The 243,807-nt window shown below is 37.9% G+C and overlaps 4 protein-coding genes across 4 annotated transcripts; all 4 read left to right on the top strand.

Annotated features, from left to right (window-relative positions):
• The first annotated feature begins 3,669 nt into the window (after positions 1-3,669).
• On the top strand, positions 3,670-34,825 carry sestd1 (SEC14 and spectrin domains 1). The gene is made up of 19 exons (XM_079882409.1): positions 3,670-3,788; positions 5,795-5,858; positions 7,725-7,810; positions 8,889-8,997; positions 10,099-10,189; positions 12,150-12,263; positions 18,520-18,633; positions 20,514-20,608; positions 20,834-20,889; positions 22,410-22,630; positions 24,428-24,550; positions 27,648-27,842; positions 28,976-29,090; positions 29,941-30,100; positions 30,201-30,282; positions 30,372-30,494; positions 31,082-31,273; positions 31,965-32,086; positions 33,625-34,825. The coding sequence occupies exons 3-19, from the start codon at positions 7,756-7,758 to the stop codon at positions 33,779-33,781; spliced, it is 2,124 nt and encodes a 707-aa protein (XP_079738535.1). The 5' UTR covers positions 3,670-3,788; positions 5,795-5,858; positions 7,725-7,755; the 3' UTR covers positions 33,782-34,825.
• Positions 34,826-36,767: 1,942 nt separating this feature from the next.
• ccdc141 (coiled-coil domain containing 141) lies at positions 36,768-76,424 on the top strand. The gene is made up of 29 exons (XM_079880512.1): positions 36,768-36,824; positions 36,993-37,025; positions 40,751-41,152; positions 43,060-43,182; positions 45,244-45,435; positions 47,165-47,273; positions 47,580-47,833; positions 48,907-49,026; positions 50,595-50,789; positions 52,169-52,341; positions 52,477-52,618; positions 54,548-54,667; positions 54,821-55,012; positions 55,110-55,289; positions 55,427-55,606; positions 55,794-55,919; positions 56,007-56,195; positions 56,803-56,964; positions 57,183-57,332; positions 62,364-62,504; positions 62,683-62,880; positions 63,182-63,365; positions 63,873-63,985; positions 64,087-64,149; positions 64,689-65,225; positions 66,022-66,851; positions 67,699-67,871; positions 73,528-73,667; positions 75,108-76,424. Exons 3-29 carry the CDS (start codon positions 41,042-41,044, stop codon positions 75,123-75,125), a joined length of 5,115 nt encoding a protein of 1,704 aa, XP_079736638.1. The 5' UTR covers positions 36,768-36,824; positions 36,993-37,025; positions 40,751-41,041; the 3' UTR covers positions 75,126-76,424.
• Positions 76,286-240,678, top strand: ttn.2 (titin, tandem duplicate 2). Its single transcript, XM_079880510.1, has 238 exons — positions 76,286-76,424; positions 77,951-78,054; positions 78,601-78,804; positions 83,543-83,830; positions 83,918-84,006; positions 84,080-84,300; positions 85,128-85,383; positions 85,573-85,728; positions 85,951-86,067; positions 86,635-86,859; positions 86,947-87,060; positions 87,841-88,080; positions 88,416-88,481; positions 88,574-88,832; positions 89,181-89,229; positions 89,355-89,558; positions 89,644-89,786; positions 89,893-90,074; positions 90,206-90,436; positions 90,527-90,765; positions 90,863-91,104; positions 91,583-91,747; positions 91,838-92,006; positions 92,089-93,785; positions 93,878-94,159; positions 94,251-94,517; positions 94,643-94,915; positions 95,020-95,283; positions 95,389-95,649; positions 95,758-96,018; positions 96,145-96,408; positions 96,525-96,785; positions 96,885-97,145; positions 97,264-97,524; positions 97,611-97,752; positions 97,863-98,031; positions 98,129-98,360; positions 98,453-98,737; positions 98,823-98,948; positions 99,184-99,372; positions 100,110-100,499; positions 100,905-100,955; positions 110,140-113,892; positions 114,666-114,944; positions 115,078-115,641; positions 115,942-116,223; positions 116,312-116,590; positions 116,685-116,966; positions 117,098-117,376; positions 117,469-117,756; positions 117,862-118,140; positions 118,264-118,545; positions 118,647-118,925; positions 119,034-119,312; positions 119,506-119,784; positions 119,892-120,179; positions 120,306-120,584; positions 120,681-120,962; positions 121,075-121,356; positions 121,443-121,721; positions 121,805-122,083; positions 122,172-122,459; positions 122,570-122,848; positions 123,107-123,388; positions 123,734-124,012; positions 124,099-124,380; positions 124,478-124,756; positions 124,861-125,148; positions 125,247-125,525; positions 125,622-125,900; positions 126,001-126,279; positions 126,382-126,669; positions 126,786-127,073; positions 127,351-127,641; positions 127,904-128,191; positions 128,651-128,770; positions 128,856-129,129; positions 129,449-129,632; positions 129,988-130,071; positions 130,247-130,514; positions 130,612-130,872; positions 131,115-131,324; positions 131,411-131,488; positions 131,586-131,612; positions 131,739-131,792; positions 131,891-131,941; positions 132,200-132,250; positions 132,595-132,666; positions 132,904-132,963; positions 133,154-133,225; positions 133,658-133,834; positions 134,006-134,116; positions 134,386-134,496; positions 134,761-134,871; positions 135,187-135,291; positions 135,608-136,744; positions 137,042-137,116; positions 140,033-140,122; positions 140,307-140,387; positions 141,285-141,353; positions 141,449-141,523; positions 141,914-141,958; positions 142,284-143,912; positions 144,376-144,420; positions 145,029-145,427; positions 145,555-145,824; positions 145,917-146,192; positions 146,284-146,423; positions 146,505-146,631; positions 146,738-147,004; positions 147,120-147,386; positions 147,558-147,821; positions 147,989-148,128; positions 148,216-148,342; positions 149,020-149,286; positions 149,408-149,674; positions 149,761-150,027; positions 150,161-150,300; positions 150,796-150,922; positions 151,736-151,878; positions 153,402-153,525; positions 153,835-154,101; positions 154,196-154,293; positions 154,501-154,669; positions 154,759-155,025; positions 155,156-155,422; positions 155,534-155,812; positions 156,388-156,796; positions 156,889-157,013; positions 157,147-157,413; positions 157,508-157,777; positions 157,858-158,157; positions 158,242-158,544; positions 158,629-158,816; positions 159,091-159,205; positions 159,310-159,594; positions 159,684-159,835; positions 159,928-160,075; positions 160,179-160,356; positions 160,444-160,565; positions 160,663-160,950; positions 161,074-161,370; positions 161,465-161,651; positions 161,751-161,866; positions 161,951-162,250; positions 162,859-163,158; positions 163,251-163,356; positions 164,099-164,295; positions 166,562-166,873; positions 166,956-167,234; positions 167,392-167,691; positions 167,778-168,080; positions 168,195-168,728; positions 169,070-169,372; positions 169,467-169,766; positions 169,882-170,178; positions 170,284-170,568; positions 170,668-170,961; positions 171,059-171,358; positions 171,457-171,765; positions 173,096-173,295; positions 173,458-173,887; positions 173,990-174,298; positions 174,381-174,562; positions 174,651-174,780; positions 174,892-175,191; positions 175,289-175,606; positions 175,698-175,994; positions 176,094-176,393; positions 176,939-177,253; positions 177,375-177,523; positions 177,634-177,784; positions 177,886-178,167; positions 178,278-178,580; positions 178,694-178,999; positions 179,097-179,378; positions 179,495-179,794; positions 179,907-180,209; positions 180,335-180,643; positions 180,759-181,040; positions 181,617-181,916; positions 182,053-182,346; positions 182,444-185,398; positions 185,511-185,846; positions 185,929-186,213; positions 186,317-186,616; positions 186,723-187,025; positions 187,140-187,415; positions 188,694-188,990; positions 189,077-189,379; positions 189,468-189,767; positions 189,858-190,145; positions 190,253-190,555; positions 191,237-191,539; positions 191,654-191,959; positions 192,035-192,322; positions 192,415-192,705; positions 192,800-193,087; positions 194,389-194,976; positions 195,080-195,184; positions 195,286-195,483; positions 195,591-195,887; positions 195,979-196,566; positions 196,728-197,030; positions 197,143-214,245; positions 214,359-214,655; positions 214,761-215,348; positions 215,446-215,748; positions 215,874-216,458; positions 216,695-216,994; positions 217,072-217,374; positions 217,495-217,800; positions 217,901-219,667; positions 219,811-220,104; positions 220,729-221,007; positions 221,095-221,394; positions 221,487-223,553; positions 223,666-223,968; positions 224,058-224,363; positions 224,471-224,761; positions 224,845-225,144; positions 225,252-225,557; positions 225,643-225,945; positions 226,092-226,373; positions 226,490-227,083; positions 227,197-227,487; positions 227,586-227,885; positions 227,978-228,280; positions 228,379-228,681; positions 229,645-230,229; positions 230,334-230,639; positions 230,740-231,039; positions 231,126-231,701; positions 231,807-232,112; positions 232,276-232,869; positions 233,036-238,825; positions 238,925-239,221; positions 239,347-240,678. The coding sequence occupies exons 2-238, from the start codon at positions 77,964-77,966 to the stop codon at positions 239,643-239,645; spliced, it is 95,073 nt and encodes a 31,690-aa protein (XP_079736636.1). The 5' UTR covers positions 76,286-76,424; positions 77,951-77,963; the 3' UTR covers positions 239,646-240,678.
• LOC307164103 (uncharacterized protein) lies at positions 137,400-139,826 on the top strand. The gene is made up of 2 exons (XM_079880513.1): positions 137,400-137,931; positions 138,236-139,826. Exons 1-2 carry the CDS (start codon positions 137,535-137,537, stop codon positions 139,711-139,713), a joined length of 1,875 nt encoding a protein of 624 aa, XP_079736639.1. The 5' UTR covers positions 137,400-137,534; the 3' UTR covers positions 139,714-139,826.
• Positions 240,679-243,807: the final 3,129 nt, after the last annotated feature.

Consider the following 243,807-nt stretch of genomic DNA (forward strand, 5'->3'; position numbering starts at 1 on the left):
CATTAATGCAATTATCTAATCAACCAATCACATGGCAGTTGCTTCGTTGCATTTAGGGGTGTGGTCCTGGTCAAGACAATCTCCTGAATTCCAAACTGAATGTCAGAATGGGAAAGAAAGGTGATTTAAGCAATTTTGAGCGTGGCATGGTTGTTGGTGCCAGACGGGCCAGTCTGAGTATTTCACAATCTGCTCAGTTACTGGGATTTTCACGCAGAACCATTTCTAGGGTTTACAAAGAATGGTGTGAAAAGGGAAAAACATCCAGTATGCGGCAGTCCTGTGGGCGAAAATGCCTTGTTGATGCTAGAGGTCAGAGGAGAATGGGCCGACTGATTCAAGCTGATAGAAGAGCAACTTTGACTGAAATAACCACTCGTTACAACCGAGGTATGCAGCAAAGCATTTGTGAAGCCACAACACGCACAACCTTGAGGCGGATGGGCTACAACAGCAGAAGACCCCACCGGGTACCACTCATCTCCACTACAAATAGGAAAAAGAGGCTACAATTTGCACGAGCTCACCAAAATTGGACAGTTGAAGACTGGAAAAATGTTGCCTGGTCTGATGAGTCTTGATTTCTGTTGAGACATTCAGATGGTAGAGTCAGAATTTGGCGTAAACAGAATGAGAACATGGATCCATCATGCCTTGTTACCACTGTGCAGGCTGGTGGTGGTGGTGTAATGGTGTGGGGGATGTTTTCTTGGCACACTTTAGGCCCCCTAGTGCCAATTGGGCATCGTTTAAATGCCACGGCCTACCTGAGCATTGTTTCTGACCATGTCCATCCCTTTATGACCACCATGTACCCATCCTCTGATGGCTACTTCCAGCAGGATAATGCACCATGTCACAAAGCTCGAATCATTTCAAATTGGTTTCTTGAACATGACAATGAGTTCACTGTACTAAAATGGCCCCCACAGTCACCAGATCTCAACCCAATAGAGGATATTTGGGATGTGGTGGAACGGGAGCTTCGTGCCCTGGATGTGCATCCCACAAATCTCCATCAACTGCAAGATGCTATCCTATCAATGTGGGCCAACATTTCTAAAGAATGCTTTCAGCACCTTGTTGAATCAATGCCACGTAGAATTAAGGCAGTTCTGAAGGCGAAAGGGGGTCAAACACAGTATTAGTATGGTGTTCCTAATAATCCTTTAGGTGAGTGTATATGCGTAGAAGCCATATTCGACCCCTCCAGACACGTTGACGAGCCCGCCATCTTGCAACGGTCAGCATGTCATCACTCACAATAACGGTGCATTATAATCAGCGTTAACGCTTCTCTTTTACTTTGAATGGGTGATGTCATGCGTTGCCGAACTGGGTTTCGTCACGTTGAAAAATGTTCAACTTTTCAAGCACCAACGCAGGCGTCAGCCAATCAGATCGCATATGCAACTATATAGCCAGTTAGCCAGTTGCGTTCATGCAGCACCGGAAAAGTAATGTGATTTGCTGTTGTCACTATGACGGTCACCTCAGCACAATTATTATGGTTCTATTTTAAGAATATATGAATTGTTTTTATGTGGCTCATTTTACGGCATAACCACTAAGCTGTTATAAAGCATTTGTTATATGTTTTTATATTTCTTTTTTATAAATATATAATTTATACATTTTTGGAATGAGGAAAATACTATGAGTGTATAAACTGAATGAATGTTAATAAATATTTCTAAAGCAATTTGAGTCTTGTGATTCATTTAATTATTGCATTTTCAACTAATGAAAAAAATATTACTCTTAAGCAATATTATGTTTGATATTGTTTCTATGTTGATTCAGTTAAATAAGTGATTTAATTTAAGTTGAACAAATATTACATCTTGATCTATTTTTCATTGTTGAAATAACATTATTCCAGGGTGCACACCTGATGAAAAATCAATGTTAAATGTCAACATTTATTCAGTGATAATTTGGTTGATGCATTAACACTGATTCAATGTTGGTCTACATTCAGTCTACTCTACAAGGACTGTACAGAGTAGGCAAAGCATGAAATTATTCATCTCTAACTCAAGTGACAACCCAGAACAGCACTAGGAATAGCATCCAGTGACTCAATGAGCAAACAGAGACATCTAGTGGCATCTTCTTACGCCCTTTTCAGATAATTAGGCTTCTCTGAGCTAATATTATTATTACCATAGCAACTGAATCTATCTATCCTCTTCTATTTTTGGAACCCATACAACATAGGACAGACCTACTTATCTTAATTCCCCTTTCATGCATCTTTTTATTTAAATGAGTAAATCACACACACACACATGCACACACACACGCGCACACACACACACACACACATGAGTAAATCTATTTGTATTTATATTTGATTATATATATTTGTTAGCTCCATTGAATTAGATGTTTATTGAAACAATGCAGTGACACTGTATTCCATGCAAATTAGCACATTTCCCATATTCCCCACAATACGTATAAAGTTTATAAATGGCTCTTAAAGTACTGTTTTCAGCTAAAATCACTGAGAAATGCATAATTGCCAAATCTATTTTCTAATAGCATTCAGCAGAGGGATTTTCGACTGCTTGTTACTTTCCCTCTAATAGGTTGTAAGTTATACAGATAGAGGATAGAGGCTAATGAACAGCATGTGATAGTGATTGTGAGAGTAAACTCAATGAACTTTGAGCAGTCAGCAAGGTTTACATATAGTTTACATGTAATTTGTATTTCTTTTGTTTACTTTTTTTATTGTTATTTATTAGTATTCAAAGTAAATAATGCAGAATCATTTCATGTAGAATACAAGTCAGCCGTGTGCAGCTTCTGTGTGGAGTGGAAGAATCAATGTGTCTTGTTTAGAAACATGGATACAGCTTAAAATTTGAATTAAGCAGAAATAAGTTTTAAAAAAAATTACATTTACTTGTAGGCCTGCATAACTATAATGCATGCACTTTTTGTAACTAGGAAAGACTGGGGCTTACAATTTTCCAGTGTAGATTTCTCAGGGTAGGTTTATTTGAAAAGTCAATATATTTCATATTTCAAAATAGACACCTGTAGCCTATTGACTATACAGAAAAAAACTATGAAACATTACTATTATCACCAATGAAAAAAGTACAGTTCTTTGAACATGTTGACCTCAGTCATTCCTGTTATGCAGTAGCCTACCTTTGAAACTAAAATGAATATACCTGTGCTGTAATTTAAGGAGATATTTCTATAATTAGCCTAGTGTTCCCTGGACTTCAGAAATATAGTCCACTTAATGTTAGACACTTTATTATAGGCTATAAACTTCATTATTTACACAATGGTAAAAGTTAGGAATGGAATGAAAATAAAGAAAAAGTTGTATTTATTTTCTTTCTTTCTTTCTTCTGATAATGTTATTTATTTATATGTTAATGTAATATTTTTAAGTAATCTTTACTCGTCTGTTATCAATTGTCTGATTCAATATTTTGTTAGTTTTTCATTTTTCATTTTCATTTTTCAGATCTTCTGAATTTTTGCATGGTCCATTTGATGTCAATGTCAAATTGATGTCAAATTGTTCCTCTCAAACAATCCACAGATATCAGATATCATGTATTTGAATGATGCACTGTCTGTTTAAAGAAACGCTAGACCCCGCCCACTACAGTGAGAGACACGCCCTGCGCCGACATGTGGGAGGAGCCATGCGAACAGGACCAGCCCCTTTCTAACAAAACACAACGCCGAGCGTCTTCTCAGTATCAAAGGCGATTATCAATAACATAGATCGACTCCGGGGCTCAAAACGGAGAAAGGTAATTTTATTTTTTATATAATAATCCCTCAGTGTGATTAAAAATGCAGTGACTTTGTGAGCGAAAGCACATGGATCATGCATTCGCGTCTTTAGCAGTGCTAACAATCACGGCATTATTATCGACGTTTATCTAAGGTAAGTTAGTGAGGGATTGTCCTTGTATTCAACCCCGAAATACACCGCATTCATGTTAGTCATGTATTAACCTCCAAAGAATGAAATATAGGTCATTGCATGCTGTTCTGCGGCTCGCGCGTGCCAGTAGCCATGCACGCTGCCAGAAAATATGGTTCATGGTCATGTGAAATAAAAGCCAAACTGCATTTAAATGTGTGCTTTCACGTGGCACCCAGCCTCGTGCGTTGTCGTTAGTTGTGACGATCGTTTTACTGCGCAGATGACCTGTAATCATAATATTATGTAGGCCATATAGGTGGATACCCGTCTTTGTCTCGAGCCGCGAGTCATTCCTATAACTCAGCCAGCTGTTGGTTTGATTCCAGACACTGATTCCCAGGACTGTCCAACTGTTGTCCTTATGTGGCCAGAAATGACTCTCAAAGACCACAGTTTGAATCTTAATTCTTAAACTGCCCAAGTTTATGTGTTTATAGGGCTGCTATGACATGTACAGTGAATCTCATGAGTCCTGTCAAGAACAATCCCAAGTCCCTTTTCACCACTTAATCAAAGAGCTATGTTATCTTTACATATTGACATTGTTTATGACTTGTAAGCACATTTATTTTGATTATCATCATAACTGTAATCCAAGTCTCACATTCATTCAAATTCATCAACATGACAGTATTTCTAGATTAAAACATAGCATGGCAGTATTGGTTTAACGGTAATACAGTCATAATAATCTAATGAATGTGATTGGCAATGTGAATTTTGATGAAAAACATGGCTATTTGTCATTCAAATATAAAAGATCTAAACATTGTATGTCATCACACCATTTAAAGAAAAAGACCATTAGGACGTTAATTGTTTACTTTGCATTAAGACTCATTTTAATAATTTAATAGTTTATCTATAATGTTGTTGCACTACCCTTAGTTTGAATATCTAAATAGATGGATGTTTTGCAGCCATTTACAGTAAAGATAAAAAATACCTGAGAATGTGGTGATGCGATTGAAAATTTGGCGGAAGATCATGAAAATACTGGCACAATGCTGAAAATCGTAATGGTCCCAAACGACATCATTTTCAGGTGTTTCTTTTGATTCTGGATTGAATGTAATTGTTTGTTATTCTTTTAGTGTTTTAGTAACTCAATTCATTCTTTGCAAATGCAAAATATGCCGCTCCTTACATATTGAAGCTGGAATTGGCATTGAAATCAGTTTTGCATATCAGTGACAACGCAGAATGGTATTATGTCCTAGACTAGAACACAAACATGGGCATTGCCAAACATTTGCATTGGGATGGGCCAGTGGGTTGCATGGTAAATCATTGTGCAGCAGTGCAATGTAATAATTCTAAAAGTCCACTTTTGTTTCTTTGTTTTTTATTTGCTAGCACCCATTCCTGGCTTGCAGACACATCAGCAAACTGTGTAATCGCTGCTGAGCTGTCCTTTTCTAAATGATGTGGCACTTTTCTGTGCATCAGCTTATGTTAAGATCACTTTGCCAAGCTGTGCTTCCTTTTGCAATCCTCCCTAAATCCATTATTGCAGTTGAGGAGGATTTTGATAATCTTTTTTGGGGAGCATTTAATTTGTATGATTTATACTCAGTCAACCAGCAACACTCCATTGGTATTACCCTATTGGATGCTTACGTGACCACTTCCATTCTCAGCAGTTTATGAGGAGGTCTTTACCACTCTGATTAATTCTGATGTATTCAGATCGGTTGAACTAAACTGGATGGCAGAATCCAAATCACCAAAGGAGGTCTCAACGTAATCTTTTTTCGTTTTACTCTCTCTCCCTGAAACTGTTTTTCCTCTTTCTCCTCCTCCTCCTCATCTCTCCGATCTTTGCAGAACATGGACCAGGAGGGAATCGCATGAGATGGAATATACTTGATGTGCTGCATCACTGTTGAAGGTGAGTGGGACTGTCAGCTTTTTGAAATCTAGTACAGCCTACATTTGAGGACTCACATCACTATGTTCTTGAAGCATGCTGTGAACATTCTAGTGTTGCCTAATTATAGTGATTTAACCTACTTTTCAGCTTGTTTTGTCAATTCGTTCTTTTTTGTATCGTTCTGGTATTTCTGGCATGGTGAAATGTTGCTTCTTACAAAGGTTTTGTTGGAAACTCTTCTTGTTTAAAGTTATGCTTGTGTGTTTATCCTAAAAAATTGAACAGGAATGCATTGTATTCGTTGAATGCACACGGCTTCGTTCTAGGGGTGATAGAGCATTTTCTTCCTGTGCTCCTAAGCTTTGGAATTCTCTCCCGGCCGACATCAGGAAAGCAAATAGCCTACATTAGTGACTTTTAAATCTCTTCTCAAAACATTCTATTTTAGGGTTGCTTTTACTTGATTATTCATTTTATTTGTTTATTTTTGTATTTAAAGTGTGCTGTTTTCTCTGTTATGTTTGCCTGTAAAGCGCTTTTGGAAAGCAACTTTTAAAGGCGCTATATAAAATTATTATTATTATTATTATTGAATGACTTGGCATTAAAGGAATAGTTTACTGGCTGTCAGCCTCTGAAGTCAAATATTTCTTTTTGCATGAAGCACAGACTAGGATATAAATGATTGAGTTCATGAGTTCACCCAAAAATAAATTCTTTACTCACCCTCATGTTGTTCCAATCCAGTATGAGTTTCTTACTTCAGTAGAACATAATATATTTTGAGAAATGTCTCAGTTTTGGTTACCATTGATTACCATTTTATGGTAAGTCGCTTTGTATAAAGGCGTCTGCTAAATGACTAAATGTAAATGGAGAAAAAAAGCAGTGTGGTTTCCAACATTCTTCAAAATGTCAACTTTTATGTACCACAAAAGAAAGTCATACAGGTTTGGATGGTGAATAAATGATGACCAGTCACAGCTGGTTTGACATTATATGAATAATGACTTCAACTTAGGTTGGTTTCTCATGCAAAGCTGATGCTGGTGTATTTTATGATTCTTGAATGGTGTTTTTGGTTCTTTTTGGAGCTTGACAGCTTGACTGACCTGTATATTAGTGTTTAATTTAAAATCTCTCAAAGAACTGGTTTTTATATCTGCCTGAAGTATTTCTTATTTATTTTGAAGTATGTTGAGTCATAAGCCCCTTTCACACAGCAATCCTGGTAAATTACCGTAAAACTTTACTGGTAAATAGACAAATATGCTGTCACACAAGCAACGGCGTTCCCTTACTGGTAAATTGAACTGATTTACCGGTATTTTGGAAAAGGTCCTGTTTCACACATGATCTCTTACCGGTAATTTTCCAGTAAAGACTGTATGTGTGAAAGGGGCTAATAGACACAGATGTAGGTTCATTCATTCTATGCCTATGGGACATTTGAAACTATAATCATGAAAATGCATTTCAAAGTCATTTGTTTTAGCCCTAAATCAGTCCTGGCCTAATGGTTAGAGAGTCAGACTGGTGACCCGAAGGCTGTGGGTTTGATTCTTAATACCAGCAGGAAATGACTTGAGCAAGACACTAACCTTCTATCGCTCCCTGGGCCGCAGTGAATGGCTGCACACTGCTCTGGGTGTGTGTGTCCACAGTTTGCAGTGTGTGTGTGTGTTCACTGTTCACTACTCGCTGCTCCTAATGTGTGTGCACTAACTTGGATTTGTTAAATTCAGGGGACAAATTACCACCGTATGAGTTACCACACTATACTTTGCCTTCTTGTCATGTCACTGGTCACTAAATGATCACATACAAATCAAAAATGAGTTATTTCATGTGTTATCTAACAAGTTTTTCTTCAACTTTTTGCAGCTGTGTAAGTAGACAATAGACTTGTTCCAGGATGGAGGCCTCCATCATACTGCCTGTGCTGAAGAAGAAGCTGGCCTTTCTGTCAGGTAAAGACTAGTAACATTATATTAAGATTTTAATTCATTAAATGAAAAATAAGTCGTCATATAGTTTAGAGTAGCTTGGCAAAAAGTATCACAATATTACAGAAATGCATTTGCTGCTGGCATCTCTCCTCTCCTCTCTAGGATGTGATATGAATAATTTATTCATGTTTCATGATTCGATTTGACTAACACTGAGCCAGAAGTAAGCTGCTATCCAGTAAAATGGACAGTGTTTGGTGAATATTTGAAACCCTTCACTTCTTGCTTTCTTGTTTGCTTTAATGGAAGTGAAAGATTGTGTCTCAGGCAGAAACATCTTCATCTTAATATAATGTAGTCAGACTCAGAGATCATTATATGATCTGTTATTACTTTCGGCTTAATCTCAGTGAACCTGGACATTATATTGTAAAATGATAGGCTATATTAGGTTTTTGCTGTTCAAATTTTCCTCTTTTCCTATTGCCATTTTTGGACCAAATAATTGGTATTTTTATTTGATTTTATTAGTTATTTACTACTACTTGACACTAGTTGGACTTTCACTCATATATCCACATAATATTTTATATGCCTTCTAGAACTCAATATATACAGAGTATGAGGCTGTTTTGTTCATTATCATATGCTGAAGGTTGTATACATGTCTGCTGGATGACCCTTGTCAACAATGGATGTCAGCAAGAACATTGGCAAAATGGTGTCTTATACTGAGGTGTTCTCTGATGAACTGATTATTTTTCTATAATTTCGTGTGTCTCAACAATTTTTTTATCAAGGTCTTTGCACAAAAATTGGATAATGAAAGCCTCTAGGAAAGGAATTACTGAAACATTTGATGCTTGGTGTCCTTGAAATGGCGCATGTTCCCATGAAATAGTCTGAATTAATTACAGTTTGCAATGTCACGAGGCTCTACTCCTCCAAAAGGCTTTTTGTATAACCTCAGTACTGTTTTTGTCAGTCTTTTCCTTGAAGCCTCACACTCTTACACTGTTTTTCCATTCCTACATCATATTTCACTTTGTGCTGCTGGATTTTCTGCATATTTCCTGACTCGGCCCATTTGGTTTTCCAGGAGGCAAGGACAGGCGCAGTGGTTTGATCCTGACCATCCCACTATGTACCGAACAAACCAGCATGGAGGAGCTCAGCGCCACTCTGGATTACCTACTGAGTATTCCTAGGTAAAAACACAGCTCTGTTGCAAAGGCTGTACATCAAGCACATGTCAAAAGTATTGAGAGCAGAAATTAAACATTAATCTGATCATTGTAATTATAATGCACACTGTTGCGGTATTCACACATGGAATAGAAAGTGGCCATAATTCAAGGTCAGACTGTGGTTACAAGTTGAAAAATACTTTTATTGATTTCTCCAGACATTTCAAGGTCTTTTAGGCTCCAAGGCACTGGAAAGATTTTGCTGTATGTTTCTGTTAGTTTGTCCATTTTACATTTGTGTCGGCTGTTACAGTATAAAGGTTTAAAAAATCAATGATTAAACGGATAGTTCTGATTCTTAATTCTGACTGGATAAGCCATGTTCAAAACCGCTAGATAAAAATACACGGTTTGTAACCATGCATTGTTGCATGACAGTCACAAACTATGTTACTTGACAGAATAATTTGTATTCCAAATCCATTCCTAATTTTTACCATAGAAAAAAGGGGTTTATGTACTTGGTGTGGGCTTGTGCCTAAGACCACTTAATTTGCCATGGTAAAAATCAAGAAAAACATTTTTTCTTCTGGTTTATTGCTTTAATCTGAGTCTGTATGAAAGAGATAATCATACCCTGAGCTGCAGCGGTCAATTGATTTTTGACTAATGTTAAAGTCTGACAGTCGTGCCTCACATGAGTGCTGGCAGTAAGACCATCACTTGTTCTGTAATCCCTTTTATTTTTCAATGCTTTCATAGTGACCTTCTCCAAATTATTTTTCTACTGACATTTTAGAGGCATTTTACGGGGTGTGTTGGCTGTTCTTTTCCTCAAAGAATGAAAAGAAATGTTATTCAGGCCTACAAACCAAAATAGTAACTGTATGATTGAATACATGTTTCTTGGAATCTGTGAGTCATTGCAGCTCACACAAGCTCAGTTTATTCATTTTAAAATGCCACCACAGAAAAAACAAATTAGTCCGTTTAACGATACCGCCACAGTGGAGTCGTTGTAATTGATTCATTGTAGGCTATCTGTACTGACAACATGTATTGGTCTATCATTTGTGTTATGCAACTGAATAAATGTCATGTTTTTCTGTTGTATCTCTGCAGCGAGAAGTGCAAAGCTCGAGGTTTCACCGTCATCGTCGATGGCAGGAAGTCTCAGTGGAATATAGTGAAGACTGTTGTTCTGATGTTGCAGGTAGGATAAGAGACTTTTATTTTATTTGCCCACTTTTGGATTTTGTTCAGATTGGCAGAAAGCAACAAAGGAAACATTATGTGAAACATATGTCTGCTTTTGTTTATTTGACATCTGGTGCTTACTTTTCCACTAATGAACCCATTAATATTTGTGGTGATTATTTAATGAGCACTTAACTCCCCTGTAATACAGCTCACTTCTTAAGGAATACCTGTAAATAATGAGATTTCAGTGCTATTATCAGAAGACAATGCTGCTCGCGTGTTGGCGGCCTTCCCTGGTTTTGTAGAGCGTGCTGTTGGAAGTCATTCACTTTGAGCTTTGTTGAACTGAATGAACGTTTGTTCTGCTCTGTTATTTTCCCCTGTTTATGGGACACAGCACTGAATTGCTGCTTTAAATACAGGCTGCTAGATTTGTCTTTTGCATTACGACTTATTCTGCGTTTCATTAAAGTCCCAAAATGCAAGTCTGTTCACTCTGTGGCGATCTTGGTGATCTTTGGACTCTATTTTCTAGGCAATAACAATACAATTTGATACAAGTGGCATCATAAATTTTGCCAAAATTGTGCTAAAAACCACTTTTTCAGGCAGTACCAGCTGAGACACGTTTTAAAGGGAAAAACAGGTGGTTGGCTCTTTTAATTAAAAGGTGGGATGTCCGTGTATTGAGTGTTTCAATTTCTGAGTAGTCTCCTTAATACTGTGTCCAAGTCAGATGTTCTAACTCCTAAGATTACATAATTTGTTTAATAGAATTTGTTGAAATTAGTGAAGCTGGTGTATGATGTTGCACAAAACATGGCGACACCAAAAAAAAAAAAAAATCAGCAAGAATACATTTTTAAATGTATTAGAATAGAAAACGATTTATTTTAAATTGTAATAATATTTCACAATATTACTAGTTTTACTTTATTTAAAATCAAATAAATACAGCCTTGGAGAGCAAAAGAGGCTTCTCTCAAAAACATAATTATTCTTTTTTTTGAACAGTAGTGTTTTACCGATCAGTTACTAGGAGGCAATCACTTGCATTTTTCCACTTGCAATTTTGTTTCCTTACAATTATTTGGTCTTCTGCGCTTCGGGCAATGACATGCCTTTATGTTTGCAAGTAGGAGATACTGAGTAAGACTAGATTCTCTGAAGGAAATAGCAGCTTAAAGGCAGCATAAAAATAGTTTTAGCTTCTGGCTTGGGATGAATCGTTTTGTTGTATTCCTTGTTTGTAAGTCGCTTTTGAATTTATTGCTGATGATATTTGTGAAGAACAACAATGTTTGAGAAAAATCAATACCCTTTTACTTACATCTGACTTTGAATGGAACACAGTATATATGACTGTTATTATAAATTGCAGTATTGTTTCGCCAAAGAAAGCTGAATTGGTTGTAGTTGGTTATTAAAGTGGTTGTAGTTGTACCTTGTAGATTTGTGTAGTTCAGCACATTCTATCAGTAGAGGAGATGGTGAAGTCTCTGTTATTGTTGCTTGACGTGTCCTCTGGATGATCTACAGTTTTAGTTATGAGTGAGTCCATTGTACATTTGCGGTGTGCAGATAACTTCATTTCAACAGCTTTAAACATAGGACTTAAAATAGAATCAAGTGCTTGTATCTCTCAGCCTTTTCTCACTTTAAGAGCCTTAGGAGGAATGACAGGAGTTTGTTCTGAAATCAAGCTGTCCTTCAGACCAGTAGCTACAATAACATTGATCAGCCAATTTTAAAGGGTTGATTTGTCGATTATGTTAATTAAACTGAAAGGATTCTGTGACCTTGGTCCCCTTTATATCTGACTATCAATGATTGATCCATAGCTATTCTTCAATGAAAAGAGTGATCTTATTCGTAAATGGGTGTGTGTGGGAGGAGGGAGGGGGGGGGGGGGCTGTCATGGTTTTTGGATGACTTAAGCAGCTGGATTGTGAACTGTGATATTTTTCTTCTAGAATGTGATCCCAGCTGAGGTCTCTCTTGTGTGTGTGGTGAAACCTGATGAATTCTGGGACAAAAAAGTGACCCATTTCTGCTTCTGGAAGGAGAAGGACAGGCTTGGCTTTGAGGTAAGTGTACTAGAGATCTTTTGTTTTAGTGGACAAAGACCTCAATTTGGACATAACTGTTATTTGACATTAGGTTTGGGAATGAGTACACAAGTACTTAGAAGTGACAGCTGTGATCAAACAGGAAAATGTAGTATTTGTTTTTTTCATTTTGTGAATGGTTGCAGTGGCCCATTGGGTAGTATCTTGTGCTCTGATTGGTTAGTTAGGTTAAGTCCGTTTTATTTGTATATTAACTTGCACAATACGTATTGTTCTTAGCAGCTTTACAGGAAATGGTTCCTTTAAAAAAAGGACTACATTGCCGTGTGTATGGTGTGGGAGTGGCATAGGTTAGTTTTCATGATGGATGAGAAAGGTTGTCGTAAGTGTATGTTTGCTCATCATTACAGCAGCTCAAAAGTGTTGTTTGCATTTTCCCCACAATGCGGTCAGAGCTGGAGTTTGACTACCAACACATGGAAAATATGACTGTAACAATATTTAATATGTAATGTAACAACACTCAGAGCATGAGAGCTAAACTTCACGCTGAGTTTAACAAAATTTCACGCTGAGTTTTAACAACTCGCAACATGGATCGCAGTTCATATCTGGACTGAAGCAAGTGTGTTTGAAGTTTTTACGGACATATTTTGTTTACTCTCCTGCTCCAAACATGAACCAGTACCGTGTATGCTCACATATTTCATCATGTCGTCTTCAAATGAAAAATGTACAAAAATAAGGACACTGATTCAGCGGTACGTCTGATCATAAACACGATAACACAAATTATTCTGATACACAGAAGTCAGAAGAAAATTCTTCCCAATCCTTCAGTGTATATATAAAAAAAATGATTTAGTCAATGGCTTTTATTTTGTTCAACCTAAATGGACTGTTTAGAAAGGTTCCACTGCAAGTGTTTTCCATACATCAGACCACGGCTTCATTGTTTTACTCTTGGTGTAGCTGCACATAATACAATCACACACGACAGTGTATTTAATTAGGGACACCCGAAGGATATCATGCGTGTAAGTAGGTAATTTCCCGTATTTGCTGTGAATAATGAAACTCCATACAGAAGTTGTGCATCTTCATTTACAATGGTCTGGGGCTTCACGGTAAGACAGTGCTTTTGTTATTGACACTAATGCAATGGCTTCATTTCTCTTTCATTTGTCAGGGCACAAAGAGAGCGGTGCTGTGAGTAAAATAAGGTTTTCGGGGCTGTTTTAGGGCTATAAAGGACATGGAGCACATCTGGGCTTGTCTGAATGAATTCTTCTGGAAAACTGGCATCATGAAGGTTGTTTCTTTCTTTGCTTTCAATTAGAGATGCACTGATCGACAGGCCAGGGACCGGAATCAGACAATTTTCCACATGATCGGCACGGACCGGTAACCGGCTGGTCAGTCTCACGTCTTACCGATTCCGAGCAAGTCAGTTTTATTGCCAGCGGCACAGGCAATAACGTCAGTTGCATGTTCTTGCTCTCTTCTCTCCGACGGCGAAGTGACCCTCGCTCGCAAAGACACATGACCATCTCTCAGTCACTAGTCTCATTCGCTCTGGTTAAACAGTGCTTGTATTGCGCACAATTTTACTCATTCCAGCAGGTTTCGTGCGCACAAAAGCCGCCTCTCAGTCTCAAGCAGCTTGTGAGTCACAAGTACCAAAATTAGTGGCTTACTGCGCTTAAATGGTCAAATACACACAAAATGATGTCAAAATGCCCGTCTTGGCGAGTATTAAACAGTTAGTTTTGGAAACAAATTAATTGAGAAAGATAAGTAGTAGGCTATATTGGATCCATGCATAAGCTCTTAAAGTGACAGCAGTCTAATATTCCTGCTGCCGTCTGCCATGTTAATAAAAGAACAAAAGACAAAGAGAAAATCACTCTCTGCTCTTGACTGAATGTCTTTTGTAACTAATTGTAAGCATTTATCTGTGTTTAATTTTTACAATGAAGACTGTCCAGTGTTATTTCACATTTTATTTTACAAATCCACTATCGGTCGATCTCTAAACTCAATCCTAGCTTGAATGAAAATGTTTCATACTTTGAATTATAATATTAGAATGCCTAAATTCACTTGTAGAGTGAAATTGTAGTTTTTTTTTTTTGTTGTTTTTTATGTGGTTTATTTAAGAATGATTTATTCTGGAAAAAATATTGTCTTATTGATATTGGTAAAATTTGAAGCATGAGGTAAGTGTTTAAATCGCTACACAAGAGAATGCTTCATATGGGTTGGTTTGGTTCCTTCCCTTTCATGAATCTCTTCATTTCATCATCTCTCCTGTAATGTCATAATTAGAGCAGACTGCAGTGTTTTCTTGTAATTGGGCCATGAAGGAAATGGGTGAAGTTGGCAGGTGGTTGTGTTTACATTGAATGAGCAGCCCTCCAGCATTCACAGGAGCCATATGTGAACGTAACCGTAACATGATCATGCAGATGCGCACTACAGTATGCAGTCATGCACAGTATGTGTGCTGATGAAGCCTGGCCTCGAACCGCATGCTCATTTGTCTGGCTGTCTTGCTTAATGCCCTCTCTGGGCATCAACCAATAATGCCATGTTGCCTGGCAACCGTCACATGGATCCAGCCAAGAGCCGAATGACGGGTTTAGAAGGACAGTTGGACCACTGTCTCCTAAATAGAAACCTCTGTATGTGTATGTTTGTTGGGGTCATTGTGTTGTTTGTGCCGTGATCTGGGCCAGCAGTCCCCTCTAGCTGCCTACAACTAGCAGATGGCACAGTTTTGGCTGAATGGAGGTCAGTGTATCAGCATTAGGAAGTGTGGAGGCTTGAACACGGAGACTAGTGAAAACAGTGCCATACTCTTGACCTACTTGAAGATCCATACTTGAATGGGGGTTTTGTATCTGCATGCGATCGCTGAGATGCACGAGGACCGTGTGCTCTGCATTAATCATTCTGTCCAAGAACCTCTTCATCACTGATGCTTGGCCTGGCGTTAGTGAGCATATGGGAATGAAAAGACCTGGAGGCCTTATTAAATAAGTGGATTCTCTTTCACTGCCACTTAGGGTCCATTGGACCGTCTGTTACAGGGCTGCACTTTTTTATGCTTGAAGACCTTATTCAGAGCAGCGCCATGACAGGTATGAAAGCGAGGCTGTGAATGATAGACTTACTGTGTTTTCAATGGCATCCGCTGTAAAAAGCTGTATAGAGCTTCTAGATCACTCATGAGTTTCCACAGCTCATATTTTCTGAATTATGGTGATGACTGTGTTGACAGCCATTGCTTGTTGAACATTTCATACAGATGTAAATATAAGTATAACCTTGTATTTTTTTTTTTTTTTGGATGATTTGTTTAAAGTCATTTTAAATGCAGATATGTACAGTATATCGGGCACCTTGCTCTGTAAATACTAAAAGATATTTTATTTTATTCCGTTTGGCTCACGCTGCATTGAGCAGATGCGTTCAGTTTTTAATTGTAGTGTCTGTTCTCTAACTAAACTAAATTATTTTTATTACTATATGGGTAAGTGATGTAACAAAGCAAATTACTTTGTTAATTGTTTCAATTGTACTTAAAATAATACTAATATTGTGTTTAAATACTTGCAAGGTAACCAGAATGCAAGCTCTTTTGAGAGAACGGTATTGATCAGAAAGCTTCAGCAGACACTGTTTAATTTCCTCCAATAACCTTGCAGATGTGAGGGCACAGCTGGCACCAGTCCAAGCTGTTGCATTCCTGCTTCAGCATCAGGCCTGCGTTCAGGGTCACTGGAGGATTTCAAAGAGCGCACATTACTTTGATTAAATACACATCAGATTAAAAGTTTGGTGAGCAGATGGTTTTTAAAGAGTTGTTCACCCTAAAATTTAAATACTGTCATTTATTTACCCACATGTCATCAGAAACTTGTAGGTTTTTGTTTTAGCTATCACAATTTATAGTGACCACAGATGTCAAGGCCCAAATTGGCTTCTGAAATCATACGATAGCTTTGTGTGATCTCCACACTATGTCCAGTTAGAATAAATGCAGGTTTCCATGAGAAAAGAGTAAAAAAATTACAAAAAGGATGTGCACATTCGAAATCTAAGTTAGGCTCTGGTGCAGGACAAAAAAGATAACAATAAAATAAGCTACCGATCCGAAATGTTGCACTGTTTATAATAAATATTTATATATCGAATGGAGCTGTAATTTCAGTGTGCGGATATATCTTTTCTTTTTGTCAATGAGAACAGAAACATGAACGAGATTTGAGAGCTGCAGTGTAGGGGAAGATTATTAGTGAATAGCTTTAGTAAGATGACTTCAAAGGCCACGTTCAGACTGGCAATCAAAATGTGTTTGTTTTTTGTTTTTTTGCAAATCCAGATTTCATCCAGATGCAGTTTTATCTCAGTCTGGATACTCAAGTCTGATTTCAAACTGCCTTTAGCATCATTTTGTCGAAATATTGACAAAAGATTACGGCATTTTCCTGTGCAATGGAGGATTTCTGCACCGCAACTCAACAGGGCGCTTATTTGGAAAGCGAGATGACGCACCTCCGTTTTTCCTGCATCCGTTTTGGAAACCTCGTCACTTATGTGGGTATGCCCATGTTGTTACCAAAGCAACCCATTGAGATTGTTTGGTTATGTCTGGAAACGCAAGTCTTATTTGATCACTTGCAATTAATCAAGCAGACAGTCTGCCTGAAAATATCTAATTTGAGAAAAAATCCAATTTGCCTGCAGTTTGAACATAGCCAAATAGATATTGCAGAAATAGTATTGACTATTTTTCAGGGTGCTCTTGCCCTTCCCCTCCCCCCCAGCCCAAGCATACTGATGACATGAGATGTGACAGCATTTTTGTTTTGAGTGAACGTTTCCTTTTAAGGCTTCTAAGGAAGGTGTTGGGTTTATTTGTTTGTTTGTTTGTTTTCTCTGCATGCCTTCCATCTCGGAATTTGCAATGATATCATGACCGAAGGAGATAAGATGAAATCCAGTTCAAAAGCTTTTATGCTCAAACTGCATTTTAGTATCTGCCACAGAAACTTCATGGCCCAAAACAAGGCTTTTAGATTCAAGAACACCCGTTAGAGAGAGAGTTTGTGAAACTGACATGAAACAAACCTGGCTTTGGCTCATCCTTTAGGCTTTTTTCCTCCCTTAAATTGTCCTCGGCAGCCGAGGCAGACACGCCTCTTACATCCTGTGAGTAATGTACCCCAGATATTATGAATCCAAAATATTTTTCTTCATCTCCTCTTTGGTGACACAGGCTGGAACTGTTTGCAGTGAGGCCTTGTCCCTCTGTTCCGTGTGTTGACTCAGCTGAACATATTTGTAAAGACAGCTGTTCTGTCTCTCTTCCTGTCGACACACCAAAGTGCAGTGAGGAGGGGTGTCCTTATTTTTATTGAGACTGCTTACATTAAGCGCAGACATAGGAATGATAAACATTTACATGTAAAGTATACCATAAATCAATGTGTGTATAATGTTACAGAATATTTTTTACGCAGCTTTAAACAGGTTTGTTTTGCATTAACGACCAGCCGATTGTATATTTATTCCTCTTATTACTTGGCTACATAACTGTTAAGTAAATAAATAAATAGACATGAAATATAGATTTGAGCTGAAGTGTTTGATTATCTGAGAAGAAAGAAAACGCTGAGTGGTATGAGGAACATCAGTCTCTGACAAGGTTTTATTTTGTCTAAGGAAAATATAGTTTATTCATCATTATACAGAATTTATGTAGTAGCCTAGTAGTAGTTCTTAGGCACAGCGTGAGATAAATTGTTAAAATCTTCATTACACTAATCATGTTTAAATATTTGGCTATTTAAACATTTTTTTTATCATGTTAATTTTCTCAAAGATGACAGGCAACACTATATAAAAATCTCTGCCTGGTGTTCTCCGATAGAAACAGTTTTGAGTAATGAGTGTGACTGACATTATGTGACCCAGCGGAAGGGCTGCTTCACCTACAGAGTTTGCCCTGTATGCCTTCAAATATCAAATAAATTATTCACAGATTTTAACCTTGCATGACATTTGACTGCTGCAGAATCTCTTAAGTGATTTCAGGTTATGCTACATTACGCGCACAGATGCCTGTTTAGTTGGTTACATTAGTAAATGGTGCACTTTCCTCTCTGTTACAACAAATAATTCTCGAATGGGTTGTCTTTTACATTCGCAGAACAGATATTGGAAAAGGTCCTTGGTCATGCCTGAGAGTACATTTTTTGTGTTTCAGGTGATTCTGGTGTCTGCTAATAAACTCACACGCTACATCGAACCATGCCAACTTACAGATGAATTTGGCGGGAGTCTGGTTTACGATCATTTGGACTGGGTCAACAAACGATTGGTGAGTATTAAATTGCTTTATTTATTGGTAGACTACAATAATTCAGTGATGTTGTGGCTAGTCTGAGTGATGTACCTTTGTTGGCGATATAAAACTAAGCAAAATTGTTGTGGTTTATTCTTTTCTTGTGGTTTTCTAAAGGCAGTGTCATTAGTCTACTTTAGTTCATTTCTGGAAACTATCTGTTTCAATGAATTGACTCGTAGTAGCTCTGATTCCACACTTGTTTATAGGGTTGTCACGGTACCAATACCAGTACAATTTCACGGTTCTCTACCAGTTTCGGTTACAGCAAAAACTGTTGGAACTATTTTACCATTTTATTTCACTGTTTGAAATATGAATATGAATATTTTAAATTAAGTTAATATTAATTCAATTTAATTAGTTTACTATTTATTTAGCCTTCAAATGTTTTATAAGTAAACATTGTTTATAAAAAGATCAAGTGGAAAATTAGTAATAAAATGAAGGACAAAAAACACATATTACATAGAGCAAGTGACAGGTCTATTAGTTTGCATTTACAGTCTAATATTTAATGCACAACTATTTTGACATACAGTATCATATTGTTTTGTCACATCTGTTGCTATGGATATATCACTGTCAATCTTTGCAGTTTCAGATTCGATCACGCATTTAAATACAGTTGTGAATCCAGAAACTTAGCATGAAAAACAATACTTTTATTCAAATTGTATATGGGCTATAAACAGAAAGCGTGCAAAGAGCACTCCCTTTATAATCACTGAAGCTGTCAATCACTAAAGTTCAGAGCTTGACTGAGATCTACACACCTGCACAGACTGTGAAATGCAGTGTTGAGCGGATTCTGACACGTAAATAGAAACCTTTGTTGCTCTTCACAGAGTGCTTACACATACACACGGGAGCGTTTGAAAGCAGCTTCTATCAGCGTGTACTGAATATGATGGTATCGTCACTTTATTTTTTTAAAGCTGCAGTCCGTAACACTTTTTTTGTGTTAAAAATGTAAATAATAAGCAACTACATCATAAATCCATTTTCCAAACCGTGTTTTTGTCTTACGGTACATCTATATTAAGTGTTTATATTCTGTCCATTCAGACTGGTTCGGGTCGGCACCACTGCGGAGTAGCCCAGTACCTGCTTGACAAAAAAAGAGATTGTAGCTCCGGCTACAATGTTCTTCCGCAATACACCTTAAAAGTTACGGACTGCAGCTTTAAGTAAAAAAAGTTTTGATGTTTTGACAAACCCTACTTGTTTACATTATCATTAAAAATGTTCACTGATATATTTCATATATTAAAATACAGTATGTTTTAGAAACAATAAGTTTATCTAAATATTCCTTTTTTTTTATATATATGAATTGTATCGGTGAATATAAATTCACATTTAAAATATTATTATATTGTCTACTTGACAGTAGTTGTTGTTTAGTTGAAACTAGTATGTATTTAGTAAAAAAATTTCGAATTATCGATTTATTATTTTATGTACTTTATGTATTTTTATTAATCTTTTATTTATTCATTTATTTTTTGGTCAGTTTTAGTAAGTGTAGTACTTAAACTTTTATTTCAGTTAGTTGCCAAAGCAACATTTCTAATTTTCGTTTAAATAAAAATTTGTTTCCCATCTAACTTGTATTCTATTTTACTTCGGCTTTTATTTTATTTGACAAAAACAATTAATAGTTTCAGTTTGTTAACAATAACAACAACGCTGTTTGAAACTGTGATTCTGCTTCAGTGCAAATACAGAAATATTGAGATGGGTATTGAATATCATTGAAAGGCTGAAAATTTTACAAAAGTGTGTAGCTATATCAATATAACAGTATGCTGTTTTTAACTGCAGGTCTTGTTTGCCATTTATCCCTCATTTAGGTCTTTGAAAAATTCACAAAGGAATCCACATCCCTTCTGGATGAACTTATCGTCATCAATGAAAATGAGAAAGGAAGCCAGGCAGAGAAGGACAGGTATTTTATGTCTCATCTCCAGGCATGAGCTCCTAATTATGTCTGCGGTTTCAGGGTCCTCTGTTTTTCTATTAACTATTAGCTGTTCTTAAAGGGGTCATTTAAAATGCTTTTGAAAGGCACTGAACAATCAAATACACACCACAATCAATGAGTTTGTTTCATTAAATGGTCATAATTTTATAATTATAAATGCTCAACAACAACATATTGTTACAATCATAGGTCTTCAGAGAGCAACATCCTGCCTTCATTTGACCCTGAAACGGTCCTTCAGACTGGTGAGTGCTGATCTGTGCTGTCTGTGTTCACATGCATCTAGGCATTGCTTTGAAATTGCAAAACTGCTAAACTTTTTGATGTTTCTGGAATGGTTTGGGTCCATTTGAAAACTGAAGCTAGTTGCAAAAGCAGATTTTGGTTTGGGGATTTGAACTGCTATGCTGTATCTAGCTTGTGATGTCAATGGTGAAGCTGTTTTTCCAGCTGGCCCGTGACTCCATTCAGTTTTATTGGTTGGGTAGAGCTAAGAACTTGGCTTTTGTGCTGTTTAGCACTCTAAAGCGATTTCACAGCTTTTGTGTTTGAAGCTAAAGCTGGTTTGTAAAGTGAGTTGACACACTACCCTGATCAGTATGTCCCTCAAATCATGTCCTGCGCTAAAGAATGGCTTCATCAATTCAATTTAGTGATGTTATGCCCCATGCAGTGGTGGATAAAGTACCTGAAAGCCACACTTGAGTAAAGGTATGTAAATAGATGGTAACAATCGTGACATTATCGTTTGGGTCAGACTTGCGTGGGTTTTTGTCACATTGCTTTAACCGCTTGAGGTACTACTAATGTTAGCCTTCTCTCAGCCTCAACTGCAAACATACTGCTGTTCTCCACTAATGCAGCATCTAGTCAAAACTTTACCTTATAATGAAATGAAAACATGTACTGTAATGTAGACTGCAATCTTCCGACTTATTTTTTTTGTGAGTAACGAATATGCTTTGGGGAAATGTATTGGAGTAAAAGTATACATTTTATTTAGGAAATGTACTGGAGACAGAAATATAAAAACTCAAGTAAAATACAGATTCTCCCAAAAAATACTCTAGTACTGTAACAAAGTATTATTAGTTCATTACATTACACCACTGGCCCCATGTAAGTGATTTTGCTGTGAATAAACTGTAACAAGCAGGGTTGTGCACCATTCAGAATTGAACTGAGAATGCCTTTTAAATGCCTTAAATTTCAACTTGAATTGTTTCAAAATAGAATTGGTGATCGGTGCATCTCAAATATACACTACTAAAATATTTTTAGACTTTTGTCCTCAACATGCTTCCATTTTGGCCTGTTTTGTTGCTGTATTGGGCTAATTCAGTTCATCCTTGTTTCTGTTTTGCAACTTCAATTCAAGTGCCAATGTAACATCCTGTAGGCCCCATTTAATTCATATTCGTGCTGATGAGTTGAAAGGCCTTGGTTAGAGGCACAAATTAGAACACAGCAATGGCACAAAATTAGTTTTTCTTCTGTATTTGAGTCTGTCACTTTGTTGTGCTTAAATTAGTTGGAATACTGACTTAATGTATTCATATTATATTAAGTAAATCCGTATTCCTTTTGTAGTAGAGCACTTGACAGATGAGAACATTTGCCATCACATTTGCATTCATTGCTTTCTTTCTGCTTGACATGTGAAACACTTTATTACTGTTTACTACATTTCCTTTTCAAGGTATTTCAAGGCCTTGATTTTTCTGTCATAAATGTTTATTTGCCCTGTTGTCTACCTCTTTCACAGGGCATGAGTTGCTCTCTGAGCTCCAGCAGAGGCGTTTCAATGGCTCCGAGGGTGGAGGAAGTGGCACAGCCTGGTCACCCATGGACGATGAGCTGCTGGCTCAGCCTCAGGTGATGAAGCTCCTGGACTCTCTGAGGGAGCAGTACACAAAGTATCAGGAAGTTTGCAGACAGCGCAGCAAACGCTCCCAGCTAGAGGAAATCCAGACCAAGGTCATGCAGGTAAAACAGCAATAAAATGAAAAATCCCTTCCAGATAATCAGGTTGTGTTTAAGGCATTCCTGTTTCATAAGGGAGGACATAGCCTTGTGTTTATTTCATGTCTTTGCACCTTTGTCATCTTTCTGAAACCCACCACATGATGTTGTGGAGCGTGAGGGAGTTTCAATGTCATCTGTGAACCATTTTGCTTTATTTCTATATCTAAATACCACCAAGGTTTGAAAGAGAAGACATTGTACTCTTAGTTCAGACTTTGGCTGGGCTTCAATATTATAGTGAATCAGCAGTCTTTAGTCTACAAATAGACGTTTTTGGTGGATCTCTGCACCATACAATCTGAGTTTTTCCACAGAAAAGATTTGTCATATAATTTTCTGTGCTGCGCTGTTTTCTTGGAAGGCTTACAATACACACTCCCACCAAATTCCCTCTGAGAATCCGATTACTATAGAGAATCACTGTTAGAGAGCAGGGCTGTGGCGGTGCAATCATACATCTATATATTGTGCTTTTGCTTTCTTTTTTTCACTACATTGATATGAATTGATTTATATTATTGTATAAAAAAATGTACAATCATCTCTTCAAGAAATTGGGGTCAGTCATATATATATATATATATTTTTAAATAACTCTTATTTGAATGCATGATCAAAAGTCACAGTAAAGGCATTTATAACGTCACAAATTCAAATATATCCTGTTCTTTTGAACTTTGTTCATCAAAGAATCCTGAAAAAATATTTCACGGTTTCCACACAAATAATTTCTTAGTTTAATGTAATGAAGAATGTCTAAAAATTCTGGAAATCACCAAAGTTGATGCCAAGATCAGAAGTTGTGTATCCTATGAAAGTCTCCCAAAACCACTCCTGTCAGATGAAATACGGTGTCTGTTTCCATGGTGGTCAGGATATTGGGAGGTGCACATCTTGTGTGTTGGAAAAGGAGTTTGGCCTACTTCTTACCTTCTGTGAAAAATTGTGCAGGGAAGGGGGGATCGTCTGTAATCCACAGTGCCTGAAGCAATTACAAACAGGAAGCCTTGCAAACTAAGCAGCGATTCTTAAAAAGTTCAGGCACGTCAGCATTAGACAAATTAATGACTTTCTTCACAAAGCAGGTTATCTTGCTGCGGTTCCAGACTTTTCATTTGCTCCCCTAGTTCATTGAACAACAGAAATTAAATGAAATTTTCTGCCATTTCCGTTGTAATTCCCATTTTTAACTCTTAGCTATCAAATTGAGACTGAACTTGCAAGTTAATTAACGGGTTAGTTCACCCATAAATGAAAATTGTTGTAGTTTTTTTCACCTTCATGTTGTTCCAAACCTGTATCCTTTTCTTTCTGTGCAAAACAAAAGGATGCATTTTGAAAAATCTTTACAAAGAGCTTCGAAAAACACCATAAAATCGTAAATATTATGCTATATTTGTGTGAGGAAACAGACTGAAATTTAGGTCACTGACGATCTTCCATTTAGCTGCAGCTCTGAGATCTCATTTTGCTCTAACATTGATGTTCATTCAAAATCTGACAGCCAAAGGATTGTGCAGCCCTTGAGACCTACAACCTACATTTGTCTTTTTGTAAACAAGTACATATCTAATTAAGTAATCTTTAATTTGAGCTCTCATCGACCTGATCCTGTCATTTAGTTAATTAGATTTGCTCTTTGTTCCTCCTGATTTATTTCCGATTAGAGTCTGCTCGGTAGCTCGGGGGTCAAATGTGGTAGTGCTTCACTAATTAAAGGTTTCTTTGTCTGTGTTTATGTGTCTTGTGTGTGAGCAGGTTGTGAATTGGCTGGAGGGTCCTGGCACAGAGCAGCTCCGCACGCAGTGGGGGATTGGAGACTCCATTCGCGCGTCTCAGGCCTTGCAACAGAAGCATGAGGAGATCGAGAGTCAACACAGTGTAAGTACAGCTGTCATCTCTGGCTTGTGTATGTGGTTTTTGTGGAATGTATAGCCCCTCTGAAATGCAAATGGGGAATTTTCAATATGGGTCTGTTATGTACAAGGACATAACGGATTGACCAAATCAGTTATGATCAAAAATTGACACAAAATAGCATGAAAGTCATGTTCTGAAGTCGTATAATAGCTTTGTGTGAGAAACATACTGAAATGTATGGTTCTTATTCACAAATAATCTTCTCTCTTTTTTTCTTTTTTTTTGAGCAATTAAAAGAACTGATGCCGCTGGATCAGTCAGCGAGTTGACCTCAAGAACCGTACCAGTTTGCTAATTGTTATTTTTGAGTCGGTTCGTGTCAATAAACCAGTCTGCAAATCAGACTGAATCAATTAACAAATCATAAATAAATGATGGTCAGTTCAGCAACTAACTCAGTCTGGTCACAAGTTAACAGCATGTGGAAGTGAATATTATCGGTGTATACATTTATTTTTATTTAATTTTTAGCATTTTGGAGCTTAACAGCTATGTTCAATGGTTGTAACATGTTTGTTACTTTTGTAACACTTTACTTAAGGTGTCATTTGTTAAAGTTAGGTAACAAGAACGAACAATGAATACTTCAATCTATGTCAATCTTTACTAATAAATTAAGATCAAAAGTTGAATCTGTTAACATTAGTTAATGCGCTGTGAACATGAAACAAAAATTTTACAAACTAAGAAAGGTTAATTAATGCAGTAAAAATATACTGCTTATTGTTAGTTCATGTTAATGCATTAACTAATGTTAAAGGGTTAGTTAACCCAAAAATGAAGATTGTCATTAATTACTCACCCTCATGTCGTTCCAAACCCGTAAGACTTTTGTTCATCTATCGGAACACAAATGAAGATCTTTGCTACTCAACTACCTCATTGGTTCTTGAAGAAGCTCAAACGTGCTGCGTAACACAAGAATGAATCACATTGGTTCTTGCAGAAGCTCAAACATGCGGAGTAACACGAGAATGAACCTCGTTGATTCTCGCTTGTCAAGCGAACATGCTTGAGGTTCCGTTTACCACAACTGATGTGTGAGCTGATGAATGTTTATATAGGAATTTAAAGCCTAAATTCAATCGGTTAATGATATAAAGCGATTGTGTGTCTTCAGAAAACCGCTCAATTCATATTAATTTTACAATCTCTTTATGAACTTTTTGAAGCGTCAAAGTGGTAGATGTGTAGCTGTCAACGGAGGAATATAAATTTTCATAAAATTTCATTAAGAATATCTTAATTTGAGTTCCAAAAATTAACTAAAGTCTTACGGGTTGGGAGCGACATGAGGGTGAAGAATTTTTGGGTGAACTAATTCTTTGACAAACGAGACCTTATTGTAAAGTGTTACGATTACTTATAGTCTTTCAACGTGCCTGTTGAATGAAAATTGCTGTGAAATAAATAATATTTATTTTTAGCATTTTGCAGCTTAACAGCCATTATCACTGGTTATAACATGTTTGTTACTTTGTCTTTCAACTTGACTGCTGAAAGAAAACCACAGTGAAATTTTAATTAGAACTGGTGGTAACTTTGTGGTACTCGGATGTTCTGAGTTGGTACTTGGCTTGAAAAGTTTGAAAACCACTGTTGTAGACCATAGAACTCCAGCAATCAGAGCTGCTGAGATGAGGGGTTTCATTAAAAATGTTGTGCTACTTTTTTTGTCTTTCAAGATATAATTGCTATATTGAGTAGATTTGTCAGGTCACAAAAGCAGAAGTCAGAGAAATTGACACTGAAATGCCACAATCATGCAGTTTATGTCCCGCAGTAGGTGGCAGTATTGATGTATTTTACTTGAGGGAATCGCATTCAAATTTTCTTGACTATTTGTGCTTCAGATTATATAACTTTTATTTGAGGAAATAAGAATATAATGTATTTAGATACATGTTAAATCTTTGAGTCAGGCTACCTAGGATATTTTAGTACATGTTTAATTAATACTATGTCATGTTTACAGTCTTTGTTCAAATGCATTTGATTTGCTGTGAAGATGTGGTTTTCACCCACAGTCAGTTTTCCTGAAGGTCAGCTGTTTGGCTGTCTTTCTCAGGAGTGGTTTGTGGTGTGCTCTTGGCTTGTCTGAAGTAGTTACTGCCTCTGTATTTCTTCAGTGTGGTTTGTGGCTCAGTGTGATCACAAACAGCCTCTGTGATTTACTGGGATCTCTGTGACGTAGAGTTGTTGGTATTGATGTTTTGTTACAGGAAGGTGTTGTTTTGGAGTGTGTGACTCAGTGGCTTCATGGTTTGTTGAACAGTGACCTCTTTGTCACACTGAGCCAGGAACTGAGCCAATTATAGACATGGTTCAAACCGTAGGTTACGTAAAAGTGATTTAATGTTAGTCAGCATGCAAAGTGTTGCCAAAGTGGTGAGCTTTCTTGCAAGATGGTCTTGCAACACCCCATGAATAGGGATTTTGGACACAATAGTCATTTTTCTAGATATTTTCTAAAGAACATGTAGGCTAAGTGATCTTTGTCTATGCAAAAGTCAAAAATATGAGGGTATGAGGTTGTGATTGGTTGCCAGGACATAATGCGGTTACTAAGGTGTTCAACTTGTTTGCTAGGTGGTTATTTATTGGTCTCTGTGCTGTTGAGTCTCTTATGCTCACCAAGGCTGCATTTATTTGATCAAAAGTACAGTAAAAACAGTAATATTGTGAAATATTTAAAGCAATGGTTATCAATTTTAATATGTAATTTATTCCTGTTGGCAAAGCTGAATTTTCAGCATCATTACTCCAGTCTTCAGTCTCACGTGATCCTTCAGAAATCATTCCAATGTACTGATTTGGTGCCCGAGAAACATATTTCTTCTTCTTCTTCTTATTGTTATTATTATCAATGTTGAAAACAGTTTGTAGAAACAATAATAGTAGTTATCCTTGTCCAAGCATTCACCACTAGTTCACATGGGAGCTGTTGTGGCCATTGGCCTGCAGGATTGGTGTACTGTTTTTATGGACCTGTGATCTTTATGAGTGCTAGTGGTTTATTTAACTGTCTTAACAGCCAATGTCATGCTGTTTGCTGCAGGAGTGGTTTGCTGTTTATGTGGAGCTGAACCAGCAGATCGCAGCATTGCTGAGCGCAGGAGATGAAGAGGACCTGATGGAGCTCAAGGGTCTGCAGCAGCAGCTCAGTGATGTCTGTTACCGGCAGGCCAGCCAATTAGAGTTCAGACAGAACGTCCTGCAGTCTGCCCATGAGTTCCACATGACGGCACAAGATGTAAGATTCTAGACGATATCTGATCATGGAATCTGCACCCACAGAATTCTATTTTAAGCTCTTCAGATTTCAACAGAACACAAACATCTTTTGAATGTAGATTTAAGTAAATATTTTGGCTTCTTGTATGCTTTCTGCCATCACTAGATACAGTGTAATACTATCAGTTCTGTTTACTTTTCCAATGTACAGTTCTGGTCTTATTGTGCACAGTTCACCTATGCATGTTATTCCAAATGAAATGCAATCAAAATGTAATAACTTGCTCAGCCTCTGAAATAACTTAATGGCATGCATCCCTCTCATATTTTCATCCCATCCCCTCCAATCACCAGGCTCCAATGTGGTATTTATCACCCACGCTTCACAATCCAATCCAAATTCCAGATGGATAAAATCTAGTCTCATCCTACATTCTATTTTCCTCTTGTTTGACTTGGATTTGTCAAATTTTAGAAGTAAAATATCTTAAAGTCAACATAAAATGCTATTCACAAGCCATTTACGCATATTTAAAGTGCCCCTATTGTGCTTTTTCGGATTTTACCTTTTATGTAGTGTGTAATAGAGCTCTTTGTGAATGTAGAAGGTCTGCAAAGTTTTAAAGTTCAAAGTGCATGATAAATAGAGTTATTGTCTCCCAAAAGAAAGAATCAATTCTGGACTGCCTGAAACGAGTCGTCAGTAATTCCAGTCTTACTTTCGGCACAAACCTTTGTTGGTTTGTAACACATTTGCATAATGCTCTTCATTGGCTGCCCACAAAATACATCTAGTTTGAGCCGTTTTAGATGTATAGGTTCCAACACAATAGACTGGGCCATCTGACCAATCAGAGCAGAGCAGGAAAGGAGAGGTTTAGAGAGACCGAATCCTTTATCAAACCATTTCAGACAGTGTGAGAAAAGAGATTATAATGCAGTGTATATTCTGAGGAAATTAAAGGGTTTTTTTAACCTTGGATGCATGTAAATATATAGTTGGAGACCTCTAAAACAATATTAGGAACCTTTAAAATAGCATAATGGGGGCACTTTAAAGCCATTCCACAGATTTCCTCCCCAAATCATCACAAAAAAGTCGTATATACATGGAAAGCTTCTTTCTGATGTCGGTGTCTGTGTTTGTCTCAGTTGTCCCAGCAGTTAGACGGGCTGTTGGGAATGCTCTGTGCAGACGTCGCCCCTGCAGATGGAGCTGCAATCCAGCAAACTCTAAAACATCTGGAGGAGAAACTCAAGAGCGTTGGTTAGGAAGCCCTGTTGTCCTACTCATATGCTTGATCCTGTTTCATGTAATTAAAGTTTGATAAAGCAAAACTTCTGGTGCTTATTCACTAGTCTTACATAACCAGATGTTTGATTTTCAAGAACCACCCAGACATAAGGTTATTGTTCAATTTGTTATAGAGTTAATTTTGTTACTGTGTCGTTTTGAGCTGTGCTTTATCTGAATTATATAGAATTTAAATAAAAGTTTAGTCTTAAATGAAATGCTATATACTATGCACTGTCTACTCAGCCATCTAGTATATAAATTTTATAAGGTTATTTTGTCATCCAACATCAAAGTCTGATAGCCCCTCCTCCGCTACATAAGGAAAGCTGTGACAGTTAAGTGCACAGTGTCCAACATTCCACACTAGATTTTTTTCGGTTAAATAAGTGCATCGTCCGGGTATTTGAAGTGCACTTTTTGTATTTTGAATTGTCAGTGTGAACATACTACTTGCACTATTTATAATATTAATAAAAAACTTAATAAATGAGTGCATAAGTACATGAATTGGAATGCTTTTTTTTTTTTTACTCAATTTCATTTACATTTAGCAGATGCCAAAGCGACAAAAAAGTATACTTCAACTCTGACATACTGTAATTCATGGCAACAAAGCAGAATATGCAGTTCTGCTTGTAGATGTCTAGTTATCTTGCTAATTAGTGCTTCAAACAAAAAAATAGTGAGCAGCAAAAAAATATGAACTGAATTTTTCCATTTTTGTGCAATATACATGCATGCCTGCCGTCCATCTCTGAGACTAAATATGCATGAGCATAAAACAGGAGAAGTGTATTGAGTTTCTCTCACTGTCTTCCAGAGGGTGCCTTGCAAAGTTTAAGAGAAAAAGGCCAAGTGCTGCTTGACCAGATGTCTACCCAGACGTCGTTTTCCTACGGCAAGGATGTAGGCATTGAGAACAAAGATAACATCGACCACATTCAGAGCGTCATGGAAGACATGCAGCTCCGCAAACAGAGGTTCCTCTCCTCTTTTTATGATTTCTCATCATGGACACAGCACTCCTGGTGTACCAAGAGCAAGCGAAGAAGGTCTTATGTGTTCGCTTGTGTTTTATAGGTGTGAGGACATGGTTGATGTCAGGAGACTCAAGATGCTGCAGATGGTACAGCTCTTCAAGTGTGAGGAAGATGCTTCGCAGGTCAGAGCTTGAAATTCAATTGAAAAGGCTCTTTTGAAGTGTGTCTGTTGTTCCTCAGGGTCTGTAAGGGCTGTTTCATTTCTTCTCAGGCGGTGGAGTGGTTAGGAGAGTTGCTCGATGCTTTGTTGAAGACCCACATCCGACTGGGAGATGATTCACAAGAAACCAAAGTTCTGCTGGAGAAACACAAGAAGTTTGTGGATGTTGCACAGGTATTTGAAACTGAGGTTTTGATTTTCTTCTTTTAATGCACCTTGCTTTAATAAATTGGGACATTGAGTCATATTGAATCCACTGCTAAAGACATTGTGAAAAGCTCAATTTTCCACATTATTATTGTATTTTATAATATTTTATCTTTTAGTTTTGATAAAATAATAATTTTATCCTGATTTATAGATTCTCATAATTAAATAAATTCCAGCATTTTATATCCTTATGACCTATTATGTTGTCTTCACTCATTTTCATCCGTTATAGTTTTTATAAGATATTATTGTTGTTTCACTTCAAATTTAAAAATCATAATTGCCTTGATCTAAAAAGTATTTAATCCTCATAAATGATTGTATTAAATAAATTCCTCACTTTTTTTAATGTTTATTGTTACAGAAGGCAACAATTACTCAAGTATTTTTCATTATAAAAACTTTTGATTTAGTACATTTCAAAAATGCAATTTTCCCCAGTATAAGTGTAAGACATTCGTTTTCATGCTTCTTAGAGCACAATGTCGTAAGAGTATCCAGCCCATGTGGTGTTAACGGTTCACTGTAAATGTTTCCTTTTCTGCTTCCAGAGCACCTATGATTACGGCCGCCAGCTGCTGCAGGCCACAGTGGTGCTGTGCCAGTCTCTGCGCTGTACCACCCGCTCCTCAGGGGACACGCTGCCCAGACTCAACCGTGTGTGGAAACAGTTCACAGTCACGTCTGACGAGAGGCAGCACCGGCTGGAGATGGCCTGTGCCTTCCACACAGCTGCTGAGAAGGTTGGCGCAGTTCTGCAGAACAAATGTCATGCCAAATTTAAAGGGATAATTAAAGGAAAATTCTGTCATTTACCCACGCTCGTGTTTTTCCAAACCTGTAAGAATTGACTTATTCCATGGAACACAACAGGAGAATCTTGATGAACAGCATGATTCTTTGGATTTTTCTCCCTTTTGTGTTCCACGGAAAATATAACAGCAAATGGGTTTGTAGCAACATGAGGATGTGTAAATGACGGAATATACATTTTTGGGTTAACTGTTTTAAACATATAGTTGAAAAACTATGAAAACTGAAACGATGTTTTAAAGCAGTTAAGGCATTGCAAAAGCTTTTATTATGAACCCATAAATAACTATGGTCTGCTTGATGGTAGAGGAAATGTGCATTTTCATGTCTATTTTTAGGCAAATGAAAGCTGACATTTATAAATCTTCAGTGGGGTTCAAAAAATGAATTTGCATTTTACTTAATACTTTTTTCCTGTTTAGTATCATCATCATCATCATACAAGTGAATAGAATTTTTGTTTTTTTTGAAAGTGTATTATATTCGAGCTGCTTTGATTCTGCAATCTATCCAAAGCTTGATGATTTTGAAGCGATTGATATGATTTTAGATGTAGGCTCATGCACCAAACCAGAGCTCTGTAATATATCAGACAGTAACTGTCTTTCTCCCTGCCTTCAGATTCTGAGAGAGAGCCCTGAATTAGCCGAGCTGATGGTGGATGTAGAGGCGTATGAAGAGGTGGAGACGGTGGGGAAAGGTTTGCTGGACAGGCTCACTGTGCCAGTAATTTTCCCTGATGGGTAAGAGCCAAAAAGCCAAAGTACTGCACATTCATGACACTCTTCTACTGTCTTTTTTCTCGCAACTGTCATTAGTTGTAGTATATTAATTAGAACTGTACGATTAATAGTTAAAAATTTGTGATTTCGATTACAAACACCCATGTGATCTTATTCCTAAATGACAACGATTTGGCTATGTCTATTAAACCTTTCACAAAATCATACCGGAACATTCAATTCTGTGTTCACGCTACTGCTGACCCAGAGAGAGTTGTCATGTGTAGGTATGAAACCACTTCACAGTGCAGATTTGTGTGATTTTTAATGCGATTTGGGGTATTTTCATATCAATATCTGATGTTTTTTATAAATGCTAAGCAGGCGTTGCGATAGCTGCTTATAAAAGGCTATACATAACATATTTCAACAACATTATATGGCTAAAATCCACATTAAATTGCAACGCAATCGGAAGTTATTACAAACACTCAATGGTGGTTTAAGTGAGTTTTGAGTAAAAGTGTAGTATTAATCTTTTCAATCTTTTGTTATTTCAATTGCTAATTGTAGCTCGAATGCACCCGTTCCGCCTGGAGCTATTCTATTCCATATCTAATTTGTTAAAAGAATTCACATAAGGTCCCAAGAATATGGTTTCTACAAACAATACAAACAAAAGAATAATGTTACAAGTAGAATGAAGATTAGGTCTCATACCCTCCAGAGGTGTGAAAGGTTTGTCGAGTGAGAACAATAGAAACCAGACATAGACAATAGAGTGCAAGAGGATGTTTACAGGGTAATAAAATATTTTATTAGCATCTTATCAGCCTTCTCTAAAAACACACATGATATAATAGTTTTAGAGATAACATCCTCAGCTTTGAAATGAAGCATGACCACACTTGTGTATACCACACTATAGCCACATCATATTTTTATACATTTAAAAAATATACTCTTAATATTTTTATTTTTGTTTATAATAATGATGATTATTGAATAGATTTTTAAGAATAGGATCCTTTAAAACAGTATTGACGGAGTAACCATGCATGTTCAATCAGTAGGCGTTAGCAACCCCAAGTTCATGGGTTTGATTCCTAGGGAATGTATGAATTGAAAAATGTATGGCTTGAATGCGGTGGTAGTCACTTTGTATAAGCGTAAATGTATAAGCCAGAATGCATAAAATGTTGCCTGCTTGTACCTCGCTTAAATTGATCTATTTACTAATAATTTATGTATCCACATACAACATCTTATGATTACATTATTATTATTTATGAATACATTTTTTAAAATAGGATCCTTTTAAAAAGTATTGAAGGAGTTGTGATGTACGTTTCTTTCACTATCTGTTCCGATTCATCCATTACAAAAAGATATCCATATGTTGGGGCAATTTCTATTTGCCTCAAACCAATTTAACGCATTAATCTTTTCATATTTATTCCTTAATTGGATTACTTTATCGACTTCTTCAACAATCACTGAGATGGATATGTCTTGTTTTTGTCATCATTTCCCACCATCCCCATTCGCCCTGGTTGCAGGAGCGAGCAGTTCTTCGGCAGCCCGGGTGACATGGCCTCCTCAGCCGAAAGCATCCGCGACCGGATGAAGCTAGTGGAGGAAAAGAGATTCCTACAGGAAGAGGAGCAGCAGCGGCTGGATGAGGAGGCTCTGGAGGCGGGGCCTAGGGAAAGTTGAGAACCCGATACCCCTCATGCCCTCTTGCAGGAATCGACGCAGTCGGCAGCACAGCGCCTGATCCTCACGTCCGGTCCGGTCCAGAAGTGACCCCGATCACCCGCCGTCTCTGTTGTACTTCACCTCACCAAACCATCTTAACTTACAGAGCGCAGTTAAAGATAGTCTCCACGGGCTCGCGTTGCATTGCCTGCGTGGACAGCTGAATACTAAACCGACAACATTACTTTGAACTCTCGTCTCCCTAAGAAGCTTTACCTTACCTGTCGACTTTTTCTCCTCCCACGAGGCGCCTCGAGCTTGTAATGGTGCTACTAAACCTGTAGAATGTACATAAAGCACCATCTTTACTCCATTTGTACCTGGTGCTCTAGATTTTTAGGCCTTTCCTGACCGTAAGCATTGTATTTTCTATTTCTTTCCTTCAGCTGCTTTCTGTTGAGAATTACCAAACCTTCTCTCTTGTGCCAGTATAAATATCCATCCACAAGGCCTTCGCTGAAATGGCAGAAGATGGTTTCTAATGTAGAACCGGTATTGAAACAACACATCAGAAACTGAAGCTGTTGTAGTTCAACCATGAAGGTACAAAACAAAGCAAAGCTTTAAGATCCAAATGTAGAATTGTTGTTCAGAGCTTTGTTTTGATGGGAAAATGTGAGCAACGGTTTCATCTCATAAATTGTCAATCTAATGCGTACGCTGCTTGCAAATGAATGCATGTCATAAAATATTAATGCCATATTTATTTTCCTTTTTTTGTACCTTGCATACCATTTAAATTGTATAATGCTTTTGCCATTTTTAAAAGGCTATAGTGTATTTTATGAAAATATAAGTTGTATAAAATAAATGAAGAAAGAAACTGCGCCATAAGACAGGAGAGGAAAGGCTGTTACTCTCTTACTATGTCATAAAGCTGGCAGGTTGTTACAGTTTACAGGACTTTGTTACTGTATGTATGCTTTGCATAAATCTGCCTCATAATGTCCATTGCTGTACAGGAATATTCTAGCACCCATTCAATAAACATGGGCAATACTGCGTTTTGTGATTTATTTAATTTTAATTTTTTTTTTTTTTTTGTCAGTGCAATGCAACATAATTGGCATGTCTGGCTGATTATACCAGTGTTGGTACATTTGTGCATTTTTTTGAAAGAAGTGTCTTGTGCTCATCAAGCCTGCATTTATTTGATCAAACATGCATTAAGAACTGAACTATTATTATAATTTAAAATAACTTTTCTATTTCAATATATTTTAAAATGTATCATTCCTTTGATGGCAAAGCTGAATTATCAGAAATCCATTGTAACATTTTAAATGTCTTTACAGTCACATTTTTGATAAATGCACTGCATCATGAATGAAATGGTTTTCTTTCAAAAATCTGACCCCCAACATTTTAAAGGTAGCATGTGTTTATTTTTTATAGAGAGAGCGAGAGAATTTTGGCTGCTGACTGGTTTGTGTGCAATATAAATATTTTACAAAATCTTCATGCATCTTGCTTGAACTTTGACTTGTGTTTGTATTGATGATTTCTTATAACATCTCAAGGTAAAATGCGAGTCAAGCAGGTCATTAGTTGCCTGAGGCATTGCTATTCACTTACATTCTCTCTGCCCTGTGCAGCATTTTAGGAGAAAACCCTTATCAGTTATGGTTAAGAAGATATTTTTTATATACTTAATATTTAAAGTTGCATCAATGTTTAACTGCAGATTTCAGCAGCTCATCTCAAACTCTTGCTTTCTGGTTATTTACAGGCCCTAAATGATTCACTTAGTTTGTGCTGGAAATCATTTGCATTACTGGGAGTCCTTTGAATAGCATTCTGATGATTTGATCTTAAAACCTGTCCAGAACCTGTTCAGTTCACCTAAAAAGTAAAAAGAAATGCTGAAAAAAATGAATTTGCATAAAGATAATACTCTTTTTATTTTATTTTTTCCATTAGTCTATTTGATTTTTATCTTACTGCAATATTATTTAATGAAGTGAAGTTCTTACGTTATTCGCATTTTATCTCGATGTGTATGTTTTTATTCCCATATTATAAAGATGTGACAGGTGTCATTTTTAGCACGTACATGCTTGTCAGGTTTCCGGAAAGCATAGTCACAGAGCTTGTGTGATGACTGGCCTGAGAATCAGAGTTTTGTCTAATAATAAACTTGAGTTTATCAGGGCTCCTGACAAATGGCATGGTTGTCGTCAGGGGCCGCCTTAGGTCCTATACTAGCCATTGGTGTTCTCTGAAGTCTATTGAATTTCTCAGCTGTCTTAGCAGCTGCTGGTTTTGGGAGGACTGGTGGCATGTCTGTAACAGTGGGAAAAAAACAGACCCTCTGTGGCAACTTTCTGGAAACCTTTATATTAGTTAACAGTCAACCTTTTAGACAGATCCCAGTCTTTGCAGTGAATTTGTCATGGATATTTTTTTATGCTTCAGTCTAAAATATTTAACAAAATATTGCTGTGTGAAACTATGCAAGAGTGAAACTTGAGTTATTTGAAGGCCAACTGACTTACAAATCAGTACAAGTTATTTGTTAACACTAAAAGTCTGAATTTGAGTGATAAAAAAAAAAAAAAACGTATCCAGAAAACAACTTCAATGGTCATGGTAATGCAATGGTTAAAAATTGTGAAATCCTGTTTAAAGATGTTAGTAAAATGTATGATCTAATATGTATTCTTGTGAATTCCATAGAGAGCCTGTAGATTATTTTTCTATTTTCCGTTAGGGTTGAAGATGAAATGATATCATCGTCTCCATGTTCACTGTAATGGTTATCATATATAGCTGTATAAAATTCTGAATAATTGTTCAATGTGCAATGCACAGCTGAATTGCTCTTCCATTGCTGCTCTGTTGTAATCAGTTTCCCCACTTTATCTCTAAACATTTCCTCCATCAGGCACTGGTAGGAAGACCCCATAGCAAGACCTCAGGATGTTCTGCAACTGCTATTGTCCTCAGTGGAAAAGACAACATTGTTTCAGCAGCAAGTATGTGGTGGGATGCTGATCTAAAGGTAACTTTTTCCACTGTTCACAATGATCATTTCAGTAATGAATATTACTTTTGATAAATGTTTAAATAGTGCCTGAAAGTGATTTTCATTTTAGGAATGCCAAGCATAAAATGTCTATATTACCTGACACCTGTCATTCTTCAAAATATCTTCTATTGTGTTCAACAGAAGAAACTCATACCAGTTTGGAACAACTTGAGGGTAAGTGGTGACAACATATTTGGGTGAATTTGGTCAACATATAGGAGTATGCTAAAGCTATTTCATGCTCTTTGTAATATAATTGCAACAAAGTTTGCTGGGCGAGTAAAACAAAATTTACTCACCCTTATGTCTTTCCAAACCTGTTTAACTTTCTTTTTCCCTGTGAAACATAAAAGAAGACATTTTGATGAACAATGGTAACTAAACAGCTTTGGCAACCATTGATTTTCATTGCGTGGACAATAAAATATATTTTATGTTCTGCAGCAGAAAGAAATGTAGGCCTATACAGGTTTAGAACGAAATGAGGCTGAGTACATTTTCATTTTTTGTTAAACTAGCCTCTTTAAGGGTGTGGAGGGGACTGTTTCTCTTCGGGACTAGTCACAATCAGAGCTTCTCTCTGGTCTTTTCCGTCAATTGAGCTGTGGTTGACTGATGGACATTAGACTCTTAACACACCAGATGCCTCTGCCACCTTCCAATAACTTTTGTTTTATAATTGCTTGCACTTTGTATAACAGTGTTTGTACTATTGTACATTTACATGCTTAGGTACTAAGCAATAATATGAACCGCATATAGTACAAACAGTTATTTTAATAACTTAGTAGCCATTACATTTAATAGGAAGGAACATAATGTGGATTTCTGGTGGTCTGTGGTTTGGATTGGAACAGGCATTTAAAGACAGAACAGGCCTCTTCCATGGTCATTTTAAACACATGGTACAACATGGAAAGATACATTGCAGATGCATTACACTGAAAATGCCTTTCTCTTATTTCTGACCATTTAATTATGCTGATGACAATATAGTATAAGTGGAAATAAACACTTCTGATAGGATCATGTTGTTCCAAACCTATGACTTTCTGTGGAACACAAAAGATGTTTAATAACGGGGGGAAAAGTATCAGTTTGCGGAAAAAAGAAATTCACTTTCTCTTAATGATTATATGCATGTTGCACTTACTTCTTTGGTTATGAAGTCTTTAATAAAAATAGTTAGGAAGGAGATTTCAACCTTGACACAATCTGCACTATAGATCAGGTAGAGGAGTTGAAGACACTACTTCCACCTTATTAAATATGATTTTAAGACATTTGGAAGTTACATGTACGTTTACTTTTCATTGATATTTCCTCTATTTTTAACTGTGTCCAGCCACACATTTTGCCAAGAAAACTTTTCGACGATTTTCATTTCCATTTGAACATTGTGTGTTGGTTAGTGGATTTTTTTTTTAACTAATAGATCTCAGGATAGATGTTAACGGTGTGTTGTCTAACGCTCTGCTGTCTTCCACTGGTATCACACAGGGATGTGTTCTGCCACCTCTTTTGTTTCCCTTATATACTGATGACTGTCAGAGTATTTTTGAGGGGAGACACATTATTAAATTTGGTGATTGTGTCTCTTCTCACTGAGTCAGATGGTAGTCATGGTCCAGTGGTAGATCATTTTATTCAGTGGTGTGATGCTTCAGTTTGAAATATTAATGCTTCTAAAACAAAAGAGATGTCCATTGATTTCCATTAGAAGAACTCGATACCTGTGTTGCCTGCTGTCATAAAGGGACATCAGGTTGAAAGTGGTTAAGCGTTACAAATATTTAAGGACATTATTTGATAATAAATTAGATTTTGAAGTAAACACTAACATTATTAGAGGGAAAGCTCTTCAGCGCATGCATTTTCTGAAGAAACGTTGCAATTTTAATATTGATGTCTCTTATGAAAATGTATTATACCTGTTTTATTGAATCTGTCTTAAAGGGCACCTATTATGACTCTTTTCACAAGATGTAAAATAAGTCTCTGATGTCCCCAGAGTATGTATGTGAAGTTTTAGCTCAAAATACCCAACAGATCATTTTTTACAGCATGTTTAAATTGTAATTTTTTGTGGCTCAGAAAAACGCGCTGTTTTAGTGTGTGCCCTTTAAATGCAAATTAACTGCTGCTGCACGGCACAGGGGGCGGAGCCTCACGAGCTCGCGCTCAGAGTCAGAACAATCTCATCTGATAATATCAGAACAGAAACTCTCAGTTGCGGTGTTCATTTTGACTCGGAGTCGGACAATAATGCCCACAGAGCCAGATAATATTTGCTGTATGGACATAGAACAGGTATAGTTTAGTTTAATTATGGTTATAACTTATTTGTCATCTGCTTTTATCCACTAATACAAGCCTGCTGTAGCAAAACCCGTCCGAATGATGACCAAAATATACTGACGAGTTCAGTGAAGTTTATTGTACATGACACAAAAGATGAGCGTTAGTTTTACTCCAGAGAATCTCTGTAAGAGCTGAATAAACATAGTATAAGAAGTGCGCATTAAAGTCTTATCCATAAACTCTCTCTCTCTCTCCCTTTCATTATCAACAACATACACAGCGAAGTACACAAAACACTCGTTACAACTAACAGTAAACAAATATACACACCTTTTCAGTGGGTGCTAAATAAACTGGTAAACCTTATATCCGTAAAATGACTCGAAGAGCTGTCATAAAGAGCGCGCTCGCACTTTCATTTCTTCCGTGTCCAGTCACGTTAGGCCTGTTGCTCCGGAGAGTGTAAGCTTGATCACAAACAGTACAGATCCATCCTTGAGTAACAAAGGGAGTAAATGAAGACTGCTATGTTCATTCTTACATCCATCAACAACACACCTCAGTTGCTTAGGAGACATTCTTGTCTACAGCTGCTCAAGCGTTGAACAATGGCGGACTCTGTGTCCACCTCACTCAGGGCGGGTCTAGGCTCAAACTGAAGTGTCACTCAACAGTCGTGGGAGGGGCCTGCTCAATTCTACGTCACATTGCGCCGAATCTGAGAACAGCTCATTCTGAGACAGTGCTTATGATTTATTGAGATTGTAAAAAAAACACTGGATGGATTTTTATCATTCTAGGGTGGTTTTGCTCACACACTGCCAACACACATTTATGTTCAAACACCATGTAAAAGTGAATTTTGCATAATAGGTGCCCTTTAAGTTTTTCTATTATTTGTTGGTATGGTAATCTTAATGTAAAGAATAGGAGTAAGTTGAATAGTGTAGATAAAACGTGCAGCAGCAAGATATTGGGGACCGACTTAAGGACTATTACACAAATTTATGAACAATTTATGAACAAACAGTGACTTGGATGGGCCAGTTAGTCCTTGCCAGTGTCACCCACCCATTGTATATTCATTTCCAACTGCTTCCCTCAGGCTGGAGATTTAAACTCCCTTTGTGTAAATCAAATAAATACAAGAATTCCTTTATGCCAGAATTATTATAAAATGTATGTTATTGTGTGTGTGTGTGTTGTGTTGTGTTGTGTAGCTGTACATGTATGTATGCTGTCTACATAAATTGCCTTTCGAGGACAATAAAGTAATAGAGCATACGTCAAGATTTTTAGTGAATGACAACTTTAGTTTTGGAATATAGAACTACTTGTGCTTTTTTTTGTTTTGTTATTTTGTTATAATTTTTTACATGAGATGAGTAAATAAAAGCAGAATATTTTTAGTTTTTTTCTTCTGGTATGTAATAGTTTGCAATATGTTCTATTGTGATGAAAAACAAACTTAAGGCTAAGTGAGACACATGCAAGGGGAGGAGAAAGAGCAACAGACGCACTAAAGCAACCAAACGGGGGTGTGTCAAATGATCTGCACAGTGTGATAAACTTAGTGGATATTTCTATTTTTAACATAGACGGCTGTGTTTGCACCACACTGTTCAGTCAGGCCAGTTGCCCTGGTGGACCCTGGAGGAGCCCAGCAATTGTGAAAGTCCTTTGAGGGGTTGCAGAGATTACCTGCAGGGCAAGTGGATCTTTGATGTGGACGTGGGCTGTGTCACTTTAAAATCCTCAGAGACTTTACTCTATTTGGGTTTAACCGCCCACTGGGGTCGTTGTGGAGATTTGGATTACAGCAAGAACCCGTGTGTACTGGGCTTTGTTCTGACCTTTCTGATTCTTGGACGTGTGGACTCGAGGGGAGAATGTCCACAATGCCCAGTGAAGGTGATGCTGGAGGTCAGCCTTCCACAACCACAATCAGCACCGTGGCCGTACAGGCTGGAGACTCACAGATTGTTGTAGCAGTGCTCAAGGTATTTTAATTTGAACTATTTTACTTTACAATGCCAAGACTTTTTGTTGTGTAAACATGTTTGTGCCTTTTTAACTTGATACTGGTTTGTTACTGGTACAGTTATCATTCTTTCAGATGATCATAGTGCAGTGATTAATAACATTTTTTGGTGATTAAGGTTGACTTGTACTGTAGTATCAATATGTCTTGAAATGACTTAATAGGGTAGTTCTTTCAAATATTACAGTTAAATCATTATTTACTCAAATTACTGTTCTAAATCAGTAGAATCTGTGGAACACAAAATAAGAGATTCAGCAGAATTTCCATGCTATTATAGTATGTTAATATATCATTTGTGATTTTTGTCTTTTTATTCTATTTTAATACTTCCACTTAAACTTATTTATTTCAGTTAGTTAGTTATTAATACATTTCTATTTATGTTTGATTACCAAAAAAAATCAAAAAAAAAAATCCATTTTCTACTAGTTGTTTTTGTTAAGAATAACACTGGCTAGCTGCTCTTTTCTCTACAGTGCAAGTGGATGGGGACTGAATTTACATTTTGGGGTGAAATATTCCTTTCTAAATAATATCTTTCAATTAAAACTACTGCATGTGATATGAACTCACCGTGAGATCTTCATTGATTTATCTAAAGCTCTTCAAACACAGAAAGGAAACTGCTCCCACCATTGATGTCCTGAGCACACCGCTTGGGCTATTCAACAGACTTTTGGCTCAGGCTATATCAATACAACCTTTTGTTTTTTTGTTAGAGAATTCCATGCACTGCAAAAATTTTTCCCAAAAATGCCTGACATAGTGACTTAATAGGAATACAAAAACAGCTGTGAGAAAAACACAGAGCTCTGTAATGGTCCAAACTACTTATGGCATGAATTATTCATAATGATTCTCTGCGACCGTTCACCCTCCTGTCTTGTTATTGTCTAGTGTGTGCTTGTTAGAAGGACACTGCAGTCTCCCTGCTATTGTTTCAAGGAATAGTTCATCCCAAAATTAATATTTTTACTTCTCATAATTGATATGCTGTTAATTTGTGTGTTAGGGCCCAAAAAGTAGTCCATACAATGCTTGCTCTCTTCCAAATCTCCTGACGTCATTTGATAGCTTTGTGTGGGAAACAGTATATTTAAGTTGCTATTCACTGATAATCTTCCCTTCACCAGTGTTGCGGGAGGTTTGATATCATTGGCTTTTTAGGTTGAAGTATTCACTTTTGTCTTTGTTTATATGGCTGGTTCTTCATACACAAAGCTGTTAATGGCATGTTGGTTTTAGCCTGCAATAGACCCTGTATGCTGCCTGAAGCTCTCGTTGAGGAGGGGTTTAGAGAGATTGAATCCTTTATCAAGCTTTTTCAGGCACTGTTAGGAAAGACGTGATGCTGCAATGTATATTATTATTTGAAAATTAAAGTGTTTCTTGATCTTGGATGCATGTATTGTAGGAGGCCTCCAAAACAAGGAAGGTTTAAAATAGCATAATAGGGATACTTTAATGTATACAGAGCTGATAATTAGCCATCAGACCACATACCTTAAACTGTATTTTTTGCCTTTGTTTAACAAACATGACAGGCTGTGGCAGCTGTGGAAGCTTCACATTTCATTCACTCTCAGAATGGCTTGTCCCATACTTGCAAAATGCAATGTGAATTTAAGATCAGTGCAATTTGCATGCCAAAGTATGCATTGGGACTAGCAATTAATCGGATGAATTCACTGAGGGGGCTTGGCATTGAAATTGAAGTGCGCTTTGGCAAGGGGCCAGTGGAAGACTAGTCTTGTTTACAGTCTGTGAAATGCACTTGGGGCCACGTGTATACAAGAGGTGCATGTGCAGAAGCACAAGCAAATATTAACACTTCCGTGTGCGTGTGCGTGTGTGTGTTTAAAGTGTGGGGAGCTGGTGCATCTACAACTGATTGAAGCGCAACCCAACCTCTTGGAGATTGGAAACAACCAAGATGAGACAAAAAAGCTTCTAGAGGAACACGAGCAGCTTCTTGCCAAACTTAAGGTAATTTCAGCTGTACCAATGCAAAAAAAATGTCTGTGGTGAAAATTCCGTTTTAAATGTTGTTTATATGTCTATGTGGTGTTTTAAATGTGCTTTAAGACAAACCATGTAGAAATGTATAAGTCTACACTCTACACCATTGCTGAGTATTTTCTCCTTAAAACTGCAGTGAACTAGCCTGGCAAGCCAGACCTACATCAAGATGTTAGGTCTGGCAACTCACCATAGACACGGCTCAATCCGAGGGGCGGGATAAACGGCTGTCTTTCAAATTCCCTCTGCACGCAATAGGACAGCGCTTCAACCAACCAGAGCGTTTTCCCAACAGCGGAGCTAACGTTAGTTGATAGATTCAACTTTTGAATCTGGCCGGCAAAACTACGAACACATCTTCCTTTTTTAAGAATGACTTCAGTGCCGTTCTTTGCTCTTTTCTCAAAGAAAAACTTAACTCCAAGTCCTCCAGAGTCGCGGCCAAAGCCGATTCGAAAGACTGTTCGCCAGCAGCAGCCGCCATTCTTTGTTTTCAAGTAGCAGGGAACCGTCGCAACTCTGTCGTCATTATGTTAAGCCCGCCCCGCCTACTCTATACACGATGTGATTGGCCTGACCCAATTTAGGTTTTTCCAGCACAAAAGTCAACGGAGAGTTGCTAGACTACCCTGGCTGCAAAATGAATTTTGCTGCCGCTAGGGTGCGTCTAGATTTCTAGGCTAGCAGTGAACCAAAGACTTTGAAATCTCTGGTGTTTCTGACATCACAAACAACCCTGTTTTTAAGGGATACAATTATTGACTACAGCTGGGCTTTAAAGTACAATTGTTTTATTTTGTAGACTACCAGACAAAAGTTTAGATAGACCTAACTAAATTTATATTTCTCATGATCTTTAAAACCATTTTTATCTTAAGGTTAATGCAGACAAAATTAGTTTTGTAGACAATTTTTATTATTATTATTATTATTATTACGGCTACTGTATGGATGAGTTAGACCAGATAGTGAAGTAAGCAGCCAACAAGTGTCCTTACTGTATCTATTATTGATCAAATAAATGCAGCTTGAGTGAGAATAAGAGACTTCTTTCAAAAAGGTGGTTTATCAACTTTAAAGAAGCTATAATATAGTACAGTTTTGATGATTCCCAAACTACTGTTGTTATTTTAGTGTTGATGACTTTATTATTTTTCTGAAAAGTAAAAAATAGAATGTGTGTTCAAACTTTTGGCTGGCATGTATTTGTATAGTTTTCTGTTCTTTCGGTGCCCTATCTTAAGCCCAATGTCTTCCTCACAGAACCATGAGGAGATGATTAACGGCATTTCCACTGGCGTTTTATGTTGCCGTTGTTGGAGGCTCCTGATCTTTAATGCCTATTTAAGACCCACCACACAGTTTAACTGCAAGGTTCTTTAATGTTTCATTTGAGCCTTTGAAATATGATTGTTATAAATCTGCTCTTTTCAGTGGGATGATTCCATTCATGATGAATGTTTTGAAGGTGAATTATAAAGTGATTTGCAGGGTAAAAATCAAGGATTTAATGAAGAGAAATTAATAACAGATGTTTAACATTCTTAGCACAGTTTCATAAGACATTTTGTACTCTTTTATATTGCCCTATCTATCCAAATAGCTGGCGTTACATCTGTCATATGCCACAAAGCGATGCTTTCAGACCTTACAAGGAGAGTTCCTTGCTGCTTTGATCTGCCTTAAAAATATTTATTTGAACATACAATTATATGCATTTCTGTGCTATATTTGAAAGTGAAAAAATGGTCAGACCGCTCCAAACTGTTTTGGTGAACATCAGAGCTGCTATCTGACCAAAAGTAACTACAGACCCAGAACGAAGAGTATAGCCTTTAATCAAAACAAAACAAATCCTCTACCACAGTAAAAAGGCATTGCACATTAATATTTCATTATGTGCGTATGTGCATCTGCCCACCAGACGTGTCTAATCAGCATGGAAGCTGCTTCTTGTTTACAGTTTAAATAAAAGAAAGAGTTGGCTACACTTAATAATACTCTAATAATTGAATTTCAATCTAACAGAAAAATGAAGGAGGTGTGTGGGCTTTGCTGGAGGAGGCAGATAAAACAGCAGCTCAGAAGGAAGGAGAGGGTCTGGTGTACGAGGCAATGGCTGTCTCTCTCAGCGAGGCTTGGAAAACACTGGTGACCCACCTGGAGAAGAGGAGATCCCTCCTGATCTTGGCTTGCCATTTCTTTGAGTGTGCTCTGGAGGTAATGTAGTTGCTTATAGGACCTGCTGACATACTTGAACCCACAGAGACAAAGACATGTAGCCAGAGACATGTAGCAAAGTTGCATGTTTAAAATGCAGTTTTGTTTTTTTGAAGCAGAAAATGCAAAGAGAACTGTGTCCTTAAGTGTCCTTTAGGGGCCACTGTGCATAACAGCAGTGAAATTTTGTAACTTTAAAAGCCCATTGTTATATTTTCGCAACATTTTCCAAACATAAAGTATCATTATTTTCATAACCAGCAGCTTTTAAAAACAATTTATAGAAAAAAAGCTTGGTCTCTGATGGTTAAACATTCCACGGGGAGTGCAGTACGCGGTGTACTGTTCAAAACAATGACGGTTTTTGTTTTTACAGCTTTAAAGTTGGATACCATGGTGCTATTTGATATTGAACATGCAATGTTGTATATTTCTTCAGTTTTCTATAGTGAACAGCCACTTCTGTGTAAGTCAGTCTCAGTACTTTGAAATCTGCTTCCGCTATAAATTCCAGATAAAAGATGACTCCTCATCAAGGTCACATGCTGCTGTTTTGACAGAAGCCGAAAGCATAAACAAACGTTGAACATGTTTCAGAACAATATTTGTTTTGCTGCTAACATTTCAACACACATGCTTCCTGCTAAATTACCGTTATGATGATGTACATAGTTGACTGCATTCATCCATTGAAGGTTGCTGCTATCATTTTTGTGACGCGATGGAGTTGTCTTTCACCAGAAACTGGTCATGCAGAGAACACACACTGTTTCCGAGCAGATGTTGAAAGAAATGTGGCGTATACCAGATCTCAGATATCATTCTTTCTCAGAGATGAGAATCAAAAGGAATTTAACTATTTTTGTTCCATAATGATTCCATCTACAATTGCTTTAGTAGGAACTTTTGAAGTAACCTCCTTACCAATAAATTGATTCCATTGAAACTATAAAAATACTCATTAAAACAAAACAGTATTATTTTGGTAACATTTTGATATTTGCATTTATGAAAATGCCATCTATTACAACAAAACTCTGTTCTGAATTTGATTCTGAACTATATGTTGTCATGTGAGCAACTAGTCAGTAACAAAAATCTATAAAAACATTCAACACAGTAACAACTTTTTTTCATTTTAGTTGGAAATGGCTATAATATTAATCAAACAAATAGTTGTTTGATTCAAACCAATGACTCAAGCATTTTTGACAGACACATGTTCAAAAACTAGTTCATGAGTAATTTGCCTACACTGGTCACATGCTTTTGTTGTTGCATACAGTTCTTGTTGCAATGCATACATGTTTCACTTTAATTATTATTATTTTATTTTTTTTACAGTTTCTACTAAAAATATTAAGCAGTACAATCATGTTCAACATTGACAATAACAAGAAATATTTCTTGAGCACCAAATTAACACATAAGAATGATTTTTGAAGGATCGTGTGACACTAAAAATTCAGCTTTGGAATTACAGGAATAAATCCAATTTTAAAATATTTTAAAACAGTTATGTTAAACTGTAATAATATTTCATAATACTATTTTACTGTATTTCCGATTAAATAAATGCAGCCGTGTTGAGACCTTCAAAAACATAAAAAAACAACAACTTCCGCCCCTAAACTTGAATGCTTGAATATATATTTTTAATTCATATTTCCATAAGCCTCTTAATCTTACCAGTCTTTTCAGCTGCCTTTAAAAACTTTTTCGATTATAGTTTGCCATCAGGATAGACGAAGCTGAGGACTTTCAGAGTGTTGGCCAGAAGTCGACCACTGCAGACAACATGAATGAACTGCTTCAGAGACACGGCACTATTAGAAGAGGTAAGAGCTTTGTTCCCCAGGTTTGTCTGTCATTCAAACTAAATAACTATAGGCACCATTCTGAACACCCTTGCAACTCACAGCCACCAAAGCAACCAGAACACCAAAGCAACTGACTAATGATGCACTCAACACCCTAGCAGCAAGAACAAAGTCAGTAGTGGAAGCTTTGTTAGATTGACAGTAAAAAACACTATAATGAGATCATCATCATATGAACGTCAAAATAAGTCTGCATAGAGCTTTTTGTTATCTGTCATAGACACTGTAGGATCAAACACACCAAAGCTTGTGCTCTATCCTCAGGGATGTTGGAGAAGTCAATGCTGGTGTTGAAAAAGAGTCGTGAGTTGCTGGAATTTTTGAAGGACTTCCAGTCCGAGAAGGCCCTGCAGTATGACAGAGCTTCTCATGGGGCCAGAAGCAGCTTTGGAAAGGTTGAAGGTCTAATGGAGATTCTGCAGGACAGACGCAGGCAAGTGGACATTTGCATGAGACATCAGCAGCATGAGCTGGAAACAATCCACCGCATTTGCCAATGGGAGCGACAGGAACAGGAGGTAAGCCACTCTGCCAGAAGAAAAAGTCATTTTTAGTATAGAAACTGGATATAATGTGTCTCAAGTTAAGTACAAAAAAAAAAAAAAAAAAATCTGTAAAAGAAGATATGCCATCAGCTGCACCTGGACTTGCGACAGAAGAGTGTAAGAGGCACTATTTTTAAGTGTTCGGATTGGAATTTGTTATTATTTTTTTTTCGTTTTCTGGATGCTACAGCTACACCGCCAGGTCCAAGACAATACTGGCTAGTGCAAGATTAAAATTTACTGATTGCTCCTTTAAGATATCTACCACATGACATCAGAATAAAATGAAAACAGTAAATGTCTGGCTGTGCTGCATAAAGGGCTCTGCAGAAACCAGTCACAATCCTGACATTCCTGCCATTGTGTAATGAATAGCTTGGTAATAAAATATGAAATGATGAATATAGTTAACGTGAAAGTCATATAGTAATAAAGTCATATAGTTATATACCCTCACATAGTAAAGGTTACTCAAGCTCAAAGGCACTCTGCAAAAACATGCTGATGACCGGCTGCCTTTTAAAAATGTTGAACTAAAATAACTGTCCAGCATACTTAACATGCTGAGAGGGGACAGGGCACATGCTTGTGTTTGATATGATCCCAGTGGAAATGCTCTTACTGCTTTCACTAATGTTTTGAATCACAATGTTCAATTTAAAATAATAATAAATGTATACTGCTGAATTCAAAAACTGTGAATCAAATAATATTTAAGATTATCAAATTAAAAAACAATTAAAGGAAAAAAACGGACAGTCAGATGTTTTTGCTTCCATTGGAGCTCTTTAGAACATACCTACACTAATCTTGCTGGAAAACATGATCATCAGGTTTTATGTATGTCAGATCTGTACTGCTGTCATTAAAGACAGCCAAAAAAAAAAAAAAAAAAAAAAAAAAATATATATATATATATATATATAAAGTACTTTAATCTATTTTTATGCTGATCATTTGTAAAGTTTACTACACAATTATACTTCAGGTCTCACACTTCTCACACTGTTGCATCTTAAAACTGTGTGATGTGTGCTTTTAAACAGGTAACACAATGGTTTAAGGAAAAGACTACTTTGCTCTTGGAAAAAAGTCAGCTGGGTTCATCTCTGTCAGAAAATGAGGACTTACTACATGAATGCAAAGAGTTTGAACAGAAAGCTAAGGTAAGAGATCACTTTTTAATAAACATTTGGCTTCAGTTTAAATTCACAGTAAAATAAAATAAATGTAAAATAAATCACATATGCCTTAATATATTGGATAAAATATTAAACCTAGTGGGGTTCAAGATGGAAAACATACAGTATTTTTTTCTCACAATACAATGAGTAAATGTCATAATTGAATTTTAAATAATTGTATTGCCATCTTTGCTCTGTCTCAGGTGTCATGCGCTGTTTCAAAACAAAACACATTCTTCCAGTTTCACAGACAAGGCTTAAGTCTAGTCTCAGACTAAATGCATGTTTGAGCCGTTTTAACTGAAAGCAACTTACACTGACATATCTTAAAATATGTCAGTGCCACTGTTTTGCCTCAAGATGCACATAAGTATTGTTTTTCTCTAAGGCATTATTATAGAAGCTACTTAAAGGTGCTCTAAGCGATGTTGGGTGACGTCACTTCTTGTTGACTAGCTCGACCCTCCCTCCTCCTCATCCCGTCCCCTCCCCATGAATTTGTGACTTTGCGTGTTCCTTCTCCTTTTCCCTCTTCTTTGCTATTTGTTCATCTGAACGTCGACTCTTTGGTCGTGTGTCGGCCATATCAAAATTCAAGAGAATATAATTCTAACGTTAGTTGTTGTCTAGGAAATCTCTCCTCTAGCTAACTTCCCTCTTCATGCTTCTCTCTCCTCCCCTCCCCACACCCCCCTTCATGTGCATGCACACTAACACCCCAACCCCAAATCATTCTTGTCGGTTATTGGCTGGAACACGGTTTGTTATGTTTCGAGGTCCAGGCTGGGCCAGTTTGTTTTTGTTGCCATTTGTGGAGCCTGGGCTGTCTACAGAGACCGTTTTTTTTACAGTGTGTTCAGGGGACAGATAGCTAGCGGATAGTGAGGAGAATATTTGCTGTATGTGACAAAAAATGTTTCAGCCAAAAAAATTTGTGACATCGCTTAGTGCACCTTTAAATGTCCTAATTGAACTAAGGCTAATCCTGGCTTAATCTAATCCCTGTGTGTGTAACCAGGCCATTGTGTTTTAATTGATTACATCTATAATTAGTGTACAGGTCTTTGTCCACAAAATCACTTTTCCATCCTGTTTCAAACAACTATTTTGCTAGAAAAAGCCAGACATCAGGATGTGATATCATTTTGGTGGGAAAACAACACAGACATCAGTAAAAAAAAAATGTTTTTATAATAATTGTATACATTAAATAAATACTTAAAATAAAAAAGAAATGTGTATGGTATTATATAACTTTCAAAATTAAATTGACATCATCATGTAATTTAAATCCCTCACTGAGCCACAGCTACAGTAACTTTAGATCTCTATTTCTGAACTGTTAATCTACTTGCCATTGTGTAAAATAATCAAGTTATAATTAATAGTGTCTGAGCTTGACCACAGCACATTACTTCAAATCTGATATAGAAATAGCTGCTAATATTACAGCACACACATATTCTTTTCCAGTTTAAAAGGTACTTCATATCAGGACTGGCACAAATAATACTGTTTGTCTTTGTGTTTCATACTGTATCTTCCTTCAGGACTGGGGTGTGCTGGTCGAGAGGTTACTACAGCAGGCATCAGATCTGCTTTCCTCGAATGAGTCCACACAACTTCAGCGCTTGTCAGAGAAGAGTGAGAACCTCAAAACTACACACGAGCAGTTCTGGAGCCTCATGATGAATCGGCTGGCTCATCTACAGGAGAGCAATGCCTTTTACAGCAGTGCTAATAAAGTATGCACTGTAGTGTAGTAGCACTTCACATGCTTTGACTAAGTTGAGGTTTGGATAACTGAGCTGACAGAGCTCTAACTCTTGGTAAACACTTCAGCGGCTGTATTTCTTCTGAGAGCACTCTAGTGACTTATGTGTTTTGTTGTTGGAGGTAGTACCCCCTAGTGGAGATGTATATTGTAATAATATGAGTGTGGATTATAAAAGAGAGTGATATTATAAAGAGAGCATACATTGATATCAAGCTGTTTGGTCATGACATCAAATTGTAGGCTAACCTGGAAGGCTAATTTGCAGTGGATTCCCTCAGGAATAAAAGTTTTTAAGGCTTGTGATTAACATTACTTGAAGAAACGTTCACATTTTTAACAAAACATAAATGACACGGATACCTTAAAGGTGAATTTTGTTGTGTGCTTATAAAATGTAAGTTGATATAGTTAATTAGTGTTTAAAACCTGGAAATATCAGGGAAATTTAAAATTGCATAATATATTTAATGTTACTTGCATTGCATGACTAAAATTGAAGTTGGTGATGTAATTGTCAGGTTGTCAAACACGCATGAATCCAAAAAGAATAAACAGTCTTTAATAATTAACAGGAAAAATACGCAGGAGAATCAAAACAGCAACTACACCATTACAGAAACTTTTACTTTCAGATTACTTTTGACCAAACTCGTTTATTGCATTGCATTGAATTGAATAGGATAGGGTTTGTGAAGGAACTGCAGGGGGTTTGTGAGTTTAATGAAAAGCAAATAATTGAATAAATCATAAAAATGTCAAATTAAAATAAATATTTTTAAAATAATAACAAAAAAACAGTTTGAAAGACAAAAGCCTTCCAAAGACATTGCAATATATTGTTAAATGTGACAATTCAAATAATGATTAGTTTTCATCAGGAGTTGATTCGATATGCAATGTTGAGAAAACCCTCCTCAGAAGTGGAATGATTTCTGTAAATCCAGTGGTCAAATGCTTTGTGGCCTCTCTCTTTTCTGTGTAATTACCCACCTGACTAATGGCTGGTCTGTTCCACAAAACTAGAAGACTTTCTGAACGTATATAAGTGCAAGGCTTTTTTAGAAAGGACCATTTAAAAGATGAAGCAGAAGAATTAGTGAGAATCATATTCAATCAAATTAATTATGACTGATTTACTGCGTGATAACATCAGTCTTTTGAGGGCCATAATGGAGACATTTGTACTGCAATATTTCGTAAAGTATAAATCGTTTAAATATATACTTCAAGAGATTGGATCCTGACTTACAAATGGAAATATGGCCAGTTAGTCAGCATAGACTCAGTGATCCACATTTATGTATTAAATACAAAGGTTTTCTGAAATTATATATTTTTTGTCATCAGGCATTTGAGGTGCTGGGCACGATAGAGATTGCTATAAAGGAGCTGAAGACTCAACCTCTGTCATTACCTGAGCTGGCTAGGAAACATGAAGAGTTTTCACGCAGTATAAAAGACTCATCCGCCGAGCCTCTTCAGAGAGGTCAGCTGTTCCTTCAGAAGCTTGACCCACAAAGGTGAGAAGACAAAGAGCAGATGCTACAGTGTGTTAAAAAAAGACCCTATCACAGTTGATATCCAGACTCCAGGTTTTCCGTGGATTGGGATGTTCTGTGCAATGTCAGGCATCTGTGTGTTTGTTTGTTTGTTAGTGCCCAAGTTGGAGGGCTACAGAGGATGCTGGGATACATCAAAGAGAGAATTGAGGTTCTGAGCCATGAGTGTCATGCCCACAGAGAGTTAACCGGCAAAAGGCAGCAGCTGGTGTCCTCATTCGAAGAACTGGTGGCTAAGGTATAGAAAAATTAGATAGTCTCTCTTTTCACTTTTTTAAGACACCTCTAATAAGACAGAATTATGGGCGAAACAACATTTTTTGATACATTATTTTAAAATGATTGTATAAATAATAATACTTAAAATTCAAAGACATCATTTATATTAAGTATTTATACTAGGGCTGTCAAAAGATTAATCGCGATTAATCGCATCCAAAATAAAAGTTTGTTTTTAATAATATATGTGTGTGTACTGTGTATAATTAAATTTGTATATATAAATACACATGCATGTATATATTTAAGAAAAATGTGTTATTTATATATATATATATATATATATATATATATATTTATATATATACAGTACCAGTCAAAAGTTTGGAAACATTACTATTTTTAATGTTTTTGAAAGAAGTCTCTTGTGCTCATCAAGCCTGCAGTTAAAAAAACAAAACAAAAACAAAAAACAGTAATATTATGAAATATTATTACAATTTAAAATAATGGTTCTCTTTTTTAATATATTTTAAAATATAATTTTTTTTGTGATGCAAAGCTGAATTTTCATCAGCAAGTACTCCAGTCTTTGGTGTCTTATGATCCTTCAGAAATCATTCTAATATGCTGATTTGATACTCAGTTATTATCAATGATGGAAACAGTTGTGCTGTTTAATATATATTTTTTGGAATACTTTTTTCAGGATTCATTGATGAGTAAAACGTTAACAGCATTTATTCAAAAAAACAGCATTTATTCAAAATAAAAACATTTCTAACAATATAAATCGTTACCATCACCTTTTATCAATTTAACGCATCCTTGTTGAATTAAAGTACTAATTTCTTTTAAAAAAATAGTTATTGTTCCCAAACTTTTGAACGGTAGTGTATATTGTTACAAAAGATTTCTATTCTAAATAAATACAGTTCTTTTTAACTTTTTATTCATGAAATAATCCTGAAAAAAGTATCTCAGGTTATAAAAAAAATATTAAGCAGCACAACTTTTTCCAACATTGATCATAAATCATCATATTAGAATGATTTTTGAAGGATCATAAGACACCAAAGACTGGAGTACTTGCTGATGAAAATTCAGATTTGCATCACAAAAGTAAATTACATTTTAAAGTATATTAAAAAAGAGAACCATTATTTTAAATTGTAATAATATTTCATAATATTACTGTTTTTTGTTTTTGTTTTGTTTTTTTAACTGCAGGCTTGATGAGCACAAGAGACTTCATTCAAAAACATTAAAAATAGTAATGTTTCCAAACTTTTGACTGGTACTGTATATTTATATATATATATTTATATATATAAAAAATTATATTTATATAATATAAACTATATAAATATATATACAGTATATGTATGCAAATATTTCTTAAATATATACATGCATGTGTGTGTATTTATATATACAAAATAATTATACACAGTACACACACATATATTATGTAAACACAAACTTTTATTTTGGATGCGATTAATCGCGATTAATCTTTTGACAGCCCTAATTTATACATTATGGTTGTATTTGCTGTTGCCTTTCTAATCAAATGCAAAAAATATAATTATTATTTAAGGTTGACTTTCTATTAATGCTAATTAAAAACAAATAAAATTTATTTATCTAATGTCACAAAATATGTACATTTATTGGCACATTTCTCCACCTAATAATAAAAAAAAATTATACACCATTGTAATTTTAGTATTTATAGATCATGGTTATATTTTCTCTTGCCTGTATGCTGATTAAACTAAACAAATGCAAAAATGTATTATTTATTTAACCTGGACATGTTTTCCTGAGATTCACCCTTAAACTCAATCATTAGATTGTTTATTATATGTCAATAAATGTGGCTTAATATTTCACAGTAGCTTGCTGAAAAGTGTATATATTTCCTCAATGATCTGAATCTCTACAGGTCTCTGCTTGGATTAAGAGCAGCAACAGTGTCCTGTCTGCCAGCACAGAGCCTGGTTCATCTCTAACTGAGGCTGAGGACACCCTTAACAAGCATGTTGAGCTACTCTCACAGTCTCAGGTGTCTTTATACTCGCCTACACTGAGAGTACAATATGATATGGAAAGTTCAAAGTGAATTGTGTTATTTTATTATTTTATACAACTCCTAAAAAGTTCGTAAAAGTGCTATGAAGATCTTCTCATTGTAAACCGTGGTGTTTTTGTCCTGCAGGATGCTATGAGAGAATCAGAGGCTATTACTAGTTTTATAAAAGAACTAAAGGGACTGGAATCCTCAGAGACAGTCGAGTTTTCGAACAAAGCTTCACTTCTGGCAGAGGAGGTGAAAACATTGGTGAGGAACATATCATCACACATGGAGAGCCTCAGGCCCTATGTGGACTTTCTGCGCTGTGCAGATGAGGTATGGTTATATATTTATGACATATATTTATTGTAATGAAGTACCCAGTTAGACTAAGGCCAATAGTCCAATGATGATATTTTCTGTGGTGGCACAGGTTGAGGAGCAGATAAGGACTCTTCAGGAATGCTACAAGAACAAGCCAGAGGAAGAGGAGGAAAATGAAGGAGCAGGTGCATCCATGAAGGAAATGTTGGATGCTAAGTGGCAGTCATTGCTGCAGAGGTTTTTCACCATGCAGGATCTAGGCAACAACTTTATTAACTCATCTAACATGGTAAGAAACGCTGTAGAGCATTTTAACACAAGCTTAACAATAAGTGGTCTTTACAAATCTATGGCAGCGTCTTGGGGGTTTAAATCAAACAATAAATACATTTTTTGTGTGTATGTATTTATTTATTTATTTTGCAGATCAGTGGCAACCTGAATCTAAACGTTAAAGCAGCAGGGCATGTTGTAGAAAAATATATGGAGTCACTGACCAGGAAGAAATCTGAACTAGCAGACTTGTGGACATCCTGGCAACTTCATTACAGTCAAATAAAATCTGTGAAGAAGCAATGGAAAAAATGTAAAGATCAACTTAAAAAGGTAACTTGGGATTTCACTTGGAAATACATCAGAATACGGCAATTTGTGAAATGTTGGCCCATCCATATTATTTTCAATTATTAGAGCATTTAAAGAGACTGCAAATGTTTTTGTTTTTTTAACTACAAAACATTATTAATAGAACATCTTTGTTCAATGCCCTAAATTTTTCGCTAATTGCCTGCAGGTTCTTCATGATTTAAGGGCATTGGAGGAGATTTTTGCTCCAGCATCAAAGGTTGATTTGGGGGGTGATCCTCAGTCTGTGTATAAACTACAGGAGAAATTCAACTCTGTAAAGCCAGAATTCCTGGTGAGAGAAGACTTTTTGCTTTCTCATTAGTGCTTATGATTTGTTTTAGCAACTTTACAACTAACCTAAATTTTAAAACCTTCATAGCAACTGAATGCAGAGGTGGAATTCCTGGTTAAAACATCCGAGCTGCTCGGCTTAAAGGGGATACCAGTGAAAGAGAAGAACGAGAAAGTTTCTGAGCTTCTGCAGCTACATCAGCATATCAGAGATAAAATCAGGGAGTATGAAACCGTTCTCAGTATGGCCGGTAAATTTCACCAGCTTTATCAAGAGGTAAAGTCCCATTTCTGTCAGAACACTTTATAGAATTAGAGAAATCAGAGATTGTGATGGATTTAAAATCAGAATTGATATGTACTGTTAATAGATGGATTAACTCATTCTTTATTATTGATATTTTCACAGTTTTAGAGTAATTAATAATTAAAGCATGAGGATTAAATAGTGATGCAGAAAATTTAAAAGCATCTTCTTCAGTCACCAACCAAGCTGCGCATTCTTTTAGCCAGCGCCACAAGTTACATCCTGACAACTATAAATTGTGACTAAGCCACTGGACTAAACACTAATAATAGTAGTAGTAAAAATAATTATAACAATAATAATCATCATCATTCACTAATTGGATGCAATTGTTTTAAACAGTACTGAATGTTATTACTATATGCTGGACACTTGTTGCCTGTTTTTCTTTACCTTAACTACCATGGCCAGCTCATTAAAAACAATATTTTTTATTTTTAAGTTTTGTAGACAAATGTAAATTTTGGTTAACCAATAGTAGAACTACTAGTAGCAATAATAATTATATTACATTACATTAGATACTGAAATTTGGAACCTAAGCATAATTAATTGTTTTTACTTTATTTTATTTTAGTTGGATACCGTCTTACACACAGAACCAGTGACAGTGTTTAGTGACACCAGTCAGGCCAGGACTCAGTTGACTCAGCACCAAGAGAGGCAGAGTCACATCCGCCATCTGTATAAGCTGGCCCTCTCGCTGGGTGCAGACCTCACCAGCACTGTGCAGCAGTCGGTGCGTTGATTAACAATATTTCATGCCCTCAGTATCTTCAAAAAAATCCATGCATTATTTGGATTTCCTTACCTGAATCTGAATTGTTACATTATTTGTCAACAGAACATGTGGAACCATGCTGTTGATTATTTCTTTGCGATGCATTATCAATACTCATTGATTTGGTAGAAACTGCCACAAATGACCATCCTTTTCCCCCTTCTTTATGCTCCAAGCATGTGCTGGTGTTGTCAGTGCAGCAGTTACATGAGAAACTGGTAAAGTTGGAGAGAGGAAGCATTGACTGGATCGCTGAGGCTAATAAGTGTGAAGAGAGTTTGATAAGCAACGTCCACTTCTGCCTTCATAAGGAAGAAATCAGTGAGGTGAGTATTGTATGTGTGTGTCAGTTGGTCAGGGTTTAGGTCATTTACTAATCTGTAGTGATCTCTGACCTACTAATCTCATCAGAGGCGCAGATCAGGAAGAACACAGGAATAAAGATAAAAGTGTTTATTTGCACTTGTCTGTGTTTTTTCCCATGAGGTCCACTTATAATATTTTTGTGCCCAAAGCAATCATAACTTAGACCATTTTCCACTATCTTTTAGAACTCAAAGAGGCGTTATTTGCTGCTGTGCTATTAAAGGGATAGTTCGGCCAAAAATGATATTTAACCAATGATTTGCTCACCCTCAAGCCGTTCGAGATGCATATGTCAATCTTTTTTCAGACAAACACATTTTCAGTTATTTTAGAAAATGTCTTAGATTGACATATGCATCTCGAACGGCTTGAGGGTGAGTAAATCATGGGTTAAATATCATTTTTGGCCGAACTATCCCTTTAAGACTCCAGTGAAAACGACCCTTATGCATGTGAAACAAGACTGTTGGGTCCAATATAGTTGTTAATGTTCCCCTCCTTCACAGCCTCTTTGCAAAGCCTGCATTGTATTGTGCAAAGCAATGGTGGATTTATATGTGCAAAAAATGGCAGTCATTTTTTCAAATGTATTCTTCTTAACGTTGGAAAGTACAGAACAAGCCAATTTTAGCAGCTTAAGTTTCAACAAATTACCTTTTTTCACAGGGGAAGAAATGTTGGTTTCTGGAAGTTAGTATGTTTTAATTTTTTCAGATCACTGAAGCTTTGATTCCTTATGATCCCCTTTTAACTGTATGAAGAAGGATTTTGGTCCAGCCCTTACTGTCTGTCATTTTCCTTAAAGATGTGTTAATGTCCCAGCCCATAGATCCAGGGCTCAGCAACACATGTGTTGGCTAACTCTCATTGTCACTCTCCCTGAATTATTTATAGCTTGTTAAATTTAGCCTGTGAACTGCAGGGTTTGTCTTTCCCTCTGCTGACTGAGGGATCCTGCCATTTGTCTCTCATCACTTCAGATAGCAGGAAGGATTCCACCCTTATCACATACTTAATGCCCGTTAACCACAAAACCAACAGTCAATCCCCAGGATTACACTGCAAGCCTCCCAGGGCACTTTCCTATCACGACTCAGTTTCATGATGTCCTTTATGATTTTTGATTACAGCACAAATTGGTTTATGTGTAAGAGGAAAACAGACATATTCACTTATCTTTCGTTTTCTTTTTTTAAGCTGCCACATGGACTGCAAAAAAATGTTAACAATAGTTTAATTTTAGAGATTGGTGAGAGGCAACATAAATAATTTCAAACATTTTAGAATGTCTTCATAAAAACATTTGTTACTGTTGTGATAATATTATATTCTCTGTCTCCCTCTAGAGGAGAACAATTTCATTTTTTTCCTCTCTAAATGAATAAGCACAGGCATATAGACCAGTGATTCTAAACTAGGGGTCTGGGGTCCATTAGGGGGCCTCAGCAAACTTTTATAGATGTATCAAGATGATGTAAAATAAAGACAAAACAAGCATTAAAATAAGCTTGAAATTCAATATATTTCTAAAACATTTTATTTTTTAAAATAATTTATTAGTTTTCTTTGAATAATTATAAAACTGTGATTTCTATACTTTAATTTAAATGAATAAAACCTTATAAATGCTTGGTCGTTTTATACATTTTATTAATATAATTTCAGCTCTAAAATATTTCATCTGGTTGATGCAGTCTATAATTCTTATTCACTAAATCATGAACTGGGGGGGGGTCTTGGAGTCAGAAAAGATTGAGAACCACTGGTTTAGACCTGTGACATATTGGAAGGTTTTGTGAACTTTTTAATGCACTGTCACTTTCTGAAGATAACTGGAGAATAAAAAAAAATATTTTATATTTTCACAAGGAGATTTCACGCAAAGACATGGGTTGCATTGAACCAATTAAACTCATTGGTCTCTATTAGTAAATCAGCATTCCAGAACCCTTGTGTCTATATCTTACTCCTGAGTAGAAGTCAAAATTCAAAGCTTCTTAAACATATCCAAGTTAACTATGCCACGTGATGTCATGCTATTTCAATGTATGACTGCTGCAAGACTGTAAATAGAGCAAAGACATTTCTAAAAGTAGCTGTACTTTATAGAGTCCGTACACGTTCTGGTTTTATGTGAACATCTCTTGTGTGGCCTTAAAATGTAGGGAGTCTTCACTTCAAATCACTGTCTAAACAGTGGGATTTGGATTGGTGCATAGACTATGAAAACATATAAGGGTTCTGTACAGTTCTGTTCAAAGGAATGGGGTGGATAATAAGTTTCTGGTTGCATTTATTTGATCAAATACAGTAAAAACAGTACTATTGAGAAACATGATTACCATTTTAAATAACTGTTTTCTATTTTAATATACTTTAAAATGTAGTTTGTTTCTGTGATGCATCATTACTCCAGTCTTCAGTGTCCTTTAGAAATCATTCTGATAAGCTGATTTTGTGCTCAAGAAACATTTCTTATTATTATCAACGTTGAAAACAATATTATATTTTTGTGGAAAACATGATCGGGATTCTTTTATGAATAGAAAGTTCAAAAGAACAGCATTTATTTGAAATTGTTTTTTTGTTGTTGTTGTTTTGTTGTAACAATGTTTAAAGTCTTTACTGTCACTTTTGAACAATTTAATGCATCCTCGCTGGGAAAAAAAATGTCCCCAAACTTTTGAACAATAGTGTATAGTATATGATCGAAAGAATAATACATTTTCAATTAAACTGTAAATCACCACTTATTCATATCGAGAATAAGGCATGACTCAACATAGTATCAAATTCAATGTCCACGTGAGTCACCATATTGTTGTCACATCAGTCATACCCATCGATCCACCATCCAGTCATAAATATTATCCATGAGTAAACAAGCTGATATTTTAGCTTGGACAGTTGCTGCTGTTCATCTGCAAGGAGGAGTGACTCTATTTCTCTTACTGTGAGTTCACAAGTCCAGTGTACTGCTTACAGAAGCTTTCATATGTTACTGAAAGGATATTTCATTGTAGTGTTGCTGACTCCTTTATATTTTAGAGTTGAATTATAAGTAAAATTAATTACTGTCCTGTTAATTAGTGGATCTAATTGCACTCAAGATGGCCATCAATGACTTACATCTTTATTATGCTGTGATATTCACCAGTTTGGTCTACAGAAACCCCTCATTCCTTGTTTTACAGATCACAAGGCCATGAAAAAACAGTGCCATAAATGTTTACTGAGCACAGTTTGAGTAAGTTGTTTAGATGTGAACCATTAAGGTGGTTAAACTGAACTTTCTTCCACACATCTCCCTCTGTTTGGGCTGCAGCAGAAATTTCCTCTACAGCCCCCTGTTGGAAAAATCCAGTAAGACAATTATGAGGCTTCTTTAACAGGCTCTAAGCTGGGCTGCAGCTGTCTTTGGGCGACACTTGAGCCTGTCATTTGGAGACAGGACACCATTGCAAAAGCTCATCAGGCTGGACAGAAATGGATCTGCATTATAAATCATCCACCTGTCTGACAATTAATCCCTCTAAAATAATCCCCCTGGACTCACCAAACTGCACTCTGCCCTCTGTTAGAGATCCTCCCCACATACATGTACAACTAATCTTATATTTGGTTACAAATATATTATCTTATATTTTGGGAGTCTCAAAAACAATAACATCCTGCATTTAATAAAACACAAATAGACCAAGTTCTATATTAAAACAACACCAGAACACAAAGTTACATTTCAAATTTTAAAATTAAAAAAATGAAATTTCTAATAGGCGGAGGGTGAACCAACACCATGAGGATATGCGATTCCCCTTTAAAAACATTTACCATATGGATTTGGCATGGCAGAAAACTTTTTTTATTAGGAAGCTCATTTTATTATAGCCCAATTAAAAAGCGGTTGTACAATTTCATTGCGATTTCACAAAGTTCCATTATTATCAGTGAAGCTGATGCACAATAAATGTCTTACTGCTTATTATAACGAGAGGATTGCCAATATTCTGTATTATGGAGAAAACTGATCCTAGACCAGCATTTATGGACAGCTTTTCCTTCTAAAAGCAATCAGAAGCATATGGAAGCTTGTTTCCACCACGGAATAAAAAAAATAAAAGATAATTGCGAGTTTATCTCACAGTTCTGTTATACACACAAATGCGACTGTATATCACACAAGTCTGACTTTATTAGGGATGGGCATTTCAAGCAAAAATAATATTCGATGATCGCTGGGAATTATTTATTATTACTCGAAAATCGCACCCCTCCCCCACATGCTCAACTGCGTTTGCTCAAATCCTGCTTCAACATTAAGTTTCTCTGTACTTTACTATACATGCTGTAGCCATTAAAGAAAACGTAGGCTATTTAGTTTCATATTTATGTTTAAATAATATAATGTTTTTTAACATTTCATCTATGTTGATTATATAAAAAGTGAACAGCATGAGTAAGATAGGATCATAAGATGCGCAATATATCGGGAGACATATTGAGTGGGTCAGACATGATTTTGACCACTTCATTAAGTTTTGTATTGTAGAAAGCCTTTCTTTAAAGTAAATTTAGTTTTGTATAAATTGTATCTTAATTGTAATCAGTGTTTCATCAACAAATTGCCTGGATTTAATAAATAAGAAGCAAATAAAGCGGACAATATAATCAGGCCGTGGAGGCGCCGTATTATATATATTATAATATATAATACTTACATATTACCCCAAATTTCTTCTTGTGTGTTTTTGGTAACACTTTATTTTAGTGTTCTTGTTACATGTTACATGTAGTTACTTTAGTATTAACTATAAACCTAATCCTAACCCCTAACCCTAAAATACATGCAGTTAATTATATTAAAATTCTTTAAAATTTCTTAACTTGTGGACATACTATTTCTTCATCCACCCTTAGCTGTCTTTTAGTGGAGGTTTTTATGCACTTTTCAGACACTTATTTACATGTTTTTCCTGAATCCTTTATTTTAGCTGAGAGAGTCCTTTAAAGATCTCAAAAAGAAATTCAACAATTTGAAATTCAACTACATGAAGAAAAACGAGAAGTCGAGAAACGTAAAGGTGGTGAAAAATCAGCTCCAGCAAATTGAGATTTACATTGAAAAGCTGCAGGTAAGGAAGCCCTCTTTTTATCTACTTGCACTCATTTTATTAATGTTTTCTTCAGAATATTTGCTCAGCAGTGACACAATTATACAGACATATACCTAAAGGAGATTTCTTCCTTTTTTTAATGCTTTGAGAGTCTTATATTTATAAAATGTAACATTCAAATCCCTCCCTTTTGTAGGTTTTGAAGAAGAAGCTGCAAGCCTTCACTCTGAAAGTCTCCAGCAGCAGTGAGAGGCATTTAATTGGCAACAGCCTCAGAGAGATTGAGGATGCCTTAAATGAGCTGCAGAGACAGGTGTGCGACTTTGACAGGGCAGTGGAGGAGTACAAACAGAACCTGGATATGAATGTCAAGCTCCAGCAAGCCTTAGAGGAGGTAGGAACCAGGAACATACAGTATAATGAGCCAATAGAAGCTACTATCACAATTCAGCAACAATTTTACATGTTCAATTTATAATCCTGGTGTGGAATTTATAGAATTTTTTATTTCTTTCAAAGTTTTACATTTCTGTTTACTCTTAGATCTTCCCATTACTAATGCTGCTAAATGAAGTAGAAACAAAAAGAATTGGCTTTGCTTTAACTTATGTTTGCCTTCAAAGCAGTCTCTCAGTAAATGCCTATAAATAGTCTCTGAAAATAGTCTCTCCTCTCACCTTTCATTTTAAACACAGTATCAGTTCTGGTGCGACGAGGCAAGTTCCACAGTTGTCCGTGTGGGTAAATATTCCTCCCAATGTAAGACTAAGGAAGCAGTCAGCTCTCTCTACAAACAGTTTGAAAAATTTGTGTGGCCCACAATACCACAGCAAGAGGAGAGAATAAGCCAGATCACAGAGCTGGCAGTGCGGCTACATGGTGAGAAACTGAGAATGCATTCTGAAATATTGTTTGGAGGAATGTATTCTTTATCATTCCAATGAATAGAACAGAGCATATAACCTTCATTTATGTATGTTACTTCTTAGAGAGCCCAATGTGTAAACGCAATAGCAGCAATTTGGGAATTAATAGTTTTAACCCTTCAAATTCTTTATAATGTTCCTCTGATCAATTTGAAAGCTAGAATTACTAAATTTTGACATAATGTGCTTTTACAAGGTGGACATGGACTTATTATTTTAAATGTGAAACTTATCCAACATAGTAGCAAATGTTTCGGGTCAATTCCACCCCATCAGAAACACTTGAACAATATGATAAAACAAATCCAGTTAAACAACTGGCAGGCGTGTATATCAATCATGAGCATGTCAAAATGATTTCCTCCCCAATGTTTTCATTATAGATATAACCCTGAAGGACATTTAGTTAGTCAGTTGAAGTGTTGTTGGCCTTTCAGTGTGACTGATTTTTTAAATGTAGGCTCTGAAGATGGAAAGAAATATATGGAGAAAACAATTAACAAACACCATGAAATTGTGGAATCAATAAAAGAACTCTCAAATGGACTGCTGGACCTTGAGGCCAAACTTCAGGTGATGAAAACACCAAACATAATGTTGTACTTGGTACATTCATCTGAGATTTTTTATGAAATATACTTTTACTAATATTTTCAAATGAACTCTTTCTGTAGCTAGAGACTTTGAAACAACCTCTTACACCTGAAGACAACAACAAACGGGACACCATTGATACGGTAAACACCAGTAACGCTTTGACTTACAATTTCAAACATGTAAGAATTACATCGTCCTTCATTTTGTATGTTACATTCTAAATTGTTACATTCAATTTAAATTCAATTTAAAATGCAGGAAATTACAATTAAAGTTCAATTACAAAAACATAGAGTAAATAAAATCTGTGAATATACATATGTGAATATTTGATGTATATGATCTAAAGGAATCATTAGTTCAGAGTTTTGAATCGTTTAATTGAACTAAGTCACAGAAATTCATCAAACTTGCATATAAACTCTAAAACCATATTTGCTGCTAAAGTTTAAATCGGAGACAAATCACAAGACAAGGATCATAAAACCAGTGTAATGATGGTCTTAAAGGGTTAGTTCGGTGCCTTTAAGGAAACATAATAGACAAATATAATGGGTATTTACGTACAACGTATTCAACGTTGTTTAATTTTGTCATCAGCAAAGGCATTGCAAATATATCATATATATTCAGAAAATTGCTCAACCCTAAACCATACTTTTTTCTGTTGCCACTTCAGTCTGAACCAAAGGAAAGTGGACATACCCCTGAGATGACAGGCCCACACTGTACTAAAGAGATGCCTGTCGGCAAGAATCCAGAAAACAAGAAACCTCAGCCTCGCAAAGCACAAAGCCAAGATCTGCCAGACATGCATCATCCGGAGCATCAAAAAGTGCTACAAGAGACCAGGTTGCACACCCAGGAGGCCTATTCCAAGACCAGCAAAGTGGAGACCATCATGTGCAAATCTACTATAGAGAGGAGAGAGGAAATGCACACTTCCATCTCTAACTCCCACACCATTAATGTGAGCCATTCCCCTGTGGAACGGGATAAGAGGAGTCACACTATGCAGCAAACCAAGAGAGACTCACAAGAAACTCCTCCTCCTCCACCACCACCTCCACGAGATCCAACTTTATCTCACCCCATCATCATAGATATCCAAAGGGAGTTGCATTGTACAGAGAAACAGCATCCTCTTCAGAAGACCAACTCTGAGGACAAATATCAGGCCTGTAGTAGAAATCATCCTTTTCTCTCATATTCCAAGGTGAGCCTTGTTTGACATAAGAGTCATTCAATGGAAAGGTGCCTTTTGCCATTTTGAAAGGTGCCTTTTGCCATTTTGCCAGGTTTGATTGACTGATTTATTTACTAAATTATAAATTATAAGTAAGATTTAATAATTTTCGACCAAGTATAGGCCTATTCTTTAGTGACTGATAAATCCTGTTTTACTTAAATTAATTTATTTTAAAATAAATTATGTATTTTTAAAACATACACTACATTTGACAAGTGTGGGATATATATATATATATATATATATATATATATATATATATATATATATATATATAATTTTTTTTTTTTTTTTATATATCCTGGCCATGTCTTGGTACTTTTTAATAAAAAAAATTAAAATAATTTCTATGGCTGGTTATACTACATGTAAAATGCATGTACTCTTTTAAACTATGTATAAATACTGTAATACACCATAATCACATAAAATATCTGATAACACTTTATTTCGATAGTCCACTTTAGACATTCTACTAAGTATAAGCAACTGTGTATCTACATTTCCTCTCTCATGAGATTTAATAACTCTCATGTATTTTTGAGTTAATATATTTACTTCCCTGTCCTGTGTGCCATTGTTGTAGTCCTGAAAACTAAAAAACTACACAGGACTACAACAATGACACACAGGATGAGAAACAGGAATGTAACAATATTTAAGCTTGTAAATGCTAACTAACAACATATGGTAACAAAAAATTATTTTACTGGGAGATTTACAGGCATTCTTTTCTCTTTATTTGTGTGTTTTATTTCTATAGACGGCAGCTCATCATTCTTTAGAGGAGGACTTTTTGCCACATGGGACTCCAGAGCCAGCAGTTCCTGTTGGAAGTGTACCAGAGGGTGAGTTCCAGCCTGACCATCTCACTGAGGAGTCGCTCTCCAATGATGAATATGAGTGCACCTCCCCAGATGACATCTCCCTGCCTCCCTTATCTGAGACTCCAGAATCCAACATTATTCAGTCAGAAAATGACCTTGATGATGGCTATTGCGTGAGCTCCCACAGCCATCGTGTTAACCAATACAGCCACCAGTTCCACTCCCAGCAGGGTGACACCCTAAACCAGAGGCAACAGGAGTGGATGTCGTGCCAGGCCGAGAGCTACCCATCTCCCACCACTGGCTCGGGGGCCAGATTTAGAGCAGAATCATCCTCCTTTCTTCAAAGCCCCCTCACAGTACCTGCTCCTAGTCTTGTGTCAAATACCATCTCCAGCATCTTAAAGAAATCTGGCAACCCACCACCAGGCAGCATCACTGAAACGCTTTACTCAGTGCATGAAAGTCATACTGATATGCAAAAGTGTGTGCATGAGTCCAGTATGGGTCAATGCCACAGTGCTCAGCCCAGTAACATGCATGCTACCCCAACCCCATTAACCACAGAGCTGGACTCGGATCTCTGCAAGCCCACAGCCATTCGAGAGGAGATCAGGCGGGCAACTTCCAAAAAGGTTATGGGCAAACTGACAGGCGGCACAGGTCCTAACTTCTCCAAACCCTTGTCTAATACCACGGTAATGGAGGGCTCTCCGGTGACACTGGAGGTGGAAGTCACTGGATTCCCTGAGCCTACATTAACCTGGTGGGTAGCTTATAACAAACTTGACCTATAAATTAAAACATTCTTTGTTATTTCTTCGATATAATATAATATAATATAATATAACATAATTTAATGTATAATATAATATAACTGCTCAATAGTTTGGGGTCAGAAAGATTTTAAAGAAATTTAGAAGGAAAGATAGAAATATTTCAGGAAGGATGCAGCAAATTGTTTAAAAGTGATAGCAAATACATATATAACAGAAGACTCAACACTTATTAATATATTAAAAATTTAAAACAGTTATTTTAAATTGATATTATATTTCACAATATTACTGTTTTTACTGTATTTTGATCAAATACATTTTGACTTCTTTCAAAAACATTTAAAAAATTGTACCGCCCTAAACTTTTGAATGGTGGTGTAGTATATAGAGATTAATAATTATCGGAATACTTTTGTTTCTAAATGGGTGGCAAATTCTCTTTATACAACATATAGATCAATATCCAGTTTTTAAAAACTAAAAATTCATCACAAAGCCCAGTGTTTGTAGTTCAGATAGATGACCAATTATGTAGACATATATTTGTGTCTGCCTGCATGAAGCAGGTTTGTTGAGAAAAGTTGACGTATTCCATTCATTTTGATTCCATTTTCATTTGAACGATTTAATTTCTCTTCCACTGTCATGCATATCCATTCATACTAACTTTTTATTCTAGATTTCCTGTAGCTAACATTTACTTAGTTTGCATTTATTTTCTGTATACCTTCAACTTTAACATACCTCTAATTTCTCTCTTCCATTGAGTCTGTATTAATGAATGCCCTTTTTTGCTGTGGTGTGATTGTGTGACATAATTCACTCTTTGTTTAGGTTCAAGAATGGACACAAACTGGCCAATGATGAGCACATTGAACTGTCCCATAAAGAAGGCAAACATGCATTGTTCATTCACAGCTCTGCAGTGAGAGACTCTGGGCAGTATGTGGTTACTGCCTCAAACTCAGCTGGCACAATCTCGTCCAGCTCCATGCTACAGGTCAAAGGTAACAGCAGCCCTGATTTTGACGTTCTCAAACTGGACTGGCACACCTGCTTTGGCACCCTCTGTTTCTTCTTGTGGCTTCTCTATCTGCTGTTGTTATAACGGACACTGCCATTAACATAAGGAAAACTCATTGATGTGGACTCTTTACTTTTGAACCTTTTTCACATGTCACAAAACCACTGGTGTGCACAAAATTAACTGTCTTTGCACAAATATAAGAGCACATGGGTAGATATAAAAACTCTTTTGACACATCTTCTGGTGTGATGTGCTTTACTCCATCTAAAACGAATTATTCTTTTATAATTTAATGCATGCAGCTCTATTATTTTGTTCGGAAAAAAAACATTGAATATCTGTAGTTTAAAAAATGATGTTGTCACGCTGCAGGGCAATGCAGTGAACTAGAGAAGGCAAAAAGGTGTTTTGAAATAGTGATCAGTCACAGGACCTAAATATACACTTAACCTTATACATCCATATAAATGTTAACATAAAAAATGTAGTGTTTTTTATTTGTTTGTTGTTTTTTAATTAAAAATGTATGCATCAACTAACCACATATTTGTTCATTTTGGCTATAACACTGAAATCACTATAACAATGTTTTGCAATAATCAAATTCAACATGAGATTAATTATTCTGTATTTTTCCTAATATATTATGCAAGTTGCAATGGATCTGCATACAATTCCCTTTGTGATGGTAATGAAACCCTGGTCTGCTCTCCAGTTATTTATAGTTACAGTTCTGAAATAACATGTTCAGCATTTTGCAATTAAATTATTTATTTTTAAAGAGTTTGTGGGTTTTTTTTTTTACAAATCCACTTCCAGATCTTAAGGAAATGGTTCAATAAGGAAAATTAATTTATCAGTAACTCACCCTCATTGTCCTTTCAAATCTGTATGACTGCAGAACACAAAATAAGGTATTTTGAAGAATATATAGGCCTATATGTTTTGCCCATACAATGAAAGTGAATGGGTCCAAAAAAAAATGAAAAATTGTACACACCAACCAACCAACAACCAAATAGATAAATACATAGGCAAGTAAGGTAAGTAAACAAGCTGTTCAACAAGCTCTCAATAATATGCAACTACATGTCCACTAACTCTCATTAGAGTATTGGTTGACTGTTGGGTTAGGGTTTGGGTAAGTAGAATAAGTTGACGTACTTGCAAAGTTACTTATAGTAAGTAGAATGCCTGTTGGGGAACCATCAAAATAAAGTGGTAGCAGGTATTAAAGGAGAACTCCGGTCAATTTTAACATTGAGCTCATTTTTTTGTACATTTGGAGTGCTGTCAATACAGAGAACAACGACAAAAATCGGTGTTGCCTACACCGAGTTATTCTATTTTTAAAATTTGCACCCTGTTGACTTCAATGGGGCAAGTACTAAACCTGCTTTTAGCCTCTTAACATCCTTGATGTGTCATTACAAGTGCACAGAAAATGTGAGTGATTCCTTCTGAGTGAACACGAGTGAGTCTGACTGCAGTAGATGTGAAAGAAATGTATAAAAATGATGTTATTTAAGCCAGCGCAAATACCTTTGTTTACATCCTGTTTTTCGGTTGAAGTCCAAAGTAGTCGATTGCAGAGTTCACACGCATATGTTTAATACCTATGATCACGCGCGTGAACTCGGCAATCAACTACTTTGGACTTCAACCGAAAAACAGGATGTAAACAAAGGTATTTGCGCTGGCTTAAATAACATCATTTTTATACATTTCTTTCACATCTACTGCAGTCAGATTCACTCGTGTTCACTCTGAAGGAATCACTCACATTTTCTGTGCACTTGTAATGACACATCAAGGATGTTAAGAGGCTAAAAGCAGGTTTAGTACTTGCCCCATTGAAGTCAACAGGGTGCAAATTTTAAAAATAGAATAACTCGGTGTAGGCAACACCGATTTTTGTCGTTGTTCTCTGTATTGACAGCACTCCAAATGTACAAAAAAATGAGCTCAATGTTAAAATTGACCGGAGTTCTCCTTTAAGCACAGCCTACTAATACTCTAATGCAGTGGTTTTCAAACCCTGGGTCGCGACCCTCGGATGGGTCGCGAGACTTAAAAAATGGGTCGCCAGGATGATTTAAGGAAAATATAATTAAATTAAAAAACAAAATTTGTTTTCATAAAACCATAGTCTATAGGCCTATATAAAAGAAACACACACAATATGGCTATTTAAACAATTAATAGATTAATAAAACGAAAGAAAAAACTGACAGCATGCTGCTGAGTTTGGTTCGTTTGGCGCGGCGCCTCACAAACAAGTTGACGGAAAGGAAACCGAGACGGCAGTTTGTTTGTTTTCTTTATTTTACAAAAGCACAATGTTGTGTTTTATTGCGAGTGTACACAAATATAAATAAATACTTTGCAGTTTCGAATGATGTCCTGAACAAAATAACGGAGTATATTTAAATGATTCCATCGTGCCGGTGGCGCCTCACACGCATTCCAGCATTGCAATCTTGACATCGCAGCCGGTTCATTTATCAAAATAAAATAGTCAACCTCACATAAAAATTACACTGCTCTGTTTAAATAGTCAATAGCCTACAGTTCGTGCCATTCAGCGTAAGCACCGCTCCACTGTGATGTTTCCAAGCACATTTTTGCGCATGTGAAGAGGGTGATTTTCTGAAGAGGGATCGATATTGGAACGTGAGTGAAGTACAAAGAAGCCCACGAGCGTAATTTCCTATGGGGACAGGGGGGACATGTCCTCCCCACTTTTCAAAATCCCAAATCCCGTTTGCTATAATTTGTTTATATAGTGTGCACGCGATGTTCCCGGACGCGGACGCATCGACATAGGCTCGGTCCTGCTCCTCCGTGGTATCGCGTTTGCGGCACAGGCGATGAAACGCCAGAAACAACAACAGTAACTAAGCTATCGTTATATGATCCCGCTCTTATTCATGCAAATGCTTTTTCATGCGCGACAAGACAAAAGAGAACGCGCTGTCAGTGAATGTCCTCCTGACACACACACACACACAGGACCCACAGATAGACGCGCGCCAGTATCAAGTTCTCTTTCGCGCTAGAACGAACAACACACATGTATGCCATGTCCGTTTTGTCGAGTATCCTCACAATAACAGTCTTAAATGAGTTAAATAAAATCTTAAATTAAAGTAAAGAGTAGTGAGAGAATGGGATGCGTGAGATCGTCAGCTGTGGCTGGTCCTAAAGTGGCAGCAGCTAATTCTCTAACTGCTCTTGACTAAAGAATGCTTGTAGCTTTAATAAGGATTTATCTATATTTAGTTTATAATTTATGCAGTGCAGAATGTTTTGATAATCTTATTCAATTTTTTGTATATTTCATACCTGTTAGACAGGAAAGGCACAGGTAAATATGACATTTATAATGGGTTTATGTAAGGTTTGTTTTAAGTTCACTTAAATTAAAAGTTTTTATATTTTTTGAAGCCTAATAAATATTTAAAATTTGGGGGGATAATCATTTTCATTTTTTCTTATAAGCCTATAATAAATAATAGTTTAGCATCCAAATAAATCGCGAATATGGAAAAAAATTGATTCGAATGAGAGAGTTACGTGAGCCCAACGCCGCTTACTTTCACTTTCGCTTTAAATTATTTCGCTTTGGCTTGTTTATAGATATATATATTTTTTCATTCTTGTTCTGTTCTGAATATCATTAAATTTAAAGGATTTGTTGTGGAATATTTTTAGTGAATTTTTTAAGCATACAGCAAACGATAGTAGGCTATTAATTGGTTAAAATTCTTACAATGGTTAATGGTTTACCGGTTCATTAGCATCCCTGTAGCTTTAGCTAGATCAAAAGAGTGCAGAATCAACTTTGCGTTACGATCGCGTCACGGATAAGCCACTGCACGTGCATCATCAAAAGCGGTTGTTAACAAAAGGCTTAAGAATAGGCCTATATAGGCCTATGGGTCGCGTCAATTAAAAAAAAAAAAAAAAAGGGTCGCTCTTGAAAAAGTTTGAAAACCACTGCTCTAATGACTCTGATGGTAGTTGACATGTAATTGCAAAGGTACAGTACCTACAGTTAGTAGAATGTCCAAAGTGAAACATCAAAATAAAGTGTTACCAACATTTGTTGTATTATGTTATATTTATTGAACTTTCCATAATTATCCAGATAAAGTATAACTCTAATACATAAATGATCATAAATTAAGGTAATTTAACCTTTTGGAACAGTGATTAATCTAAAGCAAGCCACACTTAATATTAGGTGTCTTTAACTATTATGTACTTGCATTAAACAAATATTTTATTGTGTTCACTTTTTATTGCAAAACACTTTTGCTGATATTGAGGTTGGTATTTTTTTAAATATAAGTGCAATGTAAAAACATGTACACAATACATTGTATCAAATGATTGATTTAAATGTTAGTACATAGTTAAATACACTTAATATATTTCTAGATGAAATTTATAGTGACCCTTATTTTATATAGACATATTGGTGTTCAAAGGGCTTCATATCTAACTTGCCAACACTAAGCTTGAAAATAAGAGTAAGGACTGTTGTACAGTATGTACCCTTGGTTGTGAGAGAGTCTGTAATTTGACCTGAGGTAGGTGGTGACTGAGGGAAGTATATTCACCAGCCCACCAGCTAACAGACACATCACAATTAACTTTGTTTATTGCATGCAAGTTGCTTGTCAGTGGTGTCATAATATCCACATGAGTTTCAGTTTCTTATTGTGTTCTGAATTTCTGTTGATTTTGTTGACAAGTACGTTTACTAATAACCTGTTGATAAATCCTGTTGATAGAATATTTTTCCTTTTGGTAGGAAATAAATTTTTTATATGTAAAATAGATACAGGATGGATTATATGTTCTGTAACTTAAGGCTTGCTTAAAACCTGATCCTTAAAGACCCTTTGAAATTGTTTTATTTTTTTTAATCATTAAAAGTTTTTTAGTGCAAAAAAATAAGAGTCTTTTCCGATTAAAAATGAATTTGGGAAGAAACATATTAAAATATTATTTTAGAGAGCATTTTATTGTTAATATCAATATTGATACTAGTGCAAGATGAGTCGTCATTATTTTAGTTCGTTTTGAGAGAAGAGAAATAATTATGAATAATGTTGAATGATGAATTGAATGAATGAACCTTTAGCGATAGGGAATAGATTAGCTTAGCAAATGATCTCAAATGTTACAGAGTAAAAGCCTCAAAACTTCAAATTTGATTTTATGGTGTCTTTAAGGCTCTCTGAATGAAAGGGGGACTATTAGTCAGGGGCATGTTACTGTAATCACACAGCATAACTCAGGGCTCTCGGGTTACACCTTTGCTTCCTGGCTATGTCGCCCTACTGAGAAGGTGTCTATGGCGTCATTCCTCACCCTGCATTCAAATACAGCTGTCTCGCAGTTATACTTTTAACTTTACCTCCAGTGCTCTTTACTTTTTTACTTACTACTTTTTTCCAACAGTAAACAATAAAGGCAGGTAACATGCTTAATGAGGCACAAGTTGGAGTATGACGACCCTTTTTGAACTATAAAATTTTTATTAGCCTTTTTTTTGTTTGCGATAATGATATGATAATTTCTGCTTCATATTCAGTGCATATTACAATGCAATTTGATTTCCTCAGGACACAGGGCCACTCCACACTTCCTCTCCAGACTGGATGAGAAAAATGTATTGGTGGAAGAAGACCTCAGCTCACACTGCACTTATCCTCAAGTGCTCTGTATGAATGATACTAAGGTTTCAGCATGTGACGAGAGCCAAGTGAGTCAAACGTATAGAAACTTTGCATTCACTCGCAAAATGTTTGCGTCCCCCTGAGAAACTTTGTGTTCCATTGCAAAATTTTCTTGCTTTCTTTGTGAGCGAACACAAGGTTTTGAAGGAAAATGCAAAACCTTTCTTGAAGGAAACACAAGGGATTTGCAAACCAATAACGTTACAAAGGCTACGTTCACACTGCAGGCTGAAACGACCCAATTCCGTTTTTTTTGCCCCATGCGACCTGTATCTGATCTTTTCATGACAGTCTGAACGACACATATTCGATCTTTTCAAATGCGACCCAGGCCACTTGGGTATGTGGTCCAAATCCGATACGTATCCGATCTTTAGAAATGCGACTTCAGTCTGAACGGCCAGGTCGCATGTATCCGACCCGCACGTCATTTATACGCGACAAACGTCATAATTCTGCGTTGAAATAGGCGGGAATGAGAAGATAAACACGGAAGATTGTAATTGTGCTGGCTCCGTTGGGAAAATAACTTTAATATCGCTAAACGAGCTCCACAGTTGACATCCATGTTTAGCTACTTCCGCAAACAACAAGTGACGTCGTTGACCGTTGAGTACTCTTCTGCGCATGCGGGTCACTTCTGGGTCATTTCACATTCACACAGATCATCACAAAAGGTCGCATTTAATTGGAAATGTGAACGGCCTTGCAAATTTTTTTACATTTTTTCAAAAAATCGGAACTGAGCATTAAGCCCTGCAGTGTGAACGCAGCCAAAGTGTTTCGGAGGAATGCAAAACTTCACATTTTTCCCATCACCATGTCTCTATAGGGGCTCTGTAGTACGTACACCAATATATAGACCTTAAATTCATTGAAAGTCTTTGGGATGTACTGGAGTAGACTTAGAGTGCTTGACTCTTGCATTGTCAATACAAGATCTTGACCGAAAAATTATGCACCTCTTGATGGGCATAACATCACAACATTTATTTCCATCAAGAGTTGCATCAATTTTTGGTCAAGAGTTTGTATTGACAATGCAGGAGTCAAGCACTCTAGTACAGTACATCCCAAAGACTTTCAATTAATTTAAGGTCTGGTTCATAAATAAGTGTGAATAAATACATTTATTAAGCAATTATAACATTTGAGTTAAAAATGGCTCACTATTTGGCAGGTATTGCGTTAAAGTCACCATTCTTATTCATGCAGTTATAACTGCTTATCAAAGATTTTTAAAGCATTTGTAAATGACTTATTCATTATGAATAAACACCTTTTTGTGAACCCTTTACAAAGGCAGCCTTAATGTAAAGTGTTAACGAAGTGTTAATACATCGGATTTTTGACCCTGTACTTGCCGGATGACTAAAGAGAAAGATGTGTTTTGCCTAGGTGACTATTAGAGACTATCTTACAAAATATACAATAATAATGATTATTTGTATGTATATTTTTAACAGGGGCCAAAACCACCATAAAGGTCACTGATTATGGGATGTATAAGGATCTGGAAAACCATATCACTCTTTGCATTCACAGGCACAGATTCTGTTTATGGGAAAACTTTGGATATCAGAGTTCACTGAGCCTTATCTTCTTTGTGAATTATTAAAAAAATGGATAATATCTGTAACACTACTGCTTGCAACTGATTATTTTGTGTATACGTTGACTTGCAAAAACTATTCAGACCATTAAACAATACCAATAAATGTCATATAATCACATTCTGAACTAAAAATAAACAACTGAAAAACAGCTGTGTCTATGTTGTTTTTCAGTGCTTGTTGCTGAAAGCTTACAGAGATGAAATTCCCTAATGTGGGGGAAAAATATCAAGTTCATCATGATTCATACTATTAAATAACTCCCATATGTGATTATCAACATAATAGTATGTGTGTATGTATGTTATGAATGCAGACAAAGGAGCATTTGAAAAGTCAACTCATGCAAGTCCTTGTCAATGCTAGTCATGCATTCCACTCTTACATGTCACTGCCTATCTTTAACATGCTGGTCTTCTCTGTCAGTTTTAGTTTGCTGCTAAACCAACTAGATCTCACCATGATGGTAATGTTCATAATGTAACTTCTTTTCTTCACAAAGTTTAAAAGTCACTTCTGCCTCACTATACAAATAAACAAAAGAAAAACAAATGGGTGAACACTGCCTGTGATCTGAGCTGGAGACGTTTATCATGCAGACTCAGAGCTTGAGTGACAGTGACAGCCCTTCTCCCCCATTTGGTTCTTCACTTCTTGGGGATCAACATGCTGTAACAGTGATTAATTTATGAGATAAAGCTAGTGAAGATTTCTTTCTTTATGAGGGGCATTTTCCTGTTTCTTTAGGTACGGGGGTTTCAGACACTCTGTGATAATGAGTCCTGCGTTATGTTAAGTAAAGTAGGTGACAGGTGTGAGTTTTCATAAAATGGCTGCTACCTCCCATGATGCCTCATGGGGGGATGGCCAATGGGGCATGGCAATGTAGTGATGATGCTGATTAGCCAAGGGGTATATAAAGTAAAACCACCATGTTAACACTTCTGAGCAGTTGGAGCATTCCCAGCCTTGCCTCGGGTGTAGGGATTGCAAGGGAAAAAAGCAAAACTACACGGTTAAGACCCTGTGTAGTTTTGTTTTTTGGGATATTTCGAGGCTCATCCGTTCTCACACTGTGTTTTCTGAAATCATATCTGGATAAGGACATTGTTTCAGAAGACAAAGCCCTTTGGGATTCGTCCCTCCAATTCAAGGCACTCTTGGATACAAGTAAGTATGCTTTGTGCTCTTGTACCCATGTGCCAGTGCTTTCTAATGATGCTTTGTTGTGTGATTCTAACAGAGTAGAAATGCCAAAGGCAATGTTTACTTATGCTTATGATGTTATCAAATTGAATGAATATTCATTTGATTTTGTCCTAAGACTTTTCGTAGCTGAAGGTTATAAAATGGTGCAGTGGTTTTAGTAAAGCCAAGAATAGCCTGTGATAGCATTAGAGTGGTGCCCTAGCTGGGCCATGATGTCTTTTTAAGGGAATCAGCAGCAGAGATATCAGTTGCACCTCCAGCTATGTGCCACATGGTGACTGTCAATCAAGCTGGATACTGACTATTTTTAGAGGATGCCTTTTGTGACACTGGGTTTGGTTAGCTTATGAACATTTATTGCAGTTTAAATGGATTTTCTTAAAGTGGTTGCTGGAAACTTCTGCCTTATTGTTGTGCAGATTTACAGTTATTTTCAAGTTATGGTTCTTAAGGTTTAATTCTGAACTTTCGATATTAATGAACCTGGTTACCTTTGAATTATTGCTATGGTAAAACCATTCATATGAGGCTATAATTTATTTTTATCACTCTTAATTTCTTTTTTTTTTTTTAATAAATGAGAATGTAAGTCAAATTATTCTCCATGAAACATGAGTTGTTAGTCTCTTAAAGTGCAAAAAAAAAAAAAAACGTTGTGGTTGTATATTTCGGAGCAATGCTAAGTTTTCATTTCGATTTATTTGAATGAATTTAAATATGTAAACTTAAATGATATCAAACTATTTATGATACGGGTAACTAACATTGATTATACACAAATGTAATAGTACGTTTACAACAATATAATTATTTCCACATGAACTATAACTGAATTTTGTTCAGTCTGTGTTGTTCTATTTTAGGTAAAGGTCATGTGTCCAGTAGTTCCTGTCAGCCATTTTAAATTCTAATTATAAGCTAGTTCTCTTCAAAGTAACTTTTTTATCCTCCAGACAATCGAGACTGGTTCATGTTAAATGCAGTCTTTAAACCTTAAGAGATTGTGTGATTATGCAGTGTGTTTATGAATAACATCTCAGTATTGCTTGGCAGAGGACCAGTTTTTCAATCCAGCATTGAGATTGACTCACAAGTTCAATAAAGATGCATAAGCCACTTATTTAGATTAGTTTTAGATTTGATGATACAGACCTGTCTGGTTGTTATAACTGGAGGGCTATTCAAAATTATGCGTCATGCCAGAAAAAGAGCTCACTGCAGGCTACAGGCACCAGTTGTTACTGTCATGTCTCAAGAGCTGTCAGTTGATATGAGGCCCAAATGTTTGGCTTAACACCCAATGGAGCCACTAAATCTCAAGTGACAGGCCAGGTTCTAACAGGTTGATAGGGACCACACCAATGATTAGTCTGTTTAGAAGCTTCTAAAAATACTGTTCTCTTTTTGAATTTAAGATATTATATTCTTTTAAGTTTTTTGCAGGGTTCCATGCCAAAACTATAATTTTATTTTATGTCTTCCTTTAGGGTGCCTTCCACCATGTCAACACAGGCGCCAACATTTACACAACCGCTTCAGAGCGTTGTGGCACTTGAGGGTAGTGCTGCAACGTTCGAAGCTCAAGTTAGTGGTAAGAATGTTACCACTTGCTGCAATATGAAATTAGTTAAAGGAATGTTTGTATTTATTTGCATAACTCCACAGAGTGTTTTCATTACATAGCACTGATGAATTTATCTGAATAAGTGGTTTTCACCTTGGGGTCTGTAGCAGCATTGTAGGAGATCCAGCCATTATTGTTTGATCGCTTTATTTATTTGTGGGAGGGATAGTAAAACATTTAGCTATTTTATTTTTTTCTTTATATTTGTTTATAAGTACAACTATTATAATAATGTTAAAATTAGTCTGAGCAAGTAAATAATTTATTTCACTGTGCAATGTTTAAGCGTCATTATAAAGATGTAAATGCATTAATATGGTAACATATGCATGTTCAGGTCAGGATTAAAATGAAAACCTAAATTTTATACTATAAGCTATGCAACAAGGGGCCCCAGCTCCATCTTTCTATCCACCAAGGGGACATGAATTTTGATTACAGATTAAGAAATGTTTGTATTTGTCTAGATAAAATATTTTATTATATTATGATAACATAAAACTCTACCCACAGGCAATCCAGTTCCAGAGGTGAGCTGGTTTCGTGATGGCCAGGTTCTTACTGCTGCCGCTCTGCCCGGCGCTCAGATCTCGTTCAGCGATGGCCGCGCTGTTCTGATGATCCCCGCCGTGACAGCCGCACACAGCGGAAGATTTTCTGTGAGAGCCACCAATGGCGCTGGACAAGCCACGAGCACTGCTGAACTGCTGGTTACAGGTAATAACCAGTAACTTGGTTTGAGCTATTGCCACCAGAAAAAAAAAAAAAATTAAACATGTTTATAATCGTAAGTTTGCCTTCCAAAATGCTATAGTTAGCCTACTAAAATTAGTGTTAATAAAATATTAATTTGTCTCATTTGTTAATGATTATAGTGATTACAAGTTAATTTGTAGTAGAGTCATGAATTCTCCCACTGCGTGCTGGCACCCTTGAGCTACAGTAAGCAAATATGTGGATTAACTGATCGGCTCATAAAGTTGATGACTGTTACTTGTTATAGAAAGTGGTAAAGGTATCCAGTGGTAGGCTATTGTTACACATGCAGGCTGTCATTGCTTGAAGAATTTATGGAAAGGAATGTGTGTCACCTTTTCCAGTGCTTGCAAGGCAGTGCTGTATTGACAGGGGATTTAAATGTAGGGGACATGGGGGGCAAAGGAGCTAAGGGTTGCTTGGGGGTCTCAAAAGTGTTGTTATATGTAAGTGTTATATGTAATTATACACCTTTAATTGCATTTAAACGTTCAAACAGCATTTTAGAAACCACTAATGTTTAACTCCTTAACCTGCAGCGCATCGCCGGAAGACCCAGATTATTGTTGTTTACATTCACTGCATGTTAAAATGTCACACTCTTACTTGATCGGGACAAATCATGTATCTTTAGAAAGATTTTAAGACTTCAGGTTCGATATTTGACCACTGTTTATGATAAAAGTCAGATCCATGACAGTCATCTCTTAATTTATGTCAGGAGTGCAAAATAATAAATCGGTAACTTATTATATTTTGAATAGAATAAAAACATACACTCATATCCAAGCATGTCTGTTGCAGTTACATAAAACATTTCTACACCTGAAACAAGGAGCTAATAAACACACACAAATGATTTGTGTGTGATTTTTATCCAATTTGGTGTATTTTCATATCAATAAAGGATGTTTACATTAAAAAGGCTAAGCAGGTGCAGTGATTACCTGCTTATAAAAGCTATACATAACATATTTCAACACAAAAAAGTGGAAGAATATTAAAAAATTAACAAAATAAAATAAAAATAGCTACTTTTGAATTTAATTTAACACTACTTTAAAACACTTCTATTAGTAGGCTAATGTAGATTATGCACTTGAAAGCCTCTTCCATCTTCACCACAGTCATCTGTAAATATAACAAAGAATAGTAATATTATAACAAAGAAAAGTAAAAGTTATATTCTTGTTTATCGGCCTTGAAAAGCAAAAAAGGAAATGAGAAAAGCAATAAAAAAGCATTTTTATCAGGCTCATATGTGAGGCGATTCCATTTTATTTACCCATGGCACATGCATTTTGTTTCTTTATATGCAGCCCAATGTTATCCAATGACTTGTTTGCATTATTTAGATATTTATTTTATTTTTTTTGTAAGGCAATAGATTTTTTGGTAACACTGTACAATAAGATACATTTACTTAAATACATTTGTTAATGCATTAACTAACATGAACTAACAGAGAGCAATAGCCTTTGATAAAGTTAGTTAATAAAATATGTGTTCATATTAGTTTACAGTGCATTAACTATAATTTTAACAGATACAACTTTGGATCTTAAAAATGTCTTAGAAAAATGTTGAGCTTAACTTTAAGATTAATAAATGCTGTAGAAGTAATTGTTCACTAATAGTTGGTTCATGTTAACTAAAGCTAACAAAATGAACCTTATTATAAAGTGTTAGTTACCATTTTTTAATAAAGAGAGATTTAACCATATAATTATAAAATTAATTTTAAAAGTTCAGGAATCTTAAACTGGTTCAAACTAGGCTACTGTATTGTATGTTTGGGACATGGATTTTAATGGTGAGCCTTTTGTTTATGTATTCAGGCATTTAAAGTATATCAAAATTTGAATTTAGATTTATTGCAGTTATCGATTTCAAATGTAAAGACTTATCGGTATCGGTTATTCAACTGACTTTAAGCGGTTGTGTGACATTCATGTTAATACTAGGCACAAATGGCATTATAACACCCCTTTCATTTGCCCTCCAGGTGGGCGTTCCTATAATGGTGTGAGTCGTGTGACGTCACGTGAAAACACAGTTGAAAAATTGCCAGCAAAACCTTTACAAAACTATCAAAAATTTACACATAAGATGTGATTAAAAGTCTACACTTACAGCTCAAGTTAACCTAACGTTACCTCTAACGTTAGCTAGTAAAAGAGATGCTAGCGGACTTTTCCCGAAGACACTAAATCATTTCTATAAAGTAAATATTCAACGGAAGCGTGTCATTTACATGAAAGAATGTGTCAGAAGCATTTGTATGTACTATTTGTGTAAGTTTGGGGACTAAACTTACCTGAAAGTAGTGAAAACAACAGTGAGAGACGGAGCTTGTGTCAGTTGAGCTGCCGCCCCGTTTCCATGGTAACGCCCTCCGCTCCAGTTCTATGGTTCAAATCAGAGAATGTCTAGACGGGCTCTGGTTCAAATGCAACTCGAATGTTCAGCGCGCGCCCATTATAAAACACGTCGGCGCTCATATCGCGCATAAAAACGCGTCGAAAACGCTAGGCGCGCCGCGTTCTCCTTTTTCCAAAGCGCTCGAGGTGGTTGCGCTTCGGAGGCTCTGTCGTTGCTAAGCTTGGTTCTTGTCACGTGACCTGCGGTGCGCTTGCGGCATTCTGAAAAGTTGAGATGTTTTTATCTCGATGCGGCGCGGACGCGCTTGGAAAAAACGAGCGCGTCGCACCGCGACCGCGTCGCTTCCATTATGAGCGCGCATACCGCGCGGCTACATTTGAAATAACGAACTTGCGCGCGCAAAAGACGCGATATGTGAGCAGGCCCTAAAAGTCACGTAGCATTTACATAAAAGTAGAATTGATGGAGGGAATTATTTGATAATTAGATAAAATATCTTGAAAACTTTGGTTTGTTCCATTGTCTCCTATTTAAAATTTAAAACTGAAATTTAACAAAAAGAGACTGGGTTGAGTTTTGTCATTTTAAATTTTAATACAACGAAGATGATCTATAATGTTATTTACTGCAAAATCTGTTGTTTAGTACAAATGCACATATTGCCTGGACCATATTAAAATGTTTAATATTTTTATATTATATTTAAAACGAAAAGAGGCAGGTTTGTGTTTTATATTTTGTTTTTTTTATAAATAGGCAAACGTTATGTGCAGTGAATATAATCAATACGCGTTGCCTGAACCACATTTGTGTGGCTATAATGTTTAAGATTTCTTTAAATGAAAACGAAAAGAGTTAGTATGGTGTTTTATAACATATTTCGTTGCCTAAAATATACACAAAGATGACCGGAGTAGCACAGTGAGCTGAGTGACGCGCGATGTGTCAGAGGTGGGCGGGGTTAGGATTTCCCAAGATTTCCCAAGATGGCGCCGCCCATACCCCCCATAAACGGCTTCAAAACCGTTCTTCAGAAAGTCAATGGGTGACGTCACAGACGCTTTGTCCATATTTTTTACAGTCTATGGCCGTACCCAGTAGGAAAGGCCGAGGATTTCCGTATACCCACTTAAAAAAAGCGTGAGGATACGTAACAACTTCGTTTTGTGTCAGAACTTTCACACTTTCATTCATAAATTCACCCCGTTTGTGTTTGCGAAGGGACGGATCGAATCGCGGACTCCAGTCGCAAATGGAACTTGCTGTATAAAGCAGAGCGTCACGGAATGTGGCCATTTTTGAATGAATAAATCCAAAGTATGGCTGTACAATGAATCAAATCTCGATATGGACTAGTGTCTGTGAATATTAAAGTTAAATGAGCGCTCAATGCGTGCTCCACTACACACACGGAAGCACGCGTGACGCTCGTGGTGTTTTCAGTGTTTCACTGTATTGAGACATGATGTAGCCTACACATGTGAACTTTATCGTATGAGAGTCACTTAACGAAAATTTCCACCATTTCATTTGATAAAACTATCGTCATTCATTCGTTTCATATACAGACAGAAACTGTAATGTCTTTACGACAACCTGTCAAAATAAAAGTTCGGTATAACGTGAAGAAATTATAACAGAAATATATTACTATTGCACAGTAGAGTATAGTATACTTCAAGTAGGCCTAATAATAATAGTTTATTAAAACACACAGAAACTCAAATGTCTGCAACCCACCAAAATAAAAGTTCAGTCTAACTCAAGTAATTATGAAAGAAATTGCACAGTAAAATGTACTTTAAAATAATAATAGTAATAATAATGACATCTATTTAAATGTTATTTTAAAGGAACATCACACAAGTTTTCATACATGTTTTAATTTAAACAGTAAACTTGCCAAAACAATAACACCATTTTTTTTCAAAAACACCATTTCTAAAAGTAAATTTGTATTTGTGCCTATAATGCTTTCATTTTTTTTTTAATATAATATATATATTTATATAAATTTTATATAATTAGTATAAAGGCCAGTTCAAATTGCACTGGCAAGTACAGCAGCAACAGACAGCAATAACGTTACCCCTGTCAGCTTCTGTTAGCATGGTCGGCACTTGTTTTCGCTGATTTAACATGTTGACATTTGTGGAGTTGTGGAATGCCTGACAAGTGATGTACTGTAATCTGATGATTGTCTGCGTTGCTAGGTCATTGGTGCAGTGTGAATTGGCCTTAAGAGAGAATGTGATAGCCTACTGTTGTGTTAAAAGTCAAAAAATTTACTTGTTTTTAACCATCTTTTAATTTGCAGCTGAAACTGCGCCACCAAACTTCATTCAGAGACTACAAAGTATGACTGTGAGACAAGGAAGCCAAGTGAGACTGGATGTTCGAGTTACAGGAATCCCTGCACCTGTGGTGAAGTTCTACAGAGAGGGAGCTGAGATTCAGAGCTCTGCTGACTTTCAGATTGTTCAAGATGGAGATCTTTACAGTTTGTTGATTGCCGAGGCCTTCCCAGAAGATTCTGGAACTTATTCTGTCAGTGCTTCTAACAGCAGTGGACGTGCAACTTCAACTGCAGAGTTGCTTGTTCAGGGTAAGATTTTTAGCTGGTAAAAATGTGTATCATTTTTTATTTTTATTTTATAGATGTCGCAACTAGCAATTCATTCATGATTCACAGGTGAAGAAGAAGTCGTACCTGCAAAGAAGTCAAAAACAATCATTTCAGCCTCTCAGATTTCACAGACTCGTCAGACTAGAGTAGAGAAGGTGAGTGACTGTGAACTAGCCGCAACAGAATTTTACCCCGTAGATCACTGTGTTAATTATTTTCTTTTAACAGAAGATGGAGGCTCATTACGAGGCCTCTGCCACAGCCATGATGCAAATGCACGTAGAGGGTGGGGTTGTGACCCAACAGCTGGCACATAAGACTCCACCTCGTGTGCCCCCTAAACCAACCTCCAAATCCCCCCCTTCACAAGTGACTAGAGTGTCAGCAGCTCGCCAACAGTCTCCCTCTCCTGTGAGGCATGTTAAGGGCCCGACACCCTCTCCTGTCAGGTAATGTATCTAAAGTTTCCAGATTTACATGTGTAGACAATTCATATTATATTTTTAAGTGGACTTGATTCTAAACCTATGTTGATTTGATGATAGCATTAAAGTAGTAACTTCAAAGTGATGGACTTTACTCTTGAGAAAATATTTCTTTTTGGATTCTGTAATTTATTCCACATTACAAAATGTTTATTCATAAAGAAATAAGTAACAATTTGGGAAAATGATTAAAATGATGTGTGCGCACATTAGATTGATTGATGTAGATTTCAGTCAAATTAGTGACCCTATAAGCTGTTTTATTCTACCCAGAGTGAATCACACCCTTATGGCGTTTACCATGTTGACATCATGACCAGTTGTGTCTTGCAGTTTACTACTACTTGTACAACTAACAATAAATAATACATATTTTTTAAAAGATGTTAGTTTAACATTTTAATGGATATAAGGAAAAGTGTGTTTCTTACTGGTTGTCCTGGTCATTTCTTTTAGGCTTTTCATTTTTAAACATTACCTTTTCTAGTTACATTTAAACATCTCCTGCTGTGTGACAAATTAATTTTCTAATACTAATATTCCATGTAGTTAATGAGGTTATAAAAACGGCACGTTTAATAATTGTAAAAGCTTTTAGATGAGAATAAACAGTACATATCAAGTTTCCCAGCTCTCATTAATCCAAAGGCTAAGGTTTGTGGTAAAACCTTTTTTTTTTTTTTCACAAAAAATAGCATGTTAGGATATAACACTATAAGAATATATAATGTATGCACTGGAGAAACAAGGAAAGAGTTAAACAGAGTGTATCTTTTTCCATTTCATTTCAGAGCGGTGTCTCCATCTACAAGACTGTCTGTTTCCCCAATCAGACCAGTCAAATCCCCTGTGATGACCCGCAAACAGGTCACACAGGCCTCTGAGGTCCTACCCCCATGGAAACAAGCGGGGTATGCTTCAGAAGCCAGCTACACCCGCATGATTGCCGGTGCAACACAAGTTCAGACGACTTCTACCCATGTCCAAATGGAACAGCGTTGGGAGGGCTCTGTTTCTGTTCAGCAACAAGTTGGAGTTGTAAAAGAGGTAAAGAATTTCCCATTAGACAAACTTGCTTCCAATCTTTCTGCATGTCATGAATGACTTGTTTAGTGGTGCCACCACTTCCTTTCTGCAAGTGTCTATCTCATGCAAATGTTTATTTTTCGGTGAAAATGCCTGTAATGTTAACTCTAACAACATCTTGCAACCCAAATCTACTTGCATGTGAAAAAGGAGCAGAAAAACGTGGATGAGAAAAGTATTGCTGTTGCCACTGTGGTGGCGGCAGTGGACCAGGCTCGTAGTCGTGGGCCGCTCTGTGGCTCTGTAGATCAGCCCAGTGTTGAAACCGGCATAGCTGCAGAACACATTACATCTCAAAATGAGCAGGTAGTCTGGTCTTAAAGTGTTGTGGTTGTCACCCATCTAAACCTCATACTCCTAGTTTTTTATTTTTACCACTGACTCAACAAAGATTTTTATAGGACAACAATAACAGAATTTACTTGCCCATTTTTCCATCCATTTCTCCACCTTCTCCTACCTTTCCAAATGTAAACTTTTTTTTACATTTAGACAACAATTTAGAGATTTCTTTCCGCATGTTCCTAGATGTCATGTAAGGAAATCCAAGAGGAATCAGTCACAACTGTGACAACTCATAAAATCAATATTGATGTTTCAACCACTATTGAGAAATCCTTTGAAGAGATCTCATCAACTGCAGAGGTAGAATCTAAGAGAATAATATTTCAGTTGGCCACAATTCTAATGCCTTCTATCCTGTTTTACATTCACTAACTTTGTTTTTCAGAGAGCACCTTCTGTTTTTGTGGTTAAGGGCAACATTTGAAAGGTTACATTTTCAGTCATGTTAGGTTGAGTGATTAAATACAATTTGATTTTATGGTCTTATTTTGAACAATTGTCAACAAATAATTTTGATTATGAAGACAAAACATTGTCTTTTCTAAATCTTTAAGTGAAAGTTTTTGTAAAACTTTCTAAAAGTAGCGTTAGATGAATATAAATATGTTAACTTATTCTTTAGATGGAATGTAAATGTAAGCCCACGTAAATGTTACCCTTAAATCAACGGAGGTCAAACTATCTCTTTTTCCACATCTTTCAACACTAACATTTAGCAGACAACTTCACTGGGTGGTGCATTTCCCAGCTTTCGTCCCATATTGTTTTTTTTTTCATTTACAGTATTCAAGCTCTGTATTTTTTAGATGAGAATGGATTCTGTCTATACATGTATTATAGATATTGATCAGTGATTGCTCTTGCCAGGGTGATGGGAAAAAAGCAGAAGCCGTTGCCACTGTGCTAGCTGCTGTTGGTCATGCACGTATACGAAAGCCCACGCATGCTGAAGGGGCTCAGATGGAAGAAGAGGCTGATATAAGACATCAGGAAATGCTAGCAACTAAGCAACAGGTCACAAGTAAAAAGGAGCTGTTGCTTATCCCCACTGAAATGACAACTTCTACTACTGAGAGTGTACATGTCACCCAGGTTAGAAGCATTTAACAGAAGCTGAAACATGAACATGACTTTTTTAGTCTATTTGCATTCAAATATTCTTCTGTTGATTTGCAATAGATTCAAAGAGCTACTGAGGTCAGCTCCAAGGTGGAGACTGACCTTTCACCATCCCCACTTCCACATTTCACAGTATCAAAAGTTACTGTACCAAAACCAGATCATAGCTATGAGGTAAGATTTGGTGATTACAGGCAAGCAGTGAAATTCCCCTTTCTAAGGTACCTAGATTTTCAGATATTTAGGAAAGAGGATAATGAGAGAGAAAACATTAACAAATTTGTATGAAACACTTGAAAAAAATCTGAATTCTATTTTCTTTTAATTTAAGTTCTTTTCCTGCTTGCCTGAAACACAGTTTCAAGAATTCAACCGTATATTTATGCACAATGGGTTCCAAAATCTGAGACCACTATGAATATTTTGAATGTTTTTTTTAAATCAAAGTATATAAAATATAAAACATGAAAATGAATAAATGTTTAATATTTTGCACAGTTTTAAGTCATTGCATACCAAATACTTATACATTCTGAAATTAAAGTGCATTTAGTTTTTGTATAAAATAATAAAATGCAAAATGTATGCATTTTCACTAGTAGTCTCAGAATTTGTGTGTCCATTTGTGGTAGACTTTATTTTAACTTTTTATCACTAGCCTTTAACACGTGCCGCCTATCCAGACCAATCTAAAAAACCCACCCTCAATACCTAATATACAAACTTCACAATAACTTTCAACATAACATCCATCCATTAGTTTGTCCATCAACCTCTTATCATACCATTGAGTAATTATATCATTGAGTATTTGTTATCTGAAATTGCTAACTAATTAATTTTTTCCTGCCATCCTTCTAAAGGTTCCCTGATTGTTCCCCTCTGTGTGGCTAAACAAAAGTGAACTTGTTTTTTGATATTCTGTGGTAATGTTGCTCTTTTTGGGTTGGTCAGGTTTCAATAGCAGGTTCTGCTATTGCCACATTACAAAAAGAGTTATCCTCATCAACTGCTGCTCAAAAGATCATCAAGCCTGTCAGGCCTCCAACACATAAGATTGTGGAGACTCGTGTGACCCCAGAGCCGACCCCTCCTCCTTTTAGAGACACTGCAGAGAGATATCAGACTCATTTCGACAGAGAGTTACACAGAAAGATAGGTCTTTCGTTTGCCGGGGAAGAGTGGGACACAAAGGTTTGTAGTTTAACATGTTGCCCACTCGCAAAGCTAACATTTGACTTAATATCAGTTATTCATCTTATGGAGTCTTGTTTGGTTGGTTGGCTTATCACTTACAGAAAGATTCCTCAAAGCTAACTGTTTTCCTTACAGATTCCATCTTATATACTGAGGATTTCTTCTCATCACCTCCACCTAATCTTTATTAGAATGTTTTTGTTTTTGTTTGTTTCATATTCTTTTCAAACTTGTTCTTTTCTCAACCTCTTTTCTTTTTTAGCATTATTTGTGGTACTCGACAACATTCAAGAGTCACTTGGTTAGTAAAGAAATGTTGATTTTTCTTGCAGGTTGTTGAGACTGCAGCGATCCCCTCAGCTATCAAAGAGCCTGTAGTGCCCCCTACCTTGATAGCAGTAAGTGTTTTATTAGCATTTTGATGAAATGCTGCTGATTTGTAGAATCACTTGAAGAACCACTAAATACAAATTGGTGTCTTGTTCATTAGGGTTTGAAGAATGTGACTGTCACAGAGGGAGAGTCTGTCACTCTGGAGTGCCAGATTTCAGGCCACCCCACCCCAGCTATTATGTGGTTCAGAGAAGATTACAGAATTGAGCACTCCATTGACTTCCAGATAACTTATGAAAGCAGCTATGCCCGCTTGGTGATCCGTGAGGCCTTTGCTGAAGACAGTGGCCGCTTCACTTGCACTGCTACCAGTGAGGCTGGAACTATCAGCACCTCCTGCTACCTTCTTGTCAAAGGTACATTTTATATACTGTACTGTAATAAAATTTCTGTGTATGAATTTTTTTGTGGAGAACAAAAAGATGCTTATTTTATATGTAGGTCTGTAATAAGGCTATAACAATCAGTTCTCAAATGTTTTAAAACAATACCATAAATTAGAATCTCCTACCGCCTCATCTGCATCTCTGTTGAACCCAAGGTTGAAAATCTTAAATGAACAGACTTTGATCAAAAAGCACAAACAAACAAACAAACAAACAAACAAAAAAACCCAGGATATCCCTTCTCACCTCTATCATTGTTTGAAAATAAAAGCACAACCTCAAAAAATATTTATGGTATATATATATATTTTTTTACAGTGTCAGAGGAGATTGAGAGCAGAGAGGAGATAACTGTCCAGGAGAAACAGTAAGTTACAAGGGCAAGAGCATGGACTGGTGGACCTTAACTAGTAAAAGAGTAGAGCCAAAAGGTAACACATTTTAATATTTGTTGTAATTACATTGTGTGTGTGTGTGTGTGTTTCAAACAAGGACTGTCATTGAAGCCAAAGAGTCTGAAATAAGCGTGGTCTCTGCGGACACTGGAGCACCTGTTGCTCCTTTCTTTGTGAAGAAGCCAGTGGTTCAGAAGCTGGTCGAGGGAGGCAGTGTTGTCTTTGAGTGCCAGATCGGAGGAAGCCCCAAGCCCCATATTTACTGGAAGAAGAGTGGAGTTCCACTCACTACTGGATACAGGTATAGATTTCGAGCAAGTACACTTTGGATCTAGTTGGTCTACATAGTGAAAAAGAAAGCTCATACTTTCCTTGTAATTTAACAGATATAGAGTTAGTCATAACAAGGATACAGGGGAATGCAAGTTGGAAATTTCTATGACATTTGCCGATGATGCTGGAGAGTACACCATCTTTGCCAAGAACCAACACGGAGAGGCATCTGCTTCCACAATCCTGTTTGAAGAAGGTTAGTTGTGACTTTATTATAAACTGTGACACAATAAAATAAAGCTTAGAACAAAAAAACAAAACAAAAAAAAACATCCATCCATCATGCCATAATGTATTTACAGAGGAGTTTGAAACCTATATGAAGAAACAGGATGTGACATATGTAACGGAAGTGACAGCAATGGTGCAGGAGCCCAAAGTTGCAGATGTGCCCCCTGTAGTTGTAAGTGAATATGAAAAAGAGCTCATACAGAGGAGAATGGCTCAGCAAACACAGATGATGAAATCCTTCATCTCAGAGACGGTACGATTTTATATAGGAAAAGTGATTTTACTCATTTTTGTAATGAGATTGTAAATCACATAAAACATTTGCATACTAAGAAATACCTCTAAAAATGAAAATAAAATATGTAAACATTCCATTATCTTCAGGAATTTCAAATATCTGCTATTGAACGAAAAATAATCCAAGAGATTGAAATCCGCATCCTTAAAATAACTTACCGAGAGCTGGTGATTGAGGATGGTGAGGAGATGGTCATGAATGTTGCTGAGCATGAGGCTGTCGGATCCTCATTTAGCACTCCTGTCAAAAGCTACAGAATTCTGGAAGGAATGGGTGTTACTTTCCATTGCAAGATGGAAGGAACACCATTACCAAAGGTAATGAATGGATGGTAATTATATTGAAAAGCAGTATTTTTACAGCAGCACAATGTATACAAGTAATTTTATATCATTTGTGTTAAATAGATTGCCTGGTATAAAGATGGCAAGCGTATCAAGCATGGAGGCCGCTATCAGATGGAGGTTCTACAAGACGGAAGAGCCAGTCTGCGCCTACCAGTGGTGCTGCCAGAAGATGAGGGCATCTATACTGCATTTGCTAGCAATATGAAGGGTAATGCTGTCAGTTCCGGAAAGCTCTATGTAGAGTCCACTGCAGCTGCTCAGCCTTACTACCCTCAGGCCGAAGCTGTGAGAAGAGTCCAGTGAGTTGCCTTTGCCTTCTCTGGTTTTGCTGTTCTGTAATTAGATGTTTAGGATAATGTTGTCCATGTTTACACATTTACACTTTTAATATTTTAGGTCTACATCTCCAATGTCTGCTCGCTCAACTAGCTACTCCCCTGGACGTTCTCCTGCTCGTTCTGTTAGCCGCTCTCCTGCTCGCAGACTTGATGACACTGATGAGAGTCAACTAGAGAGACTATATAAGCCTGTTTTTGTACAGAAGCCATCATCCTTCAGGTGTTCTGAAGGACAGACTGCAAGGTTTGACTTAAAAGTAGTTGGAAGACCTATGCCCGAAACTTACTGGTTCCACAATGGTAAGTGTGTTTTAAAGCTACACTACCATTCAAAAGTTTGGGGTCAGAAAGATTTTTTTTATATACTTTTTTTTTTTTTATACTTTTTTCAACATTGATAATAAGAAATGTTTCTTAAACACCAAATCAGCCTATTAAGAATGATTTCTAGAAGGACCATGTGACACTCTAATGGCTGCTGAAAATTCAGCCTCACCATCCCATGAATAAATTACAATAAAATATATTCAAATAGAAAACAGTAATTTTAAATGGTAATATTTCACAATATTACTCTTTACTTTATTTAAGACCAAATAAATGCCATGTCTTGGTGAGCATAACAGACTTCTTTAAGAAAAATAAAAATAATTCTACCCCAAACTTGTAAACAGTAGTATTTGCTTTCATTTTTTTGCTTGGTTATTTGTTTTCTTTCTTACCTGTTGAAAACAGAAAAAAGAAAGTAAATTTTTATCTTTTATTATATTTACCAAAGGACAACAAGTGGTCAATGACTATACCCACAAGATTGTGGTAAAGGAGGATGGAACTCAGTCAATGATTGTGGTTCCTGCCATGCCTCAGGACTCTGGAGAGTGGACGGTTGTTGCTCAGAACAGAGCTGGAAAGACAACTGTTTCGATGACTCTCACTGTTGAAGGTAAACCATTTTTTTGTTCTAAAAAAACTGTATTTGATCTAGACTTAGTGGTGTGGAACATTGTGTAAACTCTCATCTTATGTGTTACAGCAAAGGAAAATTTGGTCCGGCCCCAGTTCATTGAAAAGCTAAAGAATATCAGTGTTAAGGAAGGAAGTTTGGTTGAGTTGGCAGTAAAAGCCATTGGAAACCCCCTCCCTGACATTGTCTGGCTGAAAAACAGTGACATCATCTCTCCTCATAAATACCCTCACATCAAGTATGTTACTTTACTTTGGATTGTTGTTTAATTATTTCCTTTTTTTGTACTTTATATGTTAAATTCAAAAACTGTATTACAGAATTGAGGGTACCAAGGGACAGGCACATTTCCAGATTCCTCAGACTTCCGGCTCTGACAGTGCATGGTACACAGCCACAGCTATAAACAAAGCTGGTAGGGATACCACTCGCTGCAGAGTCAATGTGGAGGTAGAGTACACAGAACCTGCACCAGAAAGAAGACTCATCATTCCCAAAGGAACATATAAGGCTAAGGATGTTGCTCCACCAGAGATTGAACCACTGCATCTTCGCTATGGTCAGGAACAGTGGGAAGAGGGTGACCTCTATGACAAAGAAAAGCAACAGAAGCCACACTTTAAAAAGAAGCTAACTTCAGTCAGGATGAAGCGATTCGGTCCTGTGCACTTTGAGTGCAGACTGACCCCTATTGGAGACCCAACTATGGTTGTTGAGTGGCTCCATGATGGCAAGCCGCTGGAAGCTGCTAACAGGTTGCGTATGATCAATGAGTTTGGCTATTGCAGTCTTGATTATGAAGTTGCTTATTCCAGAGATAGTGGCGTCATTACCTGTAGAGCTACCAACAATTTTGGTGCTGATCAGACTTCTGCTACACTAATTGTGAAAGATGAGAAGAGTCTTGTGGAGGACAGTCAGTTGCCAGAGGGAAGAAAAGTACAGAGAATGGATGAAATGGAGCGAATTGCCCATGAGGGCGGACCCTCTGGAGTAACTGGGGATGACATCAGTGAGAAGACCAAGCCTGAGATTGTCTTGCTTCCTGAACCCATAAGAGTATTTGAGGGTGAAGCAGCCAAATATCGCTGCAGAGTGACCGGTTACCCCACTCCCAAAGTTAACTGGTATCTCAATGGACAGCTCATTCGAAAGAGCAAACGTTTCAGACTACACTATGATGGCATTCACTATTTGGAAATCACTGACTGTAAGTCCTATGATTCTGGAGATGTCAAATTATTGGCTGAGAACCCAGAGGGTACAGCTGAGCACACTGTCAAACTCGAAATCCAACAGAAAGAAGACTTTAGGTCAATATTGCGCCGTGCTCCTGAGATGAAGGCTCCGGAGGCACCTGGACCTGAACCTGGCAGAGTGTCTTTTGATGTTGTGAAGGTAGATAAACCTGGAGAGGCTTCACAAGCAAAAGAGGTGGTCCGACTGAGGAAGGTTGAGAGAGTTGTTCATGAAAAATCCACAGAAGAGACAGAAGAGCTGCGAAGCAAATTTAAACGCAGGACTGAAGAGGGCTATTATGAAGCCATATCCTCAGTTGAGATGAAGTCTCGCAGGAAGGACGAGTCTTATGAAGGAATGTTAAAGAAGAGAAAAGATGAACTTATGCACTGGACCAAAGAGGTGTCTGAGGCAGAAAAGAAGAAAGAGGAGGAGGAAGGCAAACTTACCATTCCAACAATCAGACCTGAGAAAGTCACTCTCTCTCCTAGCATGGAGGCTCCAAAGATCTTGGAAAGAATTCAGAGCCAGACAGTTTCACTATCTGATGAAGTTCGCTTCCGTTGTAGGGTTGTTGGTAAACCAGAACCAGAGTGCCAGTGGTTCAAAAACGGCATTTTACTTGAGAAATCAGATCGTGTTTACTGGTATTGGTCCGAGGACCATGTCTGTGAATTAGTAATTAGAGATGTCTCAGCTGAGGATTCTGCTAGTATCATGGTCAAAGCCATTAACATTGCTGGTGAGGCCTCAAGCCATGCTTTCTTGTTGGTGCAAGGTATGTTTTGTCATTTATAAATCAGTTTTGTGATCATTGATTTTGATTGATATCGAAAGTACTTTATCTAATAAATTCTCCTTTTTTTGCAGGCAAGCAAGTTTTATCTTTTACCCAGACATTGGAGGATGCCTATGTTAAAGAGAAAGACACAATGACAACCTTTGAATGTGAGACAAATGAGCCATTTGTCAAGGTCAAATGGATGAAGAACAATGCTGAAATCTTTTCTGGAGACAAATACAGGATGCATTCGGACAGAAAGGTGCACTTCCTATCCGTTCTGATAATCAACATGCAAGATGATGCCGAGTACACTTGTGCTGTAGCTGATGATGACCACATAAGAACCACTGCCAGACTTTATGTTGAAGGTTAGCATACACTCATTTGTGCTAGTTAATTTCACATTTTCAGATTCATCTCTGAATTTTTGGTCAATCTGCCATCTGATCTGTTATACAGGTGCATCACTGGAAATGCTAAAAAATTTAGAGAGTGTGGAAGTGCCTGAGACATACTCTGGAGAGTTTGAGTGTGAACTGTCGCGTGAAGATGCAGAAGGCACCTGGTACTTTGAGAACAAAGAAATTACACCAAGCCTAAAATATGTAGTATCCTCTCGTCGTGGCCGACACACCTTGTCTGTAAAAGATGTCAGGAAGGAAGACCAAGGCAAATATACTTTTAAAGTGGGTGATCTGAAGACAAGCGCCACACTGAAAATGAAATGTAAGTAGAATTTGAATATAATTAATATACTGATATAAAAAAATAGTATTATAGTATTTTCAAACATAATATTAATATTGATTATACATGATATGTAAATAATGGTATTTTTTGTCTTGTATCAGTGCGCCCTGTAACTCTGATGCAAGGCCTCTCTGACTTGACAATCTGTGAGGGTGACATTGCCCAGTTGGAGGTGCGATTCTCTCAAGAAAATGTGGAGGGATCATGGATGAAAAATGGCCAGCCCATCTCTGCCTCTGACAGAATTCACATTGTCATCGACAAACTTGTCCACAAACTTCTAGTTGAAAGTGTCAACAGGGATGATGCAGGAATCTACTCATTTGTTGTTCCTATTCAAGACATTTCTACAACTGGAAAACTGACTGTCCAAAGTACGCCCCCCCCCCCCCCCCCCCTTTTCCCGATGCATTTTTGAAATCTAAAATACAGAAAGAGAATGCAGAAATGTAACCTTTCTTTTTCACCCTTTTCACAGCAATTGAAATCATAACTCCTCTAAAGGATGTCCATTCTATTGAGGGTACGAAGGCAGTGTTAGAAGCTAAAATCTCTGCCTCTGATGTTACTTCAGTGAAATGGTACCAAAATGACAAGCTCGTTGTAGCTAGTGAGAGAATCCAGATGGTTGCCAAAGGGACCAAACAGAGACTGGTCTTGAACAGGTCCTTTGCTTCTGATGAAGGACGCTATAAGATGGCTGTTGGCAGAGTGGAAACAACTTGTAAACTGACAATTGAAAGTGAGTATTTCTTTAAAGGAACTTATATAAAATCTTTCTCTGGGTTTGGTTAAAGGTAAATTTAATTGGTTTATTATTATTAACAAACATATTTATGTCATACAGAGGTCAGCATCATCAAGCACATGGAGGACTGTGTGTGCACTGAAACTCAGAATGTCACTTTTGAAGTAGAATTGTCCCACACCGGGATAGATCCTTACTGGACCTTCAAAAATCAGCCTCTTAAGGCTGGACCCAAATACAAAATTGAGTCCAAAGGGAAACGCTATAGCCTGACCATCATCAATGCCATGAAGGATGAAGAGGGCCAGTATGCATTTGCAGCTGGCGAAAAGTCATCCAGTGCAAAACTAACTGTGTCAGGTATGATTTTCACCATTTGTTAAATATGTTAAATACATATGTTAAATATATCAAATATGTTGATAAGTTGATGCACAGATATTGCCTCATGGTTACGTTTTACACTAGGTGGTGCTATAAACAGACCACTCCATGATGTGACTGTAGCAGAATCCCAAACTGCTGTTCTGGAGTGTGAGGTTGCTAACCCTTCCTCTGAAGGCAAGTGGCTTAAGGATGGCCACTCTGTTGACTTTAGTGACAATGTCAGGAGTGAGGATGTAGGTGCGGTCCGCCGACTTGTCTTTGTTACCACAAGACCACAAGATATTGGAGAGTACACATACCAAGTAGCAAACTCCAAGACATCTGCCAACCTTAGGGTTGAAGGTACTTTTACTACTGTTTTGAAGGCTGAATTTTTTTTCATACTGATCATATTTTCCTATATGTGTAACTTTTTCATACTGATCATATTTTCCTATGTGTGTAACTGAATACAAATGTCTTTCACAGCTGTGAAGATCAAGAAGACACTGAAAAATCAAACAGTCACCGAAACCCAAGAGGCAGTCTTTAGTCTTGAACTCACCCATTTAGATGTGAAAGGATCCCAGTGGATCAAGAATGGAATAGAAATTGTCCCCAGTGACAAATATGAGATAACAGTAGATGGATTGGTTCACACCTTAAAGATCAAGAATTGCAACTCCCAAGATGAATCAGTCTATGGATTCAAACTTGGAAAACTCTCTGCTAATGCCAGACTGAATGTCGAAAGTAAGTTTAATATTTGGCTTAATCATAAAATTTGCACTACCCCCCCCCCCCCAAACAAAAACAAAAAACAAAAAACAAAAACAAAAAAACAAATATGTTATTTAATTCTCTTGCAGCTGTTAAGATTGTGAAAAAGCCAAAAGATGTGACTTCCCTGGTGAATGGAACTGCCTCTTTTGAGCTGAGTTTATCCCACGATGACATACCTGTTAAATGGATGTTCAAAAACCAAGAACTGAAACCTAGTGCCAATATTCAGATAATGTCCGAAAGGAAAGCACATAAGTTGGTCATTCAAAATGTTGAAGAAAGCAGTGATGGAGAGTACACAGCTGTAGTTGGACATTTACAATGCAGCGCATATTTACATGTTGAATGTAAGTATAAAATTTTAAGATTTATAGATTTTAAGTCACCAACCTAAACTTGTCTAGTGTCTTATACACACCACTAACGCCATACAATGACTGTTTCAGCTTTGAGAGTCACAAAGCCCCTGAAGAACATTGAAGTTCCAGAGACCCATGTGGCCACGTTCGAGTGTGAAGTTTCACATTTCAATGTTCCATCCACCTGGCTGAAAAATGGAGTTGAGATTGAGATGAGTGAGAAGTTCAGGATTGTGGTGCAGGGCAAACTGCATCAGTTAAAGATCATGAATACCAGCAGAGATGATTCTGCCGAATACACATTTGTGTGTGGAAATGACAAAGTCTCTGCCACACTGATAGTTAGCCGTAAGTTATTTTTGATGTCATTGTTTTTGTAGTTGCTTTCTTTATTGCCTACCAGACATGTACTTACAATAGCAACAACAATTAGAATTGAGTCAAATATTTATTCCCTCTCCTTCAGCTATCCTCATCACATCTATGCTCAAAGACCTGAATGCACAAGAAAAGGACACCATCACATTTGAGGTGACTGTCAACTATGAAGGCATCACCTACAAATGGCTGAAGAATGGAGTTGAAATCCGGTCCAGTGATAGATGCCAAACTCGCGCCAAACAGTTCACTCACTCCCTCACTATCCGAAATGTTCACTTTGGGGATGTTGGAGAGTACAAGTTTGTGGCTGGATCTGCTGAAACAGCCGCAAATCTTTTTGTTGAAGGTAATATTTACTTCATTATTCAGATTTTCTTATTATTTATTTTTGGCTAATTCTGATCAAGGTTTTTTTTTCATGATCAATTTAAGCTCGTGTCATTGAGTTCACCAAGCACATCAAGGACATTAAAGTTACTGAGAAGAAGAAGGCCATTTTTGAATGTGAACTCTCTGAGCCCAATGTCCAAGTAACATGGATGAAAGATGGTCAGGAACTTGAAATATCTGAAAGGTACTCAATATAATGGTTTTCCACATCCATGCACGATTTTGCTCTTTGACATTAATAATCTGTCTTTATTAAGTTAATGTCCTGATGGAGATATCATCTTCACCATTTAGGTTCAAAGTTTCCACAGAGAGACACATGCATCGTCTTATGATCCAAACTGTGCGCATGTCTGATGCCGGAGAGTACACTGTGGTTGCTGGATCAAGTGTATCGAAGGCCAACCTCATAGTTGAGGGCAAGGATGTGCGTATAAGTGAACCTGCCGAGAAAGAAATCACTGTAAGTACCAAGCTGTCATAAATAATATTTAAATTCTGACAGTGTTCAGTATTTAAATTTAGCATTCAATGTCCTTTTAATTGAAATTTGAATCCAGGTGCTTGAGAAACAACGATCTACATTTGAATTTGAAGTCAACGAGGATGACATTGAGGGACGCTGGCTGAGAAATGGAGTCGAGATCCAGTTTTCTGTAGATCAACGCTTCAACTATGCCATTATTAGAAAAAATCATCGCCTGACAATCACAGAAACCTACAGAAGCGATGCCGGAGAATACACATTCATTGCTGGAAAGAACAGGAGTATTGTAACCCTACATGTCAATAGTGAGTTTGATCTCAAAACTGATTCATAATGTTTGTTCTTGTTTGTCTCTGTGTATCTATTATTAATTCTTATACATTCTTGCATTGTTTAGTCCCTGAGCCTCCTCAGATAATCAGGCACTTGCAGCCCCTTTCTGTTGAGGCTGGCAAACCTGCACGCTTTTCTGTGGAGGTGACTGGAATTCCTCAGCCTCAGGTGTCCTGGTATAAGAACACTCAGGCCCTGTCTTCTGGGTTCAAGTGTAAGTTCCTGAGGGAGGGAAATGAGCACACATTGTTGCTCATTGAAGTCTTCCCAGAGGATGCAGCTCAGTACAACTGTGAAGCTAAGAATGACTATGGAGTAGCCACAAGTTCTGCGTCACTTAACGTGGAAGGTAAATAAAAACAAATGAAAAAAAATTTTCACATGAATTATAAGTACATAATTTACATATATTTGCTATGTCTTTTAATCCTCAGTTCCAGAAGTTGTTTCCCCTGACACTGGAGCCCCACTGTCACCACCTGTGGTCATAACACCAATACGTAACACTTCTGCCAATGAAGGACAATCTGCTAGATTCCAGTGCCGTGTCTCAGGGGAAGGTAAGATCAGTAACTATAGGTCTGTTCCTGCTCTACATAGGCAGACACTCTGTGCACCATATAAATCTTTTCAGTTTATTTAATTATAGGTTCCGCAAAAGGAATGGCACAATACTGTAGTCGTTAATAAAGCGTAGCTCTTATATATTGGCACATATACGATCAAGTAAATTGTCATTTGTACCTTAATTGATGTTTGATGTTATGCGTATTCTTCTGATTTGCTCCTGTTTAGATCTGACAATTACTTGGTATTGCAAAGACAAGGAGATCAAGCAGTCTGATATATTCAGAGTGTCTCAGTTTGATGAAAACTGTCAGTTGGAGATCACCAGAGTGTATCCTGAGGATGTGGGCGAGTACACATGTGTTGCCCGTAACTCTGCAGGAATGGTCTCATGTTCTGCTGTACTGAAAGTGGACGGTGAGCTAAATTTTCTTACCAACCAAAAATTGCAAACTAATAAATAAAATAAAAACCCTGATAATGGCTTCAATGATAATATGCTATTATTATTATTAGTCAATAATGCAATTGGTGGTAGTTTGTCTGTTAATTAGGGCTGTCAAAGCTAACATAGTATTTCAAAAAATGAATCAAAATTTTCAGAGCGAACTACACGAACACATGTCACTGAGCACCCATTTATGAGTAATTGCATTAAGTCATTTGTATTCTGTCATTCATAAAAACATTAATTCGAAAACTTGCAAAGAACTGCATTTTTGCACATGTAAGATATATTACATACATAATGAGAAATAGTTACTGATTTGTTGCAGATTTGCATTTCAGTGTTTACATTTCTCGTACATTTTGATGAAATTTGAGAAGTCTAGAATCTGTTGCTTTTTTTGTGAGTGAGATGAGTAAAATACACTTTAAATTTACTCTGAGTGTTATCCACACACATTGCTGAACCTCATGGTTGCACACAGGCCTTTTTTAATTTCCTTAAAAAGGAACTGAATTCATTAATGCATTAACTACAAAAAGTATGAGATACTTCACGCTTAAATAAATTCAATTGACAGCCCTACTGTGATACAGAACAAGTTTGCCAGCCAGATATGAAAACAAAACAAATTTGGTACAGGGAAACAAATTTCAATGTGTGCACTATAGTGATTAGTTGAGGATAAATCAATACTTCCTTTCAGGACAAACACATATTATGGACTATACATCCAAGTCTCAGTCAGAAGCCACTTCCAGCCTCTTCACAAGCATTAAGAGTGTTCAAAAGGATCCTATTGGCCAAAGGCCCACTTTTATTCAACCTATTGTGAGCTGTGTGGTGGCTCATGGAGAAGTGGCTAGATTTCATGCTCGTGTGTCTGGCATGCCAAAACCAGAGATAAGTTGGTTCCATAACCAACAGTCTATAAAGCCTACCAAAAATGTTGTCTTTCATTTTGATGAGATGACAAACACTGCTACGCTAATCATAGTTGATACTTTCTCTGAGCATGCTGGACAGTACACTTGCAAAGCAGTCAGTATCGCAGGAGAGGCAGCTTGCTCAGCCAGCCTTGCTGTAACTGAAGAAGGTAATTGAGATCAAAGTAGTTTATGGTTTTTGATTAACATATCACAATTAATTCACGTCATTTTCTTTTTAAGCCTTTCAACCAACCTCAAGAACCTCTCAATGAATTTCCCGATCACGTTCACCAATTTCACTTTATGAAACCTTATCAATGCTTCTGAAGAAGTTGTATCATACAGTGCTCTCTTGATGTTGTGCTGGCAATGCATGCTTTTGCAAACTCCCATGTTTCACCTCCTTTTAACATTTTCACATTTGTTTCACATGCAGATAAACAATTTTTTTGTCATTATTATTAATATTATTATTATTGCAATCGTGATCTTTTCTTTGGATATTCATGTTATAGGTGACATATTTGGCTAATTGTTTGTTATTCATCAATTCATATGACTCTATTTTACAGTTACAAAAGTACGTGAGGAGATAGAAGCAAAAATTGAGGAAGAGGTCAAAGGTAGGATCATTTTACAGAATTTATTTTGTTAATATTGATGTCTCTCTCTGTAAAACTATTGAATTTAACATTTCCGAGCATATTGTATTGCATGCAAACAAATCCTCTTTTATGAGAACAACTTTCATATGTCACTGTTGGATATGTGTATGGTTGAAATCAAGTGTTTCTGGATAGCAAGCAATTTGATTGGTAAAATGCTTGCTGTGAAGCACTTTTGCAAAGTTTTGCATCTGTCTTCCCCTTGAAAAGCATGAAGGATATGGTACTTCTTGGTTGTTTCTAGAAATAAAAGGTGCAGGATGTTTGTTCTTTAAAAGTTCCAGACCACAGGAAATTACATTTTAAAAGATGTGGAAGTAGCCACATCTTTTATTTGCTTCATACGTTTCTTGCATCTGGAACACCTTCCTGCAAATATTTCTTAGACTGGCTTGCAGATAGCGGTATGTGATTAATGTTGTTTGCTTTTTAAAATAACATGGTTATACCTGTAAACTATATTAGTTCGAATAAACGCCTTCTCAAAGAAGTCTAGAGCTGTTTAATGACCACACTCTTTTTTATCAATAGAGAGTGATGTTTCTCTATATGTATGAAAGATTTTCGTCATTCTAAGGATTAGAAAGGGCGTTTATTCATCATTCTGCAAGTCAGGTAAGGAATATTTTAGGATATATATCCACCAAGTTAAATATACAAGAGGCTCTTTTGCGAACCAGATCAGTATTATTTGGAAACGTGTTAATGCTTTGAAAATAAATTTATGCTTTGAAGAACTGTCCACAGAAGAAGGAACAAAACATCAAGTGATTTTCGTGTCAGAATCTTTAATAAAGACTCAAGTCTTGCGTTTATTCGAACAAATATGGTGAGTGAATTTGTTTTTTATGGCTTTGTGACTTGATGCATGCTTTAATATATCTATTAATATTCTATTTGAAATATATTTCATTTTCTTTAGCAAACTGGGCATTTTGTTGAAATTTGTCTCCCTTTTTTCCAGAGTTGTTTTATAATGAAGGAGCTGAACACGTGGAAAAAGGAGGACTGCAGCATGGTGCATTTTCAGACCCAGAAGAAAGTTTAGATCAAGGTCTTGTAGCCCCATCTGAAAACTTTAAACCCTCCTTCACCAAAAAGCTGAAATTTCAATCTGTTGTGGAGGGTGACACTGCATCTTTTAGGTGCAAGGTAGTTGCAATGCCACCTCCAACGATATTGTGGTTTCATAATAATAGACAGATACAGAAGGAGCACCATCGTAAAATATATACAGTGAGTAAAATGCATATGCATGCAACCAGTTTAACAATTAAAGAGATTAAGGAAAAAGATTCAGGCAGTTACAAAGTCATGGCAATTAACACTGAAGGCTCTGCTGAAACCACAGCATCACTTCTTGTATCACTGAGGGAAGAGCAAGATGTATCTTATCTCTGCTATTCTAGATCCTCAAACAAAGCCCACTCAAGCTCAGATTCATTAGCTGATTCAACAAAAGAAAGAAAATTTAGAGTAGATCTAAGATGTGTTGGCTCTCCTTTTGATAAAACAAGCAAAGGGCAAACAAAGGGGCATCATAGATCAAAAAGTACTCTGTTCCGCACAATGTATTTTAGAACTTCATCCCCATCAAGGACACCAGACAAAGACAGCAAGTTTGAGACTGCATCCGAACGTGCACGCTCTCCAACTCCGATGTACGAGAGATATGAGAGGTTCAGTGATCGATACAGTGATATATACTGTGACAGATTCACAGGTCGTGACCGATACAGTGATAGGTTTAGTGATAAATTCAGTGACCGGTGTAGTGATAGGTACAGTGACAGATTTAGCGACACAGACAGCCTTCATGGAGAGGTTAAAGCAAAACTTAGTCTCTTACAAAAGGCTGTCAAAAAGAAAAAGAGACTTTCAATATCTACAATGTCCTCTTCTGAGTTTGAGGTGGAATCGGTTACAAGTGAGCCTTGTTACACAGATTATGTTGAGAGACTCAGAGTAAAGCCATCTACTTTGCCCGAAATTCAACATGTTGTTCGGCCTGGTGAGCAAGCTGAAAGTGGTAGATGTTCAGCAGAATATCAGAGCAGACTGGAGAGAATTACTGGACTCGGCTCCCAATCAAAAGAACGAAGAGTCAGACACTCCTTTGAACCTCAGTCAAGATCTAGGGCACTGCGAATTATGAAGGGTGAACTTCCTCTGGAGGAAACTTTACGAAAAGACATTCAAGCTGAAGTATCTGATGCACGGATGGATCAAGAGATCACATCTAAAGAGGAGTCAGAAAAGGATATAGAATATGATATTTTAGATCATAAAGATGATGCAAGCCTGAGTCAGTGGGATGAAGAGGCACAGACCAAGGCAAAAGAACCATTTGTGTTGCAGTGGTTAGAGGCAGGACAAGCTTCTAAACAAGCAAGCACTACAAAGGAGATAAGCGCATCACATGAAGAGTCACAAGAAAAAGAGTCATTAAGAGCCAAGGCAGTGAAGCCAATGAAAGAAATATTTTTTGGTGATGTAGTTAAAACAGTTCCTGTACAGAAATTAGAACAGAGAGCTATGTCAGTGGAGAACATCCTTGAGAAAAACCTTGAGAGTGAGTGCTTAGAAAGTGAAGATCAGTTCTTAGCTCAGCGCATTCGAAAATGGCAACAGGATGTGCAGTGGAATGAAGAAGCAAAGGTCAAGGCAAAGGAACCATTTGGGTTACAGTGGTTAGAGACAGGAGAAGCTTCCAATCAAGTAAATAGTCCCAAGGAGATCATCCCTTCACATGAGAAGCAAGCAGACAAAGAGTATTTAAGGACAAAGGCAGTGAAGTTAAAGGAAGAAAAAATTCTTGCTGATGATAGTCTGCAACAGGAAAGTAAAAAGGCTCCTGTACAGAAATTAGAAAATAGAGCTATGTCTATGGAGAACATCATTGAGAAAAACTTGGAGGGTGATCACATAGAAAGTGAAGATCAGTTCTTAGCTCAGCGCACACAAAAATGGCAACAAGATGTGCAGGTTGATCAGACAGAGTCTGTTGCTCCCCGAAAGTCAGAGCAAAAAGGCTCTTATTCTCATGAATCTTTTGGCAAAGTTCAGAAAGAAGCAGCAGAATCAGCTTTAAAAACTCAAAGGGAATCCACATTTACAAATACTTCAAGATCTTCATTTAAAGAAAAACATTTACATGAATGCTCAGGTGAGAGTGAGTTGCACTTATCGCGAGAAAGAATAAATGAGTTAAAAAGTGAGAGCGATCAAGTGAGTGAAAAAGAGGCACTAACTCAACGTATAATGAAATGGCAACAAGATGTTTTGACTGAGCAAGAACAGGCTGTTGAACTTGATCCTGATTGGGGTGGTGTTACTGAGAGTGCTTTAGAAAACACTCTCAGTAAAACCACATATAAAGATGTTGAATTGGAAAATGTGAATAAGGTGTCACCACAGAGAACAGCAAAAGAGAGGTTCTTTAGTGATGTTTCTTCTCACTCCTATGTAACTGATAGGTCTAAAACACAAAAGCAAATGATTTCTGAGGCTGATAGTGAGAAATTAAGGACTGAAAGTGACTATTTTGTCAGTGAGGAGGAGGCTCTAGCAAAGCGGATTAAAAAATGGCAACAAGATGTTCCAATTGAGCAAGAAGAAAGTGTTGAATTAGAATCTAATTGGGCCATTGCAGAGCATGTGCAGTCTTCTGTTGTATTACCTGAGACAACGTTGATGTCCACAGCTTTGCCAACAGAAAAAGTTATTTTGTATACAAAGCCTGAAGAGTTTATGCCTGATAAAATAGGTACAGATGTGACTGTAGGAATTGAAAGACAATATTTGGGTTATGAGGATGTAGTTCAGCAGCATCATGGTGATGTAAAAGTTGTGACAATGTCTAGACATGAACCTGATGTAATAGAGCAACAGAAAACTCTATCAAAGCGAGAAATCCCCAGTGTTTCTCCCATTGCAGAGAAAATGTCTATGAGTGTAGTAAAACCACGAGCACCTGTCTTTGTGATGATATTAAAGCCAGAGATTGAGGTAAAGAGAGGTGAAATGACTGAACTCAGTTGCCAATTCCAGGGAGATCCCCAGCCATCTGTTTCATGGCTTAAAGATGGACATCTTATAATGAGAGACCCTGATTTTGATGTTCGTACCAAAGCAAATTCATCGACACTGATCATTTATTATCCAACCATTGACCATCAAGGTGTGTTTACTTGTAATATTGCTAACAAACATGGAAAAGCAAGTACATGTTGCATATTGAAAGTAACTGAAGATGTTCTGTTAAAGACAGAGATAGGGCCTCCTCAAGAAGTTAAAGTAACAGATGAGTCAGTGTTCACTGAAGAAGAAATGATAGAGGAAGAACTTAAGTCCCTAATGAAACCTGAGATAGACAGCAAATACACATTGCAGGTACCTCAGGCAGTTATGCACATGCCACAAACTTCATCTTCATCTATTCACTCCTCACCAGTTGAGATCAGAATAACTGCTCCAACTCCAGTTCTAGAGATGTTCGTTGAGGCTAAAGACACATTTGAGCCTGTTGAGCAAACCTCAGAATCTCCAGTTGATGATGGCACCTCTCAAACAGTGAAGCATAAGTTCACATTTTCCTTTGATGATGGTCGTGAGGCTCCCCAAGTTTTCAGAGAACTAGATAACATTAGTGTTTCAGAGGGACAGACTGCTATGCTTGAGTGCATCATAATTGGTGAACCAACACCTGAAGCCACCTGGTTCCATGATGACATTTGCCTTGATCTTAATAACAGTAAATATAGATTTCAGGTACAAGACAAAAGCTATAGACTATTCATTGCCAATTTCACTTGTCTTGATGCTGGAATATATAGATGTATTGCATCTAACAAACTTGGGCAGGTTGAAAGTGTTGCTGATGTGTCTTTTGATTCTGCAACTCTGGACTCTGGATTTTCATCCATTGCCATAACAGAAATGGATAACCAAACAAGATCTCTTGGCTTATCTTTAGAAATCACCAAAGTTCAAACAAAGACTTTATCAAGTTCTTCCACACCATCCCAAGATATTACTCGTACAAGTGAGGACATTCTTGATTATGAATGTTCAGTCAAACCTGCTGAATTTCATGATATTATCAAAACGGATTACCCACAGCCAGATGCTCCCAAACTTAAGCGCATTAAGAAACCAGCTTCAGAAATGCCTGTAATAACAGGCTGTGGTTTGCAGTCGTCTGGGGCAGAGGTTAAAGTATCAAAATTAAAACAAGCATTTGAAACACCAACATATTTTGTAGATGAGCCCAATGTGCCAACAGCACAATCAAAGGATGAGGCCTCTTTTCCTGTTGAAGATATTCCAGAGTTTGCTCTTGAACCTGGGCAATATGAAAAAGAACAAATAACTTCAATTCTCTCCAGTGAGGACAGGATGAAATATCCTACTTTGACTGCAGCTAAGACCTTCCCCTTAAGAGCTCCAACAGATGTTACAGAGGCAGTTCTGGACAACACAGAAAACACTATAGTAGAAAAGTCAGATGTGAGAATGTCTTCTATAGAATCAAAGTTATTTGACTTGCAGCATTTTGTATCCTTGGCCAATGTTACCGAGGTTCAGCAATCACCTACTTTAATCAGACCCCAGGCTAGATTACCAGAAAAAAATAACCCAAAAGACAGTTCTGTGAGCCCTAAAACAGTTTTGGATGGCACAGTTGAGCAAAGAATTATAAAGGAGGAGGCATGCGTTAGGCAAAGTGAAATTGATAACTCTGCTCAAGAACTCATGTTAGAAACCAAGGTACAGTCCGCTGAAATAACTGAACCTGTAAAAATGGGTACTATTAGTGTTCGAAGAGCAGAAGTTGAGGACATGCCACAAGATAACGTCAGTCCAGTTGATATAAAACATGATAGGATGGAAGCCTCAGATATAACAAAGCTTCCTATTGTAAAACCCAAAATTGAGGTTGACAGAGTATTGCAATCTGACTCCACAGATTACCCTTTGTCAGAGTACCCCCCACAGAGACAGGAACCACAACAGAAAAAATCTGCTAGGCTAGGGGCGGTTGGTGTTCCCAAACTTGAGGAAGAAGAAGTAACTTTTAGTGCTGTTTATGACTACTATAACCAACCAACTGATTGGGGAAGGCCTTTATCGCCAGAGTCAGAAATGTCTATTGAAGTTGGTAGCACATTCAGTGAGGAGATGGCAGAAATAGAACGGTTCTACACACCAGCTTCATCCACTGAAATTTCTCAAATTCAAAAGTCACCAGAATCTTTCCATACCCCCTCAGAGTCTCCAGGGGGTGTCATGACACCTCCTGAGTATCCGTTTTCCCCTGTGGAACATAACAGACTCTCAACTAGCTCTAGTGAAGATTTTTATTCCCCGGCTAAGTTTCTCAGTTCTCCAGATGATGAGGGTATTGAAACAACTCCCCCTGTGTTTACTATCGATGAGTGTATGATTCTTCCAGAGGGACGTGGTTCACTAGGCTTGGGGACACTTCAGGAAAAGGTTCAGGGAATTCCTCCAGCTTTCCTTAAGCCACTTACAAAAAGAAGAGTTTTTGAGGGTGATTCCTTACAGTTCTGTGCTGAAGTATTTGGACTACCCACTCCAGAAGTGAAATGGTTTAGAAACAAAACTGAGCTTGAAGCAGATGAGAGGACTATTATTGAAAGAGATGGTGATAACATTGCCCTGGAAATTAGGAATATCACAAAAGGTGACCAAGGGGAATATATCTGTGAGGCTCTTAATTATGTTGGTGAGGCAAAAAGTGTTGCTTTGGTTCTTGTTATATCTCAGGAAGCAAGGCAAATGCTACCCCCTCCTGCTGTTACCCATCAGCATGTCATTGAGTTTGATGTTGAGGAGGATGAGGATCTGTCAAGGTCTCCCTCTCCTCAAGAAATCTTGTTGGAGGTTGAGTTAGATGAGAATGAGGTGAAAGAGTTTGAAAAACAGGTAAAGATTGTTACCATTCCAGAATATACAGCTGATAACAAAAGTATGATCATATCCCTTGATGTTCTACCAAGCATGTTTGAGGAAGGGACTGTGGATTTCATATCTCAAGAAAGTGATGATTTAAAAATAGCTTTTGAAGTTACAGAAATGCCGCCACGTTTTATAAACCCTATTTATGACATTGAAACTCTTGAAAACACAAATGTAATGTTTGAATGTTCTTTAATGGGTATTCCTTCGCCAATAGTGTCATGGTACAAAGGCAATATGAAGATTCCTATGGATAAGAAAAAATACATCTGTAGCTCAGATAGTGATAATCATTTTCTGAAGATTCTCAAAGCCAACATACATGACAGTGGCATATATACATGCAGAGCTATTAATGTTGTTGGTGAAACACTTTGCAGGGCGTCGCTTACGGTTATGAATCCACAGTCATTCTCAGGCAAGACAAGGGGAAGAGAACTAACTGCAGTTTCTCTTGGAAGTGCAAAAGTTCATCCTCAGAAGTTTGACTTGGTTGTTGGAAATTCATCATTTGATGGAGAACAGACATCAGAGATAGAGCTTGAATTTGAGTTCCAACAGGAATTTGATGAGTCTCAGAAAGCTGTCAGACTGGTTGCTATTACTGATAATGAGACAAGTGAGCAAGGAGAGAAATATGTTAGTATTAATTTCGATGTATTTGCGGAACCCTCAAAAGATGATAAAATAGAATTCAAAGGCAAATCAACAAACTCTTGTAGTTTTGAGTTTCAGGTCACTGAAATTCCCCCAAAATGTATAATCCCACTACAAAATGTCACTGCAGCTGTAGGTACACCTGTGATTCTTCAGTGCTTAGTGAGCGGCAAACCAAATCCTACAGCAGAGTGGTTCAAAGATGGTGCTCCGGTAAAAAATGCTAGATATATTATCCAAGAGAAAGCATCAGGACATTTCAATTTGCTTATAACAAATGTAACTCACAGTGATGCTGGTGAATTCAAATGTATTATCCAAAACAAAGCTGGTTACACTGAAACAAGTTTGTTGTTAAAAGTGTTTTAATTTGACTGCAGTTTAAAAGTGCAGTTTATGAAACAATGTCAGGCAGGTTTGTTGTTTTGTTTACTTTGAACACATACACATTTTTTATGTATTACAATTGTAAATTATTGTGAAATTATGTATAGAAACGTTTGCTCAATCTGCATTCAAAATTATTATTCGGTGGTATATATTTTAATGATTGATCCACAATTTATTGAAAAGACCTGAAATTATCCTCAATTTCTCTTCAGTAACTTACATTGGTTTTCCACTTTGGGGGACAGTTTTAGTTTTTTCCCTTTTGGATGATGTACTTGGACTTTGTTTTTTGTGGTCTGCCAACAGTTTGGGTGAGATTTTCAACCACAGTTTTGAAAGATCTAATTGAATTTCTTGATAACGCATGTCCAGTCTAATAGATTTAAAATTTTGACAGTTTTTTTGTTTTATTTCAAATTGCATGAATATTATTTCCCCTTTTGTGATTTTCTTTCTTCCTTAATGTTAACAGTGTGATCAGAAAAAAAGGTAAAGAAAAATCGTTGAAATAGTTTTAATTATGTCTGGAGAGACTAGATTTTCCTTGCTCAAGTTCATCATTTATAGTATAAATAATATTGCATAGTTTTGGATAATAATTTAACATTTTTGTTGTATAGTTCGATCATGTTTTTCTAAAAGTAGTGGTAAGTGAGTTAAAGATTTAATAGGTTGTAAATAAAAATGTTAAAATAAAAATAGGTTAGATAAAAAAAATGATACAGTGATGATTTATGAGTTATAATTTGCGTATGTGTTCTCATTTCTATGCCTTTCTGTATCTACAATTTTCATTATTTTGGGATACAAATATAGGTAGTCAGCTAGTCAAACCTGTATGGATAGGGATAAAGAAATCTAAATGACTGTGCTATAATTTTATTAGAATCATAAATGCATTGTTCTCCCCATTTATTGTAATTCTATGTACATGAAAAGTAAATAAAATTATGATAAAACTGTTTACTGTTATTCTTTTTTTTTTTTTTTTTTATCTCTTAAGGGCATTATTATGTCCGCTTCTTTACTAATATTGAATGACCTCCATCTTTATCTAAACTTGTAATTGATGAGAATTTTTTGTTGAATCTTTAATCCCATTATTTTCATACAGAATTTTCTAGTTTGACTGTGAAGACCGAAGAAGAGGAAGAAACCTACAGCACATCACTTAATTTACCTGAGAAGTCAAAAACACTTGAACTCAAGCCAGAGCAAAAACGTTTTTCTAGTTTGTTGGAAAGGAAAAAGGAGAAACCTGTATTTGAGTCCAAGCTTACACCTGTGGAAGTTACTGTTGGAGAGTCAGCTAGGTTTACTGTCACAGTATCTGGTTTGCCAAAGCCAAAAGTTCAGTGGTTCTACAATGGAAAAGTTATCACTTCTTCATCAGTTTATAAGTTTGTAGAGGAGAGAGATGAGTACACTTTAATAATAACACAAGTAAAGAAAGAGTACGAGGGAGAGTACTCTTGTACCGCCAGTAATAGATTTGGCCAAACCACCTGCAAGACAATATTAAAGGTACAAGTGAGTCAATTATCAGCAGCAGAAAAGTGGGTGGAACAAATGTTTAAAATACCAGGGCAACCACCATGCTTTACCACACAAATTCAACCTGTGCAGTGTGCAGAGGGCAGTGAGGTGAAATTTCACTATAGAGTTACTGGTACTCCACTCCCTGATGTTCAGTGGTTTAAAGGTAATTTTCTAATTAAATCAAGCCAGATCTGTTCTGTTGTAAGTAACCCAGATGGCTCTGGCTTTCTTATCATGAATAACATCAAACAGAAAGACAGTGGACTCTACACATGCAAGGCTGTCAATCCATTTGGGGAGGCAAGCTGCAGTGCTGAGTTGATAGTATTCCACAAAAAAGTCTCTGTATTTCACAAACAGCAATTAGTTCAAGAGCAAAAAAGTTATAAGGTGTCCATGAAAGAGGAAGCCACTGAATCACGTTTGTACAGTGTGAGCCTACCTGGACAGGCAGGTGCTAGTTTGCAGGGAGACCATCAGGTAATTTATACCATTGGCACAGAAGACAGGCAAATGGTAGCGAGCGAGCAGGTTGACACTCTGCATGACTTGGATGTTTCCATTGCAACTATGCACAGGGAGCAGGTGACTCATCAAGCTGCTGTGTTGGAGTCTCATGAAGTGCAGGAGAGAGTAATATCTGCTTCAGTTCAGCCAGAACCAGTGGTAGCAATCCCTTTGAAACAGCTCCAGATGGCTACTATGACCTCGGCAGTTCAAGAACGCCAAGGCTTCACAGAACAGCACTTTGAACGAATCAAAAGTCCAGAGGTTACAGAGCTGGAAATTGCAAAAGAGCACCCCTCACAAATAATGTCTGCCATAACTGAGAGTGTAACTCCACTGACAATTGTCAAAGCCGAGCCTTTATCAACCAGAGAAACAGAACAGATCAAGGCATCTCCTGAGCCCAAGTATCCAATATCAAGTCACCAAGTTGAGTCAAAACTCCCAATTGTTAAAGAACATTCACAGGTTTTACCGCATACTCAGCAGGAAAAAGGCTACCAGGTTAAAGAGGGAGTTAAAATTCTTTACAGTGCAGTTTCAACGGAGAAACAACAGATCACAGAAGGCCACACTAAAGAACTGTCAACTCAAGAATCTACCTTTCAGACAACAGTGAAGAAAGAACCACCAGAACCAGTTGTCCTTTCAGTTAGTGAGACTGCTCAAACTTTAGCAAAAGAACAGAGGTTATCAATGCACAGACCAGTTGAGGAGACTGCATCTCTAGTCAAAGACAGTGCATTTAAATCAGCTCTCGTTGCTGAGGAAAAGCATCAGCTCCAAGCTGATCAGTCAAGTTTGATCCCAGGTTTAGAAAGTGCCATTTCAGTGCAGTCCCAGAGAGAGGAAGAACAAGTTCTACATTTACAGGTCATCACAGATCAGGGTATTCTTCCATCTGAAGGCAGGTTCAGCAGTGAGAAACCAGTCCAAGGCAAGGCAGATGCTCAAAAAAGTCCTGTTCTTAAGCACACAGTGTCAGTGGATTTACAGCAGACAGTGACATGCGAGGAGTCATCTCAGTTTTCAGCACAAAAAACAGAACTTTTCATTCATCCTGGTAAGGAAGCTCCTGCTCCTTTGCATCTTCAGGCCATTCATTTAGAAAATACGTTGACAAAAGAAGGGATAATCTCAATGGAAAAAACAGATAAAGAGATTGCAGTACAGAGACAGGAAAAAGCCCGTTATCATGCTGCAAGCACAGAAGAGAAAAGAGAGCATACTGCTGATTATTGTAAAGATCTTGATGTGTCTGTTACAGGCATGCAGTCTGAAATCAGAAAAGAACCCAAACCTGAAAGTATTCTTCAAGTCTTTTCAGAGCCAGTGCCGTTACCGAAGGAAACTCCTTTTGTAAGTGATGTTAAACAGCAGCGTGCCCTAGTTCAGAAAGAAGATCACTGGAATATTGTGCATGTGACATCTGTGTCAGAGAGTCAGGATATAGAGGAGGGACACACAGAGAATATAGGAACAATTGAGAAATTTGTGTCTAAAAGCAAAGTTGAACCCAAAATCCCATCTGAATTAATTTATGTAGAAGAAAAGGCTATCTCAACAGAGAGTAGTATTGCTCTTGTGGCCACTGAGCAAGACTTTGCAGTTCAAATTCAGGAAGGACAGTCTGTTAGACAGTCAGTATTAATGGAAGAAAAGCGAGTAATCAAAGCGGAGTTATCTGAGGATATCACAAAATCTGAAACAACCACAGCAGTTGTCAGTGAGCAAAAGATGGGTACCGTTTTAGTGTCAGAGGCAAGAGAGAGCCAAACACTACCCAAAGAGCTCACTTTTGTTATTGCGCCTCCAAAACCACATTCATTGGACATTAAATACCAGTTAAAAAGTACTCTTGCAACTGCTGTTGCTCTTGACCAACCTTTGATCCTGGCAGATGTAGTGGAGAGTTTAGGAGCTGTAGAAATTCATGAGGTAAAAGAAAGGAGAGAACCCAAATTTGTCATGTTCACTTATCTTATCACAAGTGCTAGTGCCCCACTTGAAATTACAATTGCTTTTGAAGGAGATTATCCCCAGACTGCTGATCTCAGAAGTGAACTTCAAGCTGCTTTCTACTCTATTGTCTATCGAGAGCAACAGGTTCTGACCTCAGAGCAGCCAGGCACAATGCAAATCAGCAGGCCCCAAAGATTACAGGTTACTAAGGCTTCTACAAAAGAATTACTTTCACCTGTGGTGGAGATGGTAAGAATGACAGAAAATGTAGAGCCTTTCACATCACCAAATATTCAATCTGCAACTGTAAAAACTGAAGCCAAAGCCTCTTTTCAGTCTGTAACAGCTAAAGAGCAAGCTTTTGTGCAACAGTCAACTATTCATGTGGCAAGTGAATCAAAAATGGAGATTCAACAGTCTATCCAAGTTGAGCAACAAGAAACCAGATCTGTGACAGTAAAAGGGCATGGGAGGGATGTTTCAAATGAACAGTCCACTGAAGTCATATTTCAGAGAGAGGAAAGGGAGGAATATATAACTGAAGCATTTATGAAATTAGAGAAAGAAGTTGTTAGAGAGGGTTACCCAATTTTTGAAAGCTCGTTGGAAGATATTATAATAGAGGAACATTCAGAGGCAAAATTTACATTGACTATTAGACATGTAAAGAAAGTGAATTGGCTTTTTAATGGAAAATCTATTAAGTCTGGCAAAGAGTTCAAGTGTTCCAGAGACCATGACACTTACACACTAGAAATCAGCAAGGTTATGAAGGATCATCAAGGAGAATATACCTGTGAGGCTGTAGGTGATGCTGGCAAGACCTCAACGTCCTCCCACCTCACTGTGGTCTTAAGAGGTTGGAATTATGGGATTATTTTGTCACCACATGACTAACTCTTGGCATTCATAGCTAAAATAGACACACTTCATCAGATGTGCTTTCTCAGTATCTCCACACCAACTAATAGTATAGATCTTTGTTTCATATGAAAATACCTTCGTAATGCCTTCCGCTCTGGTCTTGTTCACAATGCTGCGATTTTGCCACCATTTTCACATCACTGAAATGTTAGCATGTCTTCACTTCTTCACACCAACTCATAACCCGTTGGATCTTTCAGTGTCATTCCAACATTCATCTCCTTCACTCCTGCAGTATTTTCCACTTTTTTTTGTATTCACCTCTGTAAATTGGTCATGAAATACTCCATTGTTTTTCATTGTTTCATCAGTCATTGAGCACCTCATTCTTGGTCTTTTTTTTGCATGCATGCTAGGATGTCAAGTCTTTTTCACTCTTCATGGAATTTGTTTTTCTCTCCCTCATAGCGAGATCACCATTACTCTTCACAGTCACTCCTGGAATGCTTTTTTTACTCCATTACAGTAACCACAGAAATTGGCACTTTTTGAAAATACCATATCTATAAATATTATAGATGCTAGAATGTACCTAAATGGTTACATTTAACCTATTGAACTTTTTTAGTAAATGTTTTTGTAAAACATTTCAGGTGTTTGAAAGTGCCAATCAGTGGTTTCTGCTTTTCATTCTCACACTTATTACTTGTTAGCGGACATGTTAAATATAATGTATTAATTTGCTTTTTATCTGTGTGCACAATTTAGTGCCACCTGTTTTTAGGCAGAAAATTCAAAATCTGGAGGTCAATGTTGGCAGTCCTGCAAAGTTCGAATGCGAAATTGAGGAGGCTCCAGGTGTGACCTTCAAGTGGTTCAAGTCTGGTTCTGAGCTCAGACATACTGACAAATGCAGAATTATCAGCCTTCATCACACCTCATCCCTGGAGATCTTTAGCCCATCAGTTGCTGACAGTGGAGAATTTACATGCAAAGCATCAAACCGCCATGGAAGTGACAGCTGCTCTGCTAAACTAAGTGTGACAGGTAAGACAAATATAACTTTCTTATTGTCCATTGGTTGTCTTGAAATATTTAACTCTGGAGCTGACATGCTTTGTGTTTGATACTTTGTTGGCAAAGTTGTTTATATCTTCTTATTGATATGTTCTTTTTGTAGAGATTTTCCCACCAGAGTTTGTATCAAAGCCTGATTCGATGACTTTATTTGTGGACAAGCAAGCAAAATTTCAGTGTGTTATATCTGGTTCTGACCCAATGAATGTTGTCTGGCATAAAGACAATATTGCCATTTCAAATGATGATCACTGCAAAGCATCCTCTGACAAGAACAAGTATTTTCTTGAAATCTTGAATCTACAACAAAGTGATCAGGGAACATACCTTTGCAAAGCTTCAAACAGTGTCGGTACAGCTACATGCTGCTCTGAACTGAGGGTTGTAGACAAACCTAACTTTGTGAAGAGCTTTGAGTCAATCACTATTGCTGTGGGAAACCCACTACGTCTTGAATGTCATGTAGATGAAGACATTGGTGTTTCAATCATCTGGATGAGAGATGGCAAGAAACTCCATACCACAATGGACTGTAAACTAGCTTTTGAAGAAAAAATAGCCTGTCTTGAAATTCAAAAGGCCAAAATCAAAGATACAGGTACATATACTTGTACTGCTGCCAATGATGCAGGAAGCACCAGCTGCTCTTCTAGCGTGACAGTGCAAGGTAAGACTTTCAGATTAATGCCCTTGGTAAATGCAGTATTTGAAACAAATCTGCATGACTGGGTATTAATTTCTGTCATTGTGAGCAGATTAGTGTATTTGCATTGCTTAGATGGATGTCACAAAGCTTAAGCATCAGTTGATGCTGCTCTTCTTTGCCATATTAAGTATTACAGCTTATTTTCATGGTGCTGCTTCACATGTCTCTTATATTTACCTGTTGAAGTTGTCTTTTCTTAACTTGTCTTTTTCTTTCAAACAAATCAAAAATCTTTTTCCCCCATTGCATTTTAATCCGTAGAACCTCCAGTCTTTGTTAAAAGGCTAGAGCCTAAGATCTTATGGAAACAAGGAATGTCATCACGTCTGTCATGCACTGTCAAAGGATCGCCTGAACTCCATGTGACTTGGTTTTTGAATGACAAACCGCTTAGTTCCTCTGAAAAACAAAAAATCACATTTAAGGCCGGCCAAGCCACTCTTGAGATTATTGAATTGTCTGAGTCTGACAGTGGAAATTACACTTGTGAAGTCATGAATGAGGCTGGCTGTGAAAGCTGCAGCTCTCAAATAACTGTAAAAGGTAATACTCAAGATTCTTACCTTCTGATTAATGCTCATTATATTGAGTTATAATATAATATAACTCTTATTGCTTTTATTGTTCTTAGAACCTCCTGCATTTAAAAAGGAGTTGCAAATGGTGGAGGTAGTCAAAGGGTGCACAGCTCAGCTTGAATGTGAAGTTACAGGCACTGCTCCATTTGAGGTGACCTGGTTTAAGAACAAAAACCCAGTTTCCTCTGACAAGAAGTACAGTATTGTTTCAAAGGACTCAGTTGCATATTTGGAAATCAAATCTTTTGAAAGTGCAGATGTTGGAGATTATCAGTGCTGTATATCCAATGACGTTGGTAAAATATCTACAAAAGCAGTGGCCAAATTGAAAGGTTGGTCCAATCAATTTCAATTGCCTAAAAAAATTGCTTTGTTGTTCTTAATGTTTTATTTAATGTGAAAATTAATCTGCCTTTTTTTATGCAGACCCACCATCGTTTGTAAAGAAGGTTGAGAACACCACTGCAGTTTTAGGCAGTGCTGTGAAACTGCAAGGAGCTCTTAAGGGTTCTGCTCCTATCACAGTTCAGTGGTTTAAAGACTCAGAGTTAGTCAGAGATGATGATCCTAATATTACCACAAGTTTTGAAAACAGCATCGCTATTCTGGCAATAGCAAATGTGGCCATTAACCATGGGGGTAAATATACTTGTCAAGCTGAAAATGAGGCCGGAAAACAAAAATGTGATGCCACTGTTTCAGTTCAAGGTTAGAATTAAACCATAAACATTTAGCATTATATTATTTTGTAGTATTGTCTTATTATTATTATTATTATTATTATTATTAATTGATTGGTTGATTGGTTTATTAATAGATTTATTTCATTTTTGTTAAAGAACCAGCTAGATTTGTTGAGAAACCTCCATCCATCAGTGTAACAGCAGGTGACTCTGCAACTCTTGAGTGCAAAGTTTCAGGAAGTCCAGATCTCAAAGTAAAATGGTTCAGAGATGGAAAAGAGATGACAGGAAGTCGAAAATACAAAATCTCCTTCAAAGACAATGTGGCAGTCTTGAAAATCCTCTCAGCAGAGCGAGGAGATAGCTGTGAATACAAAATTGAAGTTTCTAATCGAGTTGGAAAAGAGCAGTGTTCTTGTTCAGTCATTGTTCTTGGTTAGTGGTATTCTTCCTAAATTATCTTTCAGTTGGTTGTTTGTGTGTATGTGTGTGTTTTTTAACTATAGTGTTTTACTTCTTTTGAGCAGATAAAATAATACCCCCGACATTCACAAAAACACTTAAAAAGGTAGATGGTAATGTTGGGGGTAGTATTCAAATGGAATGCAAAGTGTCAGGATCCCAGCCTATAATAATATCTTGGTTCAAAGAGGGAAAGGACATTACAACTGGAACAAAATATAAAACTGAAATGCAGGAAAGTACTGCCACACTGAAAATAATAGATTTAGAGACATCAGATGCTGGGGTTTTCACCTGCCATGCAACTAATGCTGCAGGACACAGTGAAACAAGTGGAACTGTTTCTGTTAAAGGTTAGAATAATAGATCCCATTTTATAATTTTTGTATTTGTTTGCTGTCAACTTGAAATGTGTTTGTTAAAAATCTCTTTCCCCCACCCTTTCAAATGAACTTTAGAACCCCCAGTCTTCTCTTTGAAACCTCAAAGCCAAGATGTTATACCAGGAACTACAGTTGTCCTAAAAGCTGCATTCACTGGGACTGCGCCTTTTATTATTAAGTGGTTCAGAGAAGACAAAGAAATGTTAACTGGAGGAACTTGTTTCATCAAGAAAGAAGCCAACTCAAGTTCACTGGAGCTGCACTCTGTGAAGCCACATCAGTCTGCAAAATACACTTGCCAAGTTTCTAACGATGCTGGAAGGGTCTCATGCACAGCCACCTTATTTGTGAAAGGTGCCTTTTCTTACTCTTGATGATATTTTTAGATCCATTGTTTTTTTTTTTTTTTTTTTTTTTTTTACAGAATGACTCTTTAGTTATTTAATTCATCTTAATGTGTCATTTTCTTTTTTATAGAACCTCCAAAATTTGTGATGAAGCTTGAATTGACTAAACTAGTATTGAATGGGAGTCTTGCAACTTTGGAATGTAAAGTGACTGGCAGCCCAGAGATCAATATTAGATGGTATAAGAATGAGACTGAATTTAGCTCAAATGATAAATACCAAATGGCCTTCACCGACTCAGTTGCTACACTAAAGATTTCCAATTGCTGTGTTGAAGACAGTGGAGATTATATCTGCCAAGCATCAAGTGAAGCTGGCAGTGATAGATGCAGTTGCTTGGTTACAGTCAAAGGTTTGTTTGAAGTTAATCATCTTACTTTTCAAGGATGTTTAAGTCATTTCCTGTTGGTTGAAACAGTTCTCAATTAGCCAATTGGTGCTTTCTTATCTCAGAACCTCCCGAATTTGTGAAACCTTTTGAATCCAAAGAAATTGTTAAAGGCACAGATGTTGTGTTGGAAGGAACTGTGTCAGGCTCAGCTCCCTGTGAGATTTCCTGTTTCAAAGACTCAATGCAGATCCGAAATGATAGAAGACACATAATAAGCCTGACAAAGGATGTAGCAGCTCTTCAGATTTTGAAATTTGAACCTGGGGATGTCGGCAAATATCAGTGCACTGTGGCAAATGAAGTTGGACAAACCTCTTGTGATTTTCATATTACGATGAAAGGTTAGTAAGTCCAGGGAATTCTTGGAATATTTTTTTTTCTTTCTGTGAAAGTAAAAAGCTTGTGAACATTGTCCTAACATCATCTTGCATTTGATAATCTTCAATTAGAGCCACCATCATTTGTGATGAAGATGGATAATACAAATGTCCTCCTCGGTGGTGAGGTTTCCTTGCAGTGTGTTTTGAAAGGGTCATTGCCTATGACCATCTCTTGGATGAAAGATGACCATGAGATCAAGGAATCTGAGCATGTTCAGATATCTTTTGAGAACCGGACTGCAGTGGTACACATTTCTAGTGTGCAGTTAAAACTTGGTGGAAAGTACACTTGCCATGCTCAGAATGAAGCTGGTAGTCAGAAATGTACAGCAGTACTGGCAGTGAAAGGTGTGTAGTAATTGTTTAAGACTATAAACAATATTTATAGAATTGCTTGTTTTCTTGTTTCAATGTTTTTACATTGTTCTTATCAATTTAAATTTGTAATCATCTGTTTTTCTTCAGCGTTATTTTTCAGTTATCGTATCATAGCTCTTTTTTTGATTTTGATTTATTTATACATATTTTATTGTAATTACAGAGCCTGCAAACATCACAGAGCAAGCCAAGTCTGTCAGTGTTACAGTAGGTGATCCTGCCACTCTAGAGTGCAGGTACTCTGGTTCTAAAGTTCTTAAAGCAAAATGGCTAAAGGATGGCAAAGAGCTGACATCAGGGAAAAAATACAAAGTACAGAGCACAGATACAAGCTCCATGTTAAAAATTCTTTCTTCTGAGAAGAGTGATGCTGGAAAATATATATTTGAGATTTCAAATGATGCTAGAAGCAGCAGTTGTGAGGCAGTTGTAACTGTTTTAGGTTAGTATGTTAGAAAAAAAATATAGAAGTTATTATTCGAAGTTTTAGATCAACATTTCAGATCAATTTTAGATTAAAACTGTCTTATTTTCTATTCACTTTAACAGATCAAATAATCAAGCCTTCCTTCACAAGAAAATTGAAGGAAATGGAGAGTATAAAAGGATCTTTTACACAGTTGGAGTGTCTGGTCTCTGGATCTCTTCCCATAACTGTTACGTGGTTCAAGGAAAATAAGGAGATAAAGACAGATGAGAAGCACAAATGCATGTTCTTTGAGAATGCGGCATCTTTGGAAATTAGTCGTCTTGATAGTTCAGACAGTGGAAATTACACTTGTATCGCTAAAAACCAAGCAGGCACTGTTCAGTGTTCTGGCATGCTGAAAATTAAAGGTTTGCAATTACCTTTGACTTTTATGAGTGACGATTTGATTTGTTAGTTTCAGTAAATTTATTATGCTTTTTAGTAAAATGTATCTTCCTTTAATCTGTAATCTTAAATCTCCCTCTTGCAAACAGAACCTCCATCAATAATTGAGAAGCCTGAATCACAAGACGTTATACCAGGATCCAAAGTGCAGTTTAATGTTCTTGTGTCTGGAACGCCACCAATGACCATTAAATGGTTTAAGGATAAGAAAGAAGTTTCATCAGGAATTGACTGTTCAGTTCAGAAAAATGACACGTCCAGCTCACTTGAGCTCTTTTTTGCAAAGCCTTCAGACTCTGGAGACTATGTCTGTGAAATAAGTAATGATGTTGGATCAGATACTTGCCAAGCGATGCTCTTCGTTAAAGGTTTTCACTAAAATTACTTTAAAAAAAATGTTATTGAACCTTTGTTAAATGCTTAAAATAAGTACTTGATTTTTATTTAATTTCATTTTTTTTCAGAACCCCCCAAATTTACCCGCAAACCTGAAAAAATAACAGTGGTAAAACCAGGCCAATTGGTAGTTTTTGAATGCCATATTACAGGCACTCCAGAGATAGACACCTACTGGTTCAGAGATGGTAATGAAATAAGTCCAAGCGACAAGCATAAAATTACTTTTGTTGATTTTCTCGCACGGCTTGAGATAAGTAGCAGTGATATCAAAGACAGTGGAGTGTACTACTGTGAAGCCCGGAATGAGGCGGGCAGTGAGAGCTGTAGTATGGAACTAAGAGTGAAAGGTTAGTATATAGTGCACTTCATAGGCATTTCAGTGTTTTATTATGGTTATTTTAAAATGTCTATAGCCAGAGCATAGAACTGTTTTATACCAAGTTTTTTTTCATTTTTCAGAGCCACCAGTTCTTGTCAAGCCATTGAGTCCTCTTGAGGTTGTGAATGGCTCAAATGCATATTTTGAATGTCAGGTAAAAGGCACAGCTCCTTTTGAGGTGACTTGGCAAAAAGATTTAAAGGATATCAAATCAAGCCTTAAACATGTAGTTTTGCAGAAGAATGGCTCTATAATGACTCTTGATGTACAGAAATGTGATGCTTTAGATGTTGGAGAATATCAGTGCATTGTAGCAAATGAAATTGGGAGTTGTTCAAGTCAGACTACACTCAGCATAAAAGGTTAGCTTTGAGTTTGTTTGATATCAGTTTTACATATTATTTTATCTCTCTTGACCTTGTTTAACATATTTTGCACTCCCTATCAGAGCCTCCATCGTTTGTGGAGAGGATTGAGAATGTTGTCACAGTTCTGGGAAAAAAGGTTGAGTTTAAATGTGTTGTAAGAGGATCACCTCCTCTATCCATACAATGGCAGAAAGATGAAAACTGGATTTTGGAGGATCCTGCAATTGAGAGGGCATTTGTGAACAATATTGCCACTCTGACAATCCCTGTGTGTGAGTCAATCCACAGTGGAAAATACACCTGTCAGGCTGTGAATGAGGCGGGGCAAGAGAAGTGTTTTGGTACACTTGTAGTGCAAGGTTGGTTATTTTTGCAAGTGCTTTTTGTAGCTGTCCATCCTAAAGGCTTGCTATTATAAATGTAATTGTTATGTTATCCCCAGAGCCACCTCAGATAATTGAAAAGCCAGATGTGATTAATGTCACTACTGGAGATCCAGTAAGCTTCGAGTGCAAAGTTATGGGTTCTCCTGAGCTGAAAGTCAAATGGAGTAAAGATGGCAAGGAAGTGATGCCTTCAAGACAGCACAGCCTTAGCTTCATCAATAATGTCAGCCAACTTAAAATTCAATCTGTCCAATTAGAAGACAAGGGGACTTATGTGTTTGAGGTCTCCAACCACATCAGTGCCTGCCAGTGCAAAGTGACTTTAAATGTGCTAGGTTAGTGTTCCTTCATGATTAATGGAATAACTAGTATTAGTTGAATTGTAGTGATATTTACGATATATACTTTCTTTGTTTTTATCAGAGCAAATAATACCCCCATCCTTTATCAAACCTTTGATGGAGATGGAGGAAATTCTGAGCACAAATGTTCAAATCGGATGTAAAATATCAGGCTCACTTCCCATAACTGTGGAGTGGGTGAAGGACGGAACTAAACTGTCAGGAAGAACCAAACATAAACTTCTTCAGCATGACAACAGTGTGTCTTTGGAAATTGAGTGTTTAGAGAAAACTGACACTGGAATGTACACTTGTAAAATAACAAACAAAGCGGGCAGTTGTGAATGCAGTGGTACACTGAGAGTGAAAGGTCAGATGGCTTTTTTAGTATTTAGTAGTATATTTCATTACCCTAAGATCTCTGATGGCTGCCGGTTTCTTAACAGATGTATTTGTCTTTCTTTCCCATCAATTATTTAGAGCCACCAAGCTTTGTGCTGGTTCCAGAGTCACAGGCTGTCATACCAAATACCACTGTTCGCTTTAAGAGTACATTTAAGGGAACACCTCCCTTCACAGTGAAATGGTTCAAGGATGACACTGAGCTGATTTGTGGACCTTCCTGTTTTACTGGCCTGGAGGGCCTCTCAAGCTTCCTAGATCTTTTTGTGGTTGGAATATCACACAGTGGAACTTACTCTTGTCAAATAAGCAATGATGCTGGTACCGCTAAATGCACCACAACCTTGTTGGTTAAAGGTTGGACATCTTTTCATGTACCCTTATCGACACTCTTCATTAGCATTCTTTTTTAATGCTTCACCATTTGTATTTTCTTGTCTCGCTTACATAAACTGTCTGTCTGCCTTTCACCATCATCTTACTTCATTACTGTTCATCATGACGCTTTACTCCCTTTCAGCCATCATCTGCCATCTTCTTATAACCATCTTCAGTGCTCCATTTTATGTATTACATTATTCATTATGATAACATGTTGTAATTTTGGTTTTACAGAACCTCCAGAGTTTGTACAGAAACTGCCAGCTGCAAAAGTCATAAAGATGGGAGAGCCACTCCAGCTTGAATGCAAAGTTACTGGCACAGCTCCTCTGAGAATAAGCTGGTACAAAAATGATGCCATACTCAGTGATGGTGGCAACTTGAGAATGACTTTCGATAACTCTGTGGCAGTCCTTGAAATTTTCAAGTCCAGCTTTGAGGACAATGGAGTCTACACTTGTGAAGTCCAGAATGATGCTGGAACTAAGAGTTGCAGTACCACACTCACAGTGAAAGGTTAGACGGTGGATGGATCTTTCACTCACTAGTTTAATGCTTATGCCTTTATTAGCATGAGCATTAACTGACATGGGCTATATATTTCAGATGTGTTATTTTAGGATAATTTTATATTGTGATTTATTTTAGTAATTTGTGTACTTCAACTTAGTTTGCTAAGGCAACATATACATTTTTGTTTACTTTGATAATTTTTCATGTAATATTAATATTTGATATTATTTCAGCTTTATTAATCGTTTTAGTTCTAGTTAATGATAATAGATATTATCTATTGATTTAATTAACCTTTTATTGATTTTAATATGCATAAGCGTAATCATTTTAATTACTTTCTTGTAGAACCACCAACTTTCCACAAAGTCCCAACACCAGTTGAGGGGCTGAAAGGCAAAGATGGCAGTCTTAACTGTGAGCTGAAAGGCTCAGCTCCTTTTGAGATAACTTGGTTTAAAGATCAAAAACAGTTAAAAGAAAGTAGGAAGTATAAATTTGTGTCTGAGGGATGCTCTGCAACTCTCCACATCCTTGGAATGGAAGTATCAGATGCAGGAGAATATGAGTGCAAAGCATCAAATATTGTTGGAAGTGATTCCTGCCAGTGCACTGTAAAGTTAAGAGGTCAGTAAGATAGGAGTTTAAAGTAGTAAATACTTGTTTACACTTTAGTTTTCTGACTCTCTGATTACCATCTTCCTGACATTCAGAACCACCAGCGTTTGTGAAGAAATTATCCAATATGACAGCCATGTCTGGTGAAGAGGTGATTTTGTTGGCAACAGTCAAAGGTTCGCAGCCTATGACTGTGTCTTGGGTTCAGGATAAAGACCACATTCTCAGAGATGGTGACAACAGGAAAATTACATTTGAGAATAATCAGGTCACTCTTAAGATATTTAAAGCTGAATCTACCACTGCTGGAAAATATACATGTCAGCTCAAAAATGATGCTGGAGTAGCTGAATGCACAGCGAACTTACAAGTCCTAGGTTTGTAAGAATAATATTTTTCCCTCTCAAGTACATTTAATATTTTAAAATTAATTGAATTGTGCAAATTATCTTAATGACACTTCTAAATTTCTAGAACCTGCAACAATTGTGGATAAGACAGAGTCAATCAGTGTAACCGCTGGTGAAACCGCAGCCTTAGAATGTACTGTATCTGGAACTCCAGAACTTAAGCCAAAATGGTTTAAGAATGGTGTGGAGCTGTCTTCAGGTAGAAAATACAAAATCACCTTCTCAAAAATGATCTCCAGTCTTAAGCTATTGTCAACAGAGAAAAGTGATACTGGAGAATACACATTCGAGATCAAGAATGCAGTTGGCAGTGATAGCTGCAAAATGGACCTCACTGTTTTGGGTCAGTAATGTTAAAAATTCTTGTATTTAATATTTGTTACAGTCTTAGAATTGCATGTGATTTCTTATGCAGCCAAAAGTTGAGTGTTGTTTTTGGTCAAACAGACAAAATCGTCCCTCCTTCGTTCTCACGAAGACTGAAGGACACACAGAATATTGTTGGAAAATCTATTGAAATGGACTGTAAAGCTTCAGGGTCTGCACCTCTTACTATCTCTTGGTACCATGATAAAGAGGAGATTAAAAGTGGGCCGAACTATGAGATTATATTTGCTGAGAATACCTGCACATTGAAAGTGCCAACTCTGAAACTTTCAGACTCTGGCACATATAAATGTAAAGCAGTAAACAGTGCAGGAACTGCAGAGACATCTGCTTCCTTAATAGTTAAAGGTTAGTGTTTGACTGTAGGATAATTATAATAACTGATAAATGTAAATCTATTGGTTAAACCACATTTCACAACCTTTTCCATGTCATATTTGCTACAGAACCCCCCTCTTTTGTGACCACACCTCAACCGGTGGAAACCCTCCCAGGCACAAATGTCACCTTTACAGCAACCGTTCAAGGAAGTACCCCAATGAAACTGAAATGGTTTAGAGGCAGTGAGGAAGTAGTGTCTGGGAGAAGCTGTGAGATTGCTTTAAGAGGAGATACAGCAATTCTAGAGCTCTACAACATTGATAAATCTCATGCTGGCGAGTACACTTGCCAGATCATAAATGATGCTGGGAAGGAAAACTGTCCTGTGAACCTTTTTGTTAAAGGTTAGTTTTAATTTAGTTAATATATGAGTAACAATTTCCTGTATACTTGTTATAGCAGAACTTTGTGTTTCACATATATATGTCATTTTTATTCAGAGGCTGCATGCTTTGTCAAGAAGCTAAAGAACCTCTCTGTTGAAATGGGCAAGTCACTGATACTTGAATGCACATATGCGGGAAGCCCAAAGATTCTTGTGAAATGGCATAAAGATGAACAGGAAATTTACTCCTCTTACAAGTACAACATTACGACCACTGAGAACTCCTGCATCCTGGAGTGTCTAAACAGTGATAAAGAGGCTGCTGGAAAATACACTTGTGAGGTTTCTAATGATGCTGGACACGACACTTGTGAAGCAGCAGTGTCCATTTTAGGTTTGTTTCTCAGTAGATATGCTCAATATAAGCTACTGTGAGGCAATATAAAAATGTGCATGCTTGTCTTTATGGAATATATATGTTTTGTCACTTTTAGAACCACCTTTCTTTATTGAGAGTTTGGAGCCTATGGAAGTCACTGCAGGTGATGCAGTTTGTCTGAAATGCCAGATTGGTGGCACTCCTGAAATTAAAGTGTCATGGTTCAAGGCAGATGGCAAAGTGCGTTCTTCTCCAACCTGCAAGATGGAGTTCTTCAAAGGCACTGCCTGCCTGAAACTAGCTAAAGTTGCCAAATCTGACATTGGTGAATACACATGTAAGGCAGAAAACAGCATAGGATCTGCCTCTTGCAGCTGCCACGTAACTGTACAAGGTGATGCAAATTTCTTTCTAAAGCTCTGAATCTGTCTCTTAAGGATTCACCTGCACTGTGTAACCACTATTAATGTATTTTGCTTAATGTTTTGCTTTCTAGATGTGAAAACACCACCTTCTTTCCCTAAAAAGATTACTAGCATTACACAAATTGAAGGGCAGCCTGTCCAGTTTGAGTGTCGTGTTGCAGGATCCTCTCCTATGGAGGTCTCTTGGCTCAAAGATGGTGAAGCTCTTAGGAGCAATTTAGAATTCACAATGTCTTTTGATGATAACTCTGCTATCCTAAAGATAGCCAAGGGTGAAATGAGACATTCTGGTGAATACACCTGTGTTGCTACTAATAGTGTTGGAACTGCTTCTTGTAGAGCCAAGCTCACGCTTCAAGGTTTGCTTATCTCTTTCATATTGTTCTTTGATTAAATGAGTTTCGTGTGTTGTGAAACGCACTGAAATGGATGTTAACATGTCTATACAATTGTACTGTTGTCTCTAACTCCACAGAGCCAAGATATCCACCTGTGTTTGATAAAAAGCTCATACCCGTGGATGTGACAGTGGGAGATACTGTCGAACTGGAATGCCACATGACAGGATCATTGCCTATAAAAGTTACTTGGTCCAAGGATCACAAGGACATCCGTACAGGAGGCAATTATAAGATATCGTGTGTGGATAACACCCCTCATTTAACAATTTTGAAGGCTGATAAAGCAGACTCCGGTCGTTATTCTTGCCATGCTAGTAATGATATTGGGAAGGACTCTTGTTCCACAGAGGTTTCTGTGAAAGGTATTTGGTCACTGCTTTTCAGTGTGACTATGTCTTCATTGTCTTTATTGTCTTAGGTCTGACCTTGTAGTGCTTTAGTTCTTTTACTTTTGTGTCTTCCATTCTTCATGTGTTTACCTTTGTAATGTTTTTCTTTGCTTACAATATGTCAACAGGTGGCACTGTTGAGCATCTTTCACAAATTCTTTAGTTTTGGTATATGCATTTAGATAGAAGAACCACTTTTGTCTATCATATATGTCCTGTCTAACAACACCTCTATTTATTGTTCCTATAGAACGCAAAATTCCACCTAGTTTTACCAAAAAGCCTTCAGCAACTATTGAGGACACTGAGGGCAAAATGGTGAAGATTGAGGGTCGTGTTGCTGGATCACAGCCACTGACTGTCAACTGGTATAAAGATGGAAGAGAAATCTTCTCCTCTGACTGTTATGATGTAACCTTCAAGAGCAGCCTGGCTGTCCTGTGCATCAAAAAATCTCAACTGTCAGATAATGGCACATATATGTGCAAAGTCTCCAATGAAGCTGGCACTGCCTCTTATGAAGTGTCAATTAAGATTACAGGTATACTGCTGGTTTCTATGTCAAGTTCTTCTTATTTCCATTGTTTTGTTATAAATGTGCTATTCCTTACATAAAATACTGTAACAGTGCCGTGGTACAATGTTGGTATCAGAAGGTAATTCCATGGTACTAAATTGAATTATTCTTGGAAGTACCTTGGTAAATACTATTATAGTCCCATAGTACTTTCTTGTAAAATATGTATGTAATACATAAAATGTGAAATGTCCCTTTTATAAATGACTTTTTTTTCTGAATACAGAGCAAAAGGTACCACCAAGCTTTGACTTGCCTCTTAAACCAGCGACTGTGACTGAGGGTGAGACACTTACCCTCAGCTGCCATGTACGTGGATCTCCTCCTCTAAAGATTCAGTGGATGAAGGACAGACAGGATCTTTCATCATCTGCAAACACTAAGATCACATTTGTTGATGGCACTGCCACATTGCAGATGGTTCGTGTATCTAAGACAGATACTGGAGATTATCTCTGCAAAGCAACCAATGAGGCTGGTAGTGAGTTCTGCAAGTCTAAAGTCACTATCAAAGGTATTTTCTTCTGTGTGTAAGAAAAATAATGGTTTTATCATTCTTGGTAATTCTTTCTTTTTTGGCTGCTTTTATATTCCTCAGATTTTTTTATTTTATTTGCTTTATCCTAACCTTTCCATTATGTTGGCTATTTGCCAATATTAGAATATTCGAGTAATTATTAATCTTTCATTAATCTATTTCTGTCTTCTGTTTTTTTTCTTGACCTGGCAACAGATTACTTTTGTCAGGCTAAGTATATGCTTGTTGCTTACAAACAGGTCTCAGTGATTGTTTTGGCAAAATCCGCTTCTTTGCAAATGTTTCATTGCCATTCTTATTCTTCCTGCAGCTGTGCTTTTTGAAAAAGTTCAACAGATGAGCTTGAGTTTTTGTTGTCCGAAATGATTTAAGCCTGGTTCTTGAATATCTTTAGCTAAAAAATGTATGTATCTCACTGCAAAATTCCTTTAAAAGTTTCAGAGAAGCCAGGAGCACCTGCCCCGGCACAGGCGGCACCTTCACCACCACAAGCAGTTAAAAAGTTGGACAACTTGTTCTTTATTGAGGTGCCAAAGAGTGTCCATATCATTGAGAGTAAGTGATGCTCCTTTTCCTTTTCATGGGTGGACAGTATTGAAATGTAGAAGAAAGTGTTATTGAAACTTTTATGTTTTTACAGAAGGTACAGCTACCTTCATTGCTAAAGTTGGTGGCGACCCCATTCCCAATGTGAAATGGATGAAGGGCAAATGGAGGCAGATGACTCATGGTGGTCGCATCAGTATTGAACAAAAGGGCCAAGAGGCCAAGATGGAGATTAAAGAGGTGACCAAATCTGACTCTGGTCAGTACAGATGTGTTGCCTCAAACAAACATGGAGAAATTGAGTGCAGCACAGACTTGAATGTTGATGAGAAGAAAGAGACATCTTTAGAAGTGGTCAAACTCAAGAAGTAAGTGTGTGTCAAATTGCAAACCATCTCCAAGGACCCCTCTCCACCAAAATTAGTTAGACATTTTAATTTAAAATAAATTAATAAAAGGCTAAATTTGTAATAAATACATAGGTTGCTATTACAGCTGCACCATTTGTGCCTACTTGAGTTTAAGGTGTTTTTTTTTTAATGATGCAATTGTGCAATTGTGCCATGGACCAGTAGGGGTCACGTCCCCCAACTTTGTGAAACACTGCTTTTATATGATAACTACACTGTAGTAAACTATACAAGATTGCCTAAAGGTGTTTTTTTTTTTTTTTTTTTTTTTTTACAGGACTCCATCAAAGCAGAAAAGCCCTAAAGAGGACAAGGATATTGACATTGTTGAGTTGCTTAGAAATGTTGATCCCAAGGAGTATGAGAAATACGCTCGCATGTATGGCATCACAGACTACCGGGGTCTCCTTCAAGCTATTGAGTTTCTGAAGAAGGAAAAAGAACAAGAAAGTGGAAGACCAGTAAGATTGAGTCAGATACCAGTACAACAGCATCAGTTCTTTTGGGTGATAAGACCAAGCACATTGTTTCTGTATCAATTTATGATACATTACCTAATTATCTCCCTGGCACATTTGAGTGTCTTTCCAAACAAAGTGCACTGCAACCTTAACCTTTGTTATCAAAAAATTCAATTGATTCATGATAATACTCATTTTAATTGATACATCTTAATAGTTTAGCTTAAATTTACTATAATTTAAGAATATGGTCAAGGAAGGCATTTAGTGACACCTTTCAGGAACTCAACTTTCAAGCCAGGAATGAAAGTAAATTATATTAATTGTTTCACTGCTTGGATTTATTATATTACAGGAAGTGGAAAGTGGTGCAAGAGAGTCTGAGGAAGATTTGGCTAAACTTGTTGCTGATTTGCAAAAGAGGATGGAACAAACAGAGGTTTGAAATCTTAATTTGTATTAAATTAGTTCTTTCAGACAGCAAAAATGCTTGAATATCATTGTATTATATAACAGACTTGTTTCACAACCAGCTCTTACAATGTTGGCTACTAGAGTATTGCCTAGAATTTCCATTTATAGAGTGTTAATGTGTTCTTTTGTTTTCTATGCAGCCTGTCACTGTGGTACGTGATATCACAGACCAGACAACTGCTGTTAAGAAGGAAGCTGTGTTTGAATGTGAGATCAAGATTAACTACCCCGAAATCACACTGTCCTGGTACAAAGGAACCCAAAAACTTGACGGTGGTGACAAATATGACATCAAAATTGTGGGTGATCGTCACATCTTAAAGATCAAGGATTGCCAGACCAGAGATGAAGGCAATTATCGTATTGTGTGTGGCCCACATATCTCCAGTGCCAAACTGACAGTGCTGGGTATGTAGCAACATCGTTTCCTTTTAGTGAATGCAAAACTTTATAACTATATTTTATACTGTATGTTTTTACAATATTGACCCTTATTTTTTTGCAGAGGCTGAAGTGGAACAGCAAATGCAGGATGTGGCTGGTAAGGAAGGCCAGACTTGTACATTGACATGCCAGTTCTCTGAACCTAATGTAAAAACCCAGTGGTTTAAAAATGGGAAGCTTTTAGAGCCTCATGGCAGATATACATTTGCTGTGGCCAATTACACTCAGAAGCTCTCAATCAAAGATGTTAGACCTGAAGACCAAGGAGAATATACCTGCAAATATAAAAATCTTGAAACGACTGCAAATCTTTGGATTGAAGGTTTGTATAGATTCACTGAACTGTAAGACTTATGATTACTGCAAATTTGCCATCTACTAACCTCTTCTTTCATCATCTGACTACTTCTTCTTCACCTCTTATGGAAAAAGAACTCTTCTTATTTTGTCTTCACATTTTCCTGGCTTTTTTTAAAAGCAAATCTTAACAGACTGTATTAGAAAAAAAAAAGGTTCCACATCAGATTCAGTCCTAATCATCCACCTTGCGTTATCTTTTTCTAGCCAAGCAAATACATTTCACCAAACGCATCCAGAACATTGTGGTGCGAGAACATCAATCCGCAACTTTTGAGTGTGAGGTGTCTTTCGACAATGCTATTGTAACATGGTATAAGAACACTTGGGAGCTTAAAGAGAGCCCCAAATATACCTTTCAAAGTGAAGGGCGACGGCACTTCATGATCATCCGCAATGTTACCTCTGCTGATGAAGGTTTGTGGAGTTCCAGTGTGGGACCATTATTCGTTTTAATAATATTAAAGAAGAAGGCCCATTTAACCAAATCAATAATCCTTTAGGCGTGTACTCGGTCATTGTCAGATTGGAGCCCAGGGGTGAGGCTAAAAGTACAGCTGAACTTTACCTGTCAGGCAAAGGTCGGTACAGCTGTCGTGCTCCAGCAATTACTTAACTAACAATCTCTAGAATATCAAGGCTCCTTACATTTTTTCTATATATTTTTTTTCTCCTCAGAAATTGAAATAGAAAGTGTACCTTATGGTAAGTATGTGACACGTTTTCAAGTTTTTTTTAACACCTACAGTATAGTGCACATTGACTGATTATTTCACATAGTCCATTAATTTATATAAGTAAATTTAAGAATGTTAAATGACACTCACACAGACATCCCGGATGCATCAATAAAAGTGCCTGAGGCATCTGCATTAACCATTGAAGGTAAGGTTGGGATTTTATAAAAAGAATTTCTAAAAATACATAAATCCTTATCCTTAAAATAAGAGACAGTTACTCACACACTTATTATTTTCAAAAAGCTGAATCTTCCACGGAATATTACCATTATGAAGAAAAAATGGAAACGCAAGGTAAAACTGCATTATTATAAGAATTAAACTAACTTTTTCACATCATCCTTTTCATATAGTATCATTCACTAAAATTTACAAAAATCAATTAACCATTCATCTGTTCAACATCAACAAAAAATTCAAAAGAATAACATGATTGTGTGATTTTTTTTTTTTTTTTCGATTTTCCAACATCTTGCGTGAAATAACCAAATAACGTCAATATTTGAAGTATTCTTCTTTTGACACGTGTAACAACATTTTACTATTCACCAGAGTATGTGACCTGGACAGAGGAGAGTGTTGTAGAGGAAATATCAGTCACAGGTATTACTGAGAGCTTTTGGGTCAACAAATACAATTCACCATGTTGTTCTAACCCTTTTTCCTCTTTTGTGTGCTCACATATTGTTATATCTGTGTCGTATGTATTTCTGACATTCATATAATGTTTTTATCTCCCTTTGTCTTCACCATGCCTTCACAATGTCTCATTAAGTTGTATTTTATGTGTTGTTTGTAGTGTGTCGTCATACAATCATATGAAACTTTACCAACTTAAATCTTTTTAAACAGATTTATTTTAAGATTTTGTGTTGTCATATTTTCTCCAATGCCAGTTATTATTGTAATTATTCCGATTATCCTAAGGACTTTCTTTGTCTCATCAGGCCCAAGGGTCCCGATCGAAGAGGCTGTCAGTAGAAAAACTTTGGGAATGAGAGAGGTGGCTCCAACAACAGGTACTGAAAGAGAAAACAGCTCACTGCTTTACTACTTGTTGGCAAACATGCTTGCATTATCTTCACATTTGTCATGTTTATGGTTGTGTTTGTAAATTTGTGTTGACTTTCACATCCTTAGTTATGTTGTGTCATCAATGTTATGTGCTGTCAATGTTTTTGATATGCATGGTCACTCTCAAAGCTGAAGCTACTAGTCTTGATATTATAGAGTAATTGTTCTTAATATTCTCAAAGAATTCAAGGAACCTGAGCCATCTAAACCAGTGGAGCTAAAAACTGAAGTACCTGTGAAAGGTATGCAAATATCTGTCTAATGTTCTCCAGTGTTTTAATCATTTTCTGTTTGTTTAAAGAGCACTTTATAAACGTTCTTCTAATTCTGTCTGTGATATCAATATTCTGTTGTAGTGTAATTGTTTTTTGTTTGTGTTTTTGTCTAATTGAATATTCTTACAACATTTGTAATACTTTTTTGTCCAAAAAGCCAAAAAGCCTGTGGAAGAAATAGTTACTGCAGTTACAGTCCCAGAGCCAATTGAACGGCCCACTGCAAAAGGTATGCAAAGAACACATGCCGTTTTTTCCTGTTCTGTGTCATATTACCTGGTTATTAATGTGTGCATATACACCTCTTAAGCTGATAAAGTCCTTTTTTACGCCCTCTTGTGAATGTAGACATTTTGCTTCAATGTCTGTTTTTATATGTTAATGCAGAAACGTTTTGTGAACAAATTGACAAAATCAGATATGATCCTCTTAATTCTTTCCTTGTTTTATGTCTGGTGTCTTTATTGATGTCAAGTCTTCTTGTTCTTTTCTTATTGCATGCAAACAGCAAATCTTGTGTCTGTCCATTTTTAGTTATCTTGTTGTCTTTTTCTCTGTTTGATGTATGATTTTAACTGCTTCACACTGCTGTTTTCATTCATATCTCAACTCTTTTGAAACACTACAAATGTACTAATACCAAAATATGTGTTATATGAAGAAGTGTCACAGCCAGCAGCACCTGTAGCTCCTGTGGCTCCTGCACCTAAACCTAAAGAGCCTAAAACTACACCAGTAGCTGAGCCCAAACTAGAACCAAAATCCAAGATTGACCTTAAGCCTGAGCCTGAAGCTAAGCCTTCTCCTGTGAAGAAGCCTGAGTCACCTCCAGCGAAAGGTACTGTTAATTGCTTATGCTTTGTGTTGTTTGTTCATGTTCTTGTCTACAAGATTTTTATATACCGTCTTTGTTGTTGCAATTGTCCAGTTTCCATTAGGAAGTGCATTGAATGCGACACTGTGTGTTGTTTGACGTGCTTGTAAACAAATCATTGCATGTTCTTTAAAGTTCTTGTGGAGGAAAAGAAACCAAAACCACCAATTCAAGAGCCACTAAAGAAAGTGCCAACTAAACCTGAGGAAGTCATTGCAGTTCCAATTGAAAAACCTATAAAGAAAGGTATTGAGTCACTTTTTTTTCTTTTGTGTGTGTGTTCTTAATTTACTAGCCACACTCTTATGAAGAACACATGACGTACAGTGGCTTTTGTTTGCCAATGTCTTTGTCCTGCGATTAATGTTGTTTTTTGGTACACGCTTATTATTGTATGCTGTATATTGCTTCTTGTCCTGCTTCCATTAGGAAGCATGTTTTTTTGTGACATTGTATGTTCTTTGACATGCTTATGAAAAAAAATCTTTAAACAATATAATGCATGTTCTTTAAAGTTCTTGTGGAGGAAAAGAAACCAAAACTACCAATTCAAGAACCACTAAAGAAATTGCCAGCTAAACCTGATGAAGCCATTGCGGTTTTAATTGAAGAACCTCCAAAGAAAGGTATTGACTCACTTTGTTTTCTTTTGTATGTGTGTCCTTTATTAACTATCCACATTCTTATGAGGAACACATACTTACAGTGGCTTTTGTTTATGCCAGTATCTTTGTCCTGCAATATTATTGTTTTCCGATGTACACTTATTTTTACTGTTCATTGCTTCTTGTCCAGCTTCCATTAGGAAGCATGTTATATGTGAGACTGTGAGTGATTTGATGTGCTTATGAAAACAAATCTTTAAACAATACAATGCATGTCCTTTAAAGTTCTTGTGGAGGAAAAGAAACCAAAACCTCCAATTCAAGAACCACTAAAGAAATTGCCAGCAAAACCTGATGAAGCCATTGCCGTTTTAATTGAAGAACCTCCAAAGAAAGGTATATACTTACTTTTTGTATGTAGGGCTATTTCTTTATTAACTTGCCACACTCTTATGAGGAACACATAAGACTGTGGCTTTTGTTTGTCATTGTCTTTGTCCTGCAATATTATTTGGTTTAACTTATTATGGCATATTGTTCATTTCTAATGCTTTATGTTGTGTGAGTTTATTTTTTAAGGGCTTTTCATATACATGTCTTTATGGTTGCAATTGTCCTGCTTCCATTAGGAAGCATATTTTATGTGACACTGTTTTTTTATGTGTGCCTATGAAATGAATCTTAAAACAATACAATGCATGTTCTTTAAAGTTCTTGTTGAAGAAAAGAAACCAAAACCAACTATTCAAGAACCACCAAAGAAAGTGCCAGCTAAACCTGACCAAGCCATTGCAGCAGAAGAACCTCCAAAGAAAGGTATAGAGATATAGGTTTTGTATGTAGGGATATTTTCTGTTGTATTTGTATTTCTTTATTAACTAGCCCCACTCTTATGAAGAACACTGGGTTTTATATCATTGTCTTTGTCCTGGAATATTATTGGAGTTTGGTGTATTCTTATTTGCAGCCTCTACCATATATTTTACACCTTATGTCTTATTTTCTTATGTATCTTAAGTCTTTTATATTTAGTTGCATTCATATCTGCCTAAATGATCTTTCACTCATCTTGTCTCGCTCTTAAAACAGTGCGATTTGAAGCATTGTTCTTAACTTTAATATTCTTTCTAAGTGCAAGAACCTTCAAAGAAGCCAGAGACCCCTCTGATATTGGCTACACAAAGAGAAGACTTGATTGAAGAAGAACTGCCTAGTAAAGAGACTAAAAAGCAGGAAATTGTGCCTCAAAAGGAGGAAATTGTACCTCAAAGGACAGAGGTTTCTCTTCCTGATAAACAGAAAGAGGAAATGTTGCCCAAAGAGAAAGATGTTACAGCAAGAAAGGATGAAGGAATTGATCCTCTAAAGAAAGAGGTCCCACTTCCTTTTCAAAGGGATGTGGAAATTGTACCTAAAAAGAAAGAGGTTCCTCTTCCTGCTAAACAGGATGAGGAAATATTACCTATAAAGAAAGAGGTCCCTCTTCCTGCTAAAAAGGAGGAAATCATACCTCAAAAGAAAGGTGTTTATCTTCCTGCTAAACAGGATGAGAAAATATTACCAAAAAAGAAAGAGGTTCCTCTTCCTCTTAAAGATGAAGAGGCAATTGAACCTAAAAAGAAAGAGGTTCCTCTTCCTGCTAAACAGGATGAGAAAATATTACCTAAAAAGAAAGAGGTTCCTCTTTCTCCTAAAAAGGATGAGGCAATTGAACCCAAAAAGAAAGAAGTCCCTCTTCCTCTTAAAAAGGATGAAATTGTACCTCAAGCAAAAGAGGTTTCTCTTCCTCCTAAAAAGGATGAGGCAATTGAACCTAAAAAGAAAGAGGTTCCTCTTCCTCCTAAAAATGCCTCCCAAGAAATTGTACCTCAAGAGAAGAAAGTTCCTAAAAAAGATGTGCCTCATATTATGACTCATAAGAAAGAGATACTTTCCACACAAATTTCAGAGAAGAAAGAAGAAAAAGAAATTTTCTTCATAGAAGAAACTGCACGTCTACAGAAAGATGTGATACTTCCAGCACAAATTTCAGAGAAGAAAGAAGAAAGCGAAGAGATTTTCTTCAGAGAAGTAATTACACATCTAGAGAAGGAAGTATCCTTTATACCAAAACTGGAAGAGAAAGAAGATATTTTTCCTAAAAAGAAGGATGTAGTTGCTGTCACTAAAAAAGAAGAGGTCATACTGCCTCATAAGAAAGAAGTTCCTGTTCCTGCTAAAAAGGATGAAGATATTGTACTCCAAAAGAAAGAGGTGACCCCTACAAAAGGTACAATGATATCAGATAGCATCTGATTGTCTTTTCTTCTTATTCTTTACTTTCCTGTCTTAGAAACGATTTTCTTTGAAAACTTATCTTGAACTATTTTATTGTACTAATTTCTTAGTGTCTGTGTAGTCCCATATATGTTTGTCTCTTGTCCTTTTCCAGTTTGTTTTTATTCTTCTTCATTAACCTCTTACCACTCGCTAGAGTGATCTCTTGTTCCTATAGTGAACTTTCACTTACAAATTTCTTAAAACTAACTGAAAATTAAATATAATGTTTTGGTGTCAACATGGACAGAATCTCCAAAAGAAGAACTACAAAGAAAGCCAGCAGCAGTTCTTTTTCCACCAAAGAAATATGAGAAGACTGAAGGTACATAAATCAAACATCACTGGATTCTTTGTAATCATTTTATTTGACCTTCTTTTTTTAACAACTTTTTTCTCTTGAACATCTTTGTCTTCGTATTCTGTTTAAATCCCATGGGGTATACTAAGTTCAGCAATCTTTAATGTCTTTCAAGTGGGTGAAACCAAACCCCAAAATGTCCAAACTAAACAAAAACCACATATCACTAAGGGTTTAGAGTCGCCGCACCCTGTTAAAGGTACAGATTATGAAATCTCTACAAGAGAATTTGTGTAAATTTGTATCAAATGTAATGGCTCTTAAATTTAATTTTTCTTTTTAAAGAGTTGTTTAAAAGCCTGAGACAGTATTCATTCATCAAGTTATTTTTCAAGACACATTTCCGACTTTTTTGTACGAAGTATACCCCGTTACCAGATTTATGATTAATCTCCATTACAAACGTATTGTCTTTCTATTATCTACGAATCTCTTGGTTCCACTGTTGGGTAAAAAAATCTTCACAATTTTTCACCACATCCAAGATCTTCAAGAGGCCACTTCTGTCCTGAAGAAGGATGAAGTCATGCCGTCAGACAATCGGAAAATTACAATGAAGACAATGCTAATGGAAGAAACTTCTAAAGAGCACGTCTCTCATCAAAAACCTGTATCACACACAGAAATACTGTATGACGGAAGAAAGAGCACAGAAATTGACAGTTTACAAATTTCAAAACTGGAGGATTCTTCAAAAGAAAGTAGATTGTCTTCAGAATATTTTAGTATGAGTGAAAACTTTTCTGATGAAAAGCCATCTAGAGCACTTGTAATGACAGGTAAGATACAAAAATAATAATTATAAAAAAAAAAAAAAACAGGAAACTTAAGTGCTTACATTATGATTTCAAAATTGTGGATATGATCACTGAGAGTTTAGAGGAATTGCATCTTTCATAAGGAGCATCCCCTCTAAACTCTCAGTGATCAGATATCTCCAATGTCAAAATCATGAAGAGACTGATGCTTGTCACCAAAAAAAGAAAATAGCAGACAAACTGCCTAAAAAAGATTTTGTCATTGGGCCTAAATAGGAAGAAATTGTACTTAAAACAATTTTTTTTGCTGTTTCTCCTATAAAAGATGAGGTTCCTCTTCCTCTCAGAAAAGATGAAGAAATAGTAGTCCAAAACAAAAAGGTTGCTTTTTCTCACAAAAAGGATGAGGAAATGTTGCCTAAAAAGAAAGAGGTTCCTCTTCCTCCAAAACAAAAAGACAAAATTGCTCTTCAAAAGAAAGAGGTTGAACAGGAAGAGGAAATGTTACCTAAAAAGAAAGCTGTTGCTTCTAGAAAGGATGAGGAAATTATATTTGAAAAGAAAGAGATTGTTCTTCTTCCCAGAAAGGAAGATGAAATTGCTCTTCAAAAGAAAGAGGTTCCTCTTCCATCTAAACAGGGTGAGGAAATGTTACCTAAAAAGAAAGATGTCTCTCCCATAAAGGATGAGGAATCATTGCTTAAAAAGAAAGATGTTCCTCTTCCTTCTAAAAAGAAAGATGAAATTGTATCTAAAAAAGGAGATGTTGATCTTCCCCTTAAAAAGGAAGAGGAAATTGCACTTCAAAAGAAAAAGATTGTTCCTCCTGCTAAACGGGATGAGGAAATGTTTCCTAAAAAGAAAGATCTTTCTCCCCCAAAAAATGAGGAAATGTTGCCAGAAAAGAAAGAGGTTCCTCTTCCCCCTAAAAAGGAAGTTGAAATAAAGAAAGATGATTCTCTCAGAAAGGATGAGGAAATTTCATTTGAAAAGAAAGAGAAGGTTCTTCCTCCAAGAACTGATAAGGAAATATTACCTAAAAAGACAGAATTTCCTCTTCATCTTATAAAGGACGATGCTATTGTATCTAAAAATAAAGTGGTTCTTCCCCCTCCCAGGGAGGAAGAGGAAATATTACTGAAAAAGAAAGAGGTTTCTCTTCCTGGTAAAAATGAAGATGAAATTGTATCTATCAAGAAAGGGGTTCCTCATAGAAAGGATGAGAAAATTGCTCCTCGAAAGAAAGAGGTTATTCCTCCCAGAATATATGATGAAATATTGTCTATGGAGAAGGAAATCCCTCTTCCTTCTAAAAAAGATGAGGTAGAAGTAGTAGTTCCACTGAAAAGGAATCAGGTTGTCACTGCTTCTGAAATAGAAGAAACTGTACCTCAGACGAAAGAGATAATGCCCACACAAATTCCAAAGGAGAAAGAAGAAAGTACACTTAAAAGAACAGAAGTTGCTCCCTCTCTTGTTAGGGAAGAAATTACATGTCTACAGAAGGAAATGCCCCACATAATTAAACTGGAAGCGAAAGAAGATGCTTTGCCAAAAAAGGTTGTTCCATTTCTTCAAGTAGAAGAACTCTTTTCTGAGCCTAAACCACAGGAGAAAGATGTTGAGCCTAAGAAGAAAGAAATGGCTGCTGTCACTATAAGAGCAGATGCTATAGTACCTCAAAAGAAAGAGGTGACCTCGGCAAAAGGTATAATGACATCAGACAACATCTTGTGTTATCTTATTCTAAAACCTGGTTGCTTAGAAATTATTTTCTTTGAACTTCTTTTAATCATATACTGAGTTGTTTATATGTCTGTGTGGTCTCGTGTCGCTTGTCTGCTGTAATCAATATTTATTGACACAGAAAGTAGACATTTTCTTACAATTACATCAAGTTGGATACTACTGCCAGAGGACAAACAACACAAAGCATTCAGGACATTTATTTTATTTAATTTGTTTATTTAAATTTTTATTTTTTTGCTCTCTGACTAACCTCTTTTTATGAGTGTTTGTCATTTTTCCTTTTTAGTGTGTAAAACATTTTCTATTATATTTGTTGAGTCTAATGGTAAAATGGTTTGGGTTTATAATGTAACATTTTATTTGTGATGTAAAGTGGCAGAACCAGAGAAGAAACGATCTCCAGAAAAGACACCATCTCTAGAGAAGACACCTGTTTCTTTGAAAGAAGTGGCACCCCCAAAAGGTACAATGGGGATTCTTCAACAAACTCTTTGTATGTCATACTAAATTATATGTTTCAGTTTGTCATATTATTGTGGTCTCTTTTCATTGTTTGTCCTGTTTTTGACAAGTCGAATCCTTCCTATCTTGTACATATCATATCTATTTTTCTCATCATAACACATTAAAATTTGTAATTTTCACAGTTGAAAAGAAACCATCTCCAGAACCTGAAAGAAAGAAAGAATCTTTGCCAGAGCCTCAGGCAAAGACAGTTTCCCCAGAAGGTACTTTTTTGTTTGATTTGTTTGTGATATGTTTTGTCTAACAACAATAGTTTGTTTCTTTAGCATATTTTAACCTCAATAGAGGGCCTTAACATACTGTACATTTGCTGTCATATTTTTATTTTGTTCTGTATCATTTGTGTTCTGTGTGTGTAACAATATTGGTCTTATTATAAGTCTCGAACAGTCTTAATGATAAAAAGTTCATGCTTAGTGAACCACTCTGACTTGGTAATTAGTCTTTAATTTTATCACAATTTTGTGTCGTTAAGACACAATCTCTTTGTGGTGCTTAAAACATGTTCTGTCAAATCTATGTGAATGCATGTCCTTGTAGTTGTTTGCATGAGTTCTTAATGCTGACTAACAATTTCCACAGCAAATATCTTCAAATTTTCTTACAATAGTTACTTAAAATGTAACCTGTGTGATATTTCTACATATCTCACCTCCCTATGACTGCTCATCTTGATGTTCACTTGTATCTTGTATCACAATTTTAATCTATAGAGCATCATATACAGTAATGTCATGAGAATGTTTTGCACATTACAACTAGGGCTGGGCGATATATCGCATGACATTGTTAGGCGCATCTCGTCAGTAAAGTCGGTTCCCTGATAACCGGCTTTACTGACGAGCTGCGCCTAACAATGTCATGCGATATATCGCCCAGCCCTAATTACAACTAAAATAACTGATTCTTTATTTTAACATACGCATATAGAGTAGATTTAAGCAGAGCATTTCATATGTTGTATGTCATGCTTGTAATATCTGTGTGTCTATTTCTTAACCTCGATAGAGGTTTGAAATAGTCTGTTCTTTCATCACATTATCTTAAATGTCTTTCGACTTAAATTGACATCAAACAACACACTTTATTTTTATTTAAAGAGGTCGATAAGAAGGCTGAAGATAAACTCATCTCTAAGCCCAAAGAAGAGAAGACAATTCCAACAAAAGGTATTATGGTAACCACAAGTCTACATCCCTGTAATGTGCTGAGAAGGAATGTCTAGTACAGAAATCTCATCATATCTTTGAAATTCCTTTTGAAGTACCGACACCTAAAGAACCAGAGAAACCAAAGCCTGCTCCAAAGGAAGAACCGGTACTAGTCCAACCAGTGGAAGGTACTGAAACAGAAACCTTTCTTCATAATAGCTCCCACTGTTTATAATATATCTTTAGGGAATTATTTTAATAAAAAAAATAAAATAAAAAAAGTTAATAAAAGGTAGGTCATAATCTGCTTCTCAATGTAAAAACTTTGTAAGGTGTGCCGTAATGTCTGTCAAGTTGTTGTTTTGTATGTGTTTCTCTTATGTGTAAGCTATTAAGTGAATGCACTTAATAGCATCCCCTTTCCACTTAATAAAGAGAGGTGTCTTCATTTTCTGCATATTTTGATTTTCATTATTTAATTTAGACACTTTTCTTTGCAGTAGATAAGAAATATTGTTATTGTAACTTTGTTTTTTTTTTGTTTTTTTACTTTTTTTGTGACCACATTTCTAAATCAGATGGTGAAAAGGGGCCAGTTTCTGCACCTGGACCAGGAAAGAAAGGTAAAAGCATTACACATTTTTAAATCTGACCGAAAAATGTTTTCTCGCAGATGGTTAAGCAGTTTTAGATTAGATGTTTTCTCTAATTGTATTTGTGATGTTATTTTGAATTTGGTTATGTGTATTAAAAAATGTTGTATGTTGTCAGTTCCACCTTTGTCACTTTGTCTGTTCTTGATTGTGTTCTTTAGTCTTGTATTATGTTTTGTCTTGTCATAGTTTGTTGTACTTGGAGGCCAAAGGATGTTTCTGTGTTAAATGTGCTGTGGTTGGTTTTTTGTATGTACCGTTCACTTTATAATGCAATAAATTTCCAAATCTAAAGGCAAAGTTCTTAAAATAAAGGAACAAGAGGGAAGATTTGAAATACCTACCTTGAAGAAAGCAACGAGAGTATCCAAAGATAAAGACGAAGATCAAGAAATGGCCAAACTGAAGAAAGTGCTCAAACCACAAGAGGAGAAATATAAAGAAGGCCCAAAAGTGTATGCTGAGGCTCACACTGAAGTTATCATAACTGAAAGTTATGAGGCAGAAATGCATTTTGAGACTTATGAAACTACCAAGAGAGTTGAGACAATTCAACCTAAGGTAGACAAAAAGAGTCCTGTTGATCCTGATCAAACATCACCTCAGATAAAACCAGAAAGTGAAGTACAAGAAAAAGCAAAGGACACAACAATAGGAAAGGTTCCAAAAAAAGATACACCAGAGGAGCCTGGCTTTGCACTGAAAAAGGTTAAAAAGTTACCATTAGAAAAAAAAGAACAAGAATCTGTAAAATTAAAGCCATTTGAGAAACCTGTAAAATCGCCAGCTGAAACTGAAAAAGACATCAAAAAAGATGAAAAAGGAAGAGAACCTATAACTTTTGACAGAAGTAGAGAACCAGTTACTTTTCAGAAAGGAGAGCGACCTGAAAAGTATGAAATGCCAAAAGAACTTGATGTCCTCATGAAAAAAGAAGTGCCCTCGGTTCCTGATAAAAAGGAGCCAGAGGAAGTTGCTATTAAAGCAGTAACCAGACCTCCAAAAGATGAAGCACCTTCAGAGCCTACAGAGAAATTATTTAAAGGTAAAGGTAAAATTCCATCTAAAGATCAGGAGTCTGAGAAGGTTCAACTTAAACCATTTACGAAGAAACCTTCAGCTGGATCACCAAAAGAAAAGGAGGTTCCAGAGCCAAAAGAACAAAAACCAACTGAATTGTCACCACTTAGTAGAACACCAAAAGATGAAATTAAAAAAGAACCAAGCATTCCACCGAAAAGAGTTGAGAGTAAAGAAACTCCAGACAAAGGTAAAGAGGTTCAGAAGATACCAACTAAAGTACCCCTAGAAGACAAAAAGATGCTGCCTAAAAAGGTTACCCCGGTAAAGGACATTACACTAAAGGAAGATGAGAAGAAACCTATAGTCACCAAAAAGGGTATTTTACCCAAAGAGGCTGAGGAGAAAGAAGACATAATTCTAAAACCCATTGAGCATGAAAAGGGTGGTGTAGAGCCTGAAAAGATTCCTTCGCCCAAGGTTGGGAAACCAAAGTCAACTGAATTAGTTCCTTTGGAGAGGAAGCCTAGTGTGGATTTAGCAAAGAAGCCTAAGAAAGTTTCACCCAAAGACTCAATTGAAGCTGTTATCTTGAAAAAAGTACCTTCAAAGGTTTCACCTGAGGTGGAGAAATTTGAAGAAACTCTTCCCATTTCTGAAGTAGAGGAGATTCAAGTCCTAAAGGAGCTGTCTCCTGGAGCTGTACAGTTAAGAAAAGTGTCAACCCAGTTTGAGGAAGAAGTATTTGAAGAAGAGTTTGAGGCTGAATTTGAAGCTGAAGATGAAGAAGAAGCGTGGGGATGGGAGGTTGCTTCTCGAGACAGTTATGGCTCAGAAGGCTCTGAAGAAAGATATTTGGAGGAAGGGGCACTTGAGACTCCTGGGATGCCAGGGGGTAGACGAGGTGAGAGGGTGGCTGTGAACTACACCATTGAATGCCTCATTTTCCGTGCTATGGAAACCAGCCTCCTATTGTTATTTTCTTCCCAGATAATTTCCATGTCTACATCCATGTCCATCCACATAAAACTGCTAAATCTTGTCTGACGCCTTCATCTTCTTTCAATCTTCATTGTGGCATGTGTGTTGTATTTGAATGTCTTTTCATCTTGTTTGTTGTTTATCTGTGTGTCTTCATTGATCTATAAATTATAACCACTGGTGGTAGGAACAGTTATCGTATTTTGATCATAACTTGTCATCTAACTTCCCATTAATTGGAAGCATGATTTTTATCATCTTCATGACCCTTCATTCCCTATATTTTGTATTTTCCCGTTTGTCTCAAAGTGTTTCTTCATTACTTGACATTTTAATTAAAATTTTCACATCCATGAATTGAAAATAATTGATTTTTGTTTGTTCAGAGGGAAAGCCTAAAGAGGAAGCTGGAAGAGGCAGAGGCTTGAAACGTATGTTTATTAATAATTTTTTTTCCCCTAGCCATTTTAAACCATTTATATATTCACTCATGATAGCTCTGGAAGGAATGTATCTGTATGAAATGTGCTTACTAATAATTTCTTCAAGTATAACATTTTAGTTTAAAGCTGCCGTCGGCAATTTTTTTTTGATCATATTCAGTGTAATCGACACTATAATCCGACAGAACAACATAAATAAGGTGGTTTTAGAAAAAAACCCGAGCTTCTAACTCCACCTGGAGCGTGTTATTTGTGTTGCAAAAATCCACCGCTCCCGCTTCATCAGGTCCAATCAGCGCAGGGGGGTGTGAGATCTGACTGTCAATCACAGGTCGTGCACACGCCACAGATCCCACTCCCCCTCGTGGGCAGCATACCTCCGAGTACTCCATGGTGTTGATCGATGCTTATGAGACGGGCGCGTTCACAGAGAATCTGGTGCACACGCACTGGCGTGCAGGAACTCGATGGGAGGGTATTCGTTGATAGTGGGGGAGGGGCATGAGAGTTGTAAACATTCAAAATTTCGGCTAAGCCCACTCAATCTTCCAGGGTTGCCGACGGCAGCTTTAATTAATCCTCTTTTTACATTACAGCAAGACAAACTCCTTCTCCTGGTGATGGTGGAAGGGGCAGAGGTCTGAAGCCTGGCGCTGGTGGTGACAAACCTCCAGGAGATTCACCATTTGGTTTCCAGCTCAAAGCGGTCCCCCTGAAGTTTGTGAAGGAGCTCAAAGATATTGTGTTACAGGAGGCTGAGTCAATTGGCTCCTCAGCTATATTTGAGTGCCAGATCTCTCCATCTACGGCTATCACCACCTGGATGATAGATGGAAGCAATCTAAGGGAGAGTCCAAAGCACAAATTCACATCTGATGGCAAAGACCGCAAACTGCAAATCATTGATGTACAGCTTTCAGACACTGGAGAGTACACATGTGTTGCAAAGCTTGGCAACAAGGAGAAGACCTCAACAGCTAAACTTATTGTTGAAGGTAGTGCGCTGATTATGAGTAAAAATATGAATATACTGTCATCTCATTTAAAAGATATACTGTATACAAAAAAATAATACCACATGAATTGAGATTTTCTTCTGTTTATTTTTTTTATTTTTGATAGAGTTACCAGTGAAGTTCACAAAGACTCTGGAGGAGGAAATGTCTGTGATTAAGGGACAGCCAATGTACCTGACCTGTGAGTTGAGCAAGGATAGGGATGTGGTCTGGAAGAAGAACGGAAAAGAGCTCAAGCAAATTGCTGGCAAAATTCAAATCAATGTTATTGGACTGCAGCGCTCTGTGACGATCCAAGACACAAATGATGATGATGCTGGCGTTTACACTTGCGAGTGTGAGGACATCAAGACACAAGCCAATGTCAAAGTCATTGGTATGCATATGGGCATCTTTATAGTTATTTACTTTATCTATTAATAGTTTTGTACCAAAAATGATGACTAAATTAAATATCTACCTTTGCAGAAATAATCAGAGATTGGTTGACAAAACCTTTGAGGGACCAGCATGTAAAACCAAAGGCTACAGCCACATTCAAGTGTGAACTGTACAAGGACACTCCCAACTGGAAGTGGTTCAAGGGAGATGAAGAAATTCCTACTGAGCCTACAAATAAGACTGAAGTGAAAAAGGATGGAAAAGATATGACTCTTACAATCAAGAATGCTCAACCTGATGATGTTGGAGAGTATGCCATAGAAGTTGAGGGCCGTAGATATGCAGCAAAACTCACTCTTGGAGGTGTGTTAGACAGACATTTCATTTATTACCTTTTGCAGAATATTGTTTTTGTATTCCCTTTAAATATTGTTTTTGACTGTCAAAAATATAGAGCGTGAAGCTGAGATCTTGAAGCCTCTTGCTAGTATGGAGGTGGTCGAGAAAGGGGAGGCCAACTTTGATACTGAAATTTCAGAAGAGGATGTGCCTGGAGAATGGAAACTTAGAGGACAGGTTCTGACAAGATCACCGGTAAGATAATATATAATTGAAGAAGATGCAGTTTTATATAGGCTATTTTACACAAGTAATTCTATAATTTTTCATCCTCAGACATGTGATATCAGAGCAGAGGGAAATAAAAGATTCCTCACATTGAAAAATATTCAACTTGACCAGGCTGGAGAAGTATCTTACCAAGCTTTAAATGCTATCACCAGTGCAATGCTAACAGTCAAAGGTATGTTGATGAGCAGCAATGTATGTCTGAACAAGAAATGCAGTATTTATAAACTGAAGAGGGTGAAAAATAACTATCTTGTGATAACTGTTATTCACATCTATAGAAATTGAAATGGACTTCACAGTCCCATTGAAGGATGTTACTGTGCATGAAAAGAAACAGGCAAAGTTTGAATGCACGATCACAAAAGATGTGCCTAAAGTTATGTGGTTGAGAGGATCTGATATTGTAACATCAGACCAAAAATATGATATCATTGATGATGGAAAGAAACACATGTTGGTCATAAACCACTGTGAATTTGAGGATGAGGGAGAATACACTATTGAAGTGATGGGTAAAACATCAACAGCCAAACTGACAGTTGAGGGTAAGTTTTCATTCAAGCCATATATCAGTCACCATAGGGTCCTCTGAAAAAAAATGTGTTTTGTTCACAAAATCACCAAGCTAAAATGGTTTTGCAATGGACTAACACATTATAGGTATGCGGCTGAAATTCATCTCACCGATATCAGATCAAACTGTTAAGGAAGGTAAAACGGCTCGGTTTGAGCTTGAACTGTCCCATGACAATGTTCCAGTGACATGGCACAAAAATGAAACAAAACTGCATCCGAGCAGAACTGTACTTATGCATGTTGATGGAAAGAAACATATACTAGAAATCAAGGATGCTACTCTAGATGATACTTGCCAAATAAAAGCAGAGGCTAAAGGATTGTCGACAACAGCAAACCTGACGGTGCTAGGTAACTTTTTATATATATATGATGGTGGTGGTAAAATAAGTGGTCTTGAAATCTGTAATCTAGTGAACATTAACTAAACAATAATCATATAAAACAGTGTTTTATTCCACAAACTACATTACTGGTTCTCTAAACTTTTTTACTTTTTAAATTTTATTTACTTTAATATAGAGGGAGATGCCTACTTCACAATTAAACTGCAAGATTACACTGCAGTTGAGAAAGATGAGGTAAATCTTGACTGCGAGCTCAGCAAAGATGTTCCTGTGAAATGGTTCCACAATGAGACTGAAATTAAAGCCTCCAAGATGGTTACCATAAAAGTTGAAGGCAAACGAAGAATCCTAAACATCAAAAAAATTGAGGCCAAAGAAAAAGGATTGTATGTTTGCGACTGTGGAACAGACAAGACTTCGGCAACCATGAACATTGAAGGTCAGTGTTCAAGGTTATGGTCATATGGTCACTTTTTTTTTTTCGCTCTAAATTGCTCTACAAAAATGGCTGGAATGTTTCAGTTCTTTTTTGTTCTATAAATAATCGATCTCTCTGTCTCTCTCTCTCTCTCTCTCTCTCTCTATATATATATATTTTGTTTTCAGCTCGTGACATCAAAGTGGTGCGACCCATGTATGGTGTTGAGCTCTTCGATGGTGAGACAGCACGTTTTGAGGTGGAAATCTCTGAAGATGATGTCCATGGCCAATGGAAACTACAAGGGGAAGTCCTCACTTCATCCCCGGTAAGGCTACTGGAACTATTTGAAATGGTGATAAATGTAACATTTGCATGTACAACTTTTATTTTATTTTTATCTTATTTTCAACAGGATGTTGAAATCATTGAAGATGGAGCTAAGCACATCTTAACTTTGTACAACTGCAAAGTGTCCCAGTCTGGAGAGGTTTCATTCCAGGGTGCCAATGCAAAATGTTCTGCCAATTTGAAAGTGAAAGGTACATCATGCCTACATTTTATGCTGCCATTGTTGATTCTCAGTCAGTGGTTCTAAAACGTTTTCCTGCGACCGGCAAACTTAATCGAATGAAACGTGTGGAACTCCTCAGTTCTGGGGGAATCTGCAAACTACCAATTACACTTTTAGGCTAGCTTCCTAAATACATTCATAATTCAATCTTTACTGATCTACTATTTTCTAGACTGCTGTTTTATTATTTAATACTTTGGAATTAACTACAGGGTGGGCCATTTATATGGATACACCGCAACAACATGGGAATGGCTGGTGACACCAAAGTCCCGTTTGTGGCACACCAGTACATGTGAGGGGGCAAACTCCTCAAGATGGGTGGTGACCATGACATAAACTAGTGTGCCACAAACAGGACCTCAATATCACCAACCACTCCCATGCCACCACGGTGTATCCATATAAATGGCCCACCCTGTAGAATGCTGCTTACAACTAAGTTCAATAACTTACTTCTAAGTTATTGAAGTGAAACAACTGATTGTTGTGAGTGCTTGTAAATTTTAATTATTTTATTTATTTAAATCTTTTTTTTTGTTGTTGTTTTTTTTTGTTGTAAAATCAGCTCACAGAGCACAGTTTGAGAGCCACTGTTACAGATTATTGGATTTGTTCTTCATATTTTTTTTTTTTTTTTTGCAGAGCTTCCCATTACTTTTGTAACACCTCTGGCTGATGTGCATGTATATGAGAAAGATGAAGCGAGGTTTGAGTGTGAGATCTCAAGACAGCCAAAGAGCTTCTCTTGGTTAAAAGGATCTCAGGAGATTACACCTGATGATAAATTTGAGGTACTTCAGGAGGGCAAAAGACACATTCTGGTGGTCAAATCTGCTTCCTTTGAGGATGAGGCTAAGTACATGTTTGAGGCTGAAGACAAGAGAACGTCTGCCAAACTTGTTATTCAGGGTAAGGGGGAGAAAATAATACATTATTTTAAAAAGAGTTTATGTCATGTTCTTTTTTTTTCCATAAAGTTTTAAGTGAAGACTACTGCCAGATTGAATCATGTGCTTGCATATTTCGCCAGGCATCCGTCTTGAGTTTGTCAGACCCATTAAAGATGTCACTGTTAAGGAGCGTGAGACTGCAGAATTCAGCATCGAACTCTCTCATGAGAAGGTTCAAGTCACCTGGTACAAGAATGACGTGCGTTTGCATCCAAGCAAAGTGGTGCACATGTCCGAGGATGGCAAGATCCATACTCTGTCCTTCAAAGAGGTGTCTATTGATGACACATCTCTCATTAAAGTTGAGGCTCTTGGAAAAACCTGTGAGGCAATGCTCACTGTACTTGGTAGGTGTTAAAAAATTGGACACTAATTATAGTATCTTAGAGTACTTATAATTAATTACATTCAATTTCCTCTTCTATATCAACAGAGGGAGAACCTTACTTTACTACCAAGTTGCAAGACTACACTGCAGTTGAGAAGGATGAGGTTGTCCTAATGTGCGAAGTGAGCAAATCATCTGCTCAGGTGAAATGGTTCAAAGATGGCAATGAGATCACTCCCTCTAAGAATGTCCTCATCAAGGCTGATGGAAAGAAACGTATCCTGACAGTAAAGAAGGCAGAGAAGGCCAACATTGGGGATTACCTGTGTGACTGCGGCTCTGACAAAACAACAGCCAAGCTTAACATTGAAGGTATGCACTTTATGTATTTGTGTGTTTTGCTTTAAATTCCATATAGTCATATAGATTCATAGATTCAATTGATAAAATTACTATGAACTACTATGATCTAGTCACTACTCCTCTCCTCTTCCTTTCTCTGCAGAACGTGATATTAAGGTTGTCCGTCCACTGTACAGTGTGGAGGTCACAGAGACAGAGACTGCTCGCTTTGAGACAGAAATCTCCGAGGAGGATGTTCATGGACACTGGAAACTCAAAGGAGATGCCCTGCACCAGTCACCGGTAATTTCAGTTGCTCCAAAATACCAAAGAGTGATTTCTCAATAGCATATTAGCATAACTTACAGATGCTTTTTGGACATTTTGATGTTTATCAGAGCTATAATTTTAGTTAATAAGAATAATTTAATTTCAAATAAATCCTAATAATGAATTGTATTAAAGGAATATTAAATGCAAAAATGCTAATTCTGTCATGTACACACTTCATGTTGTTCTAAACTCAAATGAATTTTTCATAAAATTGCATAATAGTCTTTTCACAAAAGCACCATAAAATTATTAAAGTATTAAGTACTTATTGTGCACTATGTGTGATGGATAGATTGAAATTTAAGCAAAAAATAAAGTTACTTGTGGCTTAGAACAAAATTTTCAGTGAACTGTTCCTTTAAGAGCTTACTGTTGAGCTAAATTGTGTGATTTTATTTGAATTACTGTGAATTGTTCTCTGTGCTAAAATGATCTTTCAAGCATGTTTTTTATTTCATTTATTAGGACTGTGAAATTAAGGAGGAAGGCAACAAGCACATGCTTATCCTTTACAATGTCCGCATGGATATGGCTGGTGGTGTAGACTTCAGTGCTGCTAATGCTAAATCTAGGGCTCAGCTCAGAGTTAAAGGTGAGAGTGATGAATACGATTCCTTCTTTGCATTTTGGATACGCCAGAGAAATTGTATATCAGTGGACAGACAAGAAACAATTTGTGTTGAGTCACAAGTCAGATGATATGTGCTGCTTTAGAATACAGTATGTGAATTAAAGGCAGTTCAATTAGTCGGCCACTGCAGTTTATCATTAGCTCGTAAATTACTCTGACAGATGTCATGTAGTGATAACAGGGTGTGAAAAGCATTTATTATGGCAGGGATTAATGTTTTACAGATAGGTTTGGCAGCCAAACAATTTTTTGTTTAGTTTTTTAATACTGATGCTTTAGAAACAAGCAGGGGACACTGTTATGACATGCCTCCCCTTAACAATGATGTGGGATTTTTTTGTCTATTTTTTGTCTATGTAACATGTAACATTCTCTTTTTCCTGGAAAATTCCAGTAGGTTGATTGACAGTAACAGATTTCTGAGCAGGGTGTCATTACAGGGGTGGGCTAGTGGCCAATCAGGAGTTGCGGTTATTTTAGAATCTGCATGCCATATCTAGAGAGGCTCTGTCAGTGATTGGCAGAGGCTCAACAGACCTACCTCCAATTTTTTTTTCTGACCATATACATCTTAAGGAAACTCAATATGCAAATAAAGTAGGCCCCCAACACAAGTATCTCTCTTGCTGAATCCCACTTGTCCTGGAGGCTTATGGGCTCCAGAGCAGTGGCCTTTTGTCAGTGGGAAAGCGCTATGTGGATTTGTAGTTAAGGGATTACCAGTGTCTCTTGGAACTTGGAGGTGACTAACAATGTCTTCTCCTGAATCCAAAGCACGAATGATAGGCCTCTTGAGGCCTCTCAAGGATGTAACAGTGACAGCTGGAGAGACTGCAACCTTTGACTGCGAACTGTCTTATGAGGGAATACCTGTGGAATGGTTCCTTGGGGGTACAAAGCTGGAACCAAGTGACAGAGTAAGTGTGCATGTTGTCCTTAATGCATGTCTTTTGTGGTTTTGGGGGGGGAAAGGGTTGGTGCCACTTTATTGTGTTTGAAATAATTGAATCATACCTGAATTAATCAATTCAAGATGGTCGCTCTGACCCTTTAGTTGATACACTGCTAATGGGATACCAGTACATGAAAATCAATTGTAGTAAATTGTGTTTAACCTCTAGGATTAAATACATATTTAACTACTGAAAGACAATTATTACAAAATTTCTGCATATTGCATGATAGTTCTTTACATTTGTGAGTTAAATGCTTTCCTCATATAAGGACCTGGGGGATCAGGATACCAGTTGAGCATTTGATCCGGGTTTTGAGATAACACACAGGGGGATTCTGCTCTGCAAGCGTTCCTCTGGTTATTTTTAACTGCTTCAACTTCAAGACTCTATGTGCAGTGGCAGGTGGCAAGAGGCCTTTTTACAGATATGGCTTGTATATACATGTTGCAGTGCATGAATTTATTTATGTTTTGTTAAAAGCATTTAAACTTGTTTGCCATGTCATTTGCAATGTGTGTGATCTTCAGTAATGGCCTATTTTACATTATACTCTTATCTTACTGATGTTGTGTAGCAAATGGTTTTGGTAAAAGGCCATACATTTAGGTGATGACAGCTGTGGTTCAAGATATGTTTTTTATTTCTGATATGTTTGTATGATAACTTGATTCTTAGTACAAATGAACCCTAATTTTACCAGTTGTCTTTATTTTTGGACAGATAGATATTTTGATTTCAGTGTATGTACTTTCTAGCTACTGCATTGTATTCAGGAAAGCACTCATATTAGGTTTGCCAATATACATGGATTTCATTAAATTATTATTGTGCTATTATTATCACATAAATACATTTTTAATGTTGTTTAACAGAACTAAAGGTATTTAATATAAGTTTTTAGAAATGAAAGTTTTTAGAAATGGTACTGAACTTCAATGGTACTGAAGTTTTTAGAAATGAAAGTTTTTAAAAATGGTACTGAACAATAAAAAAAAAAAAAGATTTAGCTGTAGAATGCTTGAATTGACGCTTTAAGACTGTTACGTTAATTTACGTAACATTGGAAGAAAAAAAATTATATATATAACAATTTTTTGTTTAGTTTTTTAATACTGATGCTTTAGAAACAAGCAGGGGAACAGATACATATATATATGTATCTGTTTTATATATATATATAATATATATATATTTTTTTATTTCTATTGATAAATTAAGGAAGATGTTAGTTGTAAACAAATACAACAGTTTTCAATCTTTTCATTTATCTTAGATAATTTAGCCTTATTTGAAGTTACACAAGCCAAATGTAGGAGTGCATAAATTGACTCCCAGGGCACATATTTGGGGCAGTAGAGGTGTGAAATTGAGAACAGTTCCTAGTGCTCAGCTGCTGATGTCTATTGCAGAGGGGCAGTAAATAGCCTCCCCCACCCTTGACACAGCAAGGGGGATTGATTTATCAATTGGTTTGATTCGCACAGGTGGTGACCCGGGCAGAAGGCAGAACTCACACGCTGACCCTTAGGGATGTGAAGCTGACAGAAGCAGGAGAAGTAAAACTCACTGCAAAGGACTTCTTGACACAGGCTCAACTCATTGTAAATGGTGGGTGTCATTTGTTCACTATAAAATGTAGATTTACTGTAATTGCACCCTCTTTACTAACAAGCATCACATGTATTTTTTTTAATTGGCCTGACATGCTCACATTCAGGGGTAAGTAAATATCTATAATCTAGCTCAGGTGCTTCTCAATAACACAAAACATTCTTAAACATGTGTAAGAAAGTGTCTTTCGCTGTTTAAAATAAAGATATAATAAGCCTGTCTTAAAATATTAGCACTGGAAAGTATAACTGTATTGTTAAAAACAGTGAATTGCAAAAAAACAAATTAAATTAATTTGCTGCACAGAGCCTCCAGTTGAATTTACCAAACCTCTGGAGGACCAGACTGTGGAAGAGGAAGCCACTGCTGAACTAGAGTGTGAAGTCTCCAAAGAGAAAGCAGAGGTCAGGTGGTTTAGAGATGGACAAGAAATTCGCAAAACCAAGAAGTATGACATGGTTGCTGATGGCCGTAAAAGAAAACTTGTTATCCATGACTGCACACTTGATGACTCAAAGACATATACCTGTGATGCTAAACATTTCAAGACTTCAGCCTTCTTAAATGTTGAACGTAAGTCAACCAGAATGAAAAGGGGGGAAAAAAATCAAATTGTACTTGTAATGAAAAAATAAATCACTGAATTTGATTACCTTTTGATTTTCAGCTCCTCATGTTGAGTTCACAAAGCCACTCCATGATGTTGAGGTCAAAGAGAAGGAATCTGCCAGATTTGAATGTGAAGTGTCTCGTGAAAGTGCAAAGGTTGGTTGTCTAATATTCAATTAAGTTTTTTTATTAATCACCTTAAGCCTTTTAATAATCTCTTTTTCAACTGACATTTTAACTTATTTTTTCAGTGTAATTCATAAGTTAAATGTTAGATATTCTGTTATGTAATGTTGAAATTATCATTGAATGTTATGTCTGAAATTTAATTTATCGGTATATTCCATTGTCCTTTTTGCAAAGGTTCGCTGGTTCAAAGATGGCAATGAAATCAGAAAAGGCAAAAAATATGAGATGATTTCTGAAGGAGTAAAACGTATTCTCATCATAAGCAAGTCTGTCTTTGATGACGAAGCAGAATATGAATGTGATGCCAGGACCTCCAAATCCTCTGGAATGCTGACTGTCGTTGGTAAGTTATCCTGTTTATTTGTAGTCTAAACAGACTTCAACAGATTACTTTGAACAGTAGACTGATTTGCTTGATTTCTTTTACAACAGAGGAGGAGACTAGATTCACAAAGAACTTGGCTAATGTTGAAGGCACTGAAACCGACAGTGTTAAACTGATTTGTGAGGTCTCCAAGCCCAGTGCGGAGGTTTCATGGTACAAGGGTGACCAAGAGTTGCCTGAAGTTGGTAGATATGAGCATATTGCAGATGGAAAAAAGAGAATCCTCATTATTAAGGGCCTCCGAATGGATGATGCTGGAGAGTACCACTGCAAACTTCCGACATCACAGACCACGGGGAACCTGAAGATTAATGGTGAGACTTTGTCTTGTCCCTGAAAATGTACTTCATATTTTTTACTTATAAAATGTATTCCTTGTTTCTATAAACGTGCGCCATACTTGTGATTGGCATTTTTTCTAACTTTTTTTTCTTAACCTTTTAGAACTTGCCGCTGAGTTCATTGCTAGGCCTCAAAACCAGGAAGTGGTTGAAGGTGAAAAGGCACAATTTGTGTGCTCAGTCTCCAAAGACACATATGAAGTGAAATGGCTCAAAGGAGATAAGGAACTTCAGTCAAATGACAAATATGACATTATTTCTGAGGGCAAAAAGAGAGTTCTTGTTATCAAAAATTGTGAACTCAAGGATGAGGGAGGATTTGTAGTCCTAATTGGAACCACAAGAGCCTCAGCTGATTTGACTGTGCTTGGTATGTACAGCATGTTGCTGGATTTTGTTTGTTTGTTTGTTTGTTTGTTTGTTTTTGAGAAATGCTGACAGAAATATGAAAATTCTGATGTTTTGCTGTGTTTTATTACAGAAAAGCTCAGGATTGTCACTCCTCTCAGAGACATAAAGGCAAGTGAAGGACAAGAAACTGTCCTCAATTGTGAAGTTAACACTGAGGATGCAAAGGCCAAATGGCTGAAGAATAATGAGACATTATTTGAAAGTAGCAAGTTCATCATGGTCCAGAAGGACAATGTATTCTCTCTGAGGATCAAAGACACCCACAAATCAGATGAGGCCAACTACAGCATTACACTGACCAACCAGCGTGGTGAACATGCAAATAGCTCTGCCAACCTTACTGTGCAAGGTATGACATACACGGATGTCCTTTATTTATTATAGTTAATAGTTTTTTTACTTGCGTGAGAATCCAACTTAAGTTGCAATACTATTGACTTAAAAAAAAAAGTAGAGACTCATGTACAAAAGTCTATATGTCTGCAAGGAAAATATTTTCTCTGAATACTGCAACTGTGTTAATATAAAAGTTTGTTTTCATCTCTCATGAACCATCTGCCAAAAAACAAACAAAAAAAAAACCCCATAAAATTTCCCATTGAGTGGGTAATTAATGGACTGTTTTGAATTAGTTTAACAGTAAAGGGGTTTTAAGGTTGTAAGTAAAAGCTGACGTTGATGTTTTTGACAAGTATTAAAACATTATTTTAAAGGTTTTAATTATTATAAAATATATTTAAATATAAAATAACATACTTACATAGTCTTATATTTCTAATAAATATGACATTAATTGTCCTGCAAAAGACTTTATACAACTAACCTGCATCATATAGTGAGATTTTAACTAAATGGATTTGAGACTTAGACTTTGTTTCAAAATCACATGCCTAGTTAACTTACCATACACCTTAATTTCCACAGAGGAAGATCTTAGAATCATTGTTCCTCCTGAGGATGTTGACACACAGGAGAAAAAGACCATCAGCTTCTCATGCAAGGTGAACAGACCAAATTTGACAGTACAGTGGATGAAGGCAGGTCAGGAAATCACTCTTAGCAAGAGAATTCTATATCGAGTGGACAAGGACAAGCACACTCTGACCATTAAGGACTGCAGCCTTGCAGACGAAGGTGAATACACTGTAGTTGCTGGTGCTGATAAGGCCACGGCAGAGCTGATCATTAGTGAGGCACCCACTGATTTCACCACTCAGCTCAGAGACCAAACCATCACAGAGTTTGAGGATGCTGAGTTCACTTGTGAACTTTCCAAAGAGAAGGCTGAAATCAAATGGTACAGAGATGGCAGGGAGATCAGAGAAGGACCAAGGTAAGATGCATTGTGTTGTTCTGAGTGCTTTTGGTAAGGGTATTTTTGTTGGGTTGCGGATGTTTAATATGCATTTTATATTTATTTTTAAGATTCCAATTTGAGAGAGATGGCAAAACATGCAGACTGCGTATAAAGGAGTGCAGACCAGATGATGAGTGTGAATATGCCTGTGGAGTGGATGACAAGAGAACCAGAGCCCGTCTTTTTGTTGAGGGTAAGTTTGTTTCAGTGTCCATCAAAAACCTGAAAATATCACAGAATTAAAAAATTTGTGATTTCCAGGCGTAGAATTGTCATGGAAATGAGTGAAATCTTAAATGGTCTTTATGACTTTTTCACCTCTTTAGAAACTCCTGTGGAGATTGTCAGACCACCCACAGATGTGTTTGAGCCCCCAGGCTCAGATATTGTGTATGAAGTTGAGCTCAACAAAGACAGAGTTGAGGTCAAATGGCTGAGGAACAACATGACCATTGTCCAAGGTGATAAGTACCAGATGATGAGCGAGGGTAAGATTCACAGGCTTCAAGTGTGTGAAATTAGGCCACGTGATCAAGGCGAGTACAGATGCATTGCCAAGGACAAAGATGCCAGAGCCAAGCTAGAGCTTGCTGGTAAGACATATATATATATATAAATTAAATGTTTTACAAGCAAAGCACAATCACATTCAATGCATGTTTACAATGCCCTGGTGTTTCTCCACAGCCATACCAACAATTAAAACCTTGGATCAAGACCTAGTGACAGATGCTGGAAAGCCATTTGTTATGGCAGTTCCTTACAACGCTTACCCACATGCTGAGGCTGAGTGGTTCTACAATAATATTAGTCTGCCAAAAGACAATATTCACACTTCTATCGACAGGACAGAGTACAGGCTTAAGGACCCTAAGAAGTCAGAGGAAGGCCGCTATAAAATCATCATACAAAACAAACATGGAAAAGGAGAGGCTTTTATAAACCTAAAAGTTATTGGTAAGTTATTTTCATAGTATATCATTTTGTTTTAGTAATACATCCCAATATTGTATTTAAAAATATTTCTCTTTTCTCAGATGTTCCTGGACCTGTGAAGAACCTTCATGTTGTTGACACTGCTGACGGTGAGGTCAGCATTTCCTGGGAAGAGCCTGAGAGTGATGGTGGCAGCAAGATCTTGGCTTATGTGGTTGAGAGACGTGATATCAAACGTAAGACCTGGACTCTGGCCACTGACTGTGCCGATAGCACAGAGTACTGTGTAACTGGCTTGCAGAAAGACTCCAAGTACCTCTTCCGTGTCTGTGCACGCAACCGAGTCGGAAGTGGACCCAATGTTGAGACAGATAAAGCTGTTCAAGCCAAGAATAAGTTTGGTAAGTCAAGACTATCTGAAAGTCAAGTTTTTGTGCACCCTAGCCAATGATTCTCAATTTGTTTTTTAATTGTACACACTCCAGATGTTCCTGATCCACCACAGAAAGTTATTGTTGAAAATGTCAACAAGTTTAGTGCCACCGTTTCTTGGGAACCACCACTGTTCGATGGTGGATCTGAGATCACATCATACATTATTGAGCTACGTGATAGAACTTCTGTGAACTGGGCTCCAGTCATGGTGACCAAACCACATGAACGCACAGCTATCATTAATGATGTCATTGAGAACAAAGAATACATCTTCCGCATTAAGGCTGAGAACAAGGCTGGAATTGGCAAACCAAGTGCTGCCACTAACCCAGTAAAGATCATGGACCCTATCGGTTTGTAAAATCCCAAACATCTTTACTTTAGCACACATGAAAGCTTTCACATGTAATATATGTATCCAATGTTTTGATTCACAGAGAGACCAAGCCCTCCACTGAATTTGACACACTCTGAACAGACCAAGGATTCCTGTCTGTTGACATGGGAGACTCCCTTTAAAAATGGAGGCACAGCGATCACTGGCTACGTCATTGAGAGATGTGAAGAAGGCACAGACAAGTGGCTCAGATGCAATGCTAGGCTTTGCCAGGACCTGCTGTACAGGGTAAGTGTGCTAGCTTTTCAATCTTTGCCAAAGACCAACCTGAAATATATGCTTTTTAATGCTATTTAAGCATAGGAAACATAATTTATGGGACAGTCAATGTTAGACTTTGAATTTGGCCATCAATTTTGAGATTTCAGTATTTCCCCTATTCTAATGTCTTGTATGCCTGAACTACCTCCTAGTGAACTGACTTTCCTTGAAAGAGATTTTGTCTTTGTCATTGTGCTTATTAGTATGTCACAAAATGCTTGTGATTAAATAATTTCCACAGATGTCAGGCCTGAAATTTGGAAAAAAATACAGCTATAGAGTACTTGCTGAGAATGCAGCCGGGCAGTCTGACCCCTCAAACATTGTTGGACCTGTGTTGGCAGATGATCCACACTGTAAGTGATTTCTGCGTCATTGCACCCTACATAACTCTTTGATATATCTGAATCTTCAAGTCAAATCAAGTTGCTTTCTACATGATTTGCTTCTCTTGACACAGTTGCACCCACTCTGGACTTGAGTGCATTTAAGGATGGTCTGGAGGTTATTGTCCCTAACCCTCTTGCAATTCGTGTCCCTATCACTGGGTACCCGGTGCCCACAGCAAAGTGGACGTTCGGTGAAAATGCGCTAACGGCTGGTGAACGTGTGTCCATGGTTACAAAGTCAACCTTCACAGAGCTCATTATAACCCCAAGTGTGCGTCCTGACAAAGGCACATACTCCTTGATGCTGGAAAATGATGTGACCAGTGTCTCAGGAGAGATTGAAGTTAATGTCATTGGTACGCACAATCTTTTATTATAGTCATGTATACATTAATTCACATTTCAGAAAGGAAAAAGTAAAGAGTTATACTTTTTTATTCTGCAGCATCTCCAAGCGCACCAAAAGACTTAAAGGTTGCAGAAGTGACCAGAAAGCATGTTCACCTGATGTGGGAGGCACCTGATCATGATGGAGGCAGTCCGATCACCGGCTACCAGGTTGAGAAGCGTGAGGTCTCTAGAAAGACCTGGGTGAAGGTATAAACATTAGCATATCTTTGACCATTAATTTCTGTGAACTGTTTTGCGAACTTACAGTGATCTGTTTCCTTGTGCTTATTTAATTTTAGGTGATGTCAGGTTTGCAAGACCAGGAATACACCGTCACAGATGTTGTTGAGGGAAAGGAATACTTGTTCAGAGTTATTGCCTGTAACAAATGTGGCCCTGGAGAACCCGCCTATATTGATGAGCCAGTGAATGTGTCTTCACCTGCAAGTGGGTTTCAATACTAATAAGAGATTAGTCAGTGTTAAATATTCACAATGTCAAAAGTATGAAATACCCCATAAATTCATGTGTTGGTGCGTGTGATTTACAGCTGTACCAGACCCACCAGAAAACCTTAAATGGCGAGACAAGTCTGCCAGCAAGATCTTCTTGTCATGGGAGCCTCCCAAATGGGATGGTGGAACTGCAATTAAAGGTTATATTGTTGACAAATGTCAACGTGGCACTGACAAGTGGGAGCCATGTGGAGATCCAGTGCCTGAGCTTAAGTGAGTGATCATTTCAAATTTCTTTTTTTGTAAACTGAATTGTGGTGCATACTTGCAAAAGTGAAACTAAATTAACTCTACAAACAGGTTTGAAGTGACTGGTCTCATTGAAGGACAGTGGTATGCTTATCGTGTGAGGGCTTTGAACAAACTGGGTGCAAGTAGGCCTTGCAAGGCGACAGATGAGATCTTGGCCGTTGATCCTAAAGGTACTTTATTAGATTATGCTTTCACATTCTGAGATATTATGACATTATGATTGAGGTTAAGCTCAATATTTGCTTGTTTTACTTGCCACATTCACAGAGCCTCCAGAGATTCAACTAGATGCAAAGCTGCTGGCTGGCCTGACTGCTAAAGCTGGCACTAAGATTGAACTTCCTGCTGACATCACAGGCAAACCAGAGCCTAAAGTCAAATGGACCAAGGCTGACTTAGTCCTGAAGCCAGATGACAGAATCACAATTGATACCAAACCTGGCCACTCAACACTGTCCATTGCTAAGACCAAGAGGGATGATACAGCTACATACATAATTGAGGCAGTCAACAGCAGTGGCCGTGCAACTGCAACTGTTGATGTCAACATTCTAGGTTGTGTGACCAAAAAATATATATATATATATAATGGAGAATAAGACAATTTATTTAGAGAAAATATTTTTATGAGCAGTTATTATTTTGATTATATTAATATCTAATCTTTGCTCCATTTAGATAAACCTGGTCCACCAGCTGCTTTGGATATCTCTGAAATCACCAATGAGTCCTGTTTGTTGGCCTGGAATCCTCCAAGAGATGATGGTGGCTCAAAGGTGACAAACTATATTGTTGAGAGGAGAGCTGCAGAAAGTGAAATTTGGTACAAGTTGTCCTCCACTGTGAAGCAGACCACATACAAAGCCACCAAACTTGTGGCTTTCAAGGAGTATGTCTTTAGGGTTTATGCTGAAAATCAGTTTGGCATTGGTCCCCCAGCAGAACATGCCCCAATAATTGCCAGATACCCATTTGGTATGTAATTTAATGCTGCTTCAACAATTCAAACACATTTTGTCTAACTTTTTACCTGAATTATTAATTAATATATATGTTCACAATATCTTAGATACACCTGGTCCCCCATATAAATTGGAGCCATCTGATATTGCAAAGGATGCTGTAACTCTGTCCTGGTATGAGCCTGATGATGATGGTGGAAGTCCTATTACTGGATACTGGGTAGAGAGATATGAGCCTGACCATGACAAATGGATCAGATGCAACAAGCTACCTATTAGAGACACAAACTTTAGGTATGTATGGATGTCAATTCACCCTAGTATGCCATTGTTGTGTGTCATAAACTTGTTTGTTTGTATTTTAATATGTCTGAAATACAAATTTGCTTGCAGGGTAAAAGGCCTGCCCACAAGAAAGAAGTACAAGTTCCGTGTTTTGGCAGAGAATCTTGCTGGGCCTGGCAAACCAAGCAAAGAGACAGACCAGATTTTGATTAAAGATCCAATTGGTAGGATTAACATTTGATTAATATCCTACTTTGCCTATTTCACCTACAAAATGTCATACTCTATGATGTGAAATTTTCTTTTAGATCCTCCATGGGCTCCTGGTAAGCCCACTGTTAAAGATGTGGCCAAAACATCTGCCTTCCTGCAATGGACAAAACCTGAACATGATGGTGGTGCAAAGATTGAGTCTTACACCATTGAGCTACTCAAGAGCGGAACTGACGAGTGGGTTCGTGTAGCTGATGGTATCCCCTCTCTTGAGCACTTCCTGAGAGGATTGATGGAGAAGCAAGAGTACTCATTCCGTGTCAAAGCTGTCAACGCAGCAGGCGAGAGTGAACCTAGTGAACCAAGCGATCCAGTGCTCTGCAAGGAGAGACTGAGTAAGTCACACTGTTAAAGATAAGAATTCGGTCTTAATTTATTTATCCTCATGCAGTTCCAAACCTATATGACTTTTTTAAGTGGAACACAAAAGAAGAAATTATGAATTGGTTACTCTTTTTCATGCAATTTCAATAAATGGGGAGATTTCATACTTTAAAAAGGACACAAAGGGATCACAAATGTCTCATAAAAATAGTCCATATTATGTGTTTACTAGTCTTCTGAAGGCATGCAACAGTTGTGTGAACAGTCCTAAATTTAATTTGGGTTTTCAGTAAATAACAACTTAAATGTCTGTCTGTTCCTCATACAAAGCTATCGTATGGCATCGGAAGCCTTGAAATATAGCACTCAAGTTACTTTTCTGTTTCCAATCGCTATTTTCTCTCATTATTTACAAAAAAGTAATAATGGGCAGGATATTCTCGACATTCTTAATATTATTCTTTTGTGGTTATATGGAAAGTCATACGGGTTTGGAAGAGATTGGGAGTGAGTAAATGATGGCAGAATTTTAAGTCTAGAATTAACCATTGCTCTAACATTTAAACATTCAAGTGCATGATTCTTTATACAACATTTTATAATGATGATCCTCCTGTAGATCCTCCATCGCCACCAAGATGGCTTGACGTAATTTCTAGTAGCAGGAACAGCGCTGAACTAAAATGGACAGCACCTGAGAGAGATGGTGGCTCTCCAATCACAAACTACATTGTTGAAAAGAGAGATGTCAGGCGCAAAGGCTGGCAGGCTGTGGACACCACTGTGAAGGAGCTGAAGTACACTGTCACCCCATTAAATGAAGGGGTTCTCTATATGTTCCGTGTTGCTGCTGAGAATGCAGTTGGACCCAGTGAATTTTGTGAACTTGTAGACTCTGTTCTCGCCAAGGATACTTTCAGTGCGTATTTAGTCCTTATTGTTTGTTTCATTCTTTTGATTTGTTGATATTTAATATTGAATTTGTCTCACAAATGTTTTTCTTCTTCACAGCTACCCCTGGACCTCCATATAATCTGACCATTACAGATGTCTCCAAGACTCATGTTGACCTGAAATGGGATGCACCTAAGAATGATGGTGGAAGACCTGTCTTGAGGTAGTTACGTACATATCGCCATTGTAGCAGTTTATTGTTATTTTAACATTTAGCAGTTGTTATTTTAGAATTCTTCATATACTATTATAGTGTTTATTAATATTTTGAATTGAGCTTTACATTTTTTATTTTTTATTTTTTTAATTGATTACTTAATGAGTTTTTGTTGTTATTTTATGTTATTTTAGATCTATTTCAGTTTTAGTCATTTTAGTACTTCAGCTTCAACTTATTTCATTTTAAGTTAGTTGCCAAGGCAACATTTCTAATTTTCATTTTAAGTTTTGTAAGTTTAAATTTTCATCCAACTTTTATATTTTTATTTTATTTCAGCATTTAACTCATGTTTAATGACTTATTTGTATGACCCTTGAATCATGCTGTAAAGGCCAATTCACACTGCACCGACAGACGGAGACTAACGCAGATAGTCACCAGATTACAGCATGTCACTTTTTAGACATTCTCTCACCAATTTAGCATGTTCAATCAGCGAAAACAAGCTCTGACAGACAGCAACAGACTCCGACAGAGTTAACACACTGATCCGACAAAACCCGGCAAAGTGTCTATTGCCATGCCTCCGTCTATCTGTGTGGTGTGAATTGGCCTTAAAGTGCTTGAGTCAGTATATCTCAAAGCATACAAAAAAGTTCATCCAATGTATCAATTATTCAAAGATCACAGACATAAAAAATATAATTCCTTATTTTTTTGTCTTCTAAATATCAATCTTTCCTAGATATGTCATTGAGAAAAAGGAGAAACTTGGAACCCGGTGGGTGAAATCTGGAAAGACTTCAGGTCCTGACTGCCATTACAGAGTGACTGATGTAATTGAGGGGACTGAAGTCCAGTTCCAGGTCTCTGCTGAGAATGAGGCTGGAGTTGGTCACGCAAGTGAACCCACTGATATCGTGGTCATTGAGGACCCAACAGGTATGCTAAATATAGACCCCAATATAATTTTAGAAGTTTAACCCCTTAAACCAGAAGTGTGCTGCAGGCGGAAACCCCCCGCCCCGCGAAAAAAAATAAAATAATCAAATTACTAAGCAACCACTGAATGGAACAACATGGTGTCAAATGGTATCATTTTAAAGCTTAGAATCTTAAGAATCTTAAAAAATTAATAATCATATTTTTCAAAACTACTACCTTGATCATCTCAAAATGGGTGTCATTTGAAAGCTTAGAGATATTCCTCTTGGAGTTCTAATACAAAAAAATCCCACAGACGCACATAGCCAAGTACATACTGATGAAGCACTCGCGTTGCGTTTTCGCCTATAACTTCATGAAGCATGCACAGATCATAGAAAATGGCAACATTATTTACAGCAGACTCTCATGATTAAAAAGAGCCCAAACCATAATCCATCATTCAGATCTAAAGATATTCCTCATGGACTTCTAACACATGAACCTTCACAGGCACACATCCAATGAAGTATATAGATGGTGCATTGATGTGACGTTTTAGCTCATAACTCCATGAAACTTGCATGAATTGTGGAAAACATCTTTATTGACAGCAGATTCTCACGATTACAATGAGCCCAAACACAACATTATCCATAGTGTTGATCACGAGATATTCCTCACAAATTGATGCATACTTTGCTAAAAAACATGTCTCTCATCTTTCCGGGTTGCAATGTGTTTTCCAATGTTCCCGGAATTCCAACGTGGAATAACAAATTAATGAGTGCTGAGTAGTCCCTCTAAAACAGAGTGTACGGTCCGCGGGCGCCACCTAGCTGCGAAAAAATTCATAATCATATTTTTCAAAACTACTGCCTTGATCAACACAAAATAGGTGTCATTTGATAGCTTAGAGTCTGAACTTTACAATGAATGTAGCCAATTTGAAATCTCCTAAGTAGTGCTGAGTTATTTGCTGATAAATAGAATTTCTTTTTTTCATGATCTATAAAATACTTTTTTGTACTATGTACTGCAATGTGTCAAAAACATCATACAGCTCATGAAACATTATACAGATCGCTGAAAATGTCACATAATTTTTTACAGCATATTATTACTATTAAAATTATCCCAAAATGAACATAATCTATTGTGTTGATCACAAGATACTCCTCATTGAGGAAAAAAAAAAAAAAAGAAGCCCATTAGGGGGCGTCAAGGACTGCACAAAAAGGCTATCTTGGTTCCAAATGCTGTAATTTTTCATTACTTTACGCAATCACCACAAAATTTGATCCAGACCTACCTTATTTCCTTCCTGAGTTATTCCATGTAAAATAAGAAAGATATGCAAAATCAAAAAAATATATATTTAGATATATTTTGTCTTTTCAAAGGCAGTTTCTCAGCATGACAATGTCCAAATGTAATGTAATGTATATTTTCTAAAAATGTGTTCTATCAAACGATTCCTACCTTTTGACTCTCCTTGCTATAGTTTTATGAGTCCTTAGTTTTGTGTATGTCACTCAGAAAACAACAATTTTATTAATGCCTTCCAAATGTGTGAGGACTAAACAAAGGCTACCTTTGTTCCAAATGCTGTAACTTTTGATTACTGTATGCTATCACCACAAAATTTTATCCAGATGCAGCTCAAATTTTGGGGAACTTCACCAAAAAAGAATTTCCCCCTACCGTATTTCCTTCCCGAGTTATTGCATCTCAAACAAGAAAGATATGAAAAATCCTAATAAATTCATCAGAAATTATTTGTGATTCAACAGAACAGTTACATCTTCAGTAATATTGCATATGCCCAATAGGTTTGGAATGATGGCAAATTTATTCTAATTATGTTTTAAATAATAATGGTGTGTTTAGAAATTCTGAACAATTCTGGCAAATTTATTCTAATTATCTTTTAAATAATAGTGGTGTGTTTAGAAATTCTGAACAATTCTGGCAAATTTATTCTAATTATGTTTTAAATAATAATGGTGTGTTTAGAAATTCCTAAGCTTTTTAGGACTTCCAATATAAAGGCAAAAAAAAAAAAAAAAAAAGAGAAGTACGATAGCTTTGTATGAGAAGCAGACAGACATTTAAGTCGTTATTTACTGAAAATCCAAATTATATTTCGGACTGTTCACACAACTATTGCATGCCTTCAGAAGACTAGTAAACACATAATATGCACTATTTTCATGAGACAATAAGTGGGTTAAAATTAAAAAATGATTTGAGATGTAAATGAAACCATTATTTATCTTGACAGGCCCACCATCACCACCTCAGGAATTGCACATCACAGAAGCAGCCAGAGACCATATTTGTATTGCCTGGAAGGCACCAGAAAAGAGTGGAGGAAGTCCCATAATCGGCTACCATATTGAGCTCTGTGAGGCTGGAACTGAGAAGTGGATGAGAGTCAACTCTCGTCCTGTCAAAGAGCTAAAATACCGAGCAGGGGATGAAGAGGGCATTGTTCCTGAGAAGCAGTATACCTTTAGAGTCCGTGCTGTCAATTCTGTTGGTGCCAGTGAGCCCTCTGACATTTCTGAGAACGTATATGCCAAAGATTCTGACTGTAAGAGGTTTATTTATTTTTTATAAAATTTAAAATTTTAGTGTAAGGATAACTGATTGCCCTATTACTCACATCATTGCAGGTAGCCCAACCCTTGACTTCCAGACCAAAGACCTTGTTGTTGTAGAAGGTGAAAAGATGCACCTACCTATTCCATTTAAGGCTGTGCCGTCACCTAAGATTACATGGCACAAAGATGGAAATGAACTGAAGGCTGATGACAGAACCTTCTTTAGAGCTGAGTACACATCCTGCCATCTAGAAATTCCAAGCTGCTTACACGCTGATGCTGGACAGTACAAAGTTACCTTGGAGAACAGCAATGGTTCAACAAGTGGAACACTCAATGTCAAAGTTATTGGTATGTCTTTGAGTTCTGCTGTTAGTTTGATTGCTTTATTGGAATATTTTATCTGTTAACAACTGATTATGCTAACATAAAAATGAAAACGCACCTTTACATTTTAAACTAATGCCATTGCTTTGTTTATGTGTTTTTTTTTTTAAACAAACGTTAGGTCTTCCTGGACCATGTAAAGAAATTGTTGCTAGTGAAATTACCAAGAGCACCTGCAAGGTATCCTGGGATCCTCCAGACTATGATGGTGGTAGCCCCATTCTCCACTATGTGCTGCAACGCAGAGAAGCAGGCAGGAGAACATATGTCAATGTCATGTCTGGAGAAAACAAAGTGAGCTGGCCGGTTAAGGATCTCATTCAAAATGGGGAGTATTACTTCCGTGTCAGAGCTGTCAACAAGATTGGTGGTGGTGAATTCATTGAGCTTCGTAATCCTGTAATTGCTGAAGATCAGAAGCGTAAGTAATGACATTCATTGAACAGATTTGGATTTACCTTTCATTTTGCATGATATTTTTAATACATTTTTGTCCATCAAATACAGAACGTCCTGATCCACCAGTCGATGTGGAAATACACAACCCAACTTCTGAGAGTATGACCCTTACGTGGAAGCCTCCCATGTATGATGGTGGAAGCAAAATTATTGGTTACATTCTTGAGAAGATGATGAAAGGGGAAGATAATTTTCAGAGATGTAATGACTTCCTTGTGCCAGTGTTGTCCTATACTGTTAAGGGGTTGACGCACGGAAAACAATATCAGTTCCGTGTGCGTGCCGAAAATGCAGCTGGTGTCAGTGATCCTTCACGCAGCTCACCATTGATCAAAGCCTCAGATGCAGTTGGTATGAATTTAATCTCTTGTTACTTGTCAAATCATAAAGTTTTTTTTCAAATGTGAAGTCCCTCTGATGCAAGCTATTGGTATATGTAAGCATTTTTTGTTATTCTGCTTCCAGATCGTCCAAAGGTATTCCTTAGCGGTAGTCTACAATCAGGCTTGTCTGTGAGACGAGGTGAAGAGATCCGATTGGAAGCCAACATCTCTGGATTTCCTTACCCCCAAATTACATGGATGAGGAACAATTCAACCATTTGGCCAGAGCCACTGAAGAAGAGACCAGAAAGGCCCATTAAAAAGAAGAAAGAGAAAGAAAAAGAAAAGGAGGAAAAGAAAGAGGCAGATACAGAAAAGAAAGAGGTAGATGCAGAAAAGAAGGTGGAAGACAAAGAGCCGAAGGAGGAGGACAAGGCAAAGAAGGAAGAAGAAAAGGAGAAAGAAAAAGAAAAGAAGGTGGAGGTGGAGGAACCGGAGGAACCTGAAGAAGCATATCACCCAAGCTTAAATGAACGTCTTACCATTGAATCCAAGAGGAAGGGTGAATCCTTAATTATTGTAACAGATTCTATCAGAGGCGATCATGGTGTTTTCACCATAAAAGTGGAAAATGATCATGGTGTTTCCTCTGCCTCCTGTGAAGTTAATGTCCTTGGTGAGTTGAGATAATATTCTAAAGATTTTTTTTGTGTCTCTTATGTTTAATCAAAACATGATAATTTACTCTTCATCTGAAGAAGACAAAGCACAACTTTCCTTTTTTTGCTGATGTCACTTACTCCACACAAGCTATTGGATAATGTAATCAATAGTCAAGTAGCTAATTGGACATTGTTCAAGTAAATTTATTTGGTCTGGTATAACACATTGGTATGAAAACACATCAGTTGAAACCGACTTTAATAATGACACTTATAATGACATTTAAACCCTTTTCCACCTTGAATATTTTGGGGGAAAAAATGGAATGTTAATTTTTACACTTTCATATTTCAGATACTCCTGGACCTCCAGTCAATTTCAAATTCGAAGAGATAAGGAAGAACTCAATCCTCTGTAAGTGGGATCCTCCTCTGGATGATGGTGGTTGTGAAGTCCTTAACTATATATTGGAGCGAAAAGATAACTCCAAGGCTGAGCTTGGATGGATCACTGTAACATCAATCCTTAGAGGTTGTAAATTTCTAGTGCCCAAACTTATTGAGGGCAAAGAGTACCTCTTCCGCGTCACTGCCGAGAACAAGTATGGTCCTGGAACCCCATTCATCTCCAAACCTGTCATTGCAAAGAATCCATTTGGTATTACAACTTTCCATTGTTTGTTTGATCACATAAGTTGCATTATTGTTTTTCAAAATTAATCTAACAGTTAAATATGCCTTTGTCAATTCAGATCCTCCAGAGGCGCCGGAGAAACCTGAAATTAAGGATGTCACAGCCAGCAGTATGTGTGTTACCTGGATAGAACCCAATGACAATGGCAGCCCCATTGAGGGATATTGGGTAGAGAAACGAGAAATTAACAGCACACACTGGGCGAGAGTCAATCGCACCATGGTTCCTGATTTGGAATTAAATGTAGAGGGCCTTTTAGAGGGTCTGACATATATTTTCAGAGTCTGTGCAGAAAATGTAGCTGGACCTGGAAAGTTCAGTCCCCCGTCAGAACCAAAAACAGCACAGGCAGCAATCAGTAAGTTTGTAACATTAAACTTATATAAACCATGAACATACCGGAATTACATTTAATATCAAACTAATATCAATTTAAAATGTAATATTTATTATATAACAATTATTTTTTTCAGTGCCTCCGGGTCCACCAATTCCAAGAGTTGTTGACACCTCAGACTTTTCAATTGATGTTGAATGGGATCCTCCCGCAGACGATGGTGGCGCAGACATCTTTGGTTATCATGTTGACAAAGTTGTTGCTGGTACCAAGGACTGGTCACGAGCCACAGAGAGGCCATGGAAGAACCGCACATTTACAGTGTATGGTGTTAGAGAAGGAGCAAAATACATTGTCCGTGTTGTTGCAGTCAATTGTGCTGGTGAAGGACAACCAGGTTTTACAGATACAGTAATTGTGAGAAACCCTGCAGGTATAAACATAATACTATTGTTAATTATCATAGGCTATTGTTTAATTGTTAAGCAATTAAAGTGTTCCAAATTAAACAGATAGCTTTGTTTTTTTGCCAAAACAGAGGCTCCTGTCATCGAGCTTGATATCTCTGTGAAAAATGGCGTTGTCGTTAGAGCCGGAGAGATGCTTAGAATTCCAGCACATGTGACTGGTAGACCTTTTCCATTTTTGAAATGGACAAAGGATGATGCTCCATTAGAAAAAGATCGTATGGAGATAGAAGAAGCTGGACCGGTCAGCACTGTTGTCATTAAAACCACAAAGAGAAGTGATCAGGGCAAATACCAAATCCAAGCAGCAAATCCAAGTGGTATTAAGTCTGCATCGACTAGGGTTGAAGTTATGGGTAAGAATTTTTAAATTGTAATATGGATTCAAAGTGTACACTCATTTTCATTACAGCATGCATAACATACAGTTTGCAACATTTAAAATCTCTCTGCAGATGTTCCTGGACCAGTTCTTGACCTGAAACCTGTTGTGGTTACAAGAAAGCTAATGATGTTGAATTGGTCAGATCCTGATGATGATGGTGGTAGTGATTTGACAGGGTTTATCATTGAAAGGAGGGAACCAAAGATGCACACATGGAGACAACCCATTGAGACTCCTTCCTCCAAATGTGAGATTGTAGGTATTATTGAGGGACAGGAGTACATTTTCCGTGTTGTGGCTAAGAACAAATATGGATGTGGACCTCCAGTCGATCTCGGACCAATCCGTGCTGTGGATCCTCAAAGTAAACCTGACATACACAATGCTTTTACTCTTAGAACAACTCTCACTATAATGACTGTTCTTGTGTATTTATTGTCATATGTTTTTTTGAATGCCAGGTCCACCAACTTCTCCTGAAAAGTTCCACTATACTGAGAGGACCAAGTCCTCTGTTACTATTGAATGGAGACCACCGCGTAATGATGGTGGTAGTCCAATCATTGGCTACATCATTGAGAAAAAGCGACAAGATGAACCAGCCTTTCAGCGTGTCAGCCCAGAGCTGGTCACTGCTCAAATTTTGACAGTTGAAAACCTTGATGAGCTCCATTTGTATGAGTTCCGTGCAAAGGCTGTCAATGCACTTGGTGAAAGTGAGCCTTCAATTACCATGACTGTTGTAATTCAGGATGATGAAGGTTTGTCCTTTTCTAGTTTAACATCACTGTTCTTCAGCACAGACATTTCATCTGTTTTTTTGATGACACACATTTCATCTGTCTTTTGATAATTATAGTGGCACCAAGTCTGCATATGCTGAAGCACTTCAAGGGTGATTTGATCCGAGTAAGGAAAAACGAACCTATTGAGATGCCTGCTGAAGTCACAGGCCTACCAATGCCAAAAATTGAATGGCTGAAGGATGATGTTGTTATTGACAAACCCACTGAGAAACTACTGATAGAAACCAAAGAGATTGACAGAGTGACATCACATACAAAACTCTCCATCCCTGGTGTTACTAGAATGGAGAAGGGCACATACACTGTTAGTGCCTCAAATCGTTTGGGATCACTCAGTCATTCCATCACAGTGGAAGTGTTGGGTAAGTTGTCCTATACTTAACTACAAAAAGTATTGGAGACTTGAACACTTCAGTTAAAATTGTTTTGGACAAAATGACAAACCATGTGGCATCATGCTGAGGTGATTTTAGTGGATGTTTGGAGTCAGATCTCCTCAAGTTCACACAGTTGTCCTAGTTGAATAGCTAAATGCATAGTTCATCACATTAACTATGGAAATCATCTACTTATATTTGACAACCAAAAGGTGCCTAATACCCTTGTCTCAAGGCGAGACACGGCAGGCAAAAACATCGGGTTTTTTTACTGGTCAGTTTTGAGATTTTTGGATATTTGTCTTCAATAACGTCTTCTTTCAGACTTGTGGTGAAAAAAAGTCAGAAATACACATTTAGGTCCTTATTTTACTACACTTTGTCTGTTCGCATCTGTAGATTTCTCATAAATTCAACAAAAGTTGGCGTTCTTAATCATCCCGCTACTCCGCAATCGCTGCCGGCACCCTGTCATCACATGCACCGCTGGAAAGATCTCTCTCCTGTACAATGCTGTCGGGTCCAAATATGGTCATTTCCTTTTTATCAGCAACCAATCGTGAAAGTAAAAGGGCTGAATGCACAATCTCGTTGGCTGATGATAAATCTTTAAAGCCCATTTTCTCAAAATGACTTCTCTCATACTCCAAGTCCAAAATCTCCACTTCAGTAGCACCTATATACACCAAACTTTCCAGTCTTGTACCTAGTTATATTATGAAGACATTTACTGATGGATTTGTAAATATATTATTCCTAGCTTGATTTATATAACATTTTATTAGAATTTTTTTTTTTAAGGCCATTGACAGTATATTCTGATTTACAGGATAACAAAAGTAGATATCCATACATCCCTCTGTAATTTTTTTCCCATCTAATATGTGAACACAATGAAAAAAATATTTTTAACCTGGCTTTATCCAATACTCAGATTTAAAATATATGCAAATTAGCACATATTTAATTAGATATTGCCTAATTTGCATATTTAAACATTAAATTACAGAAAACCTGTAATACATTTTTTTCTCATCTTAAGGCCTATAGGTAATCAACTGGGAAAGTTTCATGGTGATATCTGCTAGTTAAAATTTTTACCCTATTCACCTGTAGTGTCTCGCCTTAATAAAAAAATAAAAAATAAAAATCTGTTATTTATAAAAAAAATTAAAAAAGTGTTGTGAAATGTTTTACTTGAAATGTATGCTTTTTTATATGAATCAGTGGCAAGCAGTATGTCATGGCTTAAGTGTCCAAAGTTTGTTTATTTTGCATATACTTAATGATTTATAATTATCTCTTTTTTTCATAGATCGCCCAACACCACCAAGGAATATTGCTGTTTCAAATATCAAATCTGAGTCTTGCAACCTTACCTGGGATGCCCCATTGGATATTGGTGGCAGTGAGCTTACCAACTACATTGTTGAGATGAAAGACCTTAATGTTGAAGATCCTGAAAAGGCTGAGTGGGTGCAGGTTACTAACTCCATTATTGAGAAGCGATATGGGGTAAGCAAAACAATTATTTCATAGCATTTGTGTAGGTAGTCATTCAAAATGCGTCAAACAAGAGTATTGTTTATATAAGACACATAGAATGGGAAAATATGCTGAAATAATTATATCATCTTGTTTAAAGACTATATACATTGTTAATGGGGTTTTTTGCAGGTATGGAACCTGGAAACTGGTGGCAACTATAAATTTAGGGTCAAAGCTGAGAATAAGTATGGAATAAGTGAGGCCTGTGAAACGGAAGAGGTGCAGATTAGGGATCCTTTTGCTCTGCCTGGCCCACCTGAGAAAGTCACTATCACAGAGCGCTCTAAGACCCATATGGTACTGACATGGGAACCACCTAGTGACAGTGGTGGTTCAATGATTACTGGCTACTGGCTTGAGAAGCGTGAAAAGGGCACTTCCTATTGGTCTCGTGTGAATAAGGTACTGGTGTCAAAACGTGGCATGAAAGGCTGGGAATACCAGGTTACCCGTCTCATAGAGGGAACGGAGTATGAATTCCGTGCAATGGCTTGCAATTCTGCTGGTATTGGACCACCGAGTGCCATTTCTGAATCTGCCGTTGCTGATGAGCCATTGAGTAAGAACTTCAATTAAATGCATTTGTATTTTGGATAGATTTTAATAAATGTTGTTTTTAACATATTTCATGTTTGTTTGTTTTGTGTGTGTGTGTTTACAGCTCCACCTAGCATGCCAGCAGCTCCTGAGATTGCTGACAAAACCAAGCATAGTGTCACCCTTGCATGGACCCCACCAGCTAAAGATGGTGGTCGACCCATCAAAGGTTACATCATTGAGATCCAGGATGAAGGAACTTCTGAGTGGGCCAGGATTAATGATGCTGAAAATCTGCATCCTTCTACTGTGTTCACAATTCCAAACCTCCCAGAACTTAAAAAATACAGATTCAGAATCATTGCAGTCAATGAAATTGGCGAGTCTGAACCAAGCCCCAGAACCACTGAAGTTCGCATAGAGGACATTCAAAGTAAAGTCTTTTGTACTGAAATACAAATTAACTTCCTCAAGAGTATTTTTACATAACCTTATGCATTCTTTTAATTCCACAGCTGGACCGAAGATCTTCATGGATATCAGTGCTCATGATCTTCTGTGTATCCGTGCTGGATCTCCATTTAAGATTCCTGCCACCATCACAGGACGTCCTGTTCCCAAAGTTGCATGGGAGTTTGATGGCAAAGCAAAGACAGAAAAGAAGGATCGTCTTCATATCTTACCAGTGGATTCACAGGTGATACTTTTTCTCTAATTTTAGACACAAATAATATTTTCTTCTGAATCTAAGACAGATGTTTATTGGTGATTTTCTTGGGGATTAGGTTGAATCAACTGACACTACCTCAGTTATTACAATTCCTGTGAGTTTGAGAAGCCATTCTGGCAGGTACACAATTACAGCAAAGAACAAATCAGGACAGAAGCATGTCAATATCAGAGTAAATGTGCTTGGTGAGTTTTCTACTTATATTTTAATTTTTAATTTGTTTAGTATTTTTAAAGACTTAATCAAAATAACATTGTGCTATGAAGTAATATATATAAGTGATAATTTTTTTCCAGATGTTCCTGGAGCACCCAAAGAGCTCAAAGTTACTGATGTCACCAGAACCACAATGAGACTCATTTGGAAGCTGCCAGATAATGATGGTGGTGAAAGAATCAAAAGTTATTTTATTGAGAAGAAGGCTGTCAATGGAAAGGCTTGGACGATTGTCAACGCTGCTAGTGCCAGCATGGCCTTTGTCGTGCCCAACCTCCTTGAGGGACAGGACTACTTATTCCGTGTTCGTGCTGAGAATCGCCTTGGTTTCGGACCATTTACCGAGACCACAGAACCTGTTAGGGCAAGGGATCCTATCTGTAAGTTGGTTAGCCCATTATTTTGAAAAGCATTGCATGCCTCTAAATTGTTTTTCTAATTAATTTCTGATTAATCTTATTTTCTTTGAATGTCAAGATCCTCCTGATCCTCCAACCAAGGTGAAAATTAACCTTGTTACAAAGAACGCTGTAACCTTGACATGGGTTCCTCCTAAGAACGATGGTGGAGCACCCGTAAAGCATTACATCATTGAGAGGTTGAGCTGGGATACCAGTGGTCCACAGAAAGAGACTTGGAAACAATGCAACAAGAGAGATGTTGAAGAGACTACCTTCATCATTGAAGACCTTAAAGAAGGTGGAGAATATGAGTTCCGTGTTAAAGCTGTAAATGAAGCTGGTGCAAGCAGACCCTCTGTTACTGCCGGTCCAATTGTCATTAAGGACCAGACATGTGAGTTAAAGATCATGTAATTTTTGATAAAGTTTCTTGAAATATGACACTTAGTTATTTGCTAACGTTTCTTTTAAATCTTTTTTTTTAGGTGCTCCAAGTATTGATCTCAGAGAGGCTTTAGAAGGTGCAGAAGGATATGATGTCAACATTGTTGCCAGGATACAAGGCTGTCCATTCCCATCTCTTGTCTGGCACAAGGCTCCACAGGACAAGCCTGATGACAAAGCTGCTGTACAGTATGACAAACATGTCAATAAACTTGTTTCTGATGAGAAATGCACCCTGTTAATTCAGCAGTCAAAGAGAGGTGACAGCGCATTATACACTCTGACAGCCACCAACAGTTTGGGCACAGCCACCAAGAGCATCAAGCTTAGCATTTTGGGTAAGTCCTTGAATTCCATGATTTAATTTTGTCCTAATTTGGAATGATTCATCCATTTGAAAGATACAAATCAATAATATGCTATTCTTGTGTCCTAAGGACGTCCTGGTGTACCTGTAGGACCAATTAAGATTGGGGAGATTTTCGCTGAAAGGATTGGTCTCTCCTGGAATTCACCCACAGATGATGGCGGTTCCAAGATTACAAACTATGTCATTGAAAAGCGTGAGGAAAACAGAAAAACATGGGTCCATGTCTCTAGTGATCCAAAGGAATGCCAATACACAGTACAAAGGCTAACAGAGGGCCATGAGTATGAGTTCCGTGTTATGGCTCAAAATAAATATGGAATTGGACCACCCTTGTACAGTGAACCTGAGAAAGCACGAAACCTCTTCAGTAAGTTTCATATACTTGGAATCTCTAAGTCCAGCGGTTTTCAAACTTTTTGATTCCCATGACCTCCAAATATGATGATCCCCTTGCGAGGGACCACCTTACTGAAATATGTACATATATAAGGACCCATTTATACTGTATGAGAAAAATGTTAAGCTTGACATAATTCAAATGAAACAATTGGCTTTTATATTGTCATTATACTAAAGGAGAATATCCAAATATTATCTGGAACATATTTACTATGTATTAATTTGTCAGTGTATGTTGATATCTAGTAACAGTCTACTCATAAAGGAATATTATATGTATTTTTTTTTGTTTTTGTATAACTGTTAAAAAGTACAAGTACGATGAATGATCTCATGATTTTTGGTTTCCGATTTCCAGTCTTTTGAAAACAGAATGAAACAATGACTATATAAAATTCAGTAAAAGCTAAAATGGTTTTAAATGTATTAAATATACTATTCAAACTCAGATCCTTGCAAAAATAAATGTATTGTTTAAAATCAATTTAATACTTATTTTTCTTCCCTTAATAGCTGTGCCTGGCCAATGTGAGAAGCCAACTGTTACAGATGTTTCAGTTGAATCTATGACCGTCAACTGGGATGAGCCAGAATATGATGGTGGCTCTCCAGTAACTGGCTATTGGTTAGAGCGTAAGGAAACTACAGGCAAGCGTTGGACAAAAGTAAATCGCGAACCTATCAGAATCAGGACTCTAGGAGTGTCCCATATTGTAACAGGCCTTATGGAGGGTGCTATCTACCAGTTCCGTGTTATTGCAATTAATGCAGCTGGATGCGGCCCTCCTAGTATTCCTTCTGACCCTGTTCCATGTAGAGACCCCATAGGTATGTTAGGATTTTTTGGTTTTCGTAATTTTTTTTTTACTTGCATACTTTTGTATTTTGGTGGCCCTTTCATTTTTTCTAATTCATGCATCTATTATACGTTTGTATTTTTTCTTAACAGCACCTCCAGGACCTCCAACACCAAAAGTAACAGACTGTACCAAGTCTACTGTTGATCTTGAATGGATTCCTCCACTTATTGATGGTGGATCTAAGATCACAGGCTATTTTGTAGAGTACAAAGAAGAAGGGCAAGAGGAATGGGAGAAGGTATGCACACACACACACACACACACACACACACACACACACACACACACACACACACACACACACATATATATATATATATTTTTTTTTTTTTTACTTTTTTATCTTAGGTTAAAGACAAGGAAATCAGAGGCACCAAGTTTGTTGTTCCTGGACTTAAAGAGCTTGGACTCTACAGATTTAGAGTGAGAGCTGTAAATTCTGCTGGTGTGGGAGAACCTGGTGAGGTTTCTGATGTGATTGAAGTCAAGGACAGGACAAGTAAGCATTCGTTCAGATTTTAGATTTCTCTCCTGTCTTTTCTGTCTTCTGTTTTCGGTATTTATTTATTTATTTTATGTTTGATTTACCATATATTTTAGTTCCCCCTGAAGTAGACCTGGATGCAACTGTCAAGGAAAAGATTGTTGTTCATGCTGGTGGGGTAATCCGCATCCTGGCCTATGTGTCAGGAAAGCCTGCTCCAGAGATTATTTGGAATAGAGACGATGGTGATTTACCAAAGGAGGCTGCTGTTGAGACCACCTCTATAAGTTCAGCTTTGGTTATCAAAAGTTGCAGGAGACAACACCAAGGCATTTATACGCTGAGTGCTAAAAATGCAGGTGGAGAGAGGAAGAAAGCAGTTATTGTTGAAGTATTGGGTGAGTGGTTTATATATATATATATATATATATATATACTTATATATATATCTTAATTCTGAAATGATTTCAATAAACTAATGAACACTGCTTGTTTTTTCTCTTCACAGATGTCCCTGGCCCAGTGGGTCAGCCTTTCTCTGGTGAGAATCTCACCAATGACTCTTGTAAGTTGACATGGTACTCTCCTGAAGATGATGGTGGCTCAGCTATCACCAACTATATAATTGAGAAGAGAGAAGCTGACCGCAGAGGCTGGACTTCAGTGACCTATACTGTCACAAGACATAATGCTGTTGTCCAGGGTCTTATTGATGGCAAGGGTTACTTCTTCAGAATTGCAGCTGAAAATATTATTGGAATGGGTCCCTTCACTGAGACTTCAGCTCCAGTCGTCATCAAGGACCCACTCTGTAAGCCTTGTTTTTGTTAGTTTGTATCAGTATTTTGTATTCTTTACAGTATTCATTTACGTCATTACTTTAAATTAATTATGTCTCACATATTTCTCACACACCTTCTTCAGCTGTACCTGAGCGTCCAGAGGATCTTGAGGTTACAGCCATCACAAATGATTCAATCAGTGTCGCATGGAGGCCTCCAAAGTATGATGGAGGTTCAGACATAACAAGCTATGTTCTTGAAGTTCGTCTTATCGGACAGGACAATTTCAGCATTATTGCCTCAGAGGATAAACTTTTGGACCGTAAATACACACATGTGGGTCTTAAAGAAGGTTATTCTTATGAATTCCGAGTTAGTGCTGTCAATCAAATCGGTCAAGGCAAACCATCATTCAGCACCAAACCAGTTACATGCAAAAAAGAGTTTGGTAAGTAATTGAAGTGATGCACTGAAGTGATTTCTTTTATTTCTTTTTTCTTTTTTTATTGACTGTTTGATTTATTGAATGCTATACTCTTTACTAGAACCACCAAACCTTGATCTTGAGTTCCGTGACAAGCTTGTTGTTCGCGTTGGGGACACTTGCACTCTTCAAAGCCAATACACAGGCAAACCAGCACCAACAATTAAATGGTTCAAAAATGATGAGGAGCTTCAGGCAAATGAAGAAATCGCTCTCACCAGCACAAAGAATAAATTATGCTTGACTATTGCAAAAGCAAAACGTGATCACAGTGGAAAATACACTGTGGTTCTGGAGAACTCCATTGGCTCACGCAAGGGCATATGTACTGTTACTGTTGTTGGTAAGCTAATGTATACTTTTTGTCAAGTAGATATTATATTTTTTATGTATTATTTTTTATCTTACAATTATTTCTTTGCAAACTTAATGATGAATCTTGTTTTATGATTTTTTCAGACCGTCCACAACCTCCAGAGGGTCCTGTTTTATTTGATGAGATTTACAGGAATTATATGGTCATTTCTTGGAAGCCCCCATTGGATGATGGTGGAGCTGCTATTTCTAACTACACTGTTGAAAAGAGAGACACCAACAGGGATTTATGGATGCCTGTTACAGAATCTTGCACAAGGACATCATGCAGAGTTCCAAAACTAATTGAGGGAAGAGAGTACATTATTAGAATTTGTGCTCAAAATATTCATGGCATTAGTGATCCATTGCTATCTGCTGAAACAAAAGCAAAGGATATTTTCAGTAAGTAACATATTCTGCAGTATAATATAATAGTCAATAAATTATTTTAAAACGATTTTTTAATGAATGGTCTAGAGTTTTACTCATGTTCTCAAATTTCTAACACCTCCAGAGGTTCCAGATGCACCACAGGCACCTGTGATAAAAGAAATCTATAAAGATACAGCTCTGATTTCATGGCTCCAGCCAGCTGATGGTGGCAAACCAATCAAAGACTACATTGTTGAAAGAAAGGAGACCAAGGCCAATATGTGGACTAGAGCTGGAAAAGACCGCATTTACCCCAACACAGAATATTGGGTTCCTGATCTTCTCAAGGGATGTGAATATGAATTTCGTGTCATGGCAGAGAATGTGATTGGTGTTGGTGACCCCAGTCCACCTTCAAAGCCCATCTATGCCAAAGATCCTATTGGTATGTATCCAAAGATGTTTTAAATGAAAAATTTACAATTAACTATTTAAAAAAAAAAAAAGTTTAAACAAAGTTAAAATAATAACACCCACCCTCCACCTTTTTTCATGATTTTCTTGTCACAGTGATTCCAAGCCCACCTGTACTTCCAGTAGCAATTGACAAGACAAAAGAGTCTGTCACTCTTTCTTGGCAGCCACCAAAAGACTGTGGCAGAGGCAAAATCTTTGGCTATCTCCTTGAATATCAGAAAGCTGGTGATGAGGAATGGATTCAAGTTAACCAGACACCTGACTCCTGCCAGGGCACTGAATTCAAGGTTATCAACCTTGAGGATGGTGCACTTTACAGATTTAGAGTGAAGGCAGTGAATGCTGCTGGCGAATCAGAGCCTGCATATGTCCCAGAGCCTGTTCGAGCACAAGACAGACTTGGTAATTTATGCGTATTTGGATATGTATGATATTAGTTATTAATTATGCATGTTATTGCATTTAAGAAAATATGTGTAACAATATTAAATGCTATTTTTGTTTTGTTTTTGTCTAGAGCCCCCAGAACTTCAACTGGATTTGGGCATGCCTCGTGAACTCAAAGCAATGGCCGGAACCCATATTAATATTATTGCTGGAATCAAGGGAATGCCTTTCCCCAAAGTCACATGGAAGAAAAATGAATTAGATGTTCCTACAAGATCAGAGATTGAAACATCTGGAACAGCAACCAAACTAGAGATGCGTTATTGCACCCGTGCAGACTGTGGCGATTACACACTTACTGTTGAAAATCCAGCTGGATCAAAGTCAGCCACATGCACCGTGCTTGTTCTTGGTAATTTTTTTAATATTACAAAGACTATGAAAAATCAGAAATTGTAAAATTTTAAATAATTTATAACAAATAGAACATAAAAATAAATGAAAATGAAAATACTAGGGGTGTGACAATACACCTAGCTCATGAGACAAGACTACATGATATTGGGCTCACGAGAGCGATTCAAGATGATATTGTAACACTATTTTTAAGAAATGTTCAATGGCGAAAATATATGACTGGAGAAATAGACTATTATTCGACTGAGTCACAAAATGCAAAACAATGCAGGTGTATTTTTAAGACTTTTGACTATTAATCATCTTAATCATTGTAGTAAATGTCACTTTATTTCTAATTTCTGAGTATGAATTATCCTATGCAATAAAAGACTGAACAATATAAGCAACTGTAAAAGATTTTGCCACAAACTCAACTCCGTCATGCTGATATCGTGAGACAGCTTTTCACCTCAACAAGAAATATCGTCACTTTTTAATATAGCAAACTCGTCAAACCCCTAGAAAATACCATTCTTTTCAGCAAAGAGTTAAGTTGTTGTTTTATTTGTTTGTTTGTTTGTTTTTGTAGACAAGCCTGGACCAGTTCAGAATTTCAGGGTATCTGATGTCAGATGTGATTCTGCCCAGCTGTCTTGGAAAGACCCAGAAGATAATGGTGGTACACGCATCACTAACTTTGTTGTTGAGAAAAAGGATGCAGCATCTGCACAATGGGTGCCAGTCTGTTCATCATCCAAAAAACGTAGCATGATGGCTAAGCATTTGATTGAGGGAACATCATACATGTTCCGTGTGGCAGCTGAAAATCAGTTTGGAAGAAGCGAATATGTTGAGACAACAAAAGCTATCAAAGCAATGAATCCCCTGTGTAAGTATGGCCTGATACATTTCTCCACTTCAAGGCTTATTTAATGTTCATTTTCAAAACAATATCTATAATGTATAACATAAAAAAAAAAATATATATAATAAACTAACATTTGTTTTCATATCTCATATTTCAGTTCCTCCTGGTCCACCAAAAGACCTGCATCATGTAGATGCTGATAAAACCGAGGTGTGGCTCCAGTGGAATTGGCCCGATCGCACGGGAGGAAGTGACATCACAGGTTTCTTGGTTGAGTACCAAGAAGAAGGTGAAAGGGATTGGATCATTTTTAAGACTGTCAGCATTCCTGAGTGCCATGTGACTGGACTGGAAGAAGGAAAGACCTACAGGTTCCGTGTTAAGACAGAGAATGCAGTTGGTCTAAGTAGACCAGATACCACTGTGCCAGTACTTTGCCAGGAAAAACTAGGTTAGACTCTAATTTTAATGTCCCATATGATTATTTAAAGACATTTTTTTTTTCAATATGTATTATTCAATTTTCTATTCTTCTACTGTCTTTGCAGTACCACCCATTATTGAGGTTGATGTGAAATTGATTGAGGGAATCATTGTGAAAGCTGGAAGCACTATTAGGATGCCTGCCATTATGAGAGGCCTTCCGGTTCCCACTGCCAAATGGGTCATTGATGGAGAGGAAATCAAAAGTGAAGGCAATATCAAAATCGACACAGACAACTTCTCGACTGTTCTGAGCATTGCCGATTGCACAAGAAATCACACCGGAATCTATATTCTCACAGTGTCTAACTCAGCAGGAAGTAAGACTGTTTCTCTGAATGTCACAGTTCTTGATGTGCCATCTGCTCCGATAGGTCCTGTTAATATCCTTGAAGTGACTCCTGAATTCATGGTCATTGACTGGCGTCCTCCCAAAGAGGATGGTGGAAGCCCTGTCATGAACTATATTGTTGAGAAGAGGGAATCAAATAAGGAAACTTGGGGAGGAGTAAGTTCTGGCAGCACTTCCACAAGGCTCAAGATTTCTCGTCTGCAGCAAGGAGTTGAGTATGTTGTGAGAATTCGCGCTGAAAATAAAATGGGAATTGGTGCAGCTCTTGAAAGTGCACCAACTGTAGCCCGGCACCAGTTTGAGTCCCCTGGCCATCCTGGAAAACCAGTTGCATCTGATATATCTGAAGATGCACTCACACTTGGATGGACAATGCCACTGTTTGATGGTGGTAGTCCAATCAGTGGTTACATTATTGAGCGAAGACATAAAGGAGGCAAATGGATTAGAGTGAATAAAACACCCTGCAAGGACCTTAGATATAGAGTGCTTGGGCTTTTTGAAAGTATCGAATATGAGTTCAGAGTATTTGCTGAAAATATTGCTGGCTTTAGTGGACCTTCACCTATCTCAGATCCTGCCAGACCTTGCAGACCAATTACTGTTCCAGGACCTCCAGTTAACCCTAAGATAAAGGACTACAGTTGTACACATGCTGACTTAGTCTGGATCAGACCCACAAGAGATGGAGGCAGTCCAGTCTTAGGATATATTGTTGAATGCCATAAAGAAGGTGCTGAGTGGGAGAAAGTCAATAAGGATGATCTGATTAAGCAGTGTGCTTATAGAGTAAAGGGACTGACAGAGGACACAGAATACAGGTTCCGTGTTAAAGCTGTTAACATGATTGGAGAAGGTGAGACTAGGGAAATCCCAGAGTCAGTTATTGCTAAGGATATTGTCATTCCTCCCGAAATTGAGATGGATGCCACATGCCGTGACCGTTTGACTGTCCGTGTTGGACATAACATTAATGTTGTAGCATATGTGAAAGCAAGACCTGATCCAGAAATCACTTGGAGCAAAGGTGAAAGCATTTTGGAAAGGGGCAAGCGTACCACTCTGATAAACAACTTCCCAGTAGTGCAAATGCGTATCAAGGAAGCAACCAGAGCAGATCATGGAAAGTATATACTTAAGGCTGCTAATGAAGCTGGAGAGGCCTCAGCTACTATTATTGTAAATGTTCTGGATAGACCTGGGCACTGCCAGAATCTTAAGTTGACGTATGTAAATAAAAACTCTTGCATGGTGTCCTGGGATGCTCCTGAGGATAATGGAGGCACTGAGATAACAAATTACATTGTGGAATGTCGGGAGCCAAGTATACGAGCCTGGTCAATGATATCATCTGACTGCACAAATCGTATGGTAAAGGCAAAGCTCATGGAAAATCATGAATATTTATTCCGTGTGACTGCTGAGAACAAGTGTGGTCCTGGACCAGCAACAGAAACCAAAACTCCTATCCTTGCAATCGACCCACTTCAGAAGCCAGGTGAGCCAGAGAACTTCCACGTCAGTGATATCGGTAAGAACTTTGTTTTCCTTAAATGGAGAAAACCAGATTATGATGGTGGCAGTCCTAACCTGGGCTACCATTTGGAGAGAAAAGCAAAGGATGCTGAAGAGTGGGAAAAGTTACATGAGGGAGTCCTGAAAGAGACATTCTTCATGGTAGACAAATGTGTTGAGAACCACACCTATCAGTTTAGAGTCCAGTCAACAAATGATGGAGGTGAAAGCGCTTGGGTTAAGACATCTGATATTCTTGTCAAAGAAGAAGTTCAGAAACCAGTTCTTGACCTGAAATTTGTTGGTACCATTGTGGTCAAAGCGGGTGAATCAGTAAGACTTGAGGCTGGACTTAGAGGAAAACCACAGCCTGAGGTTACATGGGTGAAGGACAAGGCTACAGGCGATAACCCAAGGATCAGTATTGACACTGGATACGATTACTCAAAATTCCTCCTTACTAAATCCAAACGTAGTGATACTGGGAAATATGTGGTCACTGCTACAAACTCAGCAGGATCATTCACAGCATATGCCAATGTTACAGTTTTGGATATACCAGGACCTGTCAGAGATATGAAGATTTCTGGGATCTCCACAGACAAGTGCAGAGTTGTATGGGATCCTCCAGAGGATGATGGTGGTTGTGAGGTGGACAGCTATATTCTAGAAAAATGTGAGACAAGAAGAATGGTTTGGTCCACTTACTCTGCCTCTGTTGTCACCAACTACTGTAATGTAACACGCCTTGTTGAGGGAAATGAGTACATATTCAGGGTCAGAGCAGAAAATAAAATGGGGACTGGGCCACCAATGGAGAGTAGGTCTATTATTGCTAAGACACAATACAACAGGCCTGGCCCACCTGATGCACCTGAGGTAACCAAAATTGGTAAAGATGAGATGACTGTGGTATGGGCTCCTCCTGAGAATGATGGTGGAAAGTCTATCACTGGTTACATTCTGGAGAGAAAAGAAAAGCGGGCTGTTCGATGGGTTCCTGTCACAAAGAGCCCTATCTCTGAGAGACGCATGAAGGTCACCAATCTGATCCCTAACCACGATTATCAATTCCGTGTCAAAGCTGAAAATGAAGTAGGATTGGGAGAACCAAGCAAAGCATCCAGGCCCGTCACTGCAAAAGATCCAATCGGTATGTATAGTCTTTATTACATCTATTTATCTGAGATTGTATAATGTTTTTTCCCCTAAGGATGTATTTAATTGTATCTTAAACTAAGCTGACATTTTTTTGTAATATTTAGAGCCCCCTGGTCCTCCTGGCAGCCTTAAAGTAGTTGATAGCACAAAGATATCGATTACACTTAGCTGGGCGAAGCCTGTGTATGATGGTGGTGCTCCAATTATTGGATATCTGGTTGAAATGAGGGATAAGGTGCAAATGGAAGGTGAACTAGAGAGAGATCCTGAGGAAGGCTGGAAGAAATGTAATACTTCTGGACAACTTGTCATAACTGAATTTACAATTATTAACTTGGATGAGAGACAGGAATATGAATTCCGAGTGTCTGCTCAAAACCAAGTTGGCATGGGCTGTCCCGCAAACCTCAAGGATGCTGTATCACCAAAGGAGATCAATGGTAAGTGTTTGTTTTAAAGTGTCTCTTATATGATTCCCCTTGAAATTCAGTACACTTATTCAGTCTTTTTTCTTCACAACAGAACCTCCAGAGATTGATCTTGATGCCAGTCTAAGAAAAGGCCTTAGCGTTAGAGCTGGATGTCCTATCAGACTTTTTGCAACAATTAGAGGAAGACCAGCACCTAAAGTGACTTGGAAGCGCATGGGAGTTGACAATGTCATTAGAAGGGGCCATGTGGATCAGATTGATACAATGACCTTTCTTGTGATTCCCGAGTGTTCACGTGAAGACTCTGGCAGATATGCTTTGACTCTTTCAAATGCCTCTGGAGAAAAGGCTGTATATGTTCGTGTAAAAGTCTTAGGTAAACTTATATTTGCATAAAATGCATTTAAAATTAAGATAAGCTTTACATTTACCCAATACAAGGTACTGTCGGTAAAACTGTTCCTGAAATTTATCAACAGATACTCCTGGTCCTGTTGGTGGACTGGAGGGAACTGATATCACAAAGACAACCTGCCAGCTTGCATGGTTGCCTCCAGAAAATGATGGTGGTAGTCCAATCCTTAACTATGTTGTTGAAAAGCGTGAGGTTGACAGGAAAACATGGACAAATTGCACAAATGACTTAAAGAAGACAAGCTTCAAAATCACAAATCTGACACCAGGAACAGAATATTACTTCCGGGTGATGGCAGTTAACAAGTATGGCATCGGTTTGCCTCAAGACTCTCCAAAGTCCTACCTAGCTACAGATTCCAAAAGTAAGTCCACATGGCACAGTATAATTGATTATATTATTTTATATTGTATTGTATCATATAATGTAATGCATTTTAAAAATAATATGTATATTTTTACTTTGTTAAGGTGAGCCTGATCCTCCAAAGAAGATGGATGTATTAGAAATTTCTAAAAACAGTGCAACTCTTGGGTGGCTGAAACCACTTAGAGATGGTGGATCTAAGATTAATGGATATGTTGTTGAATACCAGGAGGATGGTCAACCTGAGGACAAATGGACATCATACTCGGTTGTGAAAGACTTGACCATTGTTGTAGCTGGACTAAAAGAAAACACTAAGTACAGATTTAGGGTCGCCGCAAGAAACGCAATAGGATGCAGTTTGGCAAGAGAAGCTGAGGGCATATTTGAGGTCAAGGAACAGCTGAGTATGTAGACTAAGATTTTGTGCTCTCCCATTATTAATTTATTTTTATTTATGCTGTGTTTGTCATGAATCACACTCTGAATACATTTTATACCTTTATACCTTTTTTTTTTAGTGGCACCAAAGATCATCATCCCCGATGTGGTTACAGCAAGAGCAGGAACTAAACTTATAGTTGAGGCTCTTGTGTCTGGGAAGCCTGCACCAGTCACAAAATGGAGAAGAGGAAATGATGATTTAGTTACATCTGATCGTCTCTTCATACAAAAAACATCAACCACAAATTCACTTTTGATCAAAGAAGTTACAAGGAAGGATAGTGGTTATTACAGTTTTTCTGCTGAAAACAGCACTGCTAAGGTCAACCAGATCATCCGAATAATCATTATGGGTAAGTTTATTAATATATATATATATATATTTATTATTTATTATACTTGACATTAAGCCTTGTCATGTGCTTGTCATTCGGACAAGTAAATCAATTACTCAATTGGTGTGTATGGTGTAAACATAATTTATTCTGAAGCAAAAGTGTTCCATCAGCTTTTAGATACTTAAATCTGTTTATTATAATTGATTATTAGCCCAGGGCGTTATTTACCTTTATAAAGGCAATTTTTTTAACCTTGTTAAATCTATGCGTCATCTTTTAATGTCAAATTCTTAAATTTGCTCAATAAATTCTATTATAATAATAAGACACAACAGGGCTGTTACTAATCAAATTAAATAATTTACATTGCAAAATTACAACTGCAATAAATAATGTGATGAGATTAATGTTTTAAATACGTTTTTTAATAAACAAATAAGAAATGTTGGGAAAAAATGCAATGAGACTTTTAAACATGAAACTAAACCACCAGTAGGTGGCGGCAAGTCACTTATTGAGTGAGTCATTGAGTCATTCATTCAACCGATTCGTTCAAAATGCTAAATCGTTCAGTAACAAAACACTGCTGTGTTGCTTTGAGAATGCGCAATAGTTCTGCTGTTTTTGGAACTATTTTCGTTGGTGAAATAAACAAAAACAGTCAATATTGTGTCTTGTGACTTTTTATTATTAACTACTTGTTTATTGAACTATAAAATAAATGTAACATTTGCAATCAGGATAATATTCAGCAATGTAGCTCCCTTGGTCTTGTTACGTTACTTAACTATACCCCATTATAAAGAATTTTACTTCAGTATGTTTCTTCTGTGAGTTACTTTATGTGTGCTGTTACACTCTCTAAAGTCTCTCACAAAGAGACAGGCAGCATGAGTCTCAACAGCTCGACCTTCTTACCAAAAATATACTATCCATTGCCAATCCCTGTTTACACTGACTGTAATTAATTCTCACTGAATTCTCGCGTTTCGATGCTTCCCTAATTATTTTTTGTCACTGAGGTTTTAATCAGTCTACTGATTAAAATGATCTTACACTTGCCCCTTCAAAAAATTCACTTGTCCTGGACAAGCGGAAAAGCATTAATGTTGAGCCCTATATATATGAGCAATATCACACGAGTAGCAGTGCGATATGGATGTATATCAGCATGGCTGTGATTTGGCCATAGGCATGGTGTAAAGTCGATTTTTTTATTAAGAAAATTGCCTTAATAGTCTCAAAATGTGAAGTCTATTGAAGTCTAATTTTTTTTTTTTTTTTTTTTTTTAGACATCCCTGGTCCTCCACAGGGTCCTCTACAAATTCTTGAGGTGGATGTAGATGCCTGCACACTAGCATGGGATTCACCTGCTGAAGATGGTGGCAGCAACATCACAAACTACATTGTTGAGAAGTGTGATGTGACAAGAGGTGACTGGGTCACAGCTGCATCTTGCACCAAGACCAGTTGCAGAGTTGGAAAGCTCACATGTGGCAAAGAGTATGGTTTCCGTGTCCGTGCTGAAAACCGCTTTGGAATTTCAGAACCAATTTACGCTGAGAAGGTCATTGCTAGATATCCATTTGGTAAGTCTCATAAATTGACACATTTGAACACAGACACACAAAGGGATTAGGCTTTATTTACACCAATACACATTTTCCGATTTCAGATCCACCCAGTGAGCCAAGGAACTGTTGTGTCAACAAAATCAGCAAGGAATTTGTTGTGTTGTCCTGGGAGGTACCAGTGAATGATGGTGGCAGTCCCATCACAGGATATTGCATTGAGCGCAAAGAAAGAAATAGCCTCTTGTGGGTCAAGGCAAATGAGGTCCTTGTTCGCTCAACTGAATATACATGTTCTGGCCTCTTCGATGGTCTGGAGTACACATTCAGAGTGTCTGCTGTTAACAAAGCAGGACAAGGCAAACCAAGCAAGCAGACAGATTTTATCACTGCAAGATCTCCAGTTGGTATGTGTAGGGGGGAAAACATGCTGCTGTCACTTTTAATAAGAGTTAAAATAAAAGCACTACAAGTTTTTTGTATATTCTTTTTTAGATCCACCTGGCAAACCCCAAGTTCTTGATGTGACCAGAAATTCTGTCTCTCTTGTCTGGAACCGTCCAAAACATGATGGTGGAAGCAAACTCATTGGTTATTATGTTGAATCTCTGAAGCTTCCAGGTGACAAATGGATGCGTGTCAACACAAGCAGTCAGAATGTACCAAAGGAAGAATACACTGTTCCTGGACTTGAGGAGGGAGCACAGTACAAGTTCAGAATAATTGCAAAGACAGCAATTAATGTCAGTCTGCCCTCAGAGGAATCTGATGCTATCCCAGTTATTGCAGAGCATGGTAAGTCTTACGTTCCACCAATAATGTTATAATTTTCTAAATGATGGACTTTATATAGTTTATTTGATGTCTCTCTTTGTATTATCTCAGTTCCACCTAGAGTTGAGATTAGTTTAGCAATGAAGAACTTAATTGTTGTCAAAGCTGGAGCAAATGTCTGCCTGGAGGCTGAAGTTTATGGTAAACCAATGCCAAAAGTCTCTTGGAAGAAAGATGGTGTTCCATTCAAATTGGCAGAAGGTATGAAAATGACTCAGAAGGTGCATCTCTTCTCCTTGGAACTGTTCTCTGTGACAAGAAAAGAGTCCGGCGAGTATACCATTTCTGCTGAGAACCCAAGTGGCACAAAGTCTGGCAACATTAAATTGAAGGTTCTAGGTAAGTTAACATTAAAAATATGCCAAAAAAGCACTGAGTGTGCATTGTCTTTCAAACATTTAAGAAAGTATTTGTTATGTAAATAATACATAATTGTGTTTCTGCAGATAAACCTGGACCCCCAGCATCAGTGAAGATAAGCCATGTTTTTGCTGACCGAGTGAAAGTGAGGTGGGATCCACCTCTTGCTGATGGTGGTTCTGAAATCACAAATTACATTGTTGACAAACGTGAAACAAGCAGAGCTAACTGGGCACAAGTTACTGCTAACATTAATGGTCAGATAACGGACTGTTCCGTGGAGAAACTCATTGAAGGCCATGAATACGAGTTCCGCATCAGTGCTGAGAACAAGTATGGTGTTGGAGACCCAATTGTGACTAATTCTGTGATCGCCAAGAATCCATTTGGTAACATTTTATTCTTTCTTGTGCATTTATATAATATAGAGATAGACCGATGAGTGACCATTACAGTATTTTCATTACAGCATTGACTTTTTTATATTAATAGTATAAATAATATTGCATATAATAAAAAATAATTTAGAATGTACTCTTGTTTTTTTCTTTATTTAGAAGGCTGTATAATGCTCAGTAGTTGACAGCAAAAATCATACATTCTAGGGAAGTGAAAAACCTTGTACTCCAGTTTAGTACTCTAGTCTTAGTTAAAATCAAACATGTTACATTATTTCCTACAGGGTTGTAATTATGTGGATGAATGTTGAAAAATGAAGTTAACTGTACGTGTTAATCTAATGTTGAAAGTTTTGCACAGGTAGATTTTGTTATAAGCTTTGACTGCATAGAATGGCTGTTATGTACATTATGTAATATAAACACGATATAAACAATAATTGGTTAACTACATTTTTGGTCAATAATACATTGTAATGGTGTTTTAAGTGCTATTCTTTAAAGGCTTTTCACCATTAGAAAAACCTAAATATCATTCAAAAATGTCAAACCAATTATCGGTTGATCTCTAAAATTTATGTAAATATATTATATAATTTTGAAAATGTATATTCTTTAAACAAAATAATGTGATTAAACAAATCCAACCTAAATCTTTTTTTCCAAATTCAGATGTTCCAGGACCATGTGAACCTCCAATTATTACCAATATCACCAGAGATCACATGAGTGTCAGTTGGAAGGCCCCTGCTGATGATGGCAAGGCTACTATTCTTGGATACATGGTCGAGAAGCGTGAAACTCAAGACCTCAATTGGGCTAAAGTAAACAGAAAACCAGTTATTGACAGGACAATTAAAGCTGGAGGCCTTACAGAGGGATCCGAGTATGAATTCAGAGTCATTGCACTCAATAAAGCTGGTCTTGGCAAACCAAGTGATCCATCAGTTGGTGTTATTGCAGTAGACCCAGTGTGTAAGTACTAACAATACTGCACTGGACGATAATTTACAATTAAGTTAGCAAAAAAAAAAAAAACTTTTATAGTTCATGCATTTAATTCCTTGTGTTTCTGTGGTTTTATCATAGATCCTCCTGGACCACCTGCTTTTCCAAAGGTTGTTGACTCTACACACAGTTCAATCAGTTTGTCCTGGACCAAGCCAGCCTATGATGGTGGATGTGAAATTCTGGGCTATCTTGTTGAGTACAAGAGAGCAGATGCAGAAGACTGGCTGAAGTGCAATGTTCCAAAGAATCTCCAGGCAACAAAATTTAATGTTACTGGTCTTATGGATAACACTGAATACCAGTTCCGTGTTACTGCTGTAAACAAGATTGGATTTGGAGAGCCAAGTGAAGTTCCTGGAAAACATATGGCAAAGGATATCCTGAGTAAGTATAACCAAATATATGGGATTTCAAAATCTGTACATTTCTGATATTATTTTCATTTAAATTTTCTCTTAGTTGCCCCTGAGGCTGAACTTGATGCAGATCTCAGAAAAGCACTAGTTTTGCGTGCTGGAGTCACAATGAGAATTTATGTACCTCTGAGAGGGCGTCCTGCTCCAAAGGCAACATGGACTAAGGTCAATGCAAACTTGAAAGAGAGACAAGGTCTTATGATCAAGACAACTGAATGGGATACTTTCCTTTATTGTGAGGAAATCAACAGATATGATGCCGGCAAATATGTTCTAACTCTAGAAAACAGTAGTGGTACCAAGTCATATACCATTGTTGTCAAAGTACTAGGTAAGGTTTTTTTTTTTTTTTTTTTTTTTCACAATTTTCCATTTGAGGTTTATTATTTACTGTATCTAACTACTGTCTGTAAATGTACACAGACACACCTGGACCTCCAGTCAATCTGATTGTTAAGGAGACCTCAAAGGACCATGTATCAATTACTTGGGATGCTCCGTTAATTGATGGTGGTAGTCCAGTTAAGAGCTATGTTGTTGAAAAACGTCTGGCTGAGCGAAAGGCCTGGACCTGTGTTGCTCCTGAGTGTTCCAAGACATCTTTCAGGATTACTAATCTCGAAGCAGGAAAATCATACTGCTTCAGAGTCCTAGCTGAAAATATATATGGCATTGGTGAGGGTTGTGAGACAGCTGGACCAGTCAAAGCCTCAGGTGAGACTTCTTTGATAATGTTGCAAGTTAGTTTAAAGTTTAAATACATTAATCTGTTAATTATACTAAATTCTAATATTGATGTATATTGCAGAGCAACCTGGACCAGTTACAGATTTTAAGCCTTCAGAGATCACCAAGAATTCTTGCACTCTTGGCTGGAAGAAGCCAATCAGTGATGGTGGAAGCCATGTTGTCGCATATGCTCTAGAGATCAGTGAAGGGGAAGACAAATGGAAGCTTCTAATTAAGTCTAAGCTCACACAGTACACAGTGAGTGATCTTGTAGAAGGAAAGGAGTACTTGTTCAGAGTCAAGGCCATTAATGAAGCAGCTGAAGGACCACCAACTGAGCTCACTGTCTTGGCTAAAGATCAAATAGGTATTCATATAATCTACTTCAGTGGTTTTCAAAGTCAAATACAGTGGGCCTTCTGACCCAGCCTGAAGTAAAAACTTCAATTAGCAAAAAGCTAAATTATTTATTTAATAAAATATGAAAGATGCTAATTAAAATAAATATGACAAATAATAATAGAATAGAATAGAATAAAGTGCTTTAAGGTTGTTGTTGTTGTTGTTTGTTCTAGTAAAAAATACTACAGAAATTAAATAATAAAAAGTAATCAAATACAAAATAAAAAACTGCATACTTGTCATTGTATGAATTAAATATGCTACAAAAGCTATTCGGTCAAGAGAAGTGAGTAATTATTTTTCTCACAAGGATGTCACTTTAATACCTTATGCACAGATTCAATATAATAACTGTTTACGTTTACTTAAGACATAACTTAAGAATGTGTTTACATGAATAGTCTGCCATTTTAACAAAGTGTGTGTATTTATGGGCCATGCAAGAGAACTGAATGCACGCTGACAGACTGCTTTCTTTGCGTGCAGCTCGTTTGTGTGTGCATGGAAGGTTGCCTGTCAGCGTTTGGGTGCCCAATTGGGGCAGTCGTGGCCTAATGGTTAGAGAGTCAGACTGGTAACTCAAAGGTTACGGTTTCGATTCTCAATACCGGCATGAAATGACTGAGGTGGCCTTGAGCAAGGCTCCTAACCTCCAATCTCTCCTAACCCCCCCCAGTTCTCTTGCATGGTTTATAGTGCTTTTAATAACTTTTAGGTATGTTTCAGTCTTTATTTTCTCCTTCACCCATGTTTCTTTATTGCTCTGACATGTTAATAACTAGGACTAGGACAATAAATCGATGCATCGCGATTCATAGATCGATTTCGAGATTTTCAGAATGCATTGCGATTCTCTCGAATCGATTCTGATCTTAGTTTTTAACAGCAGATGGCGCTCTAGGCTAGTTTTTAACCACAAGCTCAAATGCTCACAAAGAGCGCTAGTGCGAGAGAGAATCGTGATGCATTCTGAAAATCTCAGAATCAATCCAGAATCATTTCGCGATTTGCGATGCATTGATTTCTTGCCCCAGCCCTATTAATAACTTTAAGCAGCCCTACACTCAGCAGATAGATTAACATACCATGGTATAAAATATATAGCAAAATCTCTGTTGTTTGAAACTGGTTGCACATTATATATTTGTCTGAAGTGCTCTCCCCACACTTTGAGAAGCCCTGGTGTACCTAATAGTTGCATTTGTGTCTTAGTGGGTATACAATTATGTCCATTAATATATTCCTTTTTCTCTTTTCTCTTTACAGTCCTTCCAGACTGTAACCTTAAAGGCTTGCCAGACTTAAGCTATGTGGCAAAGGAAGGAAGCACTGTTCGCCTTAATATCCCTATTATTGGTATACCTGCTCCAGCAGTCACATGGAAAAAGGGTGATGTTACTTTATCAGATAGTGGCAGAATCTCAGTTGAATCAACCGCAACAAACACGGTCTTGCTGATTCGTGATTGCCATAGAGTCGATGCTGGCAAATTCACTATCATTTTGAGAAACATTGCTGGAACAAAAGAATCAGCTATTGACATTAAAGTTGTTGGAAAGCCTGGAATCTGCACTGGTCCTATCAAATTTGATGAAATCACAGCAGAGGCGATTACTGTAGAATGGGGCCCACCCAAAGATGATGGTGGATCAGAAGTTAGCAACTATATTTTGGAAAAGAGGCATTCTACTGCTAACAAGTGGGTCACAGTTGCTTCTGCGATTCAGAAGAACTCTATGAGAGTTACAAGACTTCATGACGGAACAGAATACATCTTCAGAGTTTGTGCTGAAAATAAATATGGATTTGGAGAGTTCCTCAGATCTGATCCAGTGATTGCTAAACATCCATTTAGTAAGTATTTAACAGGAAAGCCCAAATATTTTTTATTTAATGAAATATGCTGGATATTTAAAAATATTTGTTTACATCAAATACACACTTTTCCCTACACCAGATGCACCAGGGGCTTCAGCACCACCTGAGGTTGTGAGCATTCGTCATGAGTCTGCTATCCTAACATGGTCTGATCCAAAAGATACTGGAGGCTCTCCCATCACAGGTAAAACATTTCTTTACTACAGTTATTTATTTATTTATTTACTGTAGTTATTTAGCAGTTTCGTCATATCTAAAAACTTTTACTTCTAATATTGCTTATAGGATATTACGTGGAATTCAAAGATAGAAATAGCTTAATGTGGAAGAGAGCCAGCAAGACACCTTTGAGAGTGAAAGAATGCAGAGTGACCGGTTTGGTTGAAGGCCTGGAATATGAATTTAGGGTAATAGCTATGAATATAGCAGGACTTGGAAAGCCAAGCAAAATAACTGAATCACTTGTTGCTCTTGATCCTATTGGTGAGTCTCAGTGTACTCTCTTTTTACTTTTCCTACTTCTATTTGTGCTGTTTATGAGGAAGAGAGCACAAAATGATTTTTGTTATTATTATTGTCTCTTTCTATAGATCCACCTGGCAAACCTGATGTGATCAATGTCACAAGAAACAGTGTAACACTTATTTGGACTGCACCCAAGTATGACGGGGGTCACAAATTGACTGGCTATATTGTTGAGAAATTAGAGCATCCTGGAAAGACATGGATGAAGGCTAACCATGTGAATGTACAAAGCTGTGCATACACTGTTACAGACCTACAGGAAGGCTGTACTTGTGAATTCAGAATAAGGGCTAAAAATGCAGCTGGAGCTATCAGTGCTCCCTCAGAGACAACTGAGCCTCTTATCTGCAAAAATGAATATGGTAAGTTATATTGTTAGGTTTTAATGAATTTGCTTAACCAAACCCTCCATAAACATACCAATGTTTATAATCATTAACTAACTTTTTACAGAACCGCCTACTATCACAATTGACCCTGAAATGAAGGATGGAGTGACTGTGAGAGCTGGAGAAACAATTATCATCACAGCATCAAGCATTCTTGGCAAACCACCTCCTACAGCTGTGTGGTCTAAGGGTGGAAGAGAATTCAAGTCCTCAGATATTGTCCAAATCACAAGCACTCCCACATCTTCAACTTTGTCTATCAAGTATGCCAGCCGAAAGAACACTGGAGAGTACACCATTAGTGCAAGCAATCCATTTGGTATCAAAGAAGAAAAAGTTAAAGTGAAAATCCTAGATGTGCCTGGACCTCCAGGTCCTATTGAAGCCAGCAGTGTTTCTGCTGAAAAATGCACATTGACATGGTTGCCACCAGAAGAAGATGGTGGCTGCAGTATCAAATCATACATGTTAGAAAAGAGAGAAACCAGCCGCCTTCTCTGGACAAAGCTTGCTGAAAATGTTATGGATTGCCGCTATGTTGCCAGCAAGCTAATAAAGGGAAATGAATACATATTCCGTGTTTCAGCAGTCAATCAGTATGGCTCTGGGGATGTGACACAGTCTGGACCAGTTAAAATGGTTGACAGCTTTGGTAAGCCCAACTTCAATTTTTACTGCATTTTTTTGTTTCAGTCTCTCTCTCTCTCTCTCTCTCTCTCTCTCTCTCTCTCTCTATATATATATATGTATGTAATGTATGCATATATTTATTTATTTATTATTGTTTTTTCAACTTTTTCACTTTTTTTGCAGGACCCCCCGGGCCACCATCAAAACCAGAAATTGATAATGTCAGTAGAAATGCTGTAACAATTTCCTGGAAGAGACCAACTATAGATAGGGGAAGTGACATTCGAGGCTATAGTGTTGAGAGAAAAGAGAGAAGAGGAATGAGATGGGTCAGAGCTTCAAAGAAGTCAATTTCTGATCTACGTTATAAGGTCTCAGGCCTGTCAGAGGGAATTGAATATGAATTCCGTGTCACTGCAGAGAATAAGGCTGGTTTTGGCGAGCCCAGTGAGCCATCACAGCCTGTAATGACAAAGGATATTGCATGTAAGATGATAATTGTTGTTTTTTTAATTACATATTTCCAGACATTTTTTCTTTTTCATTTTTGTCCCAAAGAATTTTGATTATTTATCATTATCATTTAATTATTTTTCAGATCCACCAGGGCCTCCATCCAACCCACGAATTACTGACACCACCAAAACAACAGCAACATTTAACTGGGGTAGACCCTTCTATGATGGTGGTCTTGATGTTACAGGATACTTTGTTGAACATAAAAAGGAAGGAGATGATGATTGGGTCCAAGATACAACTACTCCCTTGAGAATAACAGAATTTGTAGTTTCAAGTCTACAATCAGGAGGAAAATATCACTTCAGAGTCAGTGCACAGAACTCAGAAGGACTTGGAGAACCCTCTGAAGTTGAGCAAGTTATTGAACTGGTGGATCGAGAGGAGGTTCCTGACTTTGAACTTGATGCAGAACTGAGAAAAACACTTGTTGTGAAGTCAGGTGCTTCAATCCGCATATTTGTGCCAATCAAGGGCCGGCCAGCTCCAGAAGTAACATGGCATAAGGAAGACATACCTCTTAAAGGCCGTGCTCACATTGACACTACTGAATCATACACTCTAGTAGTCATCCCTGAGTGTACAAGATATGATGCTGGGAAATATGTCCTAACATTAGAAAATGTTGCTGGAAAGAAGACTGGATTTGTCAATGTTCGTGTTGTGGACACCCCAGGACCTCCAGTAAATTTGAAACCAAGGGAAATCACAAAGCATAGCATTACTTTACAATGGGAGATTCCAATTATTGATGGTGGTTCAAAGATCAAAAATTATATTATTGAAAAGCGGGAGGCAACACGAAAGGCTTACTCAACCATAACTGCAAACTGGCAGAAATGCTCGTACAAAATTCCAGATTTGGAAGAGGGCGCAGAATATTACTTCAGAGTTTTAGCTGAGAATGAAATGGGTATTGGTGAACCAGCAGAGACACCTGAACCAATAAGAGCTTCTCAGGCTCCTTCTGCACCAGATAATCTGATTGTTTCTGATGTTTCCAAAGACACAGCAACTCTTGCATGGACAAAACCAAAATATGATGGTGGTAGTCGAATAACTGGCTATGTGATAGAGGCTCAGCTGAAAGATTCTGATCAGTGGACCCATGTGACAACAATAAAAGCTTTGGACTACACTGCAACAGAATTGTTGGAAAATGCAGAATATGTGTTCCGCATCTTTGCTGTAAACATGTCAGGCAGGAGTGAGCCTCGTGAAAGTCGACCAGTTGTAATTAAGGAGCAAACCACAGCTCCAGAATTTGACCTCAGAGGTATACATCAGAAGATTGTGGTAGCTAAAGCAGGTGATAATCTTAAAGTTGAGATCCCTGTTCTGGGTCGCCCAAGACCACTTGTTGTATGGACGAAAGAAGATCAGGAACTTAAACAAACACAGAGAATAAACGTTGAAAATACTGCAACTTCTACTATTCTTAACATTAATGAAATTAAGAGAAAAGATGGAGGACAGTATTCAGTGACTGGAAAGAACATCTTAGGTACTCTGACTGAAATTATTACTGTTCAAGTACATGATATTCCAGGACCTCCAACTGGACCAATAAAAGTGGATGAAGTTTCTTGTGACTATGTTCTAATATCATGGGAAGCTCCAGAAAATGATGGAGGAGTTCCTATTAATAACTACATTGTTGAGATGCGTGAGACCACTGGTACATCCTGGGTGGAACTGGCAGCAACTGTTATCCGCACAACATTCAAAGCTGCACGCCTTACAACTGGCATTGAATATCAATTCCGTGTTAAAGCTCAGAACAGATATGGTGTTGGACCCTACATAACATCACAACCGGTGGTGGCTGCTTATCCATTTGATGTACCAGGACAGCCAGGAATTCCACAAATAGTTGCCTTCACCAAGGATTCAATGACAATCAGCTGGAATGAACCCTCTTCAGATGGAGGTAGCCCAATTTTAGGATACCACATTGAGAGGAAAGAGAAGAACAGCATACTTTGGCAGAGGATCAGCAAAGCTCCAGTCGTTGGCAATATGTTTAAATCACCAGGTCTGATTGATGGTATTGCATATGAATTCCGTGTTATTGCAGAAAATCTGGCTGGTCTCAGCAAAGCAAGCAAGCCATCTGAGATGACATATGCACTAGATCCGATAGACTCCCCAAGTCAACCAGTGGCCCTTAACATTACTAGGCATGAAGTTACTCTTCAGTGGACAAAGCCAGAGGGTGATGGTGGTTTCTCAATAACTGGATATACAGTCGAGAAAAAAGAACTTCCTAATGGTCGCTGGCTCAAAGCCAACTTCAGCAACATTCTTGAAACAAACTTTACTGTGAGTGGTCTCACAGAAGATGCTTCTTATGAATTCCGTGTATTAGCAAGGAACTCAGCTGGAGCGGTTAGTAAACCATCTAAACCTTCAGAGGTCATTGTCTGCAGAGATGACATTGAAGAGCCGAAGATTGATGCTGATGCAAGTTTCAGTAGTGGTGTGGTAGTGAAAGCAGGTGATGTCTTCAAGCTAGATGCACATGTTACAGGTCGCCCAATTCCATCCTTGGTTTGGACTAAAGATGGCAAGGAGCTTGAAGATACTGGAAAACTAGAGATCAAAACATCAGATTTCTATACTTGCTTGATTAACAAAGATTCTTTACGTAGAGATGGTGGTGCATACACTCTAACTGCTAGCAATCCGGGAGGATTTGCCAAATTTGTCTTCAATGTTAAAGTTCTTGACAGACCTGGCCCACCTGAGGGACCACTGCATGTCACAGACATGACAACAGAGAAATGTATTCTGTCATGGCTGCCACCACTTCATGATGGAGGAGGAAAGATTGAATATTACATCATTCAAAGACGTGAAACAAGTAGACTTACATGGACAAATGTAGCCACAGATTTACAAGTTAACCGCTATAAGGTTACCAAATTGCTGAAAGGAAATGAATATATCTTCAGAGTCATGGCTGTGAACAAGTATGGAGTTGGGGAACCTCTTGAATCTGAGCCTGCTGTTGCCACTAACCCATATGTGCCTTCTGATCCTCCACAGCCACCAGAAGTAACTTCTATCACAAAAGATTCAATGGTGGTTTGTTGGGGACATCCTGAACATAATGGCGGAAGTAGTATAAATACCTATATCATTGAGAGGAGAGATAAAACTGGTCTTCGTTGGGTAAAATGCAATAAAAGGACTGTTACTGATCTGCGCCTCAAAGTGTCAGGACTAACACCTGGACATGAGTATGAATACAGAATCTTAGCTGAAAATGCTGCTGGCTTAAGTGCACCAAGCCCTTCAAGCCCATTTTACAAAGCATGTGACACAATATTCCAACCTGGACCACCTGGAAATCCTAGGGTTTTGGATACAACAAAGTCATCCATTACTCTTGCTTGGAATAAACCAGTTTATGATGGTGGCTCAGATATCACAGGCTATATTGTTGAAACATGCCTGCCAGAGGAAGATGAGTGGACAATTGTCACTCCAAAGGCAGGTCTAACAGCAACATCATTCACCATAACCAACCTTATTGAAAACCAAGAATACAAGATCAACATTTCAGCTCTTAACTGTGAAGGTGTTGGAGAACCAGCCTCTGTGCCTGGTTCACCTAAAGCAGAAGACAGATTCCTTCCACCTGAAGTTGAGCTTGACTCAGACCTCCGCAAAGTAGTGAACATCAGAGCATGCAGTACCTTAAGATTATTTGTGCCAATTAAAGGAAGACCTGCTCCTGAAGTCAGATGGTCAAGGGAGAATGGTGAACCCCTTGATAGAGCATCCATTGATATTACATCATCCTTCACCACACTGCTTATTGAGAATGTAAACAGATTTGATGGTGGAAAGTACATGCTAACAGTGGAAAACAGTTCAGGAGCTAAAACAGCATTTGTTAATGTCAGAGTTCTTGACACTCCTGGTGCACCTCAAAACCTTACAATCAAAGAAATAACAAAAGATTCTGCTTCACTCATCTGGGATCCTCCAGTCATTGATGGTGGATCAAGAATCAGGCATTATATTGTTGAAAAACGTGAATCAACAAGAAAAGCATATTCCATTGTTAATGCCTCTTGTCCCAAAACAAGCTGGAGAATTGGAGGCTTACAAGAGGGAAGCTTGTATTCCTTCAGAATTTTAGCTGAAAATGAGTATGGTGTTGGTCTTCCAGTAGAGACCATGGAAGCTATAAAAATCTCTGAGAAGCCTCTTCCTCCTGGAAAAGTGACTCTAAAAGAAGTAACTGGAAACAGTGTAACACTTTCTTGGGAGAAGCCGGACAGTGATGGAGGAAGCAGAATTATTGGTTATATTATCGAGATGCAAACGAAAAACAGTGAAAAATGGACCCAAGTAATGACTGTTAAAGTAACAGAGGCAGTTGTTGTTGGCTTAATACAAGGTGAAGAATACTCCTTCCGTATTTCAGCAACCAATGAAAAGGGAACCAGTGATCCACGTCCACTTAATGTCCCTGTGGTTGCTATGGATGTTGTTATTGCTCCTGCCTTCAAACTTGTATTCAGCACATACAGTGTTCTGGCAGGTGATGATCTGAAAATTGATGTGCCATATGTTGCCCAGCCCAAGGCAGCAGTTACCTGGCAAAAAGATGGCATTGCTTTGAAAGAAACAACAAGAGTAAATGCTGAAGTGGCAGAGAAACACCTTTACCTTGTGGTAAAAGAGGCAACACGGGATGATGTGGGCAAATATACTATTAAACTGACAAACTCAGTTGGTGAAGCTACAGCAGACATCAATGTTATTGTACTTGATAAACCTGGACCACCAACTGGCCCAATCAAAATAGATGAGGTAACTGCAGACAGTGTTACATTATCATGGGAGCCTCCAGAGTATGAAGGAGGCTGTAGTATTAATAACTACATTGTTGAAAAGCGAGACACATCCACCACAAATTGGCAGATTGTTTCTGCAACAGTTGCGAGAACAACAACTAAAGCTGCAAGATTAAAGACTGGCTGTGAATATCAATTTAGGATTGCTGCTGAAAATCGATATGGAAAGAGTTCCGTTCTTCTCTCTGCGAATATTGTTGCACAATATCCCTTTGAGATTCCAAATCCAACAGGAACTCCCACTGTTCAGTCTGCTACTAAAGAAAGCATGGTTATTGTGTGGAACAAACCCAGTAGTGATGGTGGAAGCAAGATTTTGGGATATCATATTGAGTTTAAGGAAAGAAACAGCTTGTTGTGGGTAAAACAAAACAAAACAATCATTCCAGACACAAGATTCAAGATAGGTGGCCTTGAAGAAGGCATTGAATATGAATTTAGAGTTTATGCTGAGAATATAGTTGGGCTAAGCAAAGCAAGCAAAGTATCAGAAATCCAGGTGGCTAGAGATCCATGTGATCCTCCAGGCAAACCTGAAGCAGTTATCGTCACAAGAAGCTCTGTAACACTCAGGTGGACACCACCACACTTTGATGGCGGCAGTAAGATCACTGGATATGTCGTTGAGAAGAAAGAATTGCCTAATGGCCGCTGGATGAAAGCCTCTTTTGCTAATATCATTGAGACAGAATTTGTCGTCAGTGGTTTGGTAGAGGAGCAGCAGTATGAGTTCCGTGTCATTGCAAGAAATGCTGCTGGCGTGTCTAGCGCTCCATCAGACAGCACTGGTGCAATCACAGCAAAGGATGAAGTTGATCCACCCAAAATTGACTTGGATGCTAAATATTCACAAACTATTGTTGTTAATGCTGGTGAATCATTCAAAGTAGATGCAGGGATACTTGGCAAACCCATTCCTTCAGTTCATTGGATAAAAGCTGGCGAAGAACTTACAAATACTGCAAGATTTGAGATCAAGAATACTGACTTCACAACTACTCTTAGTGTGAAGGAGGCTATCCGTGTTGATGGAGGCCAGTATACCTTACTACTGAAAAATGTTGGTGGCGAGAAATCAGTTAGCGTCAATGTCAAGGTTCTGGACAGACCTGGACCTCCAGATGGCCCAATCTCAATCTATGGGGTTACCAGTGAAAAGTGCTGCATTTCCTGGAAAACTCCATTGCATGATGGTGGTGCGGAGGTGTCTCATTACATAGTGGAAAGACGAGAGACCAGCCGATTAGTTTGGACTGTTGTGGAATCTAAGGTACAAACCCTCAATCTTAAAATTTCAAAACTCCTTCCTGGAAATGAGTATATTTTCAGAGTGATACCTGTAAATAAATATGGAATTGGTGAGCCTTTGGAATCTGATCCAGTGATTGCAGCAAATCCGTTTGTGCCACCTGATTCACCAAGTAATGTTGAAGTGTCAAATATAACAAAGGATTCCATGGTTATCACATGGGAAAGACCCACTAATGATGGTGGTAACGCAATTACAGGATATATAGTTGAAAAGAGAGACAAAGAGGGCGTTAGGTGGACAAGATGCAACAAACGTGTAGTGAGTGAACTACGCTTTAGAGTAGCAGGTCTTCTTGAAAACCGAAGTTATGAATTCCGTGTGTCTGCTGAGAATGCAGCTGGGGCTGGTAAACCAAGTACACCCACAGTGTACTTCAAAGCAGTGGATCCAGTCTTCAAGCCCGGTCCACCAAACAACCCTAGGGTAATTGATGTCTCAAGAGCATCTGTTATCCTGCATTGGGGCAAGCCAATTTATGATGGTGGATGTGAGATTCAAAGTTACATTGTTGAGGCCTATGAAGTCACTTCTGATGAATGGATGATGTGTACACCACCCTCAGGAATAACAGAGACAAGATTTGAGGTTAAAAAACTCCTTGAAAAGCATGAGTATAAATTCAGAATCTGTGCCATCAATAAGGTTGGCGTGGGAGAAACTGCCGATATCCCTGGATCCATTATCATAGAGGATAAACTTGAAGCACCAGATATTGATCTTGATGCTGACCTGAGAAAGATGATCACTGTCAGGTCTGGAGGCTCTCTTAGATTGTTTGTTCCTATCCGTGGACGGCCAACCCCTGAAGTCAAGTGGGGAAAGGCTGAAGGTGAAATCAATGAGGCAGCTCAGATTGATATTACAAGCAGTTTCACTTCACTCGTAATTGAAAATGTTAATAGATTTGACAGTGGAAAATATACTTTAACTCTGGAAAATGCCATTGGAACAAAATCTGCATTTATTAGTGTCAGAGTATTAGATACTCCTGATGCACCTGCAAACTTCCGTGTGAAGGAAATAACAAAAAATTCAGTCACTCTTACCTGGGAGCCACCTTTGTTGGATGGTGGAGCTAAAATAAAAAACTACATTGTTGAAAAACGAGAGAGTACAAGAAAGGTGTTCTCAGCTGTTACTTCCTGCAACAAGATGACATGGAAAATTGAACCACTCCAAGAGGGGAGCATCTATTTCTTCAGAGTTCTTGCTGAAAACGAACACGGAATTGGATTGCCTGCAGAGACTCTAGAACCTCTGAAAATCTCAGAGGTGCCACAAACTCCTGGTAAAGTTTCTGTAGTGGATGTAACACGGAAGAGTGTTTCTCTCAAATGGGAAAAACCAGAGCATGATGGGGGCAGCAGAATTACTCATTATGAAATTGAAATGCAAGCAAAAGATCAAGATAAATGGTCTCTTTGTGCTCAAGTAAAATCCCTTGACACTGTTGTAACTAATTTAGCCCAAGGTGGGGAGTACCATTTTAGAGTCATTGCTGTTAATGATAAAGGAAAGAGCGATCCCAGACTCCTTGCAAATCCTGTTGTTGCAAAGGACCTCACTATTGAGCCCTCAGTGAGAACAAAACTTAGTACATACAATGTACAGGTTGGGCAAGATTTGAAAATTGAAGCACGAATTGCTGGTCATCCAAAACCAACAATTACATGGTCCAAAGATGGTTCAGCTCTGAAACAGACCACAAGAGTAAATGTTGCTGACACTGCACATCATACCACTCTTACGATCAAAGATGCAACAAGAGAAGATGGTGGTATGTATAACATTGCTGTGGCTAATGTACTTGGACAAAAGGAAGCCACTGTTGAAATAATCATACTTGAAAAACCTGGCCCACCAACAGGCCCAGTCAGGATTGATGAAGTGAGTGCAGAGAGCATTACACTGTCTTGGGACCCACCAACATACACTGGAGGCTGTCAGATTTCAAATTATATTGTCCAAAAGAGAGACACCACCACCACAAACTGGGTAGTTGTTTCTGCCACAGTAGCAAGGACAACACTTAAAGTTTGTAATTTAAAAACTGGATCTGAATACCAGTTTAGGATCTTTGCTGAGAATAGATATGGTAAAAGCTATGGCATTGACTCAGATCCAGTTCTTGCCCAGTATCCTTTCAAAGAGCCTGGGCCTCCAGGAACTCCATTTGTGTCTGTATTCACAAAGGAGTCTATGGTAGTTGAATGGCACAAACCAGTCTCAGATGGTGGAAGTGCTATTCTAGGATATCATCTTGAGAGAAAAGAGAAAAACAGTATTCTTTGGACAAAGATCAATAAAACACTCATTCAAGACACCAGATTCAAAACATCTTCATTGGAAGAGGGCATTGAATATGAGTTCAGAGTCTATGCTGAAAACATAGTTGGAATTGGAATGTGCAGCAAAATCTCTGAGGGTTGTGTGGCACGTGACCCATGTGACCCACCAGGCACCCCTGTGCCAGTGATTGTGACAAGGCACTCAGTGAAACTTAGATGGACACCACCAGAATTTGATGGAGGTAGCCTTGTCACTGGATATGTTGTGGAGAAACGAGACCTGCCAGAGGGCCGTTGGATGAAAGCTAGTTTTGCTAACATTCTTGAAACTGAATTTACAGTCACAGGCCTGACAGAAGACTACAAATATGATTTCAGAGTTATTGCCAGAAATGGAGCTGGATCGGTCAGTAGGCCCTCTGGGAGCACTGGCTCAATTACAGCAAAGGATGAAGTTGAACCACCAACCTATGAGGTTGCCTCAGAATATTGCCAGATTTTGACCGTGAATGCTGGAGACACATTTACCCTGGAAGCATCCGTTCTAGGAAAGCCAATTCCAACAATGCAGTGGTTTAAGGGCGATGTGGAAGTCGAGAATTCTGCAAGAGCTGAGATCAAGAACATTGACTTCAAAGCAATTCTTGTCGTCAAAGATGCCATTCGGATTGATGGAGGACAATACACATTGCACCTCACTAATGTGGCTGGAACGAAGTCTGTCTCCTTCAATGTAAAGGTGCTAGATAGACCTGGACCCCCTGAAGGTCCTTTGACCATTTCTGGTGTAACATGTGAGAAGTGTTCGTTGTCATGGCTACCTCCAAGACATGATGGTGGCAGTAGCATTTCTCACTATATCATACAGAAAAGAGAAACAAGTCGTCTTGCTTGGACTGTAGTTTCAGGTGATTGTGGAGCAACAATGTTTAAAGTTACCAAGCTTTTACAAGGAAATGAATACATATTCCGTATCATGGCTGTCAACAAGTATGGAGATGGTGAACCACTTGAATCTGCTCCAGTGATTATGAGAAATCCTTTTGTTTTACCTGGGCCACCTAAAGACCTAGAAATAACAAATATATCAAGGGACTCTATGACGGTATGTTGGACTCGTCCTGAGACTGATGGTGGAAGTGAGATTGTTGGTTACATCGTAGAGAAGAGAGACAGAGCTGGAGTCCGGTGGACAAAATGTAACAAACGCAGGGTCACAGACTTACGTTTCAGAGTCACAGGCTTAACAGAGGATCATGAATATGAATTCAGGTTATCTGCAGAAAATGCTGCTGGAGTTGGACAACCAAGTCCACCAACTGTTTATTACAAAGCCTGTGATCCAACATTTAAGCCTGGCCCACCAACTAATGTACACCTTGTTGACACTACAAAGAATTCAATTACAATTGCATGGAGTAGACCAATATATGATGGTGGCTTAGACATCCAGGGCTATGTTGTTGAGATATGTAAAGTTGATGAAGAAGAATGGACCACATGTACTCCACCCTCTGGATTAAGTGATACTAAATTTACAATTACTAAACTCACTGAACACCAAGAATACAAAGTTCACATATGTGCCCTAAATAAACTGGGTGTTGGTGAACCAGTGGCCATCCAAGGAACCGTCAAACCAGTGGATAAGATGGATGCACCTGAAATTGAGCTTGACTCTGAGTTGAGAAAAGGTATTGTTGTGCGTGCTGGAGGTTCTATGAGAATTAACATACCATTCAAAGGACGCCCCATTCCTGAGATAAACTGGACCAAGGATGAGGGAGATTTACCAGATAAAGCCCAATTAGAAAAGGGATCAGATTACACCCAGTTATCAATTGATATATGTGACAGAAATGATGCTGGAAAATACATTCTGACTTTGGTAAATAGTGCTGGCACTAAATCAGCATTTGTGTCAGTAAAAGTACTTGATACACCAGGTGCTCCACAGAACCTTGTTGTGAAAGATATAACAAGAAATTATGCCACCCTGGTTTGGCAACCACCACTTATTGATGGTGGTTCCAAAATAAAAAATTACATCATTGACAAGAGGGAATCAAATAGACAAGGATTTGCAAACATTACTACTAAGTGCTCCAAGACCAGCTTCCGAGTTGGTGATCTGACAGAGGGTGGTATTTATTACTTCAGAATCATGGCAGAAAATGAATTTGGAATTGGTCTGCCTGTAGAAACAGAAGAATCTGTGAAGACAGCTGATCCTCCTCTATCTGTTGGCAAGGTAACTTTGACTGATTTGACAAAAACCACAGCATCACTTTCCTGGGATAAACCAGATCATGATGGTGGTAGTAGAATCTTGGGTTATTATATTGAAATGCAGCCAAAAGGATCAGAGGAATGGACAGTTGCTGCAGTCACCAAAACATGTGAGGGTATGGTGACCGGACTTAGTTCAGGACAAGAGTACCTCTTCAGAGTTTTAGCTTACAATGAGAAAGGAAAAAGTGACCCAAGGCCATTAGCTGCTCCGGTCATTGCCAAGGATGTAACTATTGAACCATGCATCAAAATACTTTCCAACACATACAGTGTTCAAGCTGGTGAAGATCTCAAAGTGGAAATACCATTTAAAGGTCGTCCAACTCCAAAGATTGCATGGATGAAAGATAAACAACCTCTGAAAGAAACAACTAGATTAAATGTCTCAAGCACGGCAACATCAACAGTTCTTAAAATTAAAGAAGCAAATAGAGAGGACTCTGGAAAGTACACGATCACAGCCACAAATAATATAGGTATGGTCACAGAGGAAGTTGGGATAATCATTCTTGACAAACCAGGCCCACCAGTCGGACCAGTCAAAATTGAGGAAGTAAGTGCCACCTATGTTACCATGTCCTGGGAACCACCAGTATACACAGGAGGTTGTCAGATAAACAACTACATAGTGGAAAAACGTGATACAACCACTACTAACTGGCAGATTGTTTCAGCAACCATTGCTCGTACCACAATCAAAATCTCAAAGCTGAAGACTGGTTCTGAATATCAGTTTAGAGTGTTTGCTGAGAACAGATATGGAAAAAGCACATCGTTGGATTCAGCACCAGTTGTGGTCAGTTATCCTTTCACTGAGCCTGCAGCTCCTGGTGCTCCATTTGTTTCATCAGTGACAAAAGACCACATGACAATTGAATGGAAACCTCCCAGCAATAATGGAGGCAGCCCTATTATTGGGTATCACCTGGAACGTAAAGAAAAGAACAGCATTTTATGGACTAAACTTAACAAGCTTCTTATTACTGACACTCGATTGAGAACAAATGGTCTGGAGGAGGGAATTGAATATGAATACAGAGTGTATGCTGAGAATATTGCAGGAATCAGTCCATCAAGCAAAGTCTCAGAAAGTGTTGTTGCACGTGATCCATGTGATCCCCCTGGAACTCCTGAAGCAATTGTTATTACAAGAAATCTGATAACTCTTCAGTGGTCTAAACCACAGTATGATGGTGGCAGTGCAATTACAGGATACATCATTGAAAGAAAGAAGCTGCCTGAAGGTCGTTGGATGAAGGCCAGTTTCACAAATATCATAGACACACAATTTACAATAACTGAATTAGAAGAAGAACAAAGATATGAATTTAGAGTAATAGCCAGAAATGCAGCTGGTATTTTAAGTGTACCCTCTGAAAGCACTGGACCAATTACTGCTCAGGATGAGATTGAAGCTCCATCTGTCTCTATGGATTCAACATTTAAAGATGTTACCATTGTAAAGGCTGGTGAATCATTTACTATTGATGCTGATATTGCTGGCAAACCTCTTCCTGATATTATGTGGCTTAAGGATGGAAAGGAAATTGACACTACTACACCTAGAATGGAGATTAAATCCACCATCACAAGAACAGTTTTGACTGTTAAGGACTGCATCAGAGTAGATGGTGGTCATTTCCTCTTAAGTCTTAGTAATGTTGGTGGAACAAAGCAGGTACCCATTAATGTAAAGGTTCTTGATAGACCTGGTCCACCTGATGGCCCTCTGAAAATAACTGGTGTCACAGCAGAAAAATGCTATTTGCATTGGAGCCACCCATCACATGATGGTGGAGCTGGTATTTCTCATTACATCATTGAAAAAAGGGAAACTAGTAGACTGTCTTGGACAGTAGTGGAACCAACAATTCAAGCTATCAGTTACAAAGTCACTAAACTCCTACCTGGTAATGAGTATATATTCAGAGTCATGGCAGTAAACAAGTATGGTATTGGTGAACCACTTGAATCTGAACCTGTCCTTGCAAAAAATCCTTTCAACAAACCTGGACCACCTTCAACTCCAGAAGCAAGTGCAATCACCAGAGACTCAATAGTCCTCACATGGGAACGGCCAGAGGAGGATGGTGGATCACAAATTGATGGTTATGTTCTTGAGAAACGTGATAAAGAGGGTATCCGATGGACAAAGTGTAACAAGAAAAGACTCAATGACTTGAGATTCAGAGCCACTGGGCTTACAGACGGACACTTCTATGAATTCAGAGTATCTGCTGAAAATGCTGCTGGTGTGGGCACACCAAGTGAACCATCTGAATATTACAAAGCTTGTGATGCAACTTATTCCCCTGGTCCTCCTAATAATCCTAAAGTGACAGACCACTCAAGCACAACTGTTTCCTTAGCATGGAGTAGACCAATTTATGATGGCGGTGCAACGGTCTCAGGATACATTGTTGAGGCGAAGGAAGTTAGTGAAGATGAATGGACTGTGTGCACTCCTCCAACCGGTGTGCAAACAACTCACTTCACAGTAAAAAGATTAAAGGAAAATGCAGAATACAACTTCCGTATCTGTGCAATTAATATTGAGGGGGCTGGAGAACATGTTGATGTTCCAGGATCTGTAATTGCTGCTGAAAAACTTGAAGCTCCTGAGGTAGAACTTGATTCAGATCTTAGGAAATGTGTGACTGTGCGTGCCAGTGCAACACTACGCTTAATTGTCACTATAAGGGGAAGGCCTGAGCCAGAGGTTAAGTGGACAAAGGCAGATGGTACCTTACCAGAGCGTGCTCAAATTGAAGTTACAGGCTCTTACACTGTGCTTGTTATTGACAATGTTAATCGATTTGACACAGGAAAGTATGTTGTGACCCTTGATAATATTTGTGGCTCAAAATCTGCATTTATTAATGTCAAAGTCCTTGACTCTCCAAGTGCTCCAGTGAACTTTGAAATTAGGGATGTAAAGAGAGACTTTGTCCTTCTACAATGGGAGCCTCCACAAATCGATGGTGGAGCCAAGATCACCCATTACATTGTGGAGAAGCGTGAATCTAAAAGGCTGGCATTCACAACTGTGACAAACAGTTGTGTCAGAAATTCATTCAAGGTTGATGATCTCCAAGAAGGAGGTCTTTACCACTTCCGTGTATTGGCTGTGAATGAACTTGGTGTTGGTTTGCCTGCAGAGACCACAGAGGCTATCAAAGTATCCCAAGCACCCTTACCACCTGGTAAAATTACAGTTGTTGATGTAACTCGCCACACTGTTACTCTAGCATGGGAAAAGCCAGATCATGATGGTGGCAGCAAAATCACAGGCTATGTGGTGGAAATGATGACTAAGGGATCAGATAAATGGACAGTATGTGCTACAGTAAAGGCATTGGAAGCCACAATTGAAGGGCTTACAACAGGAGAGGAATACAGCTTCAGAATTACAGCATTTAATGACAAAGGAAAGAGTGATACTAAACCGCTGGGAGCACCTGTTGTGGCAAGAGATATTACTATTGAACCCATTATTGATTTGCTGTTTAATACCTACAGTGTAAAATCGGGAGATGATCTCAAAATAGATGTTCCATTCAGAGGCAGACCATCTCCAGAGGTTACATGGAAAAAGGATGGTCACTCATTGAAGCAAACAACTAGAGTTAATGTTCTGACATCAAAGACAGCATCCAAGATTGTCATCAAGGATGCAACAAGAGAGGATGTTGGAAAATATGAAATTACTTTAACCAATTCATTTGGTGTCAAATCAGCAGAAATATGCGTCATTGTTCTTGATAAACCGGGTCCACCAGGTGCAATCAAGGTAGATGAATTAAGTGCTGATTTTATTTCACTATCATGGGACCCTCCAATTTATGATGGTGGCTGTCAAATTAATAATTATGTAGTTGAGAAGAGAGATACGACCACTACAGCATGGCAAATTGTTTCAGCAACAGTTGCAAGAACATCAATCAAAATAACTCGTTTGACACAAGGAACAGAATATCAGTTCCGTGTTGCTGCAGAGAACCGTTACGGTAAAAGCCATGCAATTGACTCTGCCCCAATTGTTGCGCAGTACCCTTTCACACCTCCAGGCCCTCCAACCAGTCTTCAAGTTTCTCATGCCACTAAATCAGGAATGCTAGTTACTTGGAACAGACCAGCAAGTGATGGTGGAAGTCCAGTCATTGGATATCACTTGGAATGCAAAGATCAGAGCAGCATTCTCTGGACAAAGATGAACAGAGTACTTATTCCAGAAACTCAGTTCAAAGTAACTGGTTTGGAAGAAGGCCTCTTCTATCAGTATAGAGTATATGCTGAAAATTTAGCTGGCATTGGACCTTGCACAAAGGTATGTGATCCTGTTTCTGCCCGAGATCCATGTGCGCCTCCAGGTCAGCCAATAGTTATGAACATCACAAGAACATCTGTTTCCCTCTCCTGGGCAAAACCTGAGTATGATGGTGGAGCTAAGGTGACTGGTTACATTGTTGAACGCAGTGAACTTCCAGATGGTCGGTGGTTAAAGTGTAATTTCACTAATCTTCAAGAAACATTCTTTGATGTCACTGGTCTAATTGAAGATCAAAGATATGATTTCCGTCTCATTGCTAAGAATGCAGCTGGCTTACTTAGTGAACCATCAGAGGGTACAGGACCTGTAACTGTAAAAGATGATGTTGATCCACCACGCATCACAATTGAGGACAAGCTAAGACAACTGGTTGTAGTGAAAGCTGGAGACATACTGAGAATTGATGCTGAAATATCAGGACGTCCAATTCCTGTGATTTCATGGGCAAAGGATGGAAAAGAAATTGAAGCCAAGGCCAGATTTGAGATTTCGTCAACAATGACTAGTACAACACTAATTGTGACAGATGCTATTAGACGCGACTCAGGACAGTATGTTCTTACATTGCAAAATGTTGCAGGCACCAGATCTTTAGCAGTAAACTGTAAGGTGCTGGACAGGCCCGGCCCATCATCTGGACCATTGGAAGTAACTGGTTTGACTGCAGAGAAATGTACATTGGCCTGGGGACCCCCGCAAGAAAATGGAGGTGCAGAAATTCAGCACTACATAGTTGAGAAACGTGAAACAAGCCGGCTTGCCTGGACTCTTGTCTATGCAGACATGAAGGCCACAACATGTAAAGTAACAAAACTGCTCAAAGGTAATGAGTATATATTTAGAGTTCGGGGAGTTAATAAGTATGGAACAGGTGAAGCTCTTGAGAGTGATCCTGCTAAGGCAATGGATCCATTTACAGTCCCTGCTGCACCAACAGATGTTGAAGTCACCAGTGTTACAAGTGAAGCAATGACAATTTGCTGGGAAAGACCTGTCTCTGATGGAGGCAGTAGCATTTATGGCTATGTAATAGAGAAACGTGAGAAAACCGGTCTTCGTTGGGTACGTGTCAACAAAAAGCCTGTTTATGACTTAAGAGTAAAAGCTTCCAAACTTCGTGAAGGATGCGAGTATGAATACAGAGTATATGCTGAGAATGCTGCTGGTTTGAGTGCACCCAGTGTACCTTGTCCATTGACAAAGGCAGAGGATCCACTGTTCCTACCATCACCTCCATCTAAACCTAAAATAATTGATTCTACTAAAACATCTATAACACTGTCTTGGAACAAGCCATTATTTGATGGTGGCTCTCCAGTTACAGGATACATGGTGGAATACAGGAAAACCAATGATGAGGACTGGACAGTTGGTGTCAGTAACACTAAGAGCACAGAGTTCACAGTGGTTGGACTCACACTAGGATCAGAGTATATCTTTGTAGTCAGATCAATTAACAAGATTGGTCCAAGTGAGCCAAGCAATGAAACCGATCCACAGTTAGCAAAGGACAGAGAAGATGAGCCAGTTTTCCTAATCAGTAATGAAATGAGGAAGACACTGATTGTCAAAGATGGCAGCTCATTTACCCTTAGAATCCCATTCAAGGGGAAGCCTGTCCCACATGTAATGTGGAACAAACCAGATGTTGATCTGAGAGTAAGGGCAGCTATTGATACAACTGATAACTGCACATCTATCACAATTGAGCAAGCTACAAGAGATGACTCAGGGAAATACACTGTAACCCTCCAAAATGTTGCTGGAACTGCTACACTAACATTGAGTGTAAAGGTCCTTGATTCTCCAGGCCCACCGGCCCACATTGAGGTAAAGGAAGTCTCTAAGAGCTCTGCAACTATTTCATGGGATACTCCTGAGAATGAGGGTGGTGCTCCAGTCAAAAACTACCTTGTTGATCTCCGTGAGGCAACTAAAATGGGCTGGACCAGGATTACAGACAGTTGTCCCAGGTTGACTTATAAAGTGACTGACCTTCAAGAAGGGGGGCTTTATTATTTCAGAGTTACCGGTGAAAATGAGTATGGTATAGGAGTGCCACTTGAGACTAAAGAAGGAACAAAGATTACAGGTAAAATAAAATTATTGCATTTACCGATTGTAGCACATTTGTTTGATTATTATTTTAAATATTTTATTCATATTTTTGTTTCTTATACTTATGTTACTTATGTTTAATTTTAGAAAAACCAAGTCCACCGCCCAAGCTTGGAGTCACTGATGTCACAAAAGACAGTGTCTCACTCGCATGGCTTAAACCAGAACACGATGGAGGTAGCAGAATTACAAATTACCTGGTTGAGGCTCTTGAAAAAGGACAACAAAAGTGGATTAAGTGTGGTTCCACCAAATCGACTCACTTTGTTGTCTATGGATTGAGAGAGAATGCTGAATACTACTTCAGAGTACGGGCTGAAAACCATGCAGGACTTAGCGACCCCAAAGATATGGTTTTACCTGTGTTTGTAAAAGATCAGCTGGGTAAGTTATTTATTATTAACGATGTTTCCTTTTTACACTTGCATAATGTTTTATTTTATATGATGTTAAATTATATGTAATCTTGTTGCTTTCTTTAATCAACAGAGGCGCCTGAAATTAACATGAAGGACTTCCAACACAACACTGCCTATGTTAAAGCAGGTTCAAATCTGAAGATTGAGATCCCCATCAGTGGTAAACCGTTACCAAAAGTATCCATCTCTAAGGATGGACAGGTTCTAAAGTCAACCATGAGATTCAACTCTGACATGACAACTGACTCCCTTATCCTTTTTTTGCGTGAGAGTGTTGCTTCGGACACAGGCAGATATGATATCACAGCCTCCAACTCCAGTGGGACCACAAAGTCTTTTGTGAATATTGTGGTCCTTGACAGACCAAGTCCTCCAGTTGGCCCTATTGAACTGTATGATGTCACAGAGGACAGTGTCAATCTGAAGTGGTTGCCTCCCGCATATGATGGTGGTAGCCCAATCACCAACTACATCGTTCTCAAACGTGAGACGACTACTGCAAACTGGAAAGAAGTATCATCTGCTGTTGCAAGGTGCACAATCAAGATCATGAAGCTGATTACTGGAATTGAGTACCAGTTTAGAATCAGGGCTGAGAATCGCTTTGGCATCAGTGAGCACATTGATTCACAGACTGTTACAGTCAGTCTTCCATACAGTGAGTAAAATGCTTCTCTACATCATAAGCAGTAAATTGGTAAATACAAATGTATCCCCATTAAGCATCTATAAAAACCCATGACATTTTGTTTCAGCACTCCCCGTGGCACCTTCACAACCATGGGTATCAGCGGTAACAAAGGAAAGTATTACTGTTAACTGGAAGGAGCCATCTTCAGATGGTGGAAGCCATGTATTTGGATATCACCTTCAGATGAAAGACAGAAATAGCATTCTTTGGCAGAAAGTTAACACAACTGTTGTCCGTGCTACACACTTCAAAGTATCAAACGTGAACGCTGGTCTGATCTATGAGTTCAAGGTTGCAGCTGAAAATGCTGCTGGTATTGGTCCAGTTAGCATTCCCTCAGATCCTGTGCTTGCAATTGATGCATGTGGTAAGCATTTAGTTCCCTTTAAGTTGATTGTTCCATATACTTGAACCATTAGTATTAATAATTATAGTTTAATCCATTGAGAAATTTCTAATTAACATTAATTACCACTGTTTATTCCCCAACAGAACCTCCAAACAACCTTAGAGTCACTGATATCACAAAGAGTTCAATTAGCCTTGCCTGGCAGAAACCCTCATATGATGGAGGAAGTAAAATTACTGGATATTTGATTGAAAGTAAAGATGGTCCAAAAGGCAGATGGTCAAAAGCTAATTTGACAAATGTTACTGACACAAAGTTCACCGTATCAGGCTTGACTCAGAATGAATCTTATGAATTCCGGGTCATGGCTAAGAATGCAGTTGGCTCCATTAGTAACCCATCAGCAACTGTTGGACCAGTCGAATGCGTGGACACTTATGGTGCCCCTGAGATTGAACTTCCTCAAGAATATCTTGATGTTGTAAAATACAAAGCAGGTGCTACAGTTCAGCTTAAAATAGGTATTATTGCTAAACCTCAACCAACAATTGAATGGTACAAGGATGGAAAAGAGCTAGAGTCTGGAGGTCAGATTTCTATCTCCAACACCACTGACTCTGCATGCATCTCAGTCAAGGAAGCCAACCGTTTGAACACTGGAACATATGAACTTAAGATCAAGAACTCTTTAGGCTCAGCGTATGCTGCTGTCAGAGTACTTGTCCAAGGTATGTTGCAAAGTTTACTGCTAAATATCTTTTAATAGCTTGCATTATATCTAACACTATTTCCATGAATCATTTTATTTTTAAATTACATTTTATTATGTAGTTATTTTACTTTTAAGGAATCAAGAAAAAAATAGCTGTATTAAGTACATTTAATTCATTGCATGCCTTAATTCATTAGCTTTGATAGTCCTAATTTGAAATTTTTTTGCTACATTTTTGCTCACCTTCATCAGACAAACCAGGACCACCTGCTGGAGACATAGAGTTCAAGAAAATCACAGCAGCTACTATGACCATCATGTGGGACCCTCCAGCTGATGAAGGTGGTGCAATGGTTACCCACTACATTGTGGAGAAACGTGAGACAAGCAGAATTTTGTGGTCCATTATCTCAGAAAAACTAGAAGACTGCATTGTCACTGTCCCAAGGCTAATTAAGGGCAATGAATACATTTTCCGTGTTCGTGGTGTGAACAAATATGGAGTCGGAGATCCTCTGGAATCTAGACCAGTAATTGCACAGAATTCCTTTGGTAAGAAAAAATTTAATCTAACATTTTTATTATTACCATTAAATTTGTGACCTAATGTGATTCATTTTGCCCAACAGTTCCTCCTAGTAAGCCTTCTAAACCACAAGTCACAATGATTACAAGATCAACAATGACTGTGGTATGGGAAAGACCAAGTTTGGATGGTGGCAGTGACATTGATGGATATTACTTGGAGAAGTGCGAGAAGAAAAGTCTACAGTGGTTCAAGGTTATTAAAGATACGATTCGTGATACCAGACAGAAAGTCAGCAACCTCACAGAAGGAAATGAATATCAGTATCGTGTCTGTGCAATCACCAAAGCTGGTGCAGGCCCATATTCTGATGCGTCCATCTTCTACAAAGCTTATGACCCAATTGGTAAGCTTTTTTGTGGTTTATTTTTTATTGTTTTATTTTCCTGAATGTGCATTAATTGTGTGCAAAGTATGCAATGATATTTAAAACAGAATTTTTTATATTTACTAATTGCTATTTTAGATCCACCAAGTGAGCCAACCAAGCTCACAGTTGTTGATTCAACAAAGACATCCATTACCCTTAGGTGGGTGAAGCCTGTCTATGATGGTGGCAGTGAAATCACAAGCTACGTTGTTGAACAAAGAATGGCTGATGAGACAGAATGGGTCACTATAAGTTCTAAAGGAGAAGTAAGGACAACTGAGTTTGTAGTGTCCCACTTGAAACCTGGAGTGTACTACTTTTTCCGTGTCTCTGCTGTTAATTGTGTTGGATCTGGACGTTCAATTGAGATGATGCAGCCAGTGCAAGCCAAAGATATTCTGGGTTTGTACTTTCTAACTGTCTGAAGCAATAAAAAAGTTGATTCAAATTATTTTATGATCCTGTGAACCTGATCAAATATGTTCTTCTTTCATTTTAACAGAGGAGGCGGATGTGGATCTTGACATGTCAATGTCAACTCAATACATAGCAAAGGCTGGTAGAGATGTGGAGATTGTAATCCCTCTTAAGGGTAGACCTGCTCCAAATGTAACATGGAGGAAGGGAGACAAGAACATTAGTGGGGATGCAAGATATGGCATCAAAAACACAGAATACTCAACTACACTCATCATTCCAAAAGTCACAAGGGATGATACTGGCAAATACCTTCTTGAAATTGAAAATGGGGTCGGAGAGCCAAAAACCATTACTGTGTCTGTTAAAGTATTGGACACACCTTCTGCTTGTAATAGGTTGATCGTGAAGAATGTAACACGAGGTAAACTCACACTGAGCTGGGAACCACCTTATATTGATGGTGGCTCTTCAATCACAAATTACACAGTTGAAAAGAAGGATGCTAAAATGAAGGCATTCACCATTGTGACAAATGAATGTACCAATACAACATACAAAGTTGATGGTCTTTCTGAAGAAATTTCCTATTTCTTCCGTGTTTCTGCTGAAAATGAATATGGTGTTGGTGATCCTTGTGAGACTGCACAGCCTGTGAGAGCAACTGAGATGCCTGGTGCTGTAAAAGATATTGTACTGGTTGACTCAACTAATACATCTGTATCTTTGGCATGGACCAAGCCTGATCATGATGGTGGCAGCCACATTTCTGAGTACATTATTGAGAAGAAGACAAAGGAAGAAGATGCCTGGAGCATTGGTGGTACATGCAGATGTTGCCACTATGAGGTAACACACCTTAAAGAGCTTTCAGAAATTTACTTTAGAGTATTTGCGAAAAATGAGAAGGGTCGCAGTGACTTCTCTCAAATTGGACCCATTACTGTAAAGGACTTCCTTATACCGCCTGAGGCAAACCTTATTGACTATCCTAACGCAGAATTAAGCGTTCGCATTGGACAAAATGTAAATATTGACTTGCCCTACAAAGGTAAACCTAAACCAACTGTTCAGTGGATGAAAGATGATGTTCCACTCAAGGAAAGCGAACAAGTTCGTTTCAGGCAAACAGAAAACAAGGCAAGTCTCATTGTAAGAAATGCAAGAAAGGACAACGCAGGAAAATACACCTTGGTCCTTGATAACAAACTTGTCAAGAACTTCTTTGACATCAAAGTGATTACACTTGGGCCACCATCTCAGCCTATAGGCCCAATCCGTTTTGATGAAATTAAAGCCCAGAGTATTATAATCTCATGGGATCAGCCCCAGGAAGATGGTGGAGGAGAGATCACCTGCTATAGTGTAGAAAAGCGAGAGACATGTCAAGCAGCATGGAAGATGGTTTGCTCTAGTGTGGTCAGGAACACATTCAAGATAACAAAATTGCTTAAGGGTACTGAATACCAATTTAGGGTACGTGCAGAGAACAAATATGGAGTGAGCGAGCCTCTAACCTCATCAGATGTGGTTGCTCAACACCAATATAAGCCACCAGGTCCACCAGGAAAACCTGTAGTATTCAATGTGACAAGTGATGGCATGACTGTTCAGTGGGATGCCCCAGGATTTGATGGTGGTTCTCCAATCACTGGATACCATCTTGAGAAAAAAGATAGGAACAGCTTATTGTGGATGAAAGTGAATTCCAGTGTTGTCTCTGGACGAGAATACAGAGCAATTGGACTTATTGAAGGTCTGGAGTATTCATTCAGAGTTTATGCGCAAAACAATGCCGGCATGAGTCCAGTCAGTGAACAGAGCAAGCACAAACTGGCAATTTCCCCTGTTGGTAAGTCTTAGTATTGTCTTTGTAACATTCATCCACGATAAGCTTTTGTCAGTGCTTATGGTTTTAATTACTTCACAGAATGCATCTTTTTGCCAAAGTTCCTTATTTTCTTCTTTTCCAAATATCTTTTCTTTTTTCTTTAGATCCTCCTGGCACCCCTAACTGCATTGATGTTACAAGAGACTCTGTAACACTTAATTGGGAACCACCAAAACGTGATGGAGGAAGTAGAATTGTGGCATACAGTGTTGAAAGGCGTCAAGGAAGAGCACGTTGGTTGAGATGCAATTTCATTGACATCAGCGAATGTCAGTTTACAGTAACAGGCCTTGCTGCTGGTGATCGCTTTGAATTTAGGGTAATTGCCAGGAATGCTGTTGGAACAGTTAGTCCACCCTCTCAGTCATCTGGCTACATCATGACCAAGGATGAAAGTGGTATGTAATTACAAAGGCATTATTCGATATAAATTGTTCTACATTAGGGCTGTAAATTTTTTATTCAAATTTCGAATATTGTTCTAATTTAAATAAAAAAATCCACATTCGAATGCAAAAAACAGTGTATTGAAATTTTAGGTTTGTGTCAGGCAGCCTTATCAGTGGTGCACGAGATGCGATGATGATGATGATGTTAGAATCGTTGTTGCGTTTTAAAGTTTTTGTTAACCTAGAGAACCACGTTTAGAAAGCCATGTAGAGTTAAAAGAAGTTAAACTTTTAGAAAACATTTCTCAATACCCCCACCCCCCCCATTCCACTAAATCTCATGTTTTGTGCTTCGTGCTTCAGTGCTTCGGCTCATTGTATTAAACTGCAAAAATACATGATGCTGTTTTGTTCATAATTATGCGATTTCCGAAATTATATTTGATTTATAAACATTAGTTTAAATGTTATCCACTTTTTTTTCATAGACAGTCTTGTTATTTAATATGCTTTGAATAAGCAATTTAATGCAGTGCATTAATATTTTGCTGATTTGCACCCTCTTGTGGCCTCAGGAGACAAGCCAAAATCTAGGAGATACTCATAAAAAACAAAAAATATTTTCTTTTTCAGTCATCCCTGAGATTGCGTTTGAAGCTGAGAAGACCCTCACCATCAAGGCCGGAGAAAACATTAAACTCAGCTGCAGTATAAGTGGACGTCCTGTACCTCAAGTCACATGGTATAAAGATGGAAAGGAAGTAGACAAAATGCTGGTTGACATCACAACTGTTATTGGATCAAGCTCACTGTTCATCAGAGATGCTGACCGCAATGACCGTGGTATCTACACAGTTGAGGCCAAGAACAGTTCAGGCACAACAAAAGTGGATGTTCTTGTCAGAGTACAAGGTATAATATAAAATCAGTTTTGATTTATAGTTTTAATAAAGTTGTTCTGGATTTAGTCGTTGCTTATTTCCACTCTGTGTTATTCAGATACCCCTGGACCACCTGAAGGCCCTCTTCGCTTCACAAATATATCTGCAGAGAAAGCTACTCTTTGGTGGAGCCCACCTGAAAATGATGGTTGTGCACCTATCATTAATTATTTGATTGAGAAGCGTGAAACTTCCAGAATTTCATGGGCGCTTGTAACATCTAAGTGTGAAGCCTGCTCCTTCAATGCCACAAAACTGATCAAAGGCAATGAATATCAGTTCCGTGTATCTGCTGTCAATAAATTTGGTGTGGGCAAGCCACTAGAGTCTGATTCAATCATTGCTCAAATGCAGTACAGTAAGTAAAAATAGTTTTTCTTGATCCAATCATTTTCTAATTTAGTACTGTTCATTCTTGACTTAAACACATTCCTTTTTGATATCTAACAGCGGTACCAGATGCTCCCGGAACACCTGACTGCACTCATGTAACAGGAAACAGTATCACTCTATGCTGGACAAGACCAAGACATGATGGAGGAAATGAGATTAAGCAATACATTCTTGAAAGACGAGAGAAGAAGAGCTTAAGATGGTTGAAGGTTTCCGCAAAGAGACCAATAACTGAACTAAGGCACAGAGTTACAAATCTTACAGAAGGAAATGAATATGAATTCCGTGTTATGGCTGAAAATGGTGCTGGAATTGGACCTGCAAGTGGTACATCCAGATTGTTCAAGTGTAGAGAACCAACAAGTGCACCCAGTGCACCAACTTTAGTGAAGGTCATTGATTCCACAAAGACATCTGTTACTTTGGAATGGACAAAACCAGTGTTTGACGGTGGCATGGAAATCATTGGTTACATTATTGAGATGTGCAAGGCAAGCCTTGAGGAATGGCACAGAGTCAACAATCAGACTTGCATCCATACACATTACAAAGTAACAGAGTTAGAACCTGGTGAAGAATATAAATTCCGTGTTTGTGCAGTCAATGGTGCTGGCAAGGGAGAATTCTCTGAGACTCCTAATGTAGTACAAACTGTTGATAGACTGACTTCACCAGAAATTGATATAGATGCAAACTTCAAGCAGACACATATTGTGAAGAACGGCGGAACAGTCTCACTTCATATTCCCTTCCGTGGAAAGCCAGCCCCACTTGCCACATGGACAAAGGCAGATGGAGATCTTGGCATAATGGTGGATATTAATACCACAGACACATTCAGCACTTTGACAATTGAAAATTGCACCAGGTATGATGCTGGAAAGTATACACTCTCTCTTGAAAACAACAGTGGTCGTAAAGCTATTACATTAACAGTCAAAGTGTTGGACACACCTGGACCACCAGGACCTCTCTCATTCAAGGATGTGACAAGAGGTGCTCTAACACTCATGTGGGATGCACCATCCAATGATGGAGGTGCACGTGTTCATCATTACATTGTTGAGAAGCGAGAGGCAAGTCGATTAAGTTGGCAAGAGGTCAGTGAAAAGTGCACACGTCAAATCCTGAGAGTGACCAACCTTGATATTGGCGTAGCATACTTTTTCAGGGTTATCGCTGAAAATCAATATGGCAAAGGTGAGCCATTTGAAATGACAGAGCCTATTATAGCCACAGAAGAGCCTGCACCACCTAAGCGACTGGATATCATTGATACTACATCCTCAACAGCCAGCTTAGTATGGATGAAGCCTGAGCATGATGGTGGAAGCCGTATTACTGGATACATTGTTGAGACTAGAAAGAAGGGCTCTGATCACTGGGTTGTAGGTGGCCAAACTAAATCTTTGAAAATGGTTCTTGAAGGCTTGGTTGAGAACACAGAATACGAGTTTCGTGTCAAGGCTCAGAATGATGCTGGCATTAGTCATCCACGAGATGCCCTAGCCTCTGTCATCATAAAGGAGCCACGTATTGAGCCAACAGCGGATCTCAGTGGCATAGATAAACAGCTCATCACTTGCAAAACTGGAAATTCATTTGCCATTGATATTCCAATCAGTGGCAGACCAGCCCCCAAGGTAACATGGAAACTTGAAGAAATGAAACTCAAAGAAACAGACAGAGTCTCAATTAAGATTTCTAAATGCAGAACCACTCTACTGGTTAAGGATGCCAAGAGAGGTGACAGTGGAAAGTATTATCTCATGCTTGAAAATTCAGCTGGATCAAAGACATTCACTGTCACCGTCATTGTCTTTGGTAGACCGACCCCACCAACTGGACCTGTTAAGGTTTCAGGAATATCATCAGAATCCTGTGTATTGACTTGGGAAGAACCTACAGATGATGGTGGAACGGACATAACCAATTATATTGTTGAGAAACGCGAGTCTGGCTCCACCACATGGCAGGTTGTGAATTCAAGTGTGAAACGGACCACCATCAAAGTAACTCATCTCACTAAGTACATGGAGTACACTTTCAGAGTCTGTGCTGAGAACAAGTTTGGTGTTAGCAAGTCTATTGAATCTCAATCTATTGTTGCTGAGCATCCATTCAGTAAGTATTTGGTATTGTATATAACTTTATCCATTGATGAAATGGAACATAAACAATTCAGTATTTATTTTTGTTGTCTCCAGTCTGATAAATGTTACATTTCTGTTTTCAGTTTCACCAAGCCCACCAACCCGCCCAGATGTAGTTTCAGTGTCTGCTAATGCAATTTCTATCCGCTGGGATGTGCCATATAATGATGGTGGAAGCCAAGTAACTGGATACTGGATTGAGAAGAAAGAGCGTAATACCATTCTGTGGGTGAGGGAGAACAAGATTCCTTGCCTTGAGTGTCACTACAAGGTCTCCAGCCTTATTGAGGGCCTTGAGTATCAGTTCAGAGTATATGCAATGAACATTGCTGGTTTGAGTAAAGCAAGTGAACCATCAAGGCCAGTACTGGCTCTAAATCCAGTTGGTAAGTTTTTTGTTACTTTCTACTATCTTTTATGTGTTATTTTTATTTATGGCTTAATATTTATCACATGTTTTTGTCTGCATTTTCAGATCCACCTGGCAAACCAGAGGTTTATGATGTAACCAAGACCTCTGTGTCTATTAAATGGTCTATACCATTCAATGACGGTGGCAGCAAGATTGTTGGATATGTTGTTGAACGCAGGGCATCCACTGATGACGAAGAAGCTCGTTGGTTAAAGTGCAACTACACTACAATCACAGAAAACTTCTTCACTATTACATCACTCCATGAGGGAGAGGAGTATGAATTCCGTGTTATTGCCAGAAATGGTGCTGGAGTCCACAGTAAGCCATCTGAATCGACAGGATTTCTCACATGCAAAGATGAATATAGTAAGATGGTTTCCTTAATTGATGCATGCTTACAGTATGTGTAGAAACACACATATACTGTATACTGTTTTGAATATGTGTTAATATATGTTATTTATTTATTTCAGCACCACCAAAGGCTGAGCTGGACAGTAAACTTGTGGGTGAGACAATCACTATTAGAGCAGGATCAGACCTTGTTCTTGATGCTGCTGTTGGTGGAAAACCAGAGCCTAAGGTTTTTTGGGCCAAGGGTGATAAGGAGCTGGATCTTGGAGAGAAATACTCACTGACGTACACAAGTACAAGAGCGATGGCAATCATTAAGTCATGTGATAGAAATGATACTGGAAGATACATCCTTACTGTGAAGAATGCAAGTGGAATCAAAACAGCTGCTGTCAATGTTAAAGTACTTGGTAAGAACATAATAAATCACATGTTTCAGTCAAAATACCATTTATTGGCTGTATATTTAATGAGAAAATCTTTTATATTTAAGATACACCTGGTCCACCTGAGGGAACAATAACAATCAGCAGGGTCACAGAGGAGAAATGTTCAGTTTCCTGGAAGATTCCTTTCGAGGATGGTGGAGATCATGTCACTCATTATATTGTTGAAAGACGTGAGACCAGCAGACTCAACTGGGTCATCATGGAAAATGAATGCAAGACTCTGTCTTGTGTCAGCACAAAACTGATCAAGAACAATGAGTACATTTTCCGTGTCAGAGGTGTAAATAAGTACGGGCCCGGTGTGCCCCTTGAGTCTGAACCAGTTATTGCAAGAAATGCATACAGTAAGTTTAATTACAATTATTATGTATTAATGTTTCCATTAATAATTGAGGTTTACCTACAGGACCAAGGATAAAATATTAACATTAGTTTGTAATTTACATTAAAGCTGTTCCAACACCTCCTGGAGCACCAGAGATTACTGCTGTTGGAAAAGAGCATGTCATTATTGAGTGGCTTAAGCCAGAGAGTGATGGTGGAAGTGAAATCAAAAACTACCTTGTGGATAAACGTGAGACGAGCAGTGTCAGATGGACAAGAGTGAACAAAACCTACACTATTTATGATACACGCCTCAAGATCACTGGTCTCCTTGAGGGTAGCGATTATCAATTCCGTGTTGCAGCCGTCAATGCAGCTGGCACCAGCATTCCAAGTGATGCATCTCAGTATGCTCACTGTAAAGACCCAACATGTGAGTAACACTGACCTGCATGGCCCAAATAAACTATTAAATGCATAGAATATAGTAACATGCTTAACCTGCCGTCATTTTACAGATACCCCAGCTCCACCGTCAGTTCCCCGTATTACAGACACCACAAAGCACAGTATTAGTATGACATGGACACGACCGATGTATGATGGCGGATCTGATGTCACGGGCTATGTTGTTGAAATTCTGGAGGAGGGAACAGAGCAATGGTATAGAGCCACCCTGAAGACCTTGAGCAGTACCGAGTACACAGTAACTGGTCTGGCAAGTAACAAAAAGTACAGCTTCAGAGTGGCTGCAGTCAATAATATGGGTACTGGAGAATTCAGTGAAGGCAGTATTGAGGCTGCACCTTCAGAAAGAATTGGTAAGTTTTTTAAAATAATGGTCAATAGTGATGTGCAAAGACCTCGCGTTCCTGCACACCACTGATGGTCAAACTAATTTCTGCTCCTAAAGGCCTATTTTTTATGTGGAATTACTGCATAAAATCTGTTGTTGTTATCTTCTCAGAAATTCCTGATATTGAACTACCTGATGAACTGAAGAAAACCGTTTGCATCAGAGCTGGCAACACTTTACGTCTTCATGTAACTACAAATGGAAGACCCGCACCAGTTGTTACCTGGAGAAAGCCTGGAATTGACCTACAATCCCGTGGATTCATAGATACTACAGAAAACACTACAACTTTAATAGTGGAGAAGGTACATCGTTATGATGCTGGAAAATACACAATAGAGGCAGAGAATCCATCTGGCAAGAAAATAGTTACCATTCTTGTCAAGATTTATGGTAAGTACATGTATGCAATTAATAATGAATACTGTGCATTCACTTATATTAAATAGGCTAAATCGTTTGTAACTTGAGCAACCAACGCTTAAAACGGTTTAACAATTGTCTTGTAGATACTCCTGGACCATGTGCTGCAGTAAAGGTTAAAGATTACACAAAAGAGTCTGTTGTAATCACATGGGATGTGCCTACTGTTGATGGAGGTGCTCACATCAACAACTACATAATTGAGAAGCGTGAAGCTTCAATGAAATCTTACAAAACTGTGACAACAGAATGCAAGAAGACATTATACAGAATCACCGGGCTGGAAGAAGGAACACAATACTTCTTTAGAGTATTGCCTGAGAACATATATGGTATTGGAGAACCTTGTGAAATTACAGATGCAGTACTGGTTTGTGAAGTTCCATCTGTTCCTCAAGATCTGTATGTCATTGATACCACAAAGTCTACTGTCATACTTGGATGGGAAAAACCACTTCACGATGGTGGCAGCAGACTTTCTGGCTATGTCATCGAAGCGTGCAAAACTGGAAGTGACCGCTGGATGAATGTTGCTAATGTGAAATCATCTGTGCTGCAGCACACAATTGTCTCACTGAATGAAAATGAGCAATATCTCTTCAGAATCAGAGCTCAAAATAGCAGAGGTGTCAGTGAGCCCAGAGATCTCATGACACCTGTAACAATACAAGAACAGAGAGGTACGATATCATTAAAAACTGCTAAATGAAATGAGGAAACCAGTCTAAAAATAATTTTCATATTATTTATTGTCTGTTTGAAAGGTTAATTATTATTTCTATTTTCATTACAGTTATGCCAAAAATTGACTTGACTGGCATCCCACAAAAGATTGTCAGTGTGCCAGCTGGTAAGCCAATTGTGCTCAACATTCCCATTAAAGGTCGACCCATACCAGTCTGTTCATGGTTCTTTGGTGGAGTCAAAATAAAGGACAAGCTTGACCGCATCAAGATTGAGACAACTGTTAAATTTACCAAATTGACAGTACGTGAAACCACAATTTATGATACTGGTGACTATTCTCTTGAAGTGAAAAATGTCACTGGAACAGCAACTGAGGTCATCAAAGTTATCATTCTTGGTGAGAATTTTACATTTTACTTTTCCATACAGGTTTTACAGGTATACAGCTACATTTGAAGTATTTTTTGAAATTGACCAAATATATTTCTTTCCTAGATAAACCTGGAGTACCTGTTGGGCCCATGAAAATTGATGAGGTTGATGCCACATCTGTCACCTGCAGCTGGGAACCACCACAGAAAGATGGAGGTGCAAATGTCAGTGGCTATGTTGTTGAGCAGCGTGATGCACATCGACCTGGATGGATGCCTGTGTCTGAATCTGTCACAAGAAACACGTTCAAGTTTACAAGACTTGTGGAGGGAACTGAATATGTATTCCGTGTGGCTGCAACAAATCGTTTTGGTATTGGCGGGTTCTTGCAATCTGACGTTGTTGAGTGCAAGAGTGTCAAAAGTATGTTTTTTTTTCCTACTTCAGGTGTTTTCTATTTCTATTTACATTATTTAAAAACGAAAGTATTAAATTAATCTCATATCCTTTTCTAGCTGTACCTGGAGCACCAAGCACACCTGAAATACTTGATGTGTCTCATGATGGCATGACCCTTATTTGGACACCACCTGAGGATAATGGTGGTTCTACTATTGCTGGCTACATTATTGAGCGCAAAGAGGCTGCGTCCGACAGATGGCTTCGCATCAATAAGAATCCAGTTACCATGACAAGATACAGAACCACAGGACTTATTGAGGGCCTTGAATATGAGTATAGAGTGACAGCTATCAACTCTAGAGGAACCGGAAAACCAAGTGCAAACTCTAAACCAACTATTGCAATGGATCCTATCGGTATGTACAAAGGAACAACACAAGCTTGTAAAAATGTAAGTAAATCAGTTGTCAGTAGACCAAACATGACCAATGTGTTCAACTTTCCTCTTAAACAGAACCTCCTGGTATTCCACTGAATCCAAGAGTCACAGATACCACAAGAACATCAGTTTCACTTGCCTGGTCTTCTCCAGAGGAAGAGGGTGGTGCTGCTATAACTGGCTATCTGATTGAGATGCAGAAGGTTGACCAGGTTGAATGGACAAAATGCAACACAACACCAACAAAGATTTGTGAATACACCTTGACACATATGCCCCAGGGAGCTGAATACAAGTTCCGTGTGTTGGCATGTAATGCTGGTGGAGCTGGAGAGCCAGCTGAGATTTCAGGAGTGGTCAAAGTTACAGAAATGCTTGGTAAGAGAAAATACCTAACAATGGGAATAATAATTTGTTATTATAAACATATGTACACATACAAATTATTATTCGTACATGTATTATTCTTTCATACATATACAGTGCTATGCATAAGTTTAGACACCCATGCTAAAGTTGACTAAAAAGAGGAATAAAAAATCATCTTTTGGAAATTAAACTTAATGCCTTAATTAAAAAAATTAGGAAAAATCCAACCTTTAAGGACACCAATTTTCTTTGTGAATGAATAATGTATCGTAAATAAACAAATGTTATTCCTTAAAATACAGGGTGCATAAGTTTGGACACCCCTATGTTAAATTCCCATAGAGGCAGGCAGATTTTTATTTTTAAAGGCCAGTTACTTCATGGATCCAGGATACTATGCATCCTGATAAAGTTCCCTTGGCCTTTGGAATTAAAATAGCCCCACATCATCACATAGCCTTCACCATACCTAGAGATTGGCATGGTTTTATTTCAGTTAGCCTAATAGCTAGTTTGATTTGCATTGAGAGATGATCTTATGGAAAGTACTCCATGCCAATCTCTAAGTATGGTGAAGGCTATGTGATGATGTGGGGCTATTTTAATTCCAAAGGCCAAGGGAACTTTATCAGGATGCATAGTATCCTGGATCCATGAAGTAACTGGCCTTTAAAAATAAAAATCTGCCTGCCTCTATGGGAATTTAACATAGGGGTGTCCAAACTTATGCACCCTGTATTTTAAGGAAGAACATTTATTTATTTACGATACATTATTCATTCACAAAGAAAATTGGTGTCCTTAAAGGTTGGATTTTTCCTAATTTTTTTAATTAAGGCATTAAGTTTAATTTCCAAAAGATGATTTTTTATTCCTCTTTTTAGTCAACTTTAGCATGGGTGTCTAAACTTATGCATAGCACTGTATATGGCAGTGCATTTTTGTAATGTAAGAACTGTATTTTCTTTTCAGAATATCCTGATTATGAGTTGGATAAAATCTACCAGGAAGGCTATGTTGTCAGACAAGGAGGAGTCATTAGATTATCTGTGCCTATCAAGGGCAAACCCTTCCCAACATGCAAGTGGACAAAGGAAGGTCGCGACATTTCTCACAGAGCTATGATTGCAACCAGTGAAGAACGTACTGAGCTTGTGATCAAGGAGGCCCACAGAGATGACACTGGCACCTATGACCTTGTGTTGGAAAACAAATGTGGAAAGAAGGCTGTCTATATTAAGGTTAAAGTAATTGGACGGCCAGATCCACCCGAGGGTCCTCTTGAATTTGATGATATTCAGGCACGTTCAGTCAGAGTGAGCTGGAGACCGCCTTCAGATGATGGTGGCTCTGATATCTTTGGTTACATTGTGGAGAGGCGAGAGGTGCCTAAAGCAGCTTGGTACACTGTAGACTCACGTGTGGTTGATACATCACTTGTGGTCAAGGGACTGAAGGAAAATGTTGAATATCACTTCAAGGTTACAGCAGAGAACCAGTTTGGTATAAGCAAATCCCTCAAATCTGATGAATCTGTTACACCAAAGACACCTCTTTGTAAGCATTTCTATTTATTTATTTTTAATTTTCTTAAGAACCACTTTTAAATTATTGAAAATCACACTAATTATTATATATTGTTTTATTCGTTTTGCATAAAGGTCCTCCAGAACCTCCTAGTTTCCCTCCAGAAATCATGGATGTTACAAAGACCACAATTGGCCTGTCCTGGTCAAGACCCAAGGATGATGGTGGATCTCGTGTCACTGGATACTATGTTGAGAGAAGAGAGATTTCCACTGAGAAGTGGGTGCGTCATAACAAGACACATATCACGACAACAATGTATACTCTCACTGGTCTCATCCCTGATGCAGAGTACCAGTTCCGTGTGATTGCTCAAAATGATATTGGTCAAAGTGAGCCTGGACCTGTATCTGAGTCAGTTGTATGCAAAGATCCATTTGGTACGTAACCCTCCCTTCTCCCTTCCAAAGAAGTTAATAATTTTCCTAAATAAAAACTAAAGTATTTTTACATCCTTAATCTATTCTTTGTGTTCAACAGATAAACCAGGCCAACCCGGTGAGATTGACATCATCTCTATAGCCAAGGACTGCATAACCATTCACTGGTTGCGTCCTGAATCCGATGGTGGAAAAGAAATCCTTGGGTACTGGATTGAATACAGGCAAGCAGGGGAAAGTGCCTGGAAGAAATGCAACAAAGAGCGTTCCAAGGACAGACAGTTTACCATGGGTGGACTCATGGAAGCAACAGAGTATGAATTCAGAGTGTTTGCTGAAAATGAAACTGGACTGAGTAGACCAAGAAGAACAGCAATGGGCATTAAAACAAAACTGAGTGGTAAGTTAATTAAATTTTATTTCTTTTTCTGAAAAATACATTAACAAAGTATGCAACGTGACTAACATGTTCAATTGATCCTCTAGTTGGAGAGGCTCCATGCCTGAAAGAGGAAATTAAAGATACTACCACTAAATTAGGAGAATCTGGAACAATGACATGCCAAATTATTGGAAGACCTCTTCCTGAAATTAAGTGGTATAGATATGGAAAGGAGTTGATCCAGAGCCGAAAATACAAGATGAGCTCTGATGGCCGAAACCACTCTATAACAGTGTCAACAGATGAACAAGAAGATGAGGGCATGTACACATGCAGAGCCGTCAATGAGGCAGGTGAAATTGAGACCAGTGGCAAGCTTCGATTGCAGGCTGCACCGCAATTCCACCCTGGATTTCCACTGAAGGAAAAATACTATGCTGGTTGTGGAACAAGCCTACGTCTCCATGTCGTCTACATTGGTCGCCCTATTCCACAAATAATGTGGTTCTATGGCAAGAAGCCTCTCAATCCATCTGAGAATGTAATAATAGAAAACACAGAAAGTTACACTCACTTAGTAATCAGAAATGTCCAGCGAAAGACCAATGCTGGAAGATATAAGGTACAAATGAGCAACAAATTTGGCACAGTGGACACCACCCTCCGTGTTGAAATCCAAGGTAAATTAAGGTCCATTTTTAAACAGATAAACACTGAAATACCAATAGACTTGTTTGCATGAAATATATTTGCAAATGTAAGAAATAATCTCCCTGACTTTTCAGATAAACCTCTCATGCCTGAAGGACCAATCGTTGTTGATGCTCTCTTGAAGAGTGCTGTGATCATTAGCTGGAAACCACCTAAGGATGATGGTGGATCAATGATCACAAATTACATTGTAGAGAAACGTGAAGCAAAAGAGGGTGAGCAATGGCATCTTGTGTCTTCAGCTATCCCAGGAACCACATGTCGTGTTCCAAACCTCATTGAGAGTGCTGGATATTACTTCCGGGTTTCTGCACAGAATCAGTATGGAATTAGTGAACCTCTTGAGATACCGTCTGTTGTGATTATCAAGAGTCCATTCGGTAAGTTTCATGAATTGCTGGTCTTTAAATAGTAGTCTAAAAAATAAAATAAAATAAATATATATATATATTTTTAAATAAATAAAACAATAAATTAGCATGAAACACAAAAGGATATATTGTCAAATCCATTAAATGTAATCCTCTTTATTTTTTAAAACAGAGAAACCTGGAGTCCCACAACAGCCATTTGTTTCTTCTGTAACAAAGGATTCATGTGTTGTTTCTTGGAAAGCACCAGCCAGTGATGGGGGTGCCAAAATTAAGAACTATTACCTTGAAAAAAGAGAGAAGAAACAGAACAAATGGATTACAGTTACTTCAGAAGAAATCCGCGAGACATCTTACACTGTTAAAGGCCTTCTTGAAGGTTTCGAATATGAATTCCGTGTCAAATGTGAAAATATTGGTGGAGAGAGTGACTGGAGTGAGATTTCAGAACCAGTCATTCCAAAATCAGATACAGCTCTCCGTGCCCCATTCTTCAAGGAAGAATTGAGGGACATGTGTGTCAAATACAAGGCAAATGCCACATTTGTCACAAAGGTTATTGGACATCCCAAGCCAGTGGTTAAATGGTACAAGAACGGCAAAGAAATTTTCCCTGATGGAGAGAAAATAAAGGTCCAAGAATTCAAGGGGGGTTACTTCCAACTTGTTATCAGCAATGCTGATGAGAATGATGCAGCTGTTTACCAAATTAGAGCTACTAACCAGCTTGGATCAATTTCCACAAGTATGAACCTAGAGGTTGAGGGTAAGTATTTCTGGTGGTTTGTTTTTTAACATGTTATTCAACCTCAAAAACAATTCAAAGTACTTTTTTAAAAATATCTTTATACGTTTATCATTCTGCATGACTGCTTAGAATGTACTATTCCATATGAAGTTTTGTCTTATCATTTACTTTTTTTTTTTTCTAGTTCCTGCCAAAATTTACTTACCATTACATCTCCAAGGCATGGGAGCTGTTCATGCCATTCGTGGGGAAGTGGTTACAATCAAGATTCCAATTAGTGGAAAACCTGATCCTATAGTCACATGGCAAAAGGGACAAGAGATTATTAATAATACAGCTTATCATCAAGTCATTCTCACAAGATCATTCACCTCCCTGGTGTTCCAAAAGGGAGTACAAAGGAAGGATTCTGGCTACTACATAATTTGTGCCAAAAATCGATTTGGCGTGGATAAGCAGACAGTTGAACTTGATGTTGCTGATGTCCCTGATCCACCAAAGGATGTTAAAGTCAGTGATATTAGCAGAGACACACTCACCCTCATTTGGAGTCCTGGAAATGATGGAGGAAGTGAAATTATCAATTACATTATAGAAAAGTGCCCTACCACTGGGGACAGATGGATTCGTGTTGCTCAGACTCCTGAGCCCCAATACACCGTGATGAGTCTCTTTGGCAAAACAAAATACCAGTTCCGTGTGATTGCAGAAAACCGATTTGGCTTGAGTGATCCATCTGCGCCAACGGACCCTGTGACTACAAAAGAAGACAAGTTAGCAATTCGAAACTATGATGAAGAAGTAGATGAAACAAGAGTGGTTACAAAGGAGGAGGCACCACATTCAAAAATCAAGCTTGTGCCAACTCTCTACACAATCTCTGAGGAACTTGCACGCAATGGACAGTTTGGCATTGTCCATCGCTGTATTGAAATTAGCTCTAAGAAGACATTCTTGGCTAAATTTATCAAAGTTAAAGATGCAGATAGAGAGCTGGTTGCAAGAGAAATTGAGACACTTAACATTGCAAGACATAAAAACATTCTGTATCTTCATGAATCCTTTGATAGCCTGGAAGAATATGTCCTGATATATGAATTCATGTCTGGTATGGACATCTTTGAGCGCCTTGGTACAAACTTTGACCTCACAGAGCAAGAAATAGTTTGTTATATGAGACAAGTCTGTGGAGCCCTGAAGTTCCTCCATAGTCGCAACTATTGTCATTTTGATATCAGACCTGATAACATTGTTTATTCCACAAGGAAGAGCAATACAATCAAGATAATTGAAATGGGTCAAGCTAGGTTGCTTACACCTGGAGAAAACATCCGGATTCAGTTCACTGCCCCTGAGTACTATGCACCTGAAATCCACAACAGTGATTTTGTAACCACTGCCACTGACATGTGGTCTGTAGGTGTTCTTGCATATGTCCTTCTTAGCGGACTTAATCCATTTGCTGCTGAATCACATCAGAAAATGGTTGAGCACATTTCAAATGCAGAGTATTTGTTTGATAGTGAAGCCTTTAAAGAGACCAGCCTTGAGGGTATGGACTTTGTCGACAGACTCCTGACTAAAGACGGCAAGCTACGTATGACTGCCTCCGAAGCTTTGGAGCACCCTTGGCTCAAGATGAAATTGGAACATATTAGTTCAAAGGTCATCAAGACTTTGAGACACAGAAGATACTACCAATCCCTGGTGAAAAAGGAATGGAGCACTGTTGTTTCAGCAGCACGTGTTGCCTATGGTGGTGGCTACAGAAACCAGAGAAATGTTTCCATTGGTAGAGTGAAAGTTGGACATCCTGAACAAGGCTTGAGAGCGGGTCCTGTCATGCATGGATCTGCTGAAGAGGGAGGACATGTCAGGTTTGTTTGCTACATTGAAAACTACGATAGAAACACTGAAGTGACCTGGTACTTTGGGTCCCGCAAACTGATTGCAAGCCACAAATATGAAATCAGTTATGCTAATGGAGTTGCTAGCATCTATGTTAAAGACATTGAAGAATGTGATGATGGATTATATAGATGCAAGGTTGTCAGTGAAGACAGGGAGGACAATGCCTATGCTGAGTTGTTTGTTGAGACTGTTCGGTCCTACCGTGAATACTATCTGGGACGCTCACTCAAGAAACCAAGGCGTAGAATTGACAAAACCAAAATTTTGCAGAGGCCACCAGAGTTTACTTTGCCATTATACAACCGTGCAGCATACATTGGTGAAGATGTACGCTTTGGTGTAACCATAACAGTCCATCCAGAGCCAAGTGTTACATGGTTAAAGGCTGGGCACAGAATCAAACCAGATCCTAAAAAATACACATTCACAAGTGACAAGGGTCTTTATCAACTCATGATACACAATCTTGACCTCAGTGATGATGCTGAATACACTGTTGTAGCAAACAACAAGTTTGGTGAGGATAGTTGCAAGGCACGTCTCACTGTGACACCACACTTACTTGCTGAGGACACTATGAGACCAATGTTCAAACGTCTCTTAGCCAATATTGAGTGTGTTGAGGGGCAAAGTGTTCGCTTTGACTTGAGAGTATCAGGAACCCCAGCACCAACTCTGAAATGGGAGAAAAATGGCAAACCTCTTGAGTTCAGACCACAAGTTGAAGTCGTTCTAGAGGACGTAGACTATCATGTTCTACATATCAGAGAAACCCTCATAGAGGATTCAGGCACATACAGAGTCACTGCAACAAATACAGCTGGATCAGCAAGTTGTCAAGCTACTCTCAAAGTTGAACGCCTGACATACACAAGGAGGGAGTTCAAGAGTGAGGAAGAGAGGCAGAAATATGTTAGAAACCAAATAGAAAAGACACTGAAAATGGCACAACAGTTCTCAACGGCAGAGGTTGTTACACTCAATCCTGTAGCACAGGAGGCTTTGAAGGAAGCTGCTGAATTATATAAACCTGCAGTGAGCACCAAGAATGTGCAGGGTGAGTTTGACATCTCTGATAAAGAGGATCAAGAAATAAAGAAAATAAAAGAAGAAGATAAGAAGATACGTATGCCTTACGAAATCCCTGAAGCTCGTGCACATGATCCAACTGTTCTTGGTGAAGATAACTTGATCAAACACTTTGTGCCATTATCTGACATGAAATGGTACAAGAAACTGCGTGACCAATATGAGATTCCTGAGAGAATGGAAAGAATTGTTCAGAAGAGACAGAGGCGTATTCGTCTTTCCAGATGGGAGCAATTTTATGTCATGCCACTGCCTAGAATAAGTGATCAGTACAGACCAAAGTGGCGCATTCCAAAACTTACGCAAGATGATTTAGAGACTGTTCGACCAGCAAGGCGATCACCATCCCCAGAATCTGAGGCATCATTCAGACTGAGAAGACGCTCACTAGGAGATATTTCCGATGAGGAGCTCCTCGAGGGTGAGGACTATCTGACAATAAAGAGAACTGAAAAAGAGAGGCAAGAGCTTGAAGAAGAACTAGAACTTGGCTTCTCTGCCTCCCCACCCAGTGGAAGCCCTGTACGCTTTGAGCTGTCTGCACTGCGTCGTGCCTCACCAAAACCTGTTCACAAAGCTGAAATGAGACGTGTAGAAGAGACCATACATGTAACAAAAACTGAGCAAGCTCGAGGCTCTCCTCCTCCCATTTCATATTTCTTGAGAAGGAGGAGATCCTTGTCTCCAACATACATTGAACTGATGCGTCCTGTCTCTGAGCTCGTCAGACAACCCCGTGCACGCATCTCAACAGAGGCTGAAGTTGAACTCATTGAAAGAAGATCACCCACCCCTGAGAGAACACGCCCTCGATCACCAAGTCCTGTATCCACTGAGAGAAGATCTTCCAGATCCTCCTCTAGATTTGAAAGGTCTGCAAGATTTGACATCATGTCTAGATATGAAGCAAGAAAAGCAGCTCTCAAATCTGAGCGCAAGTACCAGGTTGTGACTCAGCAACCCTTCAGTCTTGACCATGCTCCACGTATCACAGTAAGAATCCGTTCTCACCGTGTACCATGTGGTCAAAACACTAAATTCACTTTGAATGTTCAATCAAAGCCAGACGCTGATATCCAGTGGTTCCATAATGGACAACAAATACAAGAAAGCAGCAAATACCAGTTCACAAATATGAGTGGAGTTCTATCTCTCCAAATTAATGACTGTCAGGCAGAGGACAGTGGCACATATCGTGTTGTCTGCACAAATTCAAAGGGTGAGGCATCAGACTATGGAACTCTTGATGTTTCAGGTGGAGAGTTTACTACATACTCCTCAAGACGTAGAGACGAAGAGGCTCCGACACCATTTGTACCTGATATAACAAAAACTGATTATTATCATTCAACAACAATCAGAGCTTCCTCTGCCTCAAGAACTCATTTGGAGATCAAAGAAACCAAAACAAAACTAACTGATAGACGTGAAGTTTCTGCCTTTGAAAAATATGAATCTCAGAAGCTTGCATCATCTCCAATTAGATATGCATCCACTGAATACCTATCATCAGCTTCATATTCATCTTCTGAAATACATACAACATCTGAAAAACATGTGTCATCCGAATCAAAGATAAAAGAATCAGAAAAAACAACTGCTGAAGTATCAGTAAAGAAAGTTAAAGCTACTCTTTCAGCCAAAATACTCACAAAACCACAGTCTCTGACTGTATCTGTGGGTGACTCTGCACGATTTGTCTGTGATATTGATGGAGAGCCAGCACCATGTGTCACATGGATGCATGAGGGAAGAACAATTGTCACTTCACACCGTATTCATGTGTCTACAACACAGTATAAGTCTGCTTTTGAAATTTCATCAGTTGAGTTTTCTGATGAAGGCAGCTATACTGTAGTAGTAGAAAATTCGGAAGGAAAGCAAGAGGCAAGGTTTACATTGACTATTCACAAACCAATACTTAAAGAGGAAGTTACACCTACACAAGTGAAGTCACTAGAACCTTCAGTGACATCTCCAGTGCCATCAGTTAAATCTCCAGTGCCATCAGTCGCATCTCCAGTGCCATTAGTAAAGTCTCCAGAGCCCTCTGTGAAATCCCCAGTGCCATCAGCAAAGTCTCCAGAGCCCTCTGTGAAATCCCCAGTGCCATCAGTAAAGTCTCCAGAACCTTTAGTGAAATCCCCTGTACCCTCAGTTAAATCTCCAGAGCCTTCATTAAAATCTCCTGTGCCCTCAATAAAGTCTCCGGAACCCCAAATTAAATCACCAGAACCCACTGGTGTTAAATCTCCTGAACCTCGAATTAAATCTCCAGAGGGTATCAAATCCCCATTCAGAGTGAAGTCACCAGAGCCAGTTGGCTCTCTTCAGAGAGTAAAGTCTCCACCTCCTATTAAGTCTCCTGAACCAACCACCCCTCAAAGAGTAAAGTCTCCAACAGCTCTGAAGTCTCCTGAGCCAGTAGCTTCACCTGCCAGGGTAAAATCTCCACCTCCTGTTAAGTCTCCTGAGCCAGTTGCCTCCCCTCTGAGAGTTAAATCCCCTACAGGCCTTAAGTCTCCTGAACCTCAGAGAGTTAAATCCCCACCAACAGTCAAATCTCCTGAGCCGATCATGTCACCTAAAAGAGTTAAATCTCCACTTACAGTGAAATCCCCAACCCCATCAAAGGAAGCACCACCAAAGATCATTCAGCAACTCAAAGCTGAAGCTTATGAAGACAAAATTAAGATGATGTTTGTTGCTGAGAGCTCAGTAAGAGAAGTTGTGTGGTACAAGGACAGCAGAAAACTCAGTCAAAGTAGTCACTACCAGATTCATTCATCTGCAGATGGAACTTGCTGTCTCTATATATCTGATGTTTCTGAGAGTGACCAAGGGGAATACTCCTGTGAAATCATAAGTGAAGGAGGAGCAATGTCAAGAACATCATTCTCATTTCTTGGTCAAGTGTTTCAAGCAATCTACACAAAAGTAACTGCATTTGTGGCTACACATAAGGTTGTTCAAGGTAAATTTAATTTCCCATAAATGTTATTAAATTCTTATCCATTTAAAGTCTTGATGCCCATTCTCCTTAATGCCAATGCTTTATTGTCTTCTTTTCCAGAATCTGTGTCTTCCCAAATACATGGGGGAAGTGAAATGATTCTTAAGAAGGAAAGTGCTGCTGTTAGCGGCATGCATGAAAGTTTTACTTCAAAATCCATCCACATGGAGAGCACAATGCAAGAAGCATCCTTCAGCAGCTCCTCAATGGCTGAGATGAAATTTGAAACTATGTCGATGTCTAGCTTATCCTCTATGACATCAGAGTCAGTATATGCAATGAGCTCAAGCAGTATAATGTCAAGTCATTCACATGTTGAAGAATCCTCAGTTAGAGCAGCCCTCCACAGTGCTCAAGGTAAGGAGCAGTTTAATTACAAACATGCATAAGAATGATATAATATATATATATATATATATATATATATATATATATATATATATTAATAATAATATAATTTTAAATACATTTATATTTTATAGGCTTAGCTCCAAGAATTGAAGCTCTTCCTGAAGATATCAGCATTGAAGCTGGAAAGGTTCTAACGGTGGCCTGTGCTTTCTCTGGAGAGCCAACACCTCGTATTGAGTGGTCACGCAGTGGAAAGAAACTGCCTGGTGAGGAAGAAAGTAGCAGGTTCCATATTGACACCACAGAAGACCTGACCACACTCATCATCACTGGTGTGAAAGAGAGTGATGCTGGGGCATACACACTCAAACTTTCCAATGAGCATGGATCTGACATGGCAACTGTTACCATCAGTATTCGATCAAAGTAAAGCCATAATTTATACCCCCAACCCTTTCTTCATTAAGCGACTTTGTATTTTTTAAATGAAATGAAAAAAAATCTTGATAAGTTACCTGGATATCTGTTCCTGTAAATATAACTATTTTTATACCAAACCTGACATTAATTTATGCCAATCTAGACTTAAGTCTAAAGTATTATAAAATGTGCCATATTGGATAATTATGACTTAGGATTTTTGATCCAATTTTCTGTGACATGTACATAATGTATATAGCCGAATTTAACGGTTATGGAAAATGTATGAATTGTTATTTATAACAATATTAACTGAAACAAATGGAACTAAATGTTTATCAGGAGAAAGTTTCACATGGAACGAATACCTTGATAAACCTGAAACTAAACTCTGTGCCTCAACAATAAGTTGAAGTCTTAAGATTGCCTCAACAGGTAGAGAGGCTCCCTGTTGACGTTACACTAAATCTGAGAGACTAAGTTATGCTTGCATGTTTACACGTGCAGTTATATTATAACCATACTCTTATGCATTGTTACTTGAACGTAAGGCCTTGAGTGTTGTTTGCATTTTACCCTCATGTAAGCAGGGCAACTAGGCCTTGTGTTCTGACTGACTATGTCATACCACCATTTTAATGACATGCTCAAGGTGCGAGCGGCCTGCACTTTATGAGCAAAAATGTTTAATGTGCTCTGTTTCTGGCAAGGGACTGCTTGAATAAACTTTCAAAATTAACATCTCCTGGCCAATAACAGAAGTATATCTTGTACTTCCTTGCAGAAACAGAGCCTCCTCTTGGAGGTTTGCTTTGAAGCATTGTGTGTTTGTGTGTTAGCTTTAGAATTCACCTTGTCACTTGTTGGGCAAATATCAAGAAAGTGTGCCGCAGTAACACCACCTGCTGTGCAATGAGAAAGAAACAGTTTAGTATCTTAATGCCCTGCACTTTGGTTTGATTTTATGTAGAATTGTAGAATTATCTATATATGCAACCTCCTTGAGTATTAATGATTCAATAAAGCATGTTCTCAGCACTAAATTTTGTCCTTGTCTTTATTCAGAAGTTTCAATGTGTCTTGTTTAATTAAGGCACAATGATTTATTCATTCTTTTATTATTCTTTTGGACCGTTCGTCTTCATTTTATAGGAAAGTGGAGCATAGAGAGGAAAGTAGTGTTGAAAGAGATGGAATAGGATTGAGGCACAACACAGACTCAAACAAGTGAATGTACACAGTCCACTTTGCAAAAGCGGCTATGTATTTATTTATGACTATAACTAGGGATGCACCAATACCGATATGGGGCCTGATACTGCGCTCGTGTACTCGTCAAAATGCTCTGATACCAACAACCAATACAACACGTGTACATAGTTTGTGTCCAGACAAAGAAACACTGACAACAGAGAGAATAATGGGGGTAAAAGAGAAGGCTGTCTATGAAGTAAATGTATCTAATATGTGAAATATGAAACAAAATATAGCAAAGCCTATATAGCTGTGGTGCGCAAGCTGATAAGCGGAAAACGAGCAGTGGATTGAGCATAGTGGATCTGAGTGGCACAGACGCGTGAGCTTGTCAAGCGCATCCCTTTTTCACAGACATCAGTGGAAAGTTTGAAGTTCGTTCAGATATGTAAATGGCAAAGAAAGTAAAACGAGGCATGTATAAGTTAACTGTTACGTTAACTGATGGGAGGTAGAGAGAGAGCGCACTTCTGTTGCATGCTCTTAATTGCTGATCATTCAATCAGCACACAATCATCATTTGAATTAAAACTAAATCGTCTATGTAAGTAAAACATGAACTGTTATGTGATTTATGTATAACGAGTGGTTCCCTACATTATTACAGGACATTTTCAGGTCAAGATGTTTCATGAATGCAAACATTTGAAGCGCGCGCCCTGAAAGCTGCCTCAGACAGTGTGCAACTTGAATTAAAGGAGACATATCATGCTTTTAAATCATTCCTTTTTACATATAAATCATACATTTGTAGTCTATATAAAGCGGAACTGCAATGCTTGGGTCTGAATTCCTCATTATTATAGCTCCACAGGCCCCTTTTCTACCCCTTTTCTGATGTGCGTCTCTTTAAATACAATTGAGACACTTCATTCCCCCCCCCCCCCCCCCCCCTCCAGGTTGCAGAGGTTCAACTCCACCCCGTTCGGCCATTTTTGTAGTTTGATAGCAGAGATACGATTATCTAGCGGCACAGAAACTTTTTATTCACACGTTATTAACAAAATGTCAACAACGGAAGACTTGTCCAGCCAGCCTTACATGTTCGAGCCAGAGTCGGAGCCGGAGCGAGATGAAAATGAAGACGACGAACCTGCAGAACAATGTCTTCATATGGATGTATCGCAATGGTGTGTTACTGTATTTACACATGAAACTTTGGTCTTCCGACCTTTTACCACCGTGTCGATTTATTTTGATTAATATGTGCGAGGGAGAGAGAGCAAGACAGTGTCTAGTTTGGAGACGGTGTCTTGTTTACACTTTCGCCTGGCTCCGAAGAGAGAGAGAGTGCGCGCGCATGCCGGGTCGTTCTTTCAGTTAAACATGCTCCCTGTCACAAGCGCGGCAGTTCATCTACATTAGATGGTGTAATGAAGCGTGTGGGTTACTACATCCAACAACCGAACATTTTAAAGGTGAACTAAGTAACTTTTTTACCTTAACTGAACAGCTTCGGAGTCATTGGAATGGTTATATTACTTATTTCGGGTTGAATGGTGGTCGTTTCGCACCCCCCTGGTGCCCGTGAGAGGAAAATACGCACTTGCAACTTTGAGCTGGCGGGCCGCCGGCCGCCGCGTCAGGAAGTCTCGCGTGATATCAGGTCTCGCGATGTAAACAATTGCTTTACGGCCAAAAGAAATCTGCTAAAATGCTGTCATTATTGCGCTCCCTCACGCTGTTTGAACCCGAATGAAGAAGACGTTTTAAAGAATGTCCCATCTGCTTTGATGTCGTTGATCTACTAGCCTCTGGTGTCCGAGAATCGCCTACGAGTTTTTACAACAGTGTTGTCAAATATCTATTCCGAAGCTGTGGGGGGAGCTCTAGAGAGAAACCTGCGAGCAAAAAGCGAGAATACAGCGAAGAAATCCCGAAATTACTGAGCCCCGCTTTAACTTACCCTCTCGTAACTTCTGCATCTTTCAGCTTGGACTACAAAATTGCAGCGAGAAATAAAAATGGCGGATTGCTCGAAGTGTTGGGCTGGAAGTCAATGTCCTTATTTGGCAGTTCCGCTGCAAATACTGTGACGTAATAGTTCACAAAACGTCATAGATAACAGAAAAATCGGAACAGGTTGAAAAATAAGGCCAAAACAGAATATAAAGATATCAACGAAGCACCTGAAGAGAATAATTTCAACTTTTCTGTACTTCTAAACACTCCAAATATACAACAAAATGCATTTAAGGGCTAAAAAAAGTGGATTTAGCATGATATGTCCCCTTTAAATTCTCTTTCACGTCTTGCGCTTGAACAGACAAATTCACACAAAATGATGTAAACGTCCATCCTGGTAAACATAGTCGTTTATATCTTAATGAACGTAAACAAAGAAAACGCATGTACAGTAGGGAAGGCTATATTGGATCCGTGCATTCAGTCTTAAAGGGACAGCAGCCTAATAAACCATGCTGCTGTGTTTTTTTCAAACTACAAAAGACAAAGTAATCCCCTCACTGCTATTGTAACTTTATAAAGATTTATCTATAATATAGATACATTTTATCTATAATTTTGATAAATAAATATTATTTAAAGGGGCCATGAACTGAGAATTCAAATTGTCCTTGATCTTTTGACAGTTAAGAGGTCGTTATACTATAAAAATATCCTGTAAGTTTCAAAACTCAAAACTTCCTTGTTATTCCAACAGCTTTTATTGAAACCAAGGCCAGAAAACGACAGGATCTGAAAAGTGTGGAATTATGACGTCATAGTGCAGTGAAAGACAGCCTTTGCAGAAGAATATCAATGCCTATGTCTACATCACTGCGTCTTTGGCACCTCCCACTGGCATATTAGTGAATAGTGACATGAGAACGAGAAAGGATCAATAACATTACCTTCAAAAGGATCCTAATGCTAGGAAAGTGGTTTTTTTTTGTTCAACAATGTGAATGTCTCAGCAG

The sequence above is a fragment of the Squalius cephalus genome (assembly GCF_949319135.1).
Source record: "Squalius cephalus genome assembly, chromosome: 9".
In the NCBI taxonomy this organism is placed as follows: Eukaryota; Metazoa; Chordata; class Actinopteri; order Cypriniformes; family Leuciscidae; genus Squalius; species Squalius cephalus.

What these genes read in the sequence shown, in the direction of transcription:
- sestd1 (XM_079882409.1), top strand. Translation starts at nt 7,756, where the DNA reads ATGGAGGCCTCCATCATACTGCCTGTGCTGAAGAAGAAGCTGGCCTTT. An exon ending in ACTGGGTCAACAAACGATTG is followed by an intron (nt 18,634 to 20,513) that starts GTGAGTATTAAA and finishes TCCCTCATTTAG; the next exon opens with GTCTTTGAAAAATTCACAAA. An exon ending in CCAGTAATTTTCCCTGATGG is followed by an intron (nt 32,087 to 33,624) that starts GTAAGAGCCAAA and finishes CCCTGGTTGCAG; the next exon opens with GAGCGAGCAGTTCTTCGGCA.
- ccdc141 (XM_079880512.1), top strand. Translation starts at nt 41,042, where the DNA reads ATGTCCACAATGCCCAGTGAAGGTGATGCTGGAGGTCAGCCTTCCACA. An exon ending in TTGTTGTAGCAGTGCTCAAG is followed by an intron (nt 41,153 to 43,059) that starts GTATTTTAATTT and finishes GTGTGTTTAAAG; the next exon opens with TGTGGGGAGCTGGTGCATCT. An exon ending in CCTGAGCCTACATTAACCTG is followed by an intron (nt 66,852 to 67,698) that starts GTGGGTAGCTTA and finishes CTCTTTGTTTAG; the next exon opens with GTTCAAGAATGGACACAAAC.
- ttn.2 (XM_079880510.1), top strand. Translation starts at nt 77,964, where the DNA reads ATGTCAACACAGGCGCCAACATTTACACAACCGCTTCAGAGCGTTGTG. An exon ending in AGAAAAAATGGAAACGCAAG is followed by an intron (nt 131,942 to 132,199) that starts GTAAAACTGCAT and finishes ACTATTCACCAG; the next exon opens with AGTATGTGACCTGGACAGAG. An exon ending in TGAAAAACCTATAAAGAAAG is followed by an intron (nt 134,117 to 134,385) that starts GTATTGAGTCAC and finishes TGTTCTTTAAAG; the next exon opens with TTCTTGTGGAGGAAAAGAAA.
- LOC307164103 (XM_079880513.1), top strand. Translation starts at nt 137,535, where the DNA reads ATGATTAATCTCCATTACAAACGTATTGTCTTTCTATTATCTACGAAT. An exon ending in TAGAGCACTTGTAATGACAG is followed by an intron (nt 137,932 to 138,235) that starts GTAAGATACAAA and finishes CTCCTATAAAAG; the next exon opens with ATGAGGTTCCTCTTCCTCTC.